Source organism: Taudactylus pleione, unplaced genomic scaffold, assembly GCF_031769625.1.
Source record: "Taudactylus pleione unplaced genomic scaffold, aTauple2 ptg001978l, whole genome shotgun sequence".
Taxonomy (NCBI): Eukaryota; Metazoa; Chordata; class Amphibia; order Anura; family Myobatrachidae; genus Taudactylus; species Taudactylus pleione.
This window is the reverse complement of record NW_028286374.1, coordinates 1-223096: the sequence shown is the minus strand read 5'-3', so window position 1 is coordinate 223096 and position 223096 is coordinate 1. Positions and strand designations below refer to the sequence as shown.

General features: G+C 46.2%; 2 protein-coding genes across 3 annotated transcripts; one reads left to right on the top strand and one right to left on the bottom strand.

Annotated features, from left to right (window-relative positions):
• Positions 1–46802: 46802 nt before the first annotated feature.
• LOC148435896 (uncharacterized) lies at positions 46803–48051 on the top strand. Its single transcript, XM_088465367.1, has one exon. The coding sequence runs from the start codon at positions 46858–46860 to the stop codon at positions 47983–47985; it is 1128 nt and encodes a 375-aa protein (XP_088321493.1). The 5' UTR covers positions 46803–46857; the 3' UTR covers positions 47986–48051.
• Positions 48052–48060: 9 nt separating this feature from the next.
• On the bottom strand, positions 48061–162488 carry HPX (hemopexin). Of its 2 annotated transcripts, none has more exons than XM_088465366.1 (10): positions 162359–162488; positions 95889–95959; positions 69115–69192; positions 67748–67893; positions 65832–65985; positions 63976–64191; positions 58501–58617; positions 55285–55415; positions 54315–54468; positions 48061–48588 (listed from the first exon to the last, which is right to left on the bottom strand). In XM_088465366.1, exons 3-10 carry the CDS (start codon positions 69128–69130, stop codon positions 48371–48373), a joined length of 1152 nt encoding a protein of 383 aa, XP_088321492.1. In that variant the 5' UTR covers positions 69131–69192; positions 95889–95959; positions 162359–162488; the 3' UTR covers positions 48061–48370. The 2 variants fall into 2 exon arrangements, with proteins under 2 accessions (XP_088321492.1, XP_088321491.1); XM_088465365.1 differs by lacking the exon at positions 162359–162488 and adding an exon at positions 110838–110916.
• Positions 162489–223096: the final 60608 nt, after the last annotated feature.

The window sequence follows — 223096 nt, the reverse complement described above, 5'->3', positions numbered from 1 at the left end:
CCTCATATCATCTGTATTACACACATCACACCTGTCCTCTATCCTCCTCATTATCCCTCATATCATCTGTATTACACACATCACACCTGTCCTCTATCCTCCTCATTATCCCTCATATCATCTGTATTACACACATCACACCTGTCCTCTATCCTCCCCATTATCCCTCATATCATCTGTATTACACACATCACACCTGTCCTCTATCCTCCCTCATTATCCCTCATATCATCTGTATTACACACATCACACCTGTCCTCTATCCTCCCCATTATCCCTCATATCATCTGTATTACACACATCTCACCTGTCCTCTATCCTCCTCATTATCCCTCATATCATCTGTATTACACACATCACACCTGTCCTCTATCCTCCCCATTATCCCTCATATCATCTGTATTACACACATCTCACCTGTCCTCTATCCTCCTCATTATCCCTCATATCATCTGTATTACACACATCACACCTGTCCTCTATCCTCCCCATTATCCCTCATATCATCTGTATTACACACATCACACCTGTCCTCTATCCTCCCCATTATCCCTCATATCATCTGTATTACACACATCACACCTCTCCTCTATCCTCCTCATTATCCCTCATATCATCTGTATTACACACATCTCACCTGTCCTCTATCCTCCCCATTATCCCTCATATCATCTGTATTACACACATCACACCTGTCCTCTATCCTCCCCATTATCCCTCATATCATCTGTATTACACACATCTCACCTGTCCTCTATCCTCCCCATTATCCCTCATATCATCTTTATTACACACATCACACCTGTCCTCTATCCTCCCCATTATCCCCTCATATCATCTGTATTACACACATCACACCTGTCCTCTATCCTCCCCATTATCCCTCATATCATCTGTATTACACACATCACACCTGTCCTCTATCCTCCCCATTATCCCTCTTATCATCTGTATTACACACATCACACCTGTCCTCTATCCTCCCCATTATCCCTCATATCATCTGTATTACACACCTCACACCTGTCCTCTATCCTCCTCATTATCCCTCATATCATCTGTAATACACACATCACACCTGTCCTCTATCCTCCCCATTATCCCTCTTATCATCTGTATTACACACATCTCACCTGTCCTCTATCCTCCCCATTATCCCTCATATCATCTGTATTACACACATCACACCTGTCCTCTATCCTCCTCATTATCCCTCATATCATCTGTAATACACACATCACACCTGTCCTCTATCCTCCCCATTATCCCTCATATCATCTGTATTACACACATCACACCTGTCCTCTATCCTCCCCATTATCCCTCATATCATCTGTATTACACACATCACACCTGTCTTCTATCCTCCCCATTATCCCTCATATCATCTGTATTACACACATCACACCTGTCCTCTATCCTCCTCATTATCCCTCATATCATCTGTATTACACACCTCACACCTGTCCTCTATCCTCCTCATTATCCCTCATATCATCTGTATTACACACATCACACCTGTCCTCTATCCTCCCCATTATCCCTCATATCATCTGTATTACACACCTCACACCTGTCCTCTATCCTCCTCATTATCCCTCATATCATCTGTATTACACATCACACCTGTCCTCTATCCTCCCCATTATCCCTCATATCATCTGTATTACACACATCACACCTGTCCTCTATCCTTCCCATTATCCCTCATATCATCTGTATTACACACATCTCACCTGTCCTCTATCCTCCCCATTATCCCTCATATCATCTGTATTACACACATCACACCTGTCCTCTATCCTCCCCATTATCCCTCATATCATCTGTATTACACACATCACACCTGTCCTCTATCCTCCTCATTATCCCTCATATCATCTGTATTACACACATCACACCTGTCCTCTATCCTCCCCATTATCCCTCATATCATCTGTATTACACACATCACACCTGTCCTCTATCCTCCCCATTATCCCTCATATCATCTATATTACACACATCACACCTGTCCTCTATCCTCCCCATTATCCCTCATATCATCTGTATTACACACATCACACCTGTCCTCTATCCTCCCCATTATCCCTCATATCATCTGTATTACACACATCACACCTGTCCTCTATCCTCCTCATTATCCCTCATATCATCTGTATTACACACATCACACCTGTCCTCTATCCTCCCCATTATCCCTCATATCATCTGTATTACACACATCACACCTGTCCTCTATCCTCCTCATTATCCCTCATATCATCTGTATTACACACATCTCACCTGTCCTCTATCCTCCCCATTATCCCTCATATCATCTGTATTACACACATCACACCTGTCCTCTATCCTCCCCATTATCCCTCATATCATCTGTATTACACACATCTCACCTGTCCTCTATCCTCCTCATTATCCCTCATATCATCTGTATTACACACATCACACCTGTCCTCTATCCTCCCCATTATCCCTCATATCATCTGTATTACACACATCACACCTGTCCTCTATCCTCCTCATTATCCCTCATATCATCTGTATTACACACATCACACCTGTCCTCTATCCTCCTCATTATCCCTCATATCATCTGTATTACACACATCACACCTGTCCTCTATCCTCCTCATTATCCCTCATATCATCTGTATTACACACATCACACCTGTCCTCTATCCTCCTCATTATCCCTCATATCATCTGTATTACACACATCACACCTGTCCTCTATCCTCCCCATTATCCCTCATATCATCTGTATTACACACATCACACCTGTCCTCTATCCTCCCCATTATCCCTCATATCATCTGTATTACACACATCACACCTGTCCTCTATCCTCCCCATTATCCCTCATATCATCTGTATTACACACATCACACCTGTCCTCTATCCTCCTCATTATCCCTCATATCATCTGTATTACACTCATCACACCTGTCCTCTATCCTCCCCATTATCCCTCATATCATCTGTATTACACACATCACACCTGTCCTCTATCCTCCCCATTATCCCTCATATCATCTGTATTACACACATCACACCTGTCCTCTATCCTCCTCATTATCCCTCTTATCATCTGTATTACACACATCACACCTGTCCTCTATCCTCCTCATTATCCCTCTTATCATCTGTATTACACACATCACACCTGTCCTCTATCCTCCTCATTATCCCTCATATCATCTGTATTACACACATCTCACCTGTCCTCTATCCTCCCCATTATCCCTCATATCATCTGTATTACACACATCTCACCTGTCCTCTATCCTCCTCATTATCCCTCATATCATCTGTATTACACACATCACACCTGTCCTCTATCCTCCCCATTATCCCTCATATCATCTGTATTACACACATCTCACCTGTCCTCTATCCTCCCCATTATCCCTCATATCATCTGTATTACACACATCACACCTGTCCTCTATCCTCCCCATTATCCCTCATATCATCTGTATTACACACATCACACCTGTCCTCTATCCTCCCCATTATCCCTCATATCATCTGTATTACACACATCTCACCTGTCCTCTATCCTCCCCATTATCCCTCATATCATCTGTATTACACACATCACACCTGTCCTCTATCCTCCCCATTATCCCTCATATCATCTGTATTACACACATCACACCTCTCCTCTATCCTCCCCATTATCCCTCATATCATCTGTATTACACACATCACACCTGTCCTCTATCCTCCTCATTATCTCTCATATCATCTGTATTACACACATCACACCTGTCCTCTATCCTCCCCATTATCCCTCATATCATCTGTATTACACACATCACACCTGTCCTCTATCCTCCCCATTATCCCTCATATCATCTGTATTACACACATCACACCTGTCCTCTATCCTCCCCATTATCCCTCATATCATCTGTATTACACACATCACACCTGTCCTCTATCCTCCCCAATATCCCTCATATCATCTGTATTACACACATCACACCTGTCCTCTATCCTCCCCATTATCCCTCATATCATCTGTATTACACACATCTCACCTGTCCTCTATCCTCCCCATTATCTCTCATATCATCTGTATTACACACATCACACCTGTCCTCTATCCTCCCCATTATCCCTCATATCATCTGTATTACACACATCACACCTGTCCTCTATCCTCCTCATTATCCCTCATATCATCTGTATTACACACATCACACCTGTCCTCTATCCTCCCCATTATCCCTCATATCATCTGTATTACACACATCTCACCTGTCCTCTATCCTCCTCATTATCCCTCATATCATCTGTAATACACACATCACACCTGTCCTCTATCCTCCCCATTATCCCTCATATCATCTGTATTACACACATCACACCTGTCCTCTATCCTCCTCATTATCCCTCATATCATCTGTATTACACACATCACACCTGTCCTCTATCCTCCTCATTATCCCTCATATCATCTGTATTACACACATCACACCTGTCCTCTATCCTCCCCATTATCCCTCATATCATCTGTATTACACACATCACACCTGTCCTCTCTCCTCCCCATTATCCCTCATATCATCTGTATTACACACATCACACCTGTCCTCTATCCTCCCCATTATCCCTCATATCATCTGTATTACACACATCACACCTGTCCTCTATCCTCCTCATTATCCCTCATATCATCTGTATTACACACATCACACCTGTCCTCTATCCTCCCCATTATCCCTCATATCATCTGTATTACACACATCTCACCTGTCCTCTATCCTCCCCATTATCCCTCATATCATCTGTATTACACACACATCTCACCTGTCCTCTATCCTCCCCATTATCCCTCATATCATCTGTATTACACACACATCTCACCTGTCCTCTATCCTCCTCATTATCCCTCATATCATCTGTATTACACACATCACACCTGTCCTCTCTCCTCCCCATTATCCCTCATATCATCTGTATTACACACATCACACCTGTCCTCTATCCTCCCCATTATCCCTCATATCATCTGCTGACGGTATCACACTCACCTCTGTCACTCACTTCCTCTGCCTGGGTGACTCCTCACCTCCCTCACTGTCACTATCTGCTGACGGTATCACACTCACCTCTGTCACTCACTTCCGCTGCCTGGGGGACTCCTCACCTCCCTCACTGTCACTATCTGCTGACGGGATTGCACTCACTTCTGTCACTCACTTCCGCTGCCTGGGTGACTCCTCACCTCCCTCACTGTCACTATCTGCTGACGGGATTGCACTCACCTCTGACACTCACTTCCGCTGCCTGGGTGACTCCTCACCTCCCTCACTTTCACTATCTGCTGAGTATCACACTCACCTCTGTCACTCACTTCCGCTGCCTGGGGGACTCCTCACCTCCCTCACTGTCACTATCTGCTGACGGTATCACACTCACCTCTGTCTCTCACTTCCGCTGCCTGGGGGACTCCTCACCTCCCTCACTGTCACTATCTGCTGACGGTATCACACTCACCTCTGTCACTCACTTCCGCTGCCTGGGGGACTCCTCACCTCCCTCACTGTCTCTATCTGCTGACGGTATCACACTCACCTCTGTCACTCACTTCCGCTGCCTGGGGGACTCCTCAACTCCCTCACTGTCACTATCTGCTGACGGTATCACACTCACCTCTGTCACTCACTTCCGCTGCCTGGGTGACTCCTCACCTCCCTCACTGTCACTATCTGCTGACGGTATCACACTCACCTCTGTCACTCACTTCCGCTGCCTGGGTGACTCCTCACCTCCCTCACTGTCACTATCTGCTGACGGTATCACACTCACCTCTGTCACTCACTTCCGCTGCCTGGGGGACTCCTCACCTCCCTCACTGTCACTATCTGCTGACGGTATCACACTCACCTCTGTCACTCACTTCCGCTGCCTGGGTGACTCCTCACCTTCCTCACTGTCACTATCTGCTGACGGTATCACACTCACCTCTGTCACTCACTTCCGCTGCCTGGGTGACTCCTCACCTCCCTCACTGTCACTATCTGCTGACGGTATCACACTCACCTCTGTCACTCACTTCCGCTGCCTGGGTGACTCCTCACCTCCCTCACTGTCACTATCTGCTGACGGTATCACACTCACCTCTGTCCCTCACTTCCGCTGCCTGGGTGACTCCTCACCTCCCTCACTGTCACTATCTGCTGACGGTATCACACTCACCTCTGTCACTCACTTCCTCTGCCTGGGTGACTCCTCACCTCCCTCACTGTCACTATCTGCTGACGGTATCACACTCACCTCTGTCACTCACTTCCGCTGCCTGGGTGACTCCTCACCTCCCTCACTGTCACTATCTGCTGAGTATCACACTCACCTCTGTCACTCACTTCCGCTGCCTGGGGGACTCCTCACCTCCCTCACTGTCACTATCTGCTGACGGTATCACACTCACCTCTGTCACTCACTTCCGCTGCCTGGGGGACTCCTCACCTCCCTCACTGTCACTATCTGCTGACGGTATCACACTCACCTCTGTCACTCACTTCCGCTGCCTGGGGGACTCCTCACCTCCCTCACTGTCACTATCTGCTGACGGTATCACACTCACCTCTGTCACTCACTTCCGCTGCCTGGGTGACTCCTCACCTCCCTCACTGTCACTATCTGCTGACGGTATCACACTCACCTCTGTCACTCACGTCCGCTGCCTTGGTGACTCCTCACCTCCCTCACTGTCACTATCTGCTGACGGTATCACACTCACCTCTGTCACTCACTTCCGCTGCCTGGGTGACTCCTCACCTCCCTCACTGTCACTATCTGCTGACGGTATCACACTCACCTCTGTCACTCACTTCCGCTGCCTGGGTGACTCCTCACCTCCCTCACTGTCACTATCTGCTGACGGTATCACACTCACCTCTGTCACTCACTTCCTCTGCCTGGGGGACTCATCACCTCCCTCACTGTCACTATATGCTGACGGTATCACACTCACCTCTGTCACTCACTTCCGCTGCCTGGGTGACTCCTCTCCTCCCTCACTGTCACTATCTGCTGAGTATCACACTCACCTCTGTCACTCACTTCCTCTGCCTGGGGGACTCTTCACCTCCCTCACTGTCACTATCTGCTGACGGTATCACACTCACCTCTGTCTCTCACTTCCGCTGCCTGGGTGACTCCTCACCTCCGTAACTGTCACTATCTGCTGACGGTATCACACTCACCTCTGTCACTCACATCCTCTGCCTGGGTGACTCCTCACCTCCCTCACTGTCACTATCTGCTGACGGTATCACACCTCTATCACTCACTTCCGCTGCCTGGGTGACTCCTCTCCTCCCTCACTGTCACTATCTGCTGACAGTATCACACTCACCTCTGTCACTCACTTCCTCTGCCTGGGTGACTCCTCACCCTCACTGTCACTATCTGCTGACGGTATCACACTCACCTCTGACACTCACTTCCGCTGCCTGGGTGACTCCTCACCTCCCTCACTGTCTCTATCTGCTGACGGTATCACACTCACCTCTGTCACTCACTTCCGCTGCCTGGGTGACTCCTCACCTCCCTCACTGTCACTATCTGCTGACGGTATCACACTCACCTCTGTCACTCACTTCCGCTGCCTGGAGGACTCCTCATGAATATCTTTAGATTCCTTAGGGGTCTAGTTACTAAGCAGTGATCTCACAGGCTGTGTTTGAAAAATGACAGTTGGGAGCTGATTGGCTGGCACCTTATCACTTTTCACTCTGTCTCCTAACACTGCTTAGTAAATAGACCCCTTAATGTGATGTCACCACCATCAGCCGTGTAAATAATTTCGGGGAGTATCTCCCCCCAATTTGTACTCCCAAAGAAAGAAAGCTACCCTTGATCCTAACATACTTTCCAACTATCGACCCATCTCTCTTCTCCCTTTTGCTTCCAAACTCCTTGAGCGTATTGTCTACAACCGCCTTACCACCTTTCTTTCTTCCCACTCCCTCCTTGACTCATTTCAATCTGGCTTCCGATCTCTCCACTCCACTGAAACCGCCCTCACGAAAGTCAGCAACGACCTCCTTGCTGCCAAATCCAAGGGCCACTACTCTCTGCTCATTCTCCTTGACCTCTCTTCTGCATTTGACACTGTAGACCACCCTCTCCTCCTGCAAATCCTTTACTCTCTCGGTCTACGTGACACTGCCCTCTCCTGGCTTTCCTCCTACCTCTCTGATCGTTCCTTCACTGTGTCCTCTCATGACTCCTCTTCCCCTCCACTTCCACTAAAGGTAGGAGTTCCCCAAGATTCTGTTCTTGGACCTCTCCTTTTCTCCCTATATACATCCTCTTTGGGTGAACTCATTAACTCCTTTGACCTCCAATATCATCTCTATGCAGATGATACTCAAATTTACCTTTCCACCCCTGAGCTCACCCCTGAGCTCCTTAACCGTATCTCCAACTGTCTCTCTGCTGTCTCTTTGTGGATGTCCCAGCGCTTTCTTAAACTTAACATGTCTAAGACTGAGCTGATCATCTTCCCACCCTCTTCCACTACATCACTTTCCACAATTTCATTATCTATTGATGGCACAACTATCTCCTCTAGCCCCCAAAGTGCGCTGTCTTGGAGTTATCCTAGACTCCTCCCTCTCGTTTAAACAGCACATTCAGCACCTCTCGCTGTCCTGCCGTTTCACCTAAAAAATATCTCCAGGATTAGACCCTTCCTCACCCAGGATGCCACTAAAACCCTCATCCACTCACTGGTCATATCCAGATTGGACTACTGTAACCTTCTCCTAGCTGGCCTCCCAGTCTCTCACCTCTCTCCACTACAATCGGTTCTTAATGCAGCTGCTCGGCTCATCTTCCTCTCCAGACATTCTACATCTGCTTCCCCTCTCCTTCAAGCCCTACACTGGCTCCCCTTCCCCTTCAGATGCCAATTCAATGTTCTTACATTCGACTACAAAGCCCTCACCAAATCCTCTCCCGCATACATTTCTGACCTTCTCTCCCTTCACACTCCCGCCCGCCCACTTCGCTCAACTAATGCATGCCGCCTCTCTTGCCAACTGATTACTTCCTCCCACTCCCGCATCCGAGATTTTGCCCATGCTGCTCCCTACCTTTGGAATGCTCTCCCTCTCCCCATCAGACTCTCCACCTCTCTACAAATCTTCAAACGGGCTCTCAAGACCCACTACTTCATCAAGGCCTTCCAGCACTCATCCTAACCCACCTCATGCTCTTTCCTTCCCATCTTCCCCTTCTGTGTCACGCCTGTCTGTCTGCCCCTCCCCTTAGAATGTAAGCTCTCACGAGCAGGGACCTCTTCCTTCATGTGCTTCTCTTTACATTTTCTTCTACTCTCTACTCCCCATTAGGGCACCTAACACGGGACCGCCAATTCCCGGCAGCTTATTGTGAGTGCTTTAATCACTATTTCAGCAGTGTATATAAGTTGTGTCCTTGTCCTGTACTGTAATGTACTGTATGTTACTTGTTTCTTGTTCACCCATTAGTTGTATGTACTATGTAAGGCGCTGCGGAACACTTGTGGCGCCATATAAATAAAGGATAATAATAATAAAGAAAGGTATGATAGATAGGCACATCGATTGATCCTTTTTGCAGTCCGTCTCTCTCCCTACAAAAAGGAGGTGACCACATTAAGGAATCTAAAGATATCCATTGATGGGCTTGTTTAATCTATACTAAGTGTGAGTGTTTGGTTGAGGGGGCATCCCCGAAATTTTTTGTTGATCTTCTCCATAACAGATAAACTCTCCTATAAATGTCTGTCAAATAATACACAAAGATATTTTTTAGTGTTTTGTGTTTTCTTCTGTATACACCATCAGTGATAGTTTTCTGTCTCTTCCAGCATCAGCAAAGTATCAACTACTGAGGGAAGTAAAATTTCAATATTTTATTATTATTATTATTATTAGCGCCAGTGATTTATTTTAACCAAAATTTGTTATTTAAATTATATTATTAGAGATGGTCTATGGCTTATTATTAGAGATGGACTATGGCTTATTATTAGAGATGGACTATGCGTTATTATTAGAGATGGTCTATGGCTTGTTATTAGAGATGGACTATGGCTTATTATTAGAGATGGTCTATGGGTTATTATTAGAGATGGACTATGCGTTATTATTAGAGATGGAGTATGGCTTATTATTAGAGATGGTCTATGGCTTATTATTAGAGATGATCTATGGGTTATTATTAGAGATGGACTATACATTATTATTAGAGATGGACTATGGCTTATTATTAGAGATGTCTATGGCTTATTATTAGAGATGGTCTATGGCTTATTATTAGAGATGGTCTATGGCTTATTATTAGAGATGATCTATGGGTTATTATTAGAGATGGACTATACATTATTATTAGAGATGGACTATGGCTTATTATTAGAGATGGACTATGGCTTATTATTAGAGATGGTCTATGGCTTATTATTAGAGATGGTCTATGGCTTATTATTAGAGATGGTCTATGGCTTATTATTAGAGATGGTCTATGGCTTATTATTAGAGATGGTCTATGGCTTATTATTAGAGATGGTCTATGGCTTATTATTAGAGATGGTCTATGGGTTATTATTAGAGATGGACTATGCGTTATTATTAGAGATGGTCTATGGCTTTTTATTAGAGATGGTAGATGGCTTATTATTAGAGATGGTCTATGGCTCATTATTAGAGATGGACTATGGCTTATTATTAGAGATGGTCTATGGCTTATTATTAGAGATGGTCTATGGCTTATTATTAGAGATGGTCTATGGGTTATTATTAGATATGGTCTATGGCTTATTATTAGAGATGGTCTATGGCTTATTATTAGAGATGGTAGATGGCTTATTATTAGAGATGGTCTATGGCTTATTATTAGAGATGGTCTACGGCTTATTATTAGAGTTGGTCTATGGCTTATTATTAGAGATGGTCTGTGGCTTATTATTAGAGATTGTCTGTGGCTTATTATTAGAGATGGTCTATGGCTTATTATTAGAGATGGTAGATGGCTTATTATTAGAGATGATCTATGGCTTATTATTAGAGATGGTATATGGCTTACTATTAGAGATGATCTTTGGCTTATTATTAGAGATGGTCTATGCGTTATTATTAGAGATGGACTATGGCTTATTATTAGAGATGGTCTATGGCTTATTATTAGAGATGGTCTATGGCTTATTATTAGAGATGGTCTATGGCTTATTATAAGAGATGGTCTATGGCTTATTATTAGAGATGGTCTATGGCTTATTATTAGAGATGGTCTATGGGTTATTATTAGAGATGGACGATGCGTTATTATTAGAGATGGTCTATGGCTTTTTATTAGAGATGGTAGATGGCTTATTATTAGAGATGGTCTATGGCTTATTATTAGAGATGGACTATACATTATTATTAGAGATGGACTATGGCTTATTATTAGAGATGGTCTATGGCTTATTATTAGAGATGGTCTATGGCTTATTATTAGAGATGGTCTATGGCTTATTATAAGAGATGGTCTATGGCTTATTATTAGAGATGGTCTATGGCTTATTATTAGAGATGGTTTATGGGTTATTATTAGAGATGGACGATGCGTTATTATTAGAGATGGTCTATGGCTTTTTATTAGAGATGGTAGATGGCTTATTATTAGAGATGGTCTATGGCTTATTATTAGAGATGGACTATACATTATTATTAGAGATGGACTATGGCTTATTATTAGAGATGGTCTATGGCTTATTATTAGAGATGATCTATGGCTTATTATTAGAGATGGTCTATGGCTTATTATTAGAGATGGACTATGCGTTATTATTAGAGATGGTCTATGGCTTTTTATTAGAGATGGTAGATGGCTTATTATTAGAGATGGTCTATGGCTTATTATTAGAGATGGACTATACATTATTATTAGAGATGGACTATGGCTTATTATTAGAGATGGACTATGCATTGTTATTAGAGATGGTCTATGGCTTATTATTAGAGATGGCCTACGGCTTATTATTAGAGATGGTCTATGGCTTATTATTAGAGATGGCCTATGGCTTATTATTAGAGATGGTCTATGGCTTATTATTAGAGATGATCTATGGCTTATTATTAGAGATGGTCTATGGCTTATTATTAGAGATGGTCTATGGGTTATTATTAGAGATGGACTATGCGTTATTATTAGAGATGGTCTATGGCTTTTTATTAGAGATGGACTATACATTATTATTAGAGATGGACTATGGCTTATAATTAGAGATGGTCTATGGCTTATTATTAGAGATGGTCTATGGCTTATTATTAGAGGTGGTCTATGGCTTATTATTAGAGATGATTTATGGGTTATTATTAGAGATGGACTATACATTATTATTAGAGATGGACTATGGCTTATTATTAGAGATGGTCTATGGCTTATTATTAGAGATGGTCTATGGCTTATTATTAGAGATGGTCTATGGCTTATTATTAGAGATGGTCTATGGCTTATTATTAGAGATGGTCTATGGGTTATTATTAGAGATGGTCTGTGGCTTATTATTAGAGATTGTCTGTGGCTTATTATTAGAGATGGTCTATGGCTTATTATTGGAGATGGTAGATGGCTTATTATTAGAGATGATCTATGGCTTATTATTAGAGATGGTATATGGCTTAGTATTAGAGATGGTCTATGGCTTATTATTAGAGATGGTCTATGGGTTATTATTAGAGATGATCTTTGGCTTATTATTAGAGATGGACTATGCGTTATTATTAGAGATGGTCTATGGCTTATTATTAGAGATGGACTATGGCTTATTATTAGAGATGGTCTATGGCTTATTATTAGAGATGGACTATGGCTTATTATTAGAGATGGTCTATGGCTTATTATTAGAGATGGACTATGGCTTATTATTAGAGATGGTCTATGGCTTATTATTAGAGATGGTCTATGGCTTATTATTAGAGATGGTCTATGGCTTATTATTAGAGATGGTCTATGGCTTATTATTAGAGATGGTCTATGGGTTACTATTAGAGATGGACTGTGCGTTGTTATTAGAGATGGTCTATGGCTTATTGTTAGAGATGGACTATGGCTTATTATTAGATATGGACTATGCCTTATTATTAGAGATGGTCTGTGGCTTATTATTAGAGATGGACTATGGCTTATTATTCGAGATGGTCTATGGCTTATTATTAGAGATGGACTATGCGTTGTTATTAGAGATGGTCTATGGCTTATTATTAGATATGGACTATGGCTTATTATTAGAGATGGACTATGCATTGTTATTAGAGATGGTCTATGGCTTATTATTAGAGATGGACTATGTGTTGTTATTAGAGATGGTCTATGGCTTATTATTAGAGATGGACTATGCGTTGTTATTAGAGATGGTCTATGGCTTATTATTAGAGATGGCCTATGGCTTATTATTAGAGATGAGCAGTTCGGTTTTAACTCGGTGATGTTCGGATCTCAAAAACAGCATCTCATTGGCTATCCAGCTCTCTCATGTGTTGGGCAGCCAATAAAATAAATCAGAACTTGCAGTAATTTGGCGAAGAGTCAAAACCAAGCCGCTCATCTCCAGTAATTTTTATTTAAAGCCACACAAACACGGGGAGAACATAAACTCATAAGCACAGCACTGCAAGGCAGCAATGCTAACCACTGTATAACCCATTTGCCATGGGTTATTCTATCATTCTATGGTGGATCTGCAATATATTGGTACATATACACTTATAGTAATGAACAGCCTTCTCGCAATCATTTAATTTGATGAAGTATTTATAATTTATTTGAATAAACAAAGTTTTGTCATTACATTATAAAGGAAATACAACATGTACAGTATATCACATAGAACTTATCATTAATACAAACAGAAACCTGTGATATTGTACAAGTCCTGTATGTATGAGTCCTGTCCTGTATGTACAAGTCCTGTCCTCTATGTACGAGACCCATTCTGTTTGTACAAGTCCTGTCCTGTATGTACGAGACCCGTCCTGTATGTACTGTACAAGTCCTGTATGTATGTACAAGACCTGTCCTGTATGTATGAGTCCTGTCCTGTATGTACTGTACAAGTCCTGTATTTACGAGACCTGTCCTGTATGTATGAGTCCTGTCCTGTATGTACTGTACGAGTCCTGTCCTGTATGTACTGTACAAGTCCTGTCCTGTCTGTACGAGTCCTGTCCTGTATGTACTGTACAAGTCCTGTCCTGTATGTACGAGTCCTGTCCTGTATGTACTTTACGAGTCCTGTCCTGTATGTACGAGTCCTGTCCTCTATGTACTGTACGAGTCCTGTTCTGTATGTACGAGACCCATCCTGTTTGTACGAGTCCTGTCCTGTATGTACGAGACCCGTCCTGTTTGTACGAGTCCTGTCCTGTATGTACGAGTCCTGTCCTGTATGTACGAGTCCTATCCTCTATGTACTGTATGAGTCCTGTCCTGTATGTATGAGACCCGTCTTGTTTGTACAAGTCCTGTCCTGTATGTACGAGTCCTGTCCTGTATGTATGAGTCCTGTCCTGTATGTACTGTACAAGTCCTGTCCTGTATGTACTGTACAAGTCTTGTCCTGTATGTACGAGTCCTGTCCTGTATGTACTGTACAAGTCCTGTCCTGTATGTACGAGTCCTGTCCTGTATGTACTGTACAAGTCCTGTCCTGTATGTACTGTACGAGTCCTGTCCTGTATGTACTGTACAAGTCCTGTCCTGTATGTATGAGTCCTGTCCTGTATGTACGAGTCCTGTCCTGTATGTACTGTACAAGTACTATCCTGTATGTACGAGTCCCATCCTCTATGTACTGTATGAGTCCTGTCCTGTATGTACGAGACCCGTCCTGTTTGTACTGTACGAGTCCTGTCCTGTATGTACTGTACAAGTCCCGTCCTGTATGTATGAGTCCTATCCTTTATGTATGAGTCCTGTCCTGTATGTACTGTACAAGTCCTGTCCTGTATGTACGAGTCCTGTCCTCTATGTACTGTGCAAGTCCTGTCCTGTATGTACTGTACAAGTCCTGCCCTGTATGTACGAGTCCTGTCCTGTATGTACTGTACAAGTCCTGTCCTGTATGTACGAGTCCTTTCCTCTATGTACTGTACAAGTCCTGTCCTGTATGTACGAGACCCGTCCTGTTTGTACAAGTCCTGTTCTGTTTGTACGAGTCCTGTTCTGTATGTACAAGGTGAAACTGCCTTTGTTATAAGATTACATTTAATCTATTAATTCTGTTATCGCTGTGCTGCCTGATTATACCGTGCGCCTTACTGACATTGAGCGCTAGCACAATGTCACACTGTCACTTGTGTCCTATTGCACCAAGACATGTACCATATTTCATACTGTAAAAAGAATGTAAAATTATAGTGCGGTGACAGATTTTGAATGTTAATTAAGCGTTGATGTTGCCTAGAACAACAGGTCGGATATTGTGGACAGATTATTGCTGTTGTGTAGCCTTTATGCTCTATTTCATGCCTGATCTTGTATTCTAGCTATATACAGTGTGTGACTGATCTTGTATTCTAGCTATATACAGTGAGTGACTGATCTTGTATTCTAGCTATATACAGTGTGTGACTGATCTTGTATTCTAGCTATATACAGTGTGTGACTGATCTTGTATTCTAGCTATATACAGTGAGTGACTGATCTTGTATTCTAGCTATATACAGTGTGTGACTGATCTTGTATTCTAGCTATATACAGTGTGTGACTGATCTTGTATTCTAGCTATATACAGTGAGTGACTGATCTTGTATTCTAGCTATATACAGTGAGTGACTGATCTTGTATTCTAGCTATATACAGTGAGTGACTGATCTTGTATTCTAGCTATATACAGTGTGTGACTGATCTTGTATTCTAGCTATATACAGTGAGTGACTGATCTTGTATTCTAGCTATATACAGTGAGTGACTGATCTTGTATTCTAGCTATATACAGTGTGTGACTGATCTTGTATTCTAGCTATATACAGTGTGTGACTGATCTTGTATTCTAGCTATATACAGTGAGTGACTGATCTTGTATTCTAGCTATATACAGTGTGTGACTGATCTTGTATTCTAGCTATATACAGTGAGTGACTGATCTTGTATTCTAGCTATATACAGTGAGTGACTGATCTTGTATTCTAGCTATATACAGTGTGTGACTGATCTTGTATTCTAGCTATATACAGTGTGTGACTGATCTTGTATTCTAGCTATATACAGTGTGTGACTGATCTTGTATTCTAGCTATATACAGTGTGTGACTGATCTTGTATTCTAGCTATATACAGTGAGTGACTGATCTTGTATTCTAGCTATATACAGTGTGTGACTGATCTTGTATTCTAGCTATATACAGTGAGTGACTGATCTTGTATTCTAGCTATATACAGTGAGTGACTGATCTTGTATTCTAGCTATATACAGTGTGTGACTGATCTTGTATTCTAGCTATATACAGTGAGTGACTGATCTTGTATTCTAGCTATATACAGTGTGTGACTGATCTTGTATTCTAGCTATATACAGTGAGTGACTGATCTTGTATTCTAGCTATATACAGTGAGTGACTGATCTTGTATTCTAGCTATATACAGTGTGTGACTGATCTTGTATTCTAGCTATATACAGTGAGTGACTGATCTTGTATTCTAGCTATATACAGTGTGTGACTGATCTTGTATTCTAGCTATATACAGTGAGTGACTGATCTTGTATTCTAGCTATATACAGTGTGTGACTGATCTTGTATTCTAGCTATATACAGTGAGTGACTGATCTTGTATTCTAGCTATATACAGTGTGTGACTGATCTTGTATTCTAGCTATATACAGTGAGTGACTGATCTTGTATTCTAGCTATATACAGTGAGTGACTGATCTTGTATTCTAGCTATATACAGTGTGTGACTGATCTTGTATTCTAGCTATATACAGTGTGTGACTGATCTTGTATTCTAGCTATATACAGTGAGTGACTGATCTTGTATTCTAGCTATATACAGTGTGTGACTGATCTTGTATTCTAGCTATATACAGGGTGTGACTGATCTTGTATTCTAGCTATATACAGTGAGTGACTGATCTTGTATTCTAGCTATATACAGTGTGTGACTGATCTTGTATTCTAGCTATATACAGTGTGTGACTAATCTTGTATTCTAGCTATATACAGTGTGTGACTAATCTTGTATTCTAGCTATATACAGTGTGTGACTGATCTTGTATTCTAGCTATATACAGTGAGTGACTGATCTTGTATTCTAGCTATATACAGTGAGTGACTGATCTTGTATTCTAGCTATATACAGTGTGTGACTGATCTTGTATTCTAGCTATATACAGTGAGTGACTGATCTTGTATTCTAGCTATATACAGTGTGTGACTGATCTTGTATTCTAGCTATATACAGTGTGTGACTGATCTTGTATTCTAGCTATATACAGTGAGTGACTGATCTTGTATTCTAGCTATATACAGTGTGTGACTGATCTTGTATTCTAGCTATATACAGTGTGTGACTGATCTTGTATTCTAGCTATATACAGTGTGTGACTGATCTTGTATTCTAGCTATATACAGTGTGTGACTGATCTTGTATTCTAGCTATATACAGTGTGTGACTGATCTTGTATTCTAGCTATATACAGTGAGTGACTGATCTTGTATTCTAGCTATATACAGTGAGTGACTGATCTTGTATTCTAGCTATATACAGTGTGTGACTGATCTTGTATTCTAGCTATATACAGTGAGTAACTAATGAAGTGTGAGGCGTCAGGCTTTCATGTCTAGGAATGCTTTGGTGTGGCCGCACATGTGTTTGATTTAAACTAGGGATGATCTGATGATCCGAGCCGGGAACCGAGTCAGGCTCGGGTTTTCCCGCTGGCTCTGATCTGAAATCGAGGCAAATCGTCATCATCCCGCTTTCAGATTGTCACGGGTTTTGGATTCTATAAAAGGTCCCGCGATCGCCGCCATTTTTCCGGCTGTGGAGTGTGCACAGTGAGGGAGCTGGGATTTGTTGGTTGCTGCTGATGCTGACCATAGTGGCTGGCTGGTTACTGTTGTCCAGTGCTGTGCTGCCGCCGTGAAAATAAAAACACACCTATCACTGTCATCGTTGTAGCTGCGCAGAAAAAAAACACCTGTCATCGGCGTAGCTGTCACTGTCATCGACGTCACTGTCATCGGTGTAGCAAAAAAAAACCTGTCACTGTCATCGGCATTGCTATCACTGTCATCGGTGTAGCTGTCACTGTCATCGGCGTAGCTCTCACTGTCATCGGTGTAGCTGTCGCTGTCACTGGCGTAGCTCTCACTGTCATCGGTGTAGCTGTCGCTGTCACTGGCGTAGCTCTCACTGTCATCGGTGTAGCTGTCGCTGTCACTGGCGTAGCTCTCACTGTCATCGGTGTAGCTGTCGCTGTCACTGGCGTAGCTCTCACTGTCATCGGCGTAGTTGGCAGGGTTGCTGTGCTGCTGCCTCTTTCAGTGTGTAAAAAACAAACAATTTTTTTGTGTGCGTATTAGCCACACCATCAGTGAAAAAATAAAAACTATTTTTTTTTTGATAAATATTTTTATTGCATTTTGTAAACAAAACCAGTAATAAAAAATCTCTTTTTTAAAAAAAAACAAACAAACATGAATATTGCAATGAAAACTTTTTTTTTTAATATTAAACATAGCAGAAATGTTATCCTAACAGCTTATAAAGTTATATACTCTAAAAAACTAAGGCCCTCATTCAGAGCCGTACGCTCTGAGCAGAGCGTACGCTCTGAATGAGGGCCGGGCTCCATTTTCATGGAGCGTCCTCCTGGACGCTCGTATAGCTGTGGGTCACCACCCACAGGCTATACGAGCGTGCATTTTGATGGCCGCGATGGTCGTGACCATCGCGACCATCGAAATTGCGAGCCGGAGCCTGCGGTTGAGGTTTTCAACCGCAAGCTCCGGAGTGATTTTGGCTCTATCAGAGCCAAAATCACTCCCACTGACATCACTAGTGATGTCAGTGGGCCGGCTTCTGACGGCACGCCCCCTTTGATCGGACACAACGAGCGAAGGAAAGTCCTTCGCTCGTCGTGTCTGGCGCATGCGCACGACGGAGCTCCCTCCGTCGTGCGCATGCTCAGTGCAGACCATCGACCCACTTGCGAGCGGACAGCCGCTCGCGAGTGGGTCTGAATCAGGCCCTAAAGCCTATATTTATTTACAAACCTATACAGAGTGGACATCCTAAATTCTAAAACTGTTCTATTCAAAAATATAAACAAAAGCAAACAAAAGATTATAAGTCTAGTGTGTTATTATGATGTTACAATGTAGAAGACCAAAAATTGGGTGGACCACACATGGCTGATTGATCAACCATGGCGACTGGATTAGTGTCATAAGGAAGAGGAGGCTGCACACTGGGTGTCATGTTATGAGTTGGCCATATGGGGTATGTTGCTGTTAAGGGATCAGGCTGGTTATCAGTGGACACATTATTATAGTTGTTATTATTCTGGGTTACCATCTCCTGAAGGGTGTTTACCAACAGACAGAGACTACCTATCAGCTCAGGTATAGACACTTCATTAGGAACAAAGGCCCTCATTCAGAGCCGTACGCTCTGAGCAGAGCGCACGCTCTGAATGAGGGCCGGGCTCCATTTTCATGGAGCGTCCTCCTGGACGCTCGTATAGCTGTGGGTCACCACCCACAGGCTATACGAGCGTGCATTTTGATGGCCGCGATGGTCGTGACCATCGCGACCATCGAAATTGCGAGCCGGAGCCTGCGGTTGAGGTTTTCAACCGCAAGCTCCGGAGTGATTTTGGCTCTATCAGAGCCAAAATCACTCCCACTGACATCACTAGTGATGTCAGTGGGCCGGCTTCTGACGGGAGGCGTTCCCGTGGGAACGCCCCGTCAGGGAGGCACGCCCCCGGCACGCCCACCAAAGGGGGCGTGCTGTCAATCAACATTGACAGCACGCCCCCTTTGATCGGACACAACGAGCGAAGGAAAGTCCTTCGCTCGTGTCTGGCGCATGCGCACGACGGAGCTCCCTCCGTCGTGCGCATGCTCAGTGCAGACCATCGACCCACTTGCGAGCGGACAGCCGCTCGCGAGTGGGTCTGAATCAGGCCCAAAGCTCTGTTCTCTGGAGGGAAGCCAAATAGGTGGGAGCCCCTGTTCCAACATCTAAAGCTCTTCTCTCTCCACATCATCTATTATAGATGAAAAAAAAATGTAATCGGGGACATCTAGCTCCTCTTTCTGTACCCTGCTTACCCTTTTTGGACAGGAAGTCCAGGATGGATGGTTTGAAAGAAGAAGGCCTAGCAACAGATGGGGATGGTCATTATCAAGACCTGGTCCCCCAGTGGGTGTAGTCTGGGAGGTATTGGTTGGCATGTAGGCAGCGGAATAACAAAGTCCTCCATGTTGTCTGTGCTCACTATTCTGTATTTCAGTTTGCGATTCAGGTAGGAATAAAGGGCCTGATTCAGACCCACTCGCGAGCGGCTGTCCGCTCGCAAGTGGGTCGATGGTCTGCACTGAGCATGCGCACGACGGAGGGAGCTCCGTCGTGCGCATGCGCCAGACACGACGAGCGAAGGACTTTCCTTCGCTCGTTGTGTCCGATCAAAGGGGGCGTGCTGTCAATGTTGATTGACAGCACGCCCCCTTTGGTGGGCGTGCCGGGGGTGTGCCTCCCTGACGGGGGCGTTCCCACGGGAACGCCTCCCGTCAGAAGCCGGCCCACTGACATCACTAGTGATGTCAGTGGGAGTGATTTTGGCTCTGATAGAGCCAAAATCACTCCGGAGCTTGCGGTTGAAAACCTCAACCGCAAGCTCCGGCTCGCAATTTCGATGGTCGCGATGGTCACGACCATCGCGGCCATCAAAATGCACGCTCGTATAGCCTGTGGGTGGTGACCCACAGCTATACGAGCGTCCAGGAGGACGCTCCATGAAAATGGAGCCCGGCCCTCATGCAGAGCGTGCGCTCTGCTCAGAGCGTACGGCTCTGAATGAGGGCCAAAGTCTGCTGCAGAACACAGAATTACTGGATGTCTTAGTGCATTCAGGCCAAATACGATCCATGAATTCCCAGACAGATTCCGGATAGATGAATCCTTTGCTTGTGATAATATTTGATAATTCCTGGCAAAGGTGGGTGTTATAGCCAGACACTTTGAAGGCTGTATCTCTGAACTGCTTTGCATGCGCTGGAGTTCCCGCACAGGAGTGAAGAGACCGCTAACTTTCCCTCCAAGTGCTAATAGTGCTCCCAGATCTCGTTGCAGCAGTTTTAAGGGTTGTGCATAAATGGATGTGTTTTTCTACATAGTGATAATCACCATCACACTTACACCAGGGTCCGGGCTCCCCCGGCCCGTGCCCTTACTGTACCTCTCTGTGACTGCACACCGGAGCTCCCCCTGCCCGTGCCCTTACTGTACCTCTCTGTGACTGCAGACCGAGGCTCCCCCGGCCGTACCCTTACTGTACCTCTCTGTGGCTGCACACCAGGGCTCCCCCTGCCCGTACCCTTACTGTACCTCTCTGTGACTGCACACCGGGGCTCCCCCTGCCCGTGCCCTTACTGTACCTCTCTGTGACTGCACACCAGGGCTCCCCCTGCCCGTGCCCTTACTATACCTCTCTGTGACTGCACACCGGGGCTGCCCGTGCCCTTACTGTACCTCTCTGTGACTGCACACCAGGGCTCCCCCTGCCCGTGCCCTTACTATACCTCTCTGTGACTGCACACCACTGCGAGCGTGCGTACTCCCACTTACCCAGCTACACGGCCATTCCAGCCCTTGTCTCCGCAACGAGTCGTAAAGGCCCATTTATCAAAATGTATTTGAGGTGAAGTCCCCGAAAACACCCGAATGTATGAAGGAGAGACCACAGCAGGTATATCCGATCCCTGCTGTGATCCCCTCATTGTAAGCCGCCTCCCCCTTAGGTTTCTATGGGGGATGTGATGCTGCCAAATTTACCAATATCCGGAATGTGATGCATCCAGATATTTGCCCCCGCAGCTAGCACCATCTGAAGATGACGTTAGCCGCTGTAGCCCAAGGGCTACTCCGTGCACTATTAGCCGGCAGAGGGGTCCGCCTGAACCCTCCCCTGCTATGGCGGATGTGCATTTGCAGTCCATGGACTACGCATGAGCACCACCCCGGAGACATCGCAGGCACCTTTTCGGAGCCCGTGTCCCTGCCTGTCCCGGATGACACATCCGGATGAAAAGATCGCTTTTTGCAATGCGATCAGGGGCGGTTCTGGCATGCGATAAGGGGCGGTACTGGCATGCGATCAGGGGGCGGTACTGGCATGCGATCAGGGGGCGGTACTGGCATGCGATCAGGGGGCGGTACTGGCATGCGATAAGGGGCGGTATTGGCATGCGATCAGGGGCGGTACTGGCATGCGATCAGGGGCGGTACTGGCATGCGATAAGGGGCGGTAGTGGCATGCGATCAGGGGAGGTACTGGCATGCGATCAGGGGCGGTACTGGCATGCGATAAGGGGCGGTACTGGCATGCGATAAGGGGCGGTACTGGCATGCGATAAGGGGCGGTACTGGCATGCGATCAGGGGCGGTACTGGCATGCGATCAGGGGCGGTTCTGGCATGCGATCAGGGGCGGTACTGGCATGCGATCAGGGGCGGTTCTGGCATGCGATAAGGGGCGGTACTGGCATGCGATCAGGGGGCGGTACTGGCATGCGATCAGGGGGCGGTACTGGCATGCGATAAGGGGCGGTATTGGCATGCGATCAGGGGCGGTACTGGCATGCGATCAGGGGCGGTACTGGCATGCGATCAGGGGCAGTACTGGCATGCGATCAGGGGCGGTACTGGCATGCGATCAGGGGCGGTACTGGCATGTGATCAGGGGCGTACATGACCACGTTGCAAAACAAATCCTTGATAGTCTCGGCAAAAAAAGTTGTACAGTCTCAGGTCGCGTTTCAGATCAACTAAGTCTGAGTAAGTGTCCAAGTACCCGGCCACCCCCCAGTGATCAGCTGCGTGCCATCACTGCCTGCTGTTACATGTAGTGTCAGTGCCAGTGATTAGCTGCGTGCCATCGCTGCCTGCTGTTACATGTAGTGTCAGTGCCAGTGATTAGCTGCGTGCCATCGCTGCCTGCTGTTACATGTAGTGTCAGTGCCAGTGATTAGCTGCGTGCCATCGCTGCCTGCTGTTACATGTAGTGTCAGTGCCAGTGATTAGCTGCGTGCCATCGCTGCCTGCTGTTACATGTAGTGTCAGTGCCAGTGATTAGCTGCGTGCCATCGCTGCCTGCTGTTACATGTAGTGTCAGTGCCAGTGATTAGCTGCGTGCCATCGCTGCCTGCTGTTACATGTAGTGTCAGTGCCAGTGATTAGCTGCGTGCCATCGCTGCCTGCTGTTACATGTAGTGTCAGTGCCAGTGATTAGCTGCGTGCCATCGCTGCCTGCTGTTACATGTAGTGTCAGTGCCAGTGATTAGCTGCGTGCCATCGCTGCCTGCTGTTACATGTAGTGTCAGTGCCAGTGATTAGCTGCGTGCCATCACTGCCTGCTGTTACATGTAGTGTCAGTGCCAGTGATTAGCTGCGTGCCATCGCTGCCTGCTGTTACATGTAGTGTCCTGTGTCCTTGGCGTCACCTGTACGCTGATTGCACCTGTGTAACAGAACCTATCAGAGCAGAGGCTGTGTGTCACCCTGATAAGCTTCAGATAACAGACAAGTAACCTGGAAATAGGGAGAAGTAAGAGAATAGAGAAACTGCTCCTGTGATACAGGTAAGATGTGTGACAGGGATATATATACAGGTGTGACAGGGATATATATATACAGGTGTGACAGGGATATATATATACAGGTGTGACATGGATATATATACAGGTGTGACAGGGATATATATATACAGGTGTGACATGGATATATATACAAGTGTGACAGGGATATATATACAGGTAAGATGTGTGACAGGGATATATATACAGGTAAGATGTGTGACAGTGATATATATATACAGGTGTGACTGAGATATATATATATATATACAGGTAAGATGTGTGACGGATATATATATACAGGTGTGACAGTGATATATATACATACAGGTAAGATGTGTGACAGGGATATATATATATATATTCAGGTGTGACAGTGATATATATATATACAGGTAAGATGTGTGACAGGGATATATATATATATATTCAGGTGTGACAGTGATATATATATATACAGGTAAGATGTGTGACAGGGATATATATATATATACAGGTAAGATGTGTGACAGGGATATATATATATATATATTCAGGTGTGACAGTGATATATATATATACAGGTAAGATGTGTGACAGGGATATATATATATACAGGTAAGATGTGTGACAGGGATATATTTATATATACATACAGGTGTGACAGGGATATATATATATATATATATACATACAGGTGTGACGGATATATATATATATATATATATACATACAGGTGTGACAGGGATTATATATATATATATATGTAAGATGTGTGACAGGGATATATATATACAGGTGTGACAGGGATATATATATAAATGTAAGATGTGTGACAGGGATATATATATATATATATATAGGGGCAGCACAGACGGTGTAATGGTTAGCATTACTGCCTCACAGCAATGAGGTCATGGGTTAAATTCCCAACATGGCCCTAACTGTGTGGAGTTTGTATATTCTCCCTGTGCTTGCGTGCGTTTCCTCCGGGTACTCCGGTTTCCTCCCACACTCCAAAAAATACTGGTAGGTTAAATGGTCTACCCCCCCAAAAAAAATAAATTAATTAATTAATCCTGTATTTGTGCGCATGTGGTAGGGAATATAGATTGTAAGCAGGGTCTGATGTGATTGGCCAAATATTCTCTCTGTAAAGCGCTGCGGAATATGTGTGCGCTATATAAATAACTGGTAATAAATAAATAAAATATATACACAGGTAGATGTGTGACAGGGATATATATATATACATATATATATATATACAGGTAAGATGTGTGACAGGTATATATATATATATATATATATATACAGTCAGGTGCATAAATATTGGGACATTGACAGAATTGTCATATTTTGTCCTCTATTCACCACCACAATGGCTTTGAAATGAAACAAACAAGATGTGATTTACCTGCAGACTTTCAGATTTAATTTGAGGGTAATTACATCCAAATCAGGTGAACGGTGTAGGAATTACAACGGTTTCTATATGTGCCTCCCACTTTTTAAGGGGCCAAAAGTAATGGGACTATCAACTCAAAAGCAATTTCATGGACAGGTGTGGGTTATTCCCTCGTTATTTCATTATCAATTAAGCAGGTAAAAGGTTGAGTTGATTCTAGCTGTGACATTTGCATTTGGAATCAGTTGCTGTCGACTCTCAATATGAGATCCAAAGAGCTGTCACTATCAATGAAGCCATCATTAGGCTGAAAAATCATAACACACCTATCAGAGAGATAGCAAAAACATTGGGTGTGGCCAAATCATCTGTTTGGAACATTCTTAAAAAGAAAGAACACACCGGAGAGCTCAGCAACACCAAAAGACCCTGAAGACCACGGAAAACAACTGTGGTGGATGACAGAAGAATTATCTCCCTGGTGAAGAAAAACCCCTTCACAACAGTTGGCCAAATCAAGAACACTCTCCAGGAGGTAGATGTATATGTGTCAAAGTCAACAATCAAGAGAAGACTTCCCAAGGGTGAGCCACAAAAACCGTAAAACCAGATTAGAGTTTGCCAAACAACATCTAAAAAAGCCATTACAGTTCTGGAACAACATCCTATGGACAGATGAGACAAAGATCAACTTGTACCAGAGTGATGGGAAGAAAAGAGTATGGAGAAGGAAAGGAACTGCTCATGATCCAAAACATACCACCTCATCAGTGAAGCATGGTGGTGGTAGTGTCATGGCATGGGCATGTATGGCTGCCAATGGAACTGGTTCCCTTGTATTTATTGATGATGTGACTGCTGACAAAAGCAGCAGAATGAATTCTGAAGTGTTTCGGGCAATATTATAGGCTCATATTCAGTCAAATGCTTCAGAACTCATTGGACGGCGCTTCACAGTGCAGATGGACAATGACCCGAAGCATACTGCAAAAGCAACCAAAGAGTTTTTTAAGACTAAAAAGTGGAATGTTATACAATAGCCAAGTCAATCCCCTGACCTGAATCCGACTGAGCATGCATTTCACTTGATGAAGACAAAACTGAAGGGAAAATGCCCCAAGAACAAGCAGGAACTGAAGACATTTGCAGTAGAGGCCTGGCAGAGCATCACCAGGGATGAAACCCAGCGTCTGGTGATGTCTATGCGTTCCAGACTTCAGGCTGTAATTGCCTGCAAAGGATTTGCAACAAAGTATTAAAAAGTGAAAGTTAGATTTAGGATTGTTTAGTTTGTCCCATTACTTTTGGCCCCTTAAAAAGTGGGAGGCACATATAGAAACCATTGTAATTCCTACACCGTTCACCTGATTTGTATGTAATTACCCTCAAATTAAATCTGAAAGTCTGCAGGTAAAGCACATCTTGTTTGTTTCATTTCACAGCCATTGTGGTGGTGAATAGAGGCCAAAATATGAAAATTCTGTCAATGTCCCAATATTTATGCACCTGACTGTATGTAAATATATATATATATGTGCAATAGTGGTGGGATGAAACTCCAAAGAAATTTGTAAAGCACAGTAAATGTGTGAATGAAATTACTCGCTGAAACGAAAGTTCAACGTTTCATGATATTCATCATTTCGTCGCTTGTGTGACGGGGAGATATATATATAGGTGTGGCAGGGATACATATTTACAGGTAAGATGTGTGACAGGGATAGATATAAGTATATATATATATACAGGTAAGTTGTGTGACACATATATACAAGTGTGACAGGGATATATATATATATATTTACACAGGTGGGATATGTGTGGGTGATATACACATACAGGAGGGATGTGTGAGGGGATATACACATACAGGAGGATGTGTGAGGGGGATGTACACATACAGGAGGGATGTGTGAGGGGGATGTACACATACAGGAGGGATGTGTGAGGGGGATGTACACATACAGGAGGGATATACACATACAGGAGGGATATACACATACAGGAGGGATATACACATACAGGAGGGATATACACATACAGGAGGGATATACACATACAGGAGGGATGTGTGAGGGATATACACATACAGGAGGGATGTGTGAAGGGATATACACATACAGGAGGGATGTGTGAGGGATATACACATACAGGAGGGATGTGTGAGGGATATACACATACAGGAGGGATGTGTGAGGGGATATACACATACAGGAGGGATGTGTGAGGGGATATACACATACAGGAGGGATGTGTGAGGGGATATACAGTACACATACAGGAGGGATGTGTGAGGGGGATATACACATACAGGAGGGATGTGTGAGGGGATATACACATACAGGAGGGATGTGTGAGGGGATATACAGTACACATACAGGAGGGATGTGTGAGGGGGATATACACATACAGGAGGGATGTGTGAGGGGGATATACACATACAGGAGGGATGTGTTAGGGGATATACACATACAGGAGGGATGTGTGAGGGGGATGTACACATACAGGAGGGATGTGTGAGGGGGATGTACACATACAGGAGGATGTGTGAGGGGGATGTACACATACAGGAGGGATGTGTGAGGGGGATGTACACATACAGGAGTGATGTGTGAGGGGAATATACACATACAGGAAGGATGTGTGAGGGATGTACACATACAGGAGGGATGTGTGAGGGGGATGTACACATGCAGGAGGGAGGTGTGAGGGGGATGTACACATGCAGGAGGGAGGTGTGAGGGGGATGTACACATGCAGGAGGGATGTGTGAGGGGATATACACATACAGGAGGGATGTGGGTGATATACACATACAGGAGGGATGCGTGAGGGGGATATACACATACAGGAGGGATGCATGAGGGGGATATACACATACAGGAGGGATGTGTGAGGGGGATGTACACATGCAGGAGGGATGTGTGAGTGGGATATACACATGCAGGAAGGATGTGTGAGGGGGATATACACATACAGGAGGGATGTGTGAGGGGAATATACAGTACACATGCAGAAGGGATGTGTGGGGGATATACACATACAGGAGGGATGTGTGAGGGGGATATACACATACAGGAGGGATGTGTGAGGGGATATACACATACTGGAGGGATGTGTGAGGGGGATATACACATACAGGCGGGTGTGTGAGGGGATATACAGTACACATACAGGAGGGATGTGTGAGGGGGATATACACGTACAGGAGGGATGCGTGAGGGGGATATACACGTACAGGAGGGATGCGTGTGGGGGATATACACGTGCAGGAGGGATGCGTGAGGGGGATATACACGTGCAGGAGGGATGCGTGAGGGGGATATACACGTGCAGGAGGGATGCGTGAGGGGGATATACAGTACACATAAAGGAGGGATGTGTGAGGGGGATATACACGTACAGAAGGGATGTGTGGGGGATGTACACGTGGAGGAATGTGTGAGGGGGATGTACACGTACAGGAGGGATGTGTGAGGGGGATGTACACGTACAGGAGGGATGTGTGGGGGATATACAGTACACATACAGGAGGGATGTGTGAGGGGGATATACACATACAGGAGGGATGCGTGAGGGGGATGTACACATACAGGAGGGATGCGTGAGGGGGATGTACACATACAGGAGGGATGCGTGAGGGGGATATACAGTACACATACAGGAGGGATGCGTGAGGGGGATATACACATACAGGAGGGATGCGTGAGGGGGATGTACACATACAGGAGGGATGCGTGAGGGGGATATACACATACAGGAGGGATGCGTGAGGGGGATATACACATACAGGAGGGATGCGTGAGGGGGATGTACACATACAGGAGGGATGCGTGAGGGGGATGTACACGTACAGGAGGGATGCGTGAGGGGGATGTACACGTACAGGAGGGATGCGTGAGGGGGATGTACACGTACAGGAGGGATGCGTGTGGGGGATATACACGTGCAGGAGGGATGCGTGAGGGGGATATACACGTGCAGGAGGGATGCGTGAGGGGGATATACACGTGCAGGAGGGATGCGTGAGGGAATATACACGTGCAGGAGGGATGCGTGAGGGAATATACACGTGCAGGAGGGATGCGTGAGGGTATATACACATGCAGGAGGGATGTGTGAGGGGATATACACATACAGCAGGGATGTGTGAGGGGATATACAGTACACGTACAGGAGGGATGTGTGATGGGGATATACACACACAGGAGGGATGTGTGAGGGGGATATACACACACAGGAGGGATGTGTGGGGGATATTCACACACAGGAGGGATGTGTGAGGGGGATATACACACACAGGAGGGATGTGTGAGGGGGATATACACACACAGGAGGGATGTGTGAGGGGGATATACACACACAGGAGGGATGTGTGAGGGGGATATACACACAGGAGGGATGTGTGAGGGGGATATATACATACAGGAGGGATGTGTGAGAGGGATATTCACATACAGGAGGGATGTGTGAGGGGGATATACACGTACAGGTGGGATGTGTGAGGGGAATATACACGTACAGGAGGGATGTGAGGGGGATATACACGTGCAGGAGGGATGTGTGATGGGGATATACACGTGCAGGAGGAATGTGAGGGGGATATACACGTACAGGAGGGATGTGTGAGGGGGATATACACGTACAGGAGGAATGTGTGAGGGGGATGTACACGTAGAGGAGGGATGTGTGAGGGGGATGTACACGTACAGGAGGGATGTGTGAGGGGGATATACATGTACAGGAGGGATGTGTGAGGGGGATATACACGTACAGGAGGGATGTGTGAGGGGGATACACACGTACAGGAGGGATGTGTGAGGGGGATACACATGTACAGGATGGATGTGTGAGGGATATACAGTACACATACAGGAGGGATGTGTGAGGGGATATACACATACAGGAGGGATGTGTGAGGGGGATATACACGTACAGGAGGGATGTGTGAGGGGGATATACAGTACACATACAGGAGGGATGTGTGAGGGGGATATACACATACTGGAGGGATGTGTGAGGGGGATGTACACATACAGGAGAGATGTGTGAGGGGGATATACACATACAGGAAGGATGTGTGAGGGGGATATACACATACAGGAGGGATGTGTGAGGGGGATATACACATACAGGAGGGATGTGTGAGGGGGATATACACATACAGGAAGGATGTGTGACGGATATATACATACAGGAGGGATGTGTGAGGGGGATGTACACATACAGGAGGGATGTGTGAGGGGGATATACACATATTGTTGTCTATAGAGGGGCTGGCTGGCTGTTGTCTATAGAGGGGCTGGCTGGCTGTTGTCTATAGAGGGGCTGGCTATTGTCTATGGAGGGGCTGCCTGGATGTTGTCGTGTCCATAAGGGCTGGCTGTTGTCTATAGAGGGGCTGGCTGTTGTCTATAGAGGGGCTGGCTGTCTGTAGTCTATAGAGGGACTGGCTGGATGTTGTCTATAGAGGGGCTGGCTGTTGTCTATAGAGGGGCTGGCTGGCTGTTGTCTATAGAGGGGTTGGTTGGCTGTAGTCTATAGAGGGGCTGGCTGTTGTCTATAGAGGGGCTGGCTGGCTGTTGTCTGTAGAGGGGCTGGTTGGCTGTAGTCTATAGAGGGGCTGGCTGGCTGTTGTCTATAGAGGGGCTGGCTGTTGTCTATAGAGGGGCTGGCTGTAGTCTATAGAGGGGCTGGTTGGCTGTAGTCTATAGAGGGGCTGGCTGTCTGTTGTCTATAGAGGGGCTGGCTGGCTGTTGTCATGTCCATAAGGGCTGGCTGTTGTCTATAGAGGGGCTGGCTGGCTGTTGTCTATAGAGGGGCTGGCTTGCTGTTGTCTATAGAGGGGCTGGCTGTTGTCTATAGTCGGGCTGGCTGTAGTCTATAGAGGCTATAGTTGGCTATTGTCTATAGAGGGGCTGGTTGGCTGTTGTCTATAGAGGGGCTGGTTGGCTGTTGTCTATAGAGGGGCTGGCTGGCTGTTGTCTATAGAGGGGCTGACTGTTGTCGTGTCCATAAGGGCTGGCTGTTGTCTATAGAGTGGCTAGTTGGCTGGCTGTAGTCTATAGAGGCTATAGTTGGCTATTGTCTATAGAGGTGCTGGTTGGCTGTTGTCTATAGAGGGGCTGACTGTTGTCGTGTCCATAAGGGCTGGCTGTTGTCTATAGAGTGGCTAGTTGGCTGTTGTCTATAGAGGGGCTGGCTGGCTGTTGTCTATAGAGGGGCTGGCTGTTGTCGTGTCCATAAGGGCTGGCTGTTGTCTATAGAGGGGCTGGTTGGCTGTTGTCTATAGAGGGGCTGGTTGGCTGTTGTCTATAGAGGGGCTGGCTGGCTGTTGTCTATAGAGGGGCTGACTGTTGTCGTGTCCATAAGGGCTGGCTGTTGTCTATAAAGTGGCTAGTTGGCTGGCTGTAGTCTATAGAGGCTATAGTTGGCTATTGTCTATAGAGGTGCTGGTTGGCTGTTGTCTATAGAGGGGCTGACTGTTGTCGTGTCCATAAGGGCTGGCTGTTGTCTATAGAGGGGCTGGCTGGCTGTTGTCTATAGAGGGGCTGGCTGTTGTCGTGTCCATAAGGGCTGGCTGTTGTCTATAGAGGGGCTGGTTGGCTGTTGTCCATAGAGGGGCTGGTTGGCTGTTGTCTATAGAGGGGCTAGTTGGCTGGCTGTTGTCTATAGAGGGGCTGGCTGGCTGTTGTCTATAGAGGGGCTGGCTGTTGTCTATAGAGGGGCTGGCTGTTGTCGTGTCCATAAGGGCTGGCTGTTGTCTATAGAGGGGCTGGCTGGCTGTTGTCTATAGAGGGGCTCGCTGTTGTCTATAGAGGGGCTGGCTGGCTGTTGTCTATAGAGGGGCTGGCTGTAGTCTATAGAGGGGCTAGTTGGCTGTTGTCTATAGAGGGGCTAGTTGGCTGTTGTCTATAGAGGGGCTGGCTGTTGTCTATAGTTGGGCTGGCTGGCTGTAGTCTATAGAGGGGCTGGCTGGCTGTAGTCTATAGAGGGGCTGGCTGGCTGTTGTCGATAGAGGGGCTGGCTGTTGTCTATAGATGGGCTGGCTGGCTGGCTGTAGTCTCTATAGAGGGGCTGGCTGTTGTCTATAGAGGGGCTGGCTGGCTGTTGTCTATAGAGGGGCTGGCTGTTGTCTATAGATGGGCTGGCTGGCTGTAGTCTATAGAGGGGATGGCTGGCTGTTGTCTATAGAGGGGCTGGCTGGCTGTTGTCTATAGAGGGGCTGACTGTTGTCGTGTCCATAAGGGCTGGCTGTTGTCTATAGAGTGGCTAGTTGGCTGTTGTCTATAGAGGGGCTGGCTGGCTGTTGTCTATAGAGGGGCTGGCTGTTGTCGTGTCCATAAGGGCTGGCTGTTGTCTATAGAGGGGCTGGTTGGCTGTTGTCTATAGAGGGGCTGGCTGGCTGTTGTCTATAGAGGGGCTGACTGTTGTCGTGTCCATAAGGGCTGGCTGTTGTCTATAGAGTGGCTAGTTGGCTGGCTGTAGTCTATAGAGGCTATAGTTGGCTATTGTCTATAGAGGTGCTGGTTGGCTGTGGTCTATAGAGGGGCTGACTGTTGTCGTGTCCATAAGGGCTGGCTGTTGTCTATAGAGTGGCTAGTTGGCTGTTGTCTATAGAGGGGCTGGCTGGCTGTTGTCTATAGAGGGGCTGGCTGGCTGTTGTCTATAGAGGGGCTGGCTGTTGTCGTGTCCATAAGGGCTGGCTGTTGTCTATAGAGGGGCTGGCTGGCTGTTGTCTATAGAGGGGCTCGCTGTTGTCTATAGAGGGGCTGGCTGGCTGTTGTCTATAGAGGGGCTGGCTGTAGTCTATAGAGGGGCTAGTTGGCTGTTGTCTATAGAGGGGCTAGTTGGCTGTTGTCTATAGAAGGGCTGGCTGGCTGTTGTCTGTAGATGGGCTGGCTGTTGTCTATAGAGGGGCTGGCTGGCTGTTTATAGAGGGGCTGGCTGTTGTCTATAGTTGGGCTGGCTGGCTGTAGTCTATAGAGGGGCTGGCTGGCTGTTGTCGATAGAGGGGCTGGCTGTTGTCTATAGATGGGCTGGCTGGCTGGCTGTAGTCTCTATAGAGGGGCTGGCTGTTGTCTATAGAGGGGCTGGCTGGCTGTTGTCTATAGAGGGGCTGGCTGTTGTCTATAGATGGGCTGGCTGGCTGTTGTCTATAGAGGGGCTGGCTGTTGTCTATAGGGGGGCTGGCTGTTGTCTATAGATGGGCTGGCTGGCTGTAGTCTTTAGAGGGGCTGGCTGTTGTCTATAGATGGGCTGGCTGGCTGTTGTCTATAGAGGGGCTGGCTGGCTGTAGTCTATAGAGGGACTGGCTGGCTGTTGTCTATAGAGGGGCTGGTTCGCTGTTGTCTGTAGAGGGGCTGGCTGTTGTCATGTCAATAGGGGCTGGCTGTTGTCCTGTCCACAGGGGCTGGATGGCTGTTGTCAATAATGGCTGGCTGGCTGTTATCATGCCCATAAAGGTTGGCTGTCATTGTCCTGTCCATAGGGGCTGGCTGCCTGTAGTGCTGTATTGTACAGGGGGTGCTCTGTCCTTCAGGGGTGCTCTTCCCCCACCCCAAGTGTGAAAAAAAAAATTGTGTTCGCCACACTTGTTATCAGTGCAGGAATGCTGTGCTGCTGTCTGTCAAGGGCTGCTGCCCAAAAAATAAAAACAATAATTTTTTTTGTGTGCATGTTAGCCACACCTGGCTGTCGCTGTCATCAATGTAGCTGTGCAGGGGTGCTGTGCTGTTGTCTGTCAAGGGCTGGTGCCCAAAAAATAAAAAAATTTTGTGTGTGGTTGTGTGTGTAGTGAGCATGGAGGACAGTCACATGACAGGAGAGCAGGATCCACATACCAGTCTTGTAGCTGCCGGCAGCAGTCATGATAACGATGCAAGGCTGTCAACATCATCTGTGAAGGCCGATGTAGCAGGGCCTAAGTCAGGCCAAAAAGTCAGGCTGAAAAAATCAACTTTTACCCTGTTAAAGGAAAAAATATCTAAAGCTAAGTCAGCTTTAGAGAAACAAAAAATTGGCAATATGTCATTCACTACATGAAAGTATAAGGCTTTGGGCTTTATTATTTATGACTGGTTCTAGTGATTCTGGACTGGTTCTCCTGGTTCTAGTGATGATTTAAGCCCCTCTGCTTGTAGGAGAGGTACAAAAAAAATAGTTTAGACGAGTAAGATACCTGAACCAACTGTGTGCTCTGAAAAATCACAAATCCCCGAGGAGAGTCCAAGTGTGTCCGCGTTTGCCATGTGTTAGCCTGACCGTTCTAATACTGTACTTGAAGAGGATCCTCCTTCCACCATTTGTGTGCCTTCTTCTGATGTAGAAATTGAGGATGCTTCTGTGAAATTGCACGAGGAGGATGAGTAGGATATTTAGGTAGTTGGCGATAACAACAAGGATGATAAGGATGTTGATGATGATGAGGATGTTGATGGCGAGGATGTTTGTGTAAAAACTGTAAATCAGGCAACAGTTGTTGTCCATGGTGGGAAAAATCCCATTGTTGCCTGGGCAAAGGACCAAAAAATCCACTTCTCATGTGCGGAATTATTTCCACCCAAATCCGGACAACTTTTGCCAAGCCATTTGTGAATGTTGCCAAGTAACAGTGAGTAGAGGTAAGGACCTTAACCATCTTGGAACCTCCTCCCTGTAACGTCACTTGCAACGCATTCATCAAATCGGAAAGGGTATTGAAACTTTGGGGACAAAAAAGTAAAACAAACAAAAATCAGTCCAGTGTCACCAATCTACTCCCTCCTATCTGGATCCAAGTGCCTGCAATATTCACCACCGACACCGGCATCATCATCAACATCCTCATTCGTGATCGGAAGTAGTCCTGCATCCAATATCATAAGGACTTAGGACCTCATTCAGAGTCGGTCGTTGCGGCCGCACGGTCGTACGCCACCGATGTTTGCTAAACTGCGCATGCGTAAAGTTCACAATGCGCGTGCGCAAACTAGCTGCTACGATCAGAAATTTCTCTCTCCTTGAACACAGCCAGGTCGGTAGTTTGAGTGACAGAATGAGGCGTTTGTGGGTGGTAACAGGGGAAGGTGCTTGAAAACGGGGGAGTGGAAATCCGAACGCAGGCGTGCCTAATTATGCGAACAGCGTTTTATGGGAGTGCATAATTAACAAAGTAGTGTCATGGCACACGTGACATGGGTGGTTTGTACACTGACCTGATCGTAGTGCTTAAGAGAGGGTATGGTCAACCTTAAGCTCTACGACCAGCTCCGATGGTTAACAATGGTCTCGATTAATCCTTATATGGCCAGAGATGACGTGTAATGCGTACGAGAAAGAGGCGTTTTTTTTGTCTTACGGCCGCATTCTCTCCTTGGTCGGCCAACTAACGATCCGATCTTAAGGACGCAACTTGCGAGTGCATCATTTGCATATCCGGCCCCTTTTACCTTACGACCGTGCGGCCGCAACGACCGACTCTGAAAGAGGTCCTTACTCCTTTCCTATCCATTGTTCCTCAAAAGGATCCTTGAGTGTTACGCCTGCTGCTGTTGCTGTGACTGGATCTTCATCCCAGAAGATTACCAGGAAGAAGACTACTCTTAGTCTATTGGTTTTTACTTGAACTACTATCACACAACCCATTGAATTGGTAAATAAGTATGACCGCAAACACCCAGTTGCACAGCGGATTACTGATGCCATAACAGCTATACTGGTATTAGATGTGCATCCAGTGTCCACTATTAATGCAGTGGGTTTTACCCAGTTAATGGAGGTCCTGTGTTCCCACTACAATGTGCCTTCTAGATTCCACTTCTCTAGAATAGCAATTCCCAATCTGTACAAGGGCATTCAAAATAACTTATTAATGTCCTCCAAATTGCCGTTGTGCCCACTGTCCACTTAACCACAGATATGTGGACAAGTGGGACAGGGCAAACTTAAGATTACATGACTGTGACAACCCACTGGGTAGGTGTATTGCCTCCAACAGTGCAAACAGCAGCAGCAGCTAAGAAACACCAGCTCATTCAGAGGCAGCTACTCTGTGTATCACCGGTTTCAGTAAGAGGCATACCGCTGAGAGCCTCTTAGAGAAACTCAGAAGGGAAATCATAGCAAAATGGCTTACCCCACTTGGACATGTGGGTGAATTCGATCACATCCCATGTTTTGCTCACACAATTAATTTGGTGGTGCAACATTTTCTAAAAAAATGACATTGGCTTGCAATAGATACTCTCAGTGGCCCGAAAGATGTCTGGGCATTTTCGACATTCAGCAACTGCGTGTTGAAGATTGCAGCACCAGCAAGAACTGTTGACTTTGCCCTGTCATCAGCTGAAGCAAGAGGTAGTAACTAGGTGAAATTCTACCCTCTGTATGCTTCAGCGGATGGAGGAGCAGAAAAAGGCCATCCAAGGCTACACTACAGCCTATGACAGTGGTGTCAAACTCGGGCCCTCCAGCTGCTGTGGGACTACATATCCCAGCATGCCCTGCCACAGTTTTAGCATGCCCTAATAGCAAAACTCTGGCAGTGCATGCTGGGACATGTAGTTTCACTGGAGCTGAAGGGCCCGAGTTTGACACCACTGGCCTATGACATAGGCAGAGGAGCGGGAATGCACCTTACTCAAGTGCAGTGGAGAATAATTTCCATGTTGTGCAAGGTTCTCAAACCCTTTGAACTTGCCACATGTGAAGTTAGTTCAGACACTGCCAACTTGAGTCAGGTCATTCCCCTAATCAGACTTTTGCAAAAGCAGCTGGAGAAACTGAAGGAGGAGCTGAAACGGAGTGATTCCGTTAAGTATGTGGGACTTGTATATCAAGCCCTTCATTCGTTTCGTCAGGTTCCAAGGGTCATCAATCTCTTGAAATCAGATCACTATATTTTGGCGACCATACTTGATCCTAGGTTTAAGTCATACCCTTGTCTTTCTTTCGGATGGACATAAATCTGAAAAGATGCAAAGAGCAATTGGTGAAAAAATTGTCAGCTCAAGCGAAACGTGACAATGCAGCATCTCCTCCTTCAGTTTCTAAAGCTGCCAGGAAAAAAATAGTTTCCTAAGAGACCCACTGCTGGTGGAGATGCAGATCAGTCAGCAAAACCTCATGACATCTGGTTGGGTCTGAAAGAACTGCCTACAATGAGTGACATGTTTACCGTGACTTTGTATGATACGGTCACCATTCAGAGAATGGTGGATGACTATTTTAGGGATAGCATCCAAATAGGCAAGTCAGACAGTCCGTTTCACTACTGGCAGGAAAAAGAGGCAATTTGGAGTCCCTTACACAAACTGGATTTGCTGTACTTAAGTTTCTCCCCCTCCAGTGTGTACTCCGAAAGAGTTTTCAGCGCAGCCGGGAACCTTGTCAGTGATCGGCATAGGAGGTTACCGTATATACTCGAGTATAAGCCGAGTTTTTCAGCACATTTTTTGTGCTGAAAAAGCCCCCCTCAGCTTATACTCGAGTCATGCCCGCATGGTACGCAGCTGAGTAGCGTACCATGCGGGCCGTGGTGCAGACTGTGTCTCTGTGACACAGCTGCACCGCGTGTGTAGCGCTGACTGGACGGAGTTCGGTCAGCACTACACACTGCCAAACACACAGCCGCCGGCAACGGCAGCTGTGTGTTTGTTGTAATCAGCAGCCGATGAGAGTCTGTCAGACTCTCATCGGCTGCTGCTGCTCCCACTGCCGGAGCCATCTTCCGGCTCCCGCAGTGGGTAATGGGAGCAACGTCATGACGATGTCTCTCCCATAATGCAAAGCGGCCGGAGGAGCCAGTAGCAGCATAGGGACCAGGAGCGGGGTTTCAGGTAAGTGGTTTTATTTTTTATTACATCTCTCTCTACTGGGGGGGCTACTACTGGGGAGGATTACTACTGGGGGCACTATCAGGGGTGGATTAATACTGGGGGCACTACCAGGGGGGATATTGCTACTGGGGGCACTACCAGGGGGGTATTACTACTGGGGGCATTACCAGGGGGGTATTATGACTGGGGGCACTACCAGAGGGGGAATATTGCTACTGGGGGCACTACCAGGGGGGGTATTACTACTGGGGGCACTACCAGAGGGGGAATATTACTACTGGGGGCACTACCAGGGGAGGGATTACTAACAGTAGCTGCTGCATTTCCCACCCTAGGCTTATACTGGAGTCAATAAGTTTTCCCAGTTTTTTGTGGTAAAATTAGGTACCTCGGCTTATATTCGGGTCGACTTATACTCAAGTATATACGGTACTTCCCCAAAATGTGGAAAAGATGATGTTCATCAAAATGACTTACAAATTCCACGAGGAAGACCTTTACCAGCACTTAAGTCCAAAAAAGACATTAGCGTCTAACTCTGTAATGGTGGAATCCAGCGGGGACTAATTCATATTGTTTGAAGAAGAGGAAGATGCACACACTGATGGGGATGACGATGACTCCCTCTAATGTATTGTAAAGCCAGTTTGTGTATGGGATTATTGCCACCAATGTCCATTGCGCATTGCCAGCTTGTTTTGTGGGGGGTCCAAACAAACCAATCATTTCAGCCCCAAGTGGCAGTCCCTGTCGCTGAAGTGATTGGTTTGTTAAACTGTGAATATCCTGTTTCATATATACAACATAAGGGTGGGTTGGAGGGACCAAGGACAATTCCATCTTGCATCTTTTTCCTTTCCATTATGTGCTGGTTGGGGCATTGCTGTCTGACATTTTAATGTTATGGTTAATGAATGTCCAGAAGTTGTAATTGCCACAGACAGCATCTCCTGTATGCCCCTTTCATTTGTTTTATAGAAAATTCTGAACCAATTGCTGCTTCTTGTGTCAACCCAACAGCGCAAGTCGCACAACAGTGACATTCAGCCAAGGCCACCTCCTGCTTCACTGCCCAAAGGCTGCATCCTGCTTCACTGCCCAAAGGCTGCATCCTGCTTCACTGCCCAAAGGTCGCATCCTGCTACACGGCCCAAAGGCCGCATCCTGCTTCACGGCCCAAAGGCTGCATCCTGCTTCATGGACCAAAGGCCACCTGTCGTCACTCATCACCAGCCCTCAAGGCTGTAATGGCTGCAATTTGCCAAGAGGTCGAGGCCTCAAGGCTGTTGCAGGACTTATCATAGCTCTGTATTCCATTACTTCTCAGCCCAGAGGCTGCATCAACAATTAACTATCAACTATCAATTCTTCAGCCAGGGGCTGCACCAATTATCAAATATCAACTCTTCTTACTTCAGTCAGTGGCTGCGCCAATTATCAACTATCAATTCTTAAATCCTCAAGGGGTACCCCAACCATCATCTTTGCACAGTCCTCAATTCTATTGATCAATCAGTTTTGAGCCAGCTAGCTGGATGCAACCTTTTTCGCCCTTTTAACTAGATGAAAAAAATCAATATTGTGAGCTGTGAGGTGGTCAAAATTGACTGAAAACAAGTGGAAATAAATGTCATTGAGGTTAATAATACTGTAGGAACAAAAAAAAAAGGAAAATTTTATGTGATTTTAGCTGTTTTTATGATTTTTTTAAGAAAAAATCCAGATCCAAAACCGAAAAACAAAACGCGGACGTGAGGTTTTGGCAAAACCAATACAGATCCAAAACCAGGGGAGATCCAGATCAAAAACCAAAACACGGGGATCAGTGCACATCTCTACTTTATGCTGGGTACACACTGACAGATATATTGCATGTTCCGTTGAATGGGCGATATATCTGTAGTGCATCACCGGGTGTGTACAGACAATATGTCTGTGGACAGCATCGCTCACAGACAGATCACATCTGCCCTGCAGCACAGCTGATGACGATATATCGTCATGCCTGGCTGTGTGTACGTGCGATCCACTGACGGCCATTACATTTGTTGCAGGGACCTGCCAGGGGCTGACATTTCAACTGGATGGGCAAATTGAAATGCCCCCCCACCCAGTTGTGATGTCTGCACAGACATCAGACAAATGATTGGTGTGTATGCACTTACCAGGCCCAGTGACAGGGGGGGACTAAGGAGACAGATGAACTAGGCCCCAAGCTCCTGAGGGGCCCAGTGCACCTTGCCTCCCCTGCAGTCAATGCCGGCTGAGGATTCAGATTCAGTGCCGCTACTGTAGAGGCTCAGGCTTCATCTCCCATCAGCACTTGTTACAGGATGTCCGGTACCCACCAGGCAAGTAAGAGTGCCGGGAAGGAGGCGGGAGGATGAGTCTATGGCCAGTTGCGAGGACTGCTCAGCGCACCAACAAGTAAGATTGCCGGGAAGGAGGGGGCCAATGGAGGGAGGAGGAGTCTATGCCCAGTGGCGAGGAGTGCTCAGCACACCAAAAGTAAGAGTTCCGGGAAGGAGGGGGCCGATGGAGGGGGGAGGAGTCTATGGCCAGCGGTGAGGAGTGCTCAATGCACCAACAAATAATAGTTCTGGGAAGGAGGGGGCCGATCAATGGAGGAGGAGTCTATGGCCGGTGTTGAGGAGTGCTCAGTGCAACAAAAATTAATAGTGTTGTGTAGGAGGGGGCCGATGGAGGGAGGAGGGGTCTATGGCCAGTGGCGAGGAGGGCTCAGCACACCAACAAGTAAGAGTGTCAGGTAGGAGGGAGCTGATGGAGGAAGGAGGAGTTTATGGCCAGTGGTGAGGAGAGCTCAGCACACCAACAAGTAAGAGTGCCAGGTAGGAGGGAGTTGATGGAGGGAGGAGGAGTCTATGGCCAGTGGTGAGGAGAGCTCAGCGCACCAACAAGTAAGAGTGCTGGGTAGGAGGGAGCTGATGAAGGGAGGAGGAGTCTATGGTCAGTGGTGAGGAGGGCTCATCACACCAACAAGTAAGAGTGTCGGGTAGGAGGGAGCTGATGGAGGGAGGAGGGGTCTATGGCCAGTGGCGAGGAGGGCTCAGCACACCAACAAGTAAGAGTGTCGGGTAGGAGGGGGCTGATGGAGGGAGGAGGGGTCTATGGCCAGTGGCAAGGAGGGCTCACACCAACAAGTAAGAGTGCCAGGTAGGAGGGAGTTGATGGAGGTAGGAGGAGTCTATGGCCAGTGGTGAGGAGAGCTCAGCACACCAACAAGTAAGAGTGCCGGGTAGGAGGGAGCTGATGAAGGGAGGAGGAGTCTATGGTCAGTGGTGAGGAGGGCTCAGCACACCAACAAGTAAGAGTGTCGAGTAGGAGGGAGCTGATGAAGGGAGAAGGAGTCTATGGCCAGTGGTGAGGAGAGCTCAGCGCACCAACAAGTAAGAGTGCCGGGTAGGAGGGAGCTGATGAAGGGAGGAGGAGTCTATGGTCAGTGGTGAGGAGGGCTCAGCACACCAACAAGTAAGAGTGTCGGGTAGGAGGGGGATGATGGAGGGAGGAGGAGTCTATGGCCAGTGGTGAGGAGAGCTCAGCACACCAACAAGTAAGAGTGCCGGGTAGGAGGGGGATGATGGAGGGAGGAGGAGTATATGGCCAGTGGTGAGGAGGGCTCAGCACACCAACAAGTAAGAGTGTCGGGTAATAGGGAGCTGATGGAGGAGGAGTCTATGGCCAGTGGTGAGGAGAGCTCATCACACCAACAAGTAAGAGTGTCGGGTAATAGGGAGCTGATGGAGAGAGGAGGAGTCTATGGCCAGTGGCGAGGAGCACTCAGCACACCAACAAGTAAGAGTGTCGGGTAGGAGGGGGATGATGGAGGGAGGAGGAGTCTATGGCCAGTGGCTAGGTGGGCTCCTCGCACCAACAAGTAAGAGTGCCGGGTAGGAGGGAGCTGATGAAGGTAGGAGGAGTCTATGGCCAGTGGTGAGGAGGGCTCAGCACACCAACAAGTAAGAGTGTCAGGTAGGAGGGAGCTGATGGAGGGAGGAGGAGTCTATGGCCAGTGGTGAGGAGAGCTCAGTGCACCAACAAGTAAGAATGTCGGGAAGGAGGGAGCTGATGGAGGGAGGAGGAGTCTATGGCCAGTGGCGAGGAGCGCTCAGCACACCAACAAGTAAGAGTGTCGGGTAGGAGGGGGCTGATGGAGGGAGGAGGAGTCTATGGCCAGTGGTGAGGAGAGCTCAGCGCACCAACAAGTAAGAATGTTGGGAAGGAGGGGGCTGATGGAGGGAGGAGGGGTCTATGGCCAGTGGCGAGGAGGGGTCAGCACACCAACAAGTAAGAGTGTCGGGTAATAGGGAGCTGATGGAGGGAGGAGGAGTCTATGGCCAGTGGCAAGGAGCGCTCAGCACACCAACAAGTAAAGCAAAAGAAAGGTGGAAGTCTGGAGGCTACAGAGCAGTAGCTGTGTGTGTGTCCCTCCATACAGCCCACCCTCCACAACAGGAGTTGTGTGGGTGGAAACAAGAGCTTTGTGACTCTGGGGTCTATTTACTAAGCTATGACTGGAGATAAAGTGAACGGTGATAAGGTACCAGCCAGTCAGCTCCTAACTGTCATGTCACAGGCTGTGTTTGATAAATGACAGGAGCTGGTTGGCTGGTACCTTATCACTGTTCACTTTATTTCTGGTCAAAGCTTAGTAAATAGACCCCAATGTATGATAGGTCACAGGGCAGCCACTGAGGGGGTGGGCATGTATGTACAGTAATCAACTCTACATATGGTTCCCTCTGTAAACAGAGCTGCCTCGCTGTATACAGTAATGGGAGAGCAGGCTGCAAAACATACATTTAAATTTAGGTAAGGGATGCTACAGTATTAAGTGAATACATGTTGAGCAATCTTTAAAGTAAGGAGTACATTCATTTTGGAAATGTGCCTTTTGTAGTATATGTAAGACCAGAACCAATGTCTGCCGGTGCATTATGACAAATATTGTGAATTGGGACACTGGCCCTCATTCAGAGACGGTTGGAGGATGCAAGCAGTTGCTCAGAAACTGGGCGGCCGCTTGCATCCTGACCATCCGCCTCTGTTTCGGTCATTAGGCTGTGGGTTTACACCCACAGCTCTAACGACCGCTAGGGTGATGGTCGCGATGGTCATAGACCATCACGACCATCGGGGCTTACGATGAGACCCTAAGGTAGGGTCTCACTTGTCGTAAGCCCCGGAGATCTTCTGGCTTTGTCAGAGCCGGAAGCTCCCCACTGACATCACTAGTGATGTCAGTGGGGCCTCCCCCAAATGGTAGGCGTTCCCATTGGAACGCCTCCGTTTGGGCTGCCACCCCCCCCGACCCGCCGTCCAAACGGGGCGAGCTGTCAATCAACATTGACAGCTCGCCCCCTTTGGAAAGAGACCCGCTATGACCGGCGCTGTCGGTCGTAGCGGGTCTCATGCATGCGCACGAAGGAGCCGGCTCCCTCGTGCGCATGCGCACTGGACAAACATCGAGGCGGCCGTGCAGTCGTAGACCGTATGGCCGCCTCTGAATGAAGCCCACAGTGTTGTATATATCGTGAGTGGGTGCACAGTGTAGAATATACTGTGAATTAGGGGCAACATGGTGAAATTGAATGTGTTTTGGGGGCACATTGTGGCATATATTGTGAATTGAGGTCACAGTGTGGCATATATTGTTATTGGAGGCACAGTGTGGCATATATTGTGAATTGAGGTCACAGTGTGGCATATATTGTTATTGGGGGCACAGTGTGGCATATGTGTTTTGGGGGGACAGTGTGTATATAATGTGTTTTTGGGGCACATTTTGGCATATATTGTGAATTGGGGGCACAATATGGCATATTATGTGTTTTGGGAGGACAGTGTTGCATATATTGTGAATTTTCATTGTGTGGTTGACACCCTGATTGTATGGAGTTCCTGTGTGAACAATTGTAATATTGCAGTATCTCATCTTTGGTGTGTGGTATTCGCATGTATGTATGTGCTAGGAAGGGAGGCCCTAAAAAGTTTTATGTACAGAGCCCCAAGATTTATGTTGCCGGACCCTGGCACTTACCAATTTTTAGGTAGGTAGATGTATATCCACTTATAGATCAGAGAGTATCAGGTGCAGGCCACAGCTGCTAGATCAGGCAATTATCCCAGACTGCAGGATCACTGACAGACCAGGGGTCTCGACTGGCTGAAAGGCATCACAGGAAAGAGCTGCACTACTGATAGAGAATGGTACTGCAACCAATCATCACACAGCATTTTGTCAATATACTTGTTTATGTATCTGCATGCACTCAGTTTTATACTTTACAGTGTACACCTCAGATTTATTCACGTCATGAGACGTTTATCTTCACATACTTTTCTCAATCTAATCTCAATCTAATTGTCATCTGTTGATACTTTCCCGTGAATTATGGAACACACATATTGCTCCAATAGAGCCATGGAAACCTATGGTTCTCATTGCACTACTTCATCAGGATTTGGATCATCACCTGGATTACTTGTGATCTTCCACAGCTTTTCATGCTTGAGCTGCATCTCCATAGCGAATGTCTATGTAGCGTAGTTCTCTGAACCTCTCAGCTTTATGACGGCCATGCTGGCTGCTGCTGCTGTGTGCATTCTGTGTGCTGATCCAAATGCAGGACTTCACTGTATACTTCACATGCATAGTACTATGGTGCCTGTACAACACTCAGTACAGTAATGTAGGGTCACGCATGCACACTAATGTATCGGTGACCATATTGGTAAAGGTGCCACTGTTGGAGTCACTGTAGGGAGAAAGGAGACAGCACAGGAGCTGCCCCTAGCACTATCCATGCCTTCAGTTCACCTTGTCTTTGGGCCTGATTTAGACATGTACAGTATTGTACAAACACAGGGAAGCGACTGTGCAATACGGTAAAACTCATATGCCAATGCCTCATGAGGTATCTTGGGTAAATAGATGCATCCTAACAGCATCGCAGATCCGAGTGCTGCATCAGATCTTCTGCGATACCCTCAGCAATCTGAGTAACCCTGAGGATTGTCCCTCGCCGCTCCGGTGCCAAGGTCAGCAAGTCTGCATCGGAAGTTAAGACACTCTCATAAAACAGAGGCCAGCCGAGCCCACTCCCCACCTCCAAACAGCTGAAGCCCATCACTCAGGCTATGGCTTTGGGGACCTGCTCAAGATCTCACAGTAGAATCCCGGTGCATGAGCAGCACTGAGCCTGGGCGTATGCGCTGATCTGCTAACATCAGAGTAGTATACAAACCATTGTTTGCCTACTACTCAGAATCAGGCCATTTGTCCCTTTTAGTAACTCCGATACTGCTTCCTTACCCATACGATGGGGACGGGATCATAAAGAGCTGTTCTCTTCCCCCTGCTGATCCCACTAGCTACAGTGAGTTTACCAACCCTTCCCACCCTTACGTAGGCTCTACATCACATTACATGTATGCTCTATATCACATTACATGTATGCTCTACATCACATTACATGTAGGCTTTCTCACATTACATGTATGCTCTACATCACATTACATGTATGCTCTATATCACATTACATGTAGGCTTTCTCACATTACATGTATGCTCTATATCACATTACATGTATGCTCTATATCACATTACATGTAGGCTTTCTCACATTACATGTATGCTCTACATCACATTACATGTATGCTCTATATCACATTACATGTATGCTCTATATCACATTACATGTAGGCTTTCTCACATTACATGTATGCTCTACATCACATTACATGTATGCTCTCTTTCACATTACATGTATACTCTATATCACATTACATGTAGGCTTTCTCACATTAGATACAGAGCAAATACAGGATTTGCAAGGGTTGACATGCAGAGAAAAGTGTGCTTAAAATACAGGGGATATACCAGAAGGTGCTCATATCTCATGTATCAATCAATAGATTCTGCCTGCCCCACCCCAAATTCATCAGTAGAAAATTGGCCATCATGGAGCCAGTGACCTTGTCTATCTGGATTTGTGTTAATCCCATGGGCCGTTGCTCATGACTACATTTTCTTGGAGAACCACACTACTAGAGCCATGCTCCACTCCACAGATGATCCCAAAGTATTCCCACAAGGGTACTCCATGGTTGGGATGAAGAGACTGAGACACTTTGGTGGCGTTGACTGGCTTGCATGTGTTCAAGGACCTAGCCTGGATTGACCAGCCCCCATTTTGGCATTCAGATCCAGCACTGTGGTACAGATTTTGGATGTTGTCCACACTGCAATATTGTAGTAGAGAGCAATAAAAGAGCAAAGCACATGTAGAGGCTGCCACCTCCAAACTAAACTCTGATAATAGTCCACCCTTCCCTCTATACAGAAGCCCAATCCCTCACTACAGTAACTTAGTCATGCTTCACCTCACTATACACCTTCACCTTATTTAATTCAGGAGGCGATGCCTCAAAGAGAACAGGAGGAGGTGGTATCCATAACAGCCAATCAGATGCTAGCTGTCATTTTTTAGATTATACTAGATAGCTGATAGCTAGAAGCTGATTGGTTGCTGTGGGTGAAACCTTCTAGACCTCAGCCACGTTCCCCTTTCACATATCATTGTTTGTTGGAGGGTTCTACAGATGATGGGACTATGTATGATTCAGTTTAGTTTTATATGTTCATCAGCTAATAGATCTGATAACAAATGGTGACATCAGATTGTTGAAGATCAGTTTATTGATCGAAAATGTTTCTTTATTTTAGGTTTTGTGATTCCCTTCCTGTTAAAACTTCTGCAACCCATCTAAACATTGTGCTCCATCATGGCTGCGTTTGCAAAAGTGTGGGAGTCGGTGGGCTTCCTACAGTCAATTAACTCTGTGGTGCTGGGACTGGTGGCCCAGATCAATGACACTGCAACAGCTGAAGAAATGGAGTTTGTCAGGAAGACTCTGGAATCTATTGATCGTCAGCTGGCGGTGGGGAAGGGCTTGATGAGGGATTCTGATGTCACCAGGTGTGAAGACGACATCACAGTCGTGTACCAGCAGCTAGCTGCCGTTGTCCGGGCCGGGAAGTCATTCAAAGAAAAAGAGATGGAGATCTTCTTGCAGTACGTGTGCGACTACAAGATAGACAGGCAGCTGAATGCACTATATAATCGTCTGCTCGGCCTCTCCATTATCGCAGACCAGGTCACCCTCCTGCAGCAAGTCATACAAGACCACCATCCTCGTCGCTGGGAAATGATAGCCTTCTGCCAGCAGGTCAACTTTGTCCTGGCCACTGGCCTCCTTTGTCTTATTGTCCATGGGTCTTTAACTGGACGGGATACTCAACTGATGATGGGTAGATGGACAGACAAGATGACCGTTCTCTATAGGAGAATGGAAGACACATCCAGACACTGTGCGGCATACTTTAAGGAGCAAGCACTGGAGGACGTGGAGAAGTTCCTGCCACTCAGTGAGACCTTAACCGACGAAGAAAAAGCATCCAGCCTCCTGAAGCTAATGGAGAAAAATTATGATTGGTTGCGTTGGGCAGTGATGGTCTCTCAGTCATCAGCAGATAAAGCAGGAGATGTCTTGGTGAAGGGAAGCTACATCTCGGTCAGGGGGGAGTGCGGCACACAGGTGGTATTGAGTTACAGTGAGAGCCCAGCCTCCCTAGACAAGGGGAAAATAAACCAGCTCATTGGAGAGCTAGAGTGGAAAATTCCAAACCCTCCACCGGATGTTTATGCAAATATTGAGGCTGATCCGGGTTATGCCAAGCGATACCTGGCCCAACGTATGCTCCAGAAGCTGTCTGAGGGCCTCAGCAAGGGAGTCACCATATACACTGTGCCGGGGAAGCTGGAGATGTGTGGGGACTTCCCACAAGCCTCATTTGTTCTGTATGAGTATAAGCACCGAATGGCATCCGGCACAGTCTGTATCTTTGACTGAAAGGCTTTGGTGTATCATATAACCTAGTATTCTTAGTTGATCAGTAGAACAAACTGAGACAATGTTGTATCATATTTATTTTATTTGTTTAATCATCTTTCCAATAAATCTAATATACAAATAACGGTGTCACTTCACTTCCACAAGAGGATCCGGGAGCTATGAGTAAAACAAACTACTCATACAAACACAATGAGACTGATGAGAAGAAAGCACAGGAGCCATTGGTCCAGTACACAGAAATGGGTGACTAACTAGAACCATTCTATAGACGAGCAATGTGGTTACACTGGCAAGTTAGTAATGTACTGTAGTATGGAATAATCATTGGAAAGGGAATGGAAGCTAGTCACATAATGTATAGTGATGCACAAAACTCAGAGCTCTAGCAATCCAGAAAATAAGCTGCAATGCTCCCAGGGGCTGGGGGTTTAGCGGAGGTCAGCAGTCCCTTCACATCCTTGTAGTGATAAAATGATGGACCGTGGAAAAGATACAGCCCATGAAGATTACACATCGCACTGTCCACCTCCGTATGGATGATGGTCTTCACCTCTCCAGAACGCTGGCGAGTGTTCAGGTCCACCAGAGTCAGCTTGTTCCCTGCGCAGAGAGAGGCACATGTAACACTATACATACCTCAACATACATGTATATAGATACACACATATATATTATGTATAATTTGCATAGTCCCTTCGTCCAGAACACTCTTTTCATTTTAATAGCTCAAAGACTAATGAATGTGATTCTCTTGCAACTGATTTCAATCAGCAATAAATTACAGAATTTGAAATAAAACTATAAAATTTGATGAAAAAAAAAAAAAAAAAGACACATAAACCATAATAAATGCTTTAGTATAGATAACCTTAACATGTAAAAAAAACTACCAGAACACAGAGCCGGCACAGTGACCTGGGGGAAGCGGGATAGGGGTGACCGCCGCCGGCTGTTCTCACGCACCACTGGTGGACTGTGCTCTCACATGGACCCAGCGCCCTAGCCATGTGCGGACACTGTTTACGTTCTTCGCAGTTCGGCTCCTGATTGGCTGCCAGGCCGCATGACATAGCTATTACACAATGAATGGGGGGGGTGCGGGTGGCACAGCACGTGAGGCTGCTGCCATAGGGGGCACTCTTCCCTCCCCAACACGTCAATTCCAACTCCCAGCCAATCAGTGCCGGGTCTGCGCCTCAAAAGCATTGCCTCTTTTCTCTGGTTTCCGCGAGAGCTGCCGACAGCCGCTGATTGGCAGGAGGCTGGTGAGTGCCTCGGTAACTGCGCAATTTATTGTGTGGTACACTTTACCTGTGGATATTTGGATTACTGTCCAAAAAGGGAGCACCCCAGTGAGTGAAATTGGATGATGGCGTGAGTGCAGAGATGAGCTGGTCCGGTTCTCCCACCAAAACATTGCAATTCTGAGTCGGGATTTGGATTCTTGAGAGGTCCCGGAGATCAGCGCCATTTTCACTCTGCTTGAGGATAGTGGAGCTGACTCAGACCCGGTCGCTAGGAAGCATTCGCTCGTAGCTGCTGATTCGCATTGTGCGCAAACTAGTCTGAGTGATCGGGAAGCGTACACTCACCGAGCATAGACAGCCCATCTGAAGGAGTGGCAGGAGAGGCCATTTGTGGGTGACGACAGGGGGCAGGCCACTAGAAACGGGGGGAGTAGATTTGAGAACACAGGTGTGCCTGAGCATCTCAATGCCGTTTGCGAGGCGTGTATAATTAGCAGACATTGTCATAGTACACGTCACCTGGTTGTATTTCACACTGAAGTGCTCGCATTAGAGTATAGTCAACCTCACGCGCTGCGAATGCATCTGATGGTCCCCGATGTACCGATGGTTACATACACTTCCTGAAGATGATGTGCGCAAGTGAGCATCTTAAGACAGGCTGGTGGGCATCTGCATACACAGGGTGATCACACGCCAGGACATAGTGGGCATGCTTATGCCTTGCCGTGTGATCCCCTGCCTTGCCGTCACTTAGCCGAAATTGTATAGGCTGGGAACGAGCATACGCATCTAGCGAGCGGCTCTGAATCGAGCCCAGTGTACAGAGAACAGACGTGCTTTGTGCTGCTCTGTCAGTTCAAGGGTGTCCAGTGTTGTCAGGCTGGGGTTGCCGTACATTAAGGGGCTGCTGCTGTGTCACTTGTCCTGTCAATCAAAGGGCTGGGGTGACTGCAGTAGATAAAGGGGTGCTGTGTTATCCATAAAGGGGCTGGGGCTGCCGTACATAAAGGGAGGGGGTGCTGCTGTGTCGTCCTGTCAAGGGGCTGGGGTGGCTGTAGTAAATAAAGGGGGTGCTGCTGTGTTGTCCATAAAGGGGCTGCAGTACATAAAAGGAGGGGGTGCTGCTGTGTTGTCCTGTCCATCTAGGGGCTGCAGTACATAAAGGTGTGCTGCTGTGTTGTCCTGTCCATCTAGGGGCTGTAGTACATAAAGGGGTGCTGCTGTGTTGTCCTGTCCATCTAGGGGCTGCAGTACATAAAGGGGTGCTGCTGTGTTGCCCTGTCCATAAAGGGGCTGCAGTACATAAAAGGAGGGGGTGCTGCTGTGTTGTCCTGTCCATCAAGGGGCTGCAGTACATAAAGGGGTGTTGCTGTGTTGTCCTGTCCATCAAGGGGCTGCAGTACATAAAGGGGTGCTGCTGTGTTGTCCTGTCCATCAAGGGGCTGCAGTACATAAAGGGGTGCTGCTGTGTTGTCCTGTCCATCAAGGGGATGCAGTACATAAAGGGGTGCTGCTGTGTTGGCCTGTCCATAAAGGGGCTGCAGTACATAAAAGGAGGGGGTGCTGCTGTGTTGTCCTATCCATCAAGTGGCTGCAGTACATAAAGGGGTGTTGCTGCGTTGTCCATAAAGGTTCTGGGGCTGCAGTACATAAAGGGGTGCTGCTGTGTTGTCCTGTCCATCAAGGAGCTGCAGTACATAAATGGGTGCTGCTGTGTTGTCCTGTCCATCAAGGGGCTGCAGTACATAAAGGGGTGCTGCTGTGTTGTCCATGAAGCGGCAGGGGCTGCAGTACATAAAGGGGTGCTGCTGTGTTGTCCTGTCCATCAAAGGGCTGCAGTACATAAAGGGGTGCTGCTGTGTTGTCCATGAAGGGGCAGGGGCTGCAGTATATAAAGGGGTGCTGTGTTATCCATAAAGGGGCTGGGGCTGCCGTACATAAAGGGAGGGGGTGCTGCTGTGTTGTCCTGTCAATCAAGGGTCTTGGGTGGCTGCAATAAATAAAGGGGGTGCTGCTGTGTTGTCCATAAAGGGGCTGCAGTACATAAATGGGTGCTGCTGTGTTGTCCTGTCCATCAAGGAGCTGCAGTACATAAATGGGTGCTGCTGTGTTGTCCTGTCCATCAAGGGGCTGCAGTACATAAAGGGGTGCTGCTGTGTTGTCCTGTCCATCAAGGGGCTGCAGTACATAAAGGGGTGCTGCTGTGTTGTCCATAAAGGGGCTGCAGTACATAAATGGGTGCTGCTGTGTTGTCCTGTCCATCAAGGAGCTGCAGTACATAAATGGGTGCTGCTGTGTTGTCCTGTCCATCAAGGGGCTGCAGTACATAAAGGGGTGCTGCTGTGTTGTCCTGTCCATCAAGGGGCTGTAGTACATAAAGGGGTGCTGCTGTGTTGTCCTGTCCATCTAGGGGCTGCAGTACATAAAGGGGTGCTGCTGTGTTGCCCTGTCCATAAAGGGGCTGCAGTACATAAAAGGAGGGGGTGCTGCTGTGTTGTCCTGTCCATCAAGGGGCTGCAGTACATAAAGGGGTGTTGCTGTGTTGTCCTGTCCATCAAGGGGCTGCAGTACATAAAGGGGTGCTGCTGTGTTGTCCTGTCCATCAAGGGGCTGCAGTACATAAAGGGGTGCTGCTGTGTTGTCCTGTCCATCAAGGGGCTGCAGTACATAAAGGGGTGCTGCTGTGTTGTCCATAAAGGGGCTGCAGTACATAAATGGGTGCTGCTGTGTTGTCCTGTCCATCAAGGAGCTGCAGTACATAAATGGGTGCTGCTGTGTTGTCCTGTCCATCAAGGGGCTGCAGTACATAAAGGGGTGCTGCTGTGTTGTCCTGTCCATCAAGGGGCTGCAGTACATAAAGGGGTGCTGCTGTGTTGTCCTGTCCATCAAGGGGCTGCAGTACATAAAGGGGTGCTGCTGTGTTGTCCATGAAGGGGCAGGGGCTGCAGTACATAAAGGGGTTCTGCTGTGTTGTCCTGTCCATCCAGGGGCTAGGGCTGCAGCACATATAGAGGTGCTCTGTCATCCAGGGGTTCTCTTCCCCAGTGTAAACAAAAAATAAAAAAGTTAATTAAAATTAATAATTATCATTCCACAAAAAATAAAAAGATATTTTTTCTTTTTTGTGTGAGCTGCGCTATTATTGTTTGGTGACGCTGCCGGCCAGAAAGTTTATCATCCACGTATTGTGACACTAGAAGTGTTATTAATTTGTCCCCGCTGGAATCCCCCATTGCAGGTGCCTCTGTGATATTTGGACGTAGTTGGCAGTAAAGATTTACTTTGTGGAATTTGTAGTTCATTTTGATGAACATCATCTTTTCCACATTTTGAGGATGTAGCATCCTACGCCGATCGCTGACAAGGTTCCTGACTGTGCTGAAAACTCTTTCTGAGTACACAATGGAGGGTGGGCAGCTCAAGTACAGCAAAGCCAGTTTGTGCAAGGGCCTCCAAATTGCCTTTTTTCCTGCTAGTAGTGAAATGGACTGTCTGCCTATTTGGATGACATCATTAAAAATAGTCCTCAACCATTCTTTAAGTGGTGACCATATCAGATGGAGTCACGGTAGAGGTCTCATTAATTTAATTGTAGGCAATTCTTTTAGACCCGACCAGATGTCAAAAGTTGGTTGTGTTGACATCTGTATCACCAGTGGGTCTTTTGGGAAAGTTTAATTTTTTCCTTGGCAGCCGAACTTGCTGGAGAAACTGAAGGAGGAGCCATCACCGCATCACGTGCCGCTTGAGCTGACAATTTCCTTACCAACAGCTCTTTTCATCTCTTCAGATCTGTGTCCGTTGGGAAGAAAGACATGACGTATGACTTAAACCTAGGTTCCAGCATGGTCACCAAAATGTATTGATCCGTTTGAAAGGTCCTAACAACCCTTGGTTCCTGGTGAAGCGAATAAAGGACTTAATCTACAAGTCCAACATACTTTGCAGAATCGCTTTGTTTCAACTTCTCCTTCAGTTTCTCAAGTTGCTTTTCCAACAGTCTAATTAGGGGACTCAAGCTGGCAGTATCTGAACTCACTTCACGTGACTACTTCAAAGAGTTTCAAAACTTTACACAACATGGAAAGTATTTTCCACTAAGCATTCCCCCTTCTCTTCCTAGGTCATAGTTTGCTGTGCAGCTTTGAATGGCTTTTTGCCATTTCTCCATCTGCTGAAGCATATGAAGGGTGGAGATCCACCTTGTAACTACATTTTGCTTCAGCTAGTGGCAGGGCAAATTCAACATTTCTTGCAGGTGCTGCAATCTACTACATGCACCTGCTGAATGGTGAAAATATTGAGATTTTTTTGTGGCCAGAGAGAGAGCATCTCCTGCAAGGCATTGTCATTAAAAAAAAAAAAAAAAATTGCACCACCAAGTTGATTGCATGAGAAAACATAGGACATATTGGAATTTACCCAGCTGTAATGATATCAAAATATTGGTGGCGTTGGCAGAAATCACAAATCCTGTGGAGAGTCCAAGCGGGGTAAGCCATTTTGCAATGACCTCCCTGCAGAGCGTACAACGGCATTTTGGAGGCCAATAATAATATATATATGTTTTTAACGTTCCTGTACAGGCTGGGACTTGCTTTTCTAGTGAAGTGGAATCTAGATGGTATTTGGTAGTGGGGACACAGGACCTCAATTAACTGTCTAACACATAGACTAAAACCCACTGCATTATTGGCAGATATTGAATCCACTCCCAGCAGCAGCAGCAACCACAGCTCTCAAGGATTCTTCTGGGGACTGATGTGAATGATTTAAATTTGCTTCGGAATAAAAAATAAATAAATAAAATGTACTACTAATCAATTATTACTTTCCCTTCCTTCAACTACATATACACTCCAACTCCCGCAGGCCTCTTGAATAATAAAAAACATTTGTTTCCTGATGTGCCATGTTAGAAGTCGAACTGCCACTGCTGCTACAATCTTCGACATGCAGTTGCTGAATACAAAAAATGTCCAGAAATGTTTATGGCCACAGACAACATCTCCTGCATCAGTAAATATCTACTTGCCTACCACCATCCCCTGGTTACATCTACTATTACACACGTACCTGTAATGAGATATAAGTCACTGGAGTGGGGGCAGGTGAAAGCTGCATCCACCTCCGTCACACCCGGCACCTCCCATTCCTCCTTAATGGGCTTTGGATACCCAGCCACTGGGATGTATATTTGATCTGTTGAGTAAACGCTGACCTGGGAACCCTAAGTACAAGAAACGTATCACATGGTTACATCTGTGCTTCATACATGTAGAGGTGACTGAGTCACAGAATTCATCAAACATTTTATAAAGAACCCATCATCTCTACCCAAGCAGCAGGTCTTAGGGCCTGATTCAGCAGTGGACGGAATTGCAAAGCTGCACAAGGGACATTGCAATTCCATCCTGAAAAAATTCTAATGGTGTAGGAGGCATCTGAAGTGAAGAGACGCCTCTTGTCAACATCTGTTATCCCAGCGTTGCAAGTGAGATTACAGCCCAGGATCACCAACATGGCCATTGGTCGCGATGTTGTGCAGTGACGGACACCTCCTTGCAGCATTTGCGATCGGAGTACTGCGACCAACGCTGCAAGCTGGGATCACCATCGCGACCAATAGTCACGATCTTTGTTCTGTTGGTCAGGCTGTGGGAGCTCCTGTAACCTGATTGGGTGCTGGTCACGTAAGAGGCCAGTAATCTGGTCCACGGACGCAGACCCTGGTCTTGTCCTTCCCAGAAAACGGGGTCGACATGCCCCCATTTCCAGGAACTCAGGCCGTCTCTACCTCCGTCTCAGCCTATCAATCAGGCGAATGGGTTCTGCGCATGCGTAGATTGTTGATAATCTGCCTTCTCTGCTGAATCAGCCCCTTAGATTGTACTTGGAGATGCGTTCCTGGTGGGTCTCCATATACAGCTTATGTCACCTTTCCCATCTGCTCGCCAAAACTCTGAGGAGGGGGCCGATCCGGGGACTGCCCTGCACTCTATTCATTCCTACCCCTGGCCGTCACCTCTGGTGGATCCCAACACACCTGAATAAAGTACATCCGGTTCTCAAAAGAAAAAGCAGCATCCACAACGCCCTGCAAGGTCCTCCAGGAGTGGTTAACAGGCCATGCGTGCCAGCCATCCTTACTGCTGTCCAGGCGGAAGTACCACCCCCCTGGCCAGAGGGAAAGAGGATTCAGTCTGTTATTACAGGATATAGTACATATCATGGCGGTCTGGATACCTGTGCTCAGAATGGGATCACTGCGCCAGCTTCATAACAGTAAGTATTGGGCGTAGAGTTAGGGGTTAGGCACCTCGTGTAGGGTTAAGCTGCGAGGGGGGAGGTTAGGTTTAGACTGTGGGGGGGGGGGCAGGGCTATATTTAGGCTGTGGTGGGGAGGCTTAAGCTGCAGGGAGGAAGGGTTAAGTTTAGTGGTAGGGTTAGGCTCATGGGTTAGCAGGGGTGTATCTAGGGGTCTGAGCGACTGAAGCCCCCCTTCCCTGTTGGCAGTTAGTAAACAGACACCATGGTGGCTCTATGAACGGTGATTGCCCCCCCCTCCCCTCCCTCATTGTCCAGTGCTGATGCTTCTGACAGAGATCAGCAGCAGCACAGACTACTGACAGACAGAACTGGCCACGGGTGGCACTGGCAGGCAGCGCAGGTGCCCCTCAACCAGACGGAGCTCCTGATGAATGCCATCTTGGCCAAGAGGAAGATATGCTTCAGTAGGTTAGGGTTAGGCATTATGAGTAGGTTTAAGTTGCAGGGGGTGGGGGTTATAGTATAAGTTGCTGGGGGGGGTTATGGTTAGGCTGCATGGAGGGAGGGTTAAGTTTAGGGTTAGGATACTTAGCTGCAGTTGGGGCAGATGTAACATGTGCACAGAGATTAGGGAGGGGGGTGTCCATACTGACATGTAAATTGCAGTGTATGAATAAAGCTGTGCAGTATATATGGGCTACAGGCAACATTAGCCGGTAATTACCCCATATGCAAAACCAATGTCTGTATCTGCACCTCCTGCATTACAGCGTGGTATGTCCAGGTGCACAGTTACTGGCTCTATCTTATGCTGTTCCCAAATCTGAAACAGGCCCCTTAGCACCACTACTACCCACACTCAGTATATGGCACCACTACTACCCACATTCAGTGTATGGCACCACTACTACCCACATTCAGTGTATGGCACCACTACTACCCACACTCAGTGTATGGCACCACTACTACCCACATTCAGTGTATGGCACCACTACTACCCACACTCAGTGTATGGCACCATTACTACCCACACTCAGTGTATGGCACCACTACTACCCACACTCAGTGTATGGCACCACTACTACCCACACTCAGTGTATGGCACCACTACTACCCACACTCAGTGTATGGCACCACTACTACCCACACTCAGTGTATGGCACCACTACTACCCACACTCAGTGTATGGCACCACTACTAACCACACTCAGTGTATGGCACCACTACTACCCACACTCAGTGTATGGCACCTCTACTACCCACACTCAGTGTATGGAACCACTACTACCCACACTCAGTGTATGGCACCACTACTACCCACATTCAGTGTATGGCACCTCTACTACCCACACTCAGTGTATGGCACCACTACTACCCACACTCAGTGTATGGCACCACTACTACCCACATTCAGTGTATGGCACCACTACTACCCACACTCAGTGTATGGCACCACTACTACCCACATTCAGTGTATGGCACCACTACTACCCACACTCAGTGTATGGCACCACTACTACCCACACTCAGTGTATGGCACCACTACTACCCACACTCAGTGTATGGCACCACTATTACCCACACTCAGTGTATGGCACCTCTACTACCCACATTCAGTGTATGGCACCTCTACTACCCACATTCAGTGTATGGCACCACTACTACCCACATTCAGTGTATGGCACCACTACTAACCACACTCAGTGTATGGCACCACTACTACCCACATTCAGTGTATGGCACCACTACTACCCACACTCAGTGTATGGCACCACTACTACCCACACTCAGTGTATGGCACCACTACTACCCACACTCAGTGTATGGCACCACTACTACCCACACTCAGTGTATGGCACCACTACCATTAGTATGCAGGACCATAGACAGAGGTGCCAGGCCCGGGGACTGTAGGAAGCGTGGCCTAATCGTGCAGACGTGGCCACAGCCCCTACAAGAAAATAGGAGGGATGTACTAAGTGCAGGAAGATGCCATTTTCGTGGGTTTTACTGCATTTCTCATATCATATGCGCTACATTCTGGAGTTTCGACTCAGTGGGTAACGCCAAAGTTTAGACTATTGGCTTCTATCCGCAACTCCCCCTGAGAGGGATCCAATGGGATCTCTACCAGCACCCCCTGCAGCGCGTGCATCCTTCTGCGCTTGTGCCAGAGGGACTTCTGGGTATTAAACTTCCCACTATAGCAAAGGGCGGCTCATACCAGGTGAATTGTCATTTGTGATTCTCTTGGTACTTACCGGCGATATTATCACCTGTACTGTATGTACCCGATAACTTGCGGAATGTGCAGCATTGTGGCTGCGATACTTAGTACATCCCGCCCAAAGGATGAAAAACATTAATTAAGCCACGGGCCACACAGGGGGTGGGGCGCCATGTGCCCCACAGCCAAGGTCAGATCCAGGGGGGCGCAATCGTTCTTACCCTCCCCATGAACATCAGGTGCAGGCAGGGGAGACTGGTGCTGATCTCAGTGCTGCACTAGGGGGGAGAGGCTGCTGTCGCTATTACTGGCAGGACCCTCTCCGTCTTGCACACTCCAAGGTTAATGTAATAGACTGCCCACTGCTGGCATCGCCAAATTCCCGACGAGTCTGGCTGATGTCTTAAAGTAGCAATCATTAAGGTAAAACCAGGTCAGTTTTGTCTTTTAAATAATTACTGTTTTAAAACATCGACCAGACTCGCCAGAAACCCAGTGATGCCAGCATGACGCAGGCTATTACACTTACCCCAAAGTCTCCTGCTCCCCTTCGGTGACCCTGACTCTGGCTGCTCGCCAATACGATGGGTACAGGATCACTGAGATCTGAACTGATTCTGCCCTGTGACTCCTGCTAGTTTCAGTGAGTTCCCTGCCCCAGTGATCTGTCCTGCCCAGTCTGCGGTGTGATATTAATGCTTAGAGATTATTGCTATGTCCGGGATCTGTCACCCACATCACAAGCAGTCACTACAGGTCACTCACCTCGGAAAGCGTATGTCCGGGATTTGTCATCTGAACTGAAAGCCTCGAAAGATCGGTTGCTGCAGCGGTCTTTGATGGACATTAGTGTGGCGTTCTGCCGGGCAGTGTGGGCATGCCCTGTGAGGAAGAATGAGGTGGAAGGTGGTGAATGCCCAGACAGAAGACATTTGGGAAGTATTCTTATTCAGGAGTAGTTGTGTCGTGGTACCTACACGTTATCAGAGGAGGCTAAGATTGGATCCATGTCTGCACAATCCCAGGCACATTATGTAGAACAGCGTATTTGTAACAGCACAAATTGCAATATAACAGTAATAATTGTAACGACAGTCCTAATATCCCTCTCATACATCATACATGAGGCAGGACGTGGCGTTGATGCATTTACATTAGGTCTGATACGGTTTATGATAACGTAATAACTGTGAAATGACCAATGGCTGCCTGAGGTGACTGCATCCTCCTGTGCTACTAATACCCAACAAAGATGCCCAACGCAGAGCAATACAGCGGTAATTAGCGGATCTATGGTCTCACGCTTCTTACAAAACATCTACTGCTAAGTATCACCTTACTTTTGGAACTGTGATAATAGGCCCTCATTCAGAGCCGTACGCTCTGAGCAGAGCGCACGCTCTGAATGAGGGCCACCCTCCATAATTATGGAGCGTCCTCCTGGACGCTCGTATAGCTGTGGGTCACCACCCACAGCCTATACGAGCATGCAGTTTGATGGCCGCGATGGTCGTGACCATCGCGACCATCGCCACTGCGAGCCGGAGCCTGCGGTTGAGGTTTTCAACCGCAAGGCCCGGAGTGATTTTGGCTCTATCAGAGCCAAAATCACTCCCACTGACATCACTAGTGACGTCAGTGGGGCAGGCTTCTGACGGTAGGCGTTCCCTTGGGAACGCCCCCGTCAGGGAGGCACGCCCCCGGCACGCCCACCAAAGGGGGCGTGCTGTCAATCAACATCGACAGCACGCCCCCTTTGATCAGACACAACGAGCGAAGGAAAGTCCTTCGCTCGTCGCGTCTGGCGCATGCGCACGACGGAGCTCCCTCCGTCATGCGCATGCTCAGTGCAGACCATCGACCCACTTGCGAGCGGACAGCCGCTCGCGAGTGGGTCTGAATCAGGCCCATAGTTTACTATCTCCTAGTCTGCTGTTACTAGTTCCTGCGGTTATTGTCTACACACATGTTGGACCAATTTTTCACAATCTTAAAGAAAACATCTACTCCAACTATGAAAGGAAAATTTACTGCCGAAAAATATATAATTGCCAACATGCCATACACCACACACCGTGGCAAGGAAAGGCGGAGACCATGGTTTTATTAGCGAGTTCTGCTACTGCTGTTTCATGCCGTAGAACGCCTATTGCAAGCCGGAGCCAAACACAGTCTTCTGTAGCCTCGCAGGCAATACCTTCTCGCTCTGAATCTGGAGGGGGTCAGCTTTAAAACAGACAAATCAGGGCACAAAAAGAACACTTATCAATGAGTTTTATCATTCACAACAAGTGATAAAACTTTTTGTGTATATTAATCGTGCTCCAGCCAATCAGCTCCCAATTTTTCAAGCAGATGACAGTTAAGTTGCGTACACACTGGGCGATCCATCATCATCCATTTTAACACCAAAATGAAGAACGATAACGATAATGCGCGTTCCTGCGGGTCGTTTGGCATTATCGTTCATCGGGTAAAAATGCAGGTCAACCTGACAATATCGTCAGGTTGCTGCATGTTGGGGAATGGGGAGAGAGCCCGGCGCTGAACGATATCGTTAATGATATCGTTCAGCGGCTGTGCTCAATGTCATGAACGACATTGAGCACACCCTACCGGGGACACACTAGACGATATCGTTCAGGGAGCATATCGTCTAGTATGTACGCTCCTTCAGGAGCTGATTGGCTGGAGCTTTGTGAGTTTTTTTGTACATTCTAGCTTTGGGGCACTTAAGCTGCCATCCTCTAGTGTGTACTTGGAAAGAGTGTTTAGCACAGCCGGGAACCTTGTGAGCGATCAGCGTAGGAGGCTACTTCCTAAAAATGTGGAGAAAATGATGTTCATGAATATTAACTACAAAAGCTATGGGTAAGACCTTTGCTGCCAATTGCAAGAAACTATATAGGGTACAGAGAATCTACCAAGACTTCTGGTAATATTGGGCTTTATTCAGAGGCGGCCGTACGGTCTACGACCGCACGGCCGCCTCGATGTTTGTCAAGTGCGCTGTCGGTCATAGCGGGTCTCTTTCCAAAGGGGGCGAGCTGTCGATGTTGATTGACAGCTCGCCCCGTTTGGAAGGTGGGCCGGGGGGGTGCAGGCCAAACGGAGGTGTTCCCATGGGAATGCCTGCCGTTTGGGGGAGGCCCCACTGACATCACTAGTGATGTCAGTGGAGAGCTTCCGGCTCTGACAGAGCCAGAAGCTCTCCGGGGCTTACGACAAGTGAGACCCTACCCTAGGGTCTCGTTGTAAGCCCCGATGGTCGCGATGGTCAATGACCATCGCGACCATCACCCTAGCGGTCGTTAGAGCTGTGGGTGTTAACCCACAGCCTAACGACCGAAACAGAGGCAGCCGGTCAGGATGCAAGCGGCCGCCCAGTTTCTTTTTATTTTTGTAAACTCTTTTTATTGAGCAAATCACAGAAAAAACAGTACAATCCAATATTCAAAAATAAGGATTAACACATAACATACTTTTATATTGGGAACTGTACTATTTCAGAATAATAATATGATATAGTAGGAAATTTTCTCATTATAAAAAAGAGAAGGAATACAGAAGCAAGAGAAAAATCTTGCAGCAACGGTGTGGCAATCCGTTTAAAAAATAGAGAAAAAAATAAAGAGGAAAAAGGAAAAGAAAGACTTTAGGAAAGACAAAGGAGAATAAGAGGAGAAGAGGGTGGGCGGACTCCATATAGGATCACTTTCTTTCAGATTAAACATATTAGAGAAAAAATATCAAAGGAAAAAATTAATTGTTAAATGGAGAGGAAACATTTTGGTATGTCAGCCAAGGAGACCATATTTTATCAAAGGTTTTGGATGTATTACGTAATAAAGCTGTCATATATTCCATCTTGTATATATACCAGATGCGTGATAATATTGCCTGCATCGGAGAGGGATGAGGGTTTTTCCAATCCGCTGCAATTTGGCAGGTCATAGCAGACACTATATGTCGGAAACACCGGGACAGAGAAGGCAGACCCAAGGGAAGTAGAAAATGCCGAGGATCAGAGGGAATCGTAATATCAAAGAGGTGCGAGAGGAGAAGAAGAACCTCCTGCCATATTCTAGTTAGTTTGGGACAAGTCCACCAGATATGCAAAAAACTGCCCTCTCCACCGCAACCCCTCCAACATCTATCCGAAGCATCGGGAAACATTGCTTGTAGCCGCGATGGTACAGCGGCCGCCCAGTTTCTGAGCGACCGCTTGCATCCTCCGACCGCCTCTGAATGAGGGCCATTATGTGATGATGATATTAACAACAGTGATGAGGGTGATGATGAAGATGATAATGACAGCTTCCAACTAGGATGATGATGAACAACACTGTTAGCTGTCTTAAACCCACTGGCTGCTTGGTTTGTGGGGGTCAAAACAAACTAAACATGTCAGCCACAAAAGTGGCAGTCCCTGTCCCTTAAGTGCTTAGTTTATTTATTTTAGATCTTGCAAGGCCATCCATCACCAGCTTCTCATCCAGGCATAATGGCCCCATTTCCTCCAGCTTCTCCACAGATACAGAATAGTATCATATAATTAATAATTGTTACATTTGACTAGGCTGTTACTCTGCGTTGAATATCTGGTATTGTCCTGAGGCCTGTGATTTGCTGTTTGGATTCAGTTTCCATTTAAAAATCTTAGTAGGATTTTGTAAGCTTATTTTTTAATAATTTGTTTTATGTCTCCATTTTAATTTTCTTTCTAGTTATCAGTACTATTAGTAATCAATCAATCAATCAATCAATCAATGCTTTACCTGGCTACCACTAAATACTCCACCTCCATTTACCCGTGCAGGCCATCCTGTCTGCCACTGCAGTGCCACTCTGTTTCCTAGATGTGCTATGTTCTTTGAATCTGCCATGTATTTGTGCTGCTGCTGTGTCGCTTAGTTTAGCCAGTCAGCTCACAGCAGCCTTTGGCCAATATAGGTGAAAACAATAATGTGAGCTAAATTGTGGTCAGATGTACTAGAAAGTAATGTTATTGATGTCAATATTCCATGATTTTACCTGTTTTTATACATTTTTTAAATAAATCTAAAATCAAAATATTTGATGCTAATTTTGCCAAAAACAAAACATGATGAAAATTTAGAACCAAAATACATGCCTACTTTCTAGCTACCCAGGTTGGTGTTGCAGGGGTGTGGAGGCAGTAACGGAGGGCAGTGTGGGGGCGTGGCTGTGTGATAACCCCTGGACCACCCACTGTCACTCATAAGTGGGCATCTGCGGTGAGGGAATTTCCTCCGGTGGCCCCCGTGCTGGAAGACTTACTCTCTCCTGCAGGAGCTGGGAGCACCACTCAATTTTTGTGAGCCTCTCGGCCATTGTGGGAGAGTCGGTAAGTCTGACGTGGATCCGCACGCATCTTTAGTTAAAAGAATGTTTGTCCATTATTTCATTTTTCACTGGTTACGCAGCATGGAAAGTGCTCTGCAAATCCCCGCAGGACTCAGGAGAGCTGCATGGAAAATGCTCTGCAAATCCCCACAGGACTCATGAGAGCTGCATGGAAAGTGCTCTGCAAATCCCCGCAGGACTCAGGAGAGCTGCATGGAAAGTGCTCTGCAAATCCCCGCAGGACTCAGGAGAGCTGCATGGAAAGTGCTCTGCAAATCCCCACAGGACTCAGGAGAGCTGCATGGAAAGTGCTCTGCAAATCCCCACAGGACTCAGGAGAGCTGCATGGAAAGTGCTCTGCAAATCCCCACAGGACTCAGGAGAGCTGCATGGAAAGTGCTCTGCAAATCCCCACAGGACTCAGGAGAGCTGCATGGAAAGTGCTCTGCAAATCCCCACAGGACTCAGGAGAGCTGCATGGAAAGTGCTCTGCAAATCCCCGCAGGACTCGGGAGAGCATCAGAACTGTCTTTACTGACCGCCATCATACTGACCAATGGCTGCAGAGGCGCGTCCTGAATAACAAGCGGATGGCAGTGATCCAACTTCCTACATAATGCCCTAATGCAACAGAGATCCACAGTGTCTTATATTGTGTATATACTGTATTTGTGTATATATATATATATATGTATATATATATATATATGTGTGTATGTGAAAATTTTGAACGTCATGAAAATGCTAAATAGCGCAATATGGTACTTTATCCTCTTCCCCAGTGTATAACTGACCCTTAGAGTTTTGTTCTCTCACTGCACATTGTTCTCATTCAGTCTCCCCCTCCCCCGTTGCCGTGCCCGGATATCTCACCTCTGCCCGGGCACCTCACAAAGTAGTCTCGTGTGTCCAGTGGTCGCGGTGATTGCAGCTGCCCGGTCACTGGATCAAACCGATTGAAACTGACACCATTGAAACAATAATATCGTTCCAGCCACCTAACTGCGGCAGTACAGTTACCGAGCGCAGTCCAGTGGCGCTGCTTCACGCGGGGTTCTTCCAGAGCGCTGTATATGTACACCGTGTCACCTACACAGGACACATAGGTTAGGGAAACAATACTAATAAATGCAGCGTTTCTGAACGACACTAATTGCAGAGAATGTGGTGGTTACATTTCCACTCAACTATTTAGATATTCCCCTCAGATTATTAGGATTATTTAGTAACTGTACAAATCACAGCAAGTTACCTATTAATGACCAGTTTATCACATGTAATTCAAGAGATTCTGAAACACCGATTCGTAAAGCAGTGTGACAAATCAGACCCATTTCTAGCCTATGCACAGGGGCCCGATGAGGTTCCATCCTTTCCATATAATGTAAGCGCTGACGAGCAGGGCCCTCTACCCCCGTGTGCTTCTCCTTCCTTATTACTTTCATCTGCTCCTCACTCGGGCGCCTGACACCTGGCTGCTTATTATAGTGTTATAATCGCTAATGCAGCTATGTCTATAATGCATTGTACTGTACTGTAAGTCACTGGCTTCCTTTATCTATGTAGAATATAAGGCACTGCGCAACACTTGTGGCGCTATACAAATAAAGGATAATAATAGTGATAATTCTGCCATCACTGGGGGTTCTAGGTGCAATAAAATATAGGATTATGCCCAGAACACCTGAGGTCAGAGGATCATGAACAATTTACAGCACAATATTCTTCTGAATTACATATATACATAGACGTGTGCAGATGGCGGCATTGGAGGTACCGCGGCACTTCCCCCTCTGCCGGGTCATGGACAACCCCGTCCACACCTCCCAACAGGACATAGATGACTTACCTGGACGCCCAGGTGAGTCTAGGTGAGAAGTGTACGTCCCAGAGGGAGGGGGGACGGGGCCGTCCATGACCCGATAGAGGGGAAAGTGCCGAAGGGGCGGCATCTGCACACGCCTATGCATATATATATATAGTCAGATGGATAAGCTGGGACTCTCCACCTTCATAGTACACTTCCGTGTGTGGGGTAGAGCTTATTTCCCCTTCATGCTAGAGACCTGGAAGTGACGTGAAGGAGGGAGGAAGTGCAGTTCATGCACATTAAGGCCACCTGAAGAAGAACGTGGTCCCCACCTAAAGAAGAAAGTGGTCCCCACCTAAAGAAGAACGTTAACCCACCTAAAGAAGAATGTGGTCCCCACCTAAAGAAAGAACGTGGTCCCCACCTAAAGAAGAACGTGGTCCCCACCTAAAGAAGAACGTGGTCCCCACCTAAAGAAGAACGTGGTCCCCACCTAAAGAAGAACGTGGTCCTCACCTAAAGAAGAAAGTGGTCCCCACCTAAAGAAGAACGTGGTCCCCACCTAAAGAAGAACGTGCTCTCCACCTAAAGAAGAACGTGGTCCCCACCTAAAGAAGAACGTGGTCCCCACCTAAAGAAGAAGGTGGTCCCCACCTAAAGAAGAAGGTGGTCTCCACCTAAAGAAGAATGTGGTCTCCAACTAAAGAAGAAGGTGGTCCCCACCTAAAGAAGAAGGTGGTAGCCTCAGGCACAAGGTTATATTTCCCCTCTATGCCCATGTGGATGGAATGACGCTGAACACTGGGAAGGACGCTGGACACTGGGAAAACCGCTGGACACTGGGAATGACGCTGGACACTGGCTGATGACGTCCGGGTCCTCTCCGTGAAAGGGATTTAGACATTACCCTCGGTCTTACCTTTGAAGAATATAACACTGTCAGTTCTGCACTCCCCCCGGTGACACTCCACAGCTGCGTCTAGGTGGTCTGGAACCCCCGGAAACTCCTGACTAATAAGACGTGGGTAACCACTCACCAAGTGTCCTTCAAAGTAACTCCAAACCTGGGTGCCCTGAAACATACAAAGACAGCTCTGCTACTAAGGGTGCATTCATAGGGCTGCTCTGTGAATAAGCCCCATACAGAAGCGGAGAATCATTTCTTATACTGCGTAATGGTAACAATCACAGAAAATGGGATTATTTTGGAGAAGGCTGTATATCGGGTGACTGCCCTAGAACAGGGGGGATGTGTGCAGACATGGCATGGAGGGATGGCCCGCACTGCAGGAAAACGGTCCTGCCACCCACAGCCCCGCTGTCATTCTCTACACTAGTATCACTATATGGGTGATGGGTGGTTCCTGCGTGTTTCAGTTGTGGGCACTTACCTGTATATCAGTCTATCAGCCGGCATCTCGTAACCAACCCATGCCCAGCACTAGGCTCTTACACACTGCAGCATTGTAGCTCAGGACCTGCTTCTCCTCAGTGCTGCACATACATTTGAATACACTTTTCTAAACTATAGTGTTTGTATGGTGGATTGTGTTTTATAGTACTGTGGGACACTAGTCTCATCATTCTGCAGGGCTGGAGTTACACCCACAATCGCAGCAGCTGCTGGACTCCTGGCTGCAGCCCCCCTGTGCCACTAGCCCCCTATGGCACAGCTACAGTGTCTGGACATGGGACCTGATTCTGATCCGCTCGCTAAGGCGCGATCGCTCTGATCGATTTTCACCCATCTGCGCATGCGTATAATTTGCAGTGCTAAAGCGCAAGCCATTTCTTGTGATCTGATTTTGGTTGCTCGTAAGCCACTTTCAGGTCGCTGCTTTGAGTGACAGATAGCGCCGTTTGTGGGTGGTAACAGGGGAAGGTGCTTGTGAACGGGGGAGTGGATGTGCGAACACAGGTGTGTCTGACCGCCAAAACGTTTAAATGGCGTGCATAATTAGCAAAGTAGAGTCATTGTACACGTCACCTGCATGTATTTCAGCCAGCACTGATTGCGGTGCTTGCGGCAGTCTAAGGCAACCCCAAGGGCAAGCAGCTCCGATGGCTCGCGATAGTCCCGTTTAATCATACATTTCCCGGAGATGACGTGTGTTGCGGAGTGGCAAGGGGGCGTCTTTCGACACTTGTGAGCGCACTTTGCCGTAGCTCGCTAAAACATAGTGGACGTCCTGACGCGACGCAGTGCGAGCACTTCATTTAAATATACGGCCCCTTTTTGCCAGCGAGTGACCGCAACTGGCGAGCGGGTCTGAATTAATTCCATGGTCCAGGCTGCAGCTCCCCTGGCCCACTGCACCGGGGTACCGGGAGTAGACGCTCCTGCTCGCCAGCATGTGGCTGGTCTGTCTTATAATGCTGGGGCACTAGGAGCTAAGCTCCCGATCCCCAGACTCCCCTGGTCTCTCAGCACGTGGCCATTCAGCCCTGCAGTCAGGAGACAAGAGCCCGACTGCCCTGTGAAGCTGGGGTGCCGGGAGTTAGTTGGTGGCTACAAACACGAAGACATGTCGGGACCATTTTCTGGCCTTGCCCTAATGATTCCTCTGCATACTCGTATGTAGCTGGAGAGGTCCTGGCGTCTTAGGAGAGACGCTGAAACTGAAAGAGCGTAGGATCTCAGGTGTCCCATGTGCGACCGATGTTTCTGATGTTTTGTCTTTTGTACGTAAGCGTTAGATGTGAGATGCCAGAGGTAGGAGGAGTTCCTGTGCACAGGCCACCAGCTAACCAATGGGATGACATAATGAGGCGCTGATCAGGCCCAGGGTGCTGTACGGCGAGGGCAGACGTGTGATGAGCAAAGCGCGGTCTCACCTTGAGAAGAAACGTTCTGTGATGTGATTTGCTCTCCTTGCTCTCATTGTTCTGCCTGAATGCTGCATCCACCGGCCCACTCAGACCCTCCCAGCTTTCATTTATCAGCTTTCCTGGGCCCTGAAATCCTGTCCACACGTAATCACCTGGGAGACAGAACATTCACGTTATCTCCCCAACCACAGCCACTGGCTTATAGGACATATCAGGCTTTATTCAGAGGTGGAGGCAGCGGTGGTGTCACATGTGGTTGGTTGATGCTTTAAGCCTGCACCCCTGACCGACGGTACTCTGCACCCCTCACCACCTGTACTGTACTCTGTACCCCTTACCACCAATAATCTGCACCCCCGACCACCGGTACTCTGCAACCCTTACCACCAATAATCTGTACCCCTGACCAACGGTACTCTGCACCCCTTACCACCAATAATCTGTACCCCTGACCAATGGTACTCTGCACCCCTTACCACCAATAATCTGTACCCCTGACCAATGGTACTCTGCACCCCTTACCACCAATAATCTGTACCCCTGACCAACAGTACTTTGCACCCCTCACCACCTGTCCCCTGACCACCACTACTGTACTCTGCACCCCTGACCACCTGTACTGTACTTACCCCCGACTACCTGTACTCTGCATCCCTGACCACCTGTACTGTACTCTGTACCCCCGACTACCTGTACTCTGTACCCCTGACTACCTGTACTCTGCACCACTAATCACCTGTACTGTACTTACCCCCGACTACCTGTACTCTGCATCCCTGACCACCTGTACTGTACTCTGTACCCCTGACTACCTGTACTCTGCACCACTGATCACCTGTACTGTACTTACCCCCGACTACCTGTACTCTGCATCCCTGACCACCTGTACTGTACTTACCCCCGACTACCTGTACTCTGCATCCCTGACCACCTGTACTGTACTCTGTACCCCTGACTACCTGTACTCTGCACCACTGATCACCAGTACTGTACTCTGCACCCCTGACCACCTGTACTGTACTCTGTACCCCCGACTACCTGTACTCTGTACCCCTTTCCCCTGACCACCAGTACTGTACTCTGTACTCCTGACCGCCTGTACTCTGGAACACCTGCGTTCGCCCGACCACCCCCCGTCACTACCCAAAAACAGCACTGCCTGTCAATCAATGTGCTCTGGGTCTGCGTAGCCTCTGCAAACGCATTTCCTATCGCGATTAATTCGCATTGCATGTGCTCGAACTAGCAATCAATTGATTGCCTGCGTCTTTGCTACTGCGATCCTTGTTCAATCGGACCCCCAATAATTCAGGGGTTACACTGCGAAACATTTCATCAGGACCCTATTTATCACCCTTCACATCTTATGTTACCTCTAAAATAATGCATGACTCCATTATCATCCAACGTTATGGCGCCAAAGCCTTCATCTGTACAGCGGCCGGTCACACCTGAAAAGACATTGTCTTTAACAAGTTACTGCCTCGTCCTTTTTATATACTAATGTGCACTACAGTATACTGGTACTAAGCACCGCACCTCTGTCCTATATTCCTGCCATTACCCAGCCTGTACCATCATCATTTATATACTAATGTGCACTACAGCATACTGGTACTAAGCACCGCACCTCTGTCCTATATTCCTGCCATCACCCAGCCTGTACCATCATCATTTATATACTAATGTGCACTACAGCATACTGGTACTAAGCACCGCACCTCTGTCCTATATTCCTGCCATCACCCAGCCTGTACCATCATCATTTATATACTAATGTGCACTACAGCATACTGGTACTAAGCACCGCACCTCTGTCCTATATTCCTGCCATCACCCAGCCTGTACCATCACCATTTATATACTAATGTGCACTACAGCATACTGGTACTAAGCACCGCACCTCTGTCCTATATTCCTGCCATCACCCAGCCTGTACCATCATCATTTATATACTAATGTGCACTACAGTATACTGGTACTAAGCACAGCACCTCTGTCCTATATTCCTGCCATCACCCAGCCTGTACCATCATCATTTATATACTAATGTGCACTACAGTATACTGGTACTAAGCACCGCACCTCTGTCCTATATTCCTGCCATCACCCAGCCTGTACAATCATCATTTATATACTAATGTGCACTACAGTATACTGGTACTAAGCACAGCACCTCTGTCCTATATTCCTGCCATCACCCAGCCTGTACCATCATCATTTATATACTAATGTGCACTACAGTATACTGGTACTAAGCACCGCACCTCTGTCCTATATTCCTGCCATCACCCAGCCTGTACTATCATCATTTATATACTAATGTGCACTACAGCATACTGGTACTAAGCACAGCACCTCTGTCCTATATTCCTGCTATCACCCAGCCTGTACCATCATCATTTATATACTAATGTGCACTACAGTATACTGGTACTAAGCACCGCACCTCTGTCCTATATTCCTGCCATCACCCAGCCTGTACTATCATCATTTATATACTAATGTGCACTACAGTATACTGGTACTAAGCACCGCACCTCTGTCCTATATTCCTGCCATCACCCAGCCTGTACCATCATCATTTATATACTAATGTGCACTACAGCATACTGGTACTAAGCACCGCACCTCTGTCCTATATTCCTGCCATCACCCAGCCTGTACCATCATCATTTATATACTAATGTGCACTACAGCATACTGGTACTAAGCACCGCACCTCTGTCCTATATTCCTGCCATCACCCAGCCTGTACTATCATCATTTATATACTAATGTGCACTACAGTATACTGGTACTAAGCACCGCACCTCTGTCCTATATTCCTGCCATCACCCAGCCTGTACCATCATCATTTATATACTAATGTGCACTACAGCATACTGGTACTAAGCACCGCACCTCTGTCCTATATTCCTGCCATCACCCAGCCTGTACCATCATCATTTATATACTAATGTGCACTACAGCATACTGGTACTAAGCACCGCACCTCTGTCCTATATTCCTGCTATCACCCAGCCTGTACCATCATCATTTATATACTAATGTGCACTACAGCATACTGGTACTAAGCACCGCACCTCTGTCCTATATTCCTGCCATCACCCAGCCTGTACCATCATCATTTATATACTAATGTGCACTACAGTATACTGGTACTAAGCACCGCACCTCTGTCCTATATTCCTGCCATTACCCAGCCTGTACCATCATCATTTATATACTAATGTGCACTACAGCATACTGGTACTAAGCACCGCACCTCTGTCCTATATTCCTGCCATCACCCAGCCTGTACCATCATCATTTATATACTAATGTGCACTACAGCATACTGGTACTAAGCACCGAACCTCTGTACTATATTCCTGCCATCACCCAGCCTGTACCATCATCATTTATATACTAATGTGCACTACAGCATACTGGTACTAAGCACCGCACCTCTGTCCTATAAACCTGCCATCACCCAGCCTGTACCATCATCATTTATATACTAATGTGCACTACAGCATAGTGGTACTAAGCACCGCACCTCTGTCCTATATTCCTGCCATCACCCAGCCTGTACCATCATCATTTATATACTAATGTGCACTACATCATACTGGTACTAAGCACCGCACCTCTGTCCTATATTCCTGCCATCACCCAGCCTGTACCATCATCATTTATATACTAATGTGCACTACAGTATACTGGTACTAAGCACCGCACCTCTGTCCTATATTCCTGCCATCACCCAGCCTGTACCATCATCATTTATATACTAATGTGCACTACAGCATACTGGTACTAAGCACCGCACCTCTGTCCTATATTCCTGCCATCACCCAGCCTGTACCATCATCATTTATATACTAATGTGCACTACAGCATACTGGTACTAAGCACCGCACCTCTGTCCTATATTCCTGCCATCACCCAGCCTGTACCATCATCATTTATATACTAATGTGCACTACAGCATACTGGTACTAAGCACCGCACCTCTGTCCTATATTCCTGCTATCACCCAGCCTGTACCATCATCATTTATATACTAATATGCTCTACAGCATACTGGTACTAAGCACCGCACCTCTGTCCTATATTCCTGCCATCACCCAGCCTGTACCATCATCATTTATATACTAATGTGCACTACAGCATACTGGTACTAAGCACCGCACCTCTGTCCTATATTCCTGCCATCACCCAGCCTGTACCATCACCATTTATATACTAATGTGCACTACAGCATACTGGTACTAAGCACCGCACCTCTGTCCTATATTCCTGCCATCACCCAGCCTGTACCATCACCATTTATATACTAATGTGCACTACAGCATACTGGTACTAAGCACCGCACCTCTGTCCTATATTCCTGCCATCACCCAGCCTGTACCATCATCATTTATATACTAATGTGCACTACAGTATACTGGTACTAAGCACCGCACCTCTGTCCTATATTCCTGCCATCACCCAGCCTGTACCATCATCATTTATATACTAATGTGCACTACAGCATACTGGTACTAAGCACCGCACCTCTGTCCTATATTCCTGCCATCACCCAGCCTGTACCATCACCATTTATATACTAATGTGCACTAAATCATACTGGTACTAAGCACCGCACCTCTGTCCTATATTCCTGCCATCACCCAGCCTGTACCATCATCATTTATATACTAATGTGCACTACAGCATACTGGTACTAAGCACCGCACCTCTGTCCTATATTCCTGCCATCACCCAGCCTGTACCATCACCATTTATATACTAATGTGCACTACAGCATACTGGTACTAAGCACCGCACCTCTGTCCTATATTCCTGCCATCACCCAGCCTGTACCATCATCATTTATATACTAATGTGCACTACAGCATACTGGTACTAAGCACCGCACCTCTGTCCTATATTCCTGCCATCACCCAGCCTGTACCATCATCATTTATATACTAATGTGCACTACAGCATACTGGTACTAAGCACCGCACCTCTGTCCTATATTCCTGCCATCACCCAGCCTGTACCATCATCATTTATATACTAATGTGCACTACAGCATACTGGTACTAAGCACCGCACCTCTGTCCTATATTCCTGCCATCACCCAGCCTGTACCATCATCATTTATATACTAATGTGCACTACAGCATACTGGTACTAAGCACAGCACCTCTGTCCTATATTCCTGCCATCACCCAGCCTGTACCATCATCATTTATATACTAATGTGCACTACAGCATACTGGTACTAAGCACCGCACCTCTGTCCTATATTCCTGCTATCACCCAGCCTGTACCATCACCATTTATATACTAATGTGCACTACAGTATACTGGTACTAAGCACCGCACCTCTGTCCTATATTCCTGCCATCACCCAGCCTGTACCATCATCATTTATATACTAATGTGCACTACAGCATACTGATACTAAGCACCGCACCTCTGTCCTATATTCCTGCCATCACCCAGCCTGTACCATCATCATTTATATACTAATGTGCACTACAGCATACTGGTACTAAGCACAGCATCTCTGTCCTATATTCCTGCTATCACCCAGCCTGTACCATCATCATTTATATACTAATGTGCACTACAGTATACTGGTACTAAGCACCGCACCTCTGTCCTATATTCCTGCCATCACCCAGCCTGTACCATCATCATTTATATACTAATGTGCACTACAGTATACTGGTACTAAGCACCGCACCTCTGTCCTATATTCCTGCCATCATCCAGCCTGTACCATCATCATTTATATACTAATGTGCACTACAGCATACTGGTACTAAGCACCGCACCTCTGTCCTATATTCCTGCCATCACCCAGCCTGTACCATCACCATTTATATACTAATGTGCACTACAGTATACTGGTACTAAGCACCGCACCTCTGTCCTATATTCCTGCCATCACCCAGCCTGTACCATCATCATTTATATACTAATGTGCACTACAGCATACTGGTACTAAGCACAGCACCTCTGTCCTATATTCCTGCCATCACCCAGCCTGTACCATCATCATTTATATACTAATGTGCACTACAGCATACTGGTACTAAGCACAGCACCTCTGTCCTATATTCCTGCTATCACCCAGCCTGTACCATCATCATTTATATACTAATGTGCACTACAGCATACTGGTACTAAGCACCGCACCTCTGTCCTATATTCCTGCCATCACCCAGCCTGTACCATCATCATTTATATACTAATGTGCACTACAGTATACTGGTACTAAGCACCGCACCTCTGTCCTATATTCCTGCCATCACCCAGCCTGTACCATCATCATTTATATACTAATGTGCACTACAGTATACTGGTACTAAGCACCGCACCTCTGTCCTATATTCCTGCCATCACCCAGCCTGTACTATCACCATTTATATACTAATGTGCACTACAGCATAGTGGAACTAAGCACAGCACCTCTGTCCTATATTCCTGCCATCACCCAGCCTGTACCATCATCATTTATATACTAATGTGCACTACAGCATACTGGTACTAAGCACCGCACCTCTGTCCTATATTCCTGCCATCACCCAGCCTGTACCATCATCATTTATATACTAATGTGCACTACAGTATACTGGTACTAAGCACCGCACCTCTGTCCTATATTCCTGCCATTACCCAGCCTGTACCATCATCATTTATATACTAATGTGCACTACAGCATACTGGTACTAAGCACCGCACCTCTGTCCTATATTCCTGCCATCACCCAGCCTGTACCATCATCATTTATATACTAATGTGCACTACAGCTTACTGGTACTAAGCACCGAACCTCTGTACTATATTCCTGCCATCACCCAGCCTGTACCATCATCATTTATATACTAATGTGCACTACAGCATACTGGTACTAAGCACCGCACCTATGTCCTATAAACCTGCCATCACCCAGCCTGTACCATCATCATTTATATACTAATGTGCACTACAGCATAGTGGTACTAAGCACCGCACCTCTGTCCTATATTCCTGCCATCACCCAGCCTGTACCATCATCATTTATATACTAATGTGCACTACATCATACTGGTACTAAGCACCGGACCTCTCTCCTATATTCCTGCCATCACCCTGCCTGTACCATCACCATTTATATACTAATGTGCACTACAGCATACTGGTACTAAGCACCGCACCTCTGTCCTATATTCCTGCCATCACCCAGCCTGTACCATCATCATTTATATACTAATGTGCACTACAGCATACTGGTACTAAGCACCGCACCTCTGTCCTATATTCCTGCTATCACCCAGCCTGTACCATCACCATTTATATACTAATGTGCACTACAGTATACTGGTACTAAGCACCGCACCTCTGTCCTATATTCCTGCCATCACCCAGCCTGTACCATCATCATTTATATACTAATGTGCACTACAGTATACTGGTACTAAGCACCGCACCTCTGTCCTATATTCCTGCTATCACCCAGCCTGTACCATCATCATTTATATACTAATGTGCACTACAGCATACTGGTACTAAGCACCGCAACTCTGTCCTATATTCCTGCCATCACCCAGCCTGTACCATCATCATTTATATACTAATGTGCACTACAGCATACTGGTACTAAGCACAGCACCTCTGTCCTATATTCCTGCCATCACCCAGCCTGTACCATCATCATTTATATACTAATGTGCACTACAGTATACTGGTACTAAGCACCGCACCTCTGTCCTATATTCCTGCCATCACCCAGCCTGTACCATCATCATTTATATACTAATGTGCACTACAGCATACTGGTACTAAGCACCGCACCTCTGTCCTATATTCCTGCCATCACCCAGCCTGTACCATCATCATTTATATACTAATGTGCACTACAGTATACTGGTACTAAGCACCGTACCTCTGTCCTATATTCCTGCCATCACCCAGAATGTACCATCATCATTTATATACTAATGTGCACTACAGTATACTGGTACTAAGCACCGCACCTCTGTCCTATATTCCTGCCATCACCCAGCCTGTACCATCACATTTTATATACTAATGTGCACTACAGTATACTGGTACTAAGCACAGCACCTCTGTCCTATATTCCTGCCATCACCCAGCCTGTACTATCATCATTTATATACTAATGTGCACTACAGTATACTGGTACTAAGCACAGCACCTCTGTCCTATATTCCTGCTATCACCCAGCCTGTACCATCATCATTTATATACTAATGTGCACTACAGTATACTGGTACTAAGCACCGCACCTCTGTCCTATATTCCTGCTATCACCCAGCCTGTACCATCATCATTTATATACTAATGTGCACTACAGTATACTGGTACTAAGCACCGCACCTCTGTCCTATATTCCTGCCATCACCCAGCCTGTACCATCATCATTTATATACTAATGTGCACTACAGTATACTGGTACTAAGCACCGCACCTCTGTCCTATATTCCTGCCATCACCCAGCCTGTACCATCATCATTTATATACTAATGTGCACTACAGCATACTGGTACTAAGCACCGCACCTCTGTCCTATATTCCTGCCATCACCCAGCCTGTACCATCATCATTTATATACTAATGTGCACTACAGCATACTGGTACTAAGCACCGCACCTCTGTCCTATATTCCTGCCATCACCCAGCCTGTACCATCATCATTTATATACTAATGTGCACTACAGCATACTGGTACTAAGCACCGCACCTCTGTCCTATATTCCTGCCATCACCCAGCCTGTACCATCATCATTTATATACTAATGTGCACTACAGCATACTGGTACTAAGCACCGCACCTCTGTCCTATATTCCTGCTATCACCCAGCCTGTACCATCATCATTTATATACTAATATGCTCTACAGCATACTGGTACTAAGCACCGCACCTCTGTCCTATATTCCTGCCATCACCCAGCCTGTACCATCATCATTTATATACTAATGTGCACTACAGTATACTGGTACTAAGCACCGCACCTCTGTCCTATATTCCTGCCATCACCCAGCCTGTACCATCATCATTTATATACTAATGTGCACTACAGCATACTGGTACTAAGCACCGCACCTCTGTCCTATATTCCTGCCATCACCCAGCCTGTACCATCATCATTTATATACTAATGTGCACTACAGCATACTGGTACTAAGCACCGCACCTCTGTCCTATATTCCTGCCATCACCCAGCCTGTACCATCATCATTTATATACTAATGTGCACTACAGCATACTGGTACTAAGCACCGCACCTCTGTCCTATATTCCTGCTATCACCCAGCCTGTACCATCATCATTTATATACTAATATGCTCTACAGCATACTGGTACTAAGCACCGCACCTCTGTCCTATATTCCTGCCATCACCCAGCCTGTACCATCATCATTTATATACTAATGTGCACTACAGCATACTGGTACTAAGCACCGCACCTCTGTCCTATATTCCTGCCATCACCCAGCCTGTACCATCACCATTTATATACTAATGTGCACTACAGCATACTGGTACTAAGCACCGCACCTCTGTCCTATATTCCTGCCATCACCCAGCCTGTACCATCACCATTTATATACTAATGTGCACTACAGCATACTGGTACTAAGCACCGCACCTCTGTCCTATATTCCTGCCATCACCCAGCCTGTACCATCATCATTTATATACTAATGTGCACTACAGTATACTGGTACTAAGCACCGCACCTCTGTCCTATATTCCTGCCATCACCCAGCCTGTACCATCATCATTTATATACTAATGTGCACTACAGCATACTGGTACTAAGCACCGCACCTCTGTCCTATATTCCTGCCATCACCCAGCCTGTACCATCACCATTTATATACTAATGTGCACTAAATCATACTGGTACTAAGCACCGCACCTCTGTCCTATATTCCTGCCATCACCCAGCCTGTACCATCATCATTTATATACTAATGTGCACTACAGCATACTGGTACTAAGCACCGCACCTCTGTCCTATATTCCTGCCATCACCCAGCCTGTACCATCACCATTTATATACTAATGTGCACTACAGCATACTGGTACTAAGCACCGCACCTCTGTCCTATATTCCTGCCATCACCCAGCCTGTACCATCATCATTTATATACTAATGTGCACTACAGCATACTGGTACTAAGCACCGCACCTCTGTCCTATATTCCTGCCATCACCCAGCCTGTACCATCATCATTTATATACTAATGTGCACTACAGCATACTGGTACTAAGCACCGCACCTCTGTCCTATATTCCTGCCATCACCCAGCCTGTACCATCATCATTTATATACTAATGTGCACTACAGCATACTGGTACTAAGCACCGCACCTCTGTCCTATATTCCTGCCATCACCCAGCCTGTACCATCATCATTTATATACTAATGTGCACTACAGCATACTGGTACTAAGCACAGCACCTCTGTCCTATATTCCTGCCATCACCCAGCCTGTACCATCATCATTTATATACTAATGTGCACTACAGCATACTGGTACTAAGCACCGCACCTCTGTCCTATATTCCTGCTATCACCCAGCCTGTACCATCACCATTTATATACTAATGTGCACTACAGTATACTGGTACTAAGCACCGCACCTCTGTCCTATATTCCTGCCATCACCCAGCCTGTACCATCATCATTTATATACTGATGTGCACTACAGCATACTGATACTAAGCACCGCACCTCTGTCCTATATTCCTGCCATCACCCAGCCTGTACCATCATCATTTATATACTAATGTGCACTACAGCATACTGGTACTAAGCACAGCATCTCTGTCCTATATTCCTGCTATCACCCAGCCTGTACCATCATCATTTATATACTAATGTGCACTACAGTATACTGGTACTAAGCACCGCACCTCTGTCCTATATTCCTGCCATCACCCAGCCTGTACCATCATCATTTATATACTAATGTGCACTACAGTATACTGGTACTAAGCACCGCACCTCTGTCCTATATTCCTGCCATCATCCAGCCTGTACCATCATCATTTATATACTAATGTGCACTACAGCATACTGGTACTAAGCACCGCACCTCTGTCCTATATTCCTGCCATCACCCAGCCTGTACCATCACCATTTATATACTAATGTGCACTACAGTATACTGGTACTAAGCACCGCACCTCTGTCCTATATTCCTGCCATCACCCAGCCTGTACCATCATCATTTATATACTAATGTGCACTACAGCATACTGGTACTAAGCACAGCACCTCTGTCCTATATTCCTGCCATCACCCAGCCTGTACCATCATCATTTATATACTAATGTGCACTACAGCATACTGGTACTAAGCACAGCACCTCTGTCCTATATTCCTGCTATCACCCAGCCTGTACCATCATCATTTATATACTAATGTGCACTACAGCATACTGGTACTAAGCACCGCACCTCTGTCCTATATTCCTGCCATCACCCAGCCTGTACCATCATCATTTATATACTAATGTGCACTACAGTATACTGGTACTAAGCACCGCACCTCTGTCCTATATTCCTGCCATCACCCAGCCTGTACCATCATCATTTATATACTAATGTGCACTACAGTATACTGGTACTAAGCACCGCACCTCTGTCCTATATTCCTGCCATCACCCAGCCTGTACTATCACCATTTATATACTAATGTGCACTACAGCATAGTGGAACTAAGCACAGCACCTCTGTCCTATATTCCTGCCATCACCCAGCCTGTACCATCATCATTTATATACTAATGTGCACTACAGCATACTGGTACTAAGCACCGCACCTCTGTCCTATATTCCTGCCATCACCCAGCCTGTACCATCATCATTTATATACTAATGTGCACTACAGTATACTGGTACTAAGCACCGCACCTCTGTCCTATATTCCTGCCATTACCCAGCCTGTACCATCATCATTTATATACTAATGTGCACTACAGCATACTGGTACTAAGCACCGCTCCTCTGTCCTATATTCCTGCCATCACCCAGCCTGTACCATCATCATTTATATACTAATGTGCACTACAGCATACTGGTACTAAGCACTGCACCTCTGTCCTATATTCCTGCTATCACCCAGCCTGTACCATCACCATTTATATACTAATGTGCACTACAGTATACTGGTACTAAGCACCGCACCTCTGTCCTATATTCCTGCCATCACCCAGCTTGTACCATCATCATTTATATACTAATGTGCACTACAGTATACTGGTACTAAGCACCGCACCTCTGTCCTATATTCCTGCTATCACCCAGCCTGTACCATCATCATTTATATACTAATGTGCACTACAGCATACTGGTACTAAGCACCGCAACTCTGTCCTATATTCCTGCCATCACCCAGCCTGTACCATCATCATTTATATACTAATGTGCACTACAGCATACTGGTACTAAGCACAGCACCTCTGTCCTATATTCCTGCCATCACCCAGCCTGTACCATCATCATTTGTATATTAATGTGCACTACAGTATACTGGTACTAAGCACCGCACCTCTGTCCTATATTCCTGCCATCACCCAGCCTGTACCATCATCATTTATATACTAATGTGCACTACAGCATACTGGTACTAAGCACCGCACCTCTGTCCTATATTCCTGCCATCACCCAGCCTGTACCATCATCATTTATATACTAATGTGCACTACAGTATACTGGTACTAAGCACCGTACCTCTGTCCTATATTCCTGCCATCACCCAGAATGTACCATCATCATTTATATACTAATGTGCACTACAGTATACTGGTACTAAGCACCGCACCTCTGTCCTATATTCCTGCCATCACCCAGCCTGTACCATCACATTTTATATACTAATGTGCACTACAGTATACTGGTACTAAGCACAGCACCTCTGTCCTATATTCCTGCCATCACCCAGCCTGTACTATCATCATTTATATACTAATGTGCACTACAGTATACTGGTACTAAGCACCGCACCTCTGTCCTATATTCCTGCTATCACCCAGCCTGTACCATCATCATTTATATACTAATGTGCACTACAGTATACTGGTACTAAGCACCGCACCTCTGTCCTATATTCCTGCTATCACCCAGCCTGTACCATCATCATTTATATACTAATGTGCACTACAGTATACTGGTACTAAGCACCGCACCTCTGTCCTATATTCCTGCCATCACCCAGCCTGTACCATCATCATTTATATACTAATGTGCACTACAGTATACTGGTACTAAGCACCGCACCTCTGTCCTATATTCCTGCCATCACCCAGCCTGTACCATCATCATTTATATACTAATGTGCACTACATCATACTGGTACTAAGCACCGCACCTCTGTCCTATATTCCTGCCATCACCCAGCCTGTACCATCATCATTTATATACTAATGTGCACTACAGTATACTGGTACTAAGCACCGCACCTCTGTCCTATATTCCTAATATCACCCAGCCTGTACCATCATCATTTATATACTAATGTGCACTACAGCATACTGGTACTAAGCACCGCACCTCTGTCCTATATTCCTGCTATCACCCAGCCTGTACCATCATCATTTATATACTAATGTGCTCTACAGCATAGTGGTACTAAGCACCGCACCTCTGTCCTATATTCCTGCCATCACCCAGCCTGTACCATCATCATTTATATACTAATGTGCACTACAGCATACTGGTACTAAGCACCGCACCTCTGTCCTATATTCCTAATATCACCCAGCCTGTACCATCATCATTTATATACTAATGTGCACTACAGCATACTGGTACTAAGCACAGCACCTCTGTCCTATATTCCTGCCATCACCCAGCCTGTACCATCATCATTTATATACTAATGTGCACTACAGCATACTGGTACTAAGCACAGCACCTCTGTCCTATATTCCTGCTATCACCCAGCCTGTACCATCATCATTTATATACTAATGTGCACTACAGCATACTGGTACTAAGCACACCACCTCTGTCCTATATTCCTGCTATCACCCAGCCTGTACCATCATCATTTATATACTAATGTGCACTACAGCATACTGGTACTAAGCACCGCACCTCTGTCCTATATTCCTGCCATCACCCAGCCTGTACCATCACCATTTATATACTAATGTGCACTACAGCATACTGGTACTAAGCACCGCACCTCTGTCCTATATTCCTGCCATCACCCAGCCTGTACCATCATCATTTATATACTAATGTGCACTACAGCATACTGGTACTAAGCACAGCACCTCTGTCCTATATTCCTGCCATCACCCAGCCTGTACCATCACCATTTATATACTAATGTGCACTACAGCATACTGGTACTAAGCACCGCACCTCTGTCCTATATTCCTGCCATCACCCAGCCTGTACCATCATCATTTATATACTAATGTGCACTACAGCATACTGGTACTAAGCACCGCACCTCTGTCCTATATTCCTGCCATCACCCAGCCTGTACCATCATCATTTATATACTAATGTGCACTACAGTATACTGGTACTAAGCACCGCACCTCTGTCCTATATTCCTGCCATCACCCAGCCTGTACCATCATCATTTATATACTAATGTGCACTACATCATACTGGTACTAAGCACCGCACCTTTGTCCTATATTCCTGCCATCACCCAGCCTGTACCATCATCATTTATATACTAATGTGCACTACAGCATACTGGTACTAAGCACAGCACCCCTGTCCTATATACCTGCCATCACCCAGCCTGTACCATCATCATTTATATACTAATGTGCACTACAGCATACTGGTACTGAGCACCGCACCTCTGTCCTATATTCCTGCCATCACCCAGCCTGTACCATCATCATTTATATACTAATGTGCACTACAGCATACTGGTACTAAGCACCGCACCTCTGTCCTATATTCCTGTTATCACCCAGCCTGTACCATCATCATTTATATACTAATGTGCACTACAGCATACTGGTACTAAGCACCGCACCTCTGTCCTATATTCCTGCCATCACCCAGCCTGTACCATCATCATTTATATACTAATGTGCACTACAGCATACTGGTACTAAGCACCGCTCCTCTGTCTTATATTCCTGCCATCCCCCAGCCTGTACCATCATCATTTATATACTAATGTGCACTACAGCATACTGGTACTAAGCACCGCACCTCTGTCCTATATTCCTGCCATCACCTAGCCTGTACCATCATCATTTATATACTAATGTGCACTACAGTATACTGGTACTAAGCACCGCACCTCTGTCCTATATTCCTGCCATCACCCAGCCTGTACCATCATCATTTATATACTAATGTGCACTACAGCATACTGGTACTAAGCACCGCACCTCTGTCCTATATTCCTGCCATCACCCAGCCTGTACCATCATCATTTATATACTAATGTGCACTACAGCATACTGGTACTAAGCACCGCACCTCTGTCCTATATTCCTGCCATCACCCAGCCTGTACCATCATCATTTATATACTAATGTGCACTACAGTATACTGGTACTAAGCACAGCACCTCTGTCCTATATTCCTGCCATCACCCAGCCTGTACCATCATCATTTATATACTAATGTGCACTACAGTATACTGGTACTGAGCACCGCAACTCTGTCCTATATTCCTGCTATCACCCAGCCTGTACCATCATCATTTATATACTAATGTGCACTACAGTATACTGGTACTAAGCACCGCACCTCTGTCCTATATTCCTGCCATCACCCAGCCTGTACCATCATCATTTATATACTAATGTGCACTACAGTATACTGGTACTAAGCACCGCACCTCTGTCCTATATTCCTGCCATCACCCAGCCTGTACCATCATCATTTATATACTAATGTGCACTACAGTATACTGGTACTAAGCACCGCACCTCTGTCCTATATACCTGCCATCACCCAGCCTGTACCATCATCATTTATATACTAATGTGCACTACAGTAGAGTATACTGGTACTGAGCACCGCACCTCTGTCCTATATTCCTGCTATCACCCAGCCTGTACCATCATCATTTATATACTAATGTGCACTACAGTATACTGGTACTAAGCACCGCACCTCTGTCCTATATTCCTGCCATCACCCAGCCTGTACCATCATCATTTATATACTAATGTGCACTACAGCATACTGGTACTAAGCACCGCTCCTCTGTCCTATATTCCTGCCATCCCCCAGCCTGTACCATCATCATTTATATACTAATGTGCACTACAGCATACTGGTACTAAGCACCGCACCTCTGTCCTATATTCCTGCCATCACCTAGCCTGTACCATCATCATTTATATACTAATGTGCACTACAGTATACTGGTACTAAGCACCGCACCTCTGTCCTATATTCCTGCCATCACCCAGCCTGTACCATCATCATTTATATACTAATGTGCACTACATCATACTGGTACTAAGCAGCGCACCTCTGTCCTATATTCCTGCCATCACCCAGCCTGTACCATCATCATTTATATACTAATGTGCACTACAGTATACTGGTACTAAGCACCGCACCTCTGTCCTATATTCCTGCTATCACCCAGCCTGTACCATCATCATTTATATACTAATGTGCACTACAGTATACTGGTACTAAGCACCGCACCTCTGTCCTATATTCCTGCCATCACCCAGCCTGTACCATCATCATTTATATACTAATGTGCACTACAGCATACTGGTACTAAGCACCGCACCTCTGTCCTATATTCCTGCCATCACCCAGCCTGTACCATCATCATTTATATACTAATGTGCACTACAGTATACTGGTACTAAGCACCGCACCTCTGTCCTATATACCTGCCATCACCCAGCCTGTACCATCATCATTTATATACTAATGTGCACTACAGCATACTGGTACTAAGCACCGCTCCTCTGTCCTATATTCCTGCCATCACCCAGCCTGTACCATCACCATTTATATACTAATGTGCACTACAGTATACTGGTACTAAGCACCGCACCTCTGTCCTATATTCCTGCCATCACCCAGCCTGTACCATCATCATTTATATACTAATGTGCACTACAGCATACTGGTACTAAGCACCGCACCTCTGTCCTATATTCCTGCTATCACCCAGCCTGTACCATCATCATTTATATTCTAATGTGCACTACAGCATACTTGTACTAAGCACCGCACCTCTGTCCTATATTCCTGCCATCACCCAGCCTGTACCATCATCATTTATATACTAATGTGCACTACAGTATACTGGTACTAAGCACCGCACCTCTGTCCTATATTCCTAATATCACCCAGCCTGTACCATCATCATTTATATACTAATGTGCACTACAGTATACTGGTACTAAGCACCGCACCTCTGTCCTATATTCCTGCCATCACCCAGCCTGTACCATCATCATTTATATACTAATGTGCACTACAGCATACTGGTACTAAGCACCCCACCTCTGTCCTATATTCCTGCCATCACCCAGCCTGTACCATCATCATTTATATACTAATGTGCACTACAGTATACTGGTACTAAGCACCGCACCTCTGTCCTATATTCCTGCCATCACCCAGCCTGTACCATCATCATTTATATACTAATGTGCACTACAGTATACTGGTACTAAGCACAGCACCTCTGTCCTATATTCCTAATATCACCCAGCCTGTACCATCATCATTTATATACTAATGTGCACTACAGCATACTGGTACTGAGCACCGCACCTCTGTCCTATATTCCTGCCATCACCCAGCCTGTACCATCATCATTTATATACTAATGTGCACTACAGTATACTGGTACTAAGCACCGCACCTCTGTCCTATATTCCTAATATCACCCAGCCTGTACCATCATCATTTATATACTAATGTGCACTACAGCATACTGGTACTAAGCACCGCACCTCTGTCCTATATTCCTGCTATCACCCAGCCTGTACCATCATCATTTATATACTAATGTGCTCTACAGCATAGTGGTACTAAGCACCGCACCTCTGTCCTATATTCCTGCCATCACCCAGCCTGTACCATCATCATTTATATACTAATGTGCACTACAGCATACTGGTACTAAGCACCGCACCTCTGTCCTATATTCCTAATATCACCCAGCCTGTACCATCATCATTTATATACTAATGTGCACTACAGCATACTGGTACTAAGCACAGCACCTCTGTCCTATATTCCTGCCATCACCCAGCCTGTACCATCATCATTTATATACTAATGTGCACTACAGCATACTGGTACTAAGCACAGCACCTCTGTCCTATATTCCTGCTATCACCCAGCCTGTACCATCATCATTTATATACTAATGTGCACTACAGCATACTGGTACTAAGCACACCACCTCTGTCCTATATTCCTGCTATCACCCAGCCTGTACCATCATCATTTATATACTAATGTGCACTACAGCATACTGGTACTAAGCACCGCACCTCTGTCCTATATTCCTGCCATCACCCAGCCTGTACCATCACCATTTATATACTAATGTGCACTACAGCATACTGGTACTAAGCACCGCACCTCTGTCCTATATTCCTGCCATCACCCAGCCTGTACCATCATCATTTATATACTAATGTGCACTACAGCATACTGGTACTAAGCACAGCACCTCTGTCCTATATTCCTGCCATCACCCAGCCTGTACCAACACCATTTATATACTAATGTGCACTACAGCATACTGGTACTAAGCACCGCACCTCTGTCCTATATTCCTGCCATCACCCAGCCTGTACCATCATCATTTATATACTAATGTGCACTACAGCATACTGGTACTAAGCACCGCACCTCTGTCCTATATTCCTGCCATCACCCAGCCTGTACCATCATCATTTATATACTAATGTGCACTACAGTATACTGGTACTAAGCACCGCACCTCTGTCCTATATTCCTGCCATCACCCAGCCTGTACCATCATCATTTATATACTAATGTGCACTACATCATACTGGTACTAAGCACCGCACCTTTGTCCTATATTCCTGCCATCACCCAGCCTGTACCATCATCATTTATATACTAATGTGCACTACAGCATACTGGTACTAAGCACAGCACCCCTGTCCTATATACCTGCCATCACCCAGCCTGTACCATCATCATTTATATACTAATGTGCACTACAGCATACTGGTACTGAGCACCGCACCTCTGTCCTATATTCCTGCCATCACCCAGCCTGTACCATCATCATTTATATACTAATGTGCACTACAGCATACTGGTACTAAGCACCGCACCTCTGTCCTATATTCCTGTTATCACCCAGCCTGTACCATCATCATTTATATACTAATGTGCACTACAGCATACTGGTACTAAGCACCGCACCTCTGTCCTATATTCCTGCCATCACCCAGCCTGTACCATCATCATTTATATACTAATGTGCACTACAGCATACTGGTACTAAGCACCGCTCCTCTGTCTTATATTCCTGCCATCCCCCAGCCTGTACCATCATCATTTATATACTAATGTGCACTACAGCATACTGGTACTAAGCACCGCACCTCTGTCCTATATTCCTGCCATCACCTAGCCTGTACCATCATCATTTATATACTAATGTGCACTACAGTATACTGGTACTAAGCACCGCACCTCTGTCCTATATTCCTGCCATCACCCAGCCTGTACCATCATCATTTATATACTAATGTGCACTACAGCATACTGGTACTAAGCACCGCACCTCTGTCCTATATTCCTGCCATCACCCAGCCTGTACCATCATCATTTATATACTAATGTGCACTACAGCATACTGGTACTAAGCACCGCACCTCTGTCCTATATTCCTGCCATCACCCAGCCTGTACCATCATCATTTATATACTAATGTGCACTACAGTATACTGGTACTAAGCACAGCACCTCTGTCCTATATTCCTGCCATCACCCAGCCTGTACCATCATCATTTATATACTAATGTGCACTACAGTATACTGGTACTGAGCACCGCAACTCTGTCCTATATTCCTGCTATCACCCAGCCTGTACCATCATCATTTATATACTAATGTGCACTACAGTATACTGGTACTAAGCACCGCACCTCTGTCCTATATTCCTGCCATCACCCAGCCTGTACCATCATCATTTATATACTAATGTGCACTACAGTATACTGGTACTAAGCACCGCACCTCTGTCCTATATTCCTGCCATCACCCAGCCTGTACCATCATCATTTATATACTAATGTGCACTACAGTATACTGGTACTAAGCACCGCACCTCTGTCCTATATACCTGCCATCACCCAGCCTGTACCATCATCATTTATATACTAATGTGCACTACAGTAGAGTATACTGGTACTGAGCACCGCACCTCTGTCCTATATTCCTGCTATCACCCAGCCTGTACCATCATCATTTATATACTAATGTGCACTACAGTATACTGGTACTAAGCACCGCACCTCTGTCCTATATTCCTGCCATCACCCAGCCTGTACCATCATCATTTATATACTAATGTGCACTACAGCATACTGGTACTAAGCACCGCTCCTCTGTCCTATATTCCTGCCATCCCCCAGCCTGTACCATCATCATTTATATACTAATGTGCACTACAGCATACTGGTACTAAGCACCGCACCTCTGTCCTATATTCCTGCCATCACCTAGCCTGTACCATCATCATTTATATACTAATGTGCACTACAGTATACTGGTACTAAGCACCGCACCTCTGTCCTATATTCCTGCCATCACCCAGCCTGTACCATCATCATTTATATACTAATGTGCACTACATCATACTGGTACTAAGCAGCGCACCTCTGTCCTATATTCCTGCCATCACCCAGCCTGTACCATCATCATTTATATACTAATGTGCACTACAGTATACTGGTACTAAGCACCGCACCTCTGTCCTATATTCCTGCTATCACCCAGCCTGTACCATCATCATTTATATACTAATGTGCACTACAGTATACTGGTACTAAGCACCGCACCTCTGTCCTATATTCCTGCCATCACCCAGCCTGTACCATCATCATTTATATACTAATGTGCACTACAGCATACTGGTACTAAGCACCGCACCTCTGTCCTATATTCCTGCCATCACCCAGCCTGTACCATCATCATTTATATACTAATGTGCACTACAGTATACTGGTACTAAGCACCGCACCTCTGTCCTATATACCTGCCATCACCCAGCCTGTACCATCATCATTTATATACTAATGTGCACTACAGCATACTGGTACTAAGCACCGCTCCTCTGTCCTATATTCCTGCCATCACCCAGCCTGTACCATCACCATTTATATACTAATGTGCACTACAGTATACTGGTACTAAGCACCGCACCTCTGTCCTATATTCCTGCCATCACCCAGCCTGTACCATCATCATTTATATACTAATGTGCACTACAGCATACTGGTACTAAGCACCGCACCTCTGTCCTATATTCCTGCTATCACCCAGCCTGTACCATCATCATTTATATACTAATGTGCACTACAGCATACTTGTACTAAGCACCGCACCTCTGTCCTATATTCCTGCCATCACCCAGCCTGTACCATCATCATTTATATACTAATGTGCACTACAGTATACTGGTACTAAGCACCGCACCTCTGTCCTATATTCCTAATATCACCCAGCCTGTACCATCATCATTTATATACTAATGTGCACTACAGCATACTGGTACTAAGCACCGCACCTCTGTCCTATATTCCTGCTATCACCCAGCCTGTACCATCATCATTTATATACTAATGTGCACTACAGCATACTGGTACTAAGCACAGCACCTCTGCCCTATATTCCTGCCATCACCCAGCCTGTACCATCATCATTTATATACTAATGTGCACTACAGCATACTGGTACTAAGCACCGCACCTCTGTCCTATATTCCTGCCATTACCCAGCCTGTACCATCATCATTTATATACTAATGTGCACTACAGCATACTGGTACTAAGCACTGCACCTCTGTCCTATATTCCTGCCATCACCCAGCCTGTACCATCATCATTTATATACTAATGTGCACTACAGCATACTGGTAATAAGCACCGCACCTCTGTCCTATATTCCTGCCATCACCCAGCCTCTACCATCATCATTTATATACTAATGTGCACTACAGTATACTGGTACTAAGCACCGCACCTCTGTTCTATATTCCTGCCATCACCCAGCCTGTACCATCATCATTTATATACTAATGTGCACTACATCATACTGGTACTGAGCACAGCACCTCTGTCCTATATTCCTGCTATCACCCAGCCTGTACCATCATCATTTATATACTAATGTGCACTACAGCATACTGGTACTAAGCACCGCACCTCTGTCCTATATTCCTGCCATCACCCAGCCTGTACCATCATCATTTATATACTAATGTGCACTACAGCATACTGGTACTAAGCACAGCACCTCTGTCCTATATACCTGCCATCACCCAGCCTGTACCATCACCATTTATATACTAATGTGCACTACAGCATACTGGTACTAAGCACCGCACCTCTGTCCTATATTCCTGCTATCACCCAGCCTGTACCATCATCATTTATATACTAATGTGCACTACAGCATACTGGTACTAAGCACCGCACCTCTGTCCTATATTCCTGCCATCACCCAGCCTGTACCATCATCATTTATATACTAATGTGCACTACAGCATACTGGTACTAAGCACCGCACCTCTGTCCTATATTCCTGCCATCACCCAGCCTGTACCATCATCATTTATATACTAATGTGCACTACAGTATACTGGTACTAAGCACCACACCTCTGTCCTATATTCCTGCTATCACCCAGCCTGTACCATCATCATTTATATACTAATGTGCACTACAGTATACTGGTACTAAGCACCGCACCTCTGTCCTATATTCCTGCCATCACCCAGCCTGTACTATCATCATTTATATACTAATGTGCACTACAGTATACTGGTACTAAGCACCGCACCTCTGTCCTATATTCCTGCCATCACCCAGCCTGTACCATCATCACTTATATACTAATGTGCACTACAGTATACTGGTACTAAGCACCGCACCTCTGTCCTATATTCCTGCCATCACCCAGCCTGTACCATCATCATTTATATACTAATGTGCACTACAGTATACTGGTACTAAGCACCGCACCTCTGTCCTATATTCCTGCCATCACCCAGCCTGTACCATCATCATTTATATACTAATGTGCACTACAGCATACTGGTACTAAGCACCGCACCTCTGTCCTATATACCTGCTATCACCCAGCCTGTACTATCATCATTTATATACTAATGTGCACTACAGCATACTGGTACTAAGCACAGCACCTCTGTCCTATATTCCTGCCATCACCCAGCCTGTACCATCATCATTTATATACTAATGTGCACTACAGCATACTGGTACTAAGCACCGCACCTCTGTCCTATATTCCTGCCATCACCCAGCCTGTACTATCATCATTTATATACGAATGTGCACTACAGCATACTGGTACTGAGCACCGCACCTCTGTCCTATATTCCTGCCATCACCCAGCCTGTACCATCATCATTTATATACTAATGTGCACTACAGCATACTGGTACTAAGCACCGCACCTCTGTCCTATATTCCTGCCATCACCCAGCCTGTACCATCATCATTTATATACTATTGTGCACTACAGTATACTGGTACTAAGCACCGCACCTCTGTCCTATATTCCTGCCATCACCCAGCCTGTACCATCATCATTTATATACTAATGTGCACTACAGCATACTGGTACTAAGCACAGCACCTCTGTCCTATATTCCTGCTATCACCCAGCCTGTACCATCATCATTTATATACTAATGTGCACTACAGTATACTGGTACTAAGCACAACTCCTCTGTCCTATATTCCTGCCATTACCCAGCCTGTACCATCATCATTTATGTGTATCTGTCCCCAGTGCTGTGTGATATATCCTAATAATGCATATGTATCCCAGTGCTGTGTGATATGTCCTAATAATGTGTATGTGTCCCCAGTGCTCTGTGATATCTCCTAATAATGTGTATGTGTCCCCAGTGCTGTGTGATATGTCCTAATAATGTGTATGTGTCCTCAGTGCTGTGTGACATGTCCTAATAATGTGTATGTGTCCCCGATGCTGAGTGATATCTTCAAATAATGTGTATGTGTCCCCAAGTGCTGTGTGATATGTCCTGATAATGTGGATGTGTCCCCAAGTGCTGTGTGATATGTCCTAGTAATGTGTATGTGTCCCCAAGTGCTGTGTGATATGTCCTAGTAATGTGTATGTGTCCCCAAGTGCTGTGTGATATGTCCTAGTAATGTGTATGTGTCCCCAGTGCTCTGTGATATCTCCTAATAATGTGTATGTGTCCCCGGTGCTGTGTGATATCTTCTAATAATGTGTATGTGTCCCCAGTGCTGTGTGATATGTCCTAATAATGTGTTTGTGTCCCCAGTGCTGTGTGACATGTCCTAATAATGTGTGTGTCCCCAAGTGCTGTGTGATATGTCCTAGTAATGTGTATGTGTCCCCAGTGCTGTGTGATATGTCCCAGTAATGTGTATGTGTCCCCAAGTGCTGTGTGATATGTCCTAATAATGTGTATGTGTTCTCAGTGATGTGTAATATGTCCTAATAATGTGTTTGTGTTCCCAGTACTGTGTGATATGTCCTAATAATGTGTATGTGTTCTCAGTGATGTGTAATATGTCCTAATAATGTGTATGTGTCCCCAGTGCTGTGTGATATGTCCTAATAATGTGTATGTGTTCCCAGTGCTGTGTGATATGTGGTAATAATGTGTATGTGTTCCCAGTACTGTGTGATATGTCCTAATAATGTGTATGTGTCCCCAAGTGCTGTGTGACATGTCCTAATAATGTGTATGTGTTCCCAGTACTGTGTGATATGTCCTAATAATGTGTATGTGTTCTCAGTGATGTGTAATATGTCTTAATAATGTGTTTGTGTCCCCAGTGCTGTGTGACATGTCCTAATAATGTGTATGTGTCCCCAGTGCTATGTGATATGTCCTAATAATGTGTATGTGTCCCAGTACTGTGTGATATGTCCTAATAATGTGTATGTGTCCCCAGTGCTGTGTGATATGTCCTAATAATGTGTATGTGTCCCCAGTGCTGTGTGATATGTCCTAATAATGTGTATGTGTCCCCAGTGCTGTGTGATATGTCCTAATAATGTGTATGTGTCCCCAGTGCTGTGTGGTATGTGATAATAATGTGTATGTGTCCCCAGTGCTGTGTGATATGTCCTAATAATGTGTATGTGTTCCCAGTGCTATGTAATATGTCCTATTAATGTGTATGTTTCCCAGTACTGTGTGATATGTCCTAATAATGTGTATGTGTCCCCAGTGCTGTGTGATATGTCCTAATAATGTGTATGTGTCCCAGTACTGTGTGATATGTCCTAGTAATGTGTATGTGTCCCCAGTGCTGTGTGATATGTCCTAATAATGTGTATGTGTCCCCAGTGCTGTGTGATATGTGGTAATAATGTGTATGTGTCCCCAGTGCTGTGTGACATGTCCTAATAATGTGTACGTGTCCCCAGTGCTGTGTGATATGTGGTAATAATGTGTATGTGTCCCCAGTGCTGTGTGATATGTCCTAATAACGTGTATGTGTCCCAGTGCTGTGTGATATGTCCTAGTAATGTGTATGTGTCCCCAGTGCTGTGTGATATGTCCTAATAATGTGTATGTGTCCCCAGTGCTGTGTGATATGTTCTAATAAAGTGTATGTGTCCCCAGTGCTGTGTGATATGTCCTAATAATGTGTATGTGTCCCCAGTGCTGTGTGATATGTCCTAATAATGTGTATGTGTCCCCAGTGCTGTGTGATATGTCCTAATAATGTGTTTGTGTTCCCAGTACTGTGTGATATGTCCTAATAATGTGTATGTGTCCCCAGTGCTGTGTGATATGTCCTAATAACGTGTATGTGTCCCAGTGCTGTGTGATATGTCCTAGTAATGTGTATGTGTCCCCAGTGCTGTGTGATATGTCCTAATAATGTGTATGTGTCCCCAGTGCTGTGTGATATGTCCTAATAATGTGTATGTGTCCCCAGTGCTGTGTGATATGTCCTAATAATGTGTATGTGTCCCCAGTGCTGTGTGATATGTCCTAGTAATGTGTATGTGTCCCCAGTGCTGTGTGATATGTCCTAATAATGTGTATGTGTCCCCAGTGCTGTGTGATATGTCCTAATAATGTGTTTGTGTTCCCAGTACTGTGTGATATGTCCTAATAACGTGTATGTGTCCCCAGTGCTGTGTGATATGTCCTAATAATGTGTATGTGTCCCCAGTGCTGTGTGATATGTCCTAATAATGTGTATGTGTCCCCAGTACTGTGTGATATGTCCTAATAATGTGTATGTGTCCCCAGTGCTGTGTGATATGTCCTAATAATGTGTTTGTGTTCCCAGTACTGTGTGATATGTCCTAATAACGTGTATGTGTCCCCAGTGCTGTGTGATATGTCCTAATAATGTGTATGTGTCCCCAGTGCTGTGTGATATGTCCTAATAATGTGTCTGTGTCCCCAGTACTGTGTGATATGTCCTAATAATGTGTATGTGTCCCCAGTGCTGTGTGATATGTCCTAATAATGTGTTTGTGTTCCCAGTACTGTGTGATATGTCCTAATAATGTGTCTGTGTCCCCAGTGCTGTGTGATATGTCCTAATAATGTGTTTGTGTTCCCAGTACTGTGTGATATGTCCTAATAATGTGTCTGTGTCCCCAAGTGCTGTGTGATATGTCCTAATAACGTGTATGTGTCCCAGTACTGTGTGATATGTCCTAGTAATGTGTATGTGTCCCCAGTGCTGTGTGATATGTCCTAATAATGTGTATGTGTCCCCAGTGCTGTGTGATATGTCCTAATAATGTGTATGTGTCCCCAGTGCTGTGTGATATGTCCTAATAATGTGTATGTGTCCCCAGTGCTGTGTGATATGTCCTAATAATGTGTATGTGTCCCCAGTGCTGTGTGATATGTCCTAATAATGTGTTTGTGTTCCCAGTACTGTGTGATATGTCCTAATAACGTGTATGTGTCCCCAGTGCTGTGTGATATGTCCTAATAATGTGTATGTGTCCCCAGTGCTGTGTGATATGTCCTAATAATGTGTATGTGTCCCCAGTACTGTGTGATATGTCCTAATAATGTGTATGTGTCCCCAGTGCTGTGTGATATGTCCTAATAATGTGTTTGTGTTCCCAGTACTGTGTGATATGTCCTAATAACGTGTATGTGTCCCCAGTGCTGTGTGATATGTCCTAATAATGTGTATGTGTCCCCAGTGCTGTGTGATATGTCCTAATAACGTGTATGTGTCCCCAGTACTGTGTGATATGTCCTAATAATGTGTATGTGTCCCCAGTGCTGTGTGATATGTCCTAATAATGTGTTTGTGTTCCCAGTACTGTGTGATATGTCCTAATAATGTGTATGTGTCCCCAGTGCTGTGTGATATGTCCTAATAATGTGTATGTGTCCCCAGTGCTGTGTGATATGTCCTAATAATGTGTATGTGTCCCCAGTGCTGTGTGATATGTCCTAATAATGTGTTTGTATTCCCAGTACTGTGTGATATGTCCTAATAATGTGTATGTGTCTCCTGTGTTACATGTTGTAAGTTGTGGGTGACCTGACCCTACTGCAGAAACTGCTAAACTTTCTGTTGCCATCTAGACCTCTGCCAGCGTATGCTATCGCAGGGGCTTCATTATGCACGCCCATGTAACGCCCATGCACGCCTGTGTTTCTCTGACCAGCCCCCATCACTACCCTCAAATAGTCACTTCCTGTCAGTCACCATGTGAAGACTCTGCGTGCTCACTGTGATCACTTCCCGATCACTGTGGCCGGTTTACGTCTTACACGCATGCGCAGATTGGCTGGCTGTGTGCGAACAGACCTGAATCAGCCCTTAGTCCCGTGCCTGCAGTTTGGGAGTAATTACGGGGACTGCATCTGCCTCTAATTACCTACAGTCATATAATGCACCTGAGACAGAAGGGAGGGGTGACTGCAGCGGATGAGTCTCACCTGTCTCATTGTAGGAGGGATCAGGGGAGGAGAACAGGTTGGAGCCGGTATCATTGTGTCTCCCTTTTATCCTGCAACAGAAGACATTGGACAGTGATGATAAAGTTGGATACTTAAAGGCTTTCTCCTAAAGCAGAGGTTCTCAAACTCAGTCACCAGGACCCCACACAGGTAACATTTCCCAGATCACCCAGCAGAGGCACAGGTGTACTCATTACTCACACATTTCCCAGATCACCCAGCAGGGGAACAGGTGTACTCATCACTCACTGACACATTACACCTGTGCACCTGCTGGGTGATCTGGGAAATGTGTCAGTGAGTATTGATTGCACCTGTGCTCCTGCTGGGTGACCTGGGAAATGTGTCAATGAGTGAGGAATACACTTGTGCACCTGCTGGGTGATCTGTGAAATCATTATTCACTGACACATTTCCCAGGTCACCCAGCAGGAGCACAGGTGCAATCAATACTCACTGACACATTTCCCAGATCACCCAGCAGGGGCACAGGTGTACTCATTACTCACTGACACATTTCCCAGGTCACCCAGCAGATGCACAGGTGTATTCCTCACTCATTGACACATTTCCCAGGTCACCCAGCAAGAGCACAGGTGTATTCATTACTCACTGACACATTTCCCAGGTCACCTAGCAGGTGCACAGGTGCACTCAGTACTCACTGACACATTTCCCAGGTCACCCAGCAGGTGCACAGGTGTATTCCTCACTCATTGACACATTTCCCAGGTCACCCAGCAGGAGCACAGGTGTACTCATTACTCACTGACACATTTCCCAGGTGAACCAGCAGGTGCACAGGTGTACTCAGTACTCACTGACACATTTCCCAGGTCACCCAGCAGGTGCACAGGTGTAATCATTACTCACTGACACATTTCCCAGATCACCCAGCAGGGGCACAGGTATACTCATTACTCACTGACACATTTCCCAGGTCACCCAGCAGATGCACAGGTGTATTCCTCACTCATTGACACATTTCCCAGGTCACCCAGCAGATGCACAGGCGTATTCCTCACTCATTGACACATTTCCCAGATCACCCAGCAGGGGCACAGGTGTACTCATTACTCACACATTTCCCAGATCACCCAGCAGGGGAACAGGTGTACTCATTACTCACTGACACATTTCCCAGGTCACCCAGCAGGTGTACAGGTGTACTCATTACTCACTGACACATTTCCCAGGTCACCCAGCAGGAGCACAGGTGTACTCATTACTCACTGACACATTTCCCAGGTCACCCAGCAGGTGCACAGGTGTAATCATTACTCACTGACACATTTCCCAGGTCACCCAGCAGGTGCACAGGTGTAATCATTACTCACTGACACATTTCCCAGGTCACCCAGCAGGTGCACAGGTGTACTCATTACTCACTGACACATTTCCCAGGTCACCCAGCAGGAGCACAGGTGTACTCATTACTCACTGACACATTTCCCAGGTCACCCAGCAGGAGCACAGGTGTACTCATTACTCACTGACACATTTCCCAGGTCACCCAGCAGGAGCACAGGTGTACTCATTACTCACTGACACAGTTTAAAAGAGCAACAGGTGCAGCTAAATATTTCACTTGCGATCCTTGCTGAATCAGACACAGAATCACAATTGCAAAACTGCACGCAATTACAATCCCAGCAGTGAGATGGAGGTCGCAGGGTGGGATCACCATCGCAACCATCGCTCCCGATATTCGGGACTCTGCATTCAGCAGTGCACTTGCGTTTACTGCTGAATTAAGCCCTCTGTGAGGAGACCTGGAAAAAAATGCTCTGTTTGGGGTCCTGAGGACTGAGTTTGAGAACCTGCACCCCAAAGTAAGGAAACTCCCAAATTACGATGTGTGAGTGGGTATGTGAGTATGAGAGAGAGTGTCTATGTACAGTATGTGTGTGTCTTTGTCTCTCACTGTACTCAAACACTCTTTGTACCCACACACTCACTGTACTGGCTCTCTCTGTACTCACACACACTGTACTCACACACTCACTGTACTGGCTCTCTCTGTACTCACACACACTATACTCACACACTCACTGTACTGGCTCTCTCTGTACTCACACACACTGTACTCACACACTCACTATACTGGCTCTCTCTATACTAGGGGTGAGCGGGTTCGGATTTCTGAAATCCGAACCCCCCCGAGCCCCCCCGATCCGAGTCCGATCCGAATCAGGCTCGACTTTTCCCGCCTGACTCGGATCTGAAATCGAGGCAAAACGTCATCATCCTGCCTTCCGAGTCTCGCGGGTTTTGGATCCTATATAAGGTACCCGCGTCGGCGCCATTTTCTCACTCGGCTGTGGACAGTGAAGAGGGAGGGTGGGAGTTAGGGCTGTGTAGTGTAGTGTAGTGTAGTGCTGCTGTTGTCCACTACTTCAAAGTCCATAGGGGCTGGCTGTGTTGTGCTGTGCTGCTGTTGTTAATAGGGGCTGTGTCCACTACTTCAAAGTCCATAGGGGCTGGCTGGACTGTGTTGTGCAGTCAGTTCTCCATAGGGGCTGTGTCCACTCCAAAGTCCTGTGCAGTGTCCCAGTCCTAAAGGGGTGCTGTAGTGTTGTCCAGGGGGTGCTCTGTCCATCAGGGGTGCTCCCCCCAAGTGCTAAAAAAATAATATATTTTCTGTGTTTGTGAATTGTGTGCGCAGTAGCCGCACGTGCATCAACAAAGTAGTGCCAAGCGTGCGCCTGTGTCATAAGTAAAGGGCCAGCTGGCTTGACCGTTAAGGGTGCTGTAACCCCCGAAAGTACACTCCAGTCCAAACCAAAAAAAAAATTATTTTCTGTGTTTGTGAATTGTGTGCGCAGTAGCCGCACGTGCATCAACAAAGTAGTGCCAAGCGTGCGCCTGTGTCATAAGTAAAGGGCCAGCTGGCTTGACCGTTAAGGGTGCTGTAACCCCCGAAAGTACACTCCAGTCCAAACCAAAAAAAAAATTATTTTCTGTGTTTGTGAATTGTGTGCGCAGTAGCCGCACGTGCATCAACAAAGTAGTGCCAAGCGTGCGCCTGTGTCATAAGTAAAGGGCCGGCTGGCTTGACCGTTAAGGGTGCTGTAACCCCCGAAAGTACACTCCAGTCCAAACCAAAAAAAAAATTATTTTCTGTGTTTGTGAATTGTGTGCGCAGTAGCCGCATGTGCATCAACAAAGTAGTGCCAAGCGTGCGCCTGTGTCATAAGTAAAGGGCTGACTGGCTTGACCGTTAAGGGTGCTGTAACCCCCGAAAGTACACTCCAGTCCAAACCAAAAAAAAAATTATTTTCTGTGTTTGTGAATTGTGTGCGCAGTAGCCGCACGTGCATCAACAAAGTAGTGCCAAGCATGCGCCTGTGTCATAAGTAAAGGGCCGGCTGGCTTGACCGTTAAGGGTGCTGTAACCCCCGAAAGTACACTCCAGTCCAAACCAAAAAAAAAATTATTTTCTGTGTTTGTGAATTGTGTGCGCAGTAGCCGCATGTGCATCAACAAAGTAGTGCCAAGCGTGCGCCTGTGTCATAAGTAAAGGGCCGGCTGGCTTGACCGTTAAAGGGTGCTGTAACCCCCAAAGTACACTCCAGTCCAAACCAAAAAAAAAATTATTTTCTGTGTTTGTGAATTGTGTGCGCAGTAGCCGCACGTGCATCAACAAAGTAGTTCCAAGCGTGCGCCTGTGTCATAAGTAAAGGGCCGGCTAGCTAGACCGTTAAAGGGTGCTGTAACCCCCGAAAGTACTCTCCAGTCCAAACCAAAAAAAAAATTATTTTCTGTGTTTGTGAATTGTGTGCACAGTAGCCGCACGTGCATCAACAAAGTAGTGCCAAGCGTGCGCCTGTGTCATAAGTAAAGGGCCAGCAGGCTTGACCGTTAAAGGGTTCTGTAACCCCCAAAGTACACTCCAAACCAAAAAAAAATATATTTTCTGTGTTTGTGACTTGTGTGCACTGTGGCTGCACGTGCATCAACAAAGGAGCAGCGCCAAGCGTGCGCCTGTGTCCCATAAGTAAAGAGCCGGCTGGCTCATTTCTTAAAGGGTGGTGTAACCCACAAAGTGCACTACTCTCCAGCAAAAATAAAAAAATATTTTCTGTGTTTGTGTGCGCTTTAGCCGCACGTATATATATCAATATAGCATAAATGGAGGACCAAACTTTCTCCGATAAAAATAAAATAGGGAAAGATCAAGAACCACTTCCTCCTAGTGCTGTTGCTGCTGCTGGGAGTTGTTCATCATCCCAGAGAGGAAGTAGGAACATCACTACTTTTACTAAACAATTGACCCTCCAACAGTCCCTAGCGATGAGGATGAAGTACGACAGCAGTCATCCTGAAGCAAAACGTATAACTGAGGCCTTGACTGCTATGTTGGTGTTAGACGTGCGTCCGGTATCCGACATTAGTGCAGTGGGATTTAGACAATTGATGGAGGTAGTGTGTCCTCGGTTCCAAATCCCGTCTAGATTCCACCTGCATCCTCAAAGCAGCAGCGACAAGCGTGCGTCTGTCTGTTAAAGGGTGGTGACACCCTCAAAGTGTGCTACACAAACAATTAAAATATTGTTCTTTTTTTTTCTGTCTTTGTGAATTGTGTGGGCTGTAGCCGCACCTGCATCCTTAAAGCAGCAGCGACAAGCGTGCGTCTGTCTGTTAAAGGGTGGTGCAACTCTCAAAGTGCTCCAAAAAATAAAAAACTATTTTTTTAATGTGTTTGTGACTTGTGTGCGATGTAGCCGCACTTGCATCCTCAAAGCAGCAGCGACAAGCGTGCGTCTGTCTGTTAAAGGGTGGTGACACCCTCAAAGTGTGCTACACAAACAATAAAAATATTCCTCTTCTTTTTTCTGTCTTTGTGAATTGTGTGCGCTGTAGCCGCACCTGCATCCTTAAAGCAGCAGCGACAAGCGTGCGTCTGTCTGTTAAAGGGTGGTGACACCCTCAAAGTGTGCTACACAAACAATTAAAATATTGTTCTTTTTTCTGTCTTTGTGAATTGTGTGGGCTGTAGCCGCACCTGCATCCTTAAAGCAGCAGCGACAAGCGTGCGTCTGTCTGTTAAAGGGTGGTGACACCCTCAAAGTGTGCTACACAAACAATTAAAATATTGTTCTTTTTTTTTTGGTCTTTGTGAAATGTGTGGGCTGTAGCCGCACCTGCATCCTTAAAGCAGCAGCGACAAGCATGCGTCTGTCTGTTAAAGGGTGGTGACACCCTCAAAGTGTGCTACACAAACAATAAAAATATTCTTCTTCTTTTTTCTGTCTATGTGAATTGTGTGGGCTGTAGCCGCACCTGCATCCTTAAAGCAGCAGTGACAAGCGTGCGTCTGTCTGTTAAAGGGTGGTGACACCCTCAAAGTGTGCTACACAAACAATTAAAATATTGTTCTTTTTTTTTCGGTCTTTGTGAAATGTGTGGGCTGTAGCCGCACCTGCATCCTTAAAGCAGCAGCGACAAGCGTGCGTCTGTCTGTTAAAGGGTGGTGACACCCTCAAAGTGTGCTACACAAACAATTAAAATATTGTTCTTTTTTTTTTGGTCATTGTGAAATGTGTGGGCTGTAGCCGCACCTGCATCCTTAGAGCAGCAGCGACAAGCGTGCGTCTGTCTGTTAAAGGGTGGTGACACCCTCAAAGTGTGCTACACAAACAATAAAAATATTCTTCTTCTTTTTTCTGTCTATGTGAATTGTGTGGGCTGTAGCCGCACCTGCATCCTTAAAGCAGCAGCGACAAGCGTGCGTCTGTCTGTTAAAGGGTGGTGACACCTCAAAGTGTTCTACACAAACAATTAAAATATTGTTCTTTTTTTTTCGGTCTTTGTGAAATGTGTGGGCTGTAGCCGCACCTGCATCCTTAAAGCAGCAGCGACAAGCGTGCGTCTGTCTGTTAAAGGGTGGTGTAACTCTCAAAGTGCTCCAAAAAATAAAAAACTATTTTTTTAATGTGTTTGTGACTTGTGTGCGATGTAGCCGCACTTGCATCCTCAAAGCAGCAGCGACAAGCGTGCGTCTGTCTGTTAAAGGGTGGTGACACCCTCAAAGTGTGCTACACAAACAATAAAAATATTCTTCTTTTTTGTCTTTGTGAATTGTGTGGGCTGTAGCCGCACCTGCATCCTTAAAGCAGCAGCGACAAGCGTGCGTCTGTCTGTTAAAGGGTGGTGACACCCTCAAAGTGTGCTACACAAACAATTAAAATATTGTTCTTTTTTTTTCGGTCTTTGTGAAATGTGTGGGCTGTAGCCGCACCTGCATCCTTAAAGCAGCAGCGACAAGCGTGCGTCTGTCTGTTAAAGGGTGGTGACACCCTCAAAGTGTGCTACACAAAGAATAAAAATATTCTTCTTCTTTTTTCTGTCTTTGTGAATTGTGTGGGCTGTAGCCGCACTTGCATCCTCAAAGCAGCGCGACAAGCGTGCGTCTGTCTGTTAAAGGGTGGTGTAACCCTCAAAGTGTGCTCCACAAACAATAAAAATATTCTTTATTTTTTTCTGTCTTTGTGAATTGTGTGGGCTGTAGCCGCACTTGAATCCTCAAAGCAGCAGCGACAAGCGTGCGTCTGTCTGTTAAAGGATTACATCGGTGACAGCATCCAAGTAGGCATGTCAGACAGTCCGTACCTGTACTGGCAGGAAAAAGAAGCAATTTGGAGGTCCCTGTACAAACTGGCTCTATTTTACCTGAGTTGCCCCCCCTCCAGTGTGTACTCCGAAAGAGTGTTTAGTGCAGCCGGGAACCTTGTCAGCGAAAGGCGTAGGAGGTTGCTTCCACAAAATGTGGAGAAGATGATGTTCATAAAATGAATTATCAACTCTTCCAGGGAGACCAGCCTCCAGAACGTACAGAGGGACCTGTGGTTCCAGCAGGGACGAATTAATACTCTGTGAGGATGAGGATGTACACACTGAAGAGGGTGAGGAATCGGTGGATGAGGAGGATGAGGATGACATCTTGCCTCTGTAGAGCCAGTTTGTGCAGGGACAGATAAATTGCCAGCTTGTTTTGTGGGGGCCCAAACGAACCAATCATTTCAGCCACAGTTGTGTGGCAGACCCTGGCGCTGAAATGATTGGTTTGTTAAAGTGTGCATGTCCTGTTTATACAACATAAGGGTGGGTGGGAGGGCCCAAGGACAATTCCATCTTGCACCTCTTTTTTTTCTTTGCATTATGTACAGTTTGGGGCCTAGTTTTTCAATGCCATCCTGTCTGCCACTGCAGTTTCACGCCTAGATGGGTCACGTGTTTGTGCCGCCCACTCGTGTCGCTTAGCATAGTCATCCAGCTACCTCGGTGCAACCTTTTGGACATAAAAACACTATTGTGAGGTTTGAGGTATTCAGAATAGACTGGAAATGAGTGGAAATTAAGGTTATTGAGGTTAATAATAGCATAGGAGCAGAAAAACCTACAAATTCTGTGATTTTAGCTGTTTTTATGCTTTTTTTCAAAAAAATACAGATCCAAAACACAAAACCCAGAACCCAAAACACGGAAGGGTGGTTTTGGCAAAACCAATCCAGATCCAAAACACGAAGAAAGATCCAGATCCAAAACCAAAACACAAAACACGAAAAGTGGCCGGTGCACACCCCTACTCTATACCCACACACACTGTACTCACACACTCACTATACTGGCTCTCTCTGTACTCACACACTCACTGTACTGGCTCTCTCTGTACTCACACACACTCTCTCACTGTAACACACTCACTGTACTGGCTCTCTCTGTACTCACACACACTCTCTCACTGTAACACACTCTCTGTACTGGCTCTCTTTGTACTGGCTCTATCTGTATTAACACTCTCACTGTACTCACTCTCTCACTGTACTTACACAATCTCTCACTGTATTCACATACTCATTGTACTGGCTCTCTCTGTACTCACACACTCTGTACTCACACTCTCACTATACTCACACACTCTCGCACTGTACTCACACACTCACTGTACTGGCTCTCTCTGTACTCACACACACTCTCTCACTGTAACACACTCTCTGTACTGGCTCTCTTTGTACTCAAACACTCATTGTACTGGCTCTATCTGTATTAACACTCTCACTGTACTCACTCTCTCACTGTACACACACTCTCTCACTGTACTCACACACTCTCTCACTGTACTCACACACTCATTGTACTGGCTCTCTCTGTACTCACTCTCAATGTACTCACACTCACTGTACTGGCTCTCTCTATACCCACACACACTGTACTGGCTCTCTCTGTATTCACACACACTGTACTCACACACACACTCACTGTACTGGCTCTCTCTGTATTCACACACACTCACTGTACTGGCTCTCTCTGTACTCACACACACTGTACTCACACACTCACTGTACTGGCTCTCTCTGTACTCACACACTCACTGTACTGGCTCTCTCTGTACTCACACACACTGTACTCACACACACACACTCACTGTACTGGCTCTCTCTGTACTCACACACACTGTACTGGCTCTCTCTGTACTCACACAGTCACTGTACTGGCTCTCTCTGAACTCACACACTCTGTACTCACACTCTCACTATACTCACACACTCTCTCACTGTACTCACACACTCACTGTACTGGCTCTCTCTGTACTCACACACACTCTCTCACTGTACTCACTCTCTCACTGTACACACACTCTCTCACTGTACTTACACACTCTCTCACTGTACTCACACACATTGCACTGGCTCTCTCTGTACTCACACACTCTGTACTCACACACTCTCTCACTGTACTCACACACTCATTGTACTGGCTCTCTCTGTACTCACTCTCAATGTACTCACACTCACTGTACTGGCTCTCTCTATACCCACACACACTGTACTGGCTCTCTCTGTACTCACACACTCACTGTACTGGCTCTCTCTGTATTCACACACACTGTACTCACACACACACTCACTGTACTGGCTCTCTCTGTATTCACACACACTCACTGTACTGGCTCTCTCTGTACTCACACACACTGTACTCACACACTCACTGTACTGGCTCTCTCTGTACTCACACACTCACTGTACTGGCTCTCTCTGTACTCACACACACTGTACTCACACACTCACTGTACTGGTTCTCTCTGTACTCACACACTCACTGTACTGGCTCTCTCTGTACTCACACACACTGTACTCACACACACACACACTCACTGTACTGGCTCTCTCTGTACTCACACACACTGTACTGGCTCTCTCTGTACTCACACAGTCACTGTACTGGCTCACTCTGTACTCACACTCTCACTATACTCACACACTCTCTCACTGTACTCACACACTCACTGTACTGGCTATCTCTGTACTCACACTCTATCACTGTAACACACTCTCTGTACTGGCTCTATCTGTACTCACACTCTCACTGTACTCACTCTCTCACTGTACACACACTCTCTCACTGTACTCACACACTCTCTCACTGTACTCACACACTCATTGCACTGGCTCTCTCTGTACTCACACACTCTGTACTCACACACTCTCTCACTGTACTCACACACTCACTGTACTGGCTCTCACTGTACTCACACACTCACTGTACTGGCTCTCTCTGTACTCATACACTCACTGTACTGGCTCTCTCTGTACTCACACACTCACTGTACTGGCTCTCTCTGAACTCACACACTCACTGTACTGGCTCTCTCTGTACTCATACACTCACTGTACTGGCTCTCTCTGTACTCACACTCTCACTGTACTGGCTCTCTCTGTACTCACACACACAGGACTCACACACTCATTGTAGTGGCTCTCTCTGTACTCACACGCTCTGTACTCACACTCTCAGTGTACTCACACACTCACTGTACTCAAACTGTACTCACACTCTGTACTCACACACTCTCACTGTACTGGCTCTCTCTGTACTCACACACACTCCCTCACTGTACTCACACACACTCTCTCACTGTACTCACACACACTCTCTCACTGTACTCACACACACTCTCTCTCTGTACTCACACTCTCTCTGTACTCACACATTCTCTCATCGTACTCACACACTCTCTGTACTCACATACTCATTGTACTGGCTCTCTCTGTACTCACACTCTCATTGTACTGGCTCTATCTGTATTAACACTCTCACTGTACTCACTCTCTCACTGAACACACACTCTCTCACTGTACTTACACACTCTCTCACTGTACTCACACACTCATTGTACTGGCTCTCTCTATACCCACACACACTGTACTGGCTCTCTCTGTACTCACACACTCACTGTACTGGCTCTCTCTGTACTCACACACACACTGTACTGGCTCTCTCTGAACTCACACACTCTGTACTCACACTCTCACTATACTCACACACTCTCGCATTGTACTCACACACTCACTGTACTGGCTCTCTCTGTACTCACACACACTCTCTCACTGTAATACACTCTCTGTACTGGCTCTCTTTGTACTCACACACTCATTGTACTGGCTCTATCTGTATTAACACTCTCACTGTACTCACTCTCTCACTGTACACACACTCTCTCACTGTACTTACACACTCTCTCACTGTATTCACATACTCATTGTACTGGCTCTCTCTGTACTCACACACTCTGTACTCACACTCTCACTATACTCACACACTCTCGCACTGTACTCACACACTCACTGTACTGGCTCTCTCTGTACTCACACACACTCTCTCACTGTAACACACTCTCTGTACTGGCTCTCTTTGTACTCACACACTCATTGTACTGGCTCTATCTGTATTAACACTCTCACTGTACACACTCTCTCACTGTACACACACTCTCTCACTGTACTCACACACTCTCTCACTGTACACACACTCTCTCACTGTACTCACACACTCTCTCACTGTACTCACACACTCTCTCACTGTACTCACACACTCATTGCACTGGCTCTCTCAGTACTCACACACTCTGTACTCACACACTCCCTCACTGTACTCACACACTCATTGTACTGGCTCTCTCTGTACTCACTCTCAATGTACTCACACACACTGTACTGGCTCTCTCTGTACTCACACTCACTCACTGTACTCACACACTCTCTGTACTGGCTCTCTCTTTACTCACACTCACTGTACTCACACACTCTCACAGTACTCACACACTCTCACTGTACTCACATACTCTCTCACTGTACTCACACACTCACTGTACTGGCCTACTGTACTCACACACTCATTGTACTGGCTCTCTCTGTACTGGCTCTCTCTGTACTCACACAAACTGTACTCAAACTCTCACTGTACTCACACACTCTCACTATACTCATACACTCTCTCACTGTACTCACACACTCACTGTACTCACACTGTACTCACACACTCTGTACTGGCTCTCACTGTACTCACACACACTCTCTCACTGTACTCACACACACTCTCTCACTGTACTCACACACACTCTCTCTCTGTACTCACACTCTCTCTGTACTCACACACACTCTCTCACTGTACTCACACTCTCTCTGTACTCACACTCTCACTGTACTCACACACTCTCTGTACTGGCACTCTCTGTACTCACACACACTGTACTCACATACTCATTGTACTGGCTCTCTCTGTACTCACACACTCTGTACTCACACTCTCACTGTACTCACACACTCATTGTACTGGCTCTCTCTGTACTCACACACTCACTGTACTCACACACTCACTGTATTCACACACTCATTGTTCTGGCTCTCTCTGTACTCACACACACTATACTCACACTCTCACTATACTCACACACACTGTACTCACATACTCATTGTACTGGCACTCTCTGTACTCTCACTCTCTCTGTACTCACACACTCTCTCACTGTACTCACACACTCACTGTACTGGCTCTCTATGTACTCACACACTCTGTACTCATGCACTCACACTCTCTCATTCACTCACACACTCTCTCACTGTACCTCACTGTACTCACACACTCTGTACTCACACACTCTCTCACAGTACTCACACTCTTTGTACTGGCTCTCTCTGCACTCACACTCTCTCATTCACTCACACACTCTCTCACTGTACCTCACTGTACTCACACACTCTGTACTCACACACTCTCTCACAGTACTCACACACTCACTGTACTGGCTCACTCTGTACTCACACACTCACTGTACTCACACTCTCTCACTGTACTCACACAGTCTGTACTTACATACTCATTGTACTGGCAGTCTCTGTACTCACACACTCTGTACTCACACTCTCACTGTACTCACACACTCATTGTACTGGCTCTCTCTGTACTCACACACTCACTCTACTCACACACTCTCTCTGAACTCACACACTCACTGTATTCACACACTCATTGTTCTGGCTCTCTCTGTACTCACACACACTATACTCACACACTCTCTCACTGTACTCACACTCACTGTACTCACACACTCATTGTACTGGCTCTCTCTGTACTCACACACTCACTGTACTGGCTCTCTCTGTACGCACACACTCTGTACTCACACACTCTCTCACTGTACTGGCTCTCTCTGTACTCACACACACTGTACTCACACACTCACTGTACTGGCTCTCTCTGTACTCACACACTCACTGTACTGGCTCACTCTGTACTCACACACACTGTACTCACACACACACTTTGTAGTGGCTCTCTCTGTACTCACACGCTCTGTACTCACACTGTACTCACATACTCACTGTACTCACACACTCTCACTGTACTCACACACTCTCACAGTACTCACACACTCTCACAGTACTCACACACTCACAGTACTCACACACTCTCACTGTACTCACACACACTGTACTGTCTCTCTCTGTAGACACACACTCACTGTACTCAAACACTCTCTCACTGTACTGGCTCTCACTGTACTCACACTCTCTCACGGTACTCACACACACTCTCACGGTACTCACACACAGGGCCGGACTCACACACTCTCTGTACTCGCACTATACACTCAGTACTGACACTGTACAGTACACTCTATACTCACACTACAGGTATATACACTGTACTCACACTATACACTCAGTACTGACACTGTACAGTACACTCTATACTCACACTACAGGTATATACTCTATACTCACACTATACACTCAGTACTGACACTGTACAGTACACTCTATACTCACACTACAGGTATATACTCTATACTCACACTACAGGTATATACTCTATACTCACACTACAGGTATATACTCTATACTCACACTACAGGTATATACTCTATACTCACACTATACACTCAGTACTGACACTATACAGTACACTCTATACTCACACTACAGGTATATACACTATACTCACACTATACACTCAGTACTGACACTGTACAGTATACTCTATACTCACACTACAGGTATATACTCTATACTCACACTACAGGTATATACTCTATACTCACACTACAGGTATATACTCTATACTCACACTACAGGTATATACTCTATACTCACACTATACACTCAGTACTGACACTGTACAGTACACTCTATACTCACACTACAGGTATATACTCTATACTCACACTATACACTCAGTACTGACACTATACAGTACACTCTATACTCACACTACAGGTATATACTCTATACTCACACTACAGGTATATACTCTATACTCACACTACAGGTATATACTCTATACTCACACTATACACTCAGTACTGACACTGTACAGTACACTCTATACTCACACTACAGGTATATACTCTATACTCACACTACAGGTATATACTCTATACTCACACTACAGGTATATACTCTATACTCACACTACAGGTATATACTCTATACTCACACTACAGGTATATACTCTATACTCACACTACAGGTATATACTCTATACTCACACTATACACTCAGTACTGACACTGTACAGTACACTCTATACTCACACTACAGGTATATACTCTATACTCACACTACAGGTATATACTCTATACTCACACTACAGGTATATACTCTATACTCACACTACAGGTATATACTCTATACTCACACTACAGGTATATACTCTATACTCACACTACAGGTATATACTCTATACTCACACTATACACTCAGTACTGACACTGTACAGTACACTCTATACTCACACTACAGGTATATACTCTGTACTCACACTACAGGTATATACTCTATACTCACACTATACACTCAGTACTGACACTATACAGTACACTCTATACTCACACTACACTCAGTACTGACACTGTACAGTACACTCTATACTCACACTACAGGTATATACTCTATACTCACACTATACACTCAGTACTGACACTGTACAGTACACTCTATACTCACACTACAGGTATATACTCTATACTCACACTACAGGTATATACTCTATACTCACACTATACACTCAGTACTGACACTGTACAGTACACTCTATACTCACACTACAGGTATATACTCTATACTCACACTACAGGTATATACTCTATACTCACACTACAGGTATATACTCTATACTCACACTACAGGTATATACTCTATACTCACACTACAGGTATATACTCTATACTCACACTACAGGTATATACTCTATACTCACACTACAGGTATATACTCTATACTCACACTACAGGTATATACTCTATACTCACACTATACACTCAGTACTGACACTGTACAGTACACTCTATACTCACACTACAGGTATATACTCTGTACACACACTACAGGTATATACTCTATACTCACACTATACACTCAGTACTGACACTGTACAGTACACTCTATACTCACACTACAGGTATATACACTATACTCACACTACAGGTATATACTCTATACTCACACTATACACTCAGTACTGACACTGTACAGTACACTCTATACTCACACTACAGGTATATACCCTGTACTCACACACTCACACTATAGACACAACATACTCGCACTATGCTGTATACTCACTATACACACTTTGTGTACTCACAGTGGATAGGAGAAGCCACAGGACAGGAGACAGAGGAAAACACTGGCTGCGATACAGCCGTCCATACTGGTATACTGTGCGTATTACCTGAGTGTGTCCAAGTTCTGGAATTTATACCCAGGACAGTCAACTCCAATCACATTGCACAATCGTTTCCCAGCAGCAGAGATACACAAGTTACACAACCGCTTTCCAGCGCCGGGAAACAGATGAACCTAGTAACGGCTGATGTGTCCCCAGTGTGCGATCATTATACCATAACAATATCAACATTTCAAACTTATCTGAGAATAAACACACGGAGACAGTAATGGATTATAAAACAGGTCGGCTATTTATTTAAGAAATTAAATTTAATTCTCTTAAATATTGTATGGTGGCTGGAAGGACGACACTTACACAGAACAGCCCAACAATGCAAACTCAACAACAAAACACGGCATTGCGGGCGTATATCCGCCCTGTGGATGTCAAACCTTGCACTTGGGTATTAAGCATAGACCTTCTACCATACACAACACCACCCTTTGATGGCTGTACTGCCCCCGTAGAGGTGTTACAGTACTTCTCTACACATAATAGGTGAGCACACCCAATGCACACACACTACACCCGGGCTGATGATAAGCCGTACTTCCCGCCAATGCTAGATTCTACCTCAGAGAACCGCAGCCCGCCACCATACACACTAAACCACCTGACCTACGCTAGCCAACAAACAAACTTCCCACAAAGAAAACCAAACCAGCCTCCGTCAGATGCACCCCATCAGGCCTATAGAGATGCTTATCACGGTAGCGTATTACGGATGTGTAATAACCAAACCTCTATGAGACACATAAACTTTGCCACAGCAGCATTGATCTTCCTACGAGCCTCGTCCAAAGCCTTAGGAGAACGAGCGCCACGCCACTGCTGGCTAGGGGTAATGCAGGACCACATAAACGTAATGAAAGGCCAAGCGCCCATAATGAGGTGGAGGTCTGACACAATGTTAAGCTGTAAATCAAGGGCAATCCTGGAACCAATATCGTTCCCACCTAGACGTTTCACCAGCACTTTGGGTACACCAAATTGCCATACTGCGGCTTCAATAAAAATTAACATAACGCTTATTAGCAAGCCGATTTCCAACGCCCCAGAGCCATGATCTGTGGAACAGACAACCCAGTCACGGTGGCAGAAGTAGCTGCGACAATTCTAAAATGAATGGGTACCGAAATCCCCAGGGGAGAGGCCAATGTGAAGCAAACAGCGTCTAAAATGAATTGGAACAGATATTTGGTAAGATGCGAACCGTCTGCATGAAGCAACCATGCGCCGCCAACTACAGGCCGCAATGCCAGGCACAGCTTCGCCAGATGTACCGGGCAAATGAGGTCACCTTTACAAACCATTAGGGAGACCCAACGGCCGCGACTAATTGATCAGTTTTAGAACGCCGTATTTTGCGCGACACAGCCCCCTCCCTGATACTGACGTCCGAACGGGACATGGGCAAAACCGCTAATTTAAAAGGGGCAACTAGTTCAGAAATTCGGAAGGCGCCATGAAACGCCATCAAAGAATGCTAAACAGAAAAGATGAGCCTCATAATGAAAAACCACAACATCCTGGACGGCAGCTAGAAGCTTAAGCAATAGGGGGTCGTTGATTGGCCGTCTCTTATCAACTGGCTGAGGAGAGCGCGAGCCCAACCCGTAAGGACCTTAATAACGGCAAAGCTCTTGGTAAGATCTGGACGCCCCTTCAGTCGCGAAAGAAAGAAATGCCCGCCAGCATGCGCACAGCTACCACACGGGACCGACCGGAGACATAAAGACTCCAAACAAAAGAAACCATTGAGCAATGAGTGCTCTTGCCTCTGTGTCCGGGGTGATGGAGATAGCGTTCCCATTCAGACCAAGCCTTCTGATAGGCCCGCAACACAGCCGGAGCAAGGGATTGCTCGGCTAAGCCCTCCATGCCGGCTCGATGACCTGCCAAACATAGGGGGGGGCAGGCTCACCAACTAAACAAGCCTCAGGAGCATGCGACCTAAACCTGTCCCAATGGAAACATGAGAGCTCGTCAGCAATGTTATTGTCCGAGCCCGAAATGGGAATCGGCATGAACAAGATGTTAAATTGTAAGCAACGCAGCACTAACTGCGAAAGGGGCCTGAATGTACTCTAGCAAAACCCCGCAACGGGGGGAATTAGCAGGGCCGACGCACAGAAAGTCATCCAGGTAATGGGCTATGCCGTGCCCCCCGGGTACCAGCCTCGACGCACCAATGCAGAGAGGTGCTGAACATTTCTAAATACGCACAGGACACGGAATACCCCATAGGCTACCACTTGTCTATGTAGTATCCGTCGACCAAGCGAAAACCCATGCACCTGAACAAATCCGGGTGCAGGGGCAACAAGCGAAAAGCCGATTCAACATCCACCTTACCCATCAATGCTCCGGATCCGTGAGCCCGGACTAGCTCCAGCTCTTCATCAAAAGACTGATAAGACACCGAGCAAAGCTCCTGCGGAATGGCATCTTTAACTGATCGGCCGGATGGGCAAGACAGATGCTGAACGAGATTAAAAGAACCGGGCGTCTTCTTAGGGACCACGCCAATGGGGACAATACCAAGTCCTCTAATCGGTGGTTCGAGAAAGGGACCGATAATGCGACCGAGCCTCACTTCTTTATGGTCTTTGGGCCTGATTCAGAGCCGTTCGCTATTTGCGGTCGTTCGTTCAAAAACAAGGGGTGGCTATTCAAATGATCCGTTCGCAAATTGCAGTCTGTTCACACCTCTAAGTCTGAGCGAGCGAGCAAAACATACGCTCGTTTATTTGATAAAAACGCCCCCTGGCCGCTCGCACCATACGTCATGTCCGCTATTTATTAGATTAATCGAGTACATCGACCAGCGTATGAACTGCTCGCTATTCTTGTGGTTGGTTTTTGCTACCACAATCTTGCGAGCAGTTCTGGCTATAAAATAACCCAGTGACGTGGTCAATGACGCTGCTGTATTAATTATGCACACCCATAAAACGCCCGTTTTGACCTTTAAGCATGCCTGCGTTCTGATCTCCACTCCCCATTTTCAAGCACCTTCCCCTGTTACCACCCACATACGCCTCATTCTGTCACTCAAAATAGCAGGCATTCGCTATATTGCGAGCACATGAATTTCGGCCGCACTGACTGGTTCGCGCATGCGTATAACGATCCGTACGCATGCGCAGATGTGCGAACATCGCTCGGAACGAGCGTATTGCCGCTAGCGAGTGGCTCTGAATGAGGGCCTTTGTCCCTAACGATGTGCGGCAGCTCTATTGCTGATCGAAGTTTCTGCGGAGAACCCACAGGCACAACTGAAGCTATCGGCAAACTAAAACCAACTTAAAACCGTCACTCAAAAACTGCACCACAACTGCGTCAGGGTACCAAGCGAGCCATTTCGCCACGGCATCTAGATTAACTGGGGAGAAAGCTTTAACTAGCAGGCCCGGGGCCGGGAGGCTTTCTGGGGGCCGGGAAAGCAACAGGTTTCGAGCAGCCGGAAGCTGGGTGGGCGTCGCCGCATTTTCCTACAGAGGTGGCGAAAACATCACCATTGGCCAAAAACACTGAGTTGAATTAAATGCGAAGCACTTACCCTTACTGCTGGTGGACGAGCCAGACCGGCCAGCGCCTAATTTTCTCTGCTGGTTAACCACAGCCGGGGGAAAATTTGGGGTCCTGAGTAACGACGAGCCAAACCTCGACATCCTTGCACCCAAAATCAATAACAGGGAGCATGTCCTGCTTACAATGAAAAATCCTCGTCTTAAACAAGCCAGGCAACCCCTCGGCCGGACCTCTGCATACTATGAATAAGGTGAAAGTATCAAATGATATTGGGGTGTTCTGCGGGGTGAGTTTCTAAATAGCAGGCCGGGAAGACAAATATCCCCACCTGCCAATTAAAATAAGTCTGGAAAACTTCCAAACCAACACCGCCTTAGCGCTTAGCGGCCACGGCCACCGTGAGAACCAGGATGCACGCCTGAAAGCTCTAGCAGTCCCTGGAGAGAATACTCAGCTCACCACTCACCTCCACGCCTGGCGTCTGGACGCACGAGAACGCCAGCACAGTGGTGAGTAGAGACCGATCCCAGGCTGCATTCCTGACATCTAGTAAATACCGGCTGCTTTTGCCCATAGATGCTGGACAGCTTTAGTCTTACACTGCAGTTTAGACATCCCCCCCCTCACATTTATCTCTCTCTGCACATTTTGAGCCGTATTCTAAGTTTTTGCTACTGCATACGAAACATGTCTCCTGATTGTGCTGCCCCACCTGCAGTGCCACATGGTTTTACCAAGGTGCCAAGTTACTGGCTCTTTGTGCTTTGGGCCTGATTCAGACCTGTTCGCTAGGCTGAGTTTGCATGTAGACTGCCCATGTATGCCATCTGCGCATGCGTACAAGATAAAGTGCGCGTGCGCAAACTAGTCCATGTGATCGGGAAGCGTTTGCACCCCGTACATAGATCCCTCACTAGAATGAGTGACAGGACGAGGCGTTTGTGGGTGGTAACAGGGGATGGAAACTGGGGAGTGGTGGTGCGAACACAGATGTGTGTGTGCGTCTAAACGCCATTTCAGTGGCATGCATAATTAAGATGCAGCGTCAGCATACACGTCACATGGCTGAATTACACACAGCAGCACTCGCATCCCTTGTGGTATAGTATGTGTGTTTAAGTTTTGGATCTTTATTTCTTCTAAAAAAAAATCATAAAAACAGCTAAAATCACATAATTTGGGGGTGTTTTTGTTCCTACAGTATTATTACCCTCAATAACATTAATTTCCTCTCATTTCCAGTCTATTTTGACCACCTCACAATATTGTTTTCATCCAGTTTAGGCTAGAGATGAGTGGGTTCGGATCTCAGGGATCAACCCACCCTAACTTAGGGGATCCGAGTCAGGTCCAGGCTGGCACGGGTTTTACCCACCTGACTCAGATCTCAATATGAGGCAAAACATCATCATCCTGCTGTCAGATGCTCACGGGTTTTTTGGATTGTGTAAAAGGTCCTGCGATTGCCGCCATTTTCATTCCGGCTGTGGAGAGTGAAGAGGGAGGGAGCTGTGCTGTGCATAGGGGCTGGCTACAGTTGTGTTGTCACTCAGGGGCTGGCTGTTGTCCTGTTCATAGGGGTGGACTGGCTGTAGTCCATAGGGGCTGTGCTGTTCTGTTGTGTTGTCCAGGGGGTGTTCTGTTCATCAGGGGTACTCTTCACCCCCCAGTGTGAAAATAAATATATATATATTTTTTATTTATGTGTGTGCATTAGCCACACTTATTATCAGCAACGTAGGTGCACAGGTGTGCGGTCTGTGTCATTCATGAAAGGGCTGCAGCCTAATTAAGGGGTCCTCTTCCCCCCCCCATGTGCCCCCCCCAAAAAAAAATTCCTGTGTGCGTGTTAACAATCCGCACTTATCCACAATGTAGCTGCACTAGGGGTGTTGCCTGTGCCATTTATCAAGGGGCTGCTGGCTCGTTCAGGGGGTGCTTCTCCACCAGTGTGAAAAAAATAAAAACGATTTTTTTGTGCATGCATGATAGCCACACTTATCAGCAAATGTAGCTGCGCAAGGGTGCTGTCTGTGTCGTTTATCAAGAGGCTGCTGCCTCATTCGGGTGCTCTCCCTCCCAAGTACCCCCCCCCAAAAAAAATAATGAATCAATCAATGTTTTTTTTCTGTGTGCATGCTTTAGACATGGCATCACAAACGCCTCTGCTGAGATTTGCATAAACATTTTCAAAGGTGAAAATAGAGGATATGGTTTAAAAAAAAATAGAATAAAGCAGCTAAAACTGCATTCTCTGATTATAGTGTCCCTACTCCCAGTCCCTACCCATGGCCCAACTACCTGAATTCAGCGAGTCAGAGGGGCAACTCCATGCAACTGTATCCCAGAGTGCAGCTGCTCCTCCTGTAGTCCAGGTCAGAAGATGTGTAGGGTGGGTGGTGATATGGACTAATATGAATCCCCAATCTAACAGGGAGCGCAGCTGTAATTTATATACAACACAGGATGGGATGATGATATAGGCTTGGGTGATGGTATAATCTGGGGTGATATATACATCATCTTCTTCACACAATATTAATTTGTCCCTGCTGGAATCCACCATTACAGGTGCCTCTATAATTTTTGCATGTAATTGATGCTAAAGGTCTTTCTTGTAGAATTTGTAGGTCATTTTGATGGGCATCATCTTTTCCACATTTTGGGGAAGTATTCTCAAGCCGATCACTGACAAGGTTCCTGGCTGTGCTGAAAACTCTTTCTGAGTACACACTGGAGGGTGGGCAGCTCAAGTAAATCAAAGGCAGTTTTGTGTAAGGGACCCAAATTGCCTCTTTTTCCTGTCAGTAGTTATTTACATCTCTTCAGATCTGTGTCCATTGGGAAGAAAAAACAATGTCTTCATCCCTTCTGGGATGAAAATACACTCCCAGCAGCAGGCATGGTGCTCAAGACACAACATAAAACTTAAACCTTAAATGTTGCATTTGCTACTCTGTTCCGCTTGACCAACATATCTGCTCTGGTTAAGTGGACAATGGGTACAATGGCAGTTTGAACTGAAGGCCTCTAACTAACAATGTTTTTTTAATGTCCCTGTACAAGTTGGGTAATGCTATTTTGGAAGGTTTGCAAAGGATTATTTAACAGTCAATTGTTTTTGGAAAGCACTCTTCCTGGTCCCCTTCTGGGATGAAAATCCACTCCCAGCCACAGAAGCAGGTGCAGGATTCTCAAGAAAGACATAACATAAGGCCTTAAATCAAGGGTAGCCAACTTCTGTCCTTGAGAGCTACTAACATTGCATGTTTTCCAGACCACCTAGCTGGTGCACAGGTGTATTCATTACTCACCAACACATTTGGAAAGATCCACAGGTGGAATTAATTACTTGTTACACTTGTGATTCTGTGAGGAGACCTGGAAAACATGCACTGTTGGTAGCTCTCGAGGACCAGGGTTGGCTATCCCTGCCTTGGCTATCTCTTACGCCTGTCCACATATCTGTGCTGGTTAAGTGGCATTTTGAGGCCACTAACTATATTTTTTTTTATGTCCCTCTACAGGTTGGGAAATGCTTTTTTATGTGGAAAGAAAGCACTACTAGAAGTCTTCCTGGTCCCCTTGTGGGATGAGAAAATCCACTCCCAGCAGCAGGCATGGCCCTCAAGGATTCTACTGGGGCAAGGACTGATGGGAATGTGTCAAATATTTTTTTGTAAATGCCTCCTCCCTCATAAAATTTTTTCAAAAAATTAAAAAACAAATTACTACCAATCAACCCTTCTTGTCCCTGCCCTGATTTCAACTACTTTCATACTCCAACTCCCTCAGGCCTCTCTTGAATAATAAAAACATTTGTTTCATGATGTTCCATGTTGGAAGTTGAACTGACACGTTTGTGCCACCCACTGCTGCCACTTAGCTTAGTCAGCCAGCTAGCTTGGTGCAAATTTTGGGCCTATTTTGGATTTCAGAATATTCCGTATCTTGGAATATTTGCATACAATAATGAGATCTTGGGAATGGGACCCAAATCTAAACACAGAATACATTTATGTATTATATACAGCTTGTACACAGAGCCTGCAGGTCATTTTATACTGTATTTTAATAATTTTGTGCTTTAAACAAAGTATGTGTACGTTGAACCATCAGAAAGCAAAGGTTTCACTGTATTAGTCATGCTAAAAATATTCCATATATCGGAATATTTCTAAATGGGAGACTCAACCTGTATTCCTATTTTTGATTTTAGTTGAAATAAATACAGTATGAAACTTTTTTTTTAAAAGTAAGCATCCGAGAAGCGGCACAATAACACGGCAGCAAAAAAAATATATAGGACATCTATTAAAAACTTTGGCAACACTGCATTGGCAGCAAGGATAGCAGTTTCATAAACTATAAAATTAAAAATGTCAGGCAGCAATGCCCCAAACAGCACATAATGCAAAAAACAAGGTGCAAGATGGAATTATCCTTGGGCCCTTCCACACAGGGACTGCCAATTGTGGCTGAAGCAATTGGTTTGCTTGGGCCCGCACAAAACAAGCCACCAAGGGGCAGCTGACATTGCTGGCAATGATCTCTCCGTGCACAAACTGGCTTTACAAGAGGCAAGATGTTGTCACCATCATCCGATTCCTCACGCTCATCAGTGTGTACATCACCTTCACACAATATTTATTCATCCCCGCTGGAATCCACCATTACAGCCTTAGGTGCCTCTGTAATTTTTGGATGTAATTGGCGGTAAAGATCTTCCTCGTGAAATTTGTAGTTAATTTTGTTGAACATCATCTTTTCCACATTTTGAGGAAGTAGCCTCCTACGCCGATCGCTAACAAGGTTCCCGGCTGTGCTGGAAACTTTTTCTAAGTACACACTGGAGGGTGGGCAGCTCAAGTAAAGCAAAGGCAGTTTGTGCAAGGCCTCCAAATTGCCTATTTTTTCCTGCCAGTAGTGAAACAGACTGTCTGACATGCCTATTTGGTCACTATCACTAAAATAGTCCTCAACCATTCTTTGAATGGTGACCATATCATTTGGAGTTACGGTAGAGGTCTCATTAATTGTAGGCAATTCTTTTAGACCTGACCAGATGGTAAAACTTGGTTGTGTTGACTCTACTGCATTACCAGTGGACCTTTTTTTGGGAAAGTTTAGTTTTTTTCCTGGCAACAGCTACATCATGTGCCGCTTGAGCTTACAATTTGCTTACCAAGAGCTCTTTGCATCTCTTCAAATCTGTGTCCATTGGCAAGAAATACATGATGTATGACTTAAACCTAGGATCAAGCATGGTCGCCATAATGTATTGCTCTGATTGGAAGATCCTGACAACCCTTGGATCCTGGTGAAGCGAATAAAGGACTTGATCTACAAGTCTGGCATACTTTGAAGAATCTCTTGGTTTCAGCTCCTCATTCAGTTTTTTAAGCTGCTTTTCCAACCATCTAATGAGGGGAATTACCTGACTCAAGCTGGCAGTGTCTGAACTCACTTCACAGGTGACTACTTTGAAGGGTGTCGGCACTCTGCATAACACGGAAAGTATTTTCCACTGAGCTTGAGTAAGGTACAGTCCCAATCCTCTTCCTTTGTCAAACTTTGTTGTGTAGCTTTGGATGGCTTTGTGCTGTTCCTCCATCCGCTCAAGCATCTAAAAGGGTGGAGTTCCACCTCATAACTACCTCTTGCTTCAGCTGGTGACAGGACAAATTCCCCATTTCTTGCAGGTGCTGCAATCTTCTACAAGCACCTCCTGAATGGGGAAAATGCCCAGAAATTTTGCTGGCCAAGGAGAGCATCTCCTACATGGCCCTGTAATTTTTTTAAAAAAATTGCACCACCAAGTTAATAGTGTGAGCAAAACATGGGACATGTTGGAATTCACCCAGCTGTGATGCTCTCACAATATTGGTGGTGTTGTCAGAAATCACAAATTCCGAGAGAGTCCAAGCGAGGTAAACAATTTTGCAATGACTTCCCTGACGTTGCCCGCAGTATGCCTCTTAGTGAAACTGGTGATACGCCGAGTAGCCTGCCTCTGAATAAGCTGCTTTTTCTTAGAGGTTCCTGCTGCCACTGAAGGCAATACACCCACCCAGTGGGCTGTAACAGTCATGTAATCTTGCATTTGCCCTGTTCCACTTGTCCACATATACAGTGCATCCAGAAAGTATTCACAGCGCTTCACTTTTTCCACATTTTGTTATGTTATAGCCTTATTCCAAAATGGAATAAATTCATTTTTGTCCTCAAAATTCTACACACAATACCCCATAATGACAACATGTAAAACGTTTTTTTTTAGATTTTTGTAAGTTTAATTGTGTGTAGAATTTTAATGAAAAAAAAAGAATTTATTCCATTTTGGAATAAGTCTGTAACATAACTTAATGTGGATAAAGTGAAGCGTTGTGAATACTTTCCGGATGCACTCTATGTGGTTAAGTGGACAGTGGTTACAACAGAATTTTGGAGGACACAAAGTTTTTTTTAATGTCCCTGTACAGGCTGGGAATTGCTTTTCTAGTGAAGTGGAACCTAGATGGGATTTGGTAGCGGGGACAGAGGCCCTCAATTAACTGTCCCAAATCCACTGCACTAATGGCAGATATCGGACGCACATCTAATAGCATCATAGCTGTTATGGTGTCAGTGATCCACTGTGCAACTGTTGTCATACCTGCTCCCACTTGCAAAGGATTTTTTAACAGTCAATTGTTTTTTAGAACTACTACTAGTAGTCATCCTGGTCCCCTTCTGGAATGAAGATCCACTCCCAGCAGCAAAAGCAGGCATAGTGCTCAAGGAATCTTCAGCAGAATTCAGGATAGGGGAGGACTGAGAGCCTTATCAAATTGGATGCAGGACTAATTCCATGATTGAGGATAATGTTGATGAAGGTGTTGGTGGTGAAGATGCCAGGTGCTTGGATCTAGCAGAAGGTAGCTAGCTGATGCTGGACTGCTCGTTATTACTTTTTTAGCCAAAGTTTCTGAATTTTGCAAACACTTTTGATGGATGCGCTATAGATGATGTAACAGGGAGGTTTCTAGATGGTTAGGTTCCCTACCTCTACTTACTCTGGCATGACAATGGGTACAGATGGCTTGACAATTGTTGTCCGGATTTGGGTAGAACTTAGTCCACACACAGAAGAAGTGGATTTAATTTTGTTTTATGCTCAGGCATGACAATGGCCTTTTCCTTATCATGGGCAACAACTGTTTCACTGGGGCCTGATTTACATCAACAAAATTCTCATCATCCTTATTAGCATCAGCTACACACATATCCTCCTCATCCTGGTGCTCTTCCACAGAAGCATCCTCAATTTCTATGTCAGCATGTTGACTTGTGCTGCTCATCCGCACATTTGCAGAGGATGCACAAGTGGTGTAAGGAGGCTCCTCTGAGTACAGTATTGGAAAGGTTAGTCTCACACATGGCACCCGCCAACACACTCAGGCCCTCATTCAGAGGCACTCACAAGAAGCGAGCGCTCGTTCTGAATGAGGGCGGCCACTTCATTTTTTAAGTGCAGCCTCCTGGTCATTAGGTAAGCTGTGGGTCACCACCCACAGCTTAACGACTGACCAGGTTGATGGTCGCGATGGTGAACACCATCGCGACAATCAGGGCTTGCAACGAGACCCTAAGGTTGGGTCTCAGCAGCCGCAAGCCCCAGGGAGCTTCCTGCTCTGAAAGAGCAGGAAACTCACCACTGACATCACTGATGATGTCAGTGCGGCTGCCAACAAAACGGTAGTCGTTCGTTAAGGAACGCCTCCATTTTGGAAACCACCCCCCCGGCCTGCCTACAAAACGGGGTGAGCTGTCGATCAACATAGACAGCCGCCCCTTTTGTAGAGAGCTCCGGAGCTTGCGCACGCAGTGCAGTCACTGCACGTGCGCAGGGCTAACCATCGACCCGGTTGGGAGCACATTGGTGCTTGCAACCGGGTCTGAATGAGACCCTTAGACTCTCTTCAGGGATTTGTGACATTTCTCAGCGTACAGTTGGTTCCTGTGCCTTTAACGATTTTCTTTTTTTGAAACGTCTACAGGGAGAATGACTTATATCATCATAAGAGGCAGAACCATGAGTCATAAATAAAGGCCAATGGCTTAACCTTTCTTTACCACTTCATGTGGTGAAAGGCATATTACAATTTTATGTCTTTCTGCAGATAACTTAGTGTTATAAGATTTTATATGATTAAGAAAAGAATAATAAACTGCGCTACCACTTAAGCTGCACACACACTGATTTTAGTAAATTTTTTCATTTACTAAATGTAATGAACGATTTCTTTGAACTACAAATGATTTTTGCATATTCCCTTACTGAAAATCGTTGAGTCAGTCTGACTTAACTACAAACTACAAAACAAAACGTGAACGCACATGAACGATAATCGTTTATCATTTTAACTTAGAAGTGAACGATTTTCTCAATGATTGAACGATAACTGATATCGTTAATGATAATCGTTCGAAAAATCGTGTGTATGCACCTTCAGTGTCACAATATTTTTTATGAATAAGAAAAGAATAACACACTGCGCTACCACTTAGTGTCACAATACGTGGATGAATTTTATTTAACTATTATTTTTTTTACACTGGGGAAGAGCACCCCTTTATATACTGCAGCCCCTTCCCCTTTATATACTGCAGCCCCATGCCCCTCTATATACTGCAGCCCCCTGCCCCTCTATATACTGCGGCCCCCTGCCCCTTGATTGATAGGACAACAGTGAGAGGAGCCCCAGCCTGACAACACTGCACCCTTGAGAAGATGAGCACAGACAGAGCAGCAGAGATCACGTCAGTTCTGTACATTCCCCACAGCCGGAGTGATAATAGCGCTGATCACCAGGGCATTTATAGAATCCAAAACCCGTGAGAATCAGAGAGCGGAATGATGACGTTTTGGATTCAGACTTAGGTGGGAAAACCCGAGCCAGACTCAGATCCCCTATGTTCTCTGAGAACCGGACCCGCTCATCTCTACTAATAATTATTCTATATGACGGTGCTGCAACATTATACAGCACAGACCCATCAGCCCAGATTGGCACCATTCAAACCCAGACAGAATTGTCTTTAAACAGATATATTTATACAGAAATGTAGGAATTATTTTTATTACTGAATATTCTGTGTGATCTTGCAGATATCATTTAGATTTGTAGCATTATTGTGAGATTGTATTTGTTATTACATTTTATTTATAGGGCGCCACAAGAGGTCCACAGCGCCGTACATACAGTAAAGGGTTCACAGAACATTACAGTACAGTAACCAACTTATAAACAGAGCACAAGTAACAATTCTCAGTACACAGTACAGCTGGGAAGGTGACGGCTGTCATAGAAGTGCTAGAGAAGAGGCTGTGAGACAGTGGGGAGGAGGACCCTGCTCCTAGGAGCTTACAATCTAAGGGAGAGGGGAGACAGACAGATGACATGAGGCATGAATGTGTAGAGGGGGACCTGAGTACAGGAAGTAGGTGAGGTAGAGATGGCTGAGGCGGGAGGGACAGAGACTTGGTGACGGTTATGTGGTGCAAAGGTATGCTTTTGTCACGATTGGTGTCTGTGAGTTACCAGTCTCAGGTGATGAGCAGGATTCAATGGAGACTGGCATGACTGGAACCACAGATGACGTAGATAGCTCTATTGCATAATTTATGTAGCAGTGAGAACTGCCTTTGATGATAAATGACAGGAACTTGGAACTTGACTCTGGACTGGAATAACGTGGATTGAATTGAAGAACTTGGAACTTGACTCTGGACAGGAGTGACGCAACAATGACTTAAGAGTAATCAGGTAATGCTGAAATGAGGGCTAAACAGGGTAATCTGGAAATGCTGTGACAAGGCTGGAACTCAGGTGCAGGCTGGATTGGGTAATAGGGAATAATAGGTTAAGGAAGGAATGGGCAGGTCTGCAAATTTTAGGTTCAGGGTAGAAGGAGCAGGAGTTGATCCAAAGCAGGTAGCAAGGCAGGGTAACACGGTTCAGGTTTGCAGGGTGCCAGGGACCAACCAGGAATAGGGCAAGCATCAGGACACAAGACTAAGGTCAGGAGCACAGGAACTCACTTAGCTAAAACTGAAACACATGAGTTGCACTAGCCTGGGAACTAGCAGGATTTCTGGATGCTCCAGGAATTGCTGTAAGCAGGACTTCTGGATTTACCAGGTATTTGCTGTAGCAGGATTTCTGGATGAACAGGTCTAGGAACCAGCGGGAGCCTGGGATACACTTGTACTGAGAAGTGAACTACACACTATGGGAAGTAATGAGATGTTCAGGCCCATAATGCTATCAGGGGAAGATATATACCCTGGGTCTGGCTGCAATTGGTGGCTATGGACAGGTGGTCTGGCAGTAGCATTCTGAGTGGTGGAAGGCACAACATGCAGAGGGAGTACTTATCTCTGCAGCACTGAGAATCAGAACCACACCTGCGATTCCAATCAAGACTAGCAGTGCTCACAGACAGAGGAGAGACCAGGTGAACAATCAGTGTGGAAGGGAATGCATACAGAGAAGTGCTGCAGCCAGCATGATCAGAGCAGGTCCTCCAGGCAATTTACACATATAGATCTATGGAGACAGCTGGCAGTGGTAAGTCAACAGGCAAAAGGTGAAAACTAGACAGGTTCATGACAGCTTTGATGAACAGGTGGGTTTTCAGTGCACGTTTGAAGCTCTGCAAGGTCAGGGAGAGCCTATTCGAGTGAGAGAGCTCATTCCAGTGAAGGGGGCTGCACGAGCAAAATCTTGGATACGCGCATGAGATGAAGTAACCAGGGTGGAGGAGAGGTAGCAGTCATTGGCAGACCAAAGTGAGTGGGAGGGAGTATGTAAGGAGATGAGGTTTGAGATGTAGGGAGCAGTAGAGTTAGAGAGGGCCTTATACGTGAAGGTGAAGTGCAGGTTTTGGCAGAGGGGAGCAGCAGAAGTGGAATGGTGGAAAAGGAAGATAAGTCTAGCTGCCGCATTGAGAACAGACTGGAGGGGAGCAAGATTGCAACATGGGATGCCAGTAAGGAGAAGGTTGCAGTATTCAAGCAGAGAAATGATTAGTGAATGAATAATCAGTTTGGTAGCAATTTGGGAAAGGAAAGGCCTAATACGAGTGATGTTGCATAACTGGAGCAGACAGGATTGAGCCAGAGATTGAATGGGGGGTGTGAAGGAGAGGGTGGAGTCAAGGGTGACACCCAAGCAGCGAAGTTGGGGGGCAGGGGAGATGATTGTGTTGTCAACAGTGATAGTGAGATTGGTTGGAGTGGAGACTCTATTAGGGGGAAAGATGATGAGTTCTGTTTTGTCCATGTTGAGCTTGAGAGAGTGCTCAGACATCCAGGAAGAGATGGCGGAGAGGACAGATGGGGAGAGTTCAGGAGAGGAGAGGTATAGTTGTGTGTCATTGGCATAGAGGTGGTATTGGAGACCAAAGGAGCTTATGAGTTCTCCTAGTTTAGAAGTATACAGGGAGAAGAGCAGTGGACACCAACGGGAAGGGTGGAAGGGGGGGAGGTGGAGCTGGAGGAAGACCCAGAGAAGGAGCGGTTGGTGAGGTAAGAAGTGAACCAGGCATGGACAGTGTTAGAGATGCCAAAAGTCTGAAGGGTGCGAAGGAGGAGAGTATGATCGATGATCGTGTCAAGGGCACAGGAGGATGAGCAGAGAGAAGTGGCCCCTGGATTTGGCTGCAAGCAGGTCAAGGATGGAGTTGTCAGAGAGATAACTGGTGATGCGGCTGTAGACAAGCCGCTCAAGTAGTTTGGAGGCAAAAGGGAGATGAGAAATGGGGCGGTAATTGGCAGGTGAGGACGGGTCAAGGTTGGGATTTTTAAGAATAGGTGTGACAAGAGCATGCTAGAATGGTGAGGGAAAGATGCTGGTGGAGAGAGATAAGTTGAAAAGGTGAGCAAGGTGGGAGCAGGCAGTGGAGGAGAGGGAGCGTAGAAGGTGAGTAGGGAGGGGGTCAAGGGGGCAGGTGGAAGGGGGAGAGGACAAGATGAGGGAGTCTACCTCATCACCTGTGGTGGGGCTGAAGAAGAACAAGATGGGGTGGCCGGGAGGTGCGGATGGTGGGATAGCCGGGAGGTAGGGTTGCAGCATGGAGATTCGAGGATATACTGTGACGAATTGCCTCAATTTTGGAAGAGAAGAAGGAGGAAAAGTCAAATGCAGTGTGAGAGGATGGCACGGGTGGAGGAGAGTGTTGAAAGTACCAAAGAGGCGGCGGGGATTGGAGGACTGAGAGGAGATGAGCGACTGGAAGAAGGATTGCTTGGCAAGGGAGAGGGCCGAGCTGTAGGAAGAGAGGACAAACTTGAAGTGAAGAAAGTCTGCCAAAGAGCGAGATTTCCTCCAGAGGGGCTCGGCTGTGCGTATTCATTTTTGGTGAAACCGGGTCAGTTTGGAGTGCCAGAGGGGGACAGAGTAGGAGGGGGCAATGGAGCAAAGTGCAGAAATGAGGGTGATGTTGTAGAAGGAGGCTGCCTGGTTAGGGCAGGCCATGGTTGATAGAGGAGAAAGGAGAGTATCAAGTGAGAAAGACAGGACAGCAGGGTCGAGAGACTCAAGATTGCGTCTGGTGATGGTGGCTTTGGGTGAGGGGAGGAGTGGAGGACTTGAGAGAGTGAAGGAGAGTAGATGGCGGTCAGAGGTGGAAGGGAGAGTTGAAGTCAGAGAGCACACAGATGGGTGAAGACGAGGTCAAGGTAGTGGCCGAGGCAGTGGGTAGCAGCGGAGGTCCATTGAGAAAGTCCAAAGGAGGAGGAGAGGGCAAGAAGATTGGTGGATGCAGGATTAGTGATGTCAATAGGGATGTTAAAGTCACCAAGGATTATAGAGGGGAGGTCAGCAGAGAGGCAGTGGGGAATCCAGGTGGCAAAGTTGTCAAGGAATTGGGTGGGGGAGCCTGGAGGACGGTAGATGACTGCAACATGGAGATGAATGGGGTAGAAGAGACAGATAGAGTGGACCTCAAAAGGCAGAGAAAGGGAGGGCACAGGTGGGACAATGCGAAAGGTGCAGTTGAGGATGCCAACTCCGCCACATTGGCGGTTGTCAGGTCTGAGAGTGGGTGAAGGAGAGGCCCCCATAGGAAAGCGCAGCAGGGGAGGCGGTGTCAGAGGAGGAGAGCCAGGCTTCAGTGATAGCGAGAAGATTTACAGAGAGTGGGAAATAAAGAGGTCGTGGATAGCGAGCAGTTTATTGCAGACGGATCTGGTATTCCAGAGGGCACAGGAAATTGGGAGGGAGGGGACGGGGGATATGTGGATGAGATTGTCTGGGTTGTGTGTGAGGGGGTGTGGGCTAGATCTAAGGAGATTGTTGGTATGGGGCAGGGGCGAGGAGGCATGGTGGCTGACACAGGGTTGAGGGAGAGCAAAGGATGACAGGTGAGCAAATAGTGGAGGTACTGTAGGCAGGGAAGCACAGCAGAGGATGCAGGTATTAGAGGGGAGGTAGACAATTAGGCAGTGTATTATGGCGGTGAGGTAGTGGTAGAGAGGTGGTAAGTAGCGTAGGCAAAATAAAAGTAAATAATACACTGGTAAGAAGTACATTTAGACAGGGCGATCATGTGTATATAATGCAAATTACATTGTTTGGGATGTGCATTCAGATGTGTTTATGGGGCCTATTCATCAACACTAAAATAACGTTTTAAGGACATTTTCCTTAAATAACATTATTTTGGTATTCATGAACAGACTTAGCACAGGAGATATCACAGATATCTCCTTGCCAAGTTCCCCTGCGTTAATTTCCACACTTCCCATACATTAGTACATTAGTACATTAGTATGGGGATATTAGTACATTAGTATAGGTACATTAGTATGGGTACATTAGTACATTAGTATGGGTACATTAGTACATTAGTACATTAGTATGGGTACATTAGTATGGGTACATTAGTACATTAGTATGGGTACATTAGTATGGGTACATTAGTATAGGTACATTAGTACATTAGTATAGGTACATTAGTATATTAGTATGGGTAGATTAGTACATTAGTATGGGTACATTAGTACATTAGTATGGGTACATTAGTACATTAGTATAGGTACATTAGTACATTAGTACATTAGTATGGGTACATTAGTACATTAGTATGGGTACATTAGTACATTAGTATAGGTACATTAGTACATTAGTATGGGTACATTAGGACATTAGTACATTAGTATGGGTACATTAGTACATTAGTATGGGTACATTAGTACATTAGTATATTAGTATGGGTACATTAGTACATTAGTATGGGTACATTCGTACATTAGTACATTAGTATGGGTACATTAGTATGGGTACATTAGTATGGGTACATTAGTATGGGTACATTAGTATGGGTACATTAGTATAGGTACATTAGTACATTAGTATGGGTACATTAGTACATTAGTACATTAGTATGGGTACATTAGTACATTAGTATAGGTACATTAGTACATTAGTACATTAGTATGGGTACATTAGTACATTAGTATGGGTATATTAGTACATTAGTACATTAGTATGAGTACATTAGTACATTAGTACATTAGTATGGGTACATTAGTACATTAGTATGGGTACATTAGGACATTAGTACATTAGTATGGGTACATTAGTACATTAGTATGGGTACATTAGTACATTAGTATATTAGTATGGGTACATTAGTACATTAGTATGGGTACATTAGTACATTAGTACATTAGTATGGGTACATTAGTACATTAGTATGGGTACATTAGTACATTAGTATGGGTACATTAGTACATTAGTATGGGTACATTAGTATTGGTAGATTAGTACATTAGTACATTAATATGGGTACATTAGTACATTAGTACATTAGTATGGGTACATTAGTATTGGTAGATTAGTACATTAGTATGGGTACATTAGTATTGGTAGATTAGTACATTAGCACATTAGTATTGGTAGATTAGCATGGGTAGATTAGTACATTAGTATGGGTACATTAGTACATTAGTATGGGGACATTAGTACATTAGTATGGGGACATTAGTACATTAGTATGGGGACATTAGTATGGGTACATTAGTATGGGTAGATTAGTACATTAGTATGGGTACATTAGTACATTAGTATGGGTACATTAGTATGGGTACATTAGTATGGGTAGATTAGTACATTAGTATGGGTAGATTAGTACATTAGTATGGGGATGTGGAAATTGTGGTATTCATCAAATTCCGAAAATTATGAATTTTCGGAATTTGATGCAGTTACTATTCGCCACTGTGAGGTGGCGAATAGCAGGTGAAACTTACCTGTATCCGCGCGTGCAGGTCCCCCGACGAGTCCCTCTGGCGCTCTGCTCCGTCCTCAGGCTCCGGAGGCTGGTCTGTCATGTGTGCTCCCCAGCAGAGCACAAGAGAGTTTGGACTAGAAAAAAAAAGACATCATTTTTTTTTTTATCTGTCATGTGGTCTGCTGGAAAACCACATGACAGACCAGCAGGATGGAGCCAGAGGATGCTGCGCGGACAGGTAAGTCGGGGGGGGGGTTTTACAGATGTAACAGCGCATGCGCAGCACTGTTTCCAGATGCGATAAGGTAGTGTAGGCAGGAAAAGTATCTATTTCCCGGAAAGCTGTCATCGCAAAAATGACAGCTTTTCAGAATAGATACTTATGGAGAGGTGGAATGATGAATTCCACCTATAATTAGCTAGAACTCCATGCAAGTTCTAAACCTGATTATCTCTACAGAATTTTTAGGTTTAATGAATAGGCCCCTCAGAAACAGAAATTACAATGCTCGAAGGTGCAGCTAAGGAGAAAAGTTTTTCAGTGTCCAAACCAGGGAGATCAGTGTAGAGAGTGCAGGTAATGCAGTGTCCAAACCAGGGAGATCAGTGTAGAGAGTGCAGGTTATGCAGTGTCCAAACCAGGGAGATCAGTGTAGAGAGTGCAGGTTATGCAGTGTCCAAACCAGGGAGATCAGTGTAGACAGTGCAGGTTATGCAGTGTCCAAACCAGGGAGATTAGTGTAAAGAGTGCAGGTTATGCAGTGTCCAAACCAGGGAGATTAGTGTAAAGAGTGCAGGTTATGCAGTGTCCAAACCAGGGAGATTAGTGTAAAGAGTGCAGGTTATGCAGTGTCCAAACCAGGGAGATTAGTGTAAAGAGTGCAGGTTATGCAGTGTCCAAACCAGGGAGATTAGTGTAAAGAGTGCAGGTTATGCAGACTACAGGAGGTAGTGTGATGTTTATGTTGACTCACTATATAGCTTGTGTGTAGTCCATCTGTGTTTTTGCTGGCTTGTAGTTTGGTTTAACGCTGGTATAACACTAATCTTGGATTTTAAAAGCTCAGTACACTTGAGAGCTAAACACTTCAGCATCTAAACACCGAGCAGCCTAAATGGCCTAGCAGCCTACTCTGAACAGCCAGCTAATTCATGTTTGTGGACTAGTTAGTAAGGTTATATTTACTGTAAAGTGTTAGTTATCCAAAAGTAATATTGATGTTTTATTGAATCCAGCATTGCTATTTTATATAGATTGTTCCTGCAAACTACTCCTATACTGCATAATGTTACTGAGTATTGCTTTGCAGATCGTAGGCACCGCTTCTCTTTAACCTGTATTACAGATTGAACCCCAAGAAACCATTTTTAGTACCCCTTTAAATAAAATTGTCCATTATGATGTACCTCTAGGGTCATTTCTAAGAAAAATATAGATTTATTTGCCTCTGTCAGGGCTGGATTCACTACCGATCACAAGTGCGATTATGCACGCAATTGGCGTATTGTGCAGGCGTATGCATTGCAGTGCACGTGCGGAAATCGGCTACTGTGATCGGGACTGTTATTGCAGGGACTATGCAGAACCATCGCAAAGTGAATGACTGACAGAGGTTCCGTTTTTGGGTGGTGACAGGGTGGTCGGGGAAATGCAGGAGTGTTAGTGCGTTTGAACGCCATTGCAGGGGCATGCATAAGTTAGCCACTGTGATGCCATACGCAGCCTGAGGACACATAGCGTGTGATGAGGTTAGTAATTCCTGAGTAAGGTCAGAGCCTGTGTAAGTGTGTGTGAGGCTGTGATGGTACTCCATGTTACTGATGGTATCTCAGTCTTGTGTAATCACTGTGCGTGATGAGGCTAGTAACTCCTGAGTAAGGTCAGAGCCTGTGTAAGTGTGTGTGAGGCTGTGATGGTACTCCATGTTACTGATGGTTTCTCAGTCTTGTGTAATCACTGTGTGTGATGAGGTTAGTAATTCCTGAGTAAGGCCAGAGCCTGTGTAAGTGTGTGTGAGGATGTGATGGTACTCCATGTTACTGATGGTATCTCAGTCTTGTGTAATCACTGTGTGTGATGAGGTTAGTAATTCCTGAGTAAGGTCAGAGCCTGTGTAAGTGTGTGTGAGGCTGTGATGGTACTCCATGTTACTGATGGTATCTCAGTCTTGTGTAATCACTGTGTGTGATGAGGTTAGTAATTCCTGAGTAGGGTCAGAGCCTGTGTAAGTGTGTGTGAGTCTGTGATGGTACTCCATGTCACTGATGGTTTCTCAGTCTTGTGTAATCACTGTGTGTGATGAGGTTAGTAATTCCTGAGTAAGGTCAGAGCCTGTGTAAGTGTGTGTGAGGATGTGATGGTACTCCATGTTACTGATGGTGTCTCAGTCTTGTGTAATCACTGCGTGTGATGAGGTTAGTGATTCCTGAGTAAGGTCAGAGCCTGTGTAAGTGTGTGTGAGGCTGTGATGGTACTCCATGTTACTGATGGTATCTCAGTCTTGTGTAATCACTGTGTGTGATGAGGCTAGTAACTCCTGAGTAAGGTCAGAGCCTGTGTAAGTGTGTGTGAGGCTGTGATGGTACTCCATGTTACTGATGGTTTCTCAGTCTTGTGTAATCACTGTGTGTGATGAGGTTAGTAATTCCTGAGTAAGGCCAGAGCCTGTGTAAGTGTGTGTGAGGATGTGATGGTACTCCATGTTACTGATGGTATCTCAGTCTTGTGTAATCACTGTGTGTGATGAGGTTAGTAATTCCTGAGTAAGGTCAGAGCCTGTGTAAGTGTGTGTGAGAATGTGATGGTACTCCATGTTACTGATGGTATCTCAGTCTTGTGTAATCACTGTGTGTGATGAGGTTAGTAATTCCTGAGTAAGGTCAGAGCCTGTGTAAGTGTGTGTGAGGCTGTGATGGTACTCCATGTTACTGATGGTATCTCAGTCTTGTGTAATCACTGTGTGTGATGAGGTTAGTAATTCCTGAGTAAGGCCAGAGCCTGTGTAAGTGTGTGTGAGGCTGTGATAGTACTCCATGTTACTGATGGTATCTCAGTCTTGTGTAATCACTGTGTGTGATGAGGTTAGTAATTCCTGAGTAGGGTCAGAGCCTGTGTAAGTGTGTGTGAGTCTGTGATGGTACTCCATGTCACTGATGGTTTCTCAGTCTTGTGTAATCACTGTGTGTGATGAGGTTAGTAATTCCTGAGTAAGGTCAGAGCCTGTGTAAGTGTGTGTGAGGATGTGATGGTACTCCATGTTACTGATGGTGTCTCAGTCTTGTGCAATCACTGCGTGTGATGAGGCTAGTAACTCCTGAGTAAGGTCAGAGCCTGTGTAAGTGTGTGTGAGGCTGTGATGGTACTCCATGTTACTGATGGTATCTCAGTCTTGTGTAATCACTGTGTGTGATGAGGTTAGTAATTCCTGAGTAAGGCCAGAGCCTGTGTAAGTGTGTGTGAGGATGTGATGGTACTCCATGTTACTGATGGTGTCTCAGTCTTGTGTAATCACTGTGTGTGATGAGGTTAGTAATTCCTGAGTAAGGTCAGAGCCTGTGTAAGTGTGTGTGAGGCTGTTATGGTACTCGATGTTACTGATGGTATCTCAGTCTTGTATAATCACTGTGTGTGATGAGGTTAGTAATTCCTGAGTAAGGTCAGAGCCTGTGTAAGTGTGTGTGAGGCTGTTATGGTACTCCATGTTACTGATGGTATCTCAGTCTTGTGTAATCACTGTGTGTGATGAGGTTAGTAATTCCTGAGTAAGGTCAGAGCCTGTGTAAGTGTGTGTGAGGCTGTGATGATACTCCATGTTACTGATGGTGTCTCAGTCTTGTGTAATCACTGTGTGTGATGAGGTTAGTAATTCCTTAGTAAGGTCAGAGCCTGTGTAAGTGTGTGTGAGGATGTGATGGTACTCCATGTTACTGATGGTTTCTCAGTCTTGTATAATCACTGTGTGTGATGAGGTTAGTAATTCTTAGTAAGGTCAGAGCCTGTGTAAGTGTGTGTGAGGATGTGATGGTACTCCATGTTACTGATAGTATCTCAGTCTTGTGTAATCACTGTGTGTGATGAGGTTAGTAATTCCTGAGTAAGGTCAGAGCCTGTGTAAGTGTGTGTGAGGCTGTGATGGTACTCCATGTTACCGATGGTTTCTCAGTCATGTTAAACATTATTGATGTGTGTAAGGTAAGGTGGACATCCTTTTGTTATGCTGTGAAGACATAGCGATCGCAGTGGATTAGCATACTATCACAGTTGAACTGCGTGCGTAATAGCTATTGCATTTGCGATTGGTAGTGAATCAGGCTCTCAGTGTCTAAATTTGGTTAGGGAACCCTTGCCTCTCTGCCAAGGTGTGGTCTGAGACAAAGGTTACAGCTGAAGGAAGAAGTGAGAAGGTGACTTCACTACAGAGGTAACTCCAGGTTACACCCACAACAAGCCACCCCTAATCTATTCCTTACCTCTTCAGGATACTACACCTGTTCATGACTGTGGCATTACTACTAAAGTTATTTACTGTATCTCCTGACAATTTTGGAGGATCTTCACAACAACTATCTATCCCCCGATGTTACATAGAGAGAACACAGCAGGATATCGGTAATATCTGCATCGATCCCTCCATTTACAACCAAAAGCAAACCCAACAGGTTCCGATGGGGATACTATGCAGCCTGAGCATACCTGAGCTTGGTACTGGCGGCTAATGCCATCAGAAAATGCTGGCATTGGCCCATAGTAGCCTACGGGCTACCTTTTATTGTAGTTTACTGCAGAGGGATGCACCAATCACAGAATATTACATGGCCTTGCACCACAGATGCATGCACCAATCACAGAATATTACCGGGTCTCGCACCACAGACGCATGCACCAATCACAGAATATTACCGGGTCTCGCACCACAGACGCATGCACCAATTAATCACAATTTTACCGGGTCTCGCACCAGAGACGCATGCACCAATCACAGAATATTACCTGGCCTCGCACCACAGACGCATGCACCAATCACAGAATATTACCTGGCCTCGCACCACAGACGCATGCACCAATCACAGAATATTACCGGGTATCGCACCACAGACGCATACACCAATCACAGATTACCTGGCCTCGCACCACAGACACATGCACCAATTCATCACAGAATATTACCTGGCCTCGCACCACAGACGCATACACCAATCACAGAATATTACCGGGTCTCGCACCACAGACGCATACACCAATCACAGATTATCTGGCCTCGCACAACAGACGCATGCACCAATTAATCACAGAATATTACCAGGTCTCGCACCACAGACACATGTACCAATCACAGAATATTACCGGGTCTCGCACCACAGACACATGCACCAATCACAGAATATTACCTGGCCTCGCACCACAGACGCATGCACCAATTAATCAGAGAATATTACCTGGCCTCGCACCAAAGAAATAATTCTCTTTTTTCTGTAAAATTTGGGAGGCCAATTCCCTTAGCCTGCACCTTTTTCAATAACTACCATCACTGTATCATCACTCCACCAGCCGGAATTACTTCTGCTTTTAGCTGCCAGCTTAGAATTGTCACCATGAACTTTGTGATCTCAGGCCAATGTGTACACACGGCTGATGATTCCCAGACAAAGTGTAATGTTTGCTTATTGCATATCACAACCGGGAATGGACAAGGATGAGATCCAGCTACAGGAAGGGGGAACATTGCTGAAGACATAGGGACAAGGAGCAAAATATGGGAAATTAGCTATAGGGGAAAGGAGGAATTAAACATTGCAGAATAGAACAGAACAGAAGTACTGCACCGTGTGACAGCTTCCAGCCGCTACTTCTGGGATAGACGGTCAGTGTTTATAAATGCAGTGATCGCACTGAGCGGCAAAATGTGGGTCCCAGGGACCTGGCGCTTTAAAAGAAATGGGGTCCTACCTGACTATTTCTGGGTCCCATCATAATTTATGCTTTAGAGCTCCCCGTATGCCCCTCAGACCTACCCACATGCCACCACACTTTCTCACATACCCCTAGAATGCCCGTCTGATACCCCCAATAGAATCAGTTTTGTACAGAGGTCAGACTGCAGTCCCCATTGACATTAATGGGGTCTGCAGTCTGCTGTGGCAGTTAGCCTTCTGCAGGACATTTCTGTGAATCTTTTGCATTAGACTTACATAGCAGTGATACATAAAATTATCCAGAAACTGTAGTTTCTGAATAATTAAAAAAAAAAACGGGAACAGGGGTCGGAGGTGGGGAGACGGGAACAGAAAGATTTGGGGAGTCAGATTATAGGTGAGGGGAACTGGGGACAGGAGGAATAGGCAGGATCAGAAGAAGGGGCTGGGGTGTGGAGGGGAGTCACATACAGGAGAAGGAGGAGGGTAGCTAGGGACCGGAGGAGTAGGCAGGGAAAGGAGAAGGGTCTGGGTTCCACTGGGTATTGGAGGTGGAGGGGTAGGCAGGGACAGGAGTAAGGGTTAATTTTATTTCCCCTTCATCCTAAGGACCTGGACGTGATGTGGAGTGAGAGCAGAAGTGCAGTTCCATGCCCTCACAGTGATGATATGTAGCTGGAGTATCTGACCACCGATAGTAGAGATTTGTACCCTCATGAACTCTCTTCACTCGCCACAGGCTTCTATTGAGTTACAGCTAGATCCCCTTCAGTTTCTGTACCCTGAACTGTCCAACATCATTCCCTACCATCCAAGTGGGCATAGATGGGAAATATCATTTTGTGGTGAGCATAGCGAGGGGACAAGTTTCTTTCTTAGTTAACGGTGTGGGCAGGGAACCGCACTTCTGCCCTCACCCAAGTCACTTCCAGGTACAAATACAGAAGGGGAAATATACCTTTCCGTTTCTATTCCCCCTCTATGCCCATGTGGCTAGTAACTGATGACGTCAGGGTTGCTGGGTGCTACCGGGTATTAGAGGGGTAGAGTAGCTGCAGACAGGATGAGGTGGAGAGGAGCTGGGGATGAGGAGTAAGCAGAGACAGGCTGCTTGTCACCAGGTGTCACCAGGTGGAGGGGAGGCAGGGATTAGAGGCAGAAAGCCGGGGACTGCTGGGGCCATTCACCGCAGGCACCCGGCTGGCGATTGACTGAAACGGTCACTGAATGAATGTTCTCAGAATGCAGGCAGGGGGGCGGGGCCTCGCGTCTGCATTCACTTCTAGCCGACAGCGGTACATCTGTTACCATTCCTTCTCCTCCCAACCCCCTCCCCCCACTGCACTACACTAAGCCCACGTGCAGTGATACCTGCTTTAGGGTGCCAGGTGTTGTTTTAAGTCGGGGGCTGGGCCGCTGTCTTCTTTACACCAGAGGAGGCGGGGGGGGGGGGGCAAACCGCAGTGTTTTAAATGCAGAGGGAGGAGAGGATCTGAGTCTTCATCACACTGGGGGAGGTGAGGCGGCCCGCTGTCTTCTGCACGCCAAGGGGGGGGAAGGAGGGGAGGCAGCCCACAGTTTTCTCCACGCCAGGGCAGTCCACTCCAGGCTTGCCTACCCTCCCGATTTGGTCGGGAGCCTCCTGAATATCGGGTGCCGCTCCCGACCCCCCGGAAAGGCAGGCAAGCCACCCAGCTGCCGCCTACCCCCCGAACTACCACTAAAAAACCCTGCAGCGGGGGGGCCCCGATGACGCGATTCGCGCTGAATTGCGTCATCGTGGCTCCGCCCCCTGCTTCACAATGCCTTTTTCCCGGCATTGTGAAGAGGGGGCGGGGCCACGATGACGCGATCGTGCGGCCACGCCCCCAAAACGGCATCATAGCCCGGCCACGCCCCCCGCAGAATGCAGGCATTCAGCTTTCTCCCGGAAGGAGGGAGCTGAATGTCGGCAAGTATGGTCCACTCAGAGGCACGCTGAGTGAGCTGCAGCATCAAGTGGCGTGTAACGTCTGGCTCCACCTCCTTTCTGATGTCTCCCCTGCAGCCGGGCCACGGGAGACATCAATCATGTTACCAGGAGCCGGGGAGTGGCCCATTCTGAAAAAGTGAGTCCTCATTAGTGGGTAAAATATGCGCTATAGCGTGCACTTGCGAACACTGTAAATGTTTGTGCCAGTCCTCTGGTAGAACTGTCACTGGGCGCTGTGTGCCAAATATCAGGACATAAACATAATAAATGAGGACATGGGAGGAATATAAATCTCCAACTGTCACGTTATTCTGGTCAGTTAGGACCACTTTTCTGCTATAGTCTATGGGGGATTATTAGGAAGGCGTAACTCAGGGTAGGGGTGGAATTTAGACTTGGGGTTTGTTTTATTAAGTAGCTATTGTGCCAGGGCACGTGCTTTTGGGGTTTAGGTAATTGAGAAAGTTACAGTTTTTAAACTATTACCTCACAATTGCGCCATTAGAGATAGTGAGCTTCTCGTTGTTGCACAGCTTCAGTAGGAACCTTCCAGCAGGTGTATTCACTGTGGCTTTACCTGGGTGCACCAAGATGGCTGCCGTTAGCGGTGGGGTGGGAGGCACGGACTACAGCGTTGCTGGTTGCAAGACCCACCAGTGGTAGCTGTGCGGCTGTTGGCGGCGGGCCTGGATCCGAGAGGATCCAGTCCCTGCCAGCCATTCTGCCGAGCCGCAGCACCATTTTTTAAATTCAAAGATTCATCGCCCCGTCCCCTCGGCTGGCTTATATAAGCCAGAGCAGTCCGGCAGCAGAGAGGGAGCTGTCAAGAGCTCCTGAAGAAAGAAGATGACAGTCTGCCGCCCACTAAGAGAAGAGGACACCAGAAGCTCTAAGGAGGTGGCAGCTGCGCAAAAGAGCTAATTTGCTGCCGCCCCCTCGGAGAGAGACGCCTGAAGCCCTGGTGGTTTAGCACCCGCCAGGCAAAGACAACTAAGTCCTGGGGTAGTGGCGCCCCCCAGAGGAAGGAACAGGTAAATAAAGGATAACAATCAGTGTTCTTGTTTTATTGTCATTTTTCTTTTACAGGTTTACTACAGGTACCAGTGAGCCCTAAATGCCCTGATGGCTGGTACTTGTGGTTCTACAAAGTACCAACATGCGGGGGAGGCTTGCTGGGACCTATGGTTTACCTGAAAAAGACATTGGGGCCTATTCATCAACACTAAAATAACGTTTTTAATGACATTTTCGTAAATTAACATTTTAGTATTCATGAAGAGACTTCATCAGGAGAAATGAGTGTTATGTCCCCCTGCATTAATTTCCACACTCCCCATACATTAGTACATTAGTACATTAGTATGGGGACATTAGTACATTAGTACATTAGTATGGGGACATTAGTACATTAGTATATTAGTACATTAGTATGGGGACATTAGTACATTAGAATGGGGACATTAGTACGGGGACATTAGTACATTAGTATGGGGACATTAGTACATTAGTATGGGTATATTAGTACATTAGTATGGGTACATTAGTACATTAGTATGGGAATATTAGTACATTAGTACATTAGTATGGGGACATTAGTACATTAGTATGGGGACATTAGTACATTAGTATAGGTACATTAGTATGGGTACATTAGTACATTAGTATGGGGACATTAGTACATTAGTATGGGGACATTAGTATGGGTACATTAGTATGGGTACATTAGTACATTAGTATGGGTACATTAGTATGGGTACATTAGTACATTAGTATGGGTATAGTAGTACATTAGTATGGGTACATTAGTACATTAGTATGGGTACATTAGTACAGGTACATTAGTACATTAGTATGGGTACATTAGAACATAAGTATAGGTACATTAGTACATTAGTACATTAGTATGGGGACATTAGTACATTAGTATAGGTACATTAGTACATTAGTATGGGTACATTAGTACATTAGTATGGGGACATTAGTACATTAGTAAGGGGACATTAGTACATTAGTATGGGGACATTAGTACATTAGTATGGGTACATTAGTATGGGTACATTAGTACATTAGTACATTAGTATGGGTACATTAGTACATTAGTAAGGGTACATTAGTACATTAGTATGGGTACATTAGTACATTAGTAAGGGTACATTAGTACATTAGTATGGGGACATTAGTACATTAGTATGGGGACATTAGTATGGGAACATTAGTACATTAGTATGGGGACATTAGTACATTAGTATGGGGACATTAGTACATTAGTATGGGGACATTACTAAGGGTACAGTAGTACATTAGTATGGGGACATTAGTACATTAGTATAGGTACATTAGTATATTAGTATAGGTACATTAGTATGGGTACATTAGTACATTAGTATGGGGATATTAGTACATTAGTATGGGGACATTAGTACATTAGTATAGGTACATTAGTATGGGTACATTAGTATGTTAGTATGGGTATATTAGTACATTAGTATAGGTACATTAGTATGGGTACATTAGTACATTAGTATGGGGATATTAGTACATTAGTATGGGGACATTAGTACATTAGTATAGGTACATTAGTATGGGTATATTAGTACAATAGTATGGGTACATTAGTATGGGTATATTAGTACATTAGTATGGGTATATTAGTACATTAGTATGGGTACATTAGTACATTAGTATAGGTACATTAGTACATTAGTACATTAGTATGGGGACATTAGTACATTAGTATAGGTACATTAGTACATTAGTATGGGTACATTAGTACATTAGTATGGGGACATTAGTACATTAGTAAGGGGACATTAGTACATTAGTATGGGGACATTAGTATATTAGTATAGGTACATTAGTATATTAGTATGGGTACATCAGTACATTAGTATGGGGACATTAGTACATTGGTAAGGGGACATTAGTACATTAGTATGGGGACATTAGTATATTAGTATAGGTACATTAGTATGGGTACATTAGTACATTAGTATGGGGACATTAGTACATTAGTATAGGTACATTAGTATGGGTACAATAGTATGGGTACATTAGTACATTAGTATGGGAATATTAGTACATTAGTATGGGTACATTAGTATGGGTACATTAGTACATTAGTATGGGAATATTAGTACATTAGTATGGGAATATTAGTACATTAGTACATTAGTATGGGGACATTAGTACATTAGTATGGGTACATTAGTACGGGTATATTAGTACATTAGTATGGGTACATTAGTACATTAGTATGGGGACATTAGTACATTAGTATGGGGACATTAGTATGGTTACATTAGTAAATTAGTATGGGGACATTAGTACATTAGAATGGGGACATTAGTACATTAGTACGGGGACATTAGTACATTAGTATGGGGACATTAGTACATTAGTATATTAGTATAGGTACATTAGTATGGGTACATTAGTACATTAGTATGGGGACATTAGTACATTAGTATGGGGACATTAGTATGGGTACATTAGTATGGGTACATTAGTACATTAGTATGGGTACATTAGTATGGGTACATTAGTATAGGTACATTAGTATGGGTACATTAGTACATTAATATGGGTATAGTAGTACATTAGTATGGGTACATTAGTACATTAGTGCATTAGTATGGGTACATTAGTACATTAGTACAGGTACATTAGTACATTAGTATGGGTATATTAGTACATTAGTACATTAGTATGGGGACATTAGTACATTAGTACGGGTATATTAGTACATTAGTATGGGTACATTAGTATGGGTATAGTAGTACATTAGTATGGGTACATTAGTATGGGTATATTAGTACATTAGTATGGGTACATTAGTACATTAGTATGGATACATTAGTATGGGTACATTAGTACATTAGTATGGGGACATTAGTACATTAGTATAGGTACATTAGTACATTAGTATGGGTACATTAGTATATTAGTATAGGTACATTAGTATGGGTACATTAGTACATTAGTATAGGTACATTAGTATGGGTATATTAGTACCTTAGTGTGGGTACATTAGTACGGGTATATTAGTACATTAGTATGGGTACATTAGTATGGGTATAGTAGTACATTAGTATGGGTACATTAGTATGGGTATATTAGTACATTAGTATGGGTATATTAGTACATTAGTATGGGTACATTAGTACATTAGTATAGGTACATTAGTACATTAGTACATTAGTATGGGGACATTAGTACATTAGTATAGGTACATTAGTAAATTAGTATGGGTACATTAGTACATTAGTATGGGTACATTAGTACATTAGTATGGGGACATTAGTATATTAGTATAGGTACATTAGTATGGGTACATTAGTATGGGTACATTAGTACATTAGTATGGGGACATTAGTACATTAGTATAGGTACATTAGTATGGGTACATTAGTATGGGTACATTAGTACATTAGTATGGGAATATTAGTACATTAGTATGGGTACATTAGTATGGGTACATTAGTACATTAGTATGGGAATATTAGTACATTAGTATGGGAATATTAGTACATTAGTACATTAGTATGGGGACATTAGTACATTAGTACATTAGTATGGGTACATTAGTACGGGTATATTAGTACATTAGTATGGGTACATTAGTACATTAGTATGGGTACATTAGTACATTAGTATGGGGACATTAGTACATTAGTATGGGGACATTAGTATGGGTACATTAGTACATTAGTATGGGGACATTACTAAGGGTACATTAGTACATTAGTATGGGGACATTAGTACATTAGTATAGGTACATTAGTACATTAGTACATTAGTATGGGGACATTAGTACATTAGTATAGGTACATTAGTACATTAGTATGGGTACATTAGTACATTAGTATGGGGACATTAGTACATTAGTAAGGGGACATTAGTACATTAGTATGGGGACATTAGTATATTAGTATAGGTACATTAGTATGGGTACATTAGTACATTAGTATGGGGACATTAGTACATTAGTAAGGGGACATTAGTACATTAGTATGGGGACATTAGTATATTAGTATAGGTACATTAGTATGGGTACATTAGTACATTAGTATGGGGACATTAGTACATTAGTATAGGTACATTAGTATGGGTACATTAGTACATTAGTATGGGAATATTAGTACATTAGTATGGGTACATTAGTATGGGTAAATTAGTACATTAGTATGGGAATATTAGTACATTAGTATGGGAATATTAGTACATTAGTACATTAGTACATTAGTACGGGGACATTAGTACATTAGTACATTAGTATGGGTACATTAGTACGGGTATATTAGTACATTTGTATGGGTACATTAGTACATTAGTATGGGGACATTAGTACATTAGTATGGGTACATTAGTACATTAGTATGGGGACATTAGTACATTAGTATGGGGACATTAGTATGGGTACATTAGTACATTAGTATGGGGACATTAGTACATTAATATGGGGACATTAGTACATTAGTATGGGGACATTACTAAGGGTATATTAGTACATTAGTATGGGGACATTAGTACATTAGTATAGGTATATTAGTATATTAGTATAGGTACATTAGTATGGGTACATTAGTACATTAGTATGGGGATATTAGTACATTAGTATGGGGACATTAGTACATTAGTATAGGTACATTAGTATGGGTACATTAGTACATTAGTATGGGTATATTAGTACATTAGTATAGGTACATTAGTATGGGTACATTAGTACATTAGTATGGGGATATTAGTACATTAGTATGGGGACATTAGTACATTAGTATAGGTACATTAGTACGGGTATATTAGTACATTAGTATGGGTACATTAGTATGGGTACATTAGTATGGGTACATTAGTATGGGTATATTAGTACATTAGTATGGGTATATTAGTACATTAGTATGGGGACATTAGTACATTAGTATAGGTATATTAGTATATTAGTATAGGTACATTAGTATGGGTACATTAGTACATTAGTATGGGTACATTAGTACATTAGTATGGGGACATTAGTACATTAGTATAGGTACATTAGTATGGGTACATTAGTACATTAGTATGGGAATATTAGTACATTAGTATGGGTACATTAGTACATTAGTATGGGGTTATTAGTACATTAGTATGGGGACATTAGTACATTAGTATGGGTACATTAGTACATTAGTATGGGTATATTAGTACATTAGTATAGGTACATTAGCATGGGTACATTAGTACATTAGTATGGGGATATTAGTACATTAGTATGGGGACATTAGTACATTAGTATATTAGTACATTAGTATGGGGACATTAGTACATTAGAATGGGGACATTAGTACATTAGTACGGGGACATTAGTACATTAGTATGGGGACATTAGTACATTAGTATGGGTATATTAGTACATTAGTATGGGTACATTAGTACATTAGTATGGGAATATTAGTACATTAGTACATTAGTAAGGGGACATTAGTACATTAGTATGGGTACATTAGTACATTAGTATGGGGACATTAGTACATTAGTAAGGGGACATTAGTACATTAGTATGGGGACATTAGTATATTAGTATAGGTACATTAGTATGGGTACATTAGTACATTAGTATGGGGACATTAGTACATTAGTAAGGGGACATTAGTACATTAGTATGGGGACATTAGTATATTAGTATAGGTACATTAGTATGGGTACATTAGTACATTAGTATGGGAATATTAGTACATTAGTATGGGTACATTAGTATGGGTACATTAGTACATTAGTATGGGAATATTAGTACATTAGTATGGGAATATTAGTACATTAGTACATTAGTACATTAGTACGGGGACATTAGTACATTAGTACATTAGTATGGGTACATTAGTACGGGTATATTAGTACATTTGTATGGGTACATTAGTACATTAGTATGGGGACATTAGTACATTAGTATGGGTACATTAGTACATTAGTATGGGGACATTAGTACATTAGTATGGGGACATTAGTATGGGTACATTAGTACATTAGTATGGGGACATTAGTACATTAATATGGGGACATTAGTACATTAGTATGGGGACATTACTAAGGGTATATTAGTACATTAGTATGGGGACATTAGTACATTAGTATAGGTATATTAGTATATTAGTATAGGTACATTAGTATGGGTACATTAGTACATTAGTATGGGGATATTAGTACATTAGTATGGGGACATTAGTACATTAGTATAAGTACATTAGTATGGGTACATTAGTACATTAGTATGGGTATATTAGTACATTAGTATAGGTACATTAGTATGGGTACATTAGTACATTAGTATGGGGATATTAGTACATTAGTATGGGGACATTAGTACATTAGTATAGGTACATTAGTACGGGTATATTAGTACATTAGTATGGGTACATTAGTATGGGTACATTAGTATGGGTATATTAGTACATTAGTATGGGTATATTAGTACATTAGTATGGGGACATTAGTACATTAGTATAGGTATATTAGTATATTAGTATAGGTACATTAGTATGGGTACATTAGTACATTAGTATGGGTACATTAGTACATTAGTATGGGGACATTAGTACATTAGTATAGGTACATTAGTATGGGTACATTAGTACATTAGTATGGGAATATTAGTACATTAGTATGGGTACATTAGTACATTAGTATGGGGTTATTAGTACATTAGTATGGGGACATTAGTACATTAGTATAGGTACATTAGTATGGGTACAATAGTACATTAGTATGGGTATATTAGTACATTAGTATAGGTACATTAGCATGGGTACATTAGTACATTAGTATGGGGATATTAGTACATTAGTATGGGGACATTAGTACATTAGTATATTAGTACATTAGTATGGGGACATTAGTACATTAGAATGGGGACATTAGTACATTAGTACGGGGACATTAGTACATTAGTATGGGGACATTAGTACATTAGTATGGGTATATTAGTACATTAGTATGGGTACATTAGTACATTAGTATGGGAATATTAGTACATTAGTACATTAGTAAGGGGACATTAGTACATTAGTATGGGGACATTAGTACATTAGTATATTAGTATAGGTACATTAGTACATTAGTATGGGGACATTAGTACATTAGTATGGGGACATTAGTATGGGTACATTAGTACATTAGTATGGGTACATTAGTATGGGTACATTAGTATGGGTACATTAGTACATTAGTATGGGTATAGTAGAACATTAGTATGGGTACATTAGTACATTAGTGCATTAGTATGGGTACATTAGTACATTAGTACAGGTACATTAGTACATTAGTATGGGTATATTAGTACATTAGTACATTAGTATGGGGACATTAGTACATTAGTACGGGTATATTAGTACATTAGTATGGGTATAGTAGTACATTAGTATGGGTACATTAGTATGGGTATATTAGTACATTAGTATGGGTACATTAGTACATTAGTATGGATACATTAGTATGGGTACATTAGTACATTAGTATGGGGACATTAGTACATTAGTATGGGTACATTAGTATATTAGTATAGGTACATTAGTATGGGTACATTAGTACATTAGTATAGGTACATTAGTATAGGTATATTAGTACCTTAGTGTGGGTACATTAGTACGGGTATATTAGTACATTAGTATGGGTACATTAGTATATTAGTATAGGTACATTAGTATGGGTACATTAGTACATTAGTATAGGTACATTAGTATGGGTACATTAGTATGGGTATAGTAGTACATTAGTATGGGTACATTAGTATGGGTATATTAGTACATTAGTATGGGTACATTAGTACATTAGTATAGGTACATTAGTACATTAGTACATTAGTATGGGGACATTAGTACATTAGTATAGGTACATTAGTACATTAGTATGGGTACATTAGTACATTAGTATGGGGACATTAGTACATTAGTAAGGGGACATTAGTACATTAGTATGGGGACATTAGTATATTAGTATAGGTACATTAGTATGGGTACATTAGTATGGGTACATTAGTACATTAGTATGGGGACATTAGTACATTAGTATAGGTACATTAGTATGGGTACATTAGTATGGGTACATTAGTATGGGAATATTAGTACATTAGTATGGGTACATTAGTACATTAGTATGGGAATATTAGTACATTAGTATGGGAATATTAGTACATTAGTACATTAGTACATTAGTATGGGGACATTAGTACATTAGTACATTAGTATGGGTACATTAGTACGGGTATATTAGTACATTAGTATGGGTACATTAGTACATTAGTATGGGGACATTAGTACATTAGTATGGGTACATTAGTACATTAGTATGGGGACATTAGTACATTAGTACATTAGTATGGGGACATTACTAAGGGTACATTAGTACATTAGTATGGGGACATTAGTACATTAGTATAGGTACATTAGTATATTAGTATAGGTACATTAGTATGGGTACATTAGTACATTAGTATGGGGATATTAGTACATTAGTATGGGGACATTAGTACATTAGTATAGGTACATTAGTATGGGTACATTAGTATGGGTATATTAGTACATTAGTATAGGTACATTAGTATGGGTACATTAGTACATTAGTATGGGGATATTAGTACATTAGTATGGGGACATTAGTAAATTAGTATAGGTACATTAGTACGGGTATATTAGTACATTAGTATGGGTACATTAGTATGGGTATAGTAGTACATTAGCATGGGTACATTAGTATGGGTATATTAGTACATTAGTATGGGTATATTAGTACATTAGTATGGGTACATTAGTACATTAGTATAGGTACATTAGTACATTAGTATGGGGACATTAGTACATTAGTAAGGGGACATTAGTACATTAGTATGGGAACATTAGTATATTAGTATAGTTACATTAGTATGGGTACATTAGTACATTAGTATGGGGACATTAGTACATTAGTAAGGGGACATTAGTACATTAGTATAGGGACATTAGTACATTAGTATGGGGACATTAGTATATTAGTATAGGTACATTAGTATGGGTACATTAGTACATTAGTATGGGTACATTAGTACATTAGTATGGGGACATTAGTACATTTGTATAGGTACATTAGTATGGGTACATTAGTACATTAGTATGGGAATATTAGTACATTAGTATGGGAATATTAGTACATTAGTACATTAGTACATTAGTTTGGGGACATTAGTACATTAGTACATTAGTATGGGTACATTAGTACGGGTATATTAGTACATTAGTATGGGTACATTAGTACATTAGTATGGGGACATTAGTACATTAGTATGGGGACATTAGTACATTAGTATGGGGACATTAGTACATTAGTATGGGGACATTAGTATGGGTACATTAGTACATTAGTATGGGGACATTAGTACATTAGTATGGGGACATTACTAAGGGTACATTAGTACATTAGTATGGGGACATTAGTACATTAGTATAGGTACATTAGTATATTAGTATAGGTACATTAGTATGGGTACATTAGTACATTAGTATGGGGATATTAGTACATTAGTATGGGTACATTAGTACATTAGTATAGGTACATTAGTATGGGTACATTAGTACATTAGTATGGGTATATTAGTACATTAGTATAGGTACATTAGTATGGGTACATTAGTACATTAGTATGGGGATATTAGTACATTAGTATGGGGACATTAGTACATTAGTATAGGTACATTAGTACGGGTATATTAGTACATTAGTATGGGTACATTAGTATGGGTATAGTAGTACATTAGTATAGGTACATTAGTATGGGTATATTAGTACATTAGTATGGGTATATTTAGTACATTAGTATGGGTATATTATTACATTAGTATGGGTACATTAGTACATTAGTATAGGTACATTAGTACATTAGTACATTAGTATGGGGACATTAGTACATTAGTATAGGTACATTAGTACATTAGTATGGGTACATTAGTACATTAGTATGGGGACATTAGTACATTAGTAAGGGGACATTAGTACATTAGTATGGGGACATTAGTATATTAGTATAGGTACATTAGTATGGGTACATTAGTACATTAGTATGGGTACATTAGTACATTAGTATGGGGACATTATTACATTTGTATAGTTACATTAGTATGGGTACATTAGTATGGGTACATTAGTACATTAGTATGGGAATATTAGTACATTAGTATGGGTACATTAGTACATTAGTATGGGTACATTAGTACATTAGTATGGGGACATTAGTATGGGTACATTAGTACATTAGTGTGGGGACATTAGTACATTAGTATTGGTACATTAGTACATTAGTATGGGGACATTAGTACATTAGTATGGGGACATTACTAAGGGTACATTAGTACATTAGTATGGGGACATTAGTACATTAGTATAGGTACATTAGTATATTAGTATAGGTACATTAGTATGGGTACATTAGTACATTAGTATGGGGATATTAGTACATTAGTATGGGGACATTAGTATAGGTACATTAGTGTGGGTACATTAGTACGGGTATATTAGTACATTAGTATGGGTACATTAGTATGGGTATAGTAGTACATTAGTATGGGTACATTAGTACATTAGTATGGGTATATTAGTACATTAGTACTTTAGTATGGGTATATTAGTACATTAGTATGGGTACATTAGTACATTAGTACAGGTACATTAGTACATTAGTACATTAGTATGGGTATATTAGAACATTAGTATAGGTACATTAGTATGGGTACATTAGTACATTAGTATGGGGATATTAGTACATTAGTATGGGGACATTAGTACATTAGTATAGGTATATTAGTATGGGTACATTAGTACATTAGTATGGGTATATTAGTACATTAGTATGGGTACATTAGTATAGGTACATTAGTATGGGTACATTAGTATGGGTACATTAGTACATTAGTATGGGTACATTATTACATTAGTATAGGTACATTAGTATGGGTACATTAGTATGGGTATATTAGTACATTAGTATGGGTGCATTAGTATGGGTACATTAGTACATTAGTTCATTAGTATGGGGACATTAGTACATTAGTATGGGTACATTAGTATGGGGACATTAGTACATTAGTATAGGTACATTACTATGGGTACATTAGTACATTAGTATGGGGACATTAGTACATTAGTATGGGGACATTAGTACATTAGTATAGGTACATTAGTATGGGTACATTAGTATGGGGACATTAGTACATTAGTATGGGGACATTAGTACATTAGTATGGGGACATTAGTACATTAGTATGGGTACATTAGTATGAGTACATTAGTATGGGTACATTAGTACATTAGTATGGGTACATTAGTATGGGTACATTAGTACATTAGTATGGGTACATTAGTACATTAGTATTAGTAAATTAGTATGGGTACTTTAGTACATTAGTATGGGTACATTAGTATGGGTACATTAGTATATTAGTATAGGTACATTAGTATGGGTACATTAGTACATTAGTATGGGTATAGCAGTACATTAGTATGGGTACATTAGTACAGGTACATTAGTACATTAGTACATTAGTATGGGTATATTAGTACATTAGTACATTAGTACATTAGTATGGGGACATTAGTACATTAGTATGGGTACATTAGTATGGGTACATTAGTACATTACTATAGGTACATTAGTATGGGTATATTAGTACATTAGTGTGGGTACATTAGTACGGGTATATTAGTACATTAGTATGGGTACATTAGTATGGGTATAGTAGTACATTAGTATGGGTACATTAGTACATAAGTATGGGTATATTAGTACATTAGTACATTAGTATGGGTATATTAGTACATTAGTATGGGTACATTAGTTCATTAGTACAGGTACATTAGTACATTAGTACATTAGTATGGGGACATTAGTACATTAGTATAGGTACATTAGTATGGCTACATTAGTACATTAGTATGGGGACATTAGTACATTAGTAAGGGGACATTAGTACATTAGTATGGGGACATTAGTACATTAGTATATTAGTATAGTTACATTAGTATGGGTACATTAGTACATTAGTATGGGTACATTAGTACATTAGTATGGGGACATTAGTAGATTAGTATAGGTACATTAGTATGGGTACATTAGTATGGGTACATTAGTATAGGTTAGGGATGAGCGGGTTCGGTTCCCTGAGAACCGAACCCACCCGAACTTCGGGGATCCGGGGCGATCCGAGCCCAAGCTCGGATCTCCCTGTCTGCCCCGGATCCCTCTCCCGAGGTAAAACCTCGAGATCTGCTGTCGGATCTCGAGGTTTTGCCTCGAGCGGCCATTTAAAAAAAAATGCCTTTGCCTTTAATGGGCAAAGTGCTGATTGGCTGACAGAGCCGTCTGTCACGGCTCTCAGCCAATCAGCATTATGGTGCTCATTTGCATGTAGCACGGACTCGTGAGATCCGTGCTACATGCATCTGTGTGATTGACAGTGACACAGAGCACAGATGGGTCAGTGAGACCCGTCTGTGCTGCTGTGTATTTCAATGACACAGATGCACGCACGGACCAGGAGATCCGTGCTACTTGCATCTGTGTCATTGACACAGAGCACTAACGGGTCCGTGAGACCCGTCTGTGCTGCTGTGGTAAATAAAAAAAAAAAACCTGTGTAAAAAGAGAAAAAAATGGCGTCCTCCCCCCCAAAAAAAGAGCAACCAGCCCCGGGCATTAGTGACCCAGTGCTGGGTGTGCTTAAATACAGGGGACAAACGACATAGGGGTCCCCTGTACTTAAACACAACCAGCACCGGGCTAGTCAGAACCAGAGCTGGTTGCCAAAATACGGGGGACAAACGACGTAGGGGTCCCCCGTATTCTGCGCAACCAGCTCTGGGCTCTGATCCGGTCCTGGTTCTGGAAATACAGGGGAAAAAAATGAGTAGGGTTCCCCTGTATGTTCCAGAACCAGCACTGGACTTTTTCTAGCGGGGGGCTGATGCCACAGCCAGGGGAGCCCTTTCACCGGGCCCCCCAGCCGCAGCATCAGCCCTGACCGCTAGTCAGCCCAGGCCGGGGATCCCTGGAGAGCTGGGGACCCCCCCAATAAAGGGGTCACCCTCTCCAGGGCACCCCAGGCCCAGGCTGATAGCCCGGGGCTATCCCCGCCACCCCTGGTGGCGGTGGGTGGCGGGTTGATTGTGTGGTGTGGTGTAAATAAAGAATATCAAACATTGTCTTTACAAGTAGAACTGCAAGTCCCAGCAAGCCTGCCCCGCATGCTGGTACTTGGAGAACCACAAGTACCAGCATGCAGGGCATTAAGGGCCCACTAGTACCTGTAGTTCACCTGTAAAAAAATGTTTAAAAAAAACACAGGACACACACACCGTGACAGTATAAGTTTATTAAACATACATACACACACACACATGTACACATACTCACCTATGTAACCTGTAGCATCGGTCCACTTGTCCGGTAAAGTATCCATAGGGGACCTGTGAAAAAAAACATACTCACCATCTCCTATGCGAGGTTCTGTCCTCTTCGTTCCAAAGTAGGCATCCCCGGACTTGGCAAAAAAAAAAAAACGAAAACGCGATCCACGAACTTAGTACCGTTCTATAGAACGGTACTTCCCGAATGAGAGCTTAGCGGCGGGGTATCACCATGGAAACCCCGCTGCTAAGCGTTCATTGGCTGAGAGAGGCCATCTCCCGTCTCTCTCAGCCAATGAACGGCTCCCTCCATTGTAGTCAATGCTGGGAGCCGCAAGGTTATTAAAGTTTACCCTGCGGTTCCCACCATTGACTACAATGGAGGGAGCCGTTCATTGGCTGAGAGACGGGAGATGACCTCTCTCAGCCAATGAACGCTTAGCAGCGGGGTTTCCATGGTGATACCCCGCCGCTAAGCTCTCATTCGGGAAGTACCGTTCTATAGAACGGTACTAAGTTCGTGGATCGCGTTTTCGTTTTTTTTTTTTTGCCAAGTCCGGGGATGCCTACTTTGGAACGAAGAGGACAGAACCTCGCATAGGAGATGGTGAGTATGTTTTTTTTCACAGGTCCCCTAGGGATACTTTACCGGACAAGTGGACCGATGCTACAGGTTACATAGGTGAGTATGTGTACATGTGTGTGTGTGTATGTATGTTTAATAAACTTATACTGTCACGGTGTGTGTGTCCTGTGTTTTTTTAAACATTTTTTTTACAGGTGAACTACAGGTACTAGTGGGCCCTTAATGCCCTGCATGCTGGTACTTGTGGTTCTCCAAGTACCAGCATGCGGGGCAGGCTAGCTGGGACTTGCAGTTCTACTTGTAAAGACAATGTTTGATATTCTTTATTTACACCACACCACACAATCAACCCGCCACCCACCGCCACCAGGGGTGGCGGGGATAGCCCCGGGCTATCAGCCTGGGCCTGGGGTGCCCTGGAGAGGGTGACCCCTTTATTGGGGGGGTCCCCAGCTCTCCAGGGATCCCCGGCCTGGGCTGACTAGCGGTCAGGGTTGATGCTGCGGCTGGGGGGCCCGGTGAAAGGGCTCCCCTGGCTGTGGCATCAGCCCCCCGCTAGAAAAAGTCCAGTGCTGGTTCTGGAACATACAGGGGAACCCTACTCATTTTTTGTCCCCTATATTTCCAGAACCAGGACCGGATCAGAGCCCAGAGCTGGTTGCGCAGAATACAGGGGACCCCTACGTCGTTTGTCCCCCGTATTTTGGCAACCAGTGCTGGTTCTGACTAGCCCGGTGCTGGTTGTGCTTAAGTACAGGGGACCCCTACGTTGTTTGTCCCCTGTATTTAAGCACACCCAGCACTGGGTCACTAATGCCCGGGGCTGGTTGCTCTTTTTTGGGGGGGTGCACGCCATTTTTTTCTTTTCTTACACAGGTTTTTTTTTTTTTTTTTACCACAGCAGCACAGACGGGTCTCACGGACCTGTCATTGCTCTGTGCCAATCACACAGATGCATGTAGCACGGATCTCCCGGGTTCGTGCTACATGCAAATGGGCACCATAACGCTGATTGGCTTCCTGTCTGCCACTGCAGTGCCACTCCTAGATGGGCCACGTGTTTGTGCCGCCCCCTTGTGTCGCTTAGCATAGTCATCCAGCTTCCTCGGTACAACCTTTTGGCCTAAAAACAATATTGTGAGGTGTTCAGAATAGAGTGGAAATGAGTGGAAATTAATGTTATTGGGGTTATTAATAGCGTAGGAACAAAAAAAGGCCCATTTATGTGATTTTAGCGGGTTTTTTTTATTTTTTAAGAAAAAATCCAGATCCAAAACACAAAACCCAGAACCCAAAACACGGAAGGGTGGTTTTGGCAAAACCAATCCAGATCCAAAACACGAAGAAAGATCCAGATCCAAAACCAAAACACAAAACACGAAAAGTGTCCGGTGCACACCCCTAGTATAGGTACATTAGTACATTAGTATGGGAATATTAGTACATTAGTATGGGTACATTAGTATGGGTACATTAGTATGGGAATATTAGTACATTAGTATATTAGTACATTAGTATGGGGACATTAGTACATTAGTATGGGTACATTAGTACAGGTATATTAGTACATTAGTATGGGTACATTTGTACATTAGTATGGGTACATTAGTACATTAGTATGGGGACATTAGAACATTAGTATGGGTACATTAGTACATTAGTATGGGTACATTAGTACATTAGTATGGGGACCTTAGTATGGGTACATTAGTACATTACTATGGGTACATTAGTATGGGTACATTAGTACATTAGTATGGGGACATTAGTACATTAGTATGGGGACATTAGTACATTAGTATGGGGACATTACTAAGGGTACATTAGCACATTAGTATGGGGACATTAGTACATTAGTATAGGTACATTAGTATGGGTACATTAGTATGGGGACATTAGTACATTAGTATAGGTACATTAGTATGGGTACATTAGTACATTAGTATGGGTATATTAGTACATTAGTATGGCTACATTAGTATGGGTACATTAGTACATTAGTATGGGTACATTATTACATTAGTATAGGTATATTAGAATGGGTACATTAGTATGGGTATATTAGTACATTAGTACATTAGTATGGGTACATTAGTGCATTAGTATGGGTACATTAGTACATTAGTTCATTAGTATGGGGACATTAGTACATTAGTATGGGGACATTAGTACATTAGTATAGGTACATTACTATGGGTACATTAGTACATTAGTATGGGGACATTAGTAAGGGGACATTAGTACATTAGTATGGGTACATTAGTATGGGTACATTAGTACATTAGTATGGGGACATTAGTACATTAGTACATTAGTATGGGTACATTAGTACATTAGTATGGGTACATTAGTACATTAGTACGAGTACATTAGTACATTAGTATGGGTACATTAGTACATTAGTACATTAGTATGGGTACATTAGTACATTAGTATGGGTACATTAGTATGAGTACATTAGTATGGGTACATTAGTACATTAGTATGGGTACATTAGTATGAGTACATTAGTACATTAGTATGGGTACATTAGTATGGGTACATTAGTACATTAGTATGGGTACATTAGTATGGGTACATTAGTACATTAGTATTAGTAAATTAGTATGGGTACATTAGTACATTAGTATGGGTACATTAGTACATTAGTACATTAGTATGGGTACATTAGTACATTAGTATAGGTACATTAGTACATTAGTATAGGTACATTAGTACATTAGTATGGGTACATTAGTATATTAGTATGGGTACATTAGTACATTAGTATGGGTACATTAGTACATTAGTATAGGTACATTAGTATGGATACATTAGTATGGGTATATTAGTACCTTAGTATGAGTACATTAGTATGGGTACATTAGTATGGGTACATTAGTATAGGTACATTAGTACATTAGTATGGGTACATTAGTATGGGTACATTAGTATGGGTACATTAGTATATTAGTATGGGTACATTAGTATGGGTACATTAGTATAGGTACATTAGTACATTAGTATGGGTACATTAGTACATTAGTACATTAGTATATTAGTATGAGTACATTAGTATGGATACATTAGTACATTAGTACATTAGTATGGGTACATTAGTACATTAGTACATTAGTATGGGTACATTAGTACATTAGTACATTAGTATAGGTACATTAGTACATTAGTATGGGTATATTAGTACATTAGTATAGGTACATTAGTACTTTAGTATGGGTACATTAGTACATTAGTATAGGTACATTAGTACATTAGTATGGGTACATTAGTACTTTAGTATGGGTACATTAGTACTTTAGTATGGGTACATTAGTACATTAGTATGGGTACATTAGTATGGGTACATTAGTACGGGTATATTAGTACATTAGTATGGGTACATTAGTACTTTAGTATGGGTATATTAGTACATTAGTATGAGTACATTAGTATGAGTACATTAGTATGGGTACATTAGTATGGGTACATTAGTACATTAGTATGGGTATATTAGTATAGGTACATTAGTATGGGTACATTAGTATGGGTACATTAGTATAGGTATATTAGTACATTAGTATAGGTACATTAGTACATTAGTGTGGGTACATTAGTACTTTAGTATGGGTACATTAGTATATTAGTATGGGTACATTAGTACATTAGTATGGGTACATTAGTATGGGTACATTAGTACATTAGTATAGGTACATTAGTATGGATACATTAGTATGGGTATATTAGTACATTAGTATGGGTATATTTATTAGTATATGTACATTAGTATATTAGTATGGGTACATTAGTTTGGGTACATTAGTATAGGTACATTAGTATGGGTACATTAGTATATTAGTATGGGTACATTAGTATGGGTACATTAGTATAGGTACATTAGTATGGGTACATTAGTACATTAGTATATTAGTATGAGTACATTAGTATGGGTACATTAGTACATTAGTATGGGTACATTAGTATGGATACATTAGTATATTAGTATGGGTACATTAGTATATTAGTATGAGTACATTAGTATGGGTACATTAGTACATTAGTATGGGTACATTAGTATGGATACATTAGTATGGGTACATTAGTACATTAGTATGGGTATATTAGTACATTAGTACATTAGTATGGGTACATTAGTACATTAGTATGGGTATATTAGTACATTAGTATAGGTACATTTGTATGGGTACATTAGTAAATTAGTATGGGTACATTAGTACATTAGTATGGGTATATTAGTACATTAGTATGGGTACATTAGTACATTAGTATGGGTATATTAGTACATTAGTATAGGTACATTTGTATGGGTACATTAGTACATTAGTATGGGTACATTAGTACATTAGTATGGGTACATTAGTACACTAGTATGGGTACATTAGTATGGGTACATTAGTACTTTAGTATGGGTATATTAGTACATTAGTATGAGTACATTAGTATGAGTACATTAGTATGGGTACATTAGTACATTAGTATGGGTATATTAGTATAGGTACATTAGTATGGGTACATTAGTATGGGTACATTAGTATAGGTACATTAGTACTTTAGCATGGGTACATTAGTATATTAGTATGGGTACATTAGTACATTAGTATGGGTATATTAGTATAGGTACATTAGTACATTAGTATGGGTACATTAGTATAGGTACATTAGTACATTAGTATGGGTACATTAGTACTTTAGCATGGGTACATTAGTATATTAGTATGGGTACATTAGTACATTAGTATGGGTACATTAGTATGGGTACATTAGTACATTAGTATAGGTACATTAGTATGGATACATTAGTATGGGTATATTAGTACATTAGTATGGGTATATTAGTATAGGTACATTAGTACATTAGTATGGGTACATTAGTATGGGTACATTAGTATAGGTACATTAGTATATTAGTATGGGTACATTAGTATGGGTACATTAGTATAGGTACATTAGTACATTAGTATGGGTACATTAGTACATTAGTATATTAGTATGAGTACATTAGTATGGGTACATTAGTACATTAGTATGGGTACATTAGTATGGATACATTAGTATATTAGTATGGGTACATTAGTATATTAGTATGAGTACATTAGTATGGGTACATTAGTACATTAGTATGGGTACATTAGTATGGATACATTAGTATATTAGTATGGGTACATTAGTATATTAGTATGAGTACATTAGTATGGGTACATTAGTACATTAGTATGGGTACATTAGTATGGATACATTAGTATGGGTACATTAGTATGGGTACATTAGTACATTAGTATGGGTATATTAGTACATTAGTATATTAGTATGAGTACATTAGTATGGGTACATTAGTACATTAGTATGGGTACATTAGTATGGGTACATTAGTACATTAGTATAGGTACATTTGTATGGGTACATTTGTAAATTAGTATGGGTACATTAGTATAGGTACATTAGTACATTAGTATGGGTACATTAGTATGGGTACATTAGTATGGGGATATGTAAATTATGGTATTTATTAAATTCCAACAATTATGTATTTTCGGAATTAGATCGAGTTACTATCCAGTGCTGTGAGAGAGGCGAATAGCAGGTAAAACTTATCAGCATGGGCAGGTCCCCCGGCGTCTTCTTCTGGTGCTCTGGTCCATCCTCTGGCTCCAGTGGCTGCTCTGACGCTGTTCTCCCAGTAGAACACAAAGTTTAGAAGAAAAAAAAAAAACAAGCGCTTTTTCTAAACTATACTATGGGCCTGATGCAGAGTTGGGTATAGTGGCCCTGATTCAGATCCGGACGCTCTGAAAGAGCGCTCGCTCTGAATCAGGGTAGTTTTTGTTTTGTTTTTGTGCGGCCCCCATGACCACCCACAGCTATTGCGAGCTGCCAGGATGATTGTCACGATGGTCAAGACCATCTGGCTTGCGACGAGACCCTTGTGGCAGGGTCTCGTGGCCGCAAGCCCCAGAGAGCTTCTGGCTCTAATAGAGCTGGAAGCTCTCCCACTGACATCACTGGTGATATCAGTGGGGCCGCCCACAAATGGTAGGCATTCGTATGGGATCGCCCCCATTTGTGAAACCTCCCCCATGCCACGCCTCCAAAACAGTGTGAGCTGTCAATCAAAATAGACAGCCGTCCCCTTTTGGTGCGAGATCCAGAGTAATAATAAAGCTGGGCAGTATTTGTGGGCTACATGCAAAAGCAGCCAGTATTTACCCCACATGCAAAAAAAAAATATATGTATTTACACCCCTTGCATTGCAACATGGTTTGTTCAGGTTCACAGTTGAGAGAGAGATCTCACTCCCTAGTCTGACTCAGGCCCTGTGTGCTGCCAGGACAACACAGTGTAAGAGCAGCCACCAGAGCTGGAGATGCTGCAGCAGGCAGGTAAGTGCAGGACAGGGGGGAGACACAAAATTACTGCAGCTGTAGGTATTGCTTCACATGCACAGCACTGATTACAGCTGCGGTAAGGTAGAGCACTGATTACAGCTGGGGTAAGGTAGAGCACTGATTACAGCTGGGGTAAGGTAGAGCACTGATTACAGCTGGGGTAAGGTAGAGCACTGATTACAGCTGGGGTAAGGTAGAGCGCTGATTACAGCTGCGGTAAGGTAGAGCGCTGATTACAGCTGCGGTAAGGTAGAGCGCTGATTACAGCTGCGGTACGATAGAGCGCTGATTACAGCTGCGGTAAGGTAGAGCGCTGAGTACAGCTGCGGTAAGGTAGAGCGCTGAGTACAGCTGGGCTAAGGTAGAGCGCTGAGTACAGCTGCGGTAAGGTAGAGCGCTGAGTACAGCTGCGGTAAGGTAGAGCGCTGAGTACAGCTGAGGTAAGGTAGAGCGCTGATTACAGCTGCGGTAAGGTAGAGCGCTGATTACAGCTGCGGTAAGGTAGAGCGCTGATTACAGCTGCGGTAAGGTAGAGCGCTGATTACACTGGGGTAAGGTGGGGCGCTGATTACAGCTGGGGTAAGGTGGGGTGCTGATTACAGCTGGGGTAAGGTAGAGCACTGATTACAGCTGGGGTAAGGTAGAGCACTGATTACAGCTGCGGTATGGTAGAGCACTGATTACAGCTGGGGTAAGGTAGAGCACTGATTACAGCTGCGGTAAGGTAGAGCACTGATTACAGCTGGGGTAAGGTAGAGCGCTGATACAGCTGAGGTAAGGTAGAGCGCTGATTACAGCTGCGGTAAGGCAGAGCGCTGATTACAGCTGGGGTAAGGTAGAGCGCTGATTACAGCTGCGGTAAGGTAGAGCACTGATTACAGCTGGGGTAAGGTAGAGCGCTGATTACAGCTGGGGTAAGGTAGAGCATTGATTACAGCTGCGGTAAGGTAGAGCGCTGATTACAGCTGCGGTAACGTAGAGCACTGAGTACAGCTGAGGTAAGGTAGAGCACTGATTACAGCTGCGGTAAGGTAGAGCACTGATTACAGCTGCGGTAAGGTAGAGCGCTGAGTACAGCTGAGGTAAGGTGGGGCACTGATTACAGCTGGGGTAAGGTGGGGCACTGATTACAGCTGGGGTAAGGTAGGTATAGGCAGGGAAAAGAATCCGTTTCCCGAAATGCTGTCATCGCAAAAATGACAGCCTTTGGGAATAGATAGTTATGGGAAGGAGGAATGATGGATCCCCCGGTAATTAGGTAGAACTCCATGCCAGCTCTAACCCTAAGTACCTCCAGAGAAATTTAGATATGATGAATAGGCCCCTGTATTTGAAATGCACCACATTACACAATCAGCCCAGTACCCACGCCCAGGGGTGCCGGGGATAGCCACAGCCATCAGCCTCACGTGCCATGGAGAGGGGATGCCTTTATTGGGGGGTCCCCAGCTCCCCCAGGATCCCGGCCTGGGCTGACTAGCAGTCAGGGTTGACGCTTTGGCTGGGGGGTGGCAACCTTTAAATTATTTTTTTCCGTGGCTGCCGCCACCCCAGGACTTTGTCATCTTGTTGGGTGCCAACCCGCTAGGGCTTTGGCATCTTCATCTGGCGGGCACAACCCACCAGGGCTCCAGCATATTCGTCTGGGGAGCGGCGGCCTTTGAGCTCTTTTTCATGGCTGCCACCACCCCAGGACTTCGTCGTCTCTGCCTGGCGGGCGGTAGCCCACCAGGGGATTGGCTTTTTTCATGGTGGGCGCCAATTTGCCAGGGCTTCGGCATCTTCACCTAGGGCAGTGTTGGCTAACCTTGACACTCCAGCTGTTGTGGAACTATATATCCCAGCATGCCCTGCCACAGTTTTAGCATGCCCTAATAGCAAAACTGTAGCAGTGCATGCTGGGTTATGTAGTTCCATAATAGCTGGAGTGTCAAGGTTAGCCAACACTGACCTAGGGGGTGCAGGAAATTACCTCTATTATGCAGCTGCCACCTCCCTACGGCTGCTGGTGTCATTGTCACCTAGTGGGCAGCAGCCTGTGTCAGCTATTTTGTATGGTAGCCACCCACTAGGACTTCCAGCATCGTCTTTCTTTGGGAGATCTTGACAGCTCCCTCTCTGCCGCCGGACTGCCATGCCACTGCCTCGTGCTGGCTTATATTAGCCAGCCGAAGGGGCCGGGCGATGACATCTTTGAATTTCAAAAATTGTGCTGAGGTGCCATTTTTGAAATGGGCTCTGCTGCAGAACTCTGCAGAACGGCTGGCAGGGACTGGATCCTCTCGGATACAGGCCTGCTGCCAACACTCGCACAGACCCCGGATCCCGCAGCCCACTCCACCGCCGTCACTGATGCCCGCCAATGATTCCACCTGCTGCCATTACCGGGTCACCCCACCGCTAAGGCCTGCAAAAGGCAGCCATCTTGGTGAAGCCACAGTGAGTACAACCTGCTGGAGGCTCCTACTGAGGCTGCGCAACAAGTTGATTCATATCTCTATAATGGCGCAATTGTAAAGTAAGTTTAAAAACTGTAACTTTCTCAACTACCTAACCCCCAAAATGCCCTACCCTGGAACAATAGCTACCTAATAAAACAAACCCCAAGTCTAAATTCACCCCCTATCCTGAGTTAGGCCTTCCCAAAAAAACCCATAGAGAACAGCAGCAAAGTGGTCCTAAGTGAGTGTCAGAAAAAAGTGACAGTTGAGGATTTGGGAGTAATATAAATCTCCATCACCCTGATATTTGGCATGTAGCACCGAGCGACAGCTCTACCCGCCTGTACCAAATTTCAGCTCGGTACCTCCAATAGCTTTTGAGGTGTAGCCCCTTAAACACCCTGCCCCCCCCTCTGGAATTCTCTATGGGAGAATTGCAATTTTTTAGATGCAGCCTTAATATAAGGGCACGCCCGTGCCATTATATATATATATATATATATATATATATAGGCTTGATTATGATACATACTATGTATAGGTGTAATACCCCAGTGCGAGTGGATTATATAAAAAAATGTTCTTAGATGTGTTTTAAAAAAAGTGTATTACAATTATATGCTGATTTTCCTATAAGACTGAGTGGGGGGTTCTGAATTCCCAACATGGTAACAGGGAGCTCACCCTTTCAAATGCCTATTAGGGGTCAGGAACTGTGTGTACAGACCCTGCAGCAGTGACAGGGTTAAGTGCTGCTGCTGAAAGTAAGATAGCTGGAGGACACTGGAGAGGACAGAGAGAAGCGCGTGGGCCTGGCGGGAAGGGAGCTGGCACGTGCAGGGAGAGAGATGAGGTCTATAAAAGAGCCGCTCTCCCCAACGGTCAGGAGGACTGTGTGAGGTAACCATCTGCGGAGGCAGCGCAGCGCTGTTTACCTGCGCTCCTGAGGAGACCAGCAAGCAGCAGCTCCGGCTCAGAGGTAGCAGGAGACTGTGACAGACGGAGCTGACAGTCCCTCCTCCCCATGAGGCAGGCAGTGGGCACCAGCCCGAGGAATGGACCTTCCCCCAGTGAGTGCAGAGCTTGAGGCAGGCTCTCCGAGGAAAGAAGATAACTCTGTCACTGACAGACTGGGCCCTACACTTCAGCTGACAGCTCTAATCAATCCCTTATCAGCAGCTGTGTTAAGGACAGAGAGGCTCTATTCAGTATCACCTGCACACTCCCACAGAACAGCTGTAGGGACAGAAAGCAATAAAACTTAACCAGTTAATGACAGAATGTTCAGCAAGCCTGAACATTCTGTGCTGTGCGCTCGAAACCGGGTCGATGGTGGGCCAGTGCGCATGCACGAGACCCGGATAGTGACAGGCAATCAGTCTCTCCGGGTCTCGTACCAAAGGGGGCGTGCTGTCGATGTTGAGTGACAGCTCACCCCCTTCTGTTAGAGCCGAAAGCTCTCTGGGGCTTGCGGCAACGAGACCCTACCACAAGGGTCTCGTCGCAAGCCCGATGGTCGCGATGGTCTTGACCATCGCGACCATCTTCCCGGCCGCTCGCGAGCGGCCAGGAGGCAGTTCTGAAAAAAAAAATGCCTGGCCCTGATTCAGAGCGAGCGCTCTGTCAGAGCGTCCGGCTCTGAATCAGGCCCAGAGTGCGGGTCAGACTTTGATTACACTGCTCACCTTATTACAGTGTCCCTGTATACTATATTAGCCTGTAAAGGACTTTCTGCTACAGTTTAGGACAAATGCAGGCAGGTGAAAACAGACAGCACAAAGTATGACAGACTCCTTAGTAAAGCCATTGAAAGAAGCAGTATAAGTAAAGCTATTAAGCAGCTATCGCATCACTGCAGGCAGGAAAAAGTTTGCTAAGTCAGTATTCACTGTAACATCTAGGATTACCTCCAATAGAAGAAACTGGATGTATCCTTCATTTAAATTAACCCGGGCAACAGTCTGCAGCATACCTTCAGCCAATGCTTATACAACCAACGTGCACCACCTCTACCGAACACGCTGGACTATATTTCTGGCAGTAATTTATCTGTATTTAGGTAGATAGGAAATTAGAGTTCTGAGAATACTTAGAGAAGTGTTTTGTGAATCTAGAATATATATTGTTCTCATACATTCATTCCTGCTTATAGTAGCGTATGATATACGTTTAATTATATGAGCTTGTTGTGTTAACCCACTTGACTTCCCCCAGTATCTCTACTTTGCTGTTCTCATCGTTGAAACGAGTCCTCAGCCATTCAAATGTTCCAGCTAAATAAAACCTCGTTATTCACAGTGTATTTACTAGTAAATGTACTGATTGGAGATTGATATTTTCTGAGTTTTTCTCATTGTGCGAAATTGCCTGATTAATAAATTCTAACTTTTATTTGAAACTAAACTGGTGACCATCTGTGCCTGTATCTCCTCCTTACCTCTCTACACCGAGAATGAGAACCAAGATCTGGTAAGTGTTGAGACACCGTCTAACAAAACACTCTAATTAATGCAAAGTACAAGTTTGGGGTACCACATAGGGACTGATTATGATACATACTAATATATATATATATTCATCGTTCATGAAAATCGTTGACAAAATCGTTCATTAATTTAGTAACCAATGATTTTTGTAAACGATTTTAGTTAGCTTTTTCAAGGGAAATTCTGAATGAAAATCGTTAACGAAAATCGTTGGTTACTAAAATCGTTACGTGTGTATGCACCTTTAGTGGTACAGGAAAGAGAAGCTCAAACAGGGAAATCAGTGAGCAGTGGTAGACATTTCTTTGAAAAAAGACACACTGTGGGCACGATTCTATTCAACGCGATGTAAATAGCGCTGGGAGATAGCTCCCGGAGCTATTAAATTCATTGCGATGTTAGGTCAGGAAAGGCTCATTCTCGTGTCTTAAACAGGGTGTTTAGGCGCGATAACGGGCATTCCCTGACCTAACTTCCCGGCGCGAGGCTGTTTTCCAGGCGCGAAGGGCAGAAAACAGCCTCGCGCTGGGATTTTTGTCGGATTTCTTCTCTCATCCCCGGAGGGATGAGAGAAGAAATCATTAGTCGGACTTGTCAGCGCGGTGTATTGAATAGCTCGGGAGCTGACTCCCGGCGCTAATTACATCGCGTTGAATAGAATCGCGCCCTGTGAGTCAACTGAAATGTTTCATATTGGATCATATCCCTCCCCTAAGGAGAGGTGGGGAGTGTGAGAATATATTACTCCAACGGGAGCTACAATGGATTTATAAATTGAATTGTTTGGCACCTCTTGGTCTCAATGAAGACTTTAAAATAGGATGCTCTTGTGATTTTGTTTTTCTGGATTTTTTCTGGCACAACGCACCCTTCGCACCTAATAGGATTGACCCGTAGGTGTCAGCATCTGGTTCCTGTCACAGACTCCTCCCCTTCCTATTCCTGACTCCTCCCACTGCTTAGTCTATGCTCTTACACATATAATTAATATTAGAACAACATAAAAGTGTCCATTATTCTCTGTATTAAAACACACACAACAGTGCACATCCTGCAAAGGATTTAAACATGTGCCATAGTCAGACATTTGGGGCCAAATGTAATAGGGTGAGAGTTTAGAAAATGTGAGAGTTTAGCATAAAACTCTCACACTAATACACTAATACACTATTACACTAATACACTAATGCACTAATACACTAATGCACTAATGCACTAATACACTAATACACTAATGCACTAATACACTATTACACTAATACACTAATACACTAATACACTATTGCACTATTGCACTATTGCACTATTACACTATTGCACTAATTCACTAATTCACTAATTCACTAATACATTAATACACTAATACACTAATACACTAATTCACTAATACACTAATTCACTAATTCACTAATACACTAATACACTAATCAAGTTGTATTTTCAAAATAGGAAACATCTGGATGAGAGTGTAAGGGGTCTATTTACTAAGCAGTGATAGGAGACAAAGTGAAATAAGATAACGTACCAGCCAATCAGCTCCCAACTGTCATTTTACAACCACAGACTGTGTCAGTCGATATGCCGACACCTATCATTAGACATACGCCGGGAGCCCGACGCCCAGCATCTCGATCGAAGGGACGCCGGGCCCCAAGCGCGGATAGCCGCGGGAGGGAGGGTTAGGTTTAGGGTTCCCAGGGGGGGGGACTTAGGAGTTATAGACTCTGGGCACTAGAGTGTGCCCAGAGTCTATAGAGTATGCGCTGGTCACTGGGAAAATGGCTACGGCGGCCATTTTCCCTGTACTGCACATGCACAAACGACGGGAATTTCCATTTTCCAGTCGTTTTAACATCGCCGGACCCTTGCCGATGTGGGACTCCGGAGAGGTAAGTAATATTATGGGTGCAGGGTGTGCAGTGCGGGCCCCCCCTTGTAGTAAATTGATTGTTATAACAGAAGAATATAATTTGCAGCGTTACATGATGTAATGATAATGTACTTTTGTGCATACATTTTTATCGGTGATTTGAGTATAACCAGTTCCTGAACAGTGAGGAGTTCCAGCTTAATAAACTAGATCTCATTGTACTGGCTGTATCACTTTGATGGGATTGGGGCCTCCTGTCTCTCTGCTGTGAGTGTAGAAAGCCCAGAAGATATTGGGTACTTCTCAGAGAGCACCCACCACACTAGGGTGTCACAATAACACTGTTACTGTATTGAGGGAGAATACAGGCCGTGCGATGACTAATGGCCATCGCTGAATTTGATGTCGGAAGCCCGACAACCATTCGATGTTGGGCTTCCGATGTTCATCCCTACTTCATGGCCCTGGCTAGTGACATAACAATACAGGCAAAATAATGAATAAAAAGCCATAGAAGCTGTGACAGCATAGTGCGAGCCTTGAACTGTTATAATGCAGAAGAACCACAAGATGGCAGCAGCACCCTATACAGTAAAGTAGTATTGTGTGACAGAGCTGTAGAATAGGGATCAATATACTGTACTAGGACGATATTTATTATAGGATTAGGAGTAAACCAGTCTCTTTGCCTTAAACATTAGGTAGAGCCGGTTGTGGGGCAACTGAATCCAGGAGAAACATGGCGGCTTACTACTGGAAGTCCCTTGGGAGAGGTAGGACTGTATGCCGCTGTACAGTATGTACAGTCACAAAGAGCTCTCCCAGTAAGATAAGAGATGCCCTCGGTGAGAGGGACTTCCAGGCTTAGCACCCAGACGTCCCTTGTGCGTCCTTCTGCGCATGCCGTGGGGGGAGAGGGGAAGGATCTGATTGGAGGGGGACACCCAAAAAGAAGCCCATAGGCTTCTACTGGGTAACGCCACCTGTGCATCGCATTCTGGTGCTTAGTACATATGGGGAATGCAATTCTGTTTAGTACATCCCACCCATAAGGAGAAGATATATTCTCGCACCAAAAGCGACTTCACGTTTAGCGCGCCTGTACCTTAAAATCTTCTCGCAGGTCGGTGCACACATCCCTAGGGGAGCCCCGGCTGCCTGCACTCACAGCTGCCCTGAAGGGAGAGAGATGGTGCCGGGAGCAGCAGCGGGCGCCATGGACTCGCCGTCCACTGCCCTACACCTACTGAGACCCCAGTGCAGCCGGACACGGTAAGTAGCTGCCAGGTTCGGATGCGCTGTGACTAACCCCTGAGCTCAGGAAACAAACTTCTGAAACGGCCCTGTATAAAATGGCAAATATGAAGACTAAAAGCTTCACTTAAAAGTAATAGGAAGAGAGGAGGCTGAGACAGTGCAGAGGAGGCTGGAACGGTGCAGAGGAGGCTGGGACAGTGCAGAGGAGGCTGGGACAGTGCAGAGGAGGCTGGGACAGTGCAGAGGAGGCTGAGAGAGCAGAGGAAGCGGAGATAATGCAGAGGAAGCTGCGACAGTGCAGAGGAAGCTGCGACAGTGCAGAGGAGGCTGAGTCAGTGCAGAGGAGGCTAGAACAGTGCAGAGGAGGCTGGGACAGTGCAGAGGAGGCTGGGACAGTGCAGAGGAGGCTGAGAGTGCAGAGGAAGCTGCGACAGTGCAGAGGAGGCTGGGACAGTGCAGAGGAGGCTGGGACAGTGCAGAGGAGGCTGGGACAGTGCAGAGGAAGCTGTCAATGCAGAGGAGGCTGAGTCAGTGCAGAGGAGGCTGGAACAGTGCAGAGGAGGCTGAGAGTGCAGAGGAGGCGTAGACAGTGCAGAGGAAGCGGAGATAGTGCAGAGGAAGCTGCGACAGTGCAGAGGAAGCTGCGACAGTGCAGAGGAAGCTGCGACAGTGCAGAGGAAGCTGCAACAGTGCAGAGGAGGCTGGGACAGTGCAGAGGAGGCTGGGAAAGTGCAGAGGAGGCTGGGACAGTGCAGAGGAAGCTGTCAATGCAGAGGAGGCTGAGTCAGTGCAGAGGATGCTGGAACAGTGCATAGGAGGCTGGGACAGTGCAGAAGAGGCTGGAACAGTGCACAGGAGGCTGGAACAGTGCACAGGAGGCTGGAACTGTGCAGAGGAGGCTGAGTCAGTGCAGATGAGGCTGGAACAGTGTAGAGGAGGCTGGACCAGTGCAGAGGAGGCTGGGACAGTGCATAGGAGGCTGGGACAGTGCATAGGAGGCTCAGTCAGTGCAGAGGAGGTTGGGACAGTGCAGAGTAGGCTGAGTCAGTGCAGAAGAGGCTGGGACAGTGCAGAGGACGCTGGGACAGTTCAGAGGAGGCCGGGACAGTGCAGAGGAGGCCGGGACAGTGCAGAGGAGGCCGGGAAGCCGTACCTAGACTTTTTGCTGCCCTGTGCCAGAGAGAGCATTGGCGCCTCCCAGCCTCCCCTCCCCATTTTTTAAATAGGAACATATGAGAGTGCACCTGAAAAATGGCATTGGCATCATGAAGAAGGGCCAGGGAAGAGATAGGGGGGGCCAGGGGATGCTGGGTTCAAATAAGAGGAAGCTACAAGTGAGAATGATAAAAAACAGGAACATTGACATGCCCAAACTGCACCCCCTGCCTTCGGTACCCTGTGCCATGGCACTGGTCACACTACCCTAGTTACGGCCCTTACTCAGACAGTGCTGAGGAGGCTGTTGTGGCCAGGGAGCATAGATCAGGGGAGAGGGGACCCGGGGGATTGGTGCAGCTTCCTATTTATCATACAGATTGATGGAGGTGATTATCCAACCCGGCGTCCACCTGCAATGCTTATCACATTGTGCCAGCCCTAATTGTGTCACACAGGTGTAATGGGTGTGTGTGGGAGGTATATAGGGACAGTGTGTCACACAGGTGTAATGGGTGTGTGTGGGAGGTATATAGGGACAGTGTGTCACACAGGTGTAATGGGTGTGTGTGGGAGGTATATAGGGACAGTGTGTCACACAGGTGTAATAGGTGTGTGGTAGGTATATAGGGACAGTGTGTCACACAGGTGTAATAGGTCTGTGTGGGAGGTATATAGGGACAGTGTGTCACACAGGTGTAATGGGTCTGTGTGGGAGGTATATAGGGACAGTGTGACACACAGGTGTAATGGGTGTGTGTAGGAGGTATATAGGGACAGTGTGTCACACAGGTGTAATGGGTGTGTGTGGGAGGTATATAGGGACAGTGTATCACACAGGTGTAATAGGTCTGTGTGGGAGGTATATAGGGACAGTGTGTCACACAGGTGTAATGGGTGTGTGTGGGAGGTATATAGGGACAGTGTGTCACACAGGTGTAATGGGTGTGTGTGGGAGGTATAAAGGGACAGTGTGTCACACAGGTGTAATAGGTGTGTGTGGGAGGTATATAGGGACAGTGTATCACACAGGTGTAGTGGGTGTGTGTGGGAGGTATATAGGGACAGTGTGACACACAGGTGTAATAGGTCTGTGTGGGAGGTATATAGGGACAGTGTGTCACACAGGTGCAATGGGTGTGTGTGGGAGGTATATAGGGACAGTGTGACACACAGGTGTAATAGGTCTGTGTGGGAGGTATATAGGGACAGTGTGTCACACAGGTGCAATGGGTGTGTGTGGGAGGTATATAGGGACAGTGTGTCACACAGGTGTAATAGGTGTGTGTGGGAGGTATATAGGGACAGTGTATCACACAGGTGTAGTGGGTGTGTGTGGGAGGTATATAGGGACAGTGTGTCACACAGGTGTAGTGGGTGTGTGTGGGAGGTATATAGGGACAGTGTGTCACACAGGTGCAATAAGTGTGTGTGGGAGGTATATAGGGACAGTGTGACACACAGGTGTAATAGGTCTGTGTGGGAGGTATATAGGGACAGTGTGTCACACAGGTGTAATAAGTGTGTGTGGGAGGTATATAGGGACAGGGTGTCACACAGGTGTAATGGGTGTGTGAGGGAGGTATATAGGGACAGTGTGTCACACAGGTGTAATGGGTGTGTGTGGGAGGTATATAGGGACAGTGTGTCACACAGGTGTAATGGGTGTGTGTGGGAGGTATATAGGGACAGTGTGTCACACAGGTGTAATGGGTGTGTGTGGGAGGTATATAAGGACAGTGTGTCACACAGGTGTAATGGGTGTGTGTGGGAGGTATATAGGGACAGTGTGTCACACAGGTGTAATGGGTGTGTGTGGGAGGTATATAAGGACAGTGTGTCACACAGGTGTAATGGGTGTGTGTGGGAGGTATATAAGGACAGTGTGTCACACAGGTGTAATGGGTGTGTGTGGGAGGTATATAGGGACAGTGTGTCACACAGGTGTAATAGGTGTGTGTGGGAGGTATATAAGGACAGTGTGTCACACAGGTGTAATGGGTGTGTGTGGGAGGTATATAAGGACAGTGTGTCACACAGGTGTAATAGGTGTGTGTGGGAGGTATATAGGGACAGTGTGTCACACAGGTGTAATGGGTGTGTGTGGGAGGTATATAAGGACAGTGTGTCACACAGGTGTAATAGGTGTGTGTGGGAGGTATATAAGGACAGTGTGTCACACAGGTGTAATAGGTGTGTGTGGGAGGTATATAAGGACAGTGTGTCACACAGGTGTAATGGGTGTGTGTGGGAGGTATATAGGGACCGTGTGTCACACAGGTGTAATGGGTGTGTGTGGGAGGTATATAGGGACAGTGTGTCACACAGGTGTAATGGGTGTGTGTGGGAGGTATATAAGGACAGTGTGTCACACAGTTGTAATGGGTGTGTGTGGGAGGTATATAGGCACAGTGTGTCACACAGGTGTAATGGGTGTGTGTGGGAGGTGTATAGGGACAGTGTGTCACACAGGTGTAATGGGTGTGTGTGGGAGGTATATAGGGACAGTGTGTCACACAGGTGTAATGGGTGTTTTTGGGAGGTATATAGGGACAGTGTGTCACACAGGTGTAATGGGTGTGTGTGGGAGGTATATAGGGACAGTGTGACACACAGGTGTAATAGGTGTGTGTGGGAGGTATATAGGGACAGTGTGTCACACAGGTGTAATGGGTGTGTGTGGGAGGTATATAGGGACAGTGTGACACACAGGTGTAATAGGTGTGTGTGGGAGGTATATAGGGACAGGGTGTCACACAGGTGTAATGGGTGTGTGGGAGGTATATAGGGACAGGGTGTCACACAGGTGTAATGGGTGTGTGTGGCAGGTATATAGGGACAGTGTGTCACACAGCTGTAGTGGGTGTGTGTGGGAGGTATATAGGGACAGTGTGTCACACAGGTGTAATGGGTGTGTGTGGGAGGTATATAGGGACAGTGTGTCACACAGGTGTAGTGGGTGTGTGTGGGAGGTATATAGGGACAGTGTGTCACACAGGTGTAATGAGTGTGTGTGGGAGGTATATAGGGACAGTGTGACACACAGGTGTAATGGGTCTGTGTGGGAGGTATATAGGGACAGTGTCACACACAGGTGTAATGGGTGTGTGTGGGAGGTATATAAGGACAGTGTGTCACACAGGTGTAATAGGTGTGTGTGGGAGGTATAAAGGGACAGTGTGTCACACAGGTGTAATAGGTCTGTGTGGGAGGTATATAGGGACAGTGTGTCACACAGGTGTAATAGGTGTGTGTGGGAGGTATATAGGGACAGTGTGTCACACAGGTGTAATAGGTCTGTGTGGGAGGTATATAGGGACAGTGTGTCACACAGGTGTAATAGGTGTGTGTGGGAGGTATATAGGGACAGTGTGACACACAGGTGTAATGGGTGTGTGTGGGAGGTATATAGGGACAGTGTGTCACACAGGTGTAATAGGTGTGTGTGAGAGGTATATAGGCACAGTGTGTCACACAGGTGTAATGGGTGTGTGTGGGATCTATATAGGCACAGTGTGTCACACAGGTGTAATGGGCATGTGTGGGAGGTATATAGGGACAGTGTGTCACACAGGTGTAATGGGTGTGTGTGGGAGGTATATAGGGACAGTGTGTCACACAGGTGTAATGGGAGTGTGTGGGAGGTATATAGGGACAGTGTGTCAGAAAGGTGTAATGGATGTGTGTGGGAGGTATATAGGGACAGTGTGTCACACAGGTGTAATGGGTGTGTGTGGGAGGTATATAGGGACAGTGTGTCACACAGGTGTAATGGGTGTGTGTGGGAGGTATATAGGGACAGTGTGTCACACAGGTGTAATGGGTGTGTGTGGGAGGTATATAGGGACAGTGTGTCACACAGGTGTAATGGGTGTGTGTGGGAGGTATATAGGGACAGTGTGTCACACAGGTGTAATGGGTGTGTGTGGGAGGTATATAGGGACAGTGTGTCACACAGGTGTAATGGGTGTGTATGGGAGGTATATAGGGACAGTGTGTCACACAGGTGTAATGGGTGTGTGTGGGAGGTATATAGGGACAGTGTGTCACACAGGTGTAATGGGTGTGTGTGGGAGGTATATAAGGACAGTGTGTCACACAGGTGTAATGGGTGTGTGTGGGAGGTATATAGGGACAGTGTGTCACACAGGTGTAATGGGTCTGTGTGGGAGGTATATAGGGAAAGTGTGTCACACAGGTGTAATGGGTGTGTGTGGGAGGTATATAGGGAAAGTGTGTCACACAGGTGTAATGGGTCTGTGTGGGAGGTATATAGGGACAGTGTGTCACACAGGTGTAGTGGGTGTGTGTGGGAGGTATATAGGGACAGTGTGTCACACAGGTGTAATGGGTGTGTGTGGGAGGTATATAGGGACAGTGTGTCACACAGGTGTAATGGGAGTGTGTGGGAGGTATATAGGGACAGTGTGTCACAAAGGTGTAATGGATGTGTGTGGGAGGTATATAGGGACAGTGTGTCACACAGGTGTAATGGGTGTGTGTGGGAGGTATATAGGGACAGTGTGTCACACAGGTGTAATGGGTGTGTGTGGGAGGTATATAGGGACAGTGTGTCACACAGGTGTAATGGGTGTGTGTGGGAGGTATATAGGGACAGTGTGTCACACAGGTGTAATGGGTGTGTGTGGGAGGTATATAGGGACAGTGTGTCACACAGGTGTAATGGGTGTGTGTGGGAGGTATATAGGGACAGTGTGTCACACAGGTGTAATGGGTGTGTATGGGAGGTATATAGGGACAGTGTGTCACACAGGTGTAATGGGTGTGTGTGGGAGGTATATAGGGACAGTGTGTCACACAGGTGTAATGGGTGTGTGTGGGAGGTATATAAGGACAGTGTGTCACACAGGTGTAATGGGTGTGTGTGGGAGGTATATAGGGACAGTGTGTCACACAGGTGTAATGGGTCTGTGTGGGAGGTATATAGGGAAAGTGTGTCACACAGGTGTAATGGGTGTGTGTGGGAGGTATATAGGGAAAGTGTGTCACACAGGTGTAATGGGTCTGTGTGGGAGTTATATAGGGACAGTGTGTCACACAGGTGTAATGGGTGTGTGTGGGAGGTATATAGGGACAGTGTGTCACACAGGTTTAATGGGTGTGTGGGAGGTATATAGGGACAGTGTGTCACACAGGTGTAATGGGTGTGTGTGGGAGGTATATAGGGACAGTGTGTCACACAGGTGTAATGGGTGTGTGTGGGAAGTATATAGGGACAGTGTGTCACACAGGTGTAATGGGTGTGTGTGGGAGGTATATAAGGACAATGTGTCACACAGGTGTAATGGGTGTGTGTGGGAGGTATATAGGGACAGTGTGTCACACAGGTGTAATGGGTGTGTGTGGGAGGTATATAGGGACAGTGTGTCACACAGGTGTAATGGGTGTGTGTAGGAGGTATATAGGGACAGTGTGTCACACAGGTGTAATGGGTGTGTGTGGGAGGTATATAGGGACATAGTGTCACACAGGTGTAATGGGTGTGTGTGGGAGGTATATAGGGACAGTGTGTCACACAGGTGTAATGGGTGTGTGTGGGAGGTATATAGGGACAGTGTGTCACACAGGTGTAATGGGTGTGTGTGGGAGATATATAGGGACAGTGTGTCACACAGGTGTAATGGGTGTGTGTGGCAGGTATATAGGGACAGTGTGTCACACAGGTGTAATGGGTGTGTGTGGGAGGTATATAGGGACAGTGTGTCACACAGGTGTAATGGGTGTGTGTGGTAGGTATATAGGGACAGTGTGTCACACAGGTGTAATGGGTGTGTGTGGGAGGTATATAGGGACAGTGTGTCACACAGGTGTAATGGGTGTGTGTGGGAGGTATCTAGGGACAGTGTGTCACACAGGTGTAATGGGTGTGTGTGGGAGGTATATAGGGACAGTGTGTCACACAGGTGTAATGGGTGTGTGTGGGAGGTATATAGGGACAGTGTGTGACACAGGTTTAATGTGTCTGTGTCGGAGGTGTATAGGGACAGTGTGTCACACAGGTGTAATGGGTGTGTGTGGGAGGTATATAGGGACAGTGTGTCACACAGGTGTAATGGGTCTGTGTGGGAGGTATATAGGGACAGTGTGTCACACAGGTGTAATGGGTGTGTGTGGGATGTATATAGGGACAGTGTGTCACACAGGTGTAATGGGTCTGTGTGGGAGGTATATAGGGACAGTGTGTCACACAGGTGTAATGGGTGTGTGAGGGAGGTATATAGGGACAGCGTGTCACACAGGTGTAATGGGTGTGTGTGGGAGGTATATAGGGACAGCGTGTCACACAGGTGTAATGGGTGTGTGTGGGAGGTATATAGAGACAGTGTGTCACACAGGTGTAATAGGTGTGTGTGTGGGAGGTATATAGGGACAGCGTGTCACACAGGTGTAATGGGTGTGTGTGGGAGGTATATAGGGACAGCGTGTCACACAGGTGTAATGGGTGTGTGTGGGAGGTATATAGGGACAGTGTGTCACACAGGTGTAACGGGAGTGTGTGGGAGGTATATAGGGAAAGTGTGTCACACAGGTGTAATAGGTGTGTGTGTGGGAGGTATATAGGGACAGTGTGTCACACAGGTGTAATGGGTGTGTGTGGGAGGTATATAGGGACAGTGTGTCACACAGGTGTAATGGGTGTGTGTGGGAGGTATATAGGGACAGTGTGTCACACAGGTGTAATGGGTGTGTGTGGGAGGTATATAGGGAAAGTGTGTCACACAGGTGTAATAGGTGTGTGTGTGGGAGGTATATAGGGACAGTGTGTCACACAGGTGTAATAGGTCTGTGTGGGAGGTATATAGGGACAGTGTGTCACACAGGTGTAATGGGTGTGAGTGGGTGGTATATAGGGACAGTGTGTCACACAGGTGTAATGGGTGTGTGAGGGAGGTATATAGGGACAGCGTGTCACACAGGTGTAATGGGTGTGTGTGGGAGGTATATAGGGACAGTGTGTCACACAGGTGTAATAGGTGTGTGTGGGAGGTATATAGGGACAGTGTGACACACAGGTGTAATGGGTGTGAGTGGGTGGTATATAGGGACAGTGTGTCACACAGGTGTAATAGGTCTGTGTGGGAGGTATATCGTGACAGTGTGTCACACAGGTGTAATGGGTGTGTGTGGGAGGTATATAGGGACAGTGTGTCACACAGGTGTAATGGGTGTGTGTGGGAGGTATATAGGGACAGTGTGTCACACAGGTGTAATGGGTGTGTGTGGGAGGTATATAGGGACAGTGTGTCACACAGGTGTAATGGGTCTGTGTGGGAGGTATATAGGGACAGTGTGTCACACAGGTGTAATCAGTGTGTGTGGGATGTATATAGGGACAGCGTGTCACACAGGTGTAATGGGTGTGTGTGTGGGAGGTATATAGGGACAGTGTGTCACACAGGTGTAATAGGTCTGTGTGGGAGGTATATAGGGACAGTGTGTCACACAGGTGTAATGGGTGTGAGTGGGTGGTATATAGGGACAGTGTGTCACACAGGTGTAATGGGTGTGTGAGGGAGGTATATAGGGACAGCGTGTCACACAGGTGTAATGGGTGTGTGTGGGAGGTATATAGGGACAGCGTGTCACACAGGTGTAATGGGTGTGTGTGGGAGGTATATAGGGACAGTGTGTCACACAGGTGTAATGGGTGTGTGTGGGAGGTATATAGGGACAGTGTGTCACACAGGTGTAATGGATGTGTGAGGGAGGTATATAGGGACAGCGTGTCACACAGGTGTAATGGGTGTGTGTGGGAGGTATATAGGGACAGCGTGTCACACAGGTGTAATGGATGTGTGTGGGAGGTATATAGGGACAGTGTGTCACACAGGTGGGAGGTATATAGGGACAGTGTCACACAGGTGTAATGGGTTTGTGTGGGAGGTATATAGGGACAGTGTGTCACACAGGTGTAATAGGTGTGTGTGTGGGAGCTATATAGGGACAGCGTGTCACACAGGAGTAATGGGTGTGTATGGGAGGTATATAGGGACAGTGTGTCACACAGGTGTAATGGGTGTGTGAGGGAGGTATATAGGGACAGCGTGTCACACAGGTGTAATGGGTGTGTGTGGGAGGTATATAGGGACAGCGTGTCACACAGGTGTAATAGGTGTGTGTGGGAGGTATATAGAGAGTGTGTCACACAGGTGTAATAGGTGTGTGTGTGGGAGGTATATAGGGACAGCGTGTCACACAGGTGTAATGGGTGTGTGTGGGAGGTATATAGGGACAGCGTGTCACACAAGTGTAATGGGTGTGTGTGGGAGGTATATAGGGACAGTGTGTCACACAGGTGTAACGGGAGTGTATGGGAGGTATATAGGGACAGTGTGTCACACAGGTGTAATAGGTGTGTGTGTGGAAGGTATATAGGGACAGCGTGTCACACAGGTGTAATGGGTGTGTGTGGGAGGTATATAGAGACAGTGTGTCACACAGGTGTAATAGGTGTGTGTGGGAGGTATATAGGGACAGTGTGACACACAGGTGTAATGGGTGTGAGTGGGTAGTATATAGGGACAGTGTGTCACACAGGTGTAATAGGTCTGTGTGGGAGGTATATAGGGACAGTTTGTCACACAGGTGTAATGGGTGTGTGTGGGAGGTATATAGGGACAGTGTGTCACACAGGTGTAATGGGTGTGTGTGGGAGGTATATAGGGACAGTGTGTCACACAGGTGTAATGGGTGTGTGTGGGAGGTATATAGGGACAGTGTGTCACACAGGTGTAGTGGGTGTGTGTGGGAGGTATATAGGGACAGTGTGTCACAGAGGTGGGAGGTATATAGGGACAGTGTCACACAGGTGTAATAGGTGTGTGTGGGAGGTATATAGGGACAGTGTGTCACACAGGTGTAATGGGTGTGAGTGGGTGGTATATAGGGACAGTGTGTCACACAGGTGTAATAGGTGTGTGTGGGAGGTATATAGGGACAGTTTGTCACACAGGTGTAATGGGTGTGTGTGGGAGGTATATAGGTACAGTGTGTCACACAGGTGTAATGGGTGTGTGTGGGAGATATATAGGGACAGTGTGTCACACAGGTGTAATGGGTCTGTGTGGGAGGTATATAGGGACAGCGTGTCACACCGGTGTAATGGGTGTGTGTGGGAGGTATATAGAGACAGCATGTCACACAGGTGTAATGGGTGTGTGTGGGAGGTATATAGGGACAGTGTTTCACACAGGTGTAATGGGTGTGTGTGGGAGGTATATAGGGACAGTGTGTCACACAGGTGTAATGGGTGTGTGTGGGAGGTATATAGGGAAAGTGTGTCACACAGGTGTAATGGGTGTGTGTGGGAGGTATATAGGGACAGTTTGTCACACTGTTGTAATGGGTGTGTGTGGGAGGTATATATGAACAGTGTGTCACACAGGTGTAATGGGTGTGTGTGGGAGGTATATAGGGACAGTGTGTCACAGAGGTGGGAGGTATATAGGGACAGTGTCACACAGGTGTAATAGGTGTGTGTGGGAGGTATATAGGGACAGTGTGTCACACAGGTGTAATGGGTGTGAGTGGGTGGTATATAGGGACAGTGTGTCACACAGGTGTAATAGGTGTGTGTGGGAGGTATATAGGGACAGTTTGTCACACAGGTGTAATGGGTGTGTGTGGGAGGTATATAGGGACAGTGTGTCACACAGGTGTAATGGGTGTGTGTGGGAGATATATAGGGACAGTGTGTCACACAGGTGTAATGGGTCTGTGTGGGAGGTATATAGGGACAGTGTGTCACACAGGTGTAATAGGTGTGTGTGGGAGGTATATAGGGACAGTGAGTCACACAGGTGTAATGAGTCTGTGTAGCAGGTATATAGGGACAGTGTGTCACACAGGTGTAATGGGTGTGTGTGGGAGGTATATAGGGACAGTGTGTCACACAGGTGTAATGGGTGTGTGTGGGAGGTATATAGGGACAGTGTGTCACACAGGTGTAATGGGTGTGTGTGGGAGGTATATAGGGACAGTGTGTCACACAGGTGTAATGGGTGTGTGTGGGAGGTATATAGGGACAGTGTGTCACACAGGTGTAGTGGGTGTGTGTGGGAGGTATATAGGGACAGTGTGTCACACAGGTGTAATGGGTGTGTGTGGGAGGTATATAGGGACAGTGTGTCACACAGGTGTAATGGGTGTGTGAGGGAGGTATATAGGGACAGTGTGTCACACAGGTGTAATGGGTGTGTGTGGGAGGTATATAGGGAAAGTGTGTCACACAGGTGTAATAGGTGTGTGTGGGAGGTATATAGGGACAGTGTGTCACACAGGTGTAATGGGTGTGTGTGGGAGGTATATAGGGACAGTGTGTCACACAGGTGTAATGGGTGTGTGAGGGAGGTATATAGGGACAGCGTGTCACACAGGTGTAATGGGTGTGTGTGGGAGGTATATAGGGACAGTGTGTCACACAGGTGTAATAGGTGTGTGTGGGAGGTATATAGGGACAGTGTGACACACAGGTGTAATGGGTGTGAGTGGGTGGTATATAGGGACAGTGTGTCACACAGGTGTAATAGGTCTGTGTGGGAGGTATATAGGGACAGTGTGTCACACAGGTGTAATGGGTGTGTGTGGGAGGTATATAGGGACAGTGTGTCACACAGGTGTAATGGGTGTGTGTGGGAGGTATATAGGGACAGTGTGTCACACAGGTGTAATGGGTCTGTGTGGGAGGTGTATAGGGATAGTGTGTCACACAGGTGTAATGGGTCTGTGTGGGAGGTATATAGGGACAGTGTGTCACACAGGTGTAATCAGTGTGTGTGGGATGTATATAGGGACAGTGTGTCACCCAGGTGTAATGGGTCTGTGTGGGAGGTATATAGGGACAGTGTGTCACACAGGTGTAATGGATGTGTGACGGAGGTATATAGGGACAGCGTGTCACACAGGTGTAATGGGTGTGTGTGGGAGGTATATAGGGACAGCGTGTCACACAGGTGTAATGGATGTGTGTGGGAGGTATATAGGGACAGTGTGTCACACAGGTGGGAGGTATATAGGGACAGTGTCACACAGGTGTAATGGGTTTGTGTGGGAGGTATATAGGGACAGTGTGTCACACAGGTGTAATAGGTGTGTGTGTGGGAGCTATATAGGGACAGCGTGTCACACAGGAGTAATGGGTGTGTATGGGAGGTATATAGGGACAGTGTGTCACACAGGTGTAATGGGTGTGTGAGGGAGGTATATAGGGACAGCGTGTCACACAGGTGTAATGGGTGTGTGTGGGAGGTATATAGGGACAGCGTGTCACACAGGTGTAATAGGTGTGTGTGGGAGGTATATAGAGACAGTGTGTCACACAGGTGTAATAGGTGTGTGTGTGGGAGGTATATAGGGACAGCGTGTCACACAGGTGTAATGGGTGTGTGTGGGAGGTATATAGGGACAGCGTGTCACACAAGTGTAATGGGTGTGTGTGGGAGGTATATAGGGACAGTGTGTCACACAGGTGTAACGGGAGTGTGTGGGAGGTATATAGGGACAGTGTGTCACACAGGTGTAATAGGTGTGTGTGTGGGAGGTATATAGGGACAGTGTGTCACACAGGTGTAATGGGTGTGTGTGGGAGATATATAGGGACAGTGTGTCACACAGGTGTAATGGGTCTGTGTGGGAGGTATATAGGGACAGTGTGTCACACAGGTGTAATAGGTGTGTGTGGGAGGTATATAGGGACAGTGAGTCACACAGGTGTAATGAGTCTGTGTAGCAGGTATATAGGGACAGTGTGTCACACAGGTGTAATGGGTGTGTGTGGGAGGTATATAGGGACAGTGTGTCACACAGGTGTAATGGGTGTGTGTGGGAGGTATATAGGGACAGTGTGTCACACAGGTGTAATGGGTGTGTGTGGGAGGTATATAGGGACAGTGTGTCACACAGGTGTAATGGGTGTGTGTGGGAGGTATATAGGGACAGTGTGTCACACAGGTGTAGTGGGTGTGTGTGGGAGGTATATAGGGACAGTGTGTCACACAGGTGTAATGGGTGTGTGTGGGAGGTATATAGGGACAGTGTGTCACACAGGTGTAATGGGTGTGTGAGGGAGGTATATAGGGACAGTGTGTCACACAGGTGTAATGGGTGTGTGTGGGAGGTATATAGGGAAAGTGTGTCACACAGGTGTAATAGGTGTGTGTGTGGGAGGTATATAGGGACAGTGTGTCACACAGGTGTAATGGGTGTGTGTGGGAGGTATATAGGGACAGTGTGTCACACAGGTGTAATGGGTGTGTGTGGGAGGTATATAGGGACAGCGTGTCACACAGGTGTAATGGGTGTGTGTGGGAGGTATATAGGGACAGTGTGTCACACAGGTGTAATAGGTGTGTGTGGGAGGTATATAGGGACAGTGTGACACACAGGTGTAATGGGTGTGAGTGGGTGGTATATAGGGACAGTGTGTCACACAGGTGTAATAGGTCTGTGTGGGAGGTATATAGGGACAGTGTGTCACCCAGGTGTAATGGGTCTGTGTGGGAGGTATATAGGGACAGTGTGTCACACAGGTGTAATGGGTGTTTGTGGGATGTATATAGGGACAGCGTGTCACACAGGTGTAATGGGTGTGTGTGGGAGGTATATAGGGACAGTGTGTCACACAGGTGTAATGGATGTGTGAGGGAGGTAAATAGGGACAGTGTGTCACACAGGTGTAATGGGTGTGTGTGGGAGGTATATAGGGACAGCGTGTCACACAGGTGTAATGGATGTGTGTGGGAGGTATATAGGGACAGTGTGTCACACAGGTGGGAGGTATATAGGGACAGTGTCACACAGGTGTAATGGGTTTGTGTGGGAGGTATATAGGGACAGTGTGTCACACAGGTGTAATAGGTGTGTGTGTGGGAGCTATATAGGGACAGCGTGTCACACAGGAGTAATGGGTGTGTATGGGAGGTATATAGGGACAGTGTGTCACACAGGTGTAATGGGTGTGTGAGGGAGGTATATAGGGACAGCGTGTCACACAGGTGTAATGGGTGTGTGTGGGAGGTATATAGGGACAGCGTGTCACACAGGTGTAATAGGTGTGTGTGGGAGGTATATAGAGACAGTGTGTCACACAGGTGTAATAGGTGTGTGTGTGGGAGGTATATAGGGACAGCGTGTCACACAGGTGTAATGGGTGTGTGTGGGAGGTATATAGGGACAGCGTGTCACACAAGTGTAATGGGTGTGTGTGGGAGGTATATAGGGACAGTGTGTCACACAGGTGTAACACAATGTGTGGGAGGTATATAGGGACAGTGTGTCACACAGGTGTAATAGGTGTGTGTGTGGGAGGTATATAGGGACAGCGTGTCAAACAGGTGTAATGGGTGTGTGTGGGAGGTATATAGGGACAGTGTGTCACACAGGTGTAATAGGTGTGTGTGGGAGTTATATAGGGACAGTGTGACACACAGGTGTAATGGGTGTGAGTGGGTGGTATATAGGGACAGTGTGTCACACAGGTGTAATAGGTCTGTGTGGGAGGTATATAGGGACAGTGTGTCACACAGGTGTAATGGGTGTGTGTGGGAGGTATATAGGGACAGTGTGTCACACAGGTGTAATGGGTGTGTGTGGGAGGTATATAGGGACAGTGTGTCACACAGGTGTAAAGGGTCTGTGTGGGAGGTATATAGGGACAGTGTGTCACACAGGTGTAATGGGTCTGTGTGGGAGGTATATAGGGACAGTGTGTCACACAGGTGTAATGGGTGTGTGTGGGAGGTATATAGGGACAGTGTGTCACACAGGTGTAATGGGTGTGTGTGGGAGGTATATAGGGACAGTGTGTCACACAGGTGAAATGGGTGTGTGTGGGAGGTATATAGGGACAGTGTGTCACACAGGTGTAATGGGTGTGTGTGGGAGGTATATAGGGACAGTGTGTCACACAGGTGTAGTGGGTGTGTGTGGGAGGTATATAGGGACAGTGTGTCACAGAGGTGGGAGGTATATAGGGACAGTGTCACACAGGTGTAATATGTGTGTGGGAGGTATATAGGGACAGTGTGTCACACAGGTGTAATGGGTGTGAGTGGGTGGTATATAGGGACAGTGTGTCACACAGGTGTAATAGGTGTGTGTGGGAGGTATATAGGGACAGTTTGTCACACAGGTGTAATGGGTGTGTGTGGGAGGTATATAGGTAAAGTGTGTCACACAGGTGTAATGGGTGTGTGTGGGAGATATATAGGGACAGTGTGTCACACAGGTGTAATGGGTCTGTGTGGGAGGTATATAGGGACAGTGTGTCACACAGGTGTAATAGGTGTGTGTGTGGGAGGTATATAGGGACAGCGTGTCACACAGGTGTAATGGGTGTGTGTGGGAGGTATATAGGGACAGTGTGTCACACAGGTGTAATGGGTGTGTGAGGGAGGTATATAGGGACAGCGTGTCACACCGGTGTAATGGGTGTGTGTGGGAGGTATATAGGGATAGCGTGTCACACAGGTGTAATGGGTGTGTGTGGGAGGTATATAGGGACAGTGTGTCACACAGGTGTAATGGGTGTGTGTGGGAGGTATATAGGGACAGTGTGTCACACAGGTGTAATGGGTGTGTGTGGGAGGTATATAGGGACAGTTTGTCACACAGGTGTAATGGGTGTGTGTGGGAGGTATATAGGGACAGTGTGTCACACAGGTGTAATGGGTGTGTGTGGGAGGTATATAGGGACAGTGTGTCACAGAGGTGGGAGGTATAAAGGGACAGTGTCACACAGGTGTAATAGGTGTGTGTGGGAGGTATATAGGGACAGTGTGTCACACAGGTGTAATGGCTGTGAGTGGGTGGTATATAGGGACAGTGTGTCACACAGGTGTAATAGGTGTGTGTGGGAGGTATATAGGGACAGTTTGTCACACAGGTGTAATGGGTGTGTGTGGGAGGTATATAGGGACAGTGTGTCACACAGGTGTAATAGGTGTGTGTGGCAGGTATATAGGGACAGTGAGTCACACAGGTGTAATGAGTCTGTGTAGCGGGTATATAGGGACAGTGTGTCACACAGGTGTAATGGTTGTGTGTGGGAGGTATATAGGGACAGTGTGTCACACAGGTGTAATGGGTGTGTGTGGGAGGTATATAGGGACAGTGTGTCACACAGGTGTAATGGGTGTGTGTGGGAGGTATATAGGGACAGTGTGTCACACAGGTGTAGTGGGTGTGTGTGGGAGGTATATAGGGACAGTGTGTCACACAGGTGTAGTGGGTGTGTGTGGGAGGTATATAGGGACAGTGTCACACAGGTGTAATGGGTTTGTGTGGGAGGTATATAGGGACAGTGTGTCACACAGGTGTAATAGGTGTGTGTGTGGGAGCTATATAGGGACAGCGTGTCACACAGGAGTAATGGGTGTGTATGGGAGGTATATAGGGACAGTGTGTCACACAGGTGTAATGGGTGTGTGAGGGAGGTATATAGGGACAGCTTGTCACACAGGTGTAATGGGTGTGTGTGGAAGGTATATAGGGACAGCGTGTCACACAGGTGTAATAGGTGTGTGTGGGAGGTATATAGAGACAGTGTGTCACACAGGTGTAATAGCTGTGTGTGTGGGAGGTATATAGGGACAGCGTGTCACACAGGTGTAATGGGTGTGTGTGGCAGGTATATAGGGACAGCGTGTCACACAAGTGTAATGGGTGTGTGTGGGAGGTATATAGGGACAGTGTGTCACACAGGTGTAACGGGAGTGTGTGGGAGGTATATAGGGACAGTGTGTCACACAGGTGTAATAGGTGTGTGTGTGGGAGGTATATAGGGACAGCGTGTCACACAGGTGTAATGGGTGTGTGTGGGAGGTATATAGGGACAGTGTGTCACACAGGTGTAATAGGTGTGTGTGGGAGGTATATAGGGACAGTGTGACACACAGGTGTAATGGGTGTGAGTGGGTGGTATATAGGGACAGTGTGTCACACAGGTGTAATAGGTCTGTGTGGGAGGTATATAGGGACAGTGTGTCACACAGGTGTAATGGGTGTGTGTGGGAGGTATATAGGGACAGTGTGTCACACAGGTGTAATGGGTGTGTGTGGGAGGTATATAGGGACAGTGTGTCACACAGGTGTAAAGGGTCTGTGTGGGAGGTATATAGGGACAGTGTGTCACACAGGTGTAATGGGTCTGTGTGGGAGGTATATAGGGACAGTGTGTCACACAGGTGTAATGGGTGTGTGTGGGAGGTATATAGGGACAGTGTGTCACACAGGTGTAATGGGTGTGTGTGGGAGGTATATAGGGACAGTGTGTCACACAGGTGAAATGGGTGTGTGTGGGAGGTATATAGGGACAGTGTGTCACACAGGTGTAGTGGGTGTGTGTGGGAGGTATATAGGGACAGTGTGTCACAGAGGTGGGAGGTATATAGGGACAGTGTCACACAGGTGTAATAGGTGTGTGTGGGAGGTATATAGGGACAGTGTGTCACACAGGTGTAATGGGAGTGAGTGGGTGGTATATAGGGACAGTGTGTCACACAGGTGTAATAGGTGTGTGTGGGAGGTATATAGGAACAGTTTGTCACACAGGTGTAATGGGTGTGTGTGGGAGGTATATAGGTACAGTGTGTCACACAGGTGTAATGGGTGTGTGTGGGAGATATATAGGGACAGTGTGTCACACAGGTGTAATGGGTCTGTGTGGGAGGTATATAGGGACAGTGTGTCACACAGGTGTAATAGGTGTGTGTGTGGGAGGTATATAGGGACAGCGTGTCACACAGGTGTAATGGGTGTGTGTGGGAGGTATATAGGGACAGTGTGTCACACAGGTGTAATGGGTGTGTGAGGGAGGTATATAGGGACAGCGTGTCACACCGGTGTAATGGGTGTGTGTGGGAGGTATATAGGGATAGCGTGTCACACAGGTGTAATGGGTGTGTGTGGGAGGTATATAGGGACAGTGTGTCACACATGTGTAATGGGTGTGTGTGGGAGGTATATAGGGACAGTGTGTCACACAGGTGTAATGGGTGTGTGTGGGAGGTATATAGGGACAGTTTGCCACACAGGTGTAATCGGTGTGTGTGGGAGGTATATAGGGACAGTGTGTCACACAGGTGTAATGGGTGTGTGTGGGAGGTATATAGGGACAGTGTGTCACAGAGGTGGGAGGTATATAGGGACAGTGTCACACAGGTGTAATAGGTGTGTGTGGGAGGTATATAGGGACAGTGTGTCACACAGGTGTAAAGGGTCTGTGTGGGAGGTATATAGGGACAGTGTGTCACACAGGTGTAATGGGTGTGTGTGGGAGGTATATAGGGACAGTGTGTCACACAGGTGTAAAGGGTCTGTGTGGGAGGTATATAGGGACAGTGTGTCACACAGGTGTAATGGGTCTGTGTGGGAGGTATATAGGGACAGTGTGTCACACAGGTGTAATGGCTGTGAGTGGGTGGTATATAGGGACAGTGTGTCATACAGGTGTAATAGGTGTGTGTGGGAGGTATATAGGGACAGTTTGTCACACAGGTGTAATGGGTGTGTGTGGGAGGTATATAGGGACAGTGTGTCACACAGGTGTAATGGGTGTGTGTGGGAGGTATATAGGGACAGTGAGTCAAACAGGTGTAATGAGTCTGTGTAGCAGGTATATAGGGACAGTGTGTCACACAGGTGTAATGGTTGTGTGTGGGAGGTATATAGGGACAGTGTGTCACACAGGTGTAATGGGTGTGTGTTGGAGGTATATAGGGACAGTGTGTCACACAGGTGTAATGGGTGTGTGTGGGAGGTATATAGGGACAGTGTGTCACACAGGTGTAGTGGGTGTGTGTGGGAGGTATATAGGGACAGTGTGTCACACAGGTGTAGTGGGTGTGTGTGGGAGGTATATAGGGACAGTGTGTCACACAGGTGTAATGCGTGTGTGTGGGAGGTATATAGGGACAGTGTGTCACACAGGTGTAATGGGTGTGTGAGGGAGGTATATAGGGACAGCGTGTCACACCGGTGTAATGGGTGTGTGTGGGAGGTATATAGGGACAGCGTGTCACACAGGTGTAATGGGTGTGTGTGGGAGGTATATAGGGACAGTGTGTCACAGAGGTGGGAGGTATATAGGGACAGTGTCACACAGGTGTAATAGGTGTGTGTGGGAGGTATATAGGGACAGTGTGACACACAGGTGTAATGGGTGTGAGTGGGTGGTATATAGGAACAGTGTGTCATACAGGTGTAATAGGTGTGTGTGGGAGGTATATAGGGACAGTTTGTCACACAGGTGTTATGGGTGTGTGTGGGAGGTATATAGGGACAGTGTGTCACACAGGTGTAATGGGTCTGTGTGGGAGGTATATAGGGACAGTGTGACACACAGGTGTAATGGGTCTGTGTGGGAGGTAAATAGGGACAGTGTGACACACAGGTGTAGTGGGTGTGTGTGGGAGGTAAATAGGGACAGCGTGTCACACAGGTGTAATAGATCTGTGTGGGCGGTATATAGGGACAGCGTGACACACAGGTGTAATGGGTGTGTGTGGGAGGTATATAGGGACTGTGTCACACAGGTGTAATGGGTGTGTGTGGGAGGTATATAGGGACAGTGTGTCACACAAGTGTAATGGGTGTGTGTGGGAGGTATATAGGGACAGGGTGTCACACATGTGTAATGGGTGTGTGTGGGAGGTATATAGGGAAAGCGTGTCACACAGGTGTAATGGGTGTGTGTGGGAGGTATATAGGGACAGTGTGTCACACAGGTGTAATGGGTGTGTGTGGGAGGTATATAGGGACAGTGTGTCACACAGGTGTAATGGGTGTGTGGGAGGTATATAGGGACAGTGTGTCACACAGGTGTAATGGGTGTGTGTGGCAGGTATATAGGGACAGTGAGTCACACAGGTGTAATGAGTCTGTGTAGCAGGTATATAGGGACAGTGTGTCACACAGGTGTAATGGTTGTGTGTGGGAGGTATATAGGGACAGTGTGTCACACAGGTGTAATGGGTGTGTGTGGGAGGTATATAGGGACAGTGTGTCACACAGGTGTAATGGGTGTGTGTGGGAGGTATATAGGGACAGTGTGTCACACAGGTGTAGTGGGTGTGTGTGGGAGGTATATAGGGACAGTGTGTCACACAGGTGTAGTGGGTGTGTGTGGGAGGTATATAGGGACAGTGTGTCACACAGGTGTAATGGGTGTGTGTGGGAGGTATATAGGGACAGTGTGTCACACAGGTGTAATGGGTGTGTGAGGGAGGTATATAGGGACAGCGTGTCACACCGGTGTAATGGGTGTGTGTGGGAGGTATATAGGGACAGCGTGTCACACAGGTGTAATGGGTGTGTGTGGGAGGTATATAGGGACAGTGTGTCACAGAGGTGGGAGGTATATAGGGACAGTGTCACACAGGTGTAATAGGTGTGTGTGGGAGGTATATAGGGACAGTGTGACACACAGGTGTAATGGGTGTGAGTGGGTGGTATATAGGGACAGTGTGTCACACAGGTGTAATAGGTGTGTGTGGGAGGTATATAGGGACAGTTTGTCACACAGGTGTTATGGGTGTGTGTGGGAGGTATATAGGGACAGTGTGTCACACAGGTGTAATGGGTCTGTGTGGGAGGTATATAGGGACAGTGTGACACACAGGTTTAATGGGTCTGTGTGGGAGGTAAATAGGGACAGTGTGACACACAGGTGTAGTGGGTGTGTGTGGGAGGTAAATAGGGACAGCGTGTCACACAGGTGTAATAGATCTGTGTGGGCGGTATATAGGGACAGCGTGACACACAGGTGTAATGGGTGTGTGTGGGAGGTATATAGGGACAGTGTGTCACACAGGTGTAATGGGTGTGTGTGGGAGGTATATAGGGACAGTGTGTCACACAGGTGTAATGGGTGTGTGTGGGAGGTATATAGGGACAGGGTGTCACACATGTGTAATGGGTGTGTGTGGGAGGTATATAGGGAAAGCGTGTCACACAGGTGTAATGGGTGTGTGTGGGAGGTATATAGGGACAGTGTGTCACACAGGTGTAATGGGTGTGTGTGGGAGGTATATAGGGACAGTGTGTCACACAGGTGTAATGGGTGTGTGGGAGGTATATAGGGACAGTGTGTCACACAGGTGTAATGGGTGTGTGTGGGAGATATATAGGGACAGTGTGTCACACAGGTGTAATGGGTCTGTGTGGGAGGTATATAGGGACAGTGTGTCACACAGGTGTAATAGGTGTGTGTGAGAGGTATATAGGGACAGTGAGTCACACAGGTGTAATGAGTCTGTGTAGCAGGTATATAGGGACAGTGTGTCACACAGGTGTAATGGGTGTGTGTGGGAGGTATATAGGGACAGTGTGTCACACAGGTGTAATGGGTGTGTGTGGGAAGTATATAGGGACATAGTGTCACACAGGTGTAATGGGTGTGTGTGGGAGGTATATAGGGACAGTGTGACACACAGGTGTAATGGGTGTGTGTGGCAGGTATATAGGGACAGTGTGTCACACAGGTGTAATGGGTGTGTGTGGGAGGTATATAGGGACAGTGTGTCACACAGGTGTAATGGGTGTGTGTGGGAGGTATATAGGGACAGTGTGTCACACAGGTGTAATGGGTGTGTGTGGGAGTTATATAGAGACAGTGTGTCACACAGGTGTAGTGGGTGTGTGTGGGAGGTATATAGGGACAGTGAGTCACACAGGTGTAATGAGTCTGTGTAGCAGGTATATAGGGACAGTGTGTCACACAGGTGTAATGGGTGTGTGTGGGAGGTATATAGGGACAGTGTGTCACACAGGTGTAATGGGTGTGTGTGGGAGGTATATAGGGACATAGTGTCACACAGGTGTAATGGGTGTGTGTGGGAGGTATATAGGGACAGTGTGACACACAGGTGTAATGGGTGTGTGTGGCAGGTATATAGGGACAGTGTGTCACACAGGTGTAATGGGTGTGTGTGGGAGGTATATAGGGACAGTGTGTCACACAGGTGTAATGGGTGTGTGTGGGAGGTATATAGGGACAGTGTGTCACACAGGTGTAATGGGTGTGTGTGGGAGGTATATAGGGACAGTGTGTCACACAGGTGTAGTGGGTGTGTGTGGGAGGTATATAGGGACAGTTTGTCACACAGGTGTAATGGGTCTGTGTGGGAGGTATATAGGGACAGTGTGTCACACAGGTGTAATGGGTGTGTGTGGGAGGTATATAGGGACAGTGTGTCACACAGGTGTAATGGGTGTGTGTGGGAGGTATGTAGGGACAGTTTGTCACACAGGTGTAATGGGTGTGTGTGGGAGGTATATAGGGACAGTGTGTCACACAGGTGTAATGGGTGTGTGTGGGAGGTATATAGGGACAGTGTGTCACACAGGTGTAATGGGTGTGTGTGGGAGGTATATAGGGACAGTGTGTCACACAGGTGTAATAGGTGTGTGTGGGAGGTATATAGGGACAGTGAGACACACAGGTGTAATGGGTGTGAGTGGGTGGTATATAGGGACAGTGTGTCACACAGGTGTAATAGGTCTGTGTGGGAGGTATATAGGGACAGTGTGTCACACAGGTGTAATGGGTGTGTGTGGGATGTATATAGGGACAGTGTGTCACACAGGTGTAATGGGTGTGTGTGGGAGGTATATAGGGACAGTGTGTCACACAGGTGTAATGGGTCTGTGTGGGAGGTATATAGGGACAGTGTGTCACACAGGTGTAATGGGTCTATGTGGGAGGTATATAGGGACAGTGTGTCACACAGGTGTAATGGGTGTGTGTGGGAGGTATATAGGGACAGTGTGTCACACAGGTGTAATGGGTGTGTGTGGGAGGTATATAGGGACAGTGTGTCACACAGGTGTAATGGGTGTGTGTGGGAGGTATATACGGACAGTGTGTCACACAGGTGTAGTGGGTGTGTGTGGGAGGTATATAGGGACAGTGTGTCACAGAGGTGGGAGGTATATAGGGACAGTGTCACACAGGTGTAATAGGTGTGTGTGGGAGGTATATAGGGACAGTGTGTCACACAGGTGTAATGGGTGTGAGTGGGTGGTATATAGGGACAGTGTGTCACACAGGTGTAATAGGTGTGTGTGGGAGGAATATAGGGACAGTTTGTCACACAGGTGTAATGGGTGTGTGTGGGAGGTATATAGGGACAGTGTGTCACACAGGTGTAATGGGTGTGTGTGGGAGATATATAGGGACAGTGTGTCACAAAGGTGTAATGGGTCTGTGTGGGAGGTATATAGGGACAGTGTGTCACACAGGTGTAATAGGTGTGTGTGTGTGAGGTATATAGGGACAGCGTGTCACACAGGTGTAATGGGTGTGTGTGGGAGGTATATAGGGACAGTGTGTCACACAGGTGTAATGGGTGTGTGAGGGAGGTATATAGGGACAGCGTGTCACACCGGTGTAATGGGTGTGTGTGGTAGGTATATAGGGACAGCTTGTCACACAGGTGTAATGGGTGTGTGTGGGAGGTATATAGGGACAGTGTGTCACACAGGTGTAATGGGTGTGTGTGGGAGGTATATAGGGACAGTGTGTCACACAGGTGTAATGGGTGTGTGTGGGAGGTATATAGGGACAGTGTGTCACACAGGTGTAATGGGTGTGTGTGGGAGGTATATAGGGACAGTTTGTCACACAGGTGTAATGGGTGTGTGTGGGAGGTATATAGGGACAGTGTGTTACACAGGTGTAATGGGTGTGTGTGGGAGGTATATAGGGACAGTGTGTCACAGAGGTGGGAGGTATATAGGGACAGTGTCACACAGGTGTAATAGGTGTGTGTGGGAGGTATATAGGGACAGTGTGTCACACAGGTGTAATGGGTGTGAGTGGGTGGTATATAGGGACAGTGTGTCACACAGGTGTAATAGGTGTGTGTGGGAGGTATATAGGGACAGTTTGTCACACAGGTGTAATGGGTGTGTGTGGGAGGTATATAGGGACAGTGTGTCACACAGGTGTAATGGGTGTGTGTGGGAGATATATAGGGACAGTGTGTCACACAGGTGTAATGGGTCTGTGTGGGAGGTATATAGGGACAGTGTGTCACACAGGTGTAATAGGTGTGTGTGGGAGGTATATAGGGACAGTGAGTCACACAGGTGTAATGAGTCTGTGTAGCAGGTATATAGGGACAGTGTGTCACACAGGTGTAATGGGTGTGTGTGGGAGGTATATAGGGACAGTGTGTCACACAGGTGTAATGGGTGTGTGTGGGAGGTATATAGGGACATAGTGTCACACAGGTGAAATGGGTGTGTGTGGGAGGTATATAGGGACAGTGTGACACACAGGTGTAATGGGTGTGTGTGGCAGGTATATAGGGACAGTGTGTCACACAGGTGTAATGGGTGTGTGTGGGAGGTATATAGGGACAGTGTGTCACACAGGTGTAATGGGTGTGTGTGGGAGGTATATAGGGACAGTGTGTCATACAGGTGTAATGGGTGTGTGTGGGAGGTATATAGGGACAGTGTGTCACACAGGTGTAATGGGTGTGTGTGGGAGGTATATAGGGACAGTGTGTCACACAGGTGTAGTGGGTGTGTGTGGGAGGTATATAGGGACAGTGTGTCACACAGGTGTAATGGGTGTGTGTGGGAGGTATATAGGGACAGTGTGTCACACAGGTGTAATGGGTGTGTGAGGGAGGTATATCGGGACAACGTGTCACACCGGTGTAATGGGTGTGTGTGGGAGGTATATAGGGACAGCGTGTCACACAGGTGTAATGGGTGTGTGTGGGAGGTATATAGGGACAGTGTGTCACAGAGGTGGGAGGTATATAGGGACAGTGTCACACAGGTGTAATAGGTGTGTGTGGGAGGTATATAGGGACAGTGTGACACACAGGTATTACACCTGTGTGTCACACTGTCTCTATATGGGTGTGAGTGGGTGGTATATAGGGACAGTGTGTCACACAGGTGTAATAGGTGTGTGTGGGAGGTATATAGGGACAGTGTGTCACACAGGTGTAATGGGTCTGTGTGGGAGGTATATAGGGACAGTGTGTCACACAGGTGTAATAGGTGTGTGTGTGGGAGGTATATAGGGACAGCGTGTCACACAGGTGTAATGGGTGTGTGTGGGAGGTATATAGGGACAGTGTGTCACACAGGTGTAATGGGTGTGTGAGGGAGGTATATAGGGACAGCGTGTCACACCGGTGTAATGGGTGTGTGTGGGAGGTATATAGGGATAGCGTGTCACACAGGTGTAATGGGTGTGTGTGGGAGGTATATAGGGACAGTGTGTCACACAGGTGTAATGGGTGTGTGTGGGAGGTATATAGGGACAGTGTGTCACACAGGTGTAATGGGTGTGTGTGGGAGGTATATAGGGACAGTTTGCCACACAGGTGTAATGGGTGTGTGTGGGAGGTATATAGGGACAGTGTGTCACACAGGTGTAATGGGTGTGTGTGGGAGGTATATAGGGACAGTGTGTCACAGAGGTGGGAGGTATATAGGGACAGTGTCACACAGGTGTAATAGGTGTGTGTGGGAGGTATATAGGGACAGTGTGTCACACAGGTGTAAAGGGTCTGTGTGGGAGGTATATAGGGACAGTGTGTCACACAGGTGTAATGGGTGTGTGTGGGAGGTATATAGGGACAGTGTGTCACACAGGTGTAAAGGGTCTGTGTGGGAGGTATATAGGGACAGTGTGTCACACAGGTGTAATGGGTCTGTGTGGGAGGTATATAGGGACAGTGTGTCACACAGGTGTAATGGCTGTGAGTGGGTGGTATATAGGGACAGTGTGTATTACAGGTGTAATAGGTGTGTGTGGGAGGTATATAGGGACAGTTTGTCACACAGGTGTAATGGGTGTGTGTGGGAGGTATATAGGGACAGTGTGTCACACAGGTGTAATGGGTGTGTGTGGGAGGTATATAGGGACAGTGAGTCAAACAGGTGTAATGAGTCTGTGTAGCAGGTATATAGGGACAGTGTGTCACACAGGTGTAATGGTTGTGTGTGGGAGGTATATAGGGACAGTGTGTCACACAGGTGTAATGGGTGTGTGTTGGAGGTATATAGGGACAGTGTGTCACACAGGTGTAATGGGTGTGTGTGGGAGGTATATAGGGACAGTGTGTCACACAGGTGTAGTGGGTGTGTGTGGGAGGTATATAGGGACAGTGTGTCACACAGGTGTAGTGGGTGTGTGTGGGAGGTATATAGGGACAGTGTGTCACACAGGTGTAATGGGTGTGTGTGGGAGGTATATAGGGACAGTGTGTCACACAGGTGTAATGGGTGTGTGAGGGAGGTATATAGGGACAGCGTGTCACACCGGTGTAATGGGTGTGTGTGGGAGGTATATAGGGACAGCGTGTCACACAGGTGTAATGGGTGTGTGTGGGAGGTATATAGGGACAGTGTGTCACAGAGGTGGGAGGTATATAGGGACAGTGTCACACAGGTGTAATAGGTGTGTGTGGGAGGTATATAGGGACAGTGTGACACACAGGTGTAATGGGTGTGAGTGGGTGGTATATAGGGACAGTGTGTCACACAGGTGTAATAGGTGTGTGTGGGAGGTATATAGGGACAGTTTGTCACACAGGTGTTATGGGTGTGTGTGGGAGGTATATAGGGACAGTGTGTCACACAGGTGTAATGGGTCTGTGTGGGAGGTATATAGGGACAGTGTGACACACAGGTGTAATGGGTCTGTGTGGGAGGTAAATAGGGACAGTGTGACACACAGGTGTAGTGGGTGTGTGTGGGAGGTAAATAGGGACAGCGTGTCACACAGGTGTAATAGATCTGTGTGGGCGGTATATAGGGACAGCGTGACACACAGGTGTAATGGGTGTGTGTGGGAGGTATATAGGGACAGTGTGTCACACAGGTGTAATGGATGTGTGTGGGAGGTATATAGGGACAGTGTGTCACACAAGTGTAATGGGTGTGTGTGGGAGGTATATAGGGACAGGGTGTCACACATGTGTAATGGGTGTGTGTGGGAGGTATATAGGGAAAGCGTGTCACACAGGTGTAATGGGTGTGTGTGGGAGGTATATAGGGACAGTGTGTCACACAGGTGTAATGGGTGTGTGTGGGAGGTATATAGGGACAGTGTGTCACACAGGTGTAATGGGTGTGTGGGAGGTATATAGGGACAGTGTGTCACACAGGTGTAATGGGTGTGTGTGGCAGGTATATAGGGACAGTGAGTCACACAGGTGTAATGAGTCTGTGTAGCAGGTATATAGGGACAGTGTGTCACACAGGTGTAATGGTTGTGTGTGGGAGGTATATAGGGACAGTGTGTCACACAGGTGTAATGGGTGTGTGTGGGAGGTATATAGGGACAGTGTGTCACACAGGTGTAATGGGTGTGTGTGGGAGGTATATAGGGACAGTGTGTCACACAGGTGTAGTGGGTGTGTGTGGGAGGTATATAGGGACAGTGTGTCACACAGGTGTAGTGGGTGTGTGTGGGAGGTATATAGGGACAGTGTGTCACACAGGTGTAATGGGTGTGTGTGGGAGGTATATAGGGACAGTGTGTCACACAGGTGTAATGGGTGTGTGAGGGAGGTATATAGGGACAGCGTGTCACACCGGTGTAATGGGTGTGTGTGGGAGGTATATAGGGACAGCGTGTCACACAGGTGTAATGGGTGTGTGTGGGAGGTATATAGGGACAGTGTGTCACAGAGGTGGGAGGTATATAGGGACAGTGTCACACAGGTGTAATAGGTGTGTGTGGGAGGTATATAGGGACAGTGTGACACACAGGTGTAATGGGTGTGAGTGGGTGGTATATAGGGACAGTGTGTCACACAGGTGTAATAGGTGTGTGTGGGAGGTATATAGGGACAGTTTGTCACACAGGTGTTATGGGTGTGTGTGGGAGGTATATAGGGACAGTGTGTCACACAGGTGTAATGGGTCTGTGTGGGAGGTATATAGGGACAGTGTGACACACAGGTGTAATGGGTCTGTGTGGGAGGTAAATAGGGACAGTGTGACACACAGGTGTAGTGGGTGTGTGTGGGAGGTAAATAGGGACAGCGTGTCACACAGGTGTAATAGATCTGTGTGGGCGGTATATAGGGACAGCGTGACACACAGGTGTAATGGGTGTGTGTGGGAGGTATATAGGGACAGTGTGTCACACAGGTGTAATGGGTGTGTGTGGGAGGTATATAGGGACAGTGTGTCAGACAGGTGTAATGGGTGTGTGTGGGAGGTATATAGGGACAGGGTGTCACACATGTGTAATGGGTGTGTGTGGGAGGTATATAGGGAAAGCGTGTCACACAGGTGTAATGGGTGTGTGTGGGAGGTATATAGGGACAGTGTGTCACACAGGTGTAATGGGTGTGTGTGGGAGGTATATAGGGACAGTGTGTCACACAGGTGTAATGGGTGTGTGGGAGGTATATAGGGACAGTGTGTCACACAGGTGTAATGGGTGTGTGTGGGAGATATATAGGGACAGTGTGTCACACAGGTGTAATGGGTCTGTGTGGGAGGTATATAGGGACAGTGTGTCACACAGGTGTAATAGGTGTGTGTGGGAGGTATATAGGGACAGTGAGTCACACAGGTGTAATGAGTCTGTGTAGCAGGTATATAGGGACAGTGTGTCACACAGGTGTAATGGGTGTGTGTGGGAGGTATATAGGGACAGTGTGTCACACAGGTGTAATGGGTGTGTGTGGGAAGTATATAGGGACATAGTGTCACACAGGTGTAATAGGTGTGTGTGGGAGGTATATAGGGACAGTGTGACACACAGGTGTAATGGGTGTGTGTGGCAGGTATATAGGGACAGTGTGTCACACAGGTGTAATGGGTGTGTGTGGGAGGTATATAGGGACAGTGTGTCACACAGGTGTAATGGGTGTGTGTGGGAGGTATATAGGGACAGTGTGTCACACAGGTGTAATGGGTGTGTGTGGGAGTTATATAGGGACAGTGTGTCACACAGGTGTAGTGGGTGTGTGTGGGAGGTATATAGGGACAGTGAGTCACACAGGTGTAATGAGTCTGTGTAGCAGGTATATAGGGACAGTGTGTCACACAGGTGTAATGGGTGTGTGTGGGAGGTATATAGGGACAGTGTGTCACACAGGTGTAATGGGTGTGTGTGGGAGGTATATAGGGACATAGTGTCACACAGGTGTAATGGGTGTGTGTGGGAGGTATATAGGGACAGTGTGACACACAGGTGTAATGGGTGTGTGTGGCAGGTATATAGGGACAGTGTGTCACACAGGTGTAATGGGTGTGTGTGGGAGGTATATAGGGACAGTGTGTCACACAGGTGTAATGGGTGTGTGTGGGAGGTATATAGGGACAGTGTGTCACACAGGTGTAATGGGTGTGTGTGGGAGGTATATAGGGACAGTGTGTCACACAGGTGTAGTGGGTGTGTGTGGGAGGTATATAGGGACAGTTTGTCACACAGGTGTAATGGGTCTGTGTGGGAGGTATATAGGGACAGTGTGTCACACAGGTGTAATGGGTGTGTGTGGGAGGTATATAGGGACAGTGTGTCACACAGGTGTAATGGGTGTGTGTGGGAGGTATGTAGGGACAGTTTGTCACACAGGTGTAATGGGTGTGTGTGGGAGGTATATAGGGACAGTGTGTCACACAGGTGTAATGGGTCTGTGTGGGAGGTATATAGGGACAGTGTGTCACACAGGTGTAATGGGTGTGTGTGGGAGGTATATAGGGACAGTGTGTCACACAGGTGTAATAGGTGTGTGTGGGAGGTATATAGGGACAGTGTGACACACAGGTGTAATGGGTGTGAGTGGGTGGTATATAGGGACAGTGTGTCACACAGGTGTAATAGGTCTGTGTGGGAGGTATATAGGGACAGTGTGTCACACAGGTGTAATGGGTGTGTGTGGGATGTATATAGGGACAGTGTGTCACACATGTGTAATGGGTGTGTGTGGGAGGTATATAGGGACAGTGTGTCACACAGGTGTAATGGGTCTGTGTGGGAGGTATATAGGGACAGTGTGTCACACAGGTGTAATGGGTCTGTGTGGGAGGTATATAGGGACAGTGTGTCACACAGGTGTAATGGGTGTGTGTGGGAGGTATATAGGGACAGTGTGTCACACAGGTGTAATGGGTGTGTGTGGGAGGTATATAGGGACAGTGTGTCACACAGGTGTAATGGGTGTGTGTGGGAGGTATATAGGGACAGTGTGTCACACAGGTGTAGTGGGTGTGTGTGGGAGGTATATAGGGACAGTGTGTCACAGAGGTGGGAGGTATATAGGGACAGTGTCACACAGGTGTAATAGGTGTGTGTGGGAGGTATATAGGGACAGTGTGTCACACAGGTGTAATGGGTGTGAGTGGGTGGTATATAGGGACAGTGTGTCACACAGGTGTAATAGGTGTGTGTGGGAGGTATATAGGGACAGTTTGTCACACAGGTGTAATGGGTGTGTGTGGGAGGTATATAGGGACAGTGTGTCACACAGGTGTAATGGGTGTGTGTGGGAGATATATAGGGACAGTGTGTCACAAAGGTGTAATGGGTCTGTGTGGGAGGTATATAGGGACAGTGTGTCACACAGGTGTAATAGGTGTGTGTGTGTGAGGTATATAGGGACAGCGTGTCACACAGGTGTAATGGGTGTGTGTGGGAGGTATATAGGGACAGTGTGTCACACAGGTGTAATGGGTGTGTGAGGGAGGTATATAGGGACAGCGTGTCACACCGGTGTAATGGGTGTGTGTGGTAGGTATATAGGGACAGCTTGTCACACAGGTGTAATGGGTGTGTGTGGGAGGTATATAGGGACAGTGTGTCACACAGGTGTAATGGGTGTGTGTGGGAGGTATATAGGGACAGTGTGTCACAGAGGTGTAATGGGTGTGTGTGGGAGGTATATAGGGACAGTGTGTCACACAGGTGTAATGGGTGTGTGTGATGGAGGTATATAGGGACAGTTTGTCACACAGGTGTAATGGGTGTGTGTGGGAGGTATATAGGGACAGTGTGTTACACAGGTGTAATGGGTGTGTGTGGGAGGTATATAGGGACAGTGTGTCACAGAGGTGGGAGGTATATAGGGACAGTGTCACACAGGTGTAATAGGTGTGTGTGGGAGGTATATAGGGACAGTGTGTCACACAGGTGTAATGGGTGTGAGTGGGTGGTATATAGGGACAGTGTGTCACACAGGTGTAATAGGTGTGTGTGGGAGGTATATAGGGACAGTTTGTCACACAGGTGTAATGGGTGTGTGTGGGAGGTATATAGGGACAGTGTGTCACACAGGTGTAATGGGTGTGTGTGGGAGATATATAGGGACAGTGTGTCACACAGGTGTAATGGGTCTGTGTGGGAGGTATATAGGGACAGTGTGTCACACAGGTGTAATAGGTGTGTGTGGGAGGTATATAGGGACAGTGAGTCACACAGGTGTAATGAGTCTGTGTAGCAGGTATATAGGGACAGTGTGTCACACAGGTGTAATGGGTGTGTGTGGGAGGTATATAGGGACAGTGTGTCACACAGGTGTAATGGGTGTGTGTGGGAGGTATATAGGGACATAGTGTCACACAGGTGTAATGGGTGTGTGTGGGAGGTATATAGGGACAGTGTGACACACAGGTGTAATGGGTGTGTGTGGCAGGTATATAGGGACAGTGTGTCACACAGGTGTAATGGGTGTGTGTGGGAGGTATATAGGGACAGTGTGTCACACAGGTGTAATGGGTGTGTGTGGGAGGTATATAGGGACAGTGTGTCACACAGGTGTAATGGGCGTGTGTGGGAGGTATATAGGGACAGTGTGTCACACAGGTGTAATGGGTGTGTGTGGGAGGTATATAGGGACAGTGTGTCACACAGGTGTAGTGGGTGTGTGTGGGAGGTATATAGGGACAGTGTGTCACACAGGTGTAATGGGTGTGTGTGGGAGGTATATAGGGACAGTGTGTCACACAGGTGTAATGGGTGTGTGAGGGAGGTATATCGGGACAGCGTGTCACACCGGTGTAATGGGTGTGTGTGGGAGGTATATAGGGACAGCGTGTCACACAGGTGTAATGGGTGTGTGTGGGAGGTATATAGGGACAGTGTGTCACAGAGGTGGGAGGTATATAGGGACAGTGTCACACAGGTGTAATAGGTGTGTGTGGGAGGTATATAGGGACAGTGTGACACACAGGTGTAATGGGTGTGAGTGGGTGGTATATAGGGACAGTGTGTCACACAGGTGTAATAGGTGTGTGTGGGAGGTATATAGGGACAGTTTGTCACACAGGTGTAATGGGTGTGTGTGGGAGGTATATAGGGACAGTGTGTCACACAGGTGTAATGGGTCTGTGTGGGAGGTATATAGGGACAGTGTGACACACAGGTGTAATGGGTCTGTGTGGGAGGTAAATAGGGACAGTGTGACACACAGGTGTAGTGGGTGTGTGTGGGAGGTAAATAGGGACAGCGTGTCACACAGGTGTAATAGGTCTGTGTGGGCGGTATATAGGGACAGCGTGACACACAGGTGTAATGGGTGTGTGTGGGAGGTATATAGGGACAGCGTGTCACACAGGTGTAATGGGTGTGTGTGGGAGGTATATAGGGACAGTGTGTCACACAGGTGTAATGGGTGTGTGTGGGAGGTATATAGGGAAAGAGTGTCACACAGGTGTAATGGGTGTGTGTGGGAGGTATATAGGGACAGTGTGTCACACAGGTGTAATGGGTGTGTGTGGGAGGTATATAGGGACAGTGTGTCACACAGGTGTAATGGGTGTGTGTGGGAGGTATATAGGGACAGTGTGTCACACAGGTGTAATGGGTGTGTGTGGGAGGTATATAGGGACAGTGTGTCACACAGGTGTAATGGGTGTGTGTGGGAGATATATAGGGACAGTGTGTCACACAGGTGTAATGGGTCTGTGTGGGAGGTATATAGGGACAGTGTGTCACACAGGTGTAATAGGTGTGTGTGGGAGGTATATAGAGACAGTGAGTCACACAGGTGTAATGAGTCTGTGTAGCAGGTATATAGGGACAGTGTGTCACACAGGTGTAATGGGTGTGTGTGGGAGGTATATAGGGACAGTGTGTCACACAGGTGTAATGGGTGTGTGTGGGAGGTATATAGGGACAGTGTGACACACAAGTGTAATGGGTGTGTGTGGCAGGTATATAGGGACAGTGTGTCACACAGGTGTAATGGGTGTGTGTGGGAGGTATATAGGGACAGTGTGTCACACAGGTGTAATGGGTGTGTGTGGGAGGTATATAGGGACAGTGTGCCACACAGGTGTAATGGGTGTGTGTGGGAGGTATATAGGGACAGTGTGTCACACAGGTGTAGTGGGTGTGTGTGGGAGGTATATAGGGACAGTTTGTCACACAGGTGTAATGGGTCTGTGTGGGAGGTATATAGGGACAGTGTGTCACACAGGTGTAATGGGTGTGTGTGGGAGGTATATAGGGACAGTGTGTCACACAGGTGTAATGGGTGTGTGTGGGAGGTATGTAGGGACAGATTGTCACACAGGTGTAATGGGTGTGTGTGGGAGGTATATAGGGACAGTGTGTCACACAGGTGTAATGGGTGTGTGTGGGAGGTATATAGGGACAGTGTGTCACACAGGTGTAACGGGTGTGTGTGGGAGGTATATTGGGACAGTGTGTCACACAGGTGTAATGGGTGTGTGTGGGAGGTATATAGGGACAGTGTGTCACACAGGTGTAATGGGTGTGTGTGGGAGGTATATAGGGACAGTGTGTCACACAGGTGTAATGGGTGTGTGTGGGAGGTATATAGGGACATAGTGTCACACAGGTGTAATGGGCGTGTGTGGCAGGTATATAGGGACAGTGTGTCACACAGGTGTAATGGGTGTGTGTGGGTGGTATATAGGGACAGTGTGTCACACAGGTGTAATGGGTGTGTGTGGGAGGTATATAGGGACAGTGTGTCACACAGGTGTAATGGGTCTGTGTGGGAGGTATATAGGGACAGTGTGTCACACAGGTGTAATGGGTGTGTGTGGGAGGTATATAGGGACAGTGTGTCACACAGGTGTAATGGGTGTGTCTGGGAGGTATGTAGGGACAGTTTGTCACACAGGTGTAATGGGTGTGTGTGGGAGGTATATAGGGACAGTGTGTCACACAGGTGTAATGGGTGTGTGTGGGAGGTATGTAGGGACAGTGTGTCACACAGGTGTAACGGGTGTGTGTGGGAGGTATATAGGGACAGTGTGTCACACAGGTGTAATGGGTGTGTGTGGGAGGTATATAGGGACAGTGTGTCACACAGGTGTAATGGGTGTGTGTGGGAGGTATATAGGGACAGTGTGTCACACAGGTGTAATGGGTGTGTGTGGGAGGTATATAGGGACATAGTGTCACACAGGTGTAATGGGCGTGTGTGGCAGGTATATAGGGACAGTGTGTCACACAGGTGTAATGGGTGTGTGTGGGTGGTATATAGGGACAGTGTGTCACACAGGTGTAATGGGTGTGTGTGGGAGGTATATAGGGACAGTGTGTCACACAGGTGTAATGGGTCTGTGTGGGAGGTATATAGGGACAGTGTGTCACACAGGTGTAATGGGTGTGTGTGGGAGGTATATTAGGACAGTTTGTCACACAGGTGTAATGGGTGTGTGTGGGAGGTATATAGGGACAGTGTGTCACACAGGTGTAATGGGTCTGTGTGTGGGAGGTATATAGGGACAGTGTGTCACACAGGTGTAATGGGTGTGTGTGGGAGGTATATAGGGACAGTGTGTCACACAGGTGTAATGGGTGTGTGTGGGAGGTATATAGGGACAGTGTGTCACACAGGTGTAATGGGTGTGTGTGAGAGGTATATAGGGACAGTGTGTCACACAGGTGTAATGGGTGTGTGTGGGAGGTATATAGGGACAGTGTGTCACGCAGGTGTAATAGGTTTGTGTGGGAGGTATATACAGACAGTGTGTCACACACGTGTAATAGGTGTGTGTGGGAGGTATATAGGGACAGTTTGTCACACAGGTGTAATGGGTCTGTGTGGGAGGTATATAGGGACAGTGTGTCACAAAGGTGTAATGGGTGTGTGTGGGAGGTATATAGGGACAGTGTGTCACACAGGTGTAATGGGTCTGTGTGGGAGGTATATAGGGACAGTGTGACACACAGGTGTAATGGGACTGTGAGGGAGGTATATAGGGACAGTGTGACACACAGGTGTAGTGGGTGTGTGTGGGAGGTAAATAGGGACAGCGTGTCACACAGGTGTAATAGGTCTGTGTGGGCGGTATATAGGGACAGTGTGACACACAGGTGTAAAGGGTGTGTGTGGGAGGTATACAGGGACAGTGTGTCACACAGGTGCAATGGGTGTGTGTGGGAGGTATATAGGGAAAGTGTGTCACACAGGTGTTATGGGTGTGTGTGGGAGGTATATAGGGACAGTGTGTCACACAGGTGTAATGGGTGTGTGTGGGAGGTATATAGGGACAGTGTGTCACACAGGTGTAATGGGTGTGTGTGGGAGGTATATAGGGACAATGTGTCACACAGGTGTAATAGGTGTGTGTGGGAGGTATAAAGGGACAGTGTGTCACACAGGTGTAATGGGTGTGTGTGGGAGGTATATAAGGACAGTTTGTCACACAGGTGTAATGGGTGTGTGTGGGAGGCATATAGGGACAGTGTGTCACACAGGTGTAATAGGTCTGTGTGGGAGGTATATAGGGACAGTGTGTCACACAGGTGTAATGGGTGTGTGTGGGAGGTATATAGGGACAGTGTGTCACACAGGTGTAATGGGTGTGTGTGGGAGGTATATAGGGACAATGTGTCACACAGGTGTAATGGGTGTGTGTGGGAGGTATATAGGGACAGTGTGTCACACAGGTGCAATGGGTGTGTGTGGGAGGTATATAGGGACAGTGTGTCACACAGGTGTAATGGGTGTGTGTGGGAGCTATATAGGGACAGTGTGTCACACAGGTGTAATGGGTGTGTGAGGGAGGTATATAGGGACAGCGTGTCACACAGGTGTAATGGGTGTGTGTGGGAGGTATATAGGGACAGTGTGTCACAGAGGTGGGAGGTATATAGGGACAGTGTCACACAGGTGTAATAGGTGTGTGTGGGAGGTATATAGGGACAGTGTGACACACAGGTGTAATGGGTGTGAGTGGGTGGTATATAGGGACAGTGTGTCACACAGGTGTAATAGGTGTGTGTGGGAGGTATATAGGGACAGTTTGTCACACAGGTGTAATGGGTGTGTGTGGGAGGTATATAGGGACAGTGTGTCACACAGGTGTAATGGGTCTGTGTGGGAGGTATATAGGGACAGTGTGACACACAGGTGTAATGGGTCTGTGTGGGAGGTAAATAGGGACAGTGTGACACACAGGTGTAGTGGGTGTGTGTGGGAGGTAAATAGGGACAGCGTGTCACACAGGTGTAATAGGTCTGTGTGGGCGGTATATAGGGACAGCGTGACACACAGGTGTAATGGGTGTGTGTGGGAGGTATATAGGGACAGCGTGTCACACAGGTGTAATGGGTGTGTGTGGGAGGTATATAGGGACAGTGTGTCACACAGGTGTAATGGGTGTGTGTGGGAGGTATATAGGGAAAGAGTGTCACACAGGTGTAATGGGTGTGTGTGGGAGGTATATAGGGACAGTGTGTCACACAGGTGTAATGGGTGTGTGTGGGAGGTATATAGGGACAGTGTGTCACACAGGTGTAATGGGTGTGTTTGGGAGGTATATAGGGACAGTGTGTCACACAGGTGTAATGGGTGTGTGTGGGAGGTATATAGGGACAGTGTGTCACACAGGTGTAATGGGTGTGTGTGGGAGATATATAAGGACAGTGTGTCACACAGGTGTAATGGGTCTGTGTGGGAGGTATATAGGGACAGTGTGTCACACAGGTGTAATAGGTGTGTGTGGGAGGTATATAGGGACAGTGAGTCACACAGGTGTAATGAGTCTGTGTAGCAGGTATATAGGGACAGTGTGTCACACAGGTGTAATGGGTGTGTGTGGGAGGTATATAGGGACAGTGTGTCACACAGGTGTAATGGGTGTGTGTGGGAGGTATATAGGGACATAGTGTCACACAGGTGTAATGGGTGTGTGTGGGAGGTATATAGGGACAGTGTGACACACAAGTGTAATGGGTGTGTGTGGCAGGTATATAGGGACAGTGTGTCACACAGGTGTAATGGGTGTGTGTGGGAGGTTTATAGGGACAGTGTGTCACACAGGTGTAATGGGTGTGTGTGGGAGGTATATAGGGACAGTGTGCCACACAGGTGTAATGGGTGTGTGTGGGAGGTATATAGGGACAGTGTGTCACACAGGTGTAGTGGGTGTGTGTGGGAGGTATATAGGGACAGTTTGTCACACAGGTGTAATGGGTCTGTGTGGGAGGTATATAGGGACAGTGTGTCACACAGGTGTAATGGGTGTGTGTGGGAGGTATATAGGGACAGTGTGTCACACAGGTGTAATGGGTGTGTGTGGGAGGTATGTAGGGACAGATTGTCACACAGGTGTAATGGGTGTGTGTGGGAGGTATATAGGGACAGTGTGTCACACAGGTGTAATGGGTGTGTGTGGGTGGTATATAGGGACAGTGTGTCACACAGGTGTAACGGGTGTGTGTGGGAGGTATATTGGGACAGTGTGTCACACAGGTGTAATGGGTGTGTGTGGGAGGTATATAGGGACAGTGTGTCACACAGGTGTAATGGGTGTGTGTGGGAGGTATATAGGGACAGTGTGTCACACAGGTGTAATGGGTGTGTGTGGGAGGTATATAGGGACATAGTGTCACACAGGTGTAATGGGCGTGTGTGGCAGGTATATAGGGACAGTGTGTCACACAGGTGTAATGGGTGTGTGTGGGTGGTATATAGGGACAGTGTGTCACACAGGTGTAATGGGTGTGTGTGGGAGGTATATAGGGACAGTGTGTCACACAGGTGTAATGGGTCTGTGTGGGAGGTATATAGGGACAGTGTGTCACACAGGTATAATGGGTGTGTGTGGGAGGTATATAGGGACAGTGTGTCACACAGGTGTAATGGGTGTGTGTGGGAGGTATGTAGGGACAGTTTGTCACACAGGTGTAATGGGTGTGTGTGGGAGGTATATAGGGACATAGTGTCACACAGGTGTAATGGGCGTGTGTGGCAGGTATATAGGGACAGTGTGTCACACAGGTGTAATGGGTGTGTGTGGGTGGTATATAGGGACAGTGTGTCACACAGGTGTAATGGGTGTGTGTGGGAGGTATACAGGGACAGTGTGTCACACAGGTGTAATGGGTCTGTTTGGGAGGTATATAGGGACAGTGTGTCACACAGGTGTAATGGGTGTGTGTGGGAGGTATATTAGGACAGTTTGTCACACAGGTGTAATGGGTGTGTGTGGGAGGTATATAGGGACAGTGTGTCACACAGGTGTAATGGGTCTGTGTGTGGGAGGTATATAGGGACAGTGTGTCACACAGGTGTAATGGGTGTGTGTGGGAGGTATATAGGGACAGTGTGTCACACAGGTGTAATGGGTGTGTGTGGGAGGTATATAGGGACAGTGTGTCACACAGGTGTAATGGGTGTGTGTGAGAGGTATATAGGGACAGTGTGTCACACAGGTGTAATGGGTGTGTGTGGGAGGTATATAGGGACAGTGTGTCACACAGGTGTAATAGGTGTGTGTGGGAGGTATATACAGACAGTGTGTCACACACGTGTAATAGGTGTGTGTGGGAGGTATATAGGGACAGTTTGTCACACAGGTGTAATGGGTCTGTGTGGGAGGTATATAGGGACAGTGTGTCACAAAGGTGTAATGGGTGTGTGTGGGAGGTATATAGGGACAGTGTGTCACACAGGTGTAATGGGTCTGTGTGGGAGGTATATAGGGACAGTGTGACACACAGGTGTAATGGGTCTGTGAGGGAGGTATATAGGGACAGTGTGACACACAGGTGTAGTGGGTGTGTGTGGGAGGTAAATAGGGACAGCGTGTCACACAGGTGTAATAGGTCTGTGTGGGCGGTATATAGGGACAGTGTGACACACAGGTGTAATGGGTGTGTGTGGGAGGTATACAGGGACAGTGTGTCACACAGGTGCAATGGGTGTGTGTGGGAGGTATATAGGGACAGTGTGTCACACTGGTGTAATAGGTGTGTGTGGGAGGTATAAAGGGACAGTGTGTCACACAGGTGTAATGGGTGTGTGTGGGAGGTATATAAGGACAGTTTGTCACACAGGTGTAATGGGTGTGTGTGGGAGGCATATAGGGACAGTGTGTCACACAGGTGTAATAGGTCTGTGTGGGAGGTATATAGGGACAGTGTGTCACACAGGTGTAATGGGTGTGTGTGGGAGGTATATAGGGACAGTGTGTCACACAGGTGTAATGGGTGTGTGTGGGAGGTATATAGGGACAATGTGTCACACAGGTGTAATGGGTGTGTGTGGGAGGTATATAGGGACAGTGTGTCACACAGGTGTAATGGGTGTGTGTGGGAGGTATATAGGGACAGTGTGTCAAACAGGTGTAATGGGTGTGTGTGGGAGCTATATAGGGACAGTGTGTCACACAGGTGTAGTGGGTGTGTGTGGGATGTATATAGGGACAGTGTGTCACACAGGTGTAAGGGGTCTGTGTGGGAGGTATATAGGGACAGTGTGTCACACAGGTGTAATGGGTGTGTGTGGGAGGTATATAGGGACAGCGTGTCACACAGGTGTAATTGGTGTGTGTGTGGGAGGTATATAGGGACAGCGTGTCACACAGGTGTAATGGGTGTGTGTGGGAGGTATATAGGGACAGTGTGTCACACAGGTGTAATGGGTGTGTGTGGGAGGTATATAGGGACAGTGTGTCACACAGGTGTAATGAGTGTGTGTGGGAGGTATATAGGGACAGTGTGTCACACAGGTGTAATGGGTGTGTGTGGGAGGTATATAGGGACAGGGTGTCACACAGTTGTAATGGGTGTGTGTGGGAGGTATATAAGGACAGTGTGTCACACAGGTGTAATGGGTGTGTGTGGGAGGTATATAGGGACAGTGTGTCACACAGGTGTAATGGGTCTTTGTGGGAGGTATATAGGGACAGTGTGTCACACTGGTGTAATGGGTGTGTGTGGGAGGTATATAGGGACAGTGTGTCACACAGGTGTAATAGGTCTGTGTGGGAGGTATATAGGGACAGTGTGTCACACAGGTGTAATGGGTGTGTGTGGGAGGTATATAGGGACAGGGTGTCACACAGGTGTAATGGGTGTGTGTGGGAGGTATATAGGGACAGTGTGTCACACAGGTGTAATGGGTCTGTGTGGGAGGTATATAGGGACAGTGTGTCACACAGGTGTAATGGGTGTGTGTGGGAGGTATATAGGGACAGTGTGTCACACAGGTGTAATGGGTCTGTGTGGGAGGTATATAGGGACAGTGTGTCACACAGGTGTAATGGGTGTGTGTGGGAGGTATATAGGGACAGTGTGTCACACAGGTGTAATGGGTGTGTGTGGGAGGTATATAGGGACAGTGTGTCACACAGGTGTAGTGGGTGTGTGTGGGAGGTATATAGGGACAGTGTGTCACACAGGTGTAATAGGTCTGTGTGGGAGGTATATAGGGACAGTGTGTCACACAGGTGTAATGGGTGTGTGTGGGAGGTATATAGGGACAGTGTGTCACACAGGTGTAATAGGTCTGTGTGGGAGGTATATAGGGACAGTGTGACACACAGGTGTAATGGGTCTGTGTGGGAGGTATATAGGGACAGTGTGACACACAGGTGTAGTGGGTGTGTGTGGGAGGTAAATAGGGACAGCGTGTCACACAGGTGTAATAGGTCTGTGTGGGCGGTATATAGGGACAGTGTGACACACAGGTGTAATGGGTGTGTGTGAGAGGTATATAGGGACAGTGTGTCACACAGGTGTAATGGGTGTGTGTGGGAGGTATTTAGGGACAGTGTGTCACACAGGTGTAATGGGTCTGTGTGGGAGGTATATAGGGACAGTGTGTCACACAGGTGTAATGGGTGTGTGTGTGGGAGGTATATAGGGACGGTGTGTCACACAGGTGTAATGGGTGTGTGTGGGAGGTATATAGGGACAGTGTGTCACACAGGTGTAATGGGTGTGTGTGGGAGGTATATAGGGACAGTGTGTCACACAGGTGTAATAGGTGTGTGTGGGAGGTATATAGGGACAGTTTGTCACACAGGTGTAATGGGTCTGTGTGGGAGGTATATAGGGACAGTGTGTCACACAGTTGTAATGGGTGTGTGTGGGAGGTATATAGGGACAGTGTGTCACACAGGTGTAATGGGTCTGTGTGGGAGGTATATAGGGACAGTGTGTCACACAGGTGTAATGGGTGTGTGTGGGAGGTATATAGGGACAGCGTGTCACACAGGTGTAATTGGTGTGTGTGTGGGAGGTATATAGGGACAGCGTGTCACACAGGTGTAATGGGTGTGTGTGGGAGGTATATAGGGACAGTGTGTCACACAGGTGTAATGGGTGTGTGTGGGAGGTATATAGGGACAGTGTGTCACACAGGTGTAATGGGTGTGTGTGGGAGGTATATAGGGACAGTGTGTCACACAGGTGTAATGGGTGTGTGTGGGAGGTATATAGGGACAGTGTGTCACACAGGTGTAATGGGTGTGTGTGGGGGTATATATAGGGACAGTGTGTCACACAGGTGTAATGGGTGTGTGTGGGAGGTATATAGGGACAGGGTGTCACACAGTTGTAATGGGTGTGTGTGGGAGGTATATAAGGACAGTGTGTCACACAGGTGTAATGGGTGTGTGTGGGAGGTATATAGGGACAGTGTGTCACACAGGTGTAATGGGTCTTTGTGGGAGGTATATAGGGACAGTGTGTCACACTGGTGTAATGGGTGTGTTTGGGAGGTATATAGGGACAGTGTGTCACACAGGTGTAATAGGTGTGTGTGGGAGGTATATAGGGACAGTGTGTCACACAGGTGTGATGGGTGTGTGTGGGAGGTATATAGGGACAGGGTGTCACACAGGTGTAATGGGTGTGTGTGGGAGGTATATAGGGACAGTGTGTCACACAGGTGTAATGGGTCTGTGTGGGAGGTATATAGGGACAGTGTGTCACACAGGTGTAATGGGTGTGTGTGGGAGGTATATAGGGACAGTGTGTCACACAGGTGTAATGGGTGTGTGTGGGTGGTATATAGGGACAGTGTGTCACACAGGTGTAATGGGTGTGTGTGGGAGGTATACAGGGACAGTGTGTCACACAGGTGTAATGGGTCTGTTTGGGAGGTATATAGGGACAGTGTGTCACACAGGTGTAATGGGTGTGTGTGGGAGGTATATTAGGACAGTTTGTCACACAGGTGTAATGGGTGTGTGTGGGAGGTATATAGGGACAGTGTGTCACACAGGTGTAATGGGTCTGTGTGTGGGAGGTATATAGGGACAGTGTGTCACACAGGTGTAATGGGTGTGTGTGGGAGGTATATAGGGACAGTGTGTCACACAGGTGTAATGGGTGTGTGTGGGAGGTATATAGGGACAGTGTGTCACACAGGTGTAATGGGTGTGTGTGAGAGGTATATAGGGACAGTGTGTCACACAGGTGTAATGGGTGTGTGTGGGAGGTATATAGGGACAGTGTGTCACACAGGTGTAATAGGTGTGTGTGGGAGGTATATACAGACAGTGTGTCACACACGTGTAATAGGTGTGTGTGGGAGGTATATAGGGACAGTTTGTCACACAGGTGTAATGGGTCTGTGTGGGAGGTATATAGGGACAGTGTGTCACAAAGGTGTAATGGGTGTGTGTGGGAGGTATATAGGGACAGTGTGTCACACAGGTGTAATGGGTCTGTGTGGGAGGTATATAGGGACAGTGTGACACACAGGTGTAATGGGTCTGTGAGGGAGGTATATAGGGACAGTGTGACACACAGGTGTAGTGGGTGTGTGTGGGAGGTAAATAGGGACAGCGTGTCACACAGGTGTAATAGGTCTGTGTGGGCGGTATATAGGGACAGTGTGACACACAGGTGTAATGGGTGTGTGTGGGAGGTATACAGGGACAGTGTGTCACACAGGTGCAATGGGTGTGTGTGGGAGGTATATAGGGACAGTGTGTCACACTGGTGTAATAGGTGTGTGTGGGAGGTATAAAGGGACAGTGTGTCACACAGGTGTAATGGGTGTGTGTGGGAGGTATATAAGGACAGTTTGTCACACAGGTGTAATGGGTGTGTGTGGGAGGCATATAGGGACAGTGTGTCACACAGGTGTAATAGGTCTGTGTGGGAGGTATATAGGGACAGTGTGTCACACAGGTGTAATGGGTGTGTGTGGGAGGTATATAGGGACAGTGTGTCACACAGGTGTAATGGGTGTGTGTGGGAGGTATATAGGGACAATGTGTCACACAGGTGTAATGGGTGTGTGTGGGAGGTATATAGGGACAGTGTGTCACACAGGTGTAATGGGTGTGTGTGGGAGGTATATAGGGACAGTGTGTCAAACAGGTGTAATGGGTGTGTGTGGGAGCTATATAGGGACAGTGTGTCACACAGGTGTAGTGGGTGTGTGTGGGATGTATATAGGGACAGTGTGTCACACAGGTGTAAGGGGTCTGTGTGGGAGGTATATAGGGACAGTGTGTCACACAGGTGTAATGGGTGTGTGTGGGAGGTATATAGGGACAGCGTGTCACACAGGTGTAATTGGTGTGTGTGTGGGAGGTATATAGGGACAGCGTGTCACACAGGTGTAATGGGTGTGTGTGGGAGGTATATAGGGACAGTGTGTCACACAGGTGTAATGGGTGTGTGTGGGAGGTATATAGGGACAGTGTGTCACACAGGTGTAATGAGTGTGTGTGGGAGGTATATAGGGACAGTGTGTCACACAGGTGTAATGGGTGTGTGTGGGAGGTATATAGGGACAGGGTGTCACACAGTTGTAATGGGTGTGTGTGGGAGGTATATAAGGACAGTGTGTCACACAGGTGTAATGGGTGTGTGTGGGAGGTATATAGGGACAGTGTGTCACACAGGTGTAATGGGTCTTTGTGGGAGGTATATAGGGACAGTGTGTCACACTGGTGTAATGGGTGTGTGTGGGAGGTATATAGGGACAGTGTGTCACACAGGTGTAATAGGTCTGTGTGGGAGGTATATAGGGACAGTGTGTCACACAGGTGTAATGGGTGTGTGTGGGAGGTATATAGGGACAGGGTGTCACACAGGTGTAATGGGTGTGTGTGGGAGGTATATAGGGACAGTGTGTCACACAGGTGTAATGGGTCTGTGTGGGAGGTATATAGGGACAGTGTGTCACACAGGTGTAATGGGTGTGTGTGGGAGGTATATAGGGACAGTGTGTCACACAGGTGTAATGGGTCTGTGTGGGAGGTATATAGGGACAGTGTGTCACACAGGTGTAATGGGTGTGTGTGGGAGGTATATAGGGACAGTGTGTCACACAGGTGTAATGGGTGTGTGTGGGAGGTATATAGGGACAGTGTGTCACACAGGTGTAGTGGGTGTGTGTGGGAGGTATATAGGGACAGTGTGTCACACAGGTGTAATAGGTCTGTGTGGGAGGTATATAGGGACAGTGTGTCACACAGGTGTAATGGGTGTGTGTGGGAGGTATATAGGGACAGTGTGTCACACAGGTGTAATAGGTCTGTGTGGGAGGTATATAGGGACAGTGTGACACACAGGTGTAATGGGTCTGTGTGGGAGGTATATAGGGACAGTGTGACACACAGGTGTAGTGGGTGTGTGTGGGAGGTAAATAGGGACAGCGTGTCACACAGGTGTAATAGGTCTGTGTGGGCGGTATATAGGGACAGTGTGACACACAGGTGTAATGGGTGTGTGTGAGAGGTATATAGGGACAGTGTGTCACACAGGTGTAATGGGTGTGTGTGGGAGGTATTTAGGGACAGTGTGTCACACAGGTGTAATGGGTCTGTGTGGGAGGTATATAGGGACAGTGTGTCACACAGGTGTAATGGGTGTGTGTGTGGGAGGTATATAGGGACGGTGTGTCACACAGGTGTAATGGGTGTGTGTGGGAGGTATATAGGGACAGTGTGTCACACAGGTGTAATGGGTGTGTGTGGGAGGTATATAGGGACAGTGTGTCACACAGGTGTAATAGGTGTGTGTGGGAGGTATATAGGGACAGTTTGTCACACAGGTGTAATGGGTCTGTGTGGGAGGTATATAGGGACAGTGTGTCACACAGTTGTAATGGGTGTGTGTGGGAGGTATATAGGGACAGTGTGTCACACAGGTGTAATGGGTCTGTGTGGGAGGTATATAGGGACAGTGTGTCACACAGGTGTAATGGGTGTGTGTGGGAGGTATATAGGGACAGCGTGTCACACAGGTGTAATTGGTGTGTGTGTGGGAGGTATATAGGGACAGCGTGTCACACAGGTGTAATGGGTGTGTGTGGGAGGTATATAGGGACAGTGTGTCACACAGGTGTAATGGGTGTGTGTGGGAGGTATATAGGGACAGTGTGTCACACAGGTGTAATGGGTGTGTGTGGGAGGTATATAGGGACAGTGTGTCACACAGGTGTAATGGGTGTGTGTGGGAGGTATATAGGGACAGTGTGTCACACAGGTGTAATGGGTGTGTGTGGGGGTATATATAGGGACAGTGTGTCACACAGGTGTAATGGGTGTGTGTGGGAGGTATATAGGGACAGGGTGTCACACAGTTGTAATGGGTGTGTGTGGGAGGTATATAAGGACAGTGTGTCACACAGGTGTAATGGGTGTGTGTGGGAGGTATATAGGGACAGTGTGTCACACAGGTGTAATGGGTCTTTGTGGGAGGTATATAGGGACAGTGTGTCACACTGGTGTAATGGGTGTGTTTGGGAGGTATATAGGGACAGTGTGTCACACAGGTGTAATAGGTGTGTGTGGGAGGTATATAGGGACAGTGTGTCACACAGGTGTGATGGGTGTGTGTGGGAGGTATATAGGGACAGGGTGTCACACAGGTGTAATGGGTGTGTGTGGGAGGTATATAGGGACAGTGTGTCACACAGGTGTAATGGGTCTGTGTGGGAGGTATATAGGGACAGTGTGTCACACAGGTGTAATGGGTGTGTGTGGGAGGTATATAGGGACAGTGTGTCACACAGGTGTAATGGGTGTGTGTGGGAGGTATATAGGGACAGTGTGTCACACAGGTGTAGTGGGTGTGTGTGGGAGGTATATAGGGACATTTTGTCACACAGGTGTAATGGGTGTGTGTGGGAGGTATATAGGGACAGTGTGTCACACAGATGTAATGGGTGTGTGTGGAAGGTATATAGGGACAGTGTGTCACACAGGTGTAATAGGTGTGTGTGAGAGGTATATAGGGACAGTGTGTCACACAGGTGTAATGGGTGTGTGTGGGAGGTACATAGGGACAGTGTGTCACACAGGTGTAATGGGTGTGTGTGGGAGGTACATAGGGACAGTGTGTCACACAGGTGTAATAGGTGTGTGTGGGAGGTATATAGGGACAGTTTGTCACACAGGTGTAATGGGTCTGTGTGGGAGGTATATAGGGACAGTGTGTCACACAGTTGTAATGGGTGTGTGTGGGAGGTATATAGGGACAGTGTGTCACACAGGTGTAATGGGTCTGTGTGGGAGGTATATAGGGACAGCGTGTCACACAGGTGTAATGGGTGTGTGTGGGAGGTATATAGGGACAGCGTGTCACACAGGTGTAATTGGTGTGTGTGTGGGAGGTATATAGGGACAGCGTGTCACACAGGTGTAATGGGTGTGTGTGGGAGGTATATAGGGACAGTGTGTCACACAGGTGTAATGGGTGTGTGTGGGAGGTATATAGGGACAGTGTGTCACACAGGTGTAATGGGTGTGTGTGGGAGGTATATAGGGACAGTGTGTCACACAGGTGTAATGGGTGTGTGTGGGAGGTATATAGGGACAGTGTGTCACAAAGGTGTAATGGGTGTGTGTGGGAGTATATATAGGGACAGTGTGTCACACAGGTGTAATGGGTGTGTGTGGGAGGTATATAGGGACAGGGTGTCACACAGTTGTAATGGGTGTGTGTGGGAGGTATATAAGGACAGTGTGTCACACAGGTGTAATGGGTGTGTGTGGGAGGTATATAGGGACAGTGTGTCACACAGGTGTAATGGGTCTTTGTGGGAGGTATATAGGGACAGTGTGTCACACTGGTGTAATGGGTGTGTGTGGGAGGTATATAGGGACAGTGTGTCACACAGGTGTAATAGGTGTGTGTGGGAGGTATATAGGGACAGTGTCACACAGGTGTGATGGGTGTGTGTGGGAGGTATATAGGGACAGGGTGTCACACAGGTGTAATGGGTGTGTGTGGGAGGTATATAGGGACAGTGTGTCACACAGGTGTAATGGGTCTGTGTGGGAGGTATATAGGGACAGTGTGTCACACAGGTGTAATGGGTGTGTGTGGGAGGTATATAGGGACAGTGTGTCACACAGGTGTAATGGGTGTGTGTGGGAGGTATATAGGGACAGTGTGTCACACAGGTGTAGTGGGTGTGTGTGGGAGGTATATAGGGACAGTGTGTCACACAGGTGTAATAGGTCTGTGTGGGAGGTATATAGGGACAGTGTGTCACACAGGTGTAGTGGGTGCGTGTGGGAGGTAAATAGGGACAGCGTGTCACACAGGTGTAATAGGTCTGTGTGGGCGGTATATAGGGACAGTGTGACACACAGGTGTAATGGGTGTGTGTGGGAGGTATACAGGGACAGTGTGTCACACAGGTGCAATGGGTGTGTGTGGGAGGTATATAGGGACAGTGTGTCACACTGGTGTAATAGGTGTGTGTGGGAGGTATAAAGGGACAGTGTGTCACACAGGTGTAATGGGTGTGTGTGGGAGGTATATAAGGACAGTTTGTCACACAGGTGTAATGGGTGTGTGTGGGAGGCATATAGGGACAGTGTGTCACACAGGTGTAATAGGTCTGTGTGGGAGGTATATAGGGACAGTGTGTCACACAGGTGTAATGGGTGTGTGTGGGAGGTATATATGGACAGTGTGTCACACAGGTGTAATGGGTGTGTGTGGGAGGTATATAGGGACAATGTGTCACACAGGTGTAATGGGTGTGTGTGGGAGGTATATAGGGACAGTGTGTCACACAGGTGTAATGGGTGTGTGTGGGAGGTATATAGGGACAGTGTGTCAAACAGGTGTAATGGGTGTGTGTGGGAGCTATATAGGGACAGTGTGTCACACAGGTGTAGTGGGTGTGTGTGGGATGTATATAGGGACAGTGTGTCACACAGGTGTAAGGGGTCTGTGTGGGAGGTATATAGGGACAGTGTGTCACACAGGTGTAATGGGTGTGTGTGGGAGGTATATAGGGACAGCGTGTCACACAGGTGTAATTGGTGTGTGTGTGGGAGGTATATAGGGACAGCGTGTCACACAGGTGTAATGGGTGTGTGTGGGAGGTATATAGGGACAGTGTGTCACACAGGTGTAATGGGTGTGTGTGGGAGGTATATAGGGACAGTGTGTCACACAGGTGTAATGAGTGTGTGTGGGAGGTATATAGGGACAGTGTGTCACACAGGTGTAATGGGTGTGTGTGGGAGGTATATAGGGACAGGGTGTCACACAGTTGTAATGGGTGTGTGTGGGAGGTATATAAGGTCAGTGTGTCACACAGGTGTAATGGGTGTGTGTGGGAGGTATATAGGGACAGTGTGTCACACAGGTGTAATGGGTCTTTGTGGGAGGTATATAGGGACAGTGTGTCACACTGGTGTAATGGGTGTGTGTGGGAGGTATATAGGGACAGTGTGTCACACAGGTGTAATAGGTCTGTGTGGGAGGTATATAGGGACAGTGTGTCACACAGGTGTAATGGGTGTGTGTGGGAGGTATATAGGGACAGGGTGTCACACAGGTGTAATGGGTGTGTGTGGGAGGTATATAGGGACAGTGTGTCACACAGGTGTAATGGGTCTGTGTGGGAGGTATATAGGGACAGTGTGTCACACAGGTGTAATGGGTGTGTGTGGGAGGTATATAGGGACAGTGTGTCACACAGGTGTAATGGGTCTGTGTGGGAGGTATATAGGGACAGTGTGTCACACAGGTGTAATGGGTGTGTGTGGGAGGTATATAGGGACAGTGTGTCACACAGGTGTAATGGGTGTGTGTGGGAGGTATATAGGGACAGTGTGTCACACAGGTGTAGTGGGTGTGTGTGGGAGGTATATAGGGACAGTGTGTCACACAGGTGTAATAGGTCTGTGTGGGAGGTATATAGGGACAGTGTGTCACACAGGTGTAATGGGTGTGTGTGGGAGGTATATAGAGACAGTGTGTCACACAGGTGTAATAGGTCTGTGTGGGAGGTATATAGGGACAGTGTGACACACAGGTGTAATGGGTCTGTGTGGGAGGTATATAGGGACAGTGTGACACACAGGTGTAGTGGGTGTGTGTGGGAGGTAAATAGGGACAGCGTGTCACACAGGTGTAATAGGTCTGTGTGGGCGGTATATAGGGACAGTGTGACACACAGGTGTAATGGGTGTGTGTGAGAGGTATATAGGGACAGTGTGTCACACAGGTGTAATGGGTGTGTGTGGGAGGTATTTAGGGACAGTGTGTCACACAGGTGTAATGGGTCTGTGTGGGAGGTATATAGGGACAGTGTGTCACACAGGTGTAATGGGTGTGTGTGTGGGAGGTATATAGGGACGGTGTGTCACACAGGTGTAATGGGTGTGTGTGGGAGGTATATAGGGACAGTGTGTCACACAGGTGTAATGGGTGTGTGTGGGAGGTATATAGGGACAGTGTGTCACACAGGTGTAATAGGTGTGTGTGGGAGGTATATAGGGACAGTTTGTCACACAGGTGTAATGGGTCTGTGTGGGAGGTATATAGGGACAGTGTGTCACACAGTTGTAATGGGTGTGTGTGGGAGGTATATAGGGACAGTGTGTCACACAGGTGTAATGGGTCTGTGTGGGAGGTATATAGGGACAGTGTGTCACACAGGTGTAATGGGTGTGTGTGGGAGGTAGATAGGGACAGCGTGTCACACAGGTGTAATTGGTGTGTGTGTGGGAGGTATATAGGGACAGCGTGTCACACAGGTGTAATGGGTCTGTGTGGGAGGTATATAGGGACAGTGTGTCACACAGGTGTAATGGGTGTGTGTGGGAGGTATATAGGGACAGTGTGTCACACAGGTGTAGTGGGTGTGTGTGGGAGGTATATAGGGACATTTTGTCACACAGGTGTAATGGGTGTGTGTGGGAGGTATATAGGGACAGTGTGTCACACAGATGTAATGGGTGTGTGTGGAAGGTATATAGGGACAGTGTGTCACACAGGTGTAATAGGTGTGTGTGAGAGGTATATAGGGACAGTGTGTCACACAGGTGTAATGGGTGTGTGTGGGAGGTATATAGGGACAGTGTGTCACACAGGTGTAATGGGTGTGTGTGGGAGGTATATAGGGACAGTGTGTCACACAGGTGTAATAGGTGTGTGTGGGAGGTATATAGGGACAGTTTGTCACACAGGTGTAATGGGTCTGTGTGGGAGGTATATAGGGACAGTGTGTCACACAGTTGTAATGGGTGTGTGTGGGAGGTATATAGGGACAGTGTGTCACACAGGTGTAATGGGTCTGTGTGGGAGGTATATAGGGACAGTGTGTCACACAGGTGTAATGGGTGTGTGTGGGAGGTATATAGGGACAGCGTGTCACACAGGTGTAATTGGTGTGTGTGTGGGAGGTATATAGGGACAGCGTGTCACACAGGTGTAATGGGTCTGTGTGGGAGGTATATAGGGACAGTGTGTCACACAGGTGTAATGGGTGTGTGTGGGAGGTATATAGGGACAGTGTGTCACACAGGTGTAGTGGGTGTGTGTGGGAGGTATATAGGGACATTTTGTCACACAGGTGTAATGGGTGTGTGTGGGAGGTATATAGGGACAGTGTGTCACACAGATGTAATGGGTGTGTGTGGAAGGTATATAGGGACAGTGTGTCACACAGGTGTAATAGGTGTGTGTGAGAGGTATATAGGGACAGTGTGTCACACAGGTGTAATGGGTGTGTGTGGGAGGTATATAGGGACAGTGTGTCACACAGGTGTAATGGGTGTGTGTGGGAGGTATATAGGGACAGTGTGTCACACAGGTGTAATAGGTGTGTGTGGGAGGTATATAGGGACAGTTTGTCACACAGGTGTAATGGGTCTGTGTGGGAGGTATATAGGGACAGTGTGTCACACAGTTGTAATGGGTGTGTGTGGGAGGTATATAGGGACAGTGTGTCACACAGGTGTAATGGGTCTGTGTGGGAGGTATATAGGGACAGCGTGTCACACAGGTGTAATGGGTGTGTGTGGGAGGTATATAGGGACAGCGTGTCACACAGGTGTAATTGGTGTGTGTGTGGGAGGTATATAGGGACAGCGTGTCACACAGGTGTAATGGGTGTGTGTGGGAGGTATATAGGGACAGTGTGTCACACAGGTGTAATGGGTGTGTGTGGGAGGTATATAGGGACAGTGTGTCACACAGGTGTAATGGGTGTGTGTGGGAGGTATATAGGGACAGTGTGTCACACAGGTGTAATGGGTGTGTGTGGGAGGTATATAGGGACAGTGTGTCACAAAGGTGTAATGGGTGTGTGTGGGAGTATATATAGGGACAGTGTGTCACACAGGTGTAATGGGTGTGTGTGGGAGGTATATAGGGACAGGGTGTCACACAGTTGTAATGGGTGTGTGTGGGAGGTATATAAGGACAGTGTGTCACACAGGTGTAATGGGTGTGTGTGGGAGGTATATAGGGACAGTGTGTCACACAGGTGTAATGGGTCTTTGTGGGAGGTATATAGGGACAGTGTGTCACACTGGTGTAATGGGTGTGTGTGGGAGGTATATAGGGACAGTGTGTCACACAGGTGTAATAGGTGTGTGTGGGAGGTATATAGGGACAGTGTCACACAGGTGTGATGGGTGTGTGTGGGAGGTATATAGGGACAGGGTGTCACACAGGTGTAATGGGTGTGTGTGGGAGGTATATAGGGACAGTGTGTCACACAGGTGTAATGGGTCTGTGTGGGAGGTATATAGGGACAGTGTGTCACACAGGTGTAATGGGTGTGTGTGGGAGGTATATAGGGACAGTGTGTCACACAGGTGTAATGGGTGTGTGTGGGAGGTATATAGGGACAGTGTGTCACACAGGTGTAGTGGGTGTGTGTGGGAGGTATATAGGGACAGTGTGTCACACAGGTGTAATAGGTCTGTGTGGGAGGTATATAGGGACAGTGTGTCACACAGGTGTAGTGGGTGCGTGTGGGAGGTAAATAGGGACAGCGTGTCACACAGGTGTAATAGGTCTGTGTGGGTGGTATATAGGGACAGTGTGACACACAGGTGTAATGGGTGTGTGTGGGAGGTATATAGGGACAGCGTGTCACACAGGTGTAATGGGTGTGTGTGGGAGGTATATAGGGACAGTGTGTCACACAGGTGTAATTGTAATGGGTGTGTGTGGGGAGGTATATAGGGACAGTGTGTCACACAGGTGTAATGGGTGTGTGTGGGAGGTATATAGGGACAGTGTGTCACACAGGTGTAATGGGTGTGTGTGGGAGGTATATAGGGACAGGGTGTCACACAGTTGTAATGGGTGTGTGTGGGAGGTATATAAGGACAGTGTGTCACACAGGTGTAATGGGTGTGTGTGGGAGGTATATAGGGACAGTGTGTCACACAGGTGTAATGGGTCTTTGTGGGAGGTATATAGGGACAGTGTGTCACACTGGTGTAATGGGTGTGTGTGGGAGGTATATAGGGACAGTGTGTCACACAGGTGTAATAGGTCTGTGTGGGAGGTATATAGGGACAGTGTGTCACACAGGTGTAATGGGTGTGTGTTGGAGGTATATAGGGACAGGGTGTCACACAGGTGTAATGGGTGTGTGTGGGAGGTATATAGGGACAGTGTGTCACACAGGTGTAATGGGTCTGTGTGGGAGGTATATAGGACAGTGTGTCACACAGGTGTAATGGGTGTGTGTGGGAGGTATATAGGGACAGTGTGTCACACAGGTGTAATGGGTGTGTGTGGAGGTATATAGGGACAGTGTGTCACACAGGTGTAGTGGGTGTGTGTGGGAGGTATATAGGGACAGTGTGTCACACAGGTGTAATAGGTGTGTGTGGGAGGTATATAGGGACAGGGGTGTCACACAGGTGTAATGGGTGTGTGTGGGAGGTATATAGGGACAGTGTGTCACACAGGTGTAATGGGTCTGTGTGGGAGGTATATAGGGACAGTGTGTCACACAGGTGTAATGGGTGTGTGTGGGAGGTATATAGGGACAGTGTGTCACACAGGTGTAATGGGTGTGTGTGGGGAGGTATATAGGGACAGTGTGTCACACAGGTGTAGTGGGTTGTGTGTGGGAGGTATATAGGGACAGTGTGTCACACAGGTGTAATAGGTCTGTGTGGGAGGTATATAGGGGACAGTGTGTCACACAGGTGTAGTGGGTGCGTGTGGGAGGTAAATAGGGACAGCGTGTCACACAGGTGTAATAGGTCTGTGTGGGTGGTATATAGGGACAGTGTGACACACAGGTGTAATGGGTGTGTGTGGGAGGTATATAGGGACAGCGTGTCACACAGGTGTAATGGGTGTGTGTGGGAGGTATATAGGGACAGTGTGTCACACAGGTGTAATGGGTGTGTGTGGGAGGTATATAGGGACAGTGTGTCACACAGGTGTAATGGGTGTGTGTGGGAGGTATATAGGGACAGTGTGTCACACAGGTGTAATGGGTGTGTGTGGGAGGTATATAGGGACAGGGTGTCACACAGTTGTAATGGGTGTGTGTGGGAGGTATATAAGGACAGTGTGTCACACAGGTGTAATGGGTGTGTGTGGGAGGTATATAGGGACAGTGTGTCACACAGGTGTAATGGGTCTTTGTGGGAGGTATATAGGGACAGTGTGTCACACTGGTGTAATGGGTGTGTGTGGGAGGTATATAGGGACAGTGTGTCACACAGGTGTAATAGGTCTGTGTGGGAGGTATATAGGGACAGTGTGTCACACAGGTGTAATGGGTGTGTGTGGGAGGTATATAGGGACAGGGTGTCACACAGGTGTAATGGGTGTGTGTGGGAGGTATATAGGGACAGTGTGTCACACAGGTGTAATGGGTCTGTGTGGGAGGTATATAGGGACAGTGTGTCACACAGGGTGTAATGGGTGTGTGTGGGAGGTATATAGGGACAGTGTGTCACACAGGTGTAATGGGTGTGTGTGGGAGGTATATAGGGACAGTGTGTCACACAGGTGTAGTGGGTGTGTGTGGGAGGTATATAGGGACAGTGTGTCACACAGGTGTAATAGGTCTGTGTGGGAGGTATATAGGGACAGTGTGTCACACAGGTGTAGTGGGTGTGTGTGGGAGGTAAATAGGGACAGCGTGTCACACAGGTGTAATAGGTCTGTTTGGGCGGTATATAGGGACAGAGTGACACACAGGGTGTAATGGGTGTGTGTGGGAGGTATATAGGGACAGCGTGTCACACAGGTGTAATGGGTGTGTGTGGGAGGTATATAGGGACAGTGTGTCACACAGGTGTAATGGGTGTGTGTGGGAGGTATACAGGGACAGTGTGTCACACAGGTGCAATGGGTGTGTGGAGGTATATAGGGACAGTGTGTCACACAGGTGTAATAGGTGTGTGTGGGAGGTATAAAGGGACAGTGTGTCACACCAGGTGTAATGGTGTGTTGTGGGAGGTATATAAGGACAGTTTGTCACACAGGTGTAATGGGTGTGTGTGGGATGTCATATAGGGACAGTGTGTCACACAGGTGTAATAGGGTCTGTATGGGAGGTATATAGGGACAGTGTGTCACACAGGTGTATTGGGTGTGTGTGGGAGGTATATAGGGACAGCTGTGTCACACAGGTGTAATGGGTGTGTGTGGAGGTATATAGGGACATGTGTCACACAGGTGTAATGGGTGTGTGTGGAGGTATATAGGGACAGTGTGTCACACAGGTGTAATGGGTGTGTGTGGGAGGTAAATAGGGACAGTGTGTCACACAGGTGTAATGGGTGTGTGTGGGAGCTATATAGGGACAGTGTGTCACACAGGTGTAGTGGGTGTGTGTGGATGTATATAGGGACAGTGTGTCACACAGTGTAAGGGGTCTGTGTGGGAGGTATATAGGGACAGTGTGTCACACAGGTGTAATGGTGTGTGGGGAGGTATTAGGGACAGCGTGTCACACAGGTGGTAATTGGTGTGTGTGTGGGAGGTATATAGGGACTGCGTGTCACACAGGTGTAATGGGTGTGTGTGGGAGGTATATAGGGACAGTGTGTCACACAGGTGTAATGGGTGTGTGTGGGAGGTATATAGGGACAGTGTGTCACACAGGTGTAATGGGTGTGTGTGGGAGGTATATAGGGACAGTGTGTCACACAGGTGTAATGGGTGTGTGTGGGAGGTATATAGGGACAGTGTGTCACACAGGTGTTAATGGGTGTGTGTGGGAGGTATATAGGGACAGTGTGTCACACAGGTGTAATGGGTGTGTGTGGGAGGTATATAGGGACAGTGGTGTCACACAGGTGTAATGGGTCTTGTGTTGGGAGGTATATAGGGACATGTGTGTCACACAGGTGTAATGGGTGCTGTGTGGGAGGTATATAGGGACAGTGTGTCACTCAGGTGTAATGGGTGTGTGTTGGGAGTATATTAGGGACAGTGTGTCACACAGGTGTAATGGGTGTGTGTGGGGGGGAAGGTATATAGGGAC

Bases quoted from the DNA above. Each gene is read 5' to 3' on its own strand.
- LOC148435896 (XM_088465367.1), top strand. From the start codon at position 46,858: ATGGCTGCGTTTGCAAAAGTGTGGGAGTCGGTGGGCTTCCTACAGTCA.
- HPX (XM_088465365.1), bottom strand. From the start codon at position 110,902: ATGGACGGCTGTATCGCAGCCAGTGTTTTCCTCTGTCTCCTGTCCTGT. The intron at 55,416-58,500 runs GTGAGTGACCTG...CCCTCTGGCCAG, and splicing joins CCGGACATACGCTTTCCGAG to GGGGGTGGTACTTCCGCCTG. The intron at 54,469-55,284 runs GTGTGTTGGGAT...TCTTGTACTTAG, and splicing joins ACCGGATGTACTTTATTCAG to GGTTCCCAGGTCAGCGTTTA.